Here is a 262,588-nt window from a genome sequence, read left to right on the forward strand (position 1 = left end):
GAAAGCTCCACGATTTTTTTATCCATACCCTTAATACCTTTCTATTGTTTCAATCGAGTTTATTTAAATATCCCAAATATATTTTTGAGGGGAGTACTAATATTATACTATCTTTGATTTGTTTAGTCTATGACAAAGCTGCGCGCGCATCAACGCATTTCGCCAATCCAATTAAACGGGCCGTGGCTTATTGGCTTCTAACCTTGTTTTTTTATTTTATTACATATAATGGTTTTATTTGAACAGCAGAATCTTATAAAATCATTATAATTATATAAACACACTTAAGTATTAGAGGGGAAATGGTGTTTTAACCGCTTATAAGCAGTTATGTCTGGAAATGTCTAATATAGCGACCTGCCCCGGCTTTGCACGGGTGCAATGCTACTGATACTACATATATAAATATCTTGAAAAATATTCATTCAAAGTACATACATGTAATGGACATAATGTATTTAAGATACAACATTGGATAATGATTAATGAGACAGACAGCGATTGAATTATTAAGCTCAACTATTCAAGCTTCATAAGGACGGACAAAACACCAACAGTTATTATATCTATAAAAAAAAATTTACGATCGAATTACCGGAATTTCGGTTAACCCAAAGCTTCTGAAGATCATTCACGCCCACTGTTTGTTTAAAATATTACTTAATTAGGTATCAAACCAGCTCTTGCAACCTTTTTTATTTGATTTCCTATGTGAAAACGAATCTGGTATTTTTATAATTATCGGAGTAATTATTACAATGCTATAAATTAGGTCAAAATGTATTTTATTTAAGTAGATTTTGTCAATATTTTGAAATCGTCGTTAAAAAATCGTCGTTAAAAAGAAAATAAAGATAATATCGTATGTAAAACCACCAACTCACATTGTATCTGCGTGGAATAATCTCTAAGTCTTCTCCTTACTCTTCCCCTCAGATGGAGAGGTGTTTGATCATCATTGGGACCTATACAGACTATACACAATAGTCTTAATGTTCTACTTTAATCTATGTATTTTCTATGATAACTTCTTTGCTAAGTTTGATAAGAAGCCATATATGTATCTGCAAAAGTTAATTTGATCAAGAAAATACAGACTACCTTAACAATATAAGAAAGATTAAAATGAAGCGCTACATTAAATAAATAAATAAAAAATAGCTGTTTATTTTGACGCTAACGAGGGATGAAACAAACTAAAACTAAACAATGTAAATCATTGTTTACACGCCGACGTCAGGCGCCAACTTGTACGAAATGTCTATAATCGGGAATCGAACTCTATGCACCCAATAATCAGACGTAATCGCTTCGTTCCGAAATTTTTTGGACAAATTATTAAAAATAATAAGCGATCGCCGCCTACTCAGGGCTTGTTTTGATTTTGTTTACATAAGATTAGTTTCTCGATGGTTTGCGGTTTCAACCATACGCCAAGCTTTGGTAGCGTTGTTCAAACAAATTAAGGTGCAACTATATTTAAACTGCACGTACGAGCATATTAGGTACCTGCGACTTCAGGCATGTGACGTCATATAATAGAATGCCTATATATATCAATAAAGTGTAATTTATTTTTTATAATTATAATATCTCAATCGATGCTCTGGCCGTGCTATTTGTAATATATATACTAGTTTCGCGACCAGCGTTTTAGAAGTAGCATAGAAAGTAGTAATGCAGTCTATGTCCTTCCTTAGAACTCAAGTTTACTTCATTTCAAATTTCTTTGAATATGGTTCGGTGGTTTGTTTCAGCTGTAAAAGTATAGCAGACAGTTACATATTATATTTTAACAGCAAAAAAAGTTTTGGATTGCAAACTGATGACGAAAAGTCTGCTTTGAAATCTACTGTGACAACTACTTTGCCTTCTAGTTTGTCTCTATTGCGAAGTCTTCGTGGGATTCTGGATTCCTCAGCTGGTCGGAATGGCATTTGTCCGATTCCATAATCTGGTCCTATCTTCTCCTTGTGCTTGCCATTTGTGCCCTGCAGAAGTCTCCCCAACGAGTCTGCTGTTGTCGGTGTAAAATACGAAGAAGGTTTTCATAAAACGCGATACCATAAATATAGTGATGGGATGAAATTAGATGTTATGATTTATTTAACAATAATTACAATTATTTTCTTATATCTGTTCACTGTTGACAATGGTCTTTTCTCAAGGATTAGGTGTGATTAATTTCATCAGGATGCTCCAGAGTTGACTTCCTTGCATTTTGAGTACAATCTATGCTAATATAAAATGTAAAATGTGAAAGTAACTGTGGCTGTCTGTGTCTGCTCTTTCACTACTAAACTAATTAACCGAATTTGATAATATTTAGTGTGAAGTAAACTTGAACTCCAAGGAAAAACTACTTCCTTGGAGTTCAAGAGACTACTAGGCTACTTTTTTTGCCGGACACGTGATACCTAAAGCCCTAAAACGCAAGCAAAGCCGCGGTTCACAACTAAATAATTATAAAACTTGATTATGGACATTTTTACTAATTAAAGTAGTATTTTGCCATACTGTATATACATATAATATACTTTAAAAATACATTGCAATGTATTTTCAAAGTATAATATATGTATATCTAACTTGTGTAATGACTGTGTTATTACTAAATATTATTAGCCAATATTTCGTATTACATATAGTATTTATTTATTTATTTTTTAAATCTACCATACAAAGTAAACAATCTTCAAAATTAAACTAATATTGCATTTATTTTTATACGGTATAGTATTTGTTTAATGAAGTGTCCTAATTAGTCGACTTATTACCAACATAATTCGAATAAAATATTACAAAAAATAGCTTCTATGGCTATCGTATTAAAGCATATTTAGCACGTATAATTTATTAGCAGTTAATCTTTTGACAAATTTATGTGTGCATCGACACTCAAAGTTGAACTGTATATGTATGTAATTTAGAGTCAGTTTCCGCTGTAACGTACAAAAGAACCCTGTCCTGTCATTCCTCTTGCGGTTTGCGACAAAGACACTTTTTTTGTCCTCAATTTCTATACTTTTTCTTGTGTCCGGCGCCTGCGCACTGACTTGCGGATCCTTGTTTCCGATATTTGTCAAATTAGTCGGTGGACTTTGTGAAGAAATAATGCAAATATTATTTCTATCACTGATCATCATAACTGGATGAGTTTCGAATGATAATTTTGACAGTTCGTTTATTGTAACCGACTCTCCTGTGTGGCGTTTTTTTCATCGGTATGTTTTGAGTGAAAAAAAAAACTATTTACATTCCTAATGAGTCGGCAATGGTTTGGCGAATAATTGGTAACTAATAATGGTTTTTGGGTCGATTTCTAGACATTGCCTCATAGTGAATTTGCAAATATTCTCTATTATTAATAATCTCAATTTGAATACGTCTACAGACTCATGTAAATCATTATTTATTTTTGATAGTAGATATTTAACTTTATGTATTTAAATTAAAAAAAAACCAACGACCTCGAATAGGAATTGTTTTCGGAAATGCTGCCAAAGGCTAACCTTTTTATAAGTGTTTGTATGTCTGTTGCCTATATTAGTAATTATTAATTATAGATTATTAATTAGTTTGTATCAACATTAACAAAATATAATGCACACCATATTATGATCGAAGGTTTCAACTGTATGATCTATAACGTTTTGTTACAGCGTTTTTTACTTATTTTTTAACACAAGGTGTAAATTGTTTACATTGTTATTGTAAGCAAGACAAGCGTTTATAATTTCACTTAGAATACCAACAATGTATTAGAGAGTAGTCTTTTTTACGTGTATCTGTGATCAAGGTCTGATCATTTCAGAGCTTCCAAGCGAGGCAGAGGAACAGCTACTTTATAATAAACACAGATAATCGTACAAAAAAAAAAACTTTACTTTTGTGAAATAAAACCTCCTTTGTCGAACATCGCGTGATCATTGTGGAACGAATAAATGGATCTTTTCATCGAAATCCTTTTCACTTCACCCGTGGCAAGGGCGAGTTACCGTTCACCGGTAGATCTTAAAAAGGTCAGTAAATTCGATTTGTGTATGTGTGACCCAGTTTTATTACGAAATGTTTTTTGTTAAACAATGCAATTATAAGTTACGAGAACGGGACTCGGCTAAGAAATAGCGAGGCGAGATGCGTCTTCGGAACCAATATTTGCGATCAGCGTCCCGCCCCAGCTTTGCACGGGCCCTTGATATGTATCGTTAGGTTATGACCAAATTACATAAAATCATCATAAATTGTGGCCTATGTGTTATTCTGATATGTAACCTATATTATTGTAAATTTTGATACTTTTATAGTTTAACTCAGTAGTTTTTATTTTGCGATAGAGTAATCTAACATACATTCATACTCACAAACTTTCGCATTTATATTATTAGTAGGATTAGTAGGATACAACTCGCTTAATTGGATTGATCTTTTACATTAAAAGAGATAATCTAACATTATAGTGATAATTACAGTTTCTTTTATGATATTTTATTTGATTTAATTATTTCACTTTCATTAGGTATATTGTATTTGGTAATTTATCACGTTTTAAATAAACTACTATCACTTATTTCGAAATTGAATTCGTAAGTATTATACTACTATCTACTAGTTCCTCGTTTGTAGCTACAAGATCTTCAGCCTTATAAAAACAATATCTACAATCGATTGTAACACAAGTAAAATTAATAAAAGCATGTAAAATATTTAGATATGTTTAGTAAAGGTGGCGCGGCGCGCACCTCTACGATAATCAACGTGTATTATAATGACACTCGTGCTTACGAGATGTATTAGTGTATGTGCATGTGTGCATGATAAAGTCAAAATAATACAAATTAAATTATATTTGTCTCGCTCCCTTTACAGTATTTAAAATGGAGTCGCGCGCCTTCTTAACTGAACAACAGTGCGATTAAGAAACCACTTCGTATCCCATTCGAAAAATATTGACAACAGATTTAAGGTGATACGGAGAGAGTCGATACGGCCCAGTGGTTAGAACGCGTGCATCTTAACCGATGATTGCGGGTTCAAACCCAGGCAAGCACCGCTGTTTCATATGCTTAATTTGTCTTTATAATTCATCTCGTGCTCAGCGGTGAAGGAAAACATCGTGAGGAAACCTGCATGTGACAAATTTCATATGAATTCTGCCACATGTGTATTCCACCAACCCGCATTGGAACAGCGTGGTGGAATATGTTCCAAACCTTCTCCTCAAAGGGAGAGGAGGCCTTTAGCCCAGCAGTGGGAATTTACAGGCTGTTGTTGTTGTAAGGTGATACGTGATTTTGATACGTATATACGATAAAATTTATATATATTAGAGTCTATGTCGCATATCACGTTTTGACGTTACACACTCGTGTTCTGTGTTAAGTTACGAGTTTCTATAACAGAATATATCTAATGATCTGAATTTCCAATCTAGAAATGAGGAAACCATAGTATGTAGTAAGTATTTAAATGTATAAGTCGCCTATGTAGGAACATGAGTATCATTATTCTGTTTACGTTTAAATATATTTTAATTTGGGGCGAATAATATGTAAAATTAAGAAAAAAATGAAGCCCAAGGCACGGACGCACATGTCTGTTGAGTAAAATATCACAAAAAACACATTTCCAAATGTTACTTTAACATAATCTTAAGTTTTAATTCAATTTCCAAAGCAAACGCTAAACGTTCAGTTCGGTAGCTCGGGGCTAAAATCAACACCTCCGTTTCAAAAACAACAAGCTCGAAATGATTTGAATCAATTTGATAAAATTATTATAATTGATTGGTTATCCCCGATTGTGTTCAAAAATTGATATAATTATCGACTTATAACATATCATACATATGGTTTTTATACAGGTTCAGAAGGATTTTGTAAATTTATCTGTTTCTTAACTTAGTTATACATGTGTGCTTTAACTTGTAATATTTGCTAGTTTTCTCATTACCATTTTACTTCAGCAGTTTGATTCTGCAAGATATCACTTCGTATTTCACTTGTGAACTACTTACTACACTATTGACAACTGACTCACAGTAATACGCAAATTTTATACGTGTATCTTATTAGTTTAATTTTTATGTTCACTGACGCGTAACGCATTCCGGCAATACAGAAAAAGTTACAGAATAGCCTAACAGATCTGATTCTAAATCTAGATTCAAAGGAAGGAGCTCTTCATCGCAGACACGAAATTTCGTATATTATTGTATTTGATTAATATATTATATTTTGACATTTAGGTTCAACTCCTGGATGCGCTACTACGTTCATGTATTATACATTATTAAGTCTAACGTATTACATAAGAATAACAAAAAGTTTCCATATTTATATTTCTTCTCTTTTCTTGGAAAATTTGCAAAAACATGCGTTATTTGTTAAAAATTCTATATATATAGTTTTATTGTGATATCGGTAAATGATACTAACATAAAACGAACGAAATCAAACAAACCATGATGAAACGTGATCGCTTTTTTCTACACATAACAAAGACTATCTTTTCACAACGTAAGTAATACGAAAATTTGGCGACTAATACAAAGTAAACAATCTGGGTAAATTGTATATTGTATATGACCATAATATTCAATACGTTCTATTAACTTGGCTTATTATTTGTATAAGTCATAGTCAAACCGAGGACATTGGTTTTAATTTAAAAAAAAAAAAAAAAAAAACGATCTATAAACTTTAATTATTTTTTTTACATGAAAAGATCTTAAAAAACTTCCAATTTTTTAAATACTAATCTTCCATAGTGTTTATAAGAGAAATATAAAGATTCCATCCACCTTCCGTCCTGCCAGGTATTTGATCCCGTTAACAGTGTTACCTGAGTAATCAGTCACTCAATGACATTCTTTACAAATTGGAGACGATCGCCGTCTTGATGTAACTCACCGTGACCGCTCGGCGTGTTTGTGGACGCTGGAAGACAAAAATCACAAGCGATTATTTATCAAAGAAGTATTAGTGCAAAATTTCGCGTTTATCCAAAAGATTTTTTAAGGACTTTCGTTACGTTTTTCTTTTTCCCTAAAATTAATCATTGGTTAAATGTAAAAATACAGTAAATGACATTCAAGAATCCTCATCAATTTTCTGCACATCTAATACTGGAACTCTTCAATATGAGACCATAACCGATATTCTTTTTTTTTATGGTATAGGTTGACGGACGAGCATATGGGCCACCTGATGATAAGTGGTCACTTTCACGCATAGACAATGAGGCTGTAAGAAATAATAACTATTCCTTACATCGTCAATGCGTCACCAACCTTGGGAACTGAGATGTTATGTCCCTTGTGTCTGTGGTTACACTGGCTCACTCGCCCTTCAAACCGGAACACAACAATACTGAGTACTGTTATTATCGGTAGAATAACCGATAAGTGGGTGGTACCTACCCAGAAGGGCTTGCACAAAGCCCTACCACCAAGAATTCTATGTGCAGCTATCGTCTCATAACATAAATAAACACTAATTCGTAATTGAATTTAAAATTCAATGAATAGTCTTAAAGAGTGATATGATACAAGTATTTTTTAAAAAGCTGATCGGAACAGAATGTTGCTTTGCTTAAAAGGGATCCACGGCTAACAAAGCAAAAATTCAAAATTATTCGATGTAAGAATAAGGCTAGCATTTAACATCATTATATACTTATATGTAGATGAAGAGATATGTGTATAGTAATTATGTAAGAAATTTGCAAACTGAGCGAAAGAAAACAGAAAATACTAATACTAGAAAAAGCCTCAGTTACTAGACAATTAAGAACATATATATGTATATGTCATATCTGCTATACATTGATTACACTATATATATATTATTCAAGAGTTACAGGCACAGTGAGGAGTATGAATTTATTATGTAGGTTCTTATATAACAAACAACGTAATATGTATACTCCTTTAGTTTATAAATATCGAATAATATGCTTAGTTTGTACTTTATGCTAATGCGCTATAGTTTATAATTATTTTTATTAGAAGAATACACGTTTACTTCAGTGGTTGTCTAGTTATTTACTTCCAAAACCCCAACTTTACAGAACATCTTAGTTCATAAGCTGCGCATTTGGATTGCTGTATCTTTCTTAGAGCGGTGATAGCCACTTACCATCATGTTTTTATGTGTATTTACCATTTATTTTATTATTTTTATTTTTAGTACCATCAGCTAGCCCATTAGCTTATCCGCCTACCAATACCAATAACAAAATCCATATAAAATTTATTCTAAGAATGAATAGTAATCGACTAGAGATACGCATTACAATAAAAGTAATTTAAAAGCGACTCCACAGTGTCTTACTATTAAATAATAACAGTTCTAAATATAGTGTTTAAATCGCTAGATGGTACCAGGAACACACGGAGACAGGAAATTTCGCAAATGAACATTTGACATCTATATTGACAATAATATCTAAAAATGTAATATTTCACAGATAATAATCTAGGAAACCGGAACAAAGCGGCTGATGACTATAATTTTCTCTGAAACATTATAAACCCCACAAGGAGATACATCAGACGCGTCAAATGTAACAGCTTCCGTGCCCGCTCTGTTATTATATTAAACATTCTATTGTATTGACAACGATTTCACTAAAAGCCTTCTTTTTATGATACCGCAAACATCAACCCAGCCTCGTACGTATTACCGAAATGGCTAATACTGGCTGGTAGTGGCACAACGGTGTGAAATAATTTAAAAATTTATTTGATTTTTAGGATTTTTATCGTGTCCCTTTTGCCTGTAATAATACAAAGATAAATAAAGAATCGTGATTACTCAGTAGCACACCAGTACTTTAAAGGAGTTAATACGGATTCGTGCATTTATTAATGTCAGTTTGCATGTGCCTGCTTGTTTTATTTTCCCTGGCAATATGGCAGTCTAAATTTTGCTCTAAATTTTTTAACATTGCGTCAAAATCCAAATAAATTACATTTATGTAAGTTTTTCAATCGTAATTCAAAGAACTATATCAAATCTAAAGCTACGACAGCATGATTGTTTACTGTCGTCGTGTAGACCGTCGTCTAGTTTGGATATGATTATTAATAAAAAAATAATATAATTAATATAAACATTGGGCAACATCACATACATTACTCTGATCCCAATGTAAGTATCTAAAGCACTTGTGTTATGGAAAATCAGAAGTAACGACGGTACCACAAACGCCCACCCAAACAACATAAAAAACTAATGAACTTTTTCTGCACCAACTCGGCCAGGAATCGAGCCCGAATCCTCGGAGTGGCCTACCCATGAAAACTGGAGCATACTCTACTCGACCACGGCGGTCGTCAATATTTAATGTAAATAAAAAATAATTTAATAGCAATAATGTTTTAATATAGTGTTGAGTAATTCGTTTCATTTTTCATCTAACATTGGTCCTTCGAGCCGGATTTATTACATTATGTAACTTTCCAATGAAAACATTAACATACACTTTCATCTTGATATCATACAAGTTACAGCGTTTGTATTTCGTAACGGACGCAACCGAATGCGATCACTAGTCGCAAATAATCACTTTGAAAAACCTTAATATCCGCCAACATACTCACCGCGTGTGGCCTCATATTAAATTAACATAATCATATAAATTTCGACATCTTTAAAGGGGAAATCTTGAATTTTTTTGCTCATGAATATTTATAAATGAAGGCTATTGTTTTTAAAACAATACAGTTTAGACAAATTGAGATATTATGGCATTTATTGATATAATATAATCGGTAGCAATTTTTCATTTAGGCAATTTGATTAATAGCTTAATATTACGTTAACGACCGGTATCAGCTTAACATAGCTTGGTTCGTTGCTAATTTGAGAACTAACTCTATAAACTGCCACTAAATATAGTAATGGGTTTAATATAAATATTAAAAATAACATAGAATATCATATTATTATCTTCTTCTTTTGTTGGAAATAGGTTGGCCATGCTGTCCACCTGTTGGTAAAACTAGTGTTAGATATATTAACCAGCTCTTTTGTCGCCAATGCGCCACCAACCTTGGGAATTAAGAGGTGACTAACGCATGTTACCAGTGTATTTACAACTGGAACACGCTGATTTTGAGAATATTGCAATAATATAATTAGTGCATGATACCAATATATGCATAGACCTACCACTAAGTATAATATTAACCGCCTGTAAATTTCTATCTGCTCGGCTAAGGCCTCAAAGAGAGAATTCTTTGAAGAGGTCTTCTGTGGAGCATTTTTCACCACGCTTCTCCAAATTGAAATTAGACACAGCAAGTTTCCTCATGATGTTTTTCCCTCGCCACCGAGCACGAAATGAATTATAAACACATATTAAGCATCTAACCCCTGAGCTATCTCCGCTCTCGGCCAAGTATACTAGGTATAAAACTGAAAAAAATGTGTGCTATGTTGATAGCCGACATCAAAACTCCTAAACTAATTCATCCGGACACTCGGAAGTCGACCCGGAACAGAATCGTATGTAACGGGTCAACCCTTGCTCCGCGGATCCGGTTACAGTCGGGCCCGTGCTTTTTGTGGTCTAGCAAATTATTACACCCGACTTACTTTTGTGTCCCGTTTTAAAACGTTTTGATTGCGGTATTAACTTTTGAGGTTGAAGAGTTGGATGTTTCGTTTTTTTTACCAACCCTTAAAACAAGCAAAGCCAAGATGAGATCGTTTACAGATTCAGCTTCAATTTCTTTATATTAGAGATTTATTTTTCATTCATTTTCAGTTTTGTCATAATTTTATGTAGGTTAATTGCAACAAGATATTTTAATTGCTGAGGCCGAATTTAAGTTTTGTAAAAATATATTTCAAAAATATAAGAATTTTTATTGATCATCATCTATATCTAATTATGAAAATTGATACATAAAAAATTAAAGTATTTCTTTACATATAGTTTTAGTAATTATGTAAGTATATATCTATTAAATACAATAAAAAAATGGTGCTCAGTTTCAACACAAACTTTTATTATATTATTTATATGAAACTTAAAAAGTACATCCATTGATATTTAAACTTATTTCCCATATTATGAAAAGTAAAAAAAAATACTACCTAACTGTACCGAGCGAGTTTTTTTTCACAGCGCGAAATCCGATCGTCGTTGAAGGCTTAATGGCGCGTGAAACGAAACTAAAAAACAAACTGGACGAATATTTACACGCTGTCGACTGTCATGTCATAATAAAATTAGATTTTAGAACCGATACATCAATATTGTCTTAGATTCTTCTTTTTTTAATGTCACTTTCACACATGTAAATAATACATTTTTAATTCTATAGCAATATGAATTGTAAGTTGATTTAAGTTTTCGAATTGAAATGATAACACTTGCTACATAATTTATACAAACTTTTTAAAAGTATTCTTTGCTATATTTTAGTTTTAAAATTAATAATTAATGTTGTTTTATAGCCATAATATTTGTTGGCAGTTTCGTTTAATATTGTTTGTTCAATGACAATCCAAAAGTACTTTCAAATATATTTTGATAATGATTTTTATTTTCATATTCGTATTAATTATAAACTGAAATATAGTTAAACAAAAATATAGATATACCTACTATTCACCTAATCATTTTACATGTAAATTCCAGCGCCATATTATTAATATGTTTAGACAGTCTGTCAAAGCTGAGAACACGTTGAGGTAAATAGAGGTCAACAGTTGACTACTAAGTACGCACAATAGTAAAGAAGTATAGCAACATTGGCAAGTATCAAGCGTAGTCACGCACACCGAGATAATAAATTTGGCTAATTTTTTTCAGTTCTTTTGTACTTTTACAATCGAAGAAAGTAGCTTCACCTCACCATATGAACCAATATCACCTAACACACACACAATTTCAGTTGATTTGATCTACCATTCTCAAGAGACGTTGTTCTACTTTAAATACAAAATCAAAAATCAAAATCAAAATATATTTTATTCAAGTAGGCTTTTACAAGCACTTTTGAATCGTCATTTAACAACTATATTCAATGAAGCTACCACCGGTTCGGAATGTAGATTCTACCGAGAAGAACCGGCAAGAAACTCAGTAGTTAATTTTCGATCGATCTTAATTCCTATTCAATAGAAGCTACATTACATCAAATGGTACTTACGTCTAATGCAACTTGAATAATTAAGAATTTGAATATAGAACTATTTTTTTAATTAATGAATGAGTGTTTTGTACGACAGTGGTTTCCGGTTGTATTATTTTTAAATTAAAAAAGGATCTAAAATTTAATCCAATTAATAATACTCAACGTAAATCCGTGATTTTGGCGTACACGGGAACGAAATTCTGAAAATCCTAAGGACCACCTGGGAAAGGAAGATGCTGCAACACGGAGCTTTGAAGAATCGATGGATTTGATACGGTATTATGAATACGTATATCGGCCATTTGTTTATTATTTACAGTTTTTTAATTCATTATCAAGATTGCTTGTGAAATTTTTAACAAAAAACAAGTTTATTTTACTATATCAAGTACAGCGAATGTGAAAAAGTATAATTTTATATTATATTTGTATATAACTTGATTTACGTATACCTACCTAAGTTAACTATAAAAATATGTATTTCATTCATCGCCTTTTACAATACATAAAAATACATAAATGTTATCAGTAAACGTAATTATTATTTATCATCTATTTTTTTTAAATATTTAAAATAAATATGTTTTTAATTACAAATTAAATAATTGTTATTATTTTATATAAGTATATATTAATCTGATTAACTAATTAACGCATCCATTTTGTCTAACATCAATGTAACTCTGGGCCACCTACAGTCCCGTGTTGAGTTTCACCCACCTCGAGCGCCTCGTGAAAACTATATCAGTGGGTTCGATTCCCGGGTCACTCGGTGTCGTATGCCGACTGGTTTGCGAGGGAAAAATTTTAAGTTGCACCTACCTGTGTTTTAGGTTCATTTATTTTACTTTTTCATTGAAGACTTAATTATAAGATTAATTATTGTGATTTATTTTAATCACTAAAAGAATATTACATTTCAAGTATACATCCTGATGTATATTGGTTATGAAATTGCAACAAATATATTTGTGACTTGTTGCAATAAAATAATGACTTTATTATTATTTATTATGTAGAGTTGCATTGAGGTGTCCCATTACCGCACTAAAGACCTCTCAATTGCATGTGCTAACTACAAAAAAAATTAATAGCAAACAAAAATAGACAGAATAATTTAATAATGCTTGGCCGAAATCGAACTCACTAGCTTCGATCAAAATCTGCATGTGTTACAAGACCATATTGTGCAGTATATGTGATTATTATTTAATTTTTTAAAATAATTTCACTTGACGACCACACTAAGTCCTAAAAATTTTAATAATATAAAAAAATAGGTATAAACTATTATTTGGTGTTCACGTAACATTTAGCTTGCTGAAATTCAAACGATAGACTGAAGCGTATTTATACATTATTTATAAAAAAAATAACACTTTATTCTTAAAAGTTACCGTAAGTTATAACTTTTGAAATCAAACGATAACAACCTTTAGATACATAATCAAATTATATAAAATATGTAAGTTATTTGCTTTCAATTGTTATTCACATTCTAATTAAATTAAATAACATTTATACATCAAATATCTATTGAAAACATTACTGTACATGAAAGCTTCTTCTCTATACGTATTTCACCCGCGACCTTGCTTCATCCCTCTATCCTCATCCGTTACAAAGTATCAATAAATGACGCCAATACTGCCACACAACTATTACAAGCTATAAAAATAGGCTTAAGCCAAGGTATACTAACAATCCTGTATACGCACGCACACGGGGGAAGAAATAATTAATGATGATTGGCCTCAAATTACCCTCTCGAAGCGTAGATCTATCTCCCTCGCACCCCCGCCAAAAACCGCACCCGACTCTCTCTAATAAACCTGGAAAATATATAAGGGGGACAGGTAAACGGGAACGGCAGAACCCTTCGGGATACCGTTGTGAACGCACCTGTGTATCGCTCGAGTCAACATGGCCGCCGAAACTTACGGACATCGTGTATTGTATTCAGAAAAGGACATGTTTCCAACTGATGTCATGTTGGAATATTCTACGGAGGAATGTTACCTGCCCTGGCCGAGGTCACCCGACTCGGGCCGGTCGAGCTTGGAGCCGACCCCGTCCATGGATGGAAGCAACCAGGAGTCACCGACTCACATCGCGTACAGAGGATTACCTAGCGACCTGGGCTTAGAAGACAGTTCAGAGGATTTGGACTTGGAAGGTTCTGGAAAGAGACGTGGCAGAGCGACCAGTCAGGCTGTTTTGAGACGACGTCGCCTCGCAGCGAACGCCAGGGAGAGGAGACGCATGCAGAATTTGAATAAAGCTTTCGACAGACTGCGCGGTCACCTGCCCTCCCTCGGAGCTGATCGCCAGCTCTCCAAGTACGAAACTCTCCAAATGGCCCAGACGTACATCGCTGCATTATACGAACTATTGCAGTAGTATCGCGGTACGTTCAGTGATCATAATTAGATGAGTTATTTATTGAACAATAATATCAGTTGCCGAAAGAGATTCATAAGTTAGGAATATTGCCAAATTTTTTATCTGTTCTAGAATTTAGTGACGTACAGGGATATTTATTATCTATATTTAAGTACAGTGTTACCATGTAGGTATAATTACGTCCGATTAAGTTTGAATGTTTCGTGTACCGTGTTTAAAATTTTTACGCTTATTTTAAACTTGTAATCGGTTTATTTTAATTATTAGTTAATGTAATCCGTCCTACCGATATTTATTTAGTTTTTTTTTAGAAGAAATAACTTAACACGTTTATGTATTACTTAGCGTGTTTATATTAAGTTAAAACATCTTGCCGACTAAGTATTATGCGTGAATTACATTCCGATAGTAAAAATGTATTGTAATAGTCTTAGTAAATAAATGTAAATTAATTCACTATTAGATAGTATATAGTTTATTGTATTAAAATGTTTTGTAAATAAAAGAATGTTTAAATATTTGTTTGATATTTTATTTATAATCTTCTTAATATTAATATTTTATTAAGCTTTAAATTTAAATAAGCACAATTTAACACTTCTTACATATAATTCAGCTTACAGTTGAAGCTTCTATTGATGTGTAGTAATGTACTATAGGTATAAAAATAGAAAAATACCTATTAAATATCAGCATATTTATATGACAGCAATACACATTTAATAATATATATTACATAGGTAGTCAATCTTTACAGCATTTGTTATTATTTATCATATCTAATTAATATTATTACATTACACGTAATTGCTTTTTTTTATTTGCGTATAATGAAAAATACTCAGATACCTTTACTTCAGACATTTTTGAAACAAATGTTAGTGAATATTATACCTATATTCGTAATTCAATAGTAATCTGTAAATAAAGTTTTCATGCCTCAGTAGCAAAAAGTAACAGTCGCGGGTTCGACTTCCTACCTTCAAGCCGGAGGCTTTATAACACGCTTGCCTTATATTATATTTGTTTATATATAAGTAGGATTATGAATAAAATAAATAATAGAATTTTTAATTCTAATTTTAAATTTATTTACACTCAAATATATATATATTAAACGTACCTATATCGAAATATATTTTTAGATATGCTAATACTGCTTGCTAATACAGCAAAAACCCCCAAAACCGCTAACTTAAAAAAAACATAAAGATTTATATTTTAAATTAATTTATATAATAAATTATTAAGAACTCATATTTGAAGGTTCCCACACAGTTTGTGCACGTGCCTTCAGAGCAATGCTGCTCCTATTCTAAAAAATAATATCTATAAGAATTACTATAGGCACTCGAATATATCTACTAGATAATACTCCAAACTAAATGTAATTATGAATATAAAACTATCTAATGAGTTACTAGATAATTTTTGTGAATTTTTTTTAGACTTAATTTAAATTATAACACACACACGTGCACTCAGAGCCTCGTATAGAGATAATTACGGGTTAGCCTAAACGGTCATGTGTATTGTATAGTTACCTGGGAGCTTGGTCCTTAATTATCAAAATAACCTAACTAGCACCAAGAGTTTAACCCTAAATTTGGCTGTGGATTGTATGTAAGATACTGAGATCCCAGGATTCAAATAAAAGGTCAAGCCAATAAAAAGTTACTGGAATAGGAAAGTTCCCGGAGTCTGGAAGTTGGAAGTACGAACACGCCGGTGCCGAATTGTCGCAGAAAACTCTATGCTCTACGTTGATACCAGACATTCAAAGTCCTGGTCAGATCAAAATAACTCGATGTCTCTTTTGACAAGATTAGAAAAGCAGAGTTGGATTTGCCGCCTCATCCTATTATATACGCGAGGGAAAATATACTTGTTTGCTATAATGTTCGGATGAAATCACCCAGGTTGTCATAATCATCCATCTAATGACGCTTCATATGAGTCAAGCTTCAGAAAGGTCTTATCCATTATAAGACTCCTTAGTGGATGAATTTTATACAAAACATATCAATCGATTGCATTTCAAAACTATCGTCCCTATAGATCATAGCTAGTTTATATATGTATAACATATATTTACAAGATTGGTGCAAATATCATAAAGAAATTATTGAACATGGCAATTTCGTATTAGGTATTTTAGTCATATTTATGTACTTCTAAAATAATAATTCGATTTGTTTTAGAGAAACTCGGCATCGGATTTACATTTGGAATTATTGTAATAAACTTTTGTTTCGGTTACAAAATGAATAACTATTAAGAAATACTATATAATATGTATGTTATATAAAAAGTTTTTAAAACTTATCAATGGTTATAATCTATAGGAAAGTACTAATTACTATAAAAAGGTTAGCAAAGTATAATTTTATTAAATAAATACTGAAATGGTATGAATATTTTAAAATTAAAATCTTGTTTTAAAATCAGAAAATGTATTTTTATGTAAAATCTTTATTGACATTGACATTTAAAATTTCGTTAATAATGTAATATGAGCTGATTATTAAAAATATCGGTACTTAATTAATTAAGAGACATAAAATAAATAATTTTTTTTGAGAGTTGAGTATATAAATCTATTATAAACAACAATAATTGTCGTATCCATAGCTTTATGGATCTATTATTCACTATGTACAGTGCGCGTGCGTTATGCCTCGACGCTTATTGGTCGTTCGTCCACCAATCCAGTACTGGATAGTTAAGCATGCGCACAGAGTCATTGAATAGGTACTCAATTATATGTATTTTTTTTTGAAGATCCGCGGTTTTTTCCAGTCCTTTTATTTCTTTATAGGGTTCTCAGCATACAATGCTCTTTATAAACTTATGTATGTATATTAAGAGGTATTAGTCTTGTAAATTTTAGAAAAAAAATGTTATTTTGAATTTGGAACGGCAAATATGAGATAGACCTTTTTATGGTATTTTTTTTATATGATAGGATAATTGCTTACTGGCGACACACGCCTTCAATAAGGGTTTACTATTTACATTTTTTAGACATAGTAAGTAAATAAGTAATAAGTAAATTCATTATTTTTTCCGAGAAGATAGTTAAAGTTCTTGTCGTTCCTCTACTATAACACGAATGTATTACACATATAAATGTTCCTCTTGAATCGCTCTATTTATTTATGATAATTGCGATTAAATATGATGTCCAAAAGGCAGCGGGAAACGGCTTTGTTTTAAGCCATATAGAAATTATTTTTACGATGTAGTGAGATAAAAATTGATTCTATATTGTCATCGTTTAATCTGAGTTATTTTATTAATTTTAAAATATTGGTAAATTATAACAAGGGCACCAATATATATAAATGAAAGTAATTAAGGCTTAGCATCACATTGAGTGGTATAAGGTGCGTTATATACTAATATTACTTACCCTAACCGAGGTAAGCTCGGAGGGGGAACCGATACGCTAACAAGATATCCTTAACAATTCACATCGCTCGTGAATTGTGCTTATCATGCAAAAAATTTCGACATCCACCGGCATTTCACAATGCAAACGAAATATCCTAATAACAACTTATCAGAAACACCAAGTATCGCGTATGACTCTTCGGATTTGACAGCTGTCACTCCTGACAGCTCTCGCCCTTGACAGCTGTCAGAGTCGCGGCATTAAGACGTGACGCGTGATACGGAACCACTGATTAAGTTCGCACGTATCGAGCTTTAATTATACAGCGGGACGGAGATGGGGTGTTAATAACCATGTTTTAATATAAATTATGATATCTTAAATTTTTAGTAAAATTTTACAGAAAAGTGGATCTTTCATTTTTTAATATTAATTAGGGCTAGGTATGGTTTGAAAAGATTATAGCGGGTTTTTTATTTCGAGAACAAGACATTCGTAGTCGAAATATCGAGCTACACCAAATAAAAATGAAACACATGGTAAATCTCCCGTTTTAAATAACAGTAAAGATCATAGCGTCTTGTGACATGATGGAGTAAAATACTAGTTACCGCCCTCGTCATCGCTCAACTTTAGACGTGACGACATTTTTATTAGGCTTAAAAGGTTCCGATAACGTTCTTTGGTGTCCAAACTTTCTTTTGACAGACAGACAGACTTTTGCATTTATAATACTCATAAAGATAATAATAAATCCTGACTAATAAAACGTTATTTCGAAAGTGTGTATATCTGTTTGTACGTTTTCATATTTCAACTGTCCCGCCGATCATACAATGCGAAATTTTGCATACACGTTGTCGGGGGTATAAACAGGACATAGGGTACTTAACACCTGCCCCCCACACGAACGGCCGAAGCCTTGGGCGGAAACTAGTTGTTAATAAAGAAACTATACTTTACTTTTATAAAAAAGGAATCACAGTAGTTCAAAAACACTCAGTAAAAGTAAAGTAAAGTAACAGCCTTTATATTTCCCACTGAGGGTTTGGAACATATTAAACCACGCTGTTCCAATGCGGGTTGGTAGAATGCACACGTGGCAGAATATCTATGAAATTTGTCACATGCAGGTTTCCTCACGATGTTTTCCTTCACCGCTGAGCACGAGATGAATTATACAGACAAATTAAGCACATGAATCAGCGTTGCTTGCCTAGGTTTGAACCCGCAATCATCGGTTAAGATGCACGCGTTCTAACCACTGGGCCATCTCGACTCTAAAGTAACTATCTGTAGTTATAATAAGCTAGTTCACATTTAACGGTCTCTCAAAAAGTTACTTTCAATTACCCACAAGTAGTATAAAAAATAAAGGCGCATCAGACAGGAAATAGTTGATTTCAGCTCTAAAACGTAAAATTTACATTTTCAATACAAAATCATTCAATAACTCTTATTACTTGCGAACAAGGTTGAAATTTATTTGGCAGGAGTTTTATAGAGGGAAAGGTAAACGTCGGTGAGGGGAGGACATCTGCGAAATTAGCATAGCTCTGACTGATTGTACTGTCACTCTGAAGATTGTGACGTAGGCAGTCTTTCTGTCTGATAACATTCAAACTAAGAAGTACTGTAAGTTATGGTTAGGGGAGCAAACTATATAAAGGATATTACAACACTAATTTTTTTTTATTGTTTTTTTGCACACCTTAGGAATGAAGAGATCGCTTCCAGGCTGTTTCAAATAACAAAAATAAATTTATTATAATTGTATATTAAACATGAAAATTAAAAAATTAATAAATAATACCCCGCTGAGTTTCTTTCGCCTGTTCTTCTCAGGTCTGAGATGTTAAATTACGAACCGGTGGTAGATTTTTCACTATCAATAAGTAAGTGTAATCATTTCTATATTAAATAAAGATTTTTTAATTTGACTTTTATGTAATGGTAATATGATTTCTGAAAAATAAATGTTTTTTTTCTCTTTCTGTCGGAATCTCTCTTTCGTACGACTGCATAGCTAACGTTGTACGTTTAATTACTTCAATCAATTTCATTTTTACTTTGCATAATAATTAACTATTCGATTTATAAATAATAATACAGATATAATTCTTTGCTTGAAATGACGCTGTTTCTCCCTTTAAACTTACAAAGCAAAGTAAAATAAAAGTAAAGTAAAGTAACAGTCTGTAAATTTCCCATTGCTGAGATAAGGCCTTCTCTTCCATTAAGAAGAGGGTTTGGAACGTATTCCACCACGCTGTTCCAATGCGGGTTGGTGGAATGCACATGTGGCAGAATTTCGATGAAATTAGACATACGCAGGTTTCCTCACGATGTTTTCCTTCACCGCCGAGTACGAGATGAATTATAAATACAATTAAGCACATATATATAGTGGTGCTTGCCTGGGTTTGAACCCGCAATCATCGGTTAAGATGCACGTGTTCTAACCACTGGGCCATCTCAGCTTACAAAGCTAAGCTCAGGGAATAAATAGTGGTCGGGCGGTACCTTATGTACTTAACTGAAGTACTAGTAGGTAACTGGGTACAGAGGAAAGTACAATATATAGCGTATTAGTGAATATTCTAAGTTGTAAGACCAGGATTAAACGTATTTAAATACCGAAGTAATTACTAAGACGAAATAATTTATAAGGGTCGATTGTAAGACAATTACGTTTGGAAGGTCGAACGAAATTAAAGTTAATCTCGAGTTCACGAGTTACAGACGCAAAGACGGACAGACGGACAGGATGTGTCGCAATTACGCTGTCGGCTAAACTATAGCAAGTAAAAGTTGAAATTAGATCGAAATTGTTTGGGAGTTATTTTGACTGATTGTGCTGGGAGAAAAGGTAATGCATTTGCATATAAAAGTTGGAAGATTTCGACTGGACATTATATATTTTAAATAGGTCTTAATATATATGTTAAGAAAATTATGTAATACTAGTAGTCGCCCGCGGCTTCGCTTGTGTTTTATGGTTTTCTTGGTTGTCATGTGTTGGGTAAGTAGCCTATGTCCTTTCTTGGGGACTTTGCTTCATACCAAATTTCATCAAATTCGGTTCAGTGGTCCAGTCGTGAAAGAGCGACAGATAAACATATAGATAAAGTAACTTTCACATTTATAATATTAATATAGATTATAGAAAAGTGGTCCTTATATTTAAAAATATCCTAGTTCTGTATTATATATGTATTCAAATTCTGAGTCATGTTTTGTATAGTTCTTTAGTACGAACGAACAAGCAAATAACTCACAAAATGGATCAATGTCGCCTGATTGAATTACTCTGGTTATTAAGTATAATTAAATAAAAAAATAATTTTGTAGTTATATTTACCTTCGCCGAATTGACTTAACCTAAACAGTTCAACATAAATATTACGTATTTGATACAAGCGAAATTAAATGCAGGGGTTGTAAATTTAAATTCTTTAATAATTTACTTAGTTAGACTAGGTCTAGGCTTAGGCAACAACAACAACAGCCTGTAAATTTCCCACAGCTGGGCTGAGGCCTCCTCTCCCTTTTGATTAGAAGGTCTGGAACATATTGTACAACGCTGTTCCAATGCGGGCTGGTGGAATACACATGTGGCAAAATTTCGATTTAATTAGACACATGCAGCATTCCTTACGATGTTTTCCATCACCACCGATCACGAGATGAATAATAAACAAATTATGCACATTAATATTCAGTGGCTTGCCTGGGTTTGAACCCGCAATCACCGGTTAAGATGCACTCGATCTAACCACTGGGCCATCTAGGATCTAAACTTTTATAAGAAAGGATAAAATTCCTTTTATTTAAGACCACCCTTAGATGTAACCTTATACTTTATAATACAAAAAATACCTTGTTTTCTTATCTTCCTGGACAACAACTCTTAGTGAGTTGTCAGTGAGCTTCATCACAAACACAATAATTCCCAACATCTAGAAAACAGACATACAAACATTCATTCATTTTAATGAAGAGGAAGATATATCCTACATAATATCTGTTAAGAATACAAATGATTAAATTAAAAATAAATGTATAACCAACTTTGAACAACGGAACTTACCTCCGTGGATCAATTAAAAAAATAAATAATGACGTCACAGCACCACCCATTCGGTAGTCGAAATGAATTATGATAAAGTTGTAATAATTAATAAAAACAAGTTCATTGAGGCGTGGTTCTTTCCATTAATAAACAAAAGTTTAAAAAATTGACTTCCCCAAAAAAAGGTTTCAAAAAATTTAAAGGAGATTAATATCGAAACCACTTAATTACTGGAAGAATTATTTCCTCATTATAGTCTTATGCAGTTATTTATTTAATTAACCTCTGCGTCGGGTTTCATCGGGTTCCTTCGGATTTCAGCAACTTTTGCTGGATTGCTCTGCCTCCTGTATGAGAACCAGGGAATATCCTTATTCCCTCTCATCTTTTGTATAGTTAATTAGAGTCCGTTATAATTAGCGAACGCCTCCGAAACTGTATATCCTGGAATATCCGGATATAGTAATTAACATAAATTAATACTTACTAATATGTATGTGTATTAAAAATTATCAAAATTTATGACAAGCAATTACACAAGGTGATCAATGTTTTCTGAACTATTTTTATGCATGGCTGTGCCTTAGCTGAGTCTCTGACATCGCTGATGATTATAAACGACTGCTACCACCTACCACTACCGTCTGTCTTGACAGGCAATAAAATTATACAAACACTTTAATATAACGGTCATAAAATAGTATAAAAGTCTGCAGTCCATATTAATATCAATATTTATCAAAATTTACAGTAACATCCTTCAGTCGAAAAATTTTATAAAAGAGAGTTTAACGCGATGCAACCAAAATGTTACAAATCGTGAAATAAATCGTCAGTTTACTAACTTAACTTTTATACCTCATTTTCATTTCCATTTTCCATTTTGCGCCTTAGCCATAAAACCTTGAAAATGAAATAGTTCCACGTACGAAATAGCAATAACATTTTGTTTAAAATATGTGTCATAGGTATATCATAGTCAAGGTGGTTTCACAGGCTCAAATCCCGTCAGGAAGTACTGAATTTTCACAAGAATTTTATTTTTGTGTACTTTCTGGTACTAGAATACAACCTGAAGAAGCCGCCAATCTTTCTTCTGGAGAGAGGGGGCATTTGTCCACCAGTGGCATATTAACGGCCTGTTATTTTTTTTATTTTACACAATAGATTTAGTCAGCAGCCCGCGCCTAGATCACCTGTCACGGCCCTCGATACAAATTGCCATACGATATCAATGTAAAAATCTATGAGAACGTAACCAATAGTAATTTATCGCATTTAAAAGAAGCATAAAACTTATCTCCATAAAAATCTTCATCGGGAGCCAGAGCGAAACAAACAATAAAACATAAGGAGCTCCCCGTGTGAGCAGGACGGAGCAATACGAGCGACAGAGAGGGAACCGCGCACTTCTTCCGGTTGCGCCGGCGCAGGTGACACGAAATTTATTCCGAATTTGAAAACCGAGGTATATTTTATTCGAAATGATTCAAACGGCTTTTTAAATATGGACATCTTTTATTCTGCGGCAACGGTTGACAGTTTTATATTTGTCGTCGGTAAAGTCGCGGACAAAAACTTATGATTTATACGAAAATAATATGGTGATGAGAGGCGCGGGTGCCATAGAGTTAGTAATGCAGATCTGGACACCTCAATATAACCGAACTTTGTTATTTAAAATTGTTATAACGGTGTGTCTGTACACTAGAAGTTGTATCTATATGATTGTTGAAGAGATTTATTAAATATTATATAAGGCGCAAAAACAAACTACGAATTCAATTTCACGTCTATCAGCACGACTATCTTGTTACAAAAATATAGTTACCAAATTTGGAAACAAGCTATGTGCACACGGCATACTCGGATTCGTACAAAATATTTCATTGTTCTAATTCTTTCTCATTCTCTTCTCCCTCATTCTTCATATTTTTCTTCAACATGACTAAAACAATTTCCGCCTCGGATAGAAGATATTAGTGCAGACTGGTGGGCAAATATCAAAAACTTGTATGTACTTGGTTTTGTTTCGTTTTGTGCGAGCCCATCTGGGTTGGTAGCAACTACTCATCACGTATTCTAGTAGAAGCATTTAATTATCCCTAAAATCGTCGATACTGTTAACAGCCGAAACATCTGAGTCTAGAAGTGCAGCTTTGTATAAATTTCACCCATAAGTCGACATGGGCGATAGATGTTTTATAATTTTTAAAGTTCCTATCACTTGTTAGAAGTGCCACATCTGCGTCGTCGTCATCTTCATATCATTGAGATGTTGCGCGCCCATCCACACTCATCTCGATCTCGTAAATCCTAACCCGACGCTGATGTTATCAAATATATTTCACACGGGATTTCTAATTTGCACTTTTGTTTTCTTGCATTTATTAAACAGAACTGTCTCCACCAGAGACGAATGGGAATGTCAGGGTGTAATAATGTATTATGAACGTCAATTACTAGTTAATTCCACTTAAATCTTTAATAAATATTGCAGCGTTACTTGCTTGTGTCTGTCAAAATTCTTGCAGCGATTCGGAAATAAATACCTTGGAGTGGAGAAGAACTGAAAAACAAAACTTGTTTAAACGGATTTGTTTTAAAATGTAAAATTATAATTATTATGTATGAATTACATTATTGTATACCTAAGGCAAATAAAGAATAAATTTAAAAAGACATATTGTTATAAATTATTAGTTTTATGGTTGTAAATAGTATACGCCAAAGTATATAGATTAAAATTACATATTAGTATTATATGTTAATGCACTACAACCTCATGCGTACCCCGACGTACTTGTAGCTACACCGACCTACTTGCCTATAGTTATCCAATCCATCAGCCCATTTCCGTCCACTGCTGGACATAGGCCTCTCCAATTGCACGCCACTGAGATCGTTCTTGGGCTACTCGCATCCAGCTCCTGCCAGCCGTCTTGCGTAAGTCGTCACTCCACCGTGCCCGAGGACGTCCTACACTACGTTTATAGTTAAGATACAAAGAAATATTTTTGCAACAAAACTGTATAAAAGCTCTTGTAGACATTAAGAATGTAGTAAAATAAATCATCCTATAAATGAAACCTAATTGCACTAAACCTTTATTTGGTTAATTATTATTAATCATTTCTTACATCATATAAATGCGACACCAAACTTGTAAGTTAACTTCAAACCCTACAATACTAAGTATGGCTGCTTGACGGTAGAATATTACCATCCACACACTATTGTGTGGATGGTACTTACAAACGCGTTTGTACGAAGCCTTAGCATCGTTTAATATATTTATTAAATTCAAATAAATTATTTATAATAAATTTCAAGTACACTTTCGAATACACTTTTAACGTTCTTGACATTAGCTAAATGTTGATCTTCTGTTAAAGAGCAAGTTTGAACATTATTTTACACTGCAGTTTGGATAAATATGTTATATGAAATTTTTATAAATAAATTAAAGGAAAAAATAAGTAGTTTTCTTGGTCTAGGTTGGGTGCAACTGTCAAAAATAGATTAATAAATAAATCCCACGATATTCAGTTAAGATCTTCGCGTTCCAGTAATCTTCGGAGTCATCTCATCGTATATATAACATATAATTAAATATATTCCCTAATATTCGTTTACAATGCGACATTAGCATAATTATGTCGTTCGTATCAATTTCGTTATGGCTGACAAATGAAAGTCATTTCATAAGAAATAAGTTATGCCTTATTAACGACTCCCGAATTTCTCGGCTATTTGTAAAGTGGACATTTTTTTTATTATTAAAATGCCATAAATAACGAGTTTATGATACTTTAGTGGTATTTAACAGATATTAAGCTGTCGTTTGATAAAAATAAAGGATTGGGGGACCGTTTCTTTGATTTGAAATATGTTAGATTTGTCGATTTTAATTTTGGTTTTGAGAAAAAAATATTTTATTCAATAATAGTTAGTGTGGATCAAGATCAAAATCAAAAATCAAAATCAAAGTATACTTTATTCAAGTGGGCTTTTACAAGCACTTTTGAATCGTCATTTAACAATTAAGTGAAGCTACCACCGGTTCGGAAAGTAGATTCTACCGAGAAGAACCGGCAAGAAACTCAGTAGTTACTCTTTTTCAACAATTAAAAAAATACAGTCATGTTAGTTAATACAATTATTAAATTAATATACAAGTGTTGCGTACCCTGAATATTTATATGTATCCTTAACAATGCATTTTCAAAATTTCATGATAATTGATTGTATAGCGTAACAAACAAATGAAGAAACTTTTGCATACAAAATATTAGCATAGATCTATATCTATGCTAATATTTTATTTAAATCACTCTAGTTAGTCTAGTCTTATTTTTTTGTACTTAGTACAATATATATCCCGTGTTTTACTTATACTTTTTTATTTATTTTTTAATTGTACATTCATAAAAATTACTTTAGAAATACTATATAGAACATAAATACTATTAAAACACACTTTAATTTTATTGTTAAGTTCCCGTTATATGTGTATTGTATTTAAAGAAAATGTTAGAAGTATTATGGGCGTCATAACATATTTGTATATTTGTTATCGTATCGTCAATGTCAACAGGAAAATTCGCGCACTGACACTTTTCTCCCAAACAATATTGTCGTTAAAAACTACATATCTATAAGTATGCTACTTTTATGAAACTATTGTCTATCAATCTAGAAGTATTGGAATTATTTTTTCATGAATTAATATCCTATTAAATGATAGTAATTATTAATTAATTCAATTCGTTGGATGATTATAAAGATAGATTCTTAATAATTCAATGCCAAAAATATTGACTTATTACCTTTAGCCTCTGTTTGGACTGATGACGAAAAAATCCAAAACAATTTTAAACAATTTCATTGTCATATCGGTGTTTCAGACATACATTTTTTGAAAATAAAGGGGTGCCTAAAATAAACATTCAGGACGAAACGTATAAGATGTTTTCCTTGTCTAATTTTTGGGTTTTTATTGTTGTACCCAATCCTGGCACAAGCTTTAAGGGAAAGTTTGGAAAGTTAATCGGGCATTCATACTATTATATATTTCAGTTCTTAAATTTGTTTGTATGTAATCTCCGAAACTAAAGAACTTGGACTCTATGGTTTTCGTCGTATTTCGCCAGGACTGGTTTTTCTTTCAGTGTCTGTTGAAGCTTTTTAGCCGTTAGGAATTAATTTGCCTTCACAGAGTGCTACTAGTTAAAACTTGCAATATGAAACATCTAAATGATATTGCTAACGATATCCTGCACGCTGCCACATATTTCCCTCCCCATAATCAGACATTAATTTGACAAGTAAATATGTTCGCGTATTATATAGACGAGAGCAGAGCCTCATTATGCCATGAAATCGCATAACAATGATCAAGTATAACGCATTGCGACCGGACGCGACCTCGCGGTTAATCTTACGAGGTTATTTTAAAACGGAAGTCGTCAGATAGATGGGCGTAATCCGACAAATTGGGCTTCCGGGCAAATTTCCCACAGCTGAGCATGAATTAATAACGAGAAAATAAATATCCCAAGCTCCTCGATGTTATAACTTCGCTGATATAAATGCGAAGATAAGTTTGTTTGGTTGTCATTTATTTTTTCTGCAATAGATCGTCTTATTTTGTAGTTGTTTTATAAAGGGTTATTGGTAATTCGACGTATATCCGTTAGGAGGTGATAGGGGTGACTATTTGCAATGATTTTAACCCCCATATGCATCATCCAAAAATGAACCATTTTTAAGTTATCACGTTTATAAGTTTTTTCAAAATTTGTCAAAAATGCAACTTCAAAAATTTATTTTAAAAAAAAAGTTTCAATTAAAATCTATTTTTTTCTTTTGTTTTATAAAAACCATTAAACACTGGATATTTTTCAATATTTAAATAATAATTATCTGTCCAAATTTAAAAATGCGAGACGGTAAACTAATTTATTTCAATACTTTTTTTGATATTTTTTCCTCAAAAATGCCTCAAAAACTAAAAGAATCTTTATGAAACTTAGCCTGCAGATTATTTTAAAAACATAAACGTTTTCTTAGCTTTGCAAAAATGTATTAAAAGAAGGAAAATATTTCAAATCAATCGAAATAAAATCACCGGAAAGGACGCTGGTGGACTTCATACTAAAGGTCGCTCTTTAAAATTCTTACAAAATTACCTAAAAATAAAAACCTATGAAAAACAACTTACTTACTTACTTACTAAACTGACATACTTAATACAAATTTAAAATAAAATTTAGCAACAGAAACAGTTCAATAGCTAAGTTATAAAAAAGATATTTTGTAATATAGCCTAAATAAAGTATTAATAAGCGAATCCGAGAAACTCTCCATAACAGAGCACAGCACACACAACATGTTCTACAATGAATAATGCAGGATTCAATCCTTACTATTATCCTCACGAAAAAGTTTCTGAAAGGAAAGTTATTTTTTGGAAATTCGTATTCTAATAATTGTGTAATCTTGCCGTCTCAGGATTGAAATGACTTACATCCTGAGGATGTCTCTGACCTGAATTTCAGGTCATATCAGTAGCCTTGAGAGCGCTTGTGTTCATAGCATGTGAAGTGACTTACAGCTAAATCAGAGTACAAGTAAGTACAATATCTAGTGACATTTTTAAATAATGACGGCTCACCTAAGAATAAAGATTGACAGACGGAAAAATAGGCCACCTGATGTTAATTGGACCCCACCCATAGATATTAGTGCTGTAAAAAATATTAACTATTCCTTACATTACCCAATGTTACATATCAACCTTGAAAACGTCCCTTATCCCCACACACCTCCTTCAAACAATGGTAAGTATTCATATTGGGAGGTAGAGTTGACGTGTTGTGTAACCTACCCACATGGGCATGCATAATGACCTATCACCAAGTAAACATTGTTACTAATAACTTGGCATTGAAAACACTAACCGTGAACTTAAACAGGTTATTTTTCGAAACAAGAACAGCATGAGCTGGTTGTATTAAGGGTTGGCTATCAACAACAACTACAACAACAGCCTGTAAATTCCCACTGCTGGGCTAAAGGCCTCCTCTCCGTTTTGAGGATAAGGTTTGGAACATATTTCACCACGCTGTTCCAATGCAAGTTGGTGGAATACACTTGTGGCAGAATTTCTATAAAATTTGTCACATGCAGGTTTCCTCACGATGTTTTCCTTCAACGCTCAGTACGAGATGAATTATAAAGACAAATTAAGCACATGAATCAGCGGTGCTTGCCTGGGTTTGAACCCGCAATCATCGGTTAAGATGCACGCGTTCTAACCACTGGGCTATCTCGACTCTTCAGATGTTGGCTATCATAGTCATGATATACTATAATAAATATACACACAAGACAAAAAAATAGATAAAAAGACAGAGCTAATATATTGATACAAAAAAATCGTTTAACTTCAATTAAGTTTTATTAACACAAAGTTTTTAGTAATTAATGATTCATTTATCAATTCACAATTTTTCACACCAAATAATCAACTGTTATGCAAATTCCTAGCAATTATAAAGTATACTTTATGATTTGGTTGCAAATACCAGTTCATAGTTCCTCTCGTCTCGAGTCAAGGACTGACATATCCACAGATGTATATATAATTCCCTCCCCACTTGATACAATTATAATACACACGTGAGAGTATAAACACAATATAAAGGATCAAATTCAGAAATACAAATCTTCTATTGGTATAAATTGGTCAAATTAAGGCTAGCCCGAAATCAATCGAATTAGCTACCAACCGCCACAAAGGACGCCGATGTAATTCGAGATTATAATATTTATTAGCCGGTCGATTTAAAAATGTATATATAATATTGGTTTTCTTGGAAATTTAACGGTCCACTTTATTTTTGCGGGTGTGAAGTTGCTTAATGTATGCACAGAGTAATGTTATATCAGATCATGTCAGAGAGATTTAAAAACACCCTTTTGTAAGTACTCGTCTTGTATTAAAACAATATTTGATCTGTAGACTTATTACTTGGTTATAGGCCTTTTTATCATGTTTCAGTTTGAAGGAAAAGTGAGCCAATGTTAATGCAGACTTCTTTGTTTCCAAATTTGGTGTCGCGTTGGTAATGTAAGGATATGGTATGTCTAAGTATATGGACGGTTTGTAAGATTCTTAATTTAAATGAAAGAAACTTCATATTAAAAGTTACCTACGATAATTATTACTATGGATATTGATATTCTATTATTTAAAGTAAAATGATGTCAGCTTTAAAGATGCCTTGAAGCCCAGGTTTGTCTTATAGTAATTTTCAATATTTTTAATCCATTTGTCATTTTTATTTTAAATAATATTGCCTGTTTACTCTGTGGCTACTAAGTAGTCAATCGGCACGCGCGATATAAACGTCGCCCGCGGCGCCGCCCGCGTTTTCACGCCAATACTCGCATTAGTGTCAATCAAGGCTACCAGATGGTGATCTTGTTGGCTTATCTTATTTGAAATTAGGTTCATTTGAATTAGACTTCTGTAAAAAATATATAATTTCGTAAATTATATCAATATACGCGAACACGGAATTTGGAGCCGGAACGGAGACACCATTAAGTCGAATCGTGCTGGACAAAGGGCTCCGCTCCACTTGAGGAAAACTTTGAGTATATTATGTCTTACGGGAGAGGAGAAAGAGGATTCGCTTTTAGTCTGCTACCTCCTAAACCCCTGCAATGATAACCGTTGTCATTGAAGAGGTGCAATATTACATATGACGTATACGCCGTGCAAAAAAGGGCATAAGTAAATTTAGTATCTCTACACACAACAGCTCTTGTTGTGCTACTTTGCTTATTTGACAAACCCATCTTCAATAGTGCGTACGTGTGTGTGTGTAGTATGTACTCAAAACTTATTCTCGGTGATTTAGTATTTTTTCATAATGTTGTCTTAGATTTTCGCGATTATTACACATTGAAATAAAACTAGTTTTAACGGATTTGAATCGCGTATTTAATTTATATTTGACATCCCGACGTTTCGAGCACTTTACAGCGTTCGTGGTCACGGGTAGACCAGTAGTACCCGTGATAAAAATAATTATTATACGCGATTTAAATTCGTTAAAACTAGTTTTATTTCAATAGTATTTTTTCAGTTTTGGCTTAAAAGTTGAGTGTACTATTGTAACTATTGCTGCGTATTATATATAGAATAATTGTTACCTATCCACTTATCATTTTATGCCAGTGTAATAGTTAATATTTTTACAGGGCCACTCCCTTTTTCTTTTATGCAATTAGCGGTAGGAGGCTCACCTGGATGGAAAGTGACTGCCATCACTCATGAACAGCTGTAACACATTGGGGCTTGCAGGTGCAATGTCGGCTTTCAGGAAAGGTTTAGGCTATTTTCTTTAAAGGTTCCCACGTAGTAATAGTTCAGGAAACCACCGGTGGAAGTTAGTTCCACAGATTGGTTGTGCGAGGCAGAAAATACTTTAGAAAGCGAGCTGCTGTGGTGGTTCGGAAAGAACTTGGAATATTGACGAGATGTGCGAAAGTGACTAAGGTTGATGATGACCACTTGCCATCATCAGCCCATTTGTCCTACCTACATGATAAAAAAAAATATACATTAACCGCTAATATTGTGGCCGCACTGTTAACAGTGCAAACCGCAACTCTCCTTGAAAGTAATGTATAATGCGGCGATCCATTCATCAGTTCAATTGTACGCATACATTGTTGCTGAAACATATCCACTAATATTGTAAATGTGAAAGTAAGAATGTTTGTTTCACTTGTACCTCTCATTACGTTTTGATACTCGTGCTAGGTACTTGTATTTTTTTCTGTAATAAAGGTATTTACTGTTTATATCTGTTAGAAATAATTCTTTATGGTTATAGATATTTATTTAATAAACTCATGTTTTGCTAATGTATCCGATTTTATCAAAGTGTAATCGATTTTTTAAAACGTCATTCGTGTGGCTTTAAAAAATAATACAACATTTTTCTCGCGCAAACTAATTACTAAAATAACAAAATAGAGTCACACGTGGAATGACTTTTTTTTTTAATTAAGGACTATAATATTTATAAAATAAAACATATAATAAATTAATATTCTTTGTTAGTAATACACTATAATAATAATCATATCGATACAAATAATTATTAAAATTCGTGATGAAGAGGACATAAAAATGTCTTTATATTAATTATTTGATCACAGTTACCAGTTTGGTGACCAACCTTATGGTAGCCGTAATGTAAATCGTTCACGTTCATTATATATCGTTTTCCGACATTACATCAACTATGACACCTTTCGGCTGTCACATATTCTTCTACGTCATACTAACGTTGACAGCATGTACGATGAAAAATAAATAAATCCTAATCAAACTTTTTGATGCATATATACATTTGAAATTTTAAATCATTTTATTTTAATAAAATATATTGGATTTTGGATTGCTCGAGAGCGGCTGGATTTGAATTTTTCTAACTTAATTTTGTTGTTGACCTAAAAAGATCCCATATTTTTATGGATACCGATTTAAGACTTCATTAAAAACCTTTTAAGAAATTCAATATTTTTTAAATTTAAATGCAAATTCTTATATTATAAGTCATAATAAGTCACTGTGATATCGCATTGAATCAGTGTGGTGAAGTTAACTCCATTCGGTCTTCTCAAAGTGGAGAGCGTGAAATATGTTCATGTATAAGCGCCTTATGCCCTTTTTCCCTTCTGAAATTTAAATTTCAAAAAAGACTATGTGTAATATGCTTAAGTTTGCGATGTATACTTTTTCATAAATTATAAATTAGTGATTAAAACCAAATCTTATTCATTCATTTGTAACTTTATTAGTGTATTTATATACATTTGTATAAAGTAAATTATAAGTTTTAAAATTTAAGTTAAAATATAATTGAATATTCTCGTTTAAAAACCACAAACAACCGTATACGAACTCCGTAAATAATTTGAAATTTCACAAAATCATATTTTTTAAAATTACACTTTGCACAATATGCATCCGGCACAGACAATGACTAATTGGTAAGTGCAAGATCAGGAGAATCCTCAACAAAGAGGAACGTTTTAAATTCGTACATTTCAAACGAGACGCAATTATTCTCAAGAAAACATATCTTCATAAAGTTTATAATGAGCGCTTCATAAGCACGTAATCGGTTAAGTTTTGAAATTATAATTTTTTTTTTAAATGGACACGAGTATATATACATGTATATATACACGATGGCCCAGTGGTTAGAACGCGTGCATCTTAACCGATGATTGCGGGTTCAAACCCAGGCAAGCACCGCGGTTTCATGCGCTTAATTTGTCTTTATAATTCATCTCGTGCTCTGCGGTGAAGGAAAACATCGTGAGGAAACCTTCATGTGACAAATTTCATAGAAATTCTGCCACATGTGTATTTCACCAACCCGCATTGGAACAGCGTGGTGGAATATGTTCCAAACCTTCTCCTCAAAGGGAGAGGAGGCCTTTAGCCCAGCAGTGGGAATTAACAGGCTGTTGTTGTTGTTTGTTGTTGAGTATAGTATAATTGCAAAGGTATCTCTATAGACGGCCTACATTGTCGAGTGTTGTGTACAGCGGTGGGTACGCCAATCTGAGGTCAGAGTTCGATTCCCTGCTGAGTCGATGTAGAAAATTCATTAGTTTTCTATGTTGTCTTGGGTGTGGGTGTTTGTTGTACCGTCGTTACTTCTGATATTCCATAACACAAGTGCTTTAGCTGCTTACATTGGGATCAGAGTAATGTATGTGATGTTGTCCAGTATTTATTTATTTATTATTATAATCCCTGAGTGTATGTTGCTCTTTCACGTGGCGGTATTTGGACCTGTAAATCGAATTTCATATTTGGTATAAAGCAAACTGAATACAACATGAAGGGTATAGGGTACCTGATTTAAGTATTGATGATTTAAAAATGCTTTGATGTGAAATTTACGTGAGTGAACCCGCGTTTACGAAAGGAACGTTTATTTACATTTCAATATTTTAATTGGACTTACACTCGATATAAAGCCGCAGATCTTGAGGACCCGAGTTCAAATCCCTAGTCAGCACGACAAAAAGTTAACGAAATTTCTGTCTAATAATTCTCACTGGCCCCGGAGTCTGGGAATTTGTAAAGTCTGGAAGTGTGTATAGTCCCGTGCTCTGGAAAACAAGTACAGCATTTGATCCTTCATCTGAATTCTTTCCGATTTACCTTTCAGTCAGATTAAGGAACGGAATGTATTTACGCACACACAGTTGTGCACTATATCTCCTGTGTAAATAGTTAGCCTTCCTGGTGATTGGGTATCGTTGAATTTAGTCATCTATAATTACAAAGTAGACATCAGTAAGAATCAAAAATCATAAATCAAAAAAAAAATTATTCAAGTGGGCTTTTACAAGCACCTTTGAATCGTCATTTTACAATTAAGTGAAGCTACCACCGGTTCGGAAAGTAGATTCTACCGAGAATAACCGGCAAGAAACTCAGTAGTTACTCTTTTTTAACATTAAACTTAACGTTAGTTAAATACAATTCTTTAAATTAATATATCCTGCGTGGAAGTCAACAGGTAATAGCTCCACGCTTTTTTATCATCTATAAAATCTTGTATTGAATAATATGCTTTTTCTACCAATGTATTTTTTACAAACGATTTTAATTTACTAAAGGGCAAAGTTAAAAATATCTGCGGAATTTTATTATAGAAGCGGATACCTTGCCCCAAGAAGGACTTATTGACTTTGCGGAGTCGGAAACTTGGCGTTATAAGCTTATCCTTACTCCTAGTGCACATGAATATTTAAATTAAAATAAATATCCCCTACAAATCGTGACAAGAATGCTACAGCATATCCCTGATTCATTGAAAGGATAAATAACCCAGCTCTCCTGTTATCAGTAGAAACAACGAAGTCATTTGTTGTATGTTTAAAAAATTTGGTGGAATTACTTTGTCCGAGCCCGCCCGGGTAGGTACCACCCACTCATCTTATGTTCTACCGCTAAGCAACGATACTCGGTATGTTTGTCTTCCAGTCTGAAGGATGAGTAAGCCAGTGTGATGAGTAAGTCAGTGGTAGCGAGATGTATGATGAACAGAAAATAATCTACAATTTTCTAGAAACAATCAGCACTCTTTAGCCTTTTTCTGTTGTTCATAATAGGAATCTAGCAATGGCAAGTAATTCAAATCTAGTTTTTTTTATGTTTAAATAAAGATATAACATAAATCTATCCAAGTCTAGGTCGATTAGTATAAAGCCTAATCTCCCATCTCCCAGGTGTGGCGCGATAAGCGAGCGGAGCGGAACCGACACCTGCGCACGCGCCGACGGCACGAGGATGATAGGGATGCGCGATTCTAGGGCGGTATCGTTCTAAATTTTATCGAATATCGATATAAGTCTTTGTAATAAATAATAAAATACAAATATGATAAAAAGCTTAGAAAATCTAAGTTCGAAAAAGATATACTTTTATTCTTAGATAGTTGTCTATTAGTTAGATACTATAGCTTAAATTGCAATAAAATGTAGGTAATAAAACTAAGTATGATATAATGTTTTTGTGCTTGTCAAAGTGTGTGAAGAAATAGCGTTCGTTTGTCGATGTCGATTGAATTTTATGAAATCGTCGCATCACTAAGTAACCCTTCGATCGCTAGGGAAGATACCCCGAAGTTGCGCGTACGACAGGGCGCGTGCCACATTTTTTTTTTCTTCGATTACACGTACACCACTTTACAACCGACCGATACATTTTAATTACACATCATTTTGACATTTATCACAATGTTATAAGATCGAAAATCGGTTGAAATTTTACAATAATTTTAAACAAAATAGGGAGTCTTTTTTAGTCACAAATAAAATAATTGTTTCGGAATACACAGTATTGCTTTGTTAATTTGAATACTGGGGTGTTTTTTTTTTATATTATTTTCGTAAGGGGCGAGGGTCGTTTTCACTTGCGCACGCGCCGTTAAGAGGTTAATTATTCAGAACTAATTCACGGTTGTTGAAGAATTCCGTTGTTTTTGAATAGCCAAAGCGTTGAAATATACATTGAATTTTAGTATATTTTTTATAGCGAATTGATGAGCCGCTGTCTCGTATTGACTGTTGAACGTCATGTGATTAATATTTGTTTCAAACGCTAAGACATATATGTAAATAGTTACATAAAACATATTTAACACACTTATGTCATTGTTAGGTTAGGTCCGGTTAAAAAAATGGGGATTGGGAGTTACTTGAAAAGATTAATTAACACTTACATTGTTGAGATATAAAACTTAAGTAAAGCTTTCTTTGCAGTTTTGGCTAATGCAAGAATGTATTTCTCAGTATATTGTCATAAATTTGGTATGCAAGACAAGCGTGGTTACTATTGACTCTAAAACGTACGCCACAACCTTAAAAAGAGTTTTATGTAAAATAATTTAAAATGTAAATTTTAGTACTACCATTTTTATTTACCATACATTAAATAATAAAAATTACATACATATATTTAAATTAAGTAATTATCTAGGCAAAGTCAATATCTACCGATCGTAACGAAATACACGCCATCCGATAGGTATACAAAAGTAGCTCTAGTGCAATATCTCTGGACAGCTAGTCTCAGTCTTCCTCTATTCCCTTTTCCTTAACATAAGTAAGGTAAATAATAAGGTTAAAATAATTGTGGACTACCTAATATTAAAGAAGTATCCAATAATTTTTAATCAGTTATGTGTATATTAAGAAAATGCTGACGAGTAATTTATCTTTCGATAAGTGTAATTATTTTTATTATACTCTTCTCCGTATCGTAACGTTCTTACCATATATATATATATATTTGACACATTATTCAAGAGGCAAGCACAACTGAATCTTCGCGTGCTTAATTTGTGTCTATAATTCATGTCGTACTCGGCGGTTAAGGAAAACATCTTGAGGAAACCAGCATGTGCACAATTTCAACGAAATTTTGCCACATGTAAATTCACCAACTTGAATTGGAGTAGCGTAGTGGAATATGCTCCAAACCTTGTCCTCAAAGGAAGTGGAGGCTTTGGGCCAGCATTAAAATTTACGGGCTATACATATTTTTTTATTTTAAAACATCATAAATAGAAGAAAGTAATACGTTATTTCAATGTCCAAAAAAACATTATATATTTTATTTATTTTTTATCAAATAATTTTATTTAAATTAATAACTACTGAAGCGTAAGATCAATTTAAACACAACTCGGTGACAATTTATTTTCAATGAGGGGGATGACACTACACTTCATATAAGGTAATGTACACACAGCCAATGAGCCGGCACTAATGTGCGTCCGGGCGTACGGCGACGACGTGTTTTATTGATTATTTTTATATCTTAACAAATTTATACAACAAGGGGAGACTTTAAATCATCTGTAATACTTAATATCATTCAGTTGAAAAATTTACAGAATTGACGTTTTGTTTGTTTTAGATAGCACATCTAACGCTAAGGATTACAATAAAAGCAAACAAGTATTTCTTGAAAATTGATTTTACGTTGATATTTAAGGAAAACATTATACCTTTTTAATTTTTTATTTACAAGTTATTTATATGAACTGAGATGGCCCAGTAGTTAAAACACGAGCATCTTAACCGATGATTGCGTGTTCAAACCCAGGCCAGCACCACTATATATATATATATATATATATTATTAAAAATTCATCTTGTGCAAACCTGCATGTGTCTAATTTCATCGAAATTCTGCCACATGTGCATTCCACTAAGCTGCATTGGAACAGCGTGGTGGAATTTGTTCCAAACCTTCCCCTTAATGGAAGAGGAGGCCTTAGCCCAGCAGTGGGCAATTTACGGGCTGTTACTTTACTACTTTACTTTACTTATATAAATTGGCAGAATTATTGAAACCTGTAAAGTACTCACCACCATAGATAATGGTGTTGTAAGAAATATTGACCATACCTCACTCTTAACCATACATACACTGTTATTTGGTGATAAAATATCTGATCCAGGCGGACTCTCAAGATCTATCAGAGAATAAATACTTGAATACAGCATATTTTAATTTTTATGCGTCAAATCAAAATAAATATGCCAGTCTCTTGTCTATGGCTCAAAATATCCAAAAACCGTAACTGATAAAGACCTACATAAATCGATATTAATAAAAAAAATTGATCGAAGTTATACGGTAAGTTAATAGTTAAAATAGCTATTGCTAATTACGAAACCGTTATTATGAAAATAGGTTCGATATCAAACAGAGGAGAGTTAAACAGTACGAGGAGCACGTTTCCACTCCCGCGCATCATTACCGCTGTCACGCGATGTGCTAATATTTGTAACAAGCCTCATCTGGCGTGTGCCGATGGAAAGGCAATTTAATAATGATCCGTACCAATCATAAGGGACGCTTTGAAAATAAACCGACACCGACCGGGGGTTCGGTGAATTAACTACTTGTTAATATATTGACTTCGGATATAAATTAGTTTTTAGGCAGGACGAAATACAATTTGATAAACATTACGCAATGTTTTTGGCTCTAACCTATTTCTATGGGACAAAACATGTACGAGTATATATATATTCAGGGTATGTAATACAAATAGGTGGCTCAAGAAATAGAATTTGCAAATTTCAACCAAAGATTGTGGGTGGCCTGTAAATTTCTCATTGCTGGGTTAAGGCTTCCTTTGGAGGGGTGCATATCAGTCACTTCCTCGTGGTGCACCCTGGGCAACGAGGCCGACTTGAGCTTGCTCGTCGGCCACGGCTAAGACTGGCGAGAGGGATGCCGCGTGGCTGCTCCTGGTACGTTGGTGGTTGGTGTCAGGGCGGACCATGTGAGTGGCCTAGTTGGGTAGGAGGGAGTGGGAGGGTTCGCTACTTGAGCCTCCCAGGTGTTTTACACCGGCGGTCAGCGGCGGAGCCTACCATCTTTTCCGCCGCAGGGTGTCAGCTTTGTTGACGCCCAGCCTCCAGTGGCGGACTCGGGGGAGTTCGTCACATGAGCACGTGGAGGATGAGGAGGAAGGCGCGCACTAGGCGCACTTTCCACGTTAGTCATTCAGCCGCCTCAGGGCGGCTGCCGCTGGTGGGGTAGCGGTTGCATGCCCTGGGCGATCCCGTTGCCTCACCACTCGGCGGCATAGTGGAAACCCGAGTATGGTTTTAGTGGGTAGGACAGGGCCTTCAGCCCTGGTACGTGGCCTTTATGGCCCCGGTTGAGTCCCACATACCCGTCCCGGTCCCCCGGCGGGGCGGGAGGCGTAAATGCCTTTCCTCTTCGTAAAACAAAAAAAAGGCTTCCTTTGAGGAGAAAATTTAGAACATATTCCACCACGCTGTTCCAATGCGGTTTGGTGGAACAAACATGTGGCAGAATTTTTATGAAATAAAACACATTTAGGTTTCTTCACGATGTGCCGAGCACGAGATAAACTATAAACACAAACACTAAGTAACGTATTAAAAATTGTAACTAATGTATTTTATTCGTGTTATTTTTGAAATAACATGAACAAAATACAATATTGGCGTTTGAATAATTCAAAACACGATTAGATAGTTCGTAGAGGATTTCATGTTTGATGATTCGTCAATTAAAGACACAAAGGCGGACGAAATGAGGGGCGATACATACATTGAAAACATTTGGCATTTTAATAGGTCGGAGGGAAAGTTCTGTCGTGTTTTAAATAAGCAAGTAATTTTTCTTGCAAATATAAAAAGTCTAGCTGGTGAGTCATAAGGATTTATACCCTAAAGATAGCAGCAAGTTATTACAAATTACATATTTTATTGAATTATATAAAATACATATTTTTAAATGAAATCAAATTATTTCTTTAAAATATGACAGTACTTTCCCTCCAACTTAATATATTAGATTATAAAATAACAAATCCTCACATACCAAATGTTTGCACTAGCTGTGCATATGCCAATGAAATAGATATTATACGAGGTATTTTTTTTAATATCCCAACACGCGCCACATTAAGAGACTGCAATTTCTTTATGTTGTAAAATTATTGCAATTGTTATGTTGTATGTTACTTTTATAATAATATCTTAATGAAGTTTCTCACTGGAATGAATCGTGAAATTAAAATGGTATTATTTTGTCAATTTTATCTCATGTTAAAAATGATTTAAATCTGTATCAGTATTATAAATGCGAAAATAACTATTATCTGTGTCTGTGGCTTTTAGGCACGGCAAATCACTGAAGAAAATCGATAAAAATTGATAAGGCTAAAGAAGGATATACGCTATATTCGTCGACCTCCATGGTCGAGTGGTGTGTACTCCGGTTTTCATGGGTACGCCACTCTGAGGTCCCGGGTTTGATTCCCGGCCGAGTCGATGTAGATTACCATTAGTTTTCTATGTTGTCTTGGGTCTGGGTGTTTGTGGTACCATCGTTACTTCTTATTTCCATAACACAAGTGCTTCAGCTACTTACATTGGGATCAGAGTAATGTATGTGATGTTGTCTCATATTTATTATTATTATTTATAAGGCTAAAGAAGGATATAGGCTATACTTTTGCCAACTTCCATTGTCTACCCTACACCCCTACTTTATATAATCATAATGTAATAATATTGTAGTACTCTATACTGATAGTTCTAAAAAGGTTATACGTCGCTATTGATGTTGCAGTAGTGTATAATGGTATAAACAGACTGGTGTTTGTGAATCGTTGGCAATACCTGTCTCTGGTCGCGATAAACAGAGCGCCGCTCGTCAAACAGTGTCCCGGACTTCGCTGAAAATATAAACATCATTTAAGGCGAATATCTGTTACTGTTCAATTTAAAAGCGGTAGATTTTCACATTACTTTTATACATACAGTCGTATCAATGAGTTGATCCTGTTATCGAAACACGTTACTCTTAACCGAAGATTGTAGAGGATCTAAAAATGACTTTATTTGGTGGTAGGGCTTTGTGCAAGCCCATCTGGGTAGGTACCACCCAACAACAACATCAAAAGCCTGTAAATTCCCACTGCCGGGCGAAAGGCCTCCTCTCCCTTAGCGGAGAAGGTTTGGAATATATTCCACCACGCTGTTCCAATGAGGGTTGGTGGCATATACATGTGGCAGAATTTCTATGAAATTTGTCACACGCAGGTTTCCTCACGATGTTTTCCTTCACCGCCAAGTACGAGATAAATTATAAAGACAAATTAAGCACATGAATCAGCGGTGCTTGCCTGGGTTTGAACCCGCACTCATCGGTTAAGATGCACGCGTTCTAACCACTGGGCCATCTCGACTTATCAGTTATTCTACCGCCAAATAACAGTATTTAGGATTGTTGTGTTCCGGTGTGAAGGGTGAGTGAGCCAGTGTAACTAAAGGCACAAGGGACATAACATCTTAGTTCCCCAGGTTGATGGCACATTGACGATGTAAGGAATAGTTAATATTTCTTACAGCCATTGTCTATGGGTGAAGGTCCACTTACCATCAGGTGGCCCATATGCTCGTCCGCCAACCTATACCATAAAAAAAAAACTTTATCTCGCAGGCTGTCGTGACGGATTATAGTGGTTTTAGTGGGTTATTATCGTACATGAACAAAATCTATTCAGGGGGCCGTTTACCTATGATTACGTATATCTTCCATCAGTAATAGTTTACATCACAGATCCATTAGTAAGTATAGTACATTCAAGGAATAAAAAGTGGTTTTGTACGTAAGCTGCGATGTGTCGTTTGATACTGATATTTTATTAGCTGGTGGTATCAGAGAACACGAAGAAATTATGTGTTGCTCAGGTAAATACCTATGCAACACATAATTTCTTGTATATGGTAAGTAACACATTCAAGAAGTAAGGAGTGGAGCTGTACTACTTATGGTGGAATGCATTGTATTAAATTGATATTTTTGACGACCTCCGTGGTCGAGTGGTGTCTCTGAGGTTCGATTCTCCGCCAAGTCAATGTAGATTCTCATTAGTTTTCTATGTTGTATTGGGCCTGAGTGTTTGTCGTACCGTCGTTACTTCTGATTATCTACAACACAAGTGTTTTAGCTACTTACATTGGGATCAGAGTTAATGTATGTGATGTTGTCTAATACCATGGGGTCCAAGAACACATCTATCGAGAACACGAAGACATTATGTATAGGTCTGGTATTTTGTATGTGTCTGAATTTATCTGATACATCGTAGCGTTTACCCTTAAACCGTGATGCGGACATTTTGTACAAACAGACGAAATGGCGGCTTCGTGATATCGTTATGTGCGTCATCAGTTGAGCCAACAAGCCTTTGTGAGGGACGGGAGATGGCGAGCTGGGATTTTTTATTTTTTTATGTTGACCCAAATTGAAATCGTTTTAAATATTTGATTTGTAAAGTTGAAAATATCGTAATTCGAGACTCAATGAAAATAAACTTATCATTGACAATATAATCATACACCTACTAAGTAATTGATATATGTGTGATATGAGTGTTTAAACATCTTGCCTTGTTAGACCGTCTGTTTTTCTGACGGTATGTTTTGAAATTTAGGAATTGTTTCCCAGTGTCTTAGAAAGCAAGTAACGCCATTACTTTATCACCTGATCTATCTTTCTAATGTTGATCCCATCAGAACCAAAATAAGAGCTTAGAGTCCATGATTCTCCTACCACCACTGGCTGGCTGTCATAGGTTGTATTCGGTCACAAGAATTATTATTCAAAAAATCAAAATCAAAGTATACTTTATTCAAGTGGGCTTTTACAAGCACTTTTGAATCGTCATTTAACAATTAAGTGAAGCTACCACCGGTTCGGAAAGTAGATTCTACCGAGAAGAACCGGCAAGAAACTCAGTAGTTAAACTTTTTCAACATTTAAAAAACACAGTCATGTTAGTTAATTTTTAAGTTAATACAATTATTAAATTAATATATCCTGCCTGGAAGTCAACAGGTATTAACAAACACATTCATATTCATGCCCTCATGACAATAGGTATTGTACCGAGTTTTTTCCAAGTTTTTCATTGTTATATAGCGGGGCATTAATGAATGAGTTACTGAAATCTATTCATTTTAAAAAATTGTGATTTTATTGCGATCGAGTCCAAACGCAGTCGATACTGTTCATACTTGAAGTTATTCTACAAATAATACGGTCAATAATTTAGTCAGTAGGTAGTTTTGATTAAGGTGAGATTAAAATTTACGAGGATTAATCGAAATTGGTATTCGACTATTACCTTTGATATTATATGTGACGGTATATTCGGTGTACTGTATGTAAGTATATCTTAGTACTGCTAGCCAAAATACTATGTTCAAGTTATGGATCGAAGTTAAATTAAAGATAAACTAGCATTCTATATGTCTCCACCAGTAACAAAAGTTTTATTGATATGGTTGTCACCTTGTAGTTAAAATATTTGTTATATTTGTATATTAATTTTTATATCCTTAAAAAGTTAAGCTACGTTACCTACACCTCCAAGGTTTATATGGAAAATTGAGTTTTCAAGAGCCGCCGTGATGGCCCAGTGGTTAGAACGCGTGCATCTTAACCGACGATTGCGGGTTCAAACACAGTCAAGCAGCACTGAATATTCAGGTGCTTAATTTGTGTTATAATTCATCTCGTGCTTGGCGGTGACGGAAAATATCGTGAGGAAAAATGCATGTGTCTAATTTCATAGAAGTTCTGCCACATGTGCATCCAGCAACTCGCATTGGAGCAGCGTGGTGGAATATGTTCCAAACATTCTCCTCATAGGGAGAGGAGAGTTTAGCCCAGCATTAGTTATTTTTCAGGCTATTGTTGTTGAATTTTCAAGATGTTTTACCGTAGAGCAAGAGATAATCACACGAAGGAGATATAGGTTCCCCTTATTAAAAAGCGTTTTTAATCTCTTTTGACGATTGAATATTCAAATAATAAGGACTGATATAAATCAAAATATAATTTATTCAGGTAGACTTTTGTATGGTCAAGGAATTATAAGTAAAGCTTCCTATGGTTGGTTGGTGATTTGAATATAGACTCTAAAGAAACTCATTAAAAACCTTAATAACGTTCTTATAGAGAACAATATATCTTAATGTTTTTTGACATAATTTCTTAAATGATTAATTAATGATCTTTGGTTGTATTTAAATTATAAATGGAGGGAAATTAAGTTTAGTAGGTGTTTAAGTATGCGTCGGTATAAGTACCGAAGTTCTCAGTAAGACGAACAAACGCTAAATCACGTGTGTCGGCACAGGCATCGAACTCTGTGTTATTACCGTCACTTATAACAATATTCGTAATATCGCCTTCGCGGCAAAGTCAACACGCTAACGAGACCTTACACAGGCTGTATTATTTAACCCCTATCCAACATATAATCGCTATATACCTATGTTTTATTTACAGAATTTCCTTAAAAAATATTTTATATAGATATATTATTGGGTAGACGAAATATGATTCTTGAAATAGTTTAAGTATTACCTTACATTGTTTATAAGCTTGGTTATTTTTTACTATAGTGATTTACTTATGTTTTTCAACGATGTGATTTAACAAAATAACTTATTACTCATCGCTTGTTTTAACTTAATTTCATTAAAGAAAATAATTAGGCGTTATATGCGAAAGAATATCGAAAAGTCAAATATTACAATTACATTTACATTTCTTTATTATTTTATGTTATTTTTGTTAGGACAACTAACAGAAGATACAATGTCTCATACATAAAATAAATTACATATCAAAATTATCAAGGCAAAAGTTCTACTACTTACTGGTAGTCTCACCGTGCATTAGTATATTACACAATGTAATCATTGAAAATATAACACATAACCACGCTGTATATAAATTAGCAAATCACCGCCAAATAAATGCGGACGACTTACACTTCACAGTGATATAATTGGGCGCGGGCGCGGAAGTCGCGTGCTGTCATAAACACAGGTTCCACTTCGATTCCCGGCAGAAACTGGACGTGGCGACGTCGCGCGACCCCCCCGACGTATTTACGACGTTTAAGGCGATTAAGAGGTGCGAAAAATATCAACGGGCCATGTCCATTGAAAATTGAACGTCATTTTCAAGAACAATTTAATAGTTTCATATTACTTTTAATAATGTAAAGCCTTCGACGTTTTTAGGGTTCCGTCTCACTTTTGAGTCGTGAAAGATTTTCTTAGTGATTTTCTTGCTTGTACATTTTAATGAGCTTAAATGATGAATCATATTAATTGAATGAAGTGAAGAGCCGAGATGGCGCAGTAATTAGAACGCGCGCATCTTAACCGATGATTGCGGGTTCAAACCCAGGCAAGCACTTAACATTCACGAGCTTCGAAAATATCGTGAGGAAACTTGTGTCAAATTCCTAGAAATTCTGCCAGATGTGTGAATACACATGTATGCATGTATTCCACCAAACCGCATCGGAACAGCATGGTGGAATATGTTCCAAACATTCTCCTCAAAGGGAGAGGAGGCCTTAGTGAGAAATTTACAGGCTGTTGTTGAATATAGTCACGTCATTAAGGTGAAAGATCATGAATACAAGTCGTTGACCTTGCTCGATTGGGCGTTACCGATAAATATGGTAACCTCACACCCCTGTGTCCTGTATGTGTGGAGTACAGTGTCACAGGTCCGTTAAGTAAGTCTCGTCACGATTTGTGAATCGGCGACTTAACAAGAATATTTAGAAGATATCTTACAAACATATAAGACGGTTCTTTTAGTATAATATTGTGGTAATCATAAACTCAGAGGATACATTGAATATTATTTTCTATTGCTTTTAATTGTTTATAGTATTTTAGAAGAAATTATGTATTTTAGCTTAACATTTCAAACATATTTTATCTTGTTTTGATTATTTTATGTATAGTGCGCTTATATAATGAAATATATGTAAATAAGGAAACAAAACAAATATTAGGTTTATTTAAGATGCTTTGGGTGATCGAAAGCACTCGCTTATTGTTAATACAAATACATTCATTTTCTCATATATAAATACCATCACATTTTTCTATAGGTACAGAGTCATATTCTTTTCCCCTGATTGTAACAGTTGTGATCCAAAGATTACATACAAGTAAATGAGTGAGAATGAAGTATTGCTACATAACAGGCGCAGGTTAGCATTCAGTTAGCAAAGCATAACATTACTGTAAAATAAAATCAAAATTCCTGCAGTCAGTTTTTTGCATTCACACATTATTTTTGATTTAATTAATTTTGGCATTTAAAATTTTCGCTAAATAAATAAATTAGAACAAACAGTGCGCTACCTCTTTCCGAAGAAATTCACACACAAACTCCAGACAAAATATGTTAAATATTTTTGAAAACAATTAACATTCTTCCCTGGGAAGTGTTGATTGCTTCAATTCACTTAAACATCCTTTAAGGCGACACCTCCCGTAATAAGTATGATCCGCCGGTTATTATAACGAGTTACGTGTTGCAGTTATAAATTCATTTGGTAAGAACAAATGCTGATGCTGCGGGCGTGCGTGTCCGACTTGTGTCACTTTCATGACGTTTCGCAATTCGTAGGATGATTCGCCTTAGGAGGAAATTCGAAGAACGTCATCCCCACGGTTACATCTTCAAGCGAGTTCGTTTAAAAAAAGGCAAAGTTACCCGTTAACTTTAACGTATTTCACACTTTCTTGTACATGCCAGTTGTCAGTGGTGGATTTACAAATCTGCCGCTAGTAGCCTAGTAGACTATTCAATTTTTGCCACCCCTACTTTTTATTGCAACATGTATCATTTGTGTTCTATCGTCCTCATTACATCGGTTTTTTCCCGTTATTATTATGATTATAAACTAGGTGATATTTGGTTATTCTGTCAGTTACTAGATAATTTTTCCGACCCGCTATGTTGTGATGAGTATACGGATTACGGACGTAATGTGTATACATATAATTATAAGGTTCTTTTTCTTTAAGATAATAAAAAATTTGGGCTAAATTTGCCGCCTCTCTAAATCTGCCGCCCCGGGCTTCAGCCTACATAGCCTATTGGTAAACCCACCACTACCATTAGTTAAAATGACAACAAAGTATAAAAAACATACTAACGTACATAATCCGATAAAGGGTTTTTCTCAGCACCATCAAGAGAGTAAACTTTCTGAACTAACTGATACTAACAAGAATACCTACATAAACACACACACACACAAAAAATATCAAATTATTAAATCTACTCATATATTTTTATTTAAGGATTCCATTTTGATAAACTTTAATTCGACAACAATTTATATCACTTGGGTTAAATTCATTCAAATCATAATTTTAACTAATAAAATGTTCTTTACACGCAATACTTTTTGACATTATTTTATGCACGCGAAATAATTATAATAAAACTTCCTTACCGAAATTTCGTTCTTTTAATGAGACGGTGGCTACAAACAAAAGTATATTCATTATAACACGTGCTACACCGACGACATATGGGGTAGCCATCTTGGAGAAAAAATGGCGTCAGATGGCGGGAAAAAACGCTGTAAATGATAGAGGAAGTGATTTTACGCGTATATATTTAAGCTTTCTTTATATAAAAAGGATGTTAGTATTAATTTATGTAATTGTTCAACCCTTTTGGATGTTTGCCATATGTTTATATGTGGATCTGATTAGTTGTTATTGTTGGGTGGTTTCCGTTTAATTTCGAATTTGTTTTGATAGCTCGCTGTTTGGATGTTTCCGGAAGATTACATCCGCTATATGATCTTCAATTCTTGTACCTTTTTGGAATTTATTTTATCTTTTAAGGCTTTTAATCTAGCTTCTTTAAGGCTTTCAAGAAACGCATCTTCTAGGACTTAATACTAAATACAGTTCCTAGTAGTAATTAATGCTCATATATTATTCTATCATAGTCGTTGTCGTTATAAGCAGTTTCAGTCATTCCTCACAAATAGCGTTTAGAGCTATGTAAGGTTCTAAAATAGAAACATATTATGACAATTATTATTTAGTGATAATGGAACTGAGGGATGGGTATCATGGAGATGGAATAACTACTTTAGTGGATTACTATATTGGCTGACACCGGCTCGAAATATAACAATAACTATAACTACGTTATATAATCATAAATTGACTTTTAGGTAGTCTAATATTTTTAATTTCATTTTACTTAGGAGGACTCTAAAAAGATGTTGAATACGCAATTATTTTTTAGTGCATATTTATTTTCTCTAAAATAGTGTTTTGTTTGAAGTCGGTTTTTCTTTTTGTTAAAATTTTTATTTATACTAAGATGTTAAGTTGTTCCTATAGTTTCCGTAGTACTCATTCGCCAATGAAACTGGCACATCAAATCACTTGGTATTGCTGTTTCGCGGAAGATTATACATATAATGAGCAGGTGAACTTACTCAGGACATGCACAAATTCTATAATATAATGAAATACCTACTTAGCTCATAACTTTTATGGTGTTCGATTACGATGCTAAAACTTATTCTCAAGATCAATTTTTACATCAAATATTACTAATTAATTTTAATTATTTTTATATGTATTATCATATTGTGTCTCATTAATTTTGAAATCATATAAAACAAGAAAATCATTTATACTAATAGACCTCCCAAGCCCGATGATACAATAACTTATATTAAAATCATAAAGAAGGTATTTCTCCCAAAACATATTAATTTCGACTGAGATATTTATGCGAACGGCCGATAAACGTTTTATTATTGTGTAAAATGTTTCGACAATGGGATCTCCGCAGCGGGAGACTCCCGTGTGGGAAGAGTTAGAACGGTGACGACTTTGTCTTGATTCCATGCAAAAAAACTTACGATTTCTGTCAAATCAATTTCAACGTAAAATGTAAATTGATAAACAGTAAAGAATATTGCAAGTACCTCTTTTGTCTTCAGCTCTATGTGATATTGCCACTTACAAAACTGAAATTTATATAATAAGAATGCCTAGTGAGTGACATTGCAGTTTCAAAACCGGGTAACGACAAATGACTCTACGTGTATATAAGTAAATCTTCATTATTCAGATTCACCACATGCAGTAACGAACACATCTTAAATTATTAAGATCAATGACATACTATCCAAAATAGAGAAACCAGCTGTTACTGGCACTGTCAAGCAGTTGCTTTATTTTTCTTTTGTAGTATAAACTAAATATTTCGAGGAACTCTTGTGTTAGCAAACTTGTTCTATCTCGGTACAGAAAACTAAAAACCCTTCGTTAAAACATGCTTATTTATAAAAAATATGAATAATTAGTAGTACAGAGACTGCTACTTATATTGGTATAAGTTTGTATGGTTCTTATTTTTTAATATCTGTGTCCTCGCATTGATGTGGTTTAAAATCAACCAACCATCAACAGGTTGATAACTTATTTTTATTTTTTATTCGGTAAGTATTCTCCAGTTTTGCATTACAATACGCCAAGACTTCCATTGCTGTACGGCCTACCAGAATCTACTTTTTATATACATATATAGGAAGATCCATAAGAAGACAAAAGAGAAAGATCCTCGGTTTTAAAAAAAAATATTTTACCGAAGAAGAATTTTCTCTGATTTTTGACAATAAAAACCTATTTACAATTCTACAACACAGTATATTAAAAATTTTACTTTAAGAACTGCTTACAAGCTCGACGTCATTTACACGTCATACCGGAAGGCGATGTATAAACGTCATAAATCAAAAATTAAAAAATAAAAAGGCCCGCCTATCATCGCCCTATGAAAACAATGTAAGTTTGTGATTCACACTTGTCTCTCAGCGGGATCGCTTGAAATTACCCCTTTAAATATAACAACCCTTATTACAAGTAAAATAAGGTTCAAAATGTAATATAACATGATTGCCAAAATTGTTTTCTATTATGCAACATTAATAGTTTTATTATTTGCTGATAATCTTTTGTCCAACGAATTAAGGCCATTGTGAATTTTTAATTTCTCATTAGATAGGAAAAGACAAGAATTTTACGGTTTTATGGATCAAAATTTTTAACAATGGACTAGATAAATGCTATTGTACTGAAATACAAAAGATTCGCTTTTTGATGTTGCTTTTTGGATGTGTGAAATTTATTAGCCCTTATGGTTATATTTTTAAAAGTAAAGCGGATGACAGAAGTTAGCCTTAGCCTTATCTATATTAATATTTATAATATTAATATTATACCTACTTATGAAAGCAATTATGTCTATCTGTTGCTCTTTCACGACCAAACCGCTGAAACGAATTTGACGAAATTTGATATAAAGCAAACTTGAACTCCAAAAAAGGCATAATTATTTATTTGCCAGCACAACTTTTTGCACGAAATTTAGCAAACCAAACTTTTCTCACTTTTATTATAAGTTCGATTTCGAGTCAAGATAAAAACCATATTACTATTAAAATTTTAATCTCACTTAATCAAATATAATCAACCGAGACACTACAATATTTGTGGAATATAGTTTTGTTATTTATTAAAACAATGAAATATCTAAAGTCGATACAATACTTAGTAGCTAACTGTTGGCAACTATTTTTTCGATCGTTCCCAATTGTGTCAGTCTCGACGTGTTAATAATCAAAGCATTTTATAATCAATTAAAATTTTCGACCTACCTCCCTGTCAGGCCAACCCTTGGGAATTGAAGTGCTTATTCTAGCTACCGATTTTTTCGAGGATCAAGACCGCACTCCACTTGTTTGTAAAACACTTTTTTTACTAACTCGAAATGTATTTTTGATACAATTTTATTAATGTTAGAATATGTGTTGGATCTTACTCTCAAAAAAGAATGTTCCTTTAGTAAGAAAGTACCTGAGCCACGGAAAAATTTTATTTTTTTTGATTAATAACTAATTTAAGTACTAGATATATCAAGTCATACACTATTTTATTTTATAAATACTATATTTGCATGTTACATTTGTTTGTCTTGTTTTTCCTGTTAAAATTTGTTACTATTTTATCTTTTGTATTTCTTTAATTTGTAAATGTGTGTGTTCCCAAATAAACCTTATTCTATTTTATATCGAAGAACGTCCAAATAATTATTAGAATATATTATATTATATAGAATTGTAGATTAAATAAAACTTAATAACAACATTTTTCAAACCATAAAAGCATTACCTTCTGTGATAGCGTCGTAATTGGATGTATTTATTAACGCAAGCATTTATGTAGAGTTCGCGAAGCACTGCTTCGTGTAAAGAAAACTTCGTCAAATTGACACATCAGGTAGACTCGTTATGTCATAGTTTTTTAGCGCATTTCAGCGAGTCATCGTGGGTTTTTTTAATGTCGACACTCATGGGAACTTTTTTATTGAGTTGAATTGCAAGTCAGCGTCGGCTCTCGATAAAGAACCTACTTCCCGTAGAATTAGGGTTCCGTGGCGATGGTACAAACTCTTGCGCCGTATTCTTCATTTTTAAGCGTAAGAAAAACAATGTATTTTAGTAATCATTCTATTTCATTTATGACCTCATTCCTATATATTTCTGTTTAAAAAATTTAATTGATTAAATCATTTTTTGTATTTTCGTTTTAAAATACCAATAAATGAAAAATTTACTAAAGAGAGGTCATATGGACAGTAATTATATGAAAAAATAAGTGTTTGCTAATAAATATGCGATATACGACCTAATCGATAAATACGGAACCAAGTGACAAATATTAGATTCAACCTTTACAATTTTTTTACATTTGGGTGGCCGACGCTTGGCACATTTTAATTTAAACCGCGAATAGTCACCTCTCTTTTTTTCTATAGGGTTAGAAAGGGACACTTCAATTTATAGGCTCCTTACCAAAATTCAGTCATAACTTAATAATATTTAATTATTTCCCGAGAACGGGTGTTAAAGTGTTGGGCGATATTTTTTTTCTAATTTTAAAACGACCGTGACAAAGGCCATTGGCTATTTAGGCGCTAAAAATAACGCATTTTAACTTTTTTCGCAGCATTTCGACTTTTATATTGATTTAAATTATTATCTTTTTTCGACATATTCGTGGTGGTCACGGAAATTTATATTAAGATAACATTCAATTTAATTGCATTTACTGGAACATGGACCTAAATGCATTCATTAAAAAATCTAATAATATACATATATATATATCAATATTAGTACAAATAATTTTGAAATTATTACATGTAAGAACATGAATATCGACGAATTTTACAAGTTTGTCATCTCAACTTTTTAGAAGCGACCTCTTTTTCTTCCGGGATGCAGTCGTAACTAAATTTGTTAAAATTAATGACCAATTTTACTTCCTACTACAACTAGTTTTTAATAAAACATGATAACAATCCGCATGAATTTGTACGTTTTATTATAACGAATAGAATAAGAAGACAACACAAATAAGAAGTTTTAATTTAAATCGTTTTATTTTGTAAAACTTAATCGGTAGCTATAAAAGATCAAACGATTGATATTCAAACCTTTAGTTTGATACGCGTCGTTATAAACAGGTATTCAAATAAGGCTGAGACACACCGAGCGATAAACCAAAACAACGTATTACATCTACACATAGTATAGAAGGAAAAGTTATTTTTAACATAGCCTATCAATAAATTTAAATCTCACTAAAAAAATTGGGCTTGGAATATTTTTTTATTTTAAGGCAGAATATTTAATATTATAAAAGATTAAATATTAAGTTGCTTGCCAGTTCTTCACAGTAAACTTTAAGCAACTATTTGAAATGATTGGGAAGTCACTGGCCCCTAAGTTGTACAGGGCCTCTTTGGTAAATAAATATAAATATATTTGATTTGATTTTGACTTATTATTTCATTTGCATAAAATTTATTTTTATACTAAATCGTCATTGATAAATCAGTCTTACGTCTTCTCTCAGTAAACCACAATGATATATCCCGGATGCTGGGCCGGAAGCCTTCCTCCAATACATATATTATAATAATTACAAGTGTTTTTTGTCAGCGCCGCGTTTCCCACAGGGCGTGGGAGAAGAATAGAAAGGGATGATCCTTACCCTCAATGTAGGCTTTAAAACATTTTTGAAGTACATCGTACATTGGTAAGATTCATATTTCTTTAACTTTTAGTTTCGTAAATAGATATGATACATACATTACTATATAAATAAATATAAATATATCATTATGAGACAATATCACATACATTACTCTGATCCCAGTGTAAGAAGCTAAAGCACTTGTATTATGGAAAGTCAGAAATAACGACGGTACCACAAACACCCAGACCCAAGGCAACATAGAAAACTAATGACAATCTACATTGACTCAGCCGGGAATCGAACCCGAGACATCGGAGTGGCGTACGCATGAAAACCGGTGTACACACCACTCGACCACGAAGGTCGTCATATTACTGTTGATATATTAATTAATTAATTAATTAAAATCTATATATAAATATTATAAATGTGAAAGTAACTCGGTCTGTCTTTGTGTGAGTCTTTCGCGACCAAACCGCTGAACCGAATTTGATGAAATTTGGTATGAAGCAAACTTGAACTCCAACAAAGGACATAGGCTATTTTTTTGCCTAACATATGATAAACAACAACCTGGAAAGCGAGCGAAGCCACGGGCAACATAGACATAGTATTCTATTTTTAATATAATCGATATGGCCAAATGTCTAGAGAATGTAAATACTGACCAAAGGTTGTTGATTCAAATGCTACTCGTACGTCTGAATTTTCATAGTGAAAATTTCAGTTATAATAGTCACCTCGAGGTAAAATAATGTGTTAGATGTATTTTTGACTCACGTGACAACCGCATTGGAGAAGTATAAAGATAGGCGCACACCTTGGAGGGCCGCAACGCAAGACAAAAATGCTCCTGAATCAGTTTCATACATTTTGTATGGGCTATCGCACACCTCAGGCTGGCCGCAACGGGCCGCATCGCAACGCATTGGCGCATCGCTAGCCAGGCGTATTTTTGCGGCGATGTTATGCGTTGCAATGCGGCCCGTCTCAGTGTGCGTTAGCAGACGCAACAAGTAGACGGCTGAATGAGTGCCGTTCGCGAATTACCATAATTAATTAATAAAAATAATTAATAAAACAGAAACCGAATCATCAACAATATTTATTCAGGTATTTTTTTATAGTACTAAAGTTTATTATTTTCTTTAGTAGAACAGTACAATTCATTTTACGACCTACAACATCCCAAATATGATAATGTACAGAGAAGGAATAATATGGGAAGAGATAGGCGGAATCATAAAATAACATATTGAATAAAAAAAGCTCTTCGTCAGAACTATCCATCTTCTTAGATTGCCAAAACCTGACTGATTACAAGATATTGGGTTGCGGTGCTGCTCGATGCGTCTGCTATATGCTTTGGCGCAATTTTGCAATGCGGTGCGTTGAGGCCGGCCGCGGCTGTAGTTTGCGCGAGCCTTAACTATGTAGTTTAGTTATATTCACAGGCTGATACTCTTCATCACAATTTTAAATATTATGTAACCTAAAATATACGTATATAAACGTATTTATATAACAGCTAGAATTGGTAGACGCAATCGAAAACATATACGTATACAACACTGTCGTATAGTAGTAAGTAGTCTAGATTTAGTTAAACATTCATTCAAAAAACTCAACAAAAAATACATTACAAGTAAAACCAGTAGGCGCTACACTACGAACGTCAGTAGGCCAGTGGGTGACCGCGTCGTAAGGCTTCGGCCACACAGCGCAATTACACACCTCATTAGCTCCACGCCTTTGATTACAGGGGGCAATATCGTTTGCACTGATTACAGAAATTGGGTTGTACCCTTTGCTATTCATTAAAATAAAAGCATATTTAATATTTTACGATACGATACGTGCGCGTTTGAATTTAACAAATAAGTTTTTGTTGTAGCCTATGAGACTTCTTATTATAGCAGCTATATACCAGTAAAAGTCCTGTCAAAATCGGTGTAGCCATTCCAGAGATTAGCCGAAAGAAACATACAGACAGACAAAAATGTTAAAATATATTAATGTGGTATATTTACCGTTATTAAAGAGGAATTATTTTAATACTAAAAATTGAAAATTCCATTTAATTTTATGTATAAACGATGTCTCATTTATTTTAATCAATTAAATAAGACTTAAAATGGTTAATTACAGTTTATTGTAACTGTTATATAGGTTTTATCATCACAATCAATCGAAAAAGTTTGATCAGAATTGGCATAACTCAAGATTAATGAAACCTACTATGGTTATGGAAATCCTTGACTTAATAAGTGAAATCGACAATCCAATCTACGAATAAAGGTATCAGGCTTATATAGATAGGTTCACATTATAATATCTCGAAATATTTTGTTCAAGGAATGAAATAAGTTGCTATCACATTTAACTACTTGCTCAATATTCAAACGTTCTGTAATAATATCAAGAAACTTAAAATAGATTTAAGTTTAGACGTATATAATTTGTAATTAATATATCAAGATAATCAAAGGCTTGAACAAGAATCTCAGCCTGTCCAAGACATGAGAAAGTATCCGTCACAGAGTCCCACAGTAACCTACATCTGTCACTATATTCACACGACGCGAATTGCTCAAATTATTCACTTAATTACACAATCAGTACTTAATTAGGCGATGCGCCGAGATTTATTCATAAAAAATCATATTCGAAATACTTAAAAAACGGAACATCTGCGCGTTTTGCTAAAAAGGAGCAATCGTGATGTGAAAAATGAGAAAAAACGGCGCGAAAAGTGACAGTTGCTACGATTCGACCGCGGTGCCGTTGCGGGGCTTCGCGCCATCTTCTCTGCGCATGCGTACAAACAGATGGTTTGCAATTGGTCGTTTTTTTTTAGCGAACAGTAGGCAAACATAGGTATTGGTAATGTTTATGTCTATAACGAGTGAACGACAAGCCTTTCACACCTTCATTCAGCCGTTAATAACTCCGTGACTACTTATTTTTGTCTTATTTTCTGCTAATTAAACTAAGCATCGTGCTTTCAGCCTGTACGAGTAACTAAAATTTTGATTACGTCAGATTACATTGCAACCAATTGTACTCGTATCATAGTTAGATTTACTTTGATAGTTTTAAATGTTTATTAATACAGATAATAATAAATTATTTCAACTTTTTTATTTTCTTATCATTTAATTGTCCACGTGATACACACCATACATTAGTACATACATGCCACACTTCGGTATTTATCAGGAGAAATGTCTGTGGAATTTGATCGTAGAAACGGATGCCCCATTGACTTATTGACTTTGCGGATTTTGCGTAAAATTGGACATTTTTAACTTTGCTGTTTTATAAATTTAAGTCATTTGTGAAATATACATTGGTAAAGAAGGCATATCATTCAATACAAGTTTATACAGACGATTAAAATCGTGGAATTAATAATTGTTGACTTCCAAGTAGAATATATTATATAATTGTTAATAACAAATATGACTTTTTTACTAGTGAGTTTCTTGCCGGTTCTTCTCGGTAGAATCTACATTCCGAACTATTGGCAGCTTCAATTAATATAGATTTTAAATGACGATTCAAAAGTGCTTGTAAAAGCCTACTTGAATAAAGTATCTTTTGATTTTGGCGTTATCAGTTTATCCTTACTTCTTGTACGCAATGGAAATTCTAATAAATATATATCTAAAAAAGCAATATACAAGTCTTTAGTTTCAACTTAGGTTCTAATTACACGGCCGTGTTTGAGCGTTTCCTTGAAAGTGTATCTATAGGGATAATTTCCGAAGGGCGTACAAAATTGAAACTTCCCATTATTCCCCAAAAAGGTTTCAACGGCGGAAATAAGCGGAATTTGTAAGATATCGCACTTCCGTTTCGTAGCCAATATTGTCACTGAATAGATCAGACGAAGCGTATTGATACTTTATACTTAGTATAACTAAGACATTTATTTAATAAGAACAGCTTGCCAGAGCATATAAGGTGACTGTTTTTAAACTATTTGTTTGTATTTTATCATTTCAAAAATACTAATTATTTCTAATTAATAGCGTAGTTGCAATTTTTAAAACTATCTCGTTTTTTTTTGTAATAAATTGATGTAATGTATGTAAATCTTAATTAGTCAAAAGTAATTTAAAGTCGTGTAAGGTAATTATAATTGTATAAAATACTGGTACTGTTGTTTCGTCATCATCAGGTTGACTATATTGATTTAATGTAAAATAAATCGCTCTTGAACAAAATACATGAAATATAACTTAAGATAAAACATTTTGTGATTTAAATAAAACTAGTTGATCTTGAAAAATAAACTTTTTAACTTTAAAAATACGCAAAATATACCTATATCAAGTATCAAGACTGTCCCTCGGAAGCGAACACTTGAGTCACATCTCTGTACTTCCATTTTTCTCGCGCCAATGAACCGGACAATTTTGCAAAACCATAATAACATCACCACAAATTATGTGGAAAGCAAACTGACACTTAACACATTGAAATAGAGGTTACAATTGAATGAATTGAACAATATCTGCAAATATATTTCTTCACAATTAGAGCTATTCATAGATATCAGTCCTATTTATAATTAGTGATGTTTACACGAGACATTACACTTTTAGCTTTCTTTAGTTGACAAGTATTGAATAAAAATAATTATTGTCAAGCTTAACAGATTAAGTGGTCAGGAAAAAAGCTACAGAACCCAACACGGGCTCAAAAGTTTTTCTGTTTAGCAATTATTAGTAGCTAAATCGCATCCAGGAGTTAGGAAACTAGCGCCATAATACTTCCCTTACATGGGACTATCACAAGAAAATAAAGGCTATGTCTTTGCTCTGACTTTTGTGCTATAATAGAGTATATCATAGGATATATCTTCCCTGCGTAGATGACCTTTTGATATATTTTATATTCTTTTAATAATTTAAGGAAGATATTATAATTGTCATAAATTACCAGCGTTTACCTAATAGGGGAAAAAGTAAATGCACTTAAAATAACAAGAAGTTAAACTTAGTAGTCTTAGATATATATATATTTAAATATAGAACGCCAAATGGAACAACTGATAGTAAGTGGTCACTGCTACCCATACACATTAGCATTGTAAAAAAATGCGCCATCGAGACCATATAGCATAAGATAATATGTCCCTTGAGCATGTACCTACTTACACTGACTCACTCACCTTTTATACCTTAAAGTTTATTTAATATTGTTAACAAATAAGATTCTCAGGAATTTCCTATCCATCGGCAATGTCCCCTTACCAGGTAAAAGGGTCTCTGTTGCAGAACAAATTGAATGTGTCAATTAAGATCAGCGAAGGTTGGAGGTTTGGAACATTAAAATTAAATTAGCCTAGCTAGCCTTGCAGCGAATGTAAACCTGCCATGGTAACGGCTTCATCTATTCTAACGCCTGAAGGGTCAAGTTCATCCAAAAACGTTTTAGTTGCGAAACGAATTTAAGAACAGTTTGGTCCTGATTATCTAACTATAGAAAAAAAAAATACCTCATTATAAATAAGCGATAAGACCGCCTTTGCGCAACATTTGCCAAATGTTTTTGATTCCTCTTATGTATTCATATGTTGTGCTATAAATTATTGAAATAAATTAACATAGAAAAATAATAAGCACTTGAAATTTACCAGTTCGCTCGCGTTTTTCGTGTTGGTTGTTGTATGTTAGGTAAAAAAAGGTTATGTTTGTTCTAGGAGTTCAAGTTTGCTCCGTACTAAATTTCATCAAATTCGGTTCAGTGGTTTGGTAGTGAAATAGCGACAGACAGACAGGCAGAGTTACTTTCACATTATATAATATTAAGTATAGAGTATAGATTTTCATTGAACACTCAAATTGAAACCATGAAAATTGTATGCTTGGTATGTTTATTCCTCTTTGGAATAATAATACAATTCTTAACTGCTTAAAATTATTTGTAAAATACATATCACAAATATAAGTTTGAGATGTTTTTTATGTTATATGTAGATGTTTTCGAAGAGAGAATAAACTAGCCTTTTTATTTCGTACGTCAAGTAAGGAGCCATGTGGGACTTAAAGTAACCCCCGCTATGTGAATTAATCTAAAATAATATGTAAAAGTAAAGTAAAGCTGAGATGGCCCAGTGGTTAGAACGCGTGCTCCTTAAGCGATGATTGCGGGTTCAAACCCAGGCAAGCGCCACTATATATAGGTATGTGCTTAATTTGTGTTTATAATTCATCTCGTCCTCGGCGGTAAACGAAAACATAGTGAGGAAACCTGCACGTGTCTAATTTCATCGAAATTCTGCCACATGTGCATTCCACCAACCCGTATTGGAACAGCGTGGCGGAATATGTTCCAAACCCTCTCCTTAATGGAAGAGGAGGCCTTATCTCAGCAGTAGGAAATGTACAGGCTGTTACCTTTACTTTACTTTACTTAAATATGTTTAGCGTAAAATAGCAATAAATAAATGTAAAACAAGGATAACACAAAGACAAGTATGAATGAATAATTCTGGATGCAAAGGATGTAAATCTTCACGAGCAATGTCGCAAAAAACCAACACCCTTCATTCTATTAGCTATATTTTGATCCCTCGTCCGCCATATTAGCTACATGGCAATCATTCTAATGACACTTATTATTACAAATTAGTTTGGCATTATGGTTTCGGCTAACAAGGTATAATCATCAACTTTGCGGCGACTCCTAATGCTTGCGAATCTTTAATTGAATTAGATGACAGGGCGGTAAGTGAGCGTCCCGCAAAACATCGATTCGATAGCGAAGTAGAGCTACGCGGTGAAAACGACTCGAACTCACTTCAACGCTGCGATAAGATCTCACTTCTCGTCACGTGAAATGTTGACAACCGACAACGTGTCATGCTATTTTAATCTGTATATCCTATGTATTTTGTAATTATTATAGACAATGTTGCATATCAAATTCTGACAAGATCGTTCTCTGCAATAAGCTAAGCTAAAATTCCTTAGTCGTAACGTGAAGAATAAAAATTATTATTTTCATTTATAATTTGTTATTTTTATGGAAAAATAGGTTTAAAAAAATGAAGAGAGTGAAATGATAAATTTAAATTTAAATGAAGGGCAAAATGTTCAATTAATTAATAATAAATGGTGTATATGTTGTTGTTGAAAAAATGGGGTAATAATATTTAATTATTTATAATTGTAATATTTATATTTTAATAATTGTAATATTTAATTTTTGTATATTTTGGATTTAAATTAACGAATGTTCAAAAAATGCCTTTGTAATTACCTACTATATATGGTTGATTATAAATGATAATTTATTTGCAAACTTCAAATAATTCAATTGTTTTTTATTTCTCCAGCTTAAAATTCATTCGGAAAAATAGCAAGGAACGAGCATCGAATCTTTGAAAAAATTAAAGCCAATTCGCCCATCGTCGTGTCAAACGATACCTTGATGACGTCTCGTTTATTTTTTGCAAAACCTCAAACCCACTAATAGAATCTAATAACCGTCTAATAAGGGATGCTGAGCATTATGTGATACTAGAATGTGTTATTATTTAAGAATTACTTCCTTTTAAGTGACATTAATTTAGAACTAAAGCAGTTGTTATAAGTTCAATGTTAACTTTTTTTTATTAGTCGCTGCTTATAAATTGTGGATGTGCTTCTAGGCTTCTGGATATTGCAGTATAATCTAATAATTATTATTGTATATGAACATTTATTGGATACGTGGAATTAACACTTGTTGACCTCCAGACGGATATATTACATGCATACATAATTGTACTTAACTTACATGACTGTTTTTTTGAAGTGTTGAAAAAGAGTACCTAACTACTGAGTTTCTTGCCGGTTCTTCACGGTAGAATATACTTTCCGAACCGGTGGTAGCTTCACTTAATATAAATAAAAATATTAAAAATCAGAAGTAAACTTTACTCAAGCAGGTTTTTACTGAATCGTCATTTAACAATTAAGCCTGCACTGTTCTGCATCGTTTGTAAAAGCCCTCGTGAATAAAATATATTTTCATTGATTGATTGATCTAAATAATAGAATGTAACTAATCTCTAATGTACTCTCAAATAACACGATCAATATAATTTGAATAGAAATAGTGCAGTGTATTGCAACGCGGAATACTTCACCGAATATAGTATTTTCGAATCTGTACGAGAACTACAAAATTATCATATGTAAAATGTTTGCTTGTAATATACCTGCTTCTGTCGCTATGATGTGATATGTTTAACCAAACGCTGTAATAGTACCTCCTATGACCGAAGACCTCTGCCCAGCATATTAGTTAGTGCACTTTACTTTCGATATTTTTGTTTTTTTTTTTTAGATGTGTTTAGCGTAAAACACCCTTGTTCTCATTTTAAATCCTCAGATTCAATGTGAACAAAATCAATTGAACAATTCAAGATATTCGCAAACGTACGTGAGGTATAGCACTAAAAATCACTTTCAAAATTTACAACACATAACATTGTGGTGTGGTTATGGTCAGAAATGGCCATAAGATATAGTCATAAATTGACCGCCACGCCTGGAGCGTAACAATATCATGGGTGTTTTTTTGCCATGCGCCATCTTGAAATTTATGATTTCATTTCGGAACCCGTGTGGCAAAAACTTAATCGATTAGGTCAAACCCTTGGATATTTTTTTTTCGATTTGAAATGGTCTAGCACCGCGTTGCGATTTGATGCTCAGTGATGTGGGAGCGTTTTCGATTGAGAAGACAGCAACCATGTCCACTTTAGTCTGTGTGTTTGTTACATTGTTACGTCTAAACCACTTTGATTTTGGTATAAATATATATTATTTACTAGTAGTCGCGCGCGGCATAACTCGCGTTTCACGGTGTTGGTTGTTATGTGTCAGTCAAAAAAGTAGCCCATTTCATCAATTTCGGTTCAGCGGTTTGAGCGTGAAAAAGCCACAGACAGACAAACAGTTAATTTCACATTTGTAATATTAGTCTAGATTGTCAAATGCTACTAACAAGATTGGTCCTATAATATTTTATGAATTGGTTGTTACACGCGTGAATTAGTTGTAACACGCACCTTGGCTCGACTTTTAAAGGTTATAATGATATTTTTTTAAGGTTTATAATGATAGGCATTCTTTCTTAAGGTTCTAACTTGCTTCATAAGAAATTTCATCATTTTGGGTACATTTTTCGTATTATGGATTTGCTAACTTGACATAATGAGAAAATATCTAGTAAGCCTTTTTGTAAAACTAAAACTATTACCTGCGAATACTCTATTGTCACGATATATTTAAATGATAGATGGATACAACAAAGACACAGACAAAACAAGCATTTGATTGCAAATTGAACTTCAAATTTTTTTCAAAATATTTATTAATTATCCAAGATTTAATACACAGAATGCCACCCATTAGAGGGGCTGAAATCGAAATGAATCCATAGATCTCTCGGATCACATTCGGGGTGGAATCAACCCGCCCTTCGAAACGTCGCAGAAAAAATATAATAATTTGCAACCGCTTAATAAACGGTTGCGGAGAAAACCAGCAATTAAAAGCATATTTAAAGAGAAAGATCAATAGCTTCATCGATTACACTAGCTTTAACCGCTGAAGCACGTCAAACAAAAAACGACCAAACTACCATAACTGTACTCCTCAAAAAACCCTTTATAACAACAGCCGTAAAGCTTAATATCGCATCTATTTATATTATAAAGGAATTTCACTGAATATGTTAAATTGTATAGATAATGCGTATCAAAATAGATGATTGCTGGTTTTGGTAAATGCTTATCAATTAGAGGTGCTTCTCTAACGGGCAATATTATGTCAGACTGTCAATCAATCACATTGAGTGCTACTTGCGGTGTTGAATTACCTTTGATCTAATACCAAATTATATTACAAAGCATATCTGTAATGAGTCGATATTATCAGTGATTAGAACACGTGAATCTTGACCGATGATTGCGCATTCAAAGTCAAGCACTACTGAGTATGATTATCTCGTGCTTGGCGCTAAAAGAAAAATCTGCGACGTGTATATCTACTAATGCGATTTAGAGCAGCGCTGTGGAATTAACTCCGAAACTTTACAATTCATATATTTTTATTTAAATCCACTGTTTAACATGTAATTTATATTATTTTATATATTTATATTGTATGGATTATTTACTGATGTGTTTTTAAAATATGGAATTGAATTATAAGGCTATATATATATATATATACAATGAACATAACGACTTAGATCCGAAGATTGGTTGCGCATTGGTGAAGTAAGAAAGGGCTCGTATAATTAGCACCAAAGTCTTTTGATGGTGACTAATTACAATCAGGTAGACCATTAGCCCTTGGTGCAAAATACAAATGTATACTCAAAACTTTAAACTTTATTTTAGAGAGTACTGTTGTAGATTTCATTAAATAAAAAAAAAAAACTTTAGAAATGTCACACCTAAAATCAATTATACGTTTTTTTCGACACTTTCTCCGGACACGTCAAAATACTTATCGTTAAATTAAGTAGTCAGAAGCTGACCATTGATAGTTCGCCTCTCAAGTAGGCAATAAAACACAATTTATTGAGTCCAAGCACCTATAAACGCTTTAACAAAACGACTGGCGTCATTTCATTTGACAATAGACGATGTCGCATCCCATTACTGTAAATCCAACAATCTAAATTAAACTCTATTCCTTTAATATAAAATTCAGTTTTCTGTGTCTCAAACCAAATAATGGTTTTAAGTAATATGCACTTTATACAATGTTCTTAAGATCGATTTTTGTTCGATAATAATTTAATTCACTAAATACATGTTTGTCCGTAGATAATAACACGTTAACGCGTAAAGTATTGTACCTCGAACTGATAAGTTGAAGTCCGTAGACAAGATTATAAGCGATTAACTTTTTAACAGATATTTTAGAATATTCGATACGACGATTGGTCAATACCTGATGTGAAATGTAAAACGCTTGTCCTGTCTGAATGTTTTGTTAAATATTACCTTAACCTTTCATAAATATATAAAACTAGTAGTTGCCTCCGGCTTCGCACTCGTTTTAGGGTGTTGGTTGACATATGTTAGGAAAAAAGTAGTCTAGGTCGTTGCTTCAGTTTTTTGAGTTCAGGTTTGTTTCATATCAAATTTCATCAAATTCAGCGGTTTGGTCTGGTTTTCAGAGTCAGTGGTTTAGCTTATACATTGTTTAAGAGTAACAATTTCTTATGTCAAATCAAGGAAAAAGGAAATAAATAACATCTACTTTCATGCTTTCGCAATGTCGATACATTCTTTCTCAGACACGGATTTCGTGGCTGTTTTTTAATTGGCCTTTAAAGAATTAAAGATCATGTCAAAAATACATTGATGTTTCAGTAATTATTTGTTGATTACCAGACAGAATTATTTATTGGCATACTCTGTTGTTTGAATGGTAGAAAAGAGTAACGACGGAGTTTCTCGTGGGTTCTTCTCAGTTCTAAATTCCGAGCTGGTGGTAGCTTCACATTGTAACATGACGACTCAAAAGTTTATTTACAAGCCTACGTAAATAAAGAATATTTAGATTTCCTCAAATCAATAATGACGGTGTAATTTTTGGACATATTATAATTACATAGTATAAAACAAAGTCACTTGTCGATGTCTGTCTGTATGTATGGTTAGGCCTTTAAAATTATGCAACGGATTTTGATGCGGTATATTTAATAGGAAGATTGATTCGAGAGGAAGGTTTTTGCTATATAACACAGACAATTTTGTAAATAAACATGGATAATTTTAGAAGTTTTTTCTGTGATGTCATTTCATTGCACTCGTGCAAAGTTGGGTCGCTTGTAAATATATGGGACAAAAAATATTGTCAATGCATAAACAAAAGTGCAGCTGCATTAAAAAATTAGCAATTCTATAGAAGTTTTGAAACAATCACAACTAGCTATATCTTAATGACATCGGCACGGAACTTCGAACCATCGTTTAGATGAGGAGATAGTCGGTTTTATTGCTGAGGAAACTAATAAATTTCACAGCTTTTTTTTACTTTAAAAAGATTAACACTAATTTGTTTTAATACGCCATAAAATTTGGCAAAAAATATTATTGTTCCGCTTACTTAAAATGTCGCTAAAACGGCTGGTGATTTGCCTCGGGGAAGATAACGGCGCTTTTGGGAAATGTTTTATGTTGCCGATATTATATCCGCTTATGTTGCAGATTACTTTTATTGCATTAATTTTTCTTCTTAATTAAACAACGTAATCGGCTTGTTATTCAAAGAAACGATTGCTTACTTATGTAAAATAAACTATTTTAATTTTTGAATCAGATTTTGAATCAGAATTTTAATAATTGAATCAGCAAGCTGAAGTGGCAGTGGCCATATCTGTTGAAGGACCGATGGCTGCTGTAGCAGACGAGTCCTAGAGTGGAGACCGCGTCTCGGTAAGCGTAAAGTAGGACGACCTCCGACCCGCTGGTCTGACGTAGGTTTGTTGAGGAAGTAATTATGAGGAAGAGGAGGAGGAAGAGGAATTGTCACAAGCAAATTTAGAGGATGAGGATGAGAGGATATTTTTCCAGAAAGAGGATGCGGATGAGGAAGCGGAAGTAAAAGCGGATTAGGAAGATAGGAAATTATAAATACTAGCGGACTCAATCGAAAAGCCGTTGTCCTCTCTGCACATAACATACATACACTAAAAATAATTAAACTATTCTTTGACCACTCAAGACCAAGAATCATCAAAATCAGTCCAGCAGTTATGAAGGAGTTCAAAAAAATACACAACACAAACACACACAAAAAGGTGTGTCTATTACAGCTCCAGATCCCTCATAAATTGCTGTTAAATTTTGAGGAAGCGATAGCGGAAGAGGATTTTTAATTTTTATTTATGAGGATGCGGTATCGGTTGAGGAACTCAAAATATTGCGAAACTTTTGCATTATGAGGAAGAGGAAGAGGAATCCTCAGCAACCCTAGTCTGACGACATTCGCAGAATCGCCAGTAGAAGCTGGACGAGAGAAAGGATCGAGCAATGTGGTGCGCTCTGGGGGAGGCCTATGTCCAACAGTGGACAGCAGTAGGCTGATGATAATGATTTATAACCCGGAACCAAAACTTTTACAATATCTATTTAACTAAAAGGTATGTTTGAGGCCACACGCGAAAAGTAATAAAACAAATGCATCCGAGGGAGGAGCACTAGTCATTGCTACTATGTTAAACGATTTTGAAGAATATTTCGCAAATAACAACTCTGTACACATGTAATAGAGTTTATTTTTGAATAATGTAAATGTGGTGGTTAGTTTTAAAAGTCAGAAGGCGCCAGTTAAAATGATGTATGAGTAGTATTATGACAGGAATATTTCAAGGTATTGCGATTTTTTTTTTCGTTTCTGTTACAATCCCGTAAATAATTTTTCTGATTATAATATATGAACTACTAAATTTTAATTTTATTTATTCTACAGTCGTCAGAACGTCTTATTTTTAAATTATTTAAAATAAAATGAATGAAAGACTGAGATATATAATTATGTGTACAAGTAAAAATATATAATAAAATTATATTTTTAATTTTACTTTTATAAGGCTGGCGTTGTTGTATAGTATGTAAGTATTGTACGTTTAAGCAAGTCCACCAAAAATTATTATTATTATATACTACTTTAATATAAGACACAAAACAGGAGGCTGAGCTAGACGATATATTATGCTTGTTTATATAGAAAACCCAAAGATGTGTAAAAAAATCGCTATTGATTTATAAGTTTGACATGACATGTTATGTCGTTGGCTGTATGGAATTCAACTATGAATGTTTCTCGCGCGTGCCATTGGCAAATCTGACAAATGTTAAAAAAAAGTTTTTTTTTATTGAATTTGATGTAGTGTAACATATAATATATTTACTATTATATAGGTTTGCTTGTCCCCAGATGGACTATACAAATATAATATAACAAAAAGAAATTGTAGCTTTCTGCACTGCTTCTAAGTGTAAATACAACTGTAGCAAACATCACCGTCAATGGCTGACACACCATATGCTTAGAAAGAGATACAAAGTTTCCTCTCCATGTATATGTGTATATAACGAGATAAGACGCATGTATTATATTCATTTCACATTGGAAAGGAAAAAACTCGCTCCCTCAGGTGCAAGGGCTGTCGGGATGTCAAAGGGATGCGCACGAGTCGGCCATATGTCGCCCATATTGGGATATCGGGGAGGGAGTGGGGGTAACTCGCATGTTTTGTTACATTTCATATGAACTGTTTGATGTGGCTTCTGCGCTGTGTGCGACCTTTATTGCGTTTGAAGAAATATGAAAGTCTAAGTGACCAAAAGGTGATTTTTTTAAAAAAATATTACGATTGTCTTAAGACAATACTTACATTGTTTTTTTTTTTTTTTAAATAGATAGATAGACAAAAAATAAGGAGAAGGATTTGAACTCTTCAAGCTTTCATGGAAAATGAGCTGTTTCAAAATATGTATATATAGACTTTACTTAACTTGTTTTTTGAAAAAATTAATTGCAAGACCAAATTTTTTTAGTAAAAACTTTAAAAATGTTATCAAGCTACGCAGATAAGAATATTGTTTAATAATATTTTACTATTAAAATTAACTATATAATTATGAATGATATGTTAGAAGTGCATGATACGTATAATTCTATTAAAACTATGTTTTAGAAAGAGGACTCAGACCTTTTGGTTTCGTTTGTAACTAGAATAAATAATGAAATTTCATATTGAATTTCCTTAATAATTGAAATAATGAATTTTATGAATAGACGCTTATCGTATAAATTATTTATTTAAAGTGCAAAAAAATTATTAGTAGGTATCTAGTTGTTTTTAGTTGTATGATTTTTTTTACGTTTTCAAATGTACTTAGTAAATTTAGATAAGATTACTTTGCAGTTATTATAACTGACTATATATTTGACAAGTTCAAAAACTTTGATGAATAGACGATACGTAAAACGAACGTAGTTCGCCATGTTGCTTTTAACCGTAATTGTGGTAACCTCAACAACATATGGTAGTGGCAGACGCCAAACCAACTGTCGTATTCGCGGTCCCACTCTCTCATATTATAAAATATATTAACAAGAACGAGACAAAACATTCATTAGTCGGTAGTACTATTATTTGAATGTCGAATTGCAAAAAAGGCGTATTGTTTGTGCGCGTGCGCAGGAGACACGTGCAGGGTAGGCTTTGACGCGATTCCGGGGGTAATTCGAAGTTTCGTCAGTTCGAAACAGGATATTGAAACGATAGGTTTTTTTAACATATGGATTATTTAGAGTTTAGATTGCTTAACGATCTCTCTTCGATACATATTTTATAACAGGAAACGGGAATTAGTTGTAGTTTTTAAAAACATTTGTTATGTTACCAAACAAAGGCTTTAATACTTTTTATAGTATACTCTTTATGACTCAGGCTATAGAAGTGAATCATTTTTATTTCCTACGGACTCTTTTCTCAGAAGAAATGACATTACAAAATAAAAGTACCCACATAAAGGCCAACTTTGCGTCCAATTTTTGTAATTGGCAGAAGTGTTCTGGCAGAATAAAGCAGAGAAAACTAAAATCTATGGGTGTCGTTGAAGCTGACTAAGAAACGCTTCACTGATCCACCTACCACCGCAAACATTCAAACGTTTGTAGTCAAACAAGCTACCACAAAAAATTTCACGCCCTGTATGAAAAGAAATATAGGCAAGCTGATGATGATGACGATGATTTTCATTTCCTTTCAGTTCATTTATCTTTGAATAGTCAAACTAAATTTTCTCTCGAAATCTAAAGAACCTTAAGATAGATTATAAGGAACCGAATGAATTATGAATAAACTTATATTATATTTAAAGAACTCGCAGAGTGTACCGTAAGAAAGCAGCCTGTAATTTTCTCACTGCTGGAAACCTCTCCCACTTGAGAAACTGTGTGCTTCTTCACGACACTGCTTCGACTTTTTTATTATGTAGGTGTCAAGCAAACAAGAAGCTTAGCTAACGGAAAGTGACTACCTAAGCTCATATACATCTGCAATCATCAGTCATGTCTAAGATTCCCAAGTCTCAAGTATTGGTTCCGAAAAATAGTTGGCAAAAGCTGGTTCCGCATAGTGGTTTTAGTTTTGTGTTGCTTTGAAAATCACACAGTTTTTAATTTTCAGACATCTACTTGGTGCTCATGAAACTTCGAATATTGTCGCGATTTTCGAAGGTAAAATTTGGTGCCGGGATATCCGGGATACAACACATTCAGGTTTCCTCACGATTTTTTCCTTCACCACGCAAGAACTATAAAATCACTACGGAGAATTATAAAGACAAATTAATCTTATAAATAATATGAGACTTATCTGGATACCTAGACTAGAACCCGCAAATATCGGTTACGATTTTAACCACTGGGCCATCTAGGTTTATGAAGATATATTCATTTAATTGCATTACTTAAGAACTGGTAAAAAAATCAAAGCGACAGCCTGTAAATTTCCCACTGCTGGGATAAGGCCTCCTCTTCCATTAAGGAGAGGGTTTGGAACATTCCACCACGCTGTCCAATGCGGGTTGGTGGAATGCACATGTGGCAGAATTTTGATGAAATTAGACACGTGCAGGTTTTAATGCACGAGATAAATTATAAACACAAATTAAGCACATATATAGAGTGGTGCTTGCCTGGGCTTGAACCCGAAATCATCAGTTAAGATATACGCGTTTTAACCACTGGGCCACCTCAGCTCTTAAGACCTGTAATCATTTTAAATTCTAAAACCCACTGTTAAAGAATTAAACAGTCATCCAGAACAAACATTTCGTGTTATTACCTCGAACCACTAGTTTATTGAGACAAAAAAATAATAAGGTCATTAACATCAAACGGTCCGTTTAACTAAATATAGTTAATTTCCATAAATCGAAGCGCGAACTAAGTATGGTGGGCTAAATGACGGTTAACCCTTCGAAAGCGGGGATCTCAAAAGGATGCTGTCGTAGGGTTAATTTTGGAGTCTCGAAGAATAAAATAAAAACACAATTATATAATATTTTTACACTTTATAATATGGTAAATATAACGACAATTAAATGAACAAGAAAGAAATGATATATAATTAAATAAATAACATATTATATTATGTTACATGTTTTAATATAATTTACTCGTAAAATGATTAAATAGTTGATTGGTAAAAGTACAAGTAAAAATTATTATGAATAAAACGAGATTACATATTTTTTGAAATAACAAAGTATTAAAATATTTAACAAGATAAAACTCCTAAGTACATAATAACAGATAACATAATTAATCTAACAATAAGACATCAACGAATCCAAAAAACAACCCTTTATTTTAAATAATTCAACAAACTTTAAAAATAATCACAGATTACGTATACAATAATATAATCCTATAAGCGCATTGTATATTTATCAATATGCATCTCTATTTTCTAAATAATAAGAGCTATTATTGTATCATAGCTTGAATATGTATTTTTCAAAGCTCACACATAATGCTCAAGCTCGATAAAGTCATTTTGGGGCAAAAATACCGTGTTTGTTTAGCATTAAATATTATAATGGGGTCTAAATGATACCTCGTCGGCAAATAAAGGGTTGACTTCGAATTCATTAAGCCATATGGACGATTTTTTAATTTTTTATTTATATCACGGTCAAATATTTGACTGTGATCATAGGATGAAAGGATGAAGTGATGATACTACTTATATGAATTAATTTGGTTTAAAGGAACGTATGTAACATTTGTTAGACATATTACATTTTGAATCTATTGAATATTTATGACGTATGATGATTTTATTGCTATTTTTTTTGTTAATAATTTATTCATGTTTTCAATAAGTAACGGGAACTTATGTGTGTTTATTAGATGAAATGTTTCTGAAGTCGATAGACGTAAGATATTCCGTAAATGTCAAGTATGCAGAAATATATAATTTATTGATGATATTGACTCCAATAAGTGTGTGAGGATGAAAGTAGTATGAGTGTAAATAATTAATATACGCGATTTAAATCCTTTAAAACTAGTTTTATTTCAATAGTATGAGTGTGTTCTGGCAAAGTTATATTTCGGCACTAGTTATTATAATAAAGATTATAGAACTATTAATACTTTACGACTGAGAGACAAATTGATTCCTACAGAGCGAAGCCAATAGACGTTTCTAATAAAATCATATTTAAAAAATAATAAATCTTATTTAAATTAAAAAAAAAAAAACAATCAATTAACATTCTAACATGACGCTGTTCGCTGACCTATATCAAGGTGCGAAATGTAGAAAAAAAGTCGCCAATTCTCCACATCTCATCGGTAGCGGTATCCCGCAGTGACAAGACCGTGGTCACTAGAAATTGAAAAAACTGATTGATTTAAAAAAAAATTCGACCACGATACATCTTTTCGATGTAAAAACGAATACGAAAATGAAAACAATATCGATTCTATGAATTTTAATATAAACTACTAAATAAAACGGTTTGATGGGTGAGTGAGCCAGTGTAGACAGGCACAAGGGACATAACATCTTAGTTCCAAAGTTTGCTGTCACATTGACGATGTAAGGAATAGTTAATATTTCTTACAGCGTCGTTGTCTATGGGTGATGGTGACCATATACCATCAGGTGGCCCATATGAAAAAAAATATATAAAAATAAAAACTAGTGCACAGTGATCAAGATTCGTCCATTATCATTTTTTATTCAAAACATGAGGAAGAATATTTACATTAGCATTTTCCTGTGTTTTTTTTAATTGACTACATTTTACTTAAACAAGGAAACGTACTAAACTATTTATTGTATTTATTATTTATCTATGTATTCGCTATAAATATAGATAGAATAAAAGTTGTGTCCTTTAACTTTGAACAAACGTCAGAATATGCTATAATGTTACTTATGTAAATATACATAGTGTAAAGAATTTTGATCTCAAAATGCTTATTACTATTTTAGAGACATTAGCTTCTTGATTCATATGATTGACGCGACATAAAATTAAATAAACAGATCGAAATAACACAACCAAGAAAATCCGTTACACATTGGTGACCACAGATAATAAAAGCAGCACAGATTAAAGCAGATTGTCGTTATGTTTATGAGTGTCATTGCGGCTGATCGCAGGATGCCTTGATTGAGTCATCACAGGCGACACCACGACAAGTGCTCGCTGATTATTGTATTTAATAACTTAATATCATTACTCCTTTTTCGCAGAATTAGTTGAGAATATTTTTTATATTGTTGGTTTAAAAAAATAAGTATTTCTTTGAGCGCGTTTATTTTGTTCGTAATTCTTATCATATTAAATACTTACGACGACGACGATGACAACAGCTTGTAAATTTCCCACTGCTGGGCTAAGGCTTCCTTTTGAGGGGAATGTTTGGAACATATTCCACCACGCTGTTCCAATGCGGGTTGGTGGAATACACATGTGGTAGAATTTCTATGAAATAAGACACATGCAGGTTTCCTCACGATGTTTTTCTTCACTGCCGAGCATGAGATGAATTATAAACAAATTAAACATATGAATAATCAGTGGTGCTTTCCTAGGTTTGAACCCGTAATCATCGGTTAATATGTACGCGTTCTAGCCATTGGGCCATCTCGGCTCAGTGGTTACAATAGATTGTTATTTTTGTTTTATATTAAAATATACTTTTTTTATAAATAATGGTACCATTCTTGTTACTGACTGCATCGAAGTCCAGTTCTGGTGTATTTCTTGTCAGATCTTGCCAAGTAATTATTCGTACGACTTCTTTAGTTCAAATAACGCCCGATTGCCGACGTTTTAGTATTACAGTTTAGGTATACCTAAATATAACAAGAAAAACACTACCATAAATAATTTGTACGAAAATAAAACTTTAAAGAAGGTCAATAATTATTGTCATGGTGATAAGTCCCGGCATAATGAACATTTCATTTCGTACTATAAATTAAAAACATAGCATAATGAACTTAATTTTGACTTTTTTTTTATCTAATTTCAACTAATTGAGTCCATCCACTCGGTACGATAAAAGATCCAAATTAAAAAAAGGTCTCAAATCAATTGACATTAAAAAACCTTTTTTCACGAGGGCACCCGCAAATAATGAAACGGCGGGACGTCTGCGTTCCAAATTCAAATCGTATTCGAACAATGGCGCCCAGTGGTTCGCGCCTTTTTACACAGACCACACAAAGAATGACATAAAGAATAGAATAAAGTGATGAAAAAAAAGTTACTTTGTCCTTGCACATTCCGCCACGGGCTACCGAATTAACAAATTAAATGTAAGATTGTGGATATTTGTTGATAATTTAATTAAATTGGTCAGTCAAGTGTGGAAGTCAGTTATAAATTATGTTAAATGTACGCCTGGTGATAAATTAAGCCAGACCAACGACGCTAATAACCCAAATATAAGCAAATTGTTTTTCAAGACCTAGAATATTTGATTTCGATCAAATTTCCAGACGAAGGTATGTAAGCATTCTGCCAGAAGAAGCTGTGTAAAAAAATCGTTGCTAATATTTAAAGGTTAAAAAAATCAGAAGTGACTTACTGTTTTTATATAATTTATTTTGTGTGAGCATTTAAATATTTCTTTGCACAGCATAAAAAATATTGTATTTAATTAACATCCCCATTTAATTTTTTTGAGTTTACTGCGAATACGTTTTAATAAAGTATCTTTAGATTGAACTGAATTATCATAATTAATATTGTTATTTCATTTATAAGTATTATACCTAATCAGTGTTACATTTTAATAAAAAAACTAATTTACATTGTAGATAAGAAAGTTGTCACATACAATTTGAACTTGAAAAAAAAAAGAAATGAAAAATGACTTAAAAAGATGTCACTCACTTATCAAAAAAATCCATCTTTATCCATCCCTCTCATTAGGTTACAAAACCAAAATGAAATAATTATCGTATCTCTCTAGCCACGCCGTAGTACAGGGGCGTGAGCTAGCGCTGAAGACAAATTGCTTACGGAGTGGAATTAATGTAAATTCAACTTGTAATTAAAAAGTAAAAGGTTATAAATACTATTAATTTGTAATGTAACAAACGTCATTTGTAAGTCATTATCGAGTTAGCAGTGTTTGACTGATAAGTTGATGTGGGACTCAAAAATTCTGTTGATAATTCATCTCGTGCACGACGGTGAAGGAAATCGTAAGGAAAATTGCATGTGTTTAATTTCAATGAAATACTGCCACATGTGTATAACCCGACATTGGAGCTGCGTGGTATATGCTCCAAACCTTCCTCTGAAAGGAGAAGGCTTAGCTCAGCAGTGGGATATTTACAGGCTTTTAATGTATGTATGTATGAAAGGACTCATAACATAATAAGTGGTGATACTAAACTTATGATATATGTCGCAATGTTCTGTGCAGTGAATACGTTTTTTTTTTCGCACTAGTTGCCGAACATGACTTCGCCCGTGATTTTAGGTTTGCAACTTCTAGGTCTTTTAGGTTATGTTGGTTGCTATATTAACATAGGGAATTTAGATTGGCAGTAGCTGTTTATCACCGTATACATATAATACATAAACGTTTACAGATTTTGATAACGTTTTCCTCAATATGGAGGTTGCGAGAGAGATTTTAGAAAATTCCTTGGACCCAACGCTTCACGCCTCGATACCAAGACATCCAGAAGAAAAAGAAGAAACCCAGGTTCAAATGAAATCTCTATATATTTTTAGGCTGTGTATAAGTTGGTACCAAATGCAAGTTATCCCACCCCAAAAGAAGTCTAAAGTAGAATGCGCATTAATATAAATATAATAATAATAAATATGAGACAACATCACATACATTACTCTGATCCCAATGTAAGTAGCTAAAGCACTTGTGTTATGGAAAATCAGAAGTAACGACGGCAAAAACACCCAGGCCCAAAACAACATAGAAAACTAATGGTAATCTACATCAAATCGACCGCGAATCGAACCCGAGACCTCGGAGTAGCGTACTTATGAAACCGGTGTACACCTTGACCACAGAGGTCGTCAATTAGTTAATACTTACCGTGTGATGGTCAAGTCTAGCACGCGTATTGGTCGAATCTTCGCTTCCTGGAAAACTTATCCCGAAAAAAATCCCGAGATTACAGGAAAGAGAGATGTTATTTCTTTAGTTCATTTTACCTAATTTTAAATCATTCCTTTGCCAGACCAGTCCCAAAAGCTCTTCCTCCTACACGATGGCCAGTGACGGGAGCTTATTCAGCAGGGATGTCGACTACTGGATCAATGGTAGCTATAACCCCACCGAGACCACTGGAGTTCAAGGGAGCAGGTAGACCATCAATAAATAAATATTGAACAACATCATATACTCAGATCCCAAGAAAAGAAATAGAAAACTAATGAACTTTTTCTACATCGACTCGAACGGGAATCGAACCCGGGACCTCGGAGTGGCGTACCCATGAAAACCGGTGTACTCACTACTCGACCACGGAGGTCATCTAACTACTTCTGTTTGCAATTTCGTCTAGCTAAAATCAAAATATTTTTTTCTTATCATACGACTCTATGTGTTAGAGAGACACAAAGAGACACAAGAACATCTCTTACGAGAGAATAGTATTGAAAAATTAGCAATTATATTCGTCATTCTGTCTAGTTCCCAAAACCTTATTTAACCTACACCTACTTGGTGGTAGGTTTCTGTGCAAGCCCGTCTGGGTACCAGGTACCACCCACTCATCAGTTATTCTACCGCCGAATAACAGTATTATTGTGTTCCGGTTTGAAGGGTAAGTGAGCCAGTGTAACTATAGGCACAAGGGACATACCATCTTAGTTCCCAAGGTTGGTGGCACATTGAAGATGTAAAGAATAGTTAACATTTCTTACACCGTCATTGTCTATGGGTGATGGTGACCACTTACAATCAGGTGGCCTATATGCTCGACCGCCACCTATACCAAAAAAAAATAGCACATCGTAGCTTACTAATAAAATAAACTTTGATAAGATACTTTTTTTATATAAAAAAAATTCGCCTCATTTCAGCAACTATTTATATACCCTCCTGTCCTAGATATTATAATTACGTATTTCTTTTTATATAATTATGTTTAACAGGGCGGCTGTCGTCCAGCGGTCAACTCTAACAGTAACAAGTACCGATCAAGGGGCAGGACTGTGGTACATTCTGGCTATGCTTCTCCCACTCTTCACGATAAACACTACTCCGCGCTGGAGGTGTTCACCCAGGTTTGTATATTTATGTATTTCAACACAAGTAACCGAGTACTCCATAGCCAACTTATATCTTTTGGGTGCAAGCTGAATCAGATTTGTATGCTCCAATCTGTATTGGATTGGACAAATCTTAATAGTGATGGAATCAGCTCTCAAGCTTTCCTCTAACAGGAGAGGAACCTTAGTAGGATGATGCTAGATATTTACACTTATATAGCAGAACATAAATTCACCCCCTTACTTTTCAACAGCTGTTGGGGATTAGCCTCCACTACATGTTTGCTAATTGGTCTAGGGGCGTGGAATTAATTCCAAATTGCTCTGTTCCATTTTTATACTATAACGCTTAATGCACTTCGTTAAAAGCGTATTAAAATGACATGGTTTTACAAACTAATTTATAAGAAAATTACTCCCTACCATTTTTGTACACAAACGCCATCTAGCTAAATTTTTCCTTAACCAATTTAATATACTACATACTGCCATCTAGTTAAATTTTTACGAACTATATCGTGTTAAAATTTAGTTGCTGTTTAATATAACTTAAAGAAATAATGCGATATATATTTACTTAGACTATTTTTCAATTATTCTAAACTATTTGCTTTGTTTTAATATTTGGTCATAGTATTTTATGTACAAATATTTAAATATATAGTTTCAAAAATGTACGTTAGATGGCGCTTTTTTTAAATGTAGTAATAACTACATATGTCAATAGATGGCGCCACCCATGCAATTTTTATTTTCAGCACCATCTTAAATACCGCGGAAATATTTTTATCTCAATTGGGAAGATTCTGCAGTTATATTAGATGTTATATCAGGAGTGTAGCTGAGAATAATGTATCGAGAGACTTCTTTGCAGCCGCTATGGATGTGGTGCTGGTGGCTTACGCGATGGGGTTCCTTGTACTGTCCATGTATCAAGCTGAGATTATCGGCTAAATTCGAGTTTTCTGTACTGTTTTCATCACCCAATAACACAATACAATATTTTGTAAAATGCAATAATGTTACAAAGGCACGGGAATAAATCACAATACAATATAATGTTTTTATTTCTTGATTTATCTTGAAACTAGAGTTAACACTTGTGGGTTTTTCAGAAATAAAACACTTAACACACTCTCAATTTTATATACTAGTGCAGCGTAACGTTATACAGGTATATTTTAAAAAACAATGGCGTCCCTTTTGGCGCGTCCCATTTCATTTAATAAAATAGTCGGAAGTCAGTTGACAAACTAGTGAGGTTAAATTACTGTTAATTTAATAAACATGACGAATAACGTAATTATACATAATACATTATACAAATAATAAAGTATAGGTAAATAAATCAGGATATAATATATTATTGAGAGTTGTTATTATATGCCACAACAGCTGGGTGCCTATGTTCCACTTGTTAACACTAGCTTACCATCTCATTTCATACTATATAATATATCTTTATTTTTAATTTCATGTAGGCAGACTTTCAAAAGGTCACATGACACATCACATTGAGGACTTGGACAATACCCTGTATTAACTGTTAGGTACGCATCACTGATAAAGATTTATACAATACAATTAAAGATAATAGTTGTGTATGTATGTATATTAATTTATTCAGTTTACCAATGACATCTGACAATGGCGTAACGTAAAATATCACCTTTAAATACGAAGTATGATATCAAGAAACGCTTCGTATTACAAGACTTCTCAACTTGTTATCGTATTTTTTCTTTTCTTTACGATTAAATAATGCAACAATTGATCGGCGTTGAATTAGAAAAGAAAGTCTTTTAAAGACGAGCCTAGCTCTAAGGAGTTTTCAGGCCTAAGGTACTATACTATATCAGGAAAAAGAAATGATAATTTACTTCGACCATCAATGTATTTATTGTATCCCTTCAAACTGGAACATAGCCTAGGCGTGCTAGTAAAGGGTCCGATTACCGGCTTAATTATAAAGCTTATATTAGAAAAACTAAATACCTACATGTCATATTCTTAGACATTTTTAAATTTACCGTTTCTTAAATTTAAATCATTTGTAAAATATGCATAGGTAAAGAAGGCATATTATTCAGTACAAGATTATGCAGACCAATACAAAGCGTGGAATTAATACTTGTAGACTTCCAGGCAGGATAAATTACATGCATATATAATTAATTGTATTTAACTAACATGACTATATTTTTTAACGGCGAAAAAGAGTAATTACAGTATTTCTTGCCAGTTTGTCTCGGTAGAACCTACTTTCCGAACCGATGGTAGCTTCACTTAAATTAGTTGCTAAATGGAGTATATTTTGATTTTGATTTTTCTAACATATATACGATATCGATAAAAAAAAGTTTAGTTACTAGTTAGACTACTACCTACTAATAATTAATTATCCATATATTATACTCTTTTGAAGTATATTTCGACATTGTTAAAGAAAAAGTTTGGAACTCACGATGACATTGGAATACATTTATAATATATTCATATCTTCAAATTCCATGAACGTGAAACGCAGTTACACCTATTCAAACAAAGAGAGCAAATGTTTCAGTTCTGTAGAAACCTCTTAGTAATTTCCTGTTTCCTAGATGACATAGGCTGTCTAGAATGTAGCCTAGATTAACCAAATCAAGAATGTCTAGGTTAAAATTATATGTATTCAAGTGCTCTTGCGAGTAATAATACTAAGAAATGAAGATCCTACCGAGATGAACCGATCAGCAAAATGAATTGTTTTTTTTCAAATAGATAAATTAGGTACATAGGCAGCTATTTACACCAGGGCCGCTTGGAGCTCAAGGCCGGCTAAATGAAGAAAATATGAAAAAAAAATACTTTTGCTTATTTTACTCAATGTATAGTTTACCATTTAAAAAAATACAATTTTTCTATTATGAAGTCTCTCATTTTGTTTTAAAAATTTTACAGTAAATATAATTATACTTGGTGGTAGGGCTTTGTGCTAGCCCGTCTGGGTAGGTACCACCCACTCATCTTTCATTCTTCCGCCAAATAACAGTACTCAGTATTGTTGTGTTCCGGTTTGAAGGGTGAGTGAGCCAGTGTGACTACAGGCACAAGGGACATAACATCTTAGTTCACAAGGTTGGTGGCACATTGACGATGGAAAGAATAGTTAATATTTCCTACAGCGTCATTGTCTATGGGTGATGGTTACCAATCATGTGGCCCATTCTTCCACCAACCTATACAATAAAATTATCCATTTCATGCCAAATTTCGATAATGGCATTTTAACAGTGACTAGTGGTGACGGTGTATAAGTCTATAGGTGTGCTAATAGAATCCTTTGATAATAGTTTAAGATTCTAGATAATAATCGGCTCAATTTGCCTGCCTGATGCAAAATAGTCCCTGATTTTAACTCGTAAATTAAGCACATAATCGCTCGCGCCGCCTCCATTTTATAGCAAATGTCGTTGAATAAACAATGTAATCAATCAATAATTATCTATTCGTGCATATAAGAAGGGATAGGACGAGTACGTCTGTGTCAAAACGCGCGAGATAATGTTCCGACATTGAAGATTATCATTTAGGGCTACGTCTTCACCACATAGTGTGAAACAAAGTCGCTTTCGTCGTCTGTACGCTAAGGTACATTTAAAATACGCAACAGACTTAATTGCAGTATTTATTTATAAACAGCAGCTTCAATAGAAAGGTTATATAACCTTGTTACAATAAAGACAATTTTGCCGAAATTTAGCTTTCCCAGACGGAAGGTGAAGAACCTTTCCTGATATATTTGTTCCTCAATCAAAGAGTTCTATAATGATTTACCCCTTTTCTACCCGTGTGCAGCTGACTCGAGAAGGTAGTTAAATCTATACTTCTATACTATTATTGTAAATGTGAAAGGAACTCTGTTTGTCGCTTTTTCACCACCAAACCAATTAACCGAATTTGATAAAACAAATTGTTAAGCAAATTTGAACTCCAAGGAATAACTTTTGTGGCTGACACATAACAATCAACCTCAAACGCGAAACCACTCACAACTAGTAACAATATAAAAATGATAAAGTAAAAAGGAAATAAATAACTATCAAAAATTAAAATGTTGAAGCAAATCAACCATCAACTATGACATATTAGGACTATATCCAAGCTGATACAATAAACTGTGTGGTAGGTCTTATACACGCCCGTGTAAACCTGTGAAGTAGGAGCTGGATTCGACTAGCCGAAGATCCATCACAGTCGCGTGCTATTGGAGAGGCCTATGTCCAGCAGTGGACGAAAAAAGGCTGATGATGATGACTGATGTAAGCCTGTCACACAACAATGCATAGGTATTGTTGTGTTCAAGTTTAAAGGATAAGCCAGTAAGACTACAAGTACAAGAGTCATTACATTTTAGTTTACAAGGTGATGATGATTAATATTTCATACAGCGACAATATCTACAAGCTTTGGTGAATACTAACGATTTGCCAACATATTTAAATATAAATATGAGACAACATCACATACATTACTCTGATCCCAATGTAAGTAGCTAAAGCACTTGTATTATGGAAAATCAGAAGTAACGAAGGTACCAAAAACACTCAGACCCAAGACAACACAGAAAACTAATGATAATCTATATCTACTCGGCCGGGAATCGAACCCGGGACCTCGGAGTGGCGTACCCTTGAAAACCGGTGTACACACCACTCGACCACGGAAGTCAACACAATTTTAATTATAAAAGGACGTATACACCAAGAGCATGTAGAGTCACGTTGCCTGCATATAATAAATGATAGCAGAACGTTAATTGAATAATAGCATAGTCGAGATAAATAATACAAGCGAATGTGGTGATAAATCAAAGAACACTTGTTGATAATAATTGGAACTTAATAATTATTAATTTATTCATCGGTAAATTGATAAGACCTTGGCCTGAAAGCGATCGTACTAAATTAATTTAAATTAATAAATATTGAAAAAGAAAAATTTAATACAACAAAACTTGCTATATCACCTTTGCCTATATTGCTTGGATTTGCAACAATAATTAAATTACATTAAGAAAGCTGAACATCTATCAAGCCTGCTGTTACGTTTTTATTTATATCCAATCAAAACAAAAAACAATATTTGACAGTTAATTTAAGCGATATCATTACTAGTGACCCGCCCTGCCTTCGCACGGGTGCAATACTGATACTAAATATAGGTACTACAGAATATGTTTATTTACGACATCACATTAAAAACTTCTAAAATTATCAGTATTTCTTTACTATGCTGTCCATGTCTCATACACAAAAACCTTCCTCTTCCATCGTTCTATCTATTAAAAAAATCGCATCAAAATCCTTTGCGTAGTTTTAAAGATTTAAGCATACATAGTGATATTGGGACAGAGAAAGTCACTTTGTTTTATAAGATGTAGTAAGGCTTAGTGTGGATTCGCCAAAAATTTGCTTTTTAAATGTTGACACTGTTTTAGGAAGTTAGTTAGTGAATTTAAAATTGATATAAGAAGGTATGCAGCAAAAGTATTATATTAAATGATATACCAATCAAGTATTTGAGAGTTATTAGCAAATTGGATTAAATAAAATATTTTTTCAAAAAAATAACTTCAAATGACTTCAAAGTGATAACTAAAAAGTAATAAAATAATTTGATTTAAACACGTATTATTGAAACGGTAAATGTGCGTATAAAATTTGAAGGTTCCCCTCGATTTCTGCAGGATCACATCATCAGAATCTGATATCCTCGTCATGGTCCCATTCCAGGAGTATCTTCTTTCTAACTAAAAAAAATCATCAAAAAAATATAGGTTTAAAAATGGCGAAGTCGCCAAACAAAAATAAAAAAAATATACCGGTCGAATTGAGAACACTCCTTTTTTTGAAGTCGCTTAATAAGTTTAATTTTAAGTATCTGAATTCTATGATATACCTATTTAACTAAGTAAGTATTTTATGATATATTTATAGGTGTATTTATTTATTATATCATGTTAAGTGGATGATATTTATCATTTCCTTAATTAAAACACTTACCGGCCGGAATACATCTCTTATGAACATAATATTGACTGTTATATCGACATATTATATTAAACACTTCAATAATATTTTAACAACAACAGCCTGTAAATTTCCCACAGTTGGGCTAACTGGCTCCCTCTGAAGAGAAGGCGTGTAACATATTTCACTACGCTGTTCCAATGAGGGTTGGTGGAATACCCACGTGGCAGAATTTATATGAAATTAGGCACGTGCAAGTTTCCTCCCGATGTTTTTAGTCACCGCCGTGCACGAGATGAATTATAAAAACAAATTAATAATAATAGTTGTGCATAAATAAAAAGGCAAGCGTGAAACGGTATTTTTTTATGATGACGAAGAAACATATTTACATACTCTTATTTATAATCAAAAGTGAAAAAAGTACCTATATTGGAGAGTCTCTCTGTACAGCCTCGTTTGATATTTTACTGGTTTTATGGCTGCTAGGGCACCGGGTTTGATTTTGACTGACTGACTGAATTTGTCCTGAATCAGTGATTCGCTAGTTATTCTGACAATAATAAGTGTATTGTACTGTACTGATTCTATGGCTAATCATTGTCATTATTGATGACTGTCTCGCTATTTTAGTAGCTGACGCAAGTGTAGACCTGAAAAAAGAATTTCTTACTTCACCAATGCACCACCAACCTTGGAAACTATGTTTATATATATTATGTTTGTGCCTGTAGTTACTCTGGCTCACATAATCATCAAACCGGAATACAACAATATTATCATCAGGTATCAACATACCTCCGCGGGTTAAGGCCTACATAATTAATATGGCAACACTTCCTTTTGTAATCACGACAATAATGCTTCGACTGAAATAAAATAAAATGAAATGACTTATTTTTTTATTTTTTATCGTATATACAAGTATTACTAATGAATAATTGTTTGTTCACGCTGACGGTGTTCTGACTAATACAGCCTTCATTCTGAAAGAATGCGTCGGCGACAATCGATCAAGGCTCGACAAGTGAAGATCGCAGGAAACTAAAGTAATGTGCGCCAAGTTACAAATATCTGACCACAGAACAAACATAATACGAAGCTCCTAATAATTTATAGTATAGTAAAGGCTTGTATCTGCATTTTTAATGAGTGTTCTTTTGTATGTTATCAGTACACAAATTTCCAAAAGTACCCACAGTAAAACACAAGATAAATATTTATATCACAATTGAAAGAACATTGCTTGGAATACGAAATATTACAAAACAAACAGTACTTTTTGAAATTAAATATCAATAATTTTTATCTTTAAGATGACCTTAAGCTTGTATTACTAGTACGGTGGTTTTTGTATTCATAATATATAAATAGTTATAGTAGGTAAGAGTAATTGCAAGTGGCCACCACTGTCCTTTAAATCGGAACATACCCAGACGGTTTGCACAAGGCCCTACCACCAAGCCTATGGAGCAAAGGATATATAAAGTACCAATGTTTATAAGGAGAGGTGATCAATGATCGTTGGTACAAATGGCACAGAAACTAATCGATTCATAAATTAATCTTAATTTCACTCACTTCTTTTTCATATTATTGAAACCATTATTGTTTTAAGTAGAAATAAATTAAATCGATTTTTTTTATTAATATCGTGGTGTTTGAACTTGGCGGCAGACATCTGTGCGTCCTGATAAATCTGTTTACGTTTCTTGTATTCTGAGGTCGCCAAACAGTCCGCAGAGTATACAACGTGCTGTAGTTATTATCATCTATGCACTTTTCAATTGAATAAATATATTGCATCAGGCTCTAATGAATACTTTAACATAATAATTATATAACAAAATTGTATTGGACGTTTTATATCTTGAAAATAAGATTAAGTAAAAAAAAAACATCTTGCAATTATTCTACTGCTGGGCGAAGACCACTCTTTTTTACAGGATGGTTTGGAGATTATTCTACGACACTGGTCCAATGATGATATCCGGTAAACTTTCAGCAACATTCTGGTTCCCTCGCGATGTTTTCATCAAAGTCCATTATTAGTTATAAATATATTATGTCTGACATACAAGTACTTGCCTAGATTTTGAATCCGTAGCCGTAACATTAGATCCTTAAGTTAAGAGATGAGGCTCACACATAGGCTCACTGCGAAATAGTCATCCGCGCCGACAGACACAGTTACCTTCACGTTTATAATATTAATATAGATACTTGAACATTTAAATGATAGCGAGAAAAAGGACACCCCCATTGACGCTCTGCTTTTCAACATAATTCATAAAAAAAGGAATTTGTATTCGTATTAAAAATGTTTTATTAAACGCAACTTTAAATAAATATTGCGTTTAAAAGATATTTCATGTATAATATATTTGTTTTAATTTAACTTAATTCATGTTTCATACATTAATTTTTTTTATTTTTCATAATCTGACTTGGATAATTATTCGTACATGCTGTGTGCCTTTAATAGCTGTAATATTTACACTAAACCTATACATAGATATATCTATACTATACTTATAGCGTTATAATACTAATATATTGCTTTTGTGTCAATACATACTGTGTTGCGGATTACAACGTTAAACTGTGTCAATTTGTGTCTGTGTCTGAGCTAGTGCTTAATAATTTAAATACATAAGAAGAATACCCAGCACAGTTTTTAATTGCCCATTACCCTATACCACCCCCTTCATATGAGATGAGCTGCTTCTTATATTATACTAGCTGTGCCCGCGACCTTGTACGCGTTTGAATTTAACAAAAAGAAATATTATTGTAACCTAAGTTACTCCCAGTGAAATTCAAATTATATCAGTTAGGCCAGTGAAAGTCCCGTCAAAATCGCTCCCGCTGTTCCAGAGATTAGCCGGAGCAAACAGACAGACAGACAGACAGAAATGTACGGTGTATAAATACATATGAATTGAGTAAAAAAGGGGTTTTTTAATATTACAAACAGACACTCCAATTCTATTATATGTATAGATATATTATTTTTTGATTTCACTGAAAACTCTTTACGCGTTTTTCCCACCTGAAGCGTACCGAAATATCCCACAGATCCCACATGAGAATCCTCGGTACTCAGGACGCGTAGCGCGCTCTGGTACATCGGATTACCCACCAAACAACCACCAGTATCCTCATGATATAATGACGCCTATGCGGACTTAATTTGTAGGGATTCCATTAGTTAGCTATCTACGCCTAACCTAGCCCAAATATCTTTCCGGAAAACAAAACATCACCGTTCAAAATATTCAAATACAACAAATTCGCAGTCAACAAGATCAAGGTGTTTTAACAACAAATTTCTATTTCCAAATAAACATCAGCGAACGGATATTGAAATAAGAAACAATTGACTAAATCAAAAACTCGATTCAACGGGAAAATATGTACGAGTCGAGCTAAATATTATGAAACGTACTTATCAACAAGCGTCGCCCACGGCGCTCGTTCCAGGAGGGTTTCTGGCAAATCATGACAGCGAATTTCACGTTCGAACACGTTTCGAAAACAAACAAGATTCTTGCGGTGATGATGAGCTGTTCGCATTCGTACTAATGCTTAAGTTTGCTTTATAACGATCAACAATATTCGCCATGCAGATTATAAGCCAATTTATCTTAACAATGACCGGAGCCATACTGTCTGATAAATTTAGTAACTAATACAACAACAACAACAACAGCCTGTAAATTCCCAATGCTGGGCTAAAGGCCTCCTCTCCCTTTTTGAGGATGAGGTATGGAACATATTCCACCACGCTGTTCCAATGCGGGTTGGTGGAATACACATGTGGCAGATATTTCTATGAAATTTTTCACATGCAGGTTTCCTCACGATGTTTTCCTACACCGCTGAGCACGAGATGAATTATAAAGACTAATTAAGCACACGAATCAGCGGTGCTTGCCTGGGTTTGAAGCCGCGATCATCGGTTAAGATGCACGCGTTCTAACCACTGGGAAATCTCGACTCACTGGGCCATCTCAACTCTAGTACCTAATATAGAAAACAAACTTTACGTCTGGGAAATGGTCTACCTGATGTACGTATTCACTAACGACCACAGACATTGGAGCTATAAGGAATATCAACCAATCGTTATCGTTCTACCTACCTACCATGGAAACTAAGATGTTATGTCTTGTTCCTGTAGTAACGCTGATTCACTGATCATTCCAACCGGCAGAATATCTCACGAGAGATGCTGGATACCCAGACAGGCAAACCCTACCACCAAGTAAAAATATATGTTCATTTACGATTTTTACGAGCAATTAATTTCAAAAAATTAAGATTTCAAAACGTACAATATACGTAATTTTGCTGTTCTAGCTTAAAAATATACTTAGTTTAGGTAGTCTAAAAGATTGAGTACATACATTTACAGGGTATATGTATAATGTGTACATATAAAGCACTTACTTTCCTGAATAGTGATCCCTAATCGTATCGCAATAAGTACAATTACAAAAAATAAAATATATTTTTATAAAAATATAAATATCTATTTGTAAGTATCTACTTGAGTATTTATATTTTATTATTAATGAGAATTACGCAGAACACTTAAAACGAAGTACTTTTGTAATCCTAACAATTACTTCCGCATTTGAAATGGTAACAAGCGATAATCAGACAAAGTAGATAAGATGCAGGTACTTTTAAATTGTATGAACATGTATGACCCTGAGGGTGAAACCAAGTCGTCCGCCGTGACGGCAGACGGTATGCGCTCCCTGATACCGTCGTGACTTCTTGTCCCTCTCAGACTCTACGTTGCTTTATATTTAATAATATTAAAATAAATGCTTAGTTTACTAACTTATATATTCTATATATCTTATGTTTAACTCATGATTTAGAGTTGTTGTATTCTTTCATTATAATAACATGCAATTCGATCAGTCACATCTGCCTGTGCGATGTTTTACTAACTAAATTTTAATGTTGTCTTAAATTTTCGCGATTATTACACATTGAAATAAAACTAGTTATAACGGATTTTAATCGCGTATATTAATTATTTTGGACATCCCGACGTTTCGAGCACTTTACAGCGTTCGTGGTCACGGGTAGGTACTAAGGTAGCATTTGTCTTTTGAAGAACAAAAGAAATATTATTTACAACTACCGCCAACTATTACTCAATTGGTATCTTGAGTAACGTTCCGGTTGCACGCAGAAGGCACTGACTGTATCTTTAGGTCTTGCAGTCTGTTGGATTTGGGATTTTAAATTTTTAATAAGTGGATCCCAGGTGTTAGAAAGTCTCCAACCATCTTCTCTATTGAAGTTCGCGTATCATTCTAGCAATGAATCTGTGTTCTCTAGCGAGGATCTGTGGTTTATCAAATCGAATAAAATGTTAAGGTTTATCCAGAGCATGTTGACAGACTGCAGACTTTGAAGAACGCCTATTTTTGACATCTCGTATATGTTCCTTGACCCTGGTAACGATATGATAAAAGTCCAATAACCGGTCCAACCGGGAGTTTGAACCCAAGACCTCGGAAATTGCAGTATTAAAATCATAGTCATAACCAGTAAGGCATGTTATGTTAATGTACAAATAAATCAATGATCACTTTTGCGGTGAAATCTTAAAACCTTGCTACAGAGTAATTCATACCAACTTATTTAAACGCTAAAATTCCACATGAAATCGTCTTAAATACTTGGCTGAGATAAATGTAATTCTATATAATTTTTAATGGGTGGTAGGGCTTTGTGCAAGCCCGTCTGGGTAGGTACCATCCACTCATCAGTAATTCTACCGCCAAATAACAGTACTCAGTATTATTGTGTTCCGGTTTGAAGGGTGAGTGAGCCAGTATAACTACAGGCACCAGAGACATTAAATCTCAGTTCCCAAGGTTGATGGCAAATTAACGATGTAAGGAATAGTTAATATTTCTTACAACGTCATTCATTGTCTATGGGTGATGGTGACCACTTACCATCAGGTGGCCCCTATGCACGTCCGCCAACCTACACCATAAAAAAAGAAACTATACTACTACTATAACTATGTACAAATAAACCCAGGAATTAAATATAATACATGAGTATTGAAAAGGGTATGTATTTGTTTTATAAATCATATGAAATTAAATCAATTTTATTCAAGTAAACTTCACAATGAAACCTTTTTGAATCGTCAATAATTAAATACTACCACCGTTTCAGAAATCAGCTTAGTTGCTCATTTCATAAGGCAAGAAACTATCTTAGTTGCTCATTTCATACAAACATATTTACAATGCTGTTATTTACAGTAATTAGTGTCCTATGATAGAACCCGGGCCTGACAAAGAAGTACTCTTTTAATGATCTGTTTATTAATTTAGTCTTAATATAGATTTAATATAAAGTTGCATGGCTTAGGAAAGAATAATGAACTATTTTTACCCAATTAAAGCTTCTGATATTGCTTTATTTACAAGCCCCAATTTTAATGGACAATTATTATATTCTTGTGAATTTTTTAGTGTTTCTAGTAAGAGGTTTAAAGGACTGGCAACGTCAAAAAATATAATATGCATATTTATGACAACATATTCAATGTGAATTCTGTAAATTATAAATTAATGTGTTTTGTGACATGTAAGTAGGCATATGTCAGCTCGTTTGTCTAGAGGTTCAAATCCCGAGTCGGGTAAAAACATCGATTTTTTTTAAATATATATATATAAGATTTTTTTTAATATTCTTCTTTTATTAGGAAGAGACAGTTAATCAACAATTAAGATACTGTTTAAGAAGAGAAACGACATTTAATTTTGTTATTTACAATGTCTGTTCCTAAATTACCAGATTCTTTACTTTTCTAAGATTGTTTGTAGATTAATATTTTACATGTCTTTTTTTTTGTTTATGATATAGGTGGCAAACGAGCAGGAGGCTCACCTGATGGAAAGTGACTACCACCGCCCATGGACATTTGCAACACCAGGGGGCTTGCAGGTGCGTTGCCGGCCTTTAAGAAAGGAGTACGCTCTTTTCTTGAAGGTTCCCATGTCGTATCGGTTCGAAAAATTCAGGTCTAACAAAATTCAGGTGTCACGTCAATGCGCGTTCGATGACGTTTGATGGACCTAATTCAAATTAAAGAAAATACCTTTTTTCTTAATACATATGTATAGACTGCCTAATGTTTATAGTTGAGCAGCATGTATTATGAATTGCATAGATATCATCATATTGAAATACTCGTTTCGAAATCGGTAAAGCAGAGTATTACGGGGATTGATATATTTCGATATGCATATATATTATATAAGTGACGTATCAGGACATAGTCATAGGGCCGTATATAGGACTATCTCCACAACAGCGCGCTATATTTACGCACTGTGTACGAGCGAGGTGCAAGCGTGCAGTAGTGCACCGCGCGCATGCAAAATGGTAGCGCGTTTCGCGTTCGTCGCGCTCTGCGTCTGCGCAACTTTGGCGCGCGCCGCGCAGGTCAGTTTAAAGTGATTTCAATTCATTAAATAATTAAGCTAATTTCGATAATTAAAAAAAATACGTTTTCTTACATATAACAAAAATAGTGATTTGATATTTTTTTTTTCTTTTCGTCACTGGATGATTGTTAAATTTCGGTAACGTATGCTAAAATAATTTAAAAATATATAAATTCGTTTAGTATTTCTTTTGTAAATCAGCATTGCATAATTAATATTTTTAGTGCTATATAAATTGACGTTCGATTCAAATATTATAACTGAATTTAATCCCTTGCTCAATGTATATTTCTTAATTAATATTCCATGAAAAACAAATATAAGCTTATTAAAAAATAAACAAACAAATTGATAAGTAATTAAAATAATATGTTTTATATTAATATTCTATTCTATCTAAACACTTTTTTAATCTATTATGAATATGCTATTTTTAATTATATACATACCTCTATATTTTACTAAGTTAAGAATAAAAATATTTTACTCTTAACTTAGTAAAATTCAAGAATCAATAGGCAACTAATGTGCTGTCAAAATATAAGATTATACAATTCCGAATGTAAGAGGATACATCCAATGAGTATTTACTCGTGTTCAGTACCACCCAGATCTTATCAAATAAGTACCTGCATAGACGAAACAAATTATTCTCAACAAACGGGAATCAAACCGTTAGCATACTTAGCCTAGTGAAACTCATTGCCTATTTATAGTTTGAAAACGTGTTTAGTTCATAATGTAATTACTATTTAAAATCAATTAATAATAATAATATTAGAATCATTTCTGTTTGAAAATAGAAATGAACCTTATTCGAGAAAGTTTCGAAGGATTTAATTAATGAATTTGATTAAATAAAAGTGTAGTCTTTGAAATATAAACTCCGTGAAATCTAGGAGAAACTCTTTTAAGGCATGGATAGAACGTAACGCCTTTGTACATAATCTCTTGCCTTATTTATAAATATTTATATAATTTAATTTTCTCTAAAGTAAAGAGTATTTGTAGTGTATTGTTTATTTTTGTATTTTTTAAGGATGCGCTATATCGGTGTAGTAAAGTTCTTAAATTTTTTGTCTGTTATAAAGATCAAAATCTATTTTATCGAATAGGTAAATAAGAATAATTGAATTGTCAAAATACAGATTTCATTGAATGAAACATTCGAAAGAAGTTTGATTCAAACGAGATTATCCGACTACGAAACCAGTAGTTATTATTTTTTGATAATAATCTATATTATTTTTTATTAGTATTATTATTTTTTTAATATTATAAATGTGAAAGTTACTCTATCTGTCTGTCTGTCTGTCTGACGTTCTTTCACTACCAACTGAATTTAATGAAATTTGTTATGAAGCAAACTTGTACTCCAAGATAGGACATAGGCTACTCTTTTTAGCTAAGACATGAACACATAGTAAGCATATTATATTAGAAATATATCCAAAAATAGATGTCGTCTAGGTTATAATTTACAGCGTAATTGACAATATTAAACGTAAAACAAACCAGCGGCGGTTATGTGGTTCACTTGTCACACCGTGGCATTGGGCGCTGGTCTCAGGTTACACAACCTCCCGTGAGGATCCGTTAACTAACATACTGATAACGATTTTAGTGCCACAATCATTCTCAAACTTATATTCACACTTGGCTCTACGTTACTGAGTAATTATAACAATTATAGTATAAATTATAATGTAAAGTATTTTTTTTATTTATTTATTATAGAGTTACTTTTACATTTATAATATTAATATATATTAAGTCTAAAAACGTATTGAACTTAAATCAAGAGCAAACACAAATCACTGCATCTTTTATCCGTAATATATTCATATTTTAGATATTTTTTGAGCTAGAGTAATTACAGGAAGTAATCATCTTAAATGACGCGATCAGTAACATGTTCAGATGATCTGTGAATATGGAACAAAAATGACAAATGACTGAAGCTTTGACCTAAAGTCATCGTATTACTGGCTTTTAAGGTAAACGAGCAGGAGGCTCACCTGGTGGAAAGTGGTTTCCAGAGTCTACTGCGAGAGCGGGGTGCTTACCTATGCGTTAGCGTTGTGTTGGTTTATTTCGGAACTCTAGTACTACATAAAATCAAAATCAAAGTATACTTTATTCAACCGAGAAGAACCGGCAAGAAACTCAGTAGTTACTCTTTTTCAACATTTAAAAAAATACAGTCATGCTAGTTAATACAATTATTAAATTAATATATCCTGCCTATATTTCGTTATTTTCTACTGGGCATAGATACATATATACTGTAATATAGTAAGCTGTAGTAGTATGTACAAAGGTGTATAATTTGGTGTTTATGGCGTTTTGAGGCAAGCGATTTACCAAAAAAAATGTCAGACCAAAAATAATATAAGATTAAAACTTAAGTTAGAAATAGCAGTTGCAATCAACTCTTACAAATAAAACAATCATATTAATTAAAATATTTTTTATATTCTTACTATACCCACCAACATACCGAAGGCAGGCCATATAGGCTGTCGTAATGTTGCAAATTAGATAATCGAACTAAATCGAAATAAATCGAAAATGGGTCGAATAAAATCTAAAAACTGTGTATTGATATCACCCTTTAAATGAGATCGTTTAACTTTCATCGGTTTATTTAGGGCAGCTATTTTACTTTATTTCAGTAATATAATATTTTTAGAAAAAAAAACAACTTCAATTTAAAACGAATGACAAAATCCAAAAAACACATCATAAATACAATAAAAGTAATCGGTGTCGGTAACCATTCTCTTTTTGAAGTATTTTACAATGGAGGAAGTAACAAATAAACAACGTATAATTTTCCCGATTCTAGGTAGACGCTCTCCTATTATGACGAAGATTGATTAGTCCCACCAATTCTCAATCTTCTATTAAATCCTCAAAAGGAAAAGACTTGGAGCTCATCCAGTGCAGATTTCCTCAGAGTGCATAAAAATTCAGTACTACTCCAATTTCGAACCAGCAACCTTCGACCTAGATTCACGTGAACCATTGAGCAATTTTGGCTTATCTTGAATTAAAAGTAAACGTATTGTCGTCTTTGGCCAATGTCGTCGGTCAAGTCTATTTACCTGCTGTCAATCTCGATACGATTTGACGCGATCTTTTGGCGAGATGATCAGACGGATGTATAAATACGACGTGCCGTCTGGTTACGATCACGTGTTTCGATCGCAAGGCTGAGATGTAATTATGTATTGTGACGTTATTTACATACACGTAAACGAGATACACAATCAATGTCGCGAGCTAACACATGTCGCACGAAACGACATTCGAATAACGACAAACAAACAACAACTACATCCTGTAAATTCTCACTGCTGGGCTAAAGGCAGGAGGCCTTCCTTTGAGGAGAAGTTTTGGAACATATTCCACCACGCTGTTTCAATGCGGGGTGGAATGGAACACATGTGGCAGAATTTCTATGAAATTTGTCACATGCAGGTTTCCTCACGATGTATTCCTTCATCGCTGAGCACGAGATGAATTATAAAGACAAATTAAGCACATGAATCAGCGGTGCCTGGCTTTGAACCCGCAATCAACGGGTAAGATGCAAGCGTTCTTACCACTGGGCCATCTCGACTCTACACTCACATCACAATAAACAACGAATATTTACTAACATTATAAATGTGAAAGTAACTCTGTCTGTTTGTCGCTCTTTCACGACCAAACCAATGAACCGAATTTGATGAAATTTTATGTGAAGCAAACTTGAACTCCAAGGCAGGACAAATTCATAAAGACACATTGAACACTAAAAACTATTCTTTATCAATGTATTTTTATGTATAGAGCAACACTATTAAATTTAACTGTATAGTTTATTTGAAAAATTAAGCAATTTTTTATGCATCATCAATGCAATAGATTTTTTAAAATCTCGATAAATGCTTTTACTATAATTCATTGGAAAGTTATGTATATGTTTCTGATTAATTCTGCCCTTAAAATTGTCACTGTGACCGAAAACGGTCAACATATTAGGGGTTGACGCATTTCCTCCATTCATCTGTTCATACCGTCAGCTGTTACCCCCCACTCCCACTCTTTTCCTCACAGTGCATTACTGACCGCATCATTACATAATAAAATAACGTTAACAAATGTGAGGATTACCGTAATACATGTAATATTTGTATGTAAACAAGGTCGTCACTCGTTGTATGTCTGTACGTCAAATGCGTCCGGTTTGGCATTCATTACATTATCCGTTAATAAGGCTCCTGACGCACTAGCGAATATATATTGTACTGTACAATTGTGTTATTTTATACGAAACTTAATTATTATTAATCTAATTAGCTATGCCTGTGAAACCGTGCGTGTTTGAAGTTACCAAAAAGTTATTTTTGTAGCCTAAGTTACTCCTTATAATATCCGCTTTCTACCAGTGAAAGTCCTGTCAAAATCGGTCCAGCTATAACAGAGATTAGCCAGACCAAACAGACGGTTAAAAATTAAAAAAAAATATTATTTTGGCATCAGTATCGTGTGTACATACATTTCTATTATTTTTGCTAAATTTAAATTTATTTTAATATTACAAACGGACACTCCAATTTTATTATATATATAGATTCATTTGCATTGGCATCATTTCACTTTACGTGATATAGTCAAACGTTGTGACCGTTACATTTTATTCTAATTGCGCCTAAAGATTGATTATGTAATTTGTTGAGGTCTGAAGTCATTGTTAATTATAATAATGTTTATAATATTAGGCAAGTTCAAGATGGCTCAATGGTTAAAACGTGTGCATATCTTACCCGTTGATTGCGGGTTCAAACTCTGGCAAGTTACACTGATTTTCCATGTGTTTAATTTGTGTTTATTACTTATCTGGTCCTCAGCGGTAAAGAAATCGTGAGAAAACTTACAAACAATCCACCATGCAAGCACCCTTCTGGGTTAAGGGATAAGGCCTCCTCTTCCATTAAGGAGACGGTTTGGAACATATGCCATAACGCTGTTCCAATGCGGGTTGATGGAATGCGCATGTGGCAGAATTTCGTTGAAATTAGTCACTTGCAGGTTTCCTCATGATGTTTTCCTTCACCGTCGAGCACTAGATAAATTATAATCACAAATTAAGCACATGTATATATATAGTGGTGCTTGCCTGTATCTGAACCCGCAATCATCGGTTAAGATGCAAGCGTTCTAACCACTGGGCCATCGCAGCTCTTCTGGGCCATCTCAATTCTTAAAAATATATTATATTTAATATTTTAATAAATTATTTTCGCGTTAGTCGCACACCAGTGTGAATAATCCTTAGTATTTACAATTAGCATAAAATATAATTTCGTTGTCACGGAAACAGACTCGTCTCAAGTGCAACAAGCGTCGGTGCAAGCAATGCCTGACGATATCCTCCATCCATGAGAGATCATTAGGAACCTTTTGGGTCAATAATAGCCATCATTGGCGCCCACCAACGCTCGTCGTCTGGGTTTTTTGCTCAGGCTGCGCTCTTAATATACGGTACATTATTAGTTATTAATCGCAAATAGCCATGTTTTAGTCGATACTGTTTTATTCGTGGAGTTAGTTTGTTATTGTTTTGTTTATATGTTAATAATTAAAATTACTCGAAACAAACTTTCGCATTAATATTATTAAGATTGTTAGTTAGTTTGATTGAAAAAAATTACAAATTCACAAAATATGCAAATTATCGCTATTTTTTATATTATTTTTAAATATATTTTCGGTCGATTTTGTCGTTTGTATGTTAAACTGTGTTAAAGGATTACGATACATTTAAATACAAATCATAACATATCTAAAACTGAAATGTATATCAAATAACATATACATATGTATATTTATATACCACCAGGTAACAAGTAAATAAACTCATAAACATATTGATAAATATTTATTCCTAGGCAACACTCTATTCTCACCAATATAAGCATATTTTAATGAACACGATAATGCATAACAATAATAAAACGAGCATGCGATATTAATCCCAATGTTACTTGTAATAAGTACGAAAACAGCGTGGTACGATTGTAGTTTTGTTTGCTTCTCGAGTACATCTCCGTATGAATGGTATGCGCAAACAATGTTAAGATAACAAAAACGCGCCCTTGAACTACATATCATCATTTTAATATAGTTGAAGATTCTTATATTATATTTTTTTTCATATTTTGTCATAAAAAAGTTATCATCAAAAGTAATTTTGTATAAAATAAGGATTATCTTCAATGTTTATGAAGGAGACTTAAGTACATATGGATCACCAGATGTAAGAGGTCACCATCAACAGTGGTACTGTGGTGATAGCCGGAACACCTCGCCGGCGCTGACAATGATCAAATATCGAAAGAGGTCTTACAGGGAATAGTCCAATAGTTTTAAAAGGTCATGCCATAACCTTCTACGAATTAATTATTTTTCTCGGAAATCGTAATCGAATCCGATATATTTTTTTAATGTATAGTTTATTGCAATCGCAGAAGGAATGCAGATAAACAAACTTTTACGTATGCCATGCGATTTTCTAATAGCTCGGCTATATTGCACAACTAACAGTTCTTAACTAATAATACAAAACTGATCCACTTATAGTACGACACAAATTAGGTGTAGCATCGGAAAATGCAATGGAATGAAAATAAAACCGATTACTGCCGATATACACAACCAATAGAAATAGCTCCCTATCGCGTCGTTCGACGCTATTCGTCGCTATAGATTAACGCGTCAGAGAAAGCAAGTGCATGTAAAACGACGCGTCAAATTGACAAATACATTAGGTCATATGATATTACAAGTTATTACGTTTGTGCAAGATCATATTCGCATGAGAAATAAATATTGATAATTTGGGATAGCGTACTCAATTCGGATGTGATCGGTTTTACGAATTTTGTCGATGCTACATCTAAATTGCGTCGTACTATAACTACTTATCTCCACTTGAATTTGACTTCCACAGTTTTGATAATCCATAGTAAATATACCTCGCGACCAATGTCAATATCATGTAAATTCTATCAAATGTCAAATTTTTAGCGTTGTATTCCACACCATAATTTTATTTTGCATAGTGTTTACCTCTTGACTTCCAGGCAGGATACATTACATACGTATATTGCATTTAACTAATATGATTGTGTATGTGTTGTATTTTTTTAAATGTTGAAAAAGAGTAACTACTGATTTTATTGCCGGTTCTTCTCGGCAGAATCTAGCTTCCGAACCGGTGGTTGCTTCAATTAATTGTTAAATGACGATTCAAAAGTGCTTGTAAAAGCCCACTTGAATAAAGTTTATTTTGATTCTGTTAATCTTGAAGAGTATTGATGAAATTGTTCTTTAAGGTTCTATTTGTTTTTCTGTGATGCATTTAAAGATGCAGACGATCTCATACAAAAAAATTCCTCCCGGTTAGTCTTTTATTATTTGACGTCAATTCAACTAACAATTCTAGACTAAAAATAAAAAAATCACGCAACAAAATTCTAAAATAGCGTTAAATTTTTTTTGCAAACGCGAGTTATAACGATGTTATAAAATATTTCATTACATCATTCAGTGTCAAGTCCGGCCAAGGTTCAAGTCGTGGTTCAGAAATAACCCGATCCGCGATCACGGCTGCTATTTTAACTGACAGTAATGGCACGCTTCGGTGTCATAATAATTTCAGAGACGTAACAATTAATGCATTTTTAGGAGTTGAAATCTTATTGACATTTCAAAGATTTAATTGGTAATATATTTTAGTGGAAGAGTCGAGTCCTGGGTCGAAATTCAAACCTTAAAAGTCCGAAAAACATAAGTTATCAGATCCCAATAGTTGGGGGCGCATTATCGGTAAACTCATATGATCTCCTTCCTATTTCAGACAGTAGCTTCTTTTTGCGAACGATGTCTTACTATCTGGAAGCCTGTTTGCTAGTCTGCCTCGATATGCAAAATAAATAAATTTCGTGACTTCTTATATACCCTCTATAGTATATGATGATATACCATGATAATTAAGACTATTGCTAATTTAACAAAGGACCTATAAATTTATTTGAATAAAACTGTTATTAAAATCTAAAATTATTTTACTAATAACTATCGATAAGAGATATTTATAAAATCATTTATCACATTATTTGGTTTATATCTTATAATCATAACGTCACCTAAGACGTTTTATATTATATAGAAACAATTCTTAGATATAAATCAAATCAATAACTTTTGTTAACATTAGCCACAACTAAGATTGATAAAGAAATATATTTCCAGCCGGCCGCACGAATCCTTATCGACAATTCAGGATATCGTAGAACTACATTTCGACCACGAAGGATTGATATTGAGAGGAAGACTACCACAGAGTTGGTTGAAGACCTTCGAAACACCAAGTCTGACGCGCTGCTTTTATACACAGAATACACAGCTGATGCTGCTGCTGATCTGAATGAATTCCTTAAGAACATCTCCTCGCTAACTCAAGACACGATCAAGAATATGGAAAACAGGGTCCTGGATAGAGCTGTGAGTATTACTATCAAATTATAATATTATATTTCCCTGTCTGATTGATTTATTTAACAGAAAATATCAATTAAAACAAGAATTACTAATGGTAATATTAAATATAAATTTCTCTAGAAAATAAAGAAAGCAAAAATGCTATAAAGATTGCCAAAATATGAAACGGTCGCTCAAAACATTTCTCTAACAAAATATGTCTCGAGGTGAGAAATTGGCAATGTCAACAACTTGCTGATCGTCACTTTAGTAAGTCTGAATTAAAACAGAGATTTGTCAGTAATTTAATTTTTCATCCCACAATAGCTTTTGTGGAATTTTTTTATCAAATATACGAAAAAAAGTTTTAACTAGTTTTTTAAATAGTGACACCATTATACGCTGACCCTTAGCGAAGCTTATCATGCTATTATCCTATTTCAGTAATCTCAGCTAGAGATAGGTAAGACAATTTGAAACTAATCACGAGAACTATAATGACTGATTAGTTCTACCTTTGATCGATCGTAAATCTTCCAGATCCAGCTTTTACTGTAAACTATAACGCAGTGCAGAACTGTCATTGACTACGTTTAAACAGACCTTGACTCAGTTGGATTACTCTCGCGATTATCCAAATGGACTTCAAATTAGATATTGGCTCCTGAACGCGTTTCGGTTGACGTCCATTTTAACTAAATGTATGTTATGTTAATATTTTAATGTTAGCTTGTCAATTTTGAGATTATTGCTTCCGTTTGTACAAACAACAGCTCGTAAATGTTATAGTGCTGAACTGAGAATCCTCCTTCAGCTGAGAACAAACATTATCTACTATGTTATTTTATTGTCTGAATCATTCTCTTCTATTGCTGCGATTCCAACGAGGTCACAATTTTGGAGCAATTTTTCAAATTTTCTCTAGACAAGGATATCCCAATATGCTGTCCTAAAACGGGGTATTACATATGTTGTATAATTTCGTTTTTAAACGTAAAAATTAAAATATGAATATAGCAATAGTTGTGTAGGAATTTCATAAGCAAGTGTAGATAAAAAATATTATGTAAATAAACATATTTAGGCCAATTTAAATGTGTTGATATGTAGGCCGGTCTAGTGAAACTTACGAGATAAATTACCACTAATTCCACAAAAATAAGTAAAATAAAAATCTTGGTTGACCGCTTTCTGAGGAGTCATAAGAGCCTTATGTGTTCTCGAAAATTAAGTAGAATGAACTGCAGTACATGCACTTTATGAGAGATAACTCTTGACCCAACCGACTCACAGAAAATGAAACACAACAAAAAATCCCATAGATCGATTGTCCTGATGAGTTGGTTTGTAATCAACATGCTTGGTTAAAACCTGCGTATTCCAACCATGTGATATATCTCGAGTCGCATTTAACAAATAATACAACTTCAAACATCGCTGTCAAGTTTTATCTCTCTAGCGATAGCATAAGTGGCATACCCCCTCCCTTCTTTCTAAAATACCACGCGATACTGTGGGCGCATCCATAATAGATCAGATCAGCTTTCAAAGGAATCCGTATCAGAAACACTAGGAATGCTATTAGTTAGATGTAGGTCGGGAACATTCCGACGTGAAGGATTCCGATGCGCACGCGCACGAAGAACAGCTGCTCACTGTTGAATTAATGAATAAAATCTACATCGAATCATCTCGGAACAACTGCTTGATCATTATAATGATACGTGAAGGGACTGTAATGTTATTTTAGGGTTCAAGAAACGTGGAACACCCTTGGTTCCGATGACTGAGGTGTCTATTTACGTTAATTTGTAATTCGTTTGAAGGTATCCTACGTTATTGGTAGGTTTGATTTTAAAGAGATGAAAAACAGTAAAGCATCTAGTTATCTTTTAACCATAAACGATTTGTTAGTAAGTAGTAGAAACATCCTGTTAATTTCCCATCGCTGGGCTAAGGGTTACTCTCCCTTTTATCAGAAGATTTGGATAATATTTCACCACGCTGATGCAGGTTGGTGGATTCTCATGTAGCAGAATTTCGTTTAAATTAGCACACGCGGGTTTCCTCACGATATTTTTCTTTAACGTTTAAAAATTCAGTGGTGCTAGCCTGGGATTGAACCCGGAAGCATCGGTTAAGATGTACGCACTCTAACCGATAGGGCCATCTCAGCTTACCGAATTGTTAGCAAACTTTTTTACCAGATGATTGTCAAGTAAGAATCACTTGAAATGCGGTGTTTATTTTGAAGTGTGAGTAAATCAAGTGATGAGAGCCAGAAGTCACATAACAACATTATATTATCGCATTTGGGAACGCGATTCGTAATAATAACATAATATGTGATTTTATTCGAAGACATATACTATTATCAAATGACCCTTTGCCCTAAAATCGATCCTAATTTGAATTGTTATCGAGGTCACTGTGGAATGGGGATTATTACGTGCCATCGTAAAATTTGCGAATAAATTACAAGGATACGATGTTTCGTTCATCAACAAACAAGATGATCTGGATGATATTGCAATAATTGAGAAAATTAAACCTTATTCTGACACAGTATAAAACAAAGTCGCTTAAATTTTGTCTGTCCCTATGTGCGTTTAGAACATTAAAAATTACACAACGGATTTTGATGCAGTTTTTTTTTAATAGATCGAACAGGAAGGTTGTTTTTATATAATATATGAAAAATATAGTATAGTTTCACTGATAACTTTGGAAGTTTCGAATGTGATTTCGAAAATGAATACATTATTTGCGCTTATATAGCAAACGCTGACTAAACCTGATCTATTAATATTACAGCGCCCGTGTGAAGCCGTGGCGTTGATAAGATAAATCATTTATAGGACATACAATCCCGATCCCGTCTTAGTATATTAAAACAAGTATGAGAATCGATAGAAGGAACCTACAACTGAAACACCAAGTATAGGTTTGTATGACATACTTCGAATTATTTGTTTTATAATAGGAATGTGTGTTCATGCTAAGCATTAAAGTTTACCAAGATTTTCATGAACAAACGATATAAAATTAGCTTCTCTATAAAATAAGTGATGCCTTCTTATGCTATCCTTATTAGCTGCCTAGTGGTAAGTGGTCACCACCGCCCATAAAACACTTTAAGAAATATTCATCTCTTATATAAGTTATGAGTCCAGTATAGACAATTTATTAACATAAGAATTAACAACATTAAATGCTTAAATATATATATACAAATATGAACTAAAACTAGTTACTGTATAAATCTTGACCGCGTGGAATGGTGGCAAGAATGCTAGCAGCATTTCCCCGTTGAATCGCAATTCCGATCCTCTGGGCAAAAAACGAACCAGCCCTCCTGTCACCAGTGGAGGCAATGAGGCGAGGTGTTATACTTTTGATGAAGCTTTTTGCACCACTACTCCAAGGGCCAAGCGTTTCAACAGTTATGAGTCGATTATACAAATCCAGATTCTTGCACATAGCCCTATCACCAAGTACTTGTACCCGTCAATCATAAAACCTTTTCCCGATGTGAATAGGGCCTTACATTCTATTGGAAATTGATTGACAATGACAGCAAAGCCAGGTAGCAACTATCTCAATCATCAACGGACGTATTTATAGTAATGACATAATTACTTTCAATTGATACTCATTATCTGACACATCTTTCTTTGGCTCTCATCTATAACTGTATATAATGATTTATTTACATGTCGCATATAACACACTGACTCATATGTGACAATAAATTTTACTTATTACAATACCAATATATTGAACAAAATACTAGCGATTTACTAGTTATGTTAAGGCGATATTAATTCGCTATTGAGTTTAGAGTCAGTTTCGCAAACAGATTGAGCTGAAGTCTTGATGCTGGCAGGGGAATATACAACGTAGTTTTATAATTAAAGAAAATGTTCACTAGACATATTTGTTACTAGTTGTCGCCCGCTGCTTGATCGCGTTTTAGGTTTTGGTTGTCATTTATTAGGCAAAAAAGTAACCTATCGGTATAATTTCTTGAAGTTGATTGTAGTTAAGTTTATACCTGGCTTGTTATAGAGGAATAAAGTTAGTTGTCAATGACGTGATGTCTTCAATTTACGACAGAGTTTAAATTTGATTTTTAATAAATTTCATTAAATTCGGTCCGTGGTTTTTATAGTGAAAGAGCGACAGACAGACAGAATTACTTTCAGATTTATAATATTATTATATATTTTGATAATGTTTGTTGTTACCTCTCATAAGACGCCAAATCGATCACGACTAACGAAACGTGCATTCCCTTTCCGAGAATGTAAGCTGTGAAAGTCCTCGGATTACTATTAAGAAATTATCGACTGAAAAAACTCAGAAATAATGTTTTTAATGACCCCCCACGGGGTTGGAATCCAGGCTTACTGGATCTGCGTCCATTTGAACAGCAGTTACATATTGTATCTGATATGTATAAAACTCTCGCTTGGAAAACGGACGTACTGACAAACACATTTATCTTGATATACACAATAAAATTGGAGTGTCCGTTTGTAATATTAAAATAAACGCTTTTTATTTAATGCCTTATCTGTTTGTTCCGGCTAATCTCAAGAATAGCTAGGTGGATTTTAAGGGGACTTTTACTTGCAGATAGCATTTGCAATAAAGAGTAACTTGGGCTGCTTTTATTTTGCTTCTATATTCAAATTAATTAAAAAGTTACGCTGCAATGTCCAAATACTATCCAGTAGGTACTCCGCGCAAACCTCGCCGTCACATCGGGTGCCTATCAACGACTTAATAACACAAATGCTATCTAACAAAGCATTAATAAGTTATAGAAAAATCTGCTAAGTGATTATTAAAGTTTTTTGTAAAAATGAACGCGCTCGAAGTCGCGGGCACAGCTACATTAGACACTTCTAAAATTATCAGTTAACAATGTCTATGTATTATATACAAAAACCTACCTCTCGAAACTAATAAAAAAAAACGAATCAAAACCTTTGACGATCCAAGTATACATAGAGACAGACTGAGGTGACCGTCTTTGTTTTATACTATGTGTTGATATTTTTCATTTAAATCAGTAACGGACGCTGTGCCAACGTTGTCCGGATATTAACTATTTTAAGCATATTAATGATGAATTCATTACAACATTAATAGATCATTATTATTTGTTTTCTGAAATAATGATTATGTCATGTACGGTCGCGTGAGCATGTAATAATGACACACGTCACTGCTTATATATAAATCTTTTAGCACGTGTATTTAGATGAACTCTTCCTTAACGGTTGGACTGATTTCGGTAGATATTTTTCTCTATGTTTGGATCATAGGAGTCTTAGAGTGGGCTCGGCAGGTGGCGCTGCGGTTGAGAGATAAATAAAATGATTGTTTTTTTGTATTTTATCTTGATACGTAAATTCTTATACTATTTATGTAAACTGACGACGCCTATTCGCACGTATAACATCTTTTTTTTTACACATCCATAGCGCCGCTATCTATCCTGCCGGTAACTTTTTTTCGCACTTGAAAACTATAAATCGTAAGTAACAATTTGGTATATTGTTATCAAGGATCCTTTATTTTTCTGCACATCTACGACTGACTGACTGACTATATTTTAATCAAAACAATCACTATTGTTGTTGGCTGTTGAGTTGTTGAGAAAAAGCCAAACCCGTGCACTTCCTTGGAAATATTGTTAAAGGCCATCATTACCTCTCCGGCTTCGCACGGGTACTATATATGTATGTAATTTGGTCATAATATAACGATATTATGACAAAATTACGTAAAATCAATATAAATTTTGACCTATGTGTTACTCTGATATATAAATTATATTACTGTAAAATTTCATCCAAATCCGTTCTGTAGTTTATTCGTGAAAGAATAACAAACACACGTATAACCTCACAAACTTTCGCATTTATAATATTAGTAGGAAGTATAAAATAACACATGCTATCATTTCAAATGAAAACATTTTATAACACGAATAATAAAAGCCCGAGTAAAGCTTTTACTGGGAGCCGAAGGTATAACAATTCGTGAAAATGACATCAGATGGCGCTGACTCGAAACACCGAATTCCTGAATCGCGATGGCTAGATTTTCCCGACTGAAATGTCCTTACGCGGCTTTCCCGTGAAAATGTGATCTCTTACCTGAAATAAACTGAAGTGAAATCACTCCTGTGATTTTACAATTTTTGTAGCCTTGTACTTTATACAAGGTCAATATATCCAATATAGGCAGTAGGCACAAATCTGATGCATGTTACTATTAAATATATAACATATACCCTGTAACGAAATTTGGTGTAATGTATTGAATTATCAAAAGCCTATGTCAGAAATTATACCAAATGGAGAAAATGACATAATGCAACATTTTAGTTTCCTTCTTAGTTCATTTCTAAGTTTAAAAATGTTGATATTTTAAGCTGAAAAATCTATAAATAGTTCATGTTAAATTATTCACAATCTGACCATCTTTAAATATTAATTATTACTAGTGAGTCTCTCTTGAAACTTCGCGTTCATTCAAATGCATTGGAGTTTATCTACATATAACAAATTTCTTTGATTTTTACGTTTTTCATTCTTTTCCTTATACAGCCGTAATACCACTTTCTAACTAGCCAGTAAGTTTTAATTTATTGCATTGTAAATTGCTATCATAAATCAACTATCCTTTTCTGCATATATTCGACTGGAACTGAAAATCAGACAATAACCGATTATCTACATGCAGCTATCGTACCATAATTGTATATAAGATTTAAAATTAAATAGAAAAAAACATATACATAGCAATTAATATACCGAGAGATATACATAGGTATGTAGGTAAATTATGCACAACTTCTGCTTGTTTACGTATGTCAATCAGCTTTTATATTATTAATTGAAATTTTAGCCATTAGGTATCAGCTTGTTATTACATTTACATTTAAAATCAGGAACATATTTAATTTTATTTATCTATTTTCGGGAAACAAACAGTATAACAGAAAAGTAATATAAATAGTAATACACGAACCAACCAAGATTCCACTGTAACATAATACAAATTAGAAGCATATTAATAAGAAGATAAGGACTAGGGTAATTACATAGAGAATTCAAATAAAATAATTACAAAAACAAAAATTAATTAATATTAGTAATAAAAAAACTGGAAAAAAAACATTGATTACATAAGACAAAATTAACATTCATTGATTTAACAACTAATTGATGATCTTTTTAAACCTTAAAAAAAATCAGACGAATTGATAACCTCCTCCTTTTTGAAGTCGGTTGAAAAGGGAACATGAAAATATATCTATAAGTGCTATTCTTTTTTATTATACACGTTACACAACAAACGGATTTACAATTAAAGTAAGTAAAGTAAAGTAACAGTCTGTAAATTTCCCACTGCTGAGATAAGGCCTCCTCTTCCATTAAGGAGAGGGCTTGGAACATATTCCACCACGCTGTTCCAATGGGAGTTGGTGGAATGCACATGTGGCAGAATTTCAATGAAATTAGACACATGCGGGTTTCCTCACGATGTTTTCCTTCACCGCCGAGCACGAGATGAATTATAAACACAAATTAAGCATACATATATAGCGGTGCTTGCCTGGGTTTGAACCCGCAATCATCAGTTAAGATGCACGCGTTCTAACTGGGCCATCTCAGATTTACCATTGGACCGAGTTATTTTGTCGTATGATAACTCCATTGCAATTTCTTTGTTTTTGCCTTCGTGTCTCAGAGCATTTATTTGCATTTCAACCAATAAGCAGACGTTATATATGTCTTTATAAATGTCAATAATAAAATGTAATTAGTATAATATATAACAAATACATTGTTTCTATTATTGGTTTAGAATTTAAATATTACAATTATTAATTAAATTTTTATAGCTCAGTTAATGCGATATTATTTACGATGTATTTTATTGTTTGTATAATGTTTACGAGTTGTGCCTTGATCCGCTAACGTCAAGGGCTCTTACTTTAATGTTAGTTTGTACATAATGTAAATGCAATGAAGCTAGATTCTTACAATAGAAGATATATTTTTTTACTATATAAGACAAACATACACACTTTGTTGTATGTTCAAGATTGTTGACCTCACTTAGCTATTATTCCCATACTTACCCGCCCCAGCTTAACACCGGTGCAATACTGATAATAAATATACTACAGAATTTGTTTATTTATAACATCACATTACAAACTTCTATAATTATCAATGTTTTTTTACTATATTATCTATGTATTATATACAAAAACCTTCCTCTCGAATCACTCTATCTATTAAAAAAATCACGCATCAAAATCCTTTAAATAATTAGAAAGATCTAAGCATACATAGGGACAGACAGCGGTCAGCGACTTTGTTTAATACTATGTAATGATGATACCTACGTATATGGAATAAGTATAGTTACAAACAGTCATTTACTTGGTGGTAGGACTGTGCCAGCCCGTCTGGTTAGGTACCACCCATTCATCAGATATTCTACTGCAGCAGTGTTTCGTTTTTAAAAGCGATTAGTTAGATGGTAAATAAACAAATAAATATACAAACGCGCTTTAATACTGATTTCATAAGAATATCAAATATTTATCCCCAGTATTTATAAGCACTTTGATCATGTTATATGCTTAATGAAACGTGAAGCTAATACCAGTTCGGAATGTAGATTCTACGGGGAAGAACCGGCCGGGAATTTAATACTTAGTTAGGCAGCCCATACATCTACAATAATTTTGCACGATATTTTTATTGACCTTAATAATATTGAATACCTTATTTGAATCCAAACTTTCAATAATGTTTAGCAATGAGATTGACAAACCATTCATGTCACGAGAGAAACATGTCCGATCACAAACGCTTAAAACATAAAAATATTGCGCATTACCAACTCTACACAGTACAGTTATATAGTAGATATATTATATATATAGTGGACAAAATCACATACATTACTCTGATCCCAATGTAAGTAGCTAAAGCACTTGTGTAATGGAAAATCAGAAGTAACGAAAGTACCACAAACACCCAGACTTTTACTTTACCCACCCATTACTTGACGACGGGGGTCGTCAGTAAATACAAGCAATAAAATTGAAGCTAGCTAAAAATTCTGTTTAATCATTGCGCAACTTTTCAATATTATCCCTACACTGCTAATAACATTGTACAATCAACTATATTATGCCATATGTAGATGTATCGGCCGCCTTACTGTTTTATTGCCGGCAAGAAATTCAATATTTATTTACTCTTCTATACGGTATAAAAGTCTATATTAATTCCACGTGTAGTATTGTTTAGATGGATTACGTGATATTTTATTAGAACTATTTAGTGAGCCGGTGTATAATTCTTTTGTCAGGATAGAAGCAATGAAAATTTTAGTAAATACAAATTAAACTACTCTAGATTTTCGTCTTCTTCTATCTAAATTGATAACTAATGACTTTCTGAGCTGGTGGCACCTTCTCATTACTTACTCTTACCTCACAGCAATGTTTTTTTTATCATTCTGTTGCGTTAAAGGACCTAGGTATACAGCATCTTAGTAACCAATGTTAGTGGTGCATTAGCTATGATTAATAATGTCTAAAAATTTCTATGGTGACCGTTGAGCTCTTAATCTCATGTTGCCAATCTGCCTACCTGAAAATAATAAAGAACAATAGCTCTGTTATGACAGTTCCTTGACAAGATCAAGGCGCAAACTTTACGGTAAAATAATTAGCTCCTTTGTGTCAGGTCAATGCAGTTTCTAACAAGCTATGTGACATTTGCGAGGTCCGGAAACATAATCTAGCTTAAAGACAAATACTTACTATGAGCATTCGCGTGTAATCTACAAGAAGAAACGCAAAATACGTCAACGTATTGTAGATTTTGGGGTACTGTGTTCAATTCTCTGTTCTAATCGATAACGTATTACTGGGTTTATTTCGTCGAAAAGTTCTTAAAGTATCTAAATCTATTGGTCCTGTTTCTGTTTCTCCTTTGGATGATCGGGTCAAATTGTGTATATGTGTGTATAGGGAGTGCACTCATGCACATACATTTATACACAGCATTACTTTCTCGACAGGACATCCATAAAAACAATGTTCGTATATCATACCTATATGACGTCACTAAGGTAATAAACATATACATATTATAAGGGCACTAACTATTAATTACTTGTTACATACATATACACATACTCTTGAGGACCTCCGTGGTCGAGTGGTGTGTACACTCGTTTTCATGGGTATGCTATTCCGAGGTCCAGGTTTCGATTTCCGGCTGAGTCGATGAAGATTATCATTAGTTTTCTATGTTGTCTGGGTCTGGGTGTTTGTGGTACCGTCGTTACTTCTGATTTCCCATAACACGTGCTATAGCTACTTACATTGGAATCAGAGTAATGTATGTGATGTTGTTTCATATTTACCGATTTCGATCTATGTCGAGTACAACGATATTTCGTATACGTATAGGCATAGGCATAGACATACATGAAAAGTAATTTAACCCTAAAATTAAATGCTCGTTCGGTATCGATAACAACAGTGTCATTGATGTCGTAACACATATTTAATCACAAGCTTGGAATTAAAACAAGCGGCCACATCAAACTAAACTCAATCTAAGTTGAAAAATCCAGACCGAGGCACGGAGATCACGTCTGAGGAAACTCGATAGTTCATGGAAATTAAACACGGGATTGACTAGGGGAATGCTTATTTGTTGTTGCAATCTCGTTGCACGTGTTTCGTTACATACTCTTGGTAGGTCTAGAGACAGAGTTAGGATACAATTGCTAGTCTTTTATTTCGATTTTGATTGGCTACATCCAGTTCAAAGTTAAAAATATTCAAGTCATGTTTGACAAAAAATATAATATTTTCGTTACAGTAAAAAATAAGTGTCTTCTAATAATCATATTCTTTTTTTAAATACCTTTTGTTTTATTTTTATAATGATAAAAGGTTTTTGGCGCTTACTACATTTTCTTTCACCATATCTAGGTAAAGAATATTGACAGCGATTTGCGAAGAAAATGTGTTCCGTGCACCACATAGTACACATTTTTTTCAACGCACAGTTATCTACAGGTAACACACTTTCCAAAATCCGCAACGTTTTGTGCTTTAGGGCTAAAACATGTTGCCGTTTGTTATGTAACAAATTACACAAATCATTCTACATTCACGCATGAATACGCAATTTCAACATCGAACTGGCATCTATCCTAATATAATAAAGATAGACTGATATTACACGCAAATATCTAAAAGTACCAATCGGATATAAAAAAATATTTTAGCACTAGCTTCGCACAGACGCAATACTGATAGTATTGCGTCCGTGCGAAGCCGGGTCGCTAAATAATCTAAAAAATTTGTTAATTTACGACATATCATTAGAAGCATCTTAAATTATCATGTTTTTTACTATATTGTCCATGTATTATTTACAAAATCTTTCCTCTCGAATCTCTCTATCTATTAAAAAAAGCGGTATCCGAATCCGTTGCGAAATTTTAAAGATCTAATCATACATAGGGACAGACAGCGGTAAGCGACTTTATTTTATAATATGTAATCAAATCAAATCAAGATATACTTTATTCGAGTAGGCTTTTACAAGTACTTTTGAATCGTCAATTCACAACTATATTAAGTGAAGCTACCACCGGTTCTGAATGTAGATGCCGAGAAGAACCGGCGAGAAACTCAGTAGTTTTTTTTAGCAAATGGCCACCTGATGGTAAGTGGTCACCATCGCCCATAGACAATGACGCTGGAATAAATATTAACTATTCCTTACATCGTCAATGTGCCACCAACCTTGGGAACTAAGATGTTATGTCCCTTGTACCTTTAGTTACACTGGCTCACTCACCCTTCAGACCGGAACACAACAATACTGAGTACTGTTATTTGCCGGTAGAATAACTGATGAGTGGGTGGTACCTACCCAGACGGGCTTGCAAAAACCCCTACCACCAAGTAAAACTTTATAGCCCAATTCTTCAGGAATGTTTCATGGCTGTTAACATCACATTACGGCTCACTTGGGGGAGTTGTAGCGAGAACGTTTAACGCGGGTGATGTCACGCGGAACAGGTAGTATAAATATATTTTATGACATATAAACTTAACAATAAGAGCAATCGCTATGTCTGCATGAGCTCATTATTAGCGACCCTGAAACAAATGTAATATCTCACTGCGAGTAATATAACACGAGGTACGTTATTATTTTTACTACCCGTACATATTTAAGATCAAACGTTTTACACATTTACACGAATGCCAAGCTTTTAACATCTTTTTTATGGACTACACGGATTCATCTTCAAGAAAAATAAAACGACTCAAAAACAAAGAATTTTTTAATCAAATGAGCTCTAATGGTCATTTTTGAATCTATAGAATTCAACTTACCCTTATGTGAGTGACGAGGTACCCGGGTACCTTTGGCATTATCAAATTTAAAAAAAGTATGATTTATAGACTATAGGCAACTGTGGCTTTGTGAGTGCTTCTAACTATTTATAAATTACGTTTTTTTTAATGTTTTGACCAAGTCTACTATTTACAATACTTTTTGGAAACCAAAAGATATTTTAAATTCACTATCGAGTGACGAGGTACCTCTTTGAGTCGTGAGGTAGCCATGAGATCTAGTACAGTACATTCTCCAACATTTACCTGACATATGCCATCATTTGACTTTCCTGTTATATTTTTCCATTTAGGGGGTAGGAATTATTTGCATCACAAGCCTAAGAAATATTTTTATGCCATACTTTTCAGGTTTTGATAGCATGTATTAAGTTAAGCGAATCCGCCCTCGATAATACATTCACGAGCCTTGTCGTTTTTTTTCAAATTTGAAATGAACATGTCCAAATATATCGTATAGCAGGTTTATCAGATAACAAATGTTTGCGTGCGTTGTGTCATTATAAAACCTTCTGCAGCGTTGCTACATTTTGAATCTATCATGGGACATCGCAGCCCGAAATAAGGGCAATAAGCTCTTTATAACAAACGCTCTTTATTACATCTATGGAGCCACCCTGTTTTTATTCTGGGAAGTGGTTCAGACAACCACCTCGATCCATCTTTTGCATTAGGAATACTTTCAAGCGATTCCCCTTCAAAACTCGCATCGGAATTGTAGGAATCAATCTCATTTTTGACTTCAACTTCTGGTTCCACATCTGAAATTTCAAGTCTACCCACTTCAACCTAAGGCATCTAATCATGTTTATTATCATATATATAATATACTCGTCACTAGAAGATTCTGCTAATAACGCTAGCAATTCTTGGGAATGATATCTTTGAACATGTGATCTTTATTGAGAAGTGAGTACTTATAAGTACTTGTGGGTAAAATGAGCAAGTGCTACATTATTCACAATGATATATTATAAACACAGAAATTGTAAATATACTCGTACAAAAGAAACAAAAGTATACAGTCAAATTTCAAGTACGATGCATTGAATGGATCCAGTGTTTCTTGTACGCCGATAACCCTGTACCGCACTCCACCTCACCTCCGCTTTGATCGCCACAGATTGTCAATTGTTTAGATTAGCTAAAATAATAATATTTAAAGTATGTGTGACACAAAAGCAGATCTTGATTATTTACATCACGTATAAACTGTATGAAGGTACTGCCTGGTACCTCGTCACTCTGTTAAACGTGCTTTATTTGTCACTCACATAAGGGCTAAGTAACTATTCTACTTACACAATGGTAAAAAAAGTAAAGTAAAGTAAAGTAACTGCCTGTACATTTCCCACTGCTGAGATAAGGCCTCTTCTTCCATTAAGGAGAGGGTTTGAAACATATTCCACCACGCTGTTTCAATGCGGGTTGGTGGAATGCATATGTGGCAGAATTTCGATGAAATTAGACACATGCAGGTTTCCTCACGATGTTTTCCTTCACCGCCGAGTGCGAGATGAATTATAAACACAAATTAAGCACTATATAGCGGTGCTTGCCTGGGTTTGAACCCGCAATCGTCGGTTAAGATGCACGCGTTCTAACCACTGGGCCATCTCATCTCAACACAAGGGTATAGGAGTTAAAACCGCAACCTTAGACTTCATCAGCTCGACACCGTTTCTTTAATCTGTATTTATCGCTATACATTTTGTAATCATTGTAAATTATTGTAAATTACTTTTTTGTTTTAAAAGCTTTACAATAAACCCCGTAAAAGCTGAGGTGGCCCAGTGGACATAACATGAGTTTTGACGAATGATCGTGAATTCTGAGTTCAACGGTAACAGAAAACATCGTGAGGTAACCTACTTGTGGCGTTTGTAATAACAGGTATCATCACGAATTTGCAGCGTTTAGTGTAATCGAAGAGTGTCAATTCATAAGATTATTTACGCGTCGTGAAGTCTCGATTATTGAGCGAATTAATGTTTCCAATAAAGATGTACTTTTGTACAAGTTATTCATACGATAACGCAACGCAGACATTTTTTATTCGTGTTATAAACGTAGTGACAAATTCACAAGCAATTACTTTGAAATTAGTACATTCAATCCTATCAAAAAACTTTTCCTTATTGCTTACGTGCTAAAGTTCAAAATAACACGATTTATGTACATTCATTGAAACGGTAAGAATGTAGTTGACCGATTTCCTTACTCTAGTGAAGCAAAGATCACTCTAAACGTATTTAGCGAAACTCATTTTCAATTTATAATTTTTTTATTAAGATTTAAAAAATTTGTTTTTGCAATACTCGTTTACATTATTGTACGATAGGTCATCGTGGTCGAGTAGTATGTACACCGGTATTCTTGGATACACCACTCTGAGGTCCCGGGTTCGAATCTCGGCCGAGTCGATGTAAAAAACCTTCATTAGTTTTTTATGTTGTCTTGGGTCTACGTGTTTGTGGTACTATTAGTTCTGATTTTCCATAACACAATTGCTTTAACTACTTACAGTTGGATCAGAGCAATGTATGTGATGTTGTCCAATATTTATTTATTATTATTGGCAAACTATCTTTTACGACTGCTCTCCACCTCGTACATTGTCTAGAGAGACATTTTAAAAGCTTGATTTACGTGTTAAAGAACCGGTTACTATGGAATCTAAAGTGTACATATACACCCTACAGAGTTATTTAATCTTTAATCCAGAAAACATGAATACGAAGCATTGATGCTTAACAGTACAATACCTGATAAGAGGGTGATACGCAACCAGATGTGTGGTCCACAAAACCCTAATTCCATGTAACCCTACACTAATATCGCTCGCTTGCTATTTATTTGGTAGGGTCCTGTAGGGTGCTCCTGGACTCAAGATAAAATATTCTTGTTACTCAGGAGATATTGATTAAAAATGAATTTATTTTATTTATAAAAACGTAAATATTAATAGTACTATAGTGTTGAAAATATATAAATTTAGGAGATTATTGCCCAAGAACGATCACAGTGGCGTGCGATTGGAGAGGCCTATGTCCAGCAGTGGACGAACATGGGCTGATTGATTGATCTATTGACGGCAAGAATTTACTGTATCCGTATAGTACTGTGTATCCGTAGTCGCAGACCTTAGATCAAGGATTTCTTATCCTTTGACAGACACCGCGATCAAAGGGTATAAACAATCATTCCAGATGCATTAGCAAAAGCATTATATTATTATGTCAGTATAGTTGGTGGCACATTGACGATGTAAGGAATAGTTAATATTTCTTACAGCGTCATTGTCTATGGGTGACCACTTACCATCAGGTGGCCCATATGCTCGTCCGCCAATCTATAACATAAAAAAAAATAAGTAAAACAATAAAATACACTTTAGACAAAGCAGACTGTTATTACTACAATAAGGGTATTGAATATATTATACTAATGAAAAATCACTGTTTACATTAACTGATAGTGATGTTAGTCAATGCATATAATATTTCAAGAGACACAACAGATTTAAATAATCGAACGAGTTCAATGACACGAATGTCAAATTAAATTATGTACTAACACTTAATCCTGTAGTAAAAAAATATAGATGATGAGTTACATTTCTGTTTTGATTTCACCACTTAAGTGCATACAATCACTATTACTTATCCGGATTAGAACTTACAATCCCAGTTAATATGTGTATCTATTCACTGGACGTAGCTGTCTGTTACACGCCCTGTGACATCACAGAATACATAATGTTAACAATACTTCAAGTATTGTCAAGATCGATTAATGTTTAAGCAGTTAATATACATATAGTCGATACAATACAATAGGACTGAGGTGACCTCATCGGATTTGAATTGAATAACGAACAAATTACTTGCCATCCGAAGAGCGCCTGTTTACTACATATGTTAAGATATATTATATGTGTATTATGTAAATATGTGCAAGCATTAATCATAATATAATTAATGGCTATATTATGAACAGCCATACTAAATATAACAGTGTAACTACAAGGACAAGGGACATAGCATCTTAGTTCCCATGGTTGGTGGCGGAATGACGATGTAAGGAATAATTAATATTTCTTACAGCGTCATTGTCTATGGGTGATGATGACCACTTACCACCAGGTGGCTCATATGCTCGTCCACCAACCTATTCCATAAAATAAATAAATAAATATCACTATGTACCAGTTTGAGGGTAGGGATCAATAAAGTTCAGTAGAAAAAGTATATAGTATCATCTTTATTTATAATACTACACTATAGCGCTTAACTACGTATTTGCTCTTTAATTTTACTTTCAAAATTCCAATAAACGTTCAAACGCTGCGTTCAAAACGAAAATCCTTCGCAAGCATTACAGACCCAATGTACTATGATATTCTCGTCAATTTGCTGTCAAAGCTGTTTACTTGGTTTTTCTCCTCTTGGAATAGACTATAACTATGGGCATAAGAGAAGTAATACCTTAGTTTCCATGGTGAGCATTGGCAATAGACAAGGATGTTTAATATTTCGTAAAGCGAAAATGACTCCATTACGCCTTGGATAGGTACCAGCCACTCATCAGATATTCTACCGCCAAACAGCATTACTCAGTATCACTAGTCAAGCGTTCTAACCACTGGGCCATCTCATCTCATCACTGGTAGATAAGGTCCGTTTAAATTCGAATGTTCCGCTTAAGGTCCAGAACATTTTGTACACAAAATATGCTTGTTTTGGACGTTTTTATGAATTCACGCTTCGTTCATCTGATTCTATTGACCATTTTCTACAGTTGTTGTCTTGGTGGTAGGGCTTTGTGCAAGCCCCTCTGGGTAGGCACCACCCACTCATCAGTTATTCTACCGCCAAATAACGGTACTCAGAATTGTTGTGTTGCGGTTTCAAAGGTGATTGAGCCAGTGTAACTACAGGCACAAGGGACATAATATCTTAGTTCAAAAGGTTGGTGGCGCATTGGTAATGTAAGGAACAATTAATAATTCTTACATTGTCTATGGGCGCTGGTGACCACTTACCATTCGCTCGACCGCCAATTTATACCATTAAAAATACCTATCAGTAATTCTAAGTCCTGTCAGGTGAACTAGTCTTGATACAATGATACTGCCCCATGATTCTGTGTTAGTCGGAGACGTCTCGGCTCATTATTGCTCATTGACCGCATTATACCCTGAGCATTACGTCAAATTGATAATTGTAATCTATCCATTGTAATTATAGACTGAAATATCTTAATTGAGACTTGCAGTACTTCTCTTCGAATCAATGTTCACGGTTGGAGGTCTCATGCTATTTGACAATTAAGATTTTTTTTTTATTTCAGTCAAGGGCGTGTCGTGACGAATTCGAAAAGAATATAAGAAAAGTAATATTCGACTCGCATCGCGCCGCCAGCTTCAACGGGGAGAATCACCACAAATTCTTCCTGGGGCACATGATCGTATTCCGAATGCATCTGAACAAGGTGATAACATAAAATGCCTAAATTTTTACAAATAAATATGAGACAACATCACATACATTACTCTGATCCCAATGTAGGTAGCCAAAGCACCTGTGTTATGGGAAATCCGAAGTAACGACGGTACCACAAACACCCAGACCCAAGACAATATAGAAAATTAATGATAATCTACATCGACTCGGCCGGGAATCGAACCCGGGACCTCGGAGTGGGGTACCCATGAAAACCGGTGTACACGCCACTCGACCACGGAGGTCGTCACAAATACATAGTTATTGCATAAATCTTGACTGGAATGTTGGCAAGAATGCTCCGCATTTCTCTGTTGAATCACAATTCAATTAATTCAATTAGTTATAAGGTTATATATGCACAGAATAAGAGCTGAGATAGCCCATGAGTTAGAGCACATGAATCTTACAAATACTATGGATTTAAACCTGATTCGAGAATTAAGGAAAACGTCCTAGAGAATTATTATGTGTGTCAATTCACTGAAATTATTTTACACTAGCTGTGCCTGCGACCTTGCACGCGTTTGAATTCAACAAAAAAAAAATGTTGCCTAAGTCACTCCTTATTATATCAGTTATCTGCCATTGAAATTCCATCAAAATCGGTCCAGCCGTTCCAGAGATTAACAGGAACAAACAGATAGACAAAAATTTTAAAAAATGTTATTTTGGTATATTTGCCGTGTATACATGTACATTGAGTAGGAAAGGGCTATTTTAATAATACAAACAGACACTCCGATTGTATTATATGTATAGATATGTATTTGCCATCCCGCACTGCAGTAGCGTGGTGGAATAATGTCCAAACCTTCTCGAAAGGGAGGGGAAGCCTTCGCCCAACAATCATATATTTACAGTTTTTAATGGTTCTTAATTTCAGTAGAACGTCCCTATTACAATAATTTCATACAATGTATATTTTTATTAATGATTATATATTTATAATTTCAGAGCGAAGATTACATACGTAGATGTGAAAGAATAACCAAAAGTTGTGGAGTTCCCTGCGAAGTAAGTATTGGGTTTAACGTTTAACTTGGTTAAAAAAGAATATTTTAGAAGGGGTTTGTATAAATAAATAAATAATAAATAAATATGAGACAACATCACATACATTACTTTGATCCCAATGTAAGTAGCTTAAGCACTTGTGTTATGGAAATCAGAAGTAACGACGGTACCACAAACACCCAGACCCAAGACAACGTAGAAAACTAATGGTAATCTACATCGACTCGACCGGGAATCGAACCCGGGACCTCAGAGTGGCGTACCCATGAAAACCGGTGTACACACCACTCGACCATGGAGGTCGTCAAATGACGATTGCGGGTTCAAACCCAGGCAAGCACCACTATATATACTTATGCTTAATTTGTGTTTATACTTCATCTCGTACTCGGCAGTGAAGGAAAACATCGTGATCTGCATGTGTCTAATTTCATCGAAATTCTGCCACATGTGCATTCCAACAATCCACATTGGAAAAGCGTGGTGGATATGTTCCAAACCCTCTCCTTAATACGAGAGGAGGTCTTAGCCCAGCAGTGGGAAATTTATGTAATCCGTAATTTTCGCCATGGCTTGCTTGATTTAACAATGATTCAACTCTTAAAGGCCCATTACGAATTGTTACGTTGGATAGTGGTTTTTTGATCAGCGGGTCTAGTCACGTACCGATTTATAAGTTTGTTCTTTAAAACATTGTCTTGAATAATTATGACGGACGAGTACGCATTAAATATGACTTGTTTTACGACACAGGCTAAGAAGTGTTGTATTGAAACCTAATTACTGTTAAAATAACATAGCTGTTCTGCAGAACAGATGATTATATTATAATGGCGTACATAAAAAGCAATGTTTTAGATCTAAGAAAAAGCTATGTTATATTACTGTTCACAGTACAGTACAGAAGTACTATTCAACGTAACAGTTCGTAAAGGACCTTTAAGAGTGAAACATTGTGTCTTATTAACCTTGCACTAGTGTACAAGGCTTCAAAAATATGTTTAGACTCATTTGAGTGTTCCCCTCCACGGAAATCTTTAGTAAAAGGCGAAAGATTTATACGTTTTGAAGGGAAACCAGAGTAACGTCTCACTCGAAACGTAAGGACGTCATTCAATGCGCGAAAATCAAGCCATCGCGATGTAGAAACTCGACATTACGGAACAGCGCCATCTAGTGACGCATTCTGTAAATATATATTTTTTCCAGACTACGTCAATGATACGATGGAAGCGTCTGGCTATTTGCGAATTAAATAGAGTCAAAGAAGATATTCTTCATTCTAGAAGATTCTATCAGGACTTACTTCTTCATTCTCGAAGAAAGCTAAAATGCTTGAGGAGGATCGCACAATTGCGAGCGAAATCGGCAGTCGAGGCGCTGGAACAATGTGTATGTCACACTAGTTGTTAATTATATTTATTTAGAAAGAATTTATAACTAAAATAAAAATATCGACAAGCGGCATTTTTAATGTTTCAAATGAAAGCCATCTGTGTTCCAAAAATAATATCAATCAGATTATTCTTCTTTCAAAAAATATACATAGGTACTACATATACGTGTTCGATTTGCCAATATATTATTATGTTATCATTTATTTACGAAACAATTGGGATTTATCATAACAAAAATATTATTGTAGTCTAAGTTACTCCTTATTATATTAGTTATCTGTCCAAAAGTCCCATCATAATCGGTCCAGCCTTCCGGAGATAGCCTGAACAAAGAGACGGACAGATAAAAATTATATAAATGTTTTTTTCTTATATGGACCGCGTACATAAATACACATGCATTGAATAAATTTTAATGTTACAAATTTTGGTTGATTTGTTATATTTTACAAAATGCATTGACCTATACAGCCAATACGGAAAAAATATTATGAAATAGATTCCATTAATTTATGAACAAAATATATTATTATACCGATTAAGTTTTTATTGTTAATATTTTAACTAAATAATATTCCGAAAGGATTTATTGACAAATACGATTACTATTTAACACTGACGGCTCTAAATTGTCATAAGAGGTGAAACATTGTTTTGTCCTTTTCTTTAATTGTTTAAAAAGTAATGCCAGAAAGAGAGAAATAGATATTTAATTACACACCCGCTAAACAATCTTTATACGCTAGTTTTTTTTTTACATTTCCTATCGTATTGAGCCAGCAGAAATAATACACGATTAAGACAAATTGTTATTGGTATTAAACTATAATAAAATAAATAATAGTGACAAATATATAAATAACGATCATTAAAAATAACAAAATATTTTCTGGGGTTTTCTTAAAAGTAAGGAGTATACAAACTACAACTATTTATGTTGAAATAAAATAAAACATTTGTTAGGAACAAAGTGACGTAGTGATACTGTAAATACTGATGGTTTAATTGGTATTTGGTTTGGATTTAGGGATGAGATACTTTTTAGTCCTTTTATTTAATTATAAGTACAAAATATGTTAATTAAATTTGACATAGGTAAAATTATTCATGAATTAAATAAAATTCGCGTAATATTTTTAATTTATAAACCATATACAATCAATTGTAATAACATATATGTAATAACCCACCATTGTACAGCAATATGATATTGGCTAGAAAAAAAAAATGTAATAGTATGTTATATTTAAGATTAGATAGTTTTAATTATTCGTGTCATATTATTAGCAGGAGTGCACGCAGGTACTGAGATTAGCAAACATGTAGCCTATTTCAATCGAAACAGGTATAAAGGTAAACAAACGTTAATTTTAAGAGTTTATGGTTAATTTATTTATAATGCAACACTTATATCCACTTTAATTTTACTTCCAAATTTTCCAATAACTATAAATCCAGATGTCAACCTTTTTTTTTCTCACTGGAAAAACGCATTATGCGCTTCCCCCACGAGATGGAAAGTGGGGGGGGGGGGTGGTACTCCCCGGAGCCCTGAACGCCGAGTGCGCCCAAGCACACCGGGTTTACCCACTAAAAAACCAGCGGTACCTTCTCCGTCTTTCGGCGGACGCCACGGGATCGCTTACGCATGCTACCGTGACGTAATGATAAGGCCTCATTTGCTGTCAACTGTTTATTTAGCTTTTTTCCTCTTGTGTCTGGAATATCTTGTTTTTTGGGTAATACTGTACGTCTTACAAGATTCAAGAGCAATTGGACCAGGAGCATTCAACTGTGTAGCAAAAGTTCAGGAGGATAATTCTACTAACATAATTATATTCCTCAAATACCCTCAGCTTAATTGTAACTGAGGGCAATTCTACTTATATTGATTTTATTCCGATACGAATTGGTGTGTTAGTAGTATGGGCAAAAGTTTTAAGTTTGTTCGATAGGAATAAAGTTATTTTCCATCTGTGTTATTTTCAATTTCTATGTTATACTATGTCCGCCATATTTAAGTCATTATTATTCGACACGTGGCAGTTACCTAGTGCACTTTAAAATGCGAACTGTAAAAATATTGCTTTAGTCAGTATATGTGTTTTAGTAAAATAAAAAAGTACTTAGTATCACTGTGATAGTATAAATTAATTTATTTAATTTAGTTAACAGCAGTAATATAAAGTCTAGTTTAATTCGAAACGAAAGTACAATCGTTGTTACTGTAACTAATTATTGTTGTTTATTTTATTAAATTTAATCGAATTGTAATAAAATTTAACCGATTTATTTATTGTTTTATTTCATTGCTTGTCATCAGTATCATACACAACTTAGTATTCACCTTACGATATGAAATCAACTCAAAAAGGAGTAAGCACCAATGTACTCATACTTTAAATTTTATTTATAACTATTGTTACGAAAGTTACCTGAGCCATCAATACGGTTTTATGGCATTTGATTCTGTATCATAATTTATATCACATTATTATTGCATATTATTAATATAGCAGGAGCTATTGAATTTACTTTATTATATACAAATATTATTGTAATTAATTGATCAATAATTTGTATAAATAAAATTTTAACAAAAAGAAAAACCGACTTCAAACAAAACACTATTTTAAAACAAATGAATATGCACGAAAAAGTAATAAAAATAATTGCGTATTCAACATATTTTTTAGAGTCTTCCTAAGTTAAATGAAATGAAAAATATTAGACTACTTAAAAGTCGATTAACGATTATATCATGTAGTTATAATTATTGTTATATTTGGAGTCGGTGTCAGCCAATAAAACCCTACAGTATATCTATCAAAAAACAATACGAGAATACTCGGTGTCAGCCACGGTGCCCTTGCCCCAACAATCAAAAGAAAGAAGCGATACGAGCCCCTTGATTGATCCAGTATATTATTGTGTAAAAGGTAATTTGTAAAAAACATATTTGTTAAAGTATTCTCGTATTGTTTTTTGATAGATATACTGTAGGGTTTTATTGGCTGACACCGACTCCAAATATAACAATAATTATAACTACATGATATAATCGTTAATCGACTTTTAAGTAGTCTAATATTTTTCATTTCATTTAACTTAGGAAGACTCTAAAAAATATGTTGAATACGCAATTATTTTTATTACTTTTTCGTGCATATTCATTTGTTTTAAAATAGTGTTTTGTTTGAAGTCGGTTTTTCTTTTTGTTAAAATTTTATTTATTTTTTGATTTTAAGTGAAGCTGATGTTGACTAACTAATTTTTTTTAATATGGATAGATTAAGCGTTCCGTTTATATGAGTCAGAAACTACTTCGAGGACAATTTCAAAGGAAACTTGCGAATAAAGCAAAAATAGACTTTCGAAAATGCGGATTTAATACGTCACGCGGCGTAAACTACAAGGATCCCTCGAAAGAGCTGTAATCGAACTCAGCAAAAAAACTTTGAAAAAGACTAACTATATTTCGGACATCATATGACATTACATCACATACACAAAATTTGATTAAAGATAGTAAGAAATTCTGCCCCATATCGCACCCTAACTGCGAGCCGTATAGGAGTTCCATCACTACATAGTGTAAAACAAAGTCGCTTTCTCTGTCCCTATATCTTTAAATCTACGCAACGGATTTAGATGCGGTTTTTTTTAAAATATAGTGTGCTTCAAGGGGAAGGTTTGTGTATATAATACATGAACAATATAGTAAAGAAACACTGATAATTTTAGAAGTTTGCGATGTGATGTCGTAAATAAACAAATTCTGTAGTATATTTAGTATCAGTATTGCACCCGTGCGAAGCCGGGGTGGGTAGCTAGTTGATTATAATATTCGACTATGATAATTACATAAACATAACCACATTACGGAAGGTGACTCAAATATCCAAATAACCTATAAATAAAAGATTCGACCGAGTATCGCTAACGTGCTCCTCAGAATTGTTCCGTTCCCTTCCGTTCCGTTACTTTGTCATGGATCCTGTGCTCAAAACCTTACCAAACTTTCACCAAATTACCCTTGAAGTATATATTTTATAATAAAAAAAGAATTATCAAAATTGGTTAACGTGATTTTCAGTTATTCACCTTTTTGTCGCGCATATACATAATGCAAATTTAAGACTTATGTCGTTTTCACATGGATACCATCATCGGAAAAAAAAATAAAAAAAATGGGACCCCACGGGAAGCACTACCTTTCAAACAAAAAAAAAATTATCAAAATCGGTCCACCCAGTGAAAAGTTATGAGGTAACAAACATAAAAAAAAAAAAAAAAAAAAAAAAAAAAAAAACAGACGAATTGATAACCTCCTCCTTTTGGAAGTCGGTTGAAAACTGTTATTAATATTATTTTATATGGCATAGTATTTAATACAGGCATGTAACACTATTTCTTATTTTAAATATGATTGAGCTGTCATTATAAAACACTTGGACTATAGCGTGGGGCATTCTAAGAAAAGATAGAGATATTGAAGCATCATTGTAAAACGATAATATTATTTTGGCCATCCCGAACTACTGAAGTTACACTAGTAATATGCTGTTGGTTATCATATTATGTTAGGCAAAAGAAGTACCCTCTCCTTTCTTAGAGTTCAAGTTTGCTTCATACCAAATTTCATCAAATTCGATTTCAAGACCAACAGACACAAACAGTCAGAGCTGCTTTCACATTTGTACAATATTGTATTATAATATTAATACATATAATATAGATTGATTTCGTTCTTGTCCCATATACTTATGTCAGAGTTAATAGCAAGATGTATGAGAGTTAATAATAAGATGATATGTTATTCCTAATTGCATTAACAAGAGCACTGTCGTGTTTAAACAACTCGACGGATGACCATGTCACCATCATCATCATCAACAGCCTCTTTTCGCCCACTGCTGGACATAGGCCTCTCCAATAGCACGCCGCTGTGATCGATCTTCGGTTATGACCATGTAACTGAACTCAATATTGCGCCAACGCCTTCTCGGTCCACTCTCCCTCCAGATTTCACCCCCTTTTTTTTAGGTCATCGCTCGTCATAACTAGTCTTCTGCTGTGATTATTTGCATGTTCTGTCCCACTATAACTACCACGGCCATTGTTAGGGCCTGGCAGAAGCTGGAGCTTCTATTTTGCACACATAACATAGAAGATAAGACACGATATCCCAGCCCATTAAGAGCCTCAATGGTTGGAGAAGAGAGCGTGCCATTCAAACCCGCTACTCCACAGTAAAATATAATTTACATTTATACGAGTTAGTTTGATTTTTTTTATTGAGGTGCTTACATTTCGTCAGAATATTTTAAAAATAAATTATATTTCTTAATGACTTTATAATATTTAAAGGTTATAAGACAATAAAAGACTATATGAATAACATTAATATTTATTTAACCATTATAGCATTTGTAGTAATCGTAGGGTTGGCATTAGAAATTCGCATCCCGAATTTGATGATAGTAGGGGTTGCTTTTTAAAGGGGTTGCTCCTCTCTCTCGAAATTTACCCTTCACCCCCCGCGGAAACCCAATCACGTGATTCACAGTAATGAACATACAAGTCAAAATGCTTTCAGCATTTATGTCAATAAGAGGGTACAATAAAATACAATTAAAAAAGTAATTTAAACCTAATTATTATTATTACAGAATTAATTAAAACATACAATAATAATGTAAACCTTTTTCTAATTATATAATCAAGTTCATTTCGATTTTTTTTTATTTATTTCGTGTTTTCTATGAAATAGTTGCAAACCAAAAGGTCTACAAAAAATAGCAATGTTTAATTATATACTATATAATAATCTCGTAATAAATCTTTGAAATTAAAATAATGCTATTTACTACTGTTTGTATTTTAATTATTGGATCAGTCGTTTCGACGTTAGATTTTAATACATTATTAATTGACCTTGCCATGGACACTAATGATTTCTGAGATGTAACTTTATTATGTTATTAAATAAAATAGTGGGTTCGAAGTGAAGGAAAGTCTAACAATCCACGTGTTTTTTTTTTGTTTCTATAAATGCCTTGTTCGTGTAGTTGCTAGTTTAATGGCTGCAGGATCACAAACACGAAAATATTAGTCTGCTCACGAGTAAATGCTGGCAATGACAATCTCAACAACAACAACAACAGCCTGTAAATTCCCACTACTGCTAAAGGCCTCCTCTACCTTTGTGGAGAAGGTTTGCAACATATTCAACCACGCTGTTCCAATGCGGCTTGGTGGAATACACATGTGGCAGAATTTCTATGAAATTTGTCACAAGCAGGTTTTCTCACGATGTTTTCCTTCGCCGCTGAGCACGACATGAATTATAAAGACAAATTAAACACATGAATCATGGTTGAGATGCACGCGTTCATGCACCACGCGTGCATGCATCGCGCCATAGACCACGCTGAGCCAAGCCAAGCCATTGACACCGCCCTCCAAACTCGCCTATAACCATTAGCGGAGTTACATCTGATTATCATGTGAAAGGAATTGAATTCCCGACCATTTTCATTGACATTCATTTCGGAATTTCATTCAATAGTTAAAGAGACGAAAACGGAAAAAGGCGAATAAAAAAAGGCGCCATGGAAACAGGACTTGGAAAAAAAAAACAGTTGGTAAAATAAAATATCAATAAAAATATATAATTGATGTTAAAAATAGATAACTAGTTATTATTACCCGTTTTATACTATAAAAACAACGATGCATGAAGAAGCATTGAAAATAATATCATTTTTACATTTAACTATATTTAAAACATATACATTAAAGGTTTTTTTTTCGCCTCTTTCAAACTTATATTTAAATAATCTACGTAACTAACGCTAGGTTTTGTAAATCAGCAAAAAATTTATAAAAGAATCCTTATTTATGTCTAATCTATATATATGTATTTATTATATTTTAGTCTATCTTTATGCTTTGTTTTAATTAAAAAATGTAAAAGTCGCAAGTATGGAAAATTAAAAATTATACAATATTTCCTGGAACGTGTATCGCTCAAAAGGACCTAAATTTAATTTGCTACATCATATTCTAAAACGTTGCTCAGAGCTAGAGAATATTAACAACAATATTATGTATATTCACAGTAACATTGATCACTTAGATAAAATCAGTGATAATCATTGTATGTGCACTAGAAGTAAGGATAAGCTTATTACGCCAAGTTTTCGACTCCGCTAAGTCAATAAGTCCTTCTTGGGGCAGGGTATCCGCTTCTATAATAAAATTCCGCAGACATTTTTAACTTTACCGTTTAGTAAATTCAAATCGTTTGTAAAAAATACATTGGTAGAAAAAGCATATTATTCAATACAAGATTTTATGGATGATTAAAAAGCGTGGAGATAATACCTGTTGACTTCCAGGCAGGATATATTAATTTAAATTATTGTTTTTAACTAATATGACTTTGTATTTTTAAATGTTAAAAAAGAGTAACTACTGAGTTTCTTGCCGGTTCTACTCGGTAGAATTTACTTTCCGAACCGGTGGTAGCTTCACAAAATTGTAAAATGACGATTCAAAAGTGCTTGTAAAAGCCTACTTGAATAAAGTTTTTTTTTTATTTGATTTTGATTTTGTTGGACAAAGATTTTACTTACCAACATTACAAATTAACTAATGATCCTCTTTTAAAAATATTCTTTGAATTATTTCTTATTAATAATGTTTTCTGCGTTAAAGTGCATGAGGATGGGTTATTTTGTATCTATTGTAGGTAATTACCGACGTGACCAAAGGATGAAAGATAAGAAATTTAACCGGGCGTAACGGACAATGGCATTTAAACGACTGGCAGGCGTGAGCAATTCTGTGAATATACAAAGGCTTGATCTTTGGAGGCGCCGCTGATAGATCTACATACTCGTCCCGCTGAAAATTACATAATCACACTCACTAAGAAATTAACTCATTATTTTCCAGCTGTTAAAGCGCGATTGAACAAAACGCAATATTTTAATTTTAAATTTCTACTAAGACTATAATAAATATTGTTATCTAACAATATAACACATATCACGCGAAATTCTTATTGAAGTGCATAATTAGCACTACGATTAAAATTTGCCAGTATTCGAATTATTTATAAGATTCAGCATACTTAATATTTATCAAATTATTGGCGAAGGTCTAGTGTTTTTGTAAATTGCAATAATTATCGTTTGAGGAAATACTCATTGGAATGAATTCGTAAAGTTTATTGAAAGCATACAACCAAGTCGGATTAAAACAACTGGTAATTAATTTATAATTCGGTATACATTGAAAACCTGTTTATTGATCCTTCTGATAACAAAAGAACTTGTTTCCAATAGTTCTAATATATGCTAAAATTATAAATATCTTATTTGTGTTTAAGCCTAAGGTCTCTCTTTTCAACGGTCTATAAAAACTCTTATCGGCTTGCTAAGGCTTCTTTTCATGTCCATAATCTGAAATAAATGACACTGTCTTCAAAATGACGACCAGACCTTAATTAGTTGGGAGCAATCAAATGCATTTGCTTATAAAAAGTGCATCATAATATCATTTAGTTAAAATGGGGTTAAAATTATTTTATTATGACTACACGTCAAAAAGCAAAAACGTAAACAAAAGATAAGTCAAAGATGTCGCCGCGTTTTATATCATACATAACAATAACGTACAAATTAAATAAATAACTAATAAAAAAGCTGCTTCATATACTTATTGTTTTCAGTTGTTATTGTAGGCGTCCGGGGTATATTTCATCGCCAAACATTAGGTACTGTAGTATTCTCATTTGAAGGGTGAGTGAGCCAGTGAAACTACAATCAAACCTTGGGCAATAAGGTGCCTTATGTTGCTTGCATATATGCTTAGACATATGTGATCAAACTCTGTGTGATATGTAACAGTACAATATATATGGACTGAATGTTTACCCAATAGACGAGTTATATGATATGAAATAAAAAAAACAGAATCGCATAAAAAAACTAAAGCGCGCGCAGTGGTGTCTTCAATAAATCATCTTTCATTTTGCAACAGCTCTACTGAGCGAACGTCACACAATAATTCGTTTTTTTTTAATAAGCTTACATTTGATAGGTACATCGTACTCATTAACGATAAGCACAGTATTGTTAAGTGAATTTTTTGAAACAAATAATTGGTAAGAAGTTTTTATTATTTAATTATATTATATTACCTACTTACCTATAGGCATATACACAAATCTATCACAGGTTTAATATTTGTGAGATCATAAAATTGAGGAATAACTTTTTTTTAATTTTAAAATATAAAATGCAAAGGTGAGTGAACACAATAGCTTAACAAAAAATAAATTTCAACAATATTATTAATAGCTTTGGTAAGACGAAGTAAAGATCTTTTTTCACCCACCAACTAATTATTGTACCATCGAACATCAAAATTACTCTAATGCCATTAGGGCTTATTATTGGCAATATATAAAGTGCCAATATTGATAAAAAGTATAGAAATCTGCATACCAGACTGCATTATCGTCTGCCTACCAGGAAATATTTATAAATAATCAAAATTCTATCATATTAATCGATCGTTTTCCTCAAATTCGGTTCGTATCAAACGCTTCAAGAATATCAAGGAATCGTTTGCCAGTTACATCATAGAATCAGAGATATCAGGTTTTTTTTTATTAATTAAATAGTATATCCAAAGTCTAGTCTAGTGTAAACTAGATTTTTCTAGTTTGTATTGTTTCGCTCCGTTGATTGTATAATTCATTTATAATATTTTTATCCTTAACCAAAACTTCGCTTATTACCATTAATTCTATTTATCTCCCACCTTTTTAGCTTATCACTTGACTGCGTCTATATAAATCACTAGATGACCGGTAAACCTTACCGGCTTTATCAGATTGTAATGATACTTTACAGGTATAAATGACAGCGTTGGATATTACACATAAATAAAAATATGAAGTGCAGAAGCAATAAAAACACTGACCATAACACAAGTAAGTTATTAATACTGGCACAATAACATCTTCAATACTAAAATTTGGTTGCTCAATGCACAGGGATCAAAAGTCCTCATCTCCTGGGCCACAGTATGAACAAATCAGTGAAACTACTTAATAAATAATATAGGCTATGCTCACTAACTAACTAATTAACTACGACTATCGATGTAGCTGTAACTAAAGCTGGCGGAGTGAATGAATGTTTTTTTTTTTTTTATCATCAATAGTTTGTTTGACAGCAATTGCTAGTTCTAGCTTTTGTAAGCGATCGCTGAAATTATCGGTCTCGTTACATTCTTTTTTAATCTCGCTGAAAAGACACAATTAAGCTGTTCCCTTCTCTAGTGGATTTGGGCTTGTTGATACTGAGTGCGTCGGAATGCTTACTAAAAATGAGTGATACCAATTCATCATTTCATGTTTTCTTGGGTATCACTGACGTCGTGACGTCCCAACGTCTGCGCCACTTATGCAAGCCTTCAATAGATATAGGGGATAGAGGTCCCCGGAGTATTTTATTTAACATGCTGTCTAACCGTTATAAACATTTTATGCAGTAATCTTTTTAGGACAAGTGTCATGATTATAAAAATTCTGTACAATAAATCATTATCACTTTCAGGGACATCGCTTGTGTTGATAGCAGTCGGGTTCATATTACTAGTCATAGCTACAGTGTCGGTGTTTTGGGATACTCAATACCAAATCATCATCTTTGTAAGAATTTCTATTCCATTTTCATTTCATCAATTTCTATTTGTTGAACAACAAAAACATCATATTTATTGCTTTAGATAACGAGAATAGCAGTGGGATCTAAGTACTATGAAATCTTTGCTCGAGAAAATGCGGGTACTTTCTTAGAAATCTACGTGTTTAATGTAACCAATGCTGAAGCGTTCCTCTCCGGCGAAGATCACAAGCTGCGGATCGAAGAAGTTGGCCCTTTTACTTATCAGTGAGTACAATTTTATGAAATTATTGGCAAAGTTTTGTCGACAGGTATTCTCACGTAACTATAAAATGAAGCAAAATATAGTGGTACTGAAACTCCAGGAATGGATAACAATGTAATACAATTGCCTGTACCATAGCGTACCTCTGCCAACTATCGATTTACACTATTTCTAGGAAAAAACCTAGTCATATTTTAATATTCCATAAATCAAACCCATAGTGATATAATCACTGCACTTAAGAAAGATTACAACGGAAACAAAATGGGATGTCTGTGAGTCCACTGACTAACACAAAGATTATACACATTTCCACAATACTAAACTTACTTTGGTTTCAAGTATCACCTTTAAATTACATTTACTACAGAGAATACCGAAAGAATGAGAAGTTCGAGATCGACGAAGAAGCTGGTGTGATGCGATACATACCTCGTACCAGGGCAGCGTTCCGACACGAGCAATCCATTGACGACCCAGCATGCATTAATATCACAGTCCCCAACCCTGCAATGTTGGTAAGTACAGACTTTTAACAATGTCTGCAACGAGCTCAAATTGGCAAATAATTTTATGCTGAAACAATAGACAAAAAATAATACTTAATTAATGTTGTCTTAAATTTTCGCGATTATTACACATTTAAATAAAACTAGTTATAACGGATTTTAATCGCGTATATTAATTATTTTGGACATCCCGACGTTTCGAGCACTTTACAGCGTTCGTGGTCACGGGTAGTCTACCCGGGATGTCCAAAATAATATACGCGATTAAAATCCGTTATAACTAGTTTTATTTAATACTTAATTAGATGAATATAAAACAACAATAGCTAGGAATATATACAATTATGATTTAACCGTATGGTAACTCTTATTTCAATAAAAGATCACAGATTTTGGACCACGATCCACAGGGTAACAAAACATAATGAAAAAAAGGCTCGTTATTTATGTTGGCCACGAACAGCTCTCCTAGTCTGTAATTTTATCATGATATCATTGTCACTGTGTTAACCGTTTGGCAAAGTTTACAACTTAAGTAACAATCTCCAGAGATTGTGATCAAGATGTAAAATAGTTATTACAATCAATGTAAACAAGGTATCTTATCGTTTTTATATGATCTTTAGCTTTACTTACGTATATTAGTGGTATATTGAAAATTGCATAGGGTTTTTTTTATAATACGTAGAAGATTTATGTACATGTATTATTCACCAAATAATTAAGTCGTTTTTTCAGGCAATATCTTCAATGGTCAGCTCTTACCCCTACTGGACCAAATACGCTTTCACTATGCTGACGAACCGTCTGAAATCAAAGCCCATCATAAACATCGACGTCCACAGCCTCCTATGGGGCTTCGACGAGCCCTTGATAGCCTTATCTAACACTCTGATGCCGGGCTGGATTACTTTCAGCAAAATGGGCATTATGGATCGAGTAAAGTACCATTTGTTTACTTATTACTTTTTGCTTTATTTAAATAATATATTTATTAGGTCAAGTCATTGATACATTTCATGTGAACATTAGAACTTAGCTGATGGTCTATAAACGCCGTCGGCATCGCAGGTTAGGACATAGCATATTCCATAACCACTTTTCAAGTTAATGTTTAGTGAAGGAGAATGTTTCTGCTAATATATTTATGTATCAGATAATGAGTTTAACATATTATACGGCGTTTTTAGACTTACACTTCTTACTTCAACATCAGCGAAATGACCTATTTATGTGGACGACACAAATGTTTATGTCATCAAAATATAACTATACAAAAATATTTTCTTTTGTAGTTGTACGATCAATCGTCTACCCCTGTGTTAGAGGTGAGTTCAGCAAATCTGGACAAGTTCCAGGTGAAGAAGTCCGATGGCTACGCTGGTTTGAAGGTGTGGAATTACGGTGACGTAAGCAAGCGGTAACGTTATAAAATAATTACATTTTACTTGGCATTATTGACCTTTTAAGGTTCATACCAATACATTACATATTTGCCTATAGTTTTTAATAAATATTTCCAGGACCCGTTGCAACACTTTTGTAGATACGTATGAAGGGTACGCATATGCACCAAGAATGGCCCGCAACCACACGATCAGACTGTACCGGAGTACATTCTGCAGGATGTTTGACCTCAGCTACATCGGCGTCACCAGCACGGAGGTCTCATCTGAAGCCTTTGTCTATCAAATCAGTAATAACAGTTACGCTCTCAATACTAATACGGAATGTCTTTGTGGACAAATAAATGAATGCATTGAAGGGATATCTGATATATCGCCGTGTCTCTTTGGTAACATTTTACCTTCAATATACTTATAATTTCTGACGTTTCGTATGTAGTGACCCAATGTCTTTATTTACAGGTCTAACTATCGCTTTGTCTAATGCCCACTTCTTGTATGCGAATCCCAAATTATATGATCGAATTGAGGGCATCCGGCCTGATGAGATGGAACATGGAAGTGAATTTGTAATAGAACCGGTGAGTGACTTTAAATCAAGGATCTATTCTCATTGCTCTGGATCATATTAACCCTTATGGTTCTGATACTTATATCAACTATATTATGACATATGACTTTTTTCATTACACCTTAGTTCCTAATGGTGATGGCTCTTTAGCGGTGTAAGGAATGGTTGATATTTCTTACAGAATCAATATCTATAAACAACAGAGACCACTTACTTGCGATTGTTTGTTTTCAGAAAGTGGGAGCGGTTATTAGTGGGAGATTCACTATTCAAGTAAATGTAATCGTCAATGATGTCGATTTCTACTCTCAAGTTAAACCATTTTCAAAGATGGTCGTGCCCCTCGCTTACTTTAAAATTGTAAGATTATTTAATTACCATAGCAGATATTTTTATCTGTCTGATGATTTCATATTTCTAAAGAACCATGAGTTAATGTTAGGCATACATTCCACTGCTAATTCAATGCCATGACAATTTTGCTTACAGTAGAATTCGTTAGCCTACATTGGCAAACGAACAAAATATCAAATATCTTTTAACTAAGAGTTAAATTGCTGAGAGTAGGACCTTCTCAGCACCTTACATTTGTGATCGATCATAGTTCCTTTATCTTGGCATCTTGAATCTCATAAATAAATGACTCATCGTTGGATTTAATTGTAACATCTTTTCTTATAAAATATGTTGTCAAAATTATCTTGTTATATCACATTTCTTATTCATTTCAGATACAGCCCGAGTTATCAGAAAAAGATAAAACATATATAAAAATATCTAGCTTTTATTTACCGTATATAGTTCATGGCATGGAAGCGCTATTATTCATAATAGGCTTGACAATATTGGTATACGGTCTTCATCAGATGTACCAAAAGTGGCGTTGTTATAGTGTCCAAGTAAATAATGAGATACGTCATGATAATCTTCAGGTAGAAACACCGTTGATGGACGAGAAATATCCTATTTCTGAATTAAAGACTGAGAGACAGTTGAAGATTTAGTTTATATTATAATGAGATATAATTTTCCAAAGTGATATTACCCACCTAGACGGGTTTTGCACGAAGCCCTCCGTACGTGATGTGTTGACATCTTGGAACTGGTCTGGACTTGTTGGAAGATATCCGGACTAGTATAACTGTGATAGTCAAAGGAGGAGGCAACTTTAGCCGATCTGAAACTCTGACTAACTTCAGCAAACGCACCGGTTGAAAAAAGAATGTTGGATATATAAATACTTTTTTTTTTATTTTTGTTTACAAGTCACGTGACTTTTTATGAAATTGTTTTTTTAATTATTTAGATTTTATAATTTACGTTTTATAAGGTTTGTTTTGTAAAGTTTAAAATTGTCTAAAATAAGAAATAAATATATGAAAATTATAAATTAGCGAAACAATGTGTCCAAATAAGCAATTATAAGTCCAGTTTAATTGTCATGATAAACAAAAAGTTAATCTGTAATGTTAGGATGTTATTAAAAATAGGCTTACAAAATTAATGCATTGATAGTCTTTGAAACTTAAAAGTGAAACGACCTTTTTAATTTATCATCATCATCATCACATCACCTTAATTACTTAACAGCTCACCAATGTTAGTATCATGTATCACAAATGTACCATTTATTTCATCACTTTATACAAGTACACGTACTCCTTTATCCTTACAAAGTACAACGCGCCTTATTTGAAATCATTTTTTTAAGTTCTCTGTTCCACGAACGAATTCAAGATCACCACTGCTAATCTTGTTTTATTATCTCATACGCAAAACACTATGAGTGTATCCTTCACCTACACTTCACTAGTTAAGAAACTAATAAGAATCTGAGCTGCTTGTATCCGTGTATTCCAATGTTGATTCCGACGAGTCCTGTTCTGGAATCAAAATAGCGACTGGCGGTGAACCTATAACCGGAGGCATTGGCACTGGCATGGCATAAACAAAATTTGTATCACTCGGCATGGGATCCGGTGTATCCTTTGCACTTTTACATCTGCATTTCTGATGGCATAATGAGCAGTATGAAAAAAATGCTGGAGTACAAGATGGCAGACACACGCAAGGTGGACATGGTGGATTTCGGAGTGTGGTCGATGTTACTTTTGTTGGCTCTGGCACCAATATTGGCATCGGGGCTGGTACTATGTAATACGGTATTGGATATATCGGTGGCCCAAATATTGACAGTGCGTATTGCAGATTAACTTGTTTCAGTATTTCAGATAACAACATAGACAGGATCCAAATGTTTTTAACGTTCTGAAATATCAAAATATAAACAAACTAAATATTTGATCAAATGTTTTATTATTTTAAAGAAATTAAAAATAAAATAGCTCACATATGTCATGGTCGAGATGATGACTATTATTGTATTGTATAGTGTATTTATTTATTTGCATTATATTACTTGAGCATTTGAAGTGCAAGCTACAGTTTTATTGAAATAAAGAGAAACGCATTATAGTTGGGCAATGTTTATTTCAATTTATTTACATTTTTATGGATCGCTTCGCCACTTTTTCAGTATAAAATCATATTGTATGTTATTTTTATAATAAATATTTATTAGTAACAATAATTCTATAACACGTAATATGTATGTAGAATGCAAATATTTTTGTTTTAATAAACATATTAATTAAAATTTGTTGAACTAGCTTTTTTTATGATATAGGTTGGCGGACGAGCATATGGGCCACCTGATGGTAAGTGGTCACCATCGCCCATAGACAATGACGCTGTAAGAAATATTAACTATTCCTTACATCGTCAATGTGCCACCAACATTGGGAACTAAGATGTTATGTCCCTTGTGCCTGTAGTTACACTGGCTCACTCACCCTTCAGACCGGAACACAACAATACTGAGTACTGTTATTTGGCGGTAGAATAACTGATGAGTGGGTGGTACCTACCCAGACGGGCTTGCACAAAGCCCTACCACCAAGTAAGCTAGCTACTTACATGTTTAAATTCTACGATTATGTTTTAATTTATTTTATTTGTAATAAAAAATTAAAAAAAAATTAAATAGTAGAGAATATTACTTAAGTGGATTAAGCGTTTATTAAGTTTACTTTACCAAATATGCACCAATCGTGTTAAGTCTAAATTAGTGAGTGCCTCATGAAAAATAAAGGCAATATCACATAATTATATAGAAATATTATTGCTATTATTATTTTAATGTGTATCAATCGAAAGATTAGTAGAAGATTTTTCGTTGTTGTCGTTGTCGTATTTAAATATTTGTTGAAAAATAATACAATTAATTATGAGTTTTTTGGTAAAAACTGAGACAGTATTTTTAGTACTTAATTATTTTTGAGAAATACTAATCATAATTTTGATGTATCTGTTATAATGTTGGCAGATATTTTCTTTAAAGCGCCTGGATCTACGTATCTATACTTCAAAAATATGAAAATTTTACATAGACTATATCCAGAGTAAAAATATAAAATAAAATAGCAATATGAGATAATGATAATATTATCATTTGGATCAGTAGATTTAGCGTTGGTTCACTCCTTGCCTTACTTTATATTTCAAATAAAAAACATACAAATATAATATTACGACAAAGTTTCGCGTTCATGCTCAAATCCTGAGAATTTTTTTACTGTAATTGATCCCGCTTTCGGTTTTTCTAAAACCTACCCTTCCGAATACCATTGCAAGTTACAGACACAAGTTACATATGTAGTTCACATAGTTTACAGAACACTTATTTCAAAGCAACTGACTTCTTATAAGTTAAGTTTTGTTGATTATTGTTTATCCCACTTTTAACCTTGAACTAGTGTGCAAGGCTTCAAAAATATGTTTAGACTCATTTGAGTGTTCCCCTCCACGGAAATCTTTAGTAAAAGGCGAAAGATTTATACGTTTTGAAGGGAAACCAGAGTAACGTCTCACTCGAAACGCGAGGAGGTGATTCAATGCGCGAAAATCAAGCCATCGCGATGTAGAAACTCGACATTACGGAACAGCGCCATCTAGTGACGCATTCTGTAAATAAACTTTTTTTCCAGACTACGTCAATGATGCGATGGAAGCATCTGGCTATTTGCGAATTAAATAGAGTCAAAGAAGATGTTATTCATTCTAGTAGATTCTATAAGGACTTACTTCTTCATTCTCGAAGAAAGCTGAAATGCTTGAGGAGGATGCTTCCTGACTACTCTAATAATGACATCTACGATCATACTATATAAAATTCATATAAATAAAATTGAGAATGTCTTCTGACTTGTCACTGAAAATAATTACCTCTTTATAAAGTAATAATAAGGTTTACGAATTACCACAATTTAAATCAAAACTATCGAACCATTTTTTATTTAAGACTAAAAATGCTGCTACCTAAAAATTTGACTATGTACCTAATCTGCAATTTATATAAAATATTAAGCAAGCTTGAATCCCAAGGAAGAACATGCAATCTCTAAAACTCGAGACTACGATACTCGTATGCGGTCGACACCAGTAATGTATCATTTGAATAATTGTTTTCTTTTTTATTGTAATTTATATAAATCTGATTCCACACGGCCATGCAGCCTTGATAGACTGAACAAGTAAAAATATGATAAACTTATCAACGTAATATGATATTAATAACAAATTAAATCTTTTTAAAATTTGCCGCAAGGCGAAGACCTCTTGACATGATGACAAACAAAATTTTGTTATTGTGAAGTAATTCCCTTAAAAATCTAAATCAAATACAATTATTATTTAAATATTTTTTTTTCTTCTGAGACTTCTTAGTCTTCTAAGATTTCTTCTAAGACTTCTTGTCACCCGAGAGTCACACATATCGAGTGCGTGTGGGACTCGTGCACTGAGGATTCAGCAACATCACACAGTACTGGAATATATATCATGTTATTTAAAAAAAAAATATCGGTTTTCCATAATAATGAATTCTTGCCACATTCCATAATTAATTTTTTTACTTTGCCTTTGATATTTATATAGATGTCACAAAAGGCCGTATCATTAGATTGAGTAAGTTTACCTCTGAGAGGTTTTAATTTTTCATGGCTCTAAGAAACTCCTGGCCTCAGTATTTAGTTTTAATTTCAAATGTACAGATGGGCAACAAATAAATATTGTATATTTTAAGAATGTTAGAGCAATTATTGTGTTTATAATCTAATTCGTGTATGATGTATGTAATTCGATCAAAGGCGTCAGATTTATGATAATACAATAGATTTTTATGATTCATTTCCTGCATAGTATGTCTCTAAGGAAACCACATCCGCATCGAGTTAAACGCCAGCAACACATCTGCAAGCTCGGTGGTGTTGTAGAGCTCTGGCGGAAGTATTCACATTCTACAAGATGAGTCTACAAGTAAAATATGAAAGGTGCCACTTTTGTCAAAAAGCAAGACCGCCTCTCGATCTAGACAACCACGGACTTACAACAGGTTGTTCAAATTACCTGATAGAGTACCTGTATAGAGTGTATAAAATAAAAGATGATACTACAAATCCAACGTGTCACAGCTTAACATCATTCAATTGTTCTAAATTGAATTAGATTGTTTACTCACTAGTTTTTGAATGTATATTTATCTGGAGTCAGTAACCTTAACCGGTGAACTTGAGATAGGATTACTACGACTGAGATAACGCAGCACGATCATTAATGAAATAATCGATTCAAAATATATAACGCGAGTAATCGAGATTGCATTGTCCCGAGTCGGTGTCTTATTTATCGAGTGCGGTGGTCTAGTGGCTGGCTTACGAGATCCCAGGGTACTGGAGTCGATACCCGTGAAACTTGTTATATTTACAAGAACATCATTGTGTATCTCTTATAGACTTGTTTAATATTCAATCGCGTTTTGATATTTTCAATAAAGTTATTTTTCATTTTCAAACAGTTAAATCAAGAGAGCGTACGTTATAACAAATAATTTTCTGATAGTTGTGTTTTAATTTTCAGACAATTTATGTGTGTTTATATCAGTGATATAGTCTAGTTTAATTGTTTTTTTGACTAAAATTGGTAAGTCATTTTAAAATTGCAAAATTTAATAGAATTAGTAAATATTATATTTATTAGTTTCAAAAATATTTCTGTCCTAGATCTTATCATTTTACATATATGTATGTATGTATATTCTAATCATTGATACATTAATTTAATTATGACAGATAACAACTATGTTTTAAACACAATGTTATAAATTGCATTTGTTGCTATCGTATTTATTGTAATTATTAGCAAAGACTATTATATATCTTTCTTTAGCTTCTAGTAGCTTCACTTAATTGTTAAATGAGGATTCAAAAGTGCTTGTAAAACTCTACTTGAATAAAGTTTATTTTGATTTTCGATATTTTGGGATCAAGTTTGTTTTGTTCAATTACCCAATGGACTCCTATGTTTCAACAGTCAGTGGATGTTCAAAGTTTAAGCCAAAGGTTTGATTGCAAATATATTTGTTTATCAGTGTATTTTCTATCACACATAACACATTTATTTTATAGTAGAGACAACTTTTTTACACATACACCACTTTTGAATTGTTAATTTACACTTTTCAGGTTTCTTCGCAGGTAGTGTTGTATGTGTCACACACATACTCATCAAAAATGAAGTGCAAGACTAATGAAACCACAAACCGGAACTCGAGTAAGTCCGGGCTGGAGATGAGGTCGATTACTTGGTAACACTACTCTCTCATCAGACATTGTACCACCTAGATACGCGAGTGTACCAGGCAGAAGGGACATAACGTCTTAGTATAATTCCTAACGTTGGAGGCGCATTGGTAATTAGAGGAATGTCTAATAAATCATACCCTCTGTATGGGCGGTGGTGACCACTTAACATTAGCCGGCTCATTTAAAATGCAATATTAATTTGCGTCAGTAGTAGGAGAGTACTTGGTGGTAGGGCTTTGTGCCCGTCTGGTTAGGTACAACCCACTCATCAGTTATTCTACCGCCAAATAACAGTACTATTGTTGTGTTCCGGTTTGAAGGGTGAGTGAGCCAGTGTTACTACAGACACGAGGGACATAACATCTTAGTTCTCAAGGTTGGTGGCACATTGACGATGTAAGAAATAGTTAATATTTCTTACAGCGTCATTGTCTATGGGTGATGGTGACCACTTGCCATCAGGTGGCCGCTATGCTCGTCCGCCAACCTAAACCATAGAAAAAAAAGTGGTCTTGGGCGTAGATATAGATGGAAATAGAGGTAGAGATAAATTATAGATTGATTCTGTGAAAGAAGATATGATTAGAAATGAGAAGAAATGTTACTTGTGAGATAACGTCCGATAGAGAATTATCATAGGAGAAGACATGCTGCGCCGACCCCAAATAAAATTGAATTACGGGCAGGATGATGAGTAGGAATGTAAAAAGAGTAACCGTGTACGATAGTTTGTCAGTAGTCAACTGTGGTCCGAAAATGCGTTGTGTTGGACAATTTACTGGTAACCATGACCCTAAGTTATGTCAGCTTCGTGTACGTGTGTGATATGAGAAATTATTATAGAACCATTATCGTTTTCAGGGACGTTGTTTGTGCTGATAGCTGTCGGGTTCACATTGATCGTCATATCTACAGTGTCGGTGTTATTGGACCCTCAATACCGAATCATGATATATGTATGTATATAGCCATATGTATATTCAACAATATGTCTATATTGTAAGGAAAGATTAAATATTAATAGTATTTTACTGAACTGCATATCTCTTAGATGTCGAGATGGCCCAGTGGTTAGAACGCGTGCTTAATTTGTCTTTACAATTCATCTCGTGCTCAACGGTGAAGGAAAATATCGTGAGGAAACCTGCATGTGACAAATTTCATAGAAATTCTGCCACATGTGTATTCCACCAACCTGCATTGGAACAGCGTGCTGGAATATGTTCCAAAGGCCTCCTCTCGCAAAGGGAGAGGAGGCCTTTAGCCCAGCAGTAGGCATTTACAGACTGTTGTTGTTGTATCTCTTAGAGACACGCTGCATATCTATGCACGCATTTACATATATGCGTATTATATCTCTAAAACTACTCGTCAAAACTGCAAAGTTTAAGGTCAGTTTTTATTTACACAAATGACTGATATGGTTTTAATAATGTGACAGATTCGTTGACCTGTAACAGTTAACCTTAATTTTTTTTCCGTGATCACTTTATCATATTAAAATATTTATTCTAAAACAACAAAATTGTCGTTCATTAATAACATAGTACTCCAATTACTTTTACTTTTCTTTAAATATTCTATTATTTGGCATTTTCATTTTTCTATTTGTTATATTTTTTGTTAGAATAGTGTTTTTCTATCTTTATCTTATAATATAAATATTATTGTTAATTTATTAATTACTATTACTGCTTAGAGCTCAGATAACACAGTGCATTATTAAACTCTCATAATCAGATCGGAAGAAACGGTTTATGGCAATGGTGTTTTTTCGAGGCACGTTACTTTGGCAGGTTACTTTAACTAAATTTAATGTACTAAAAACTCGATAACCTTACATTTGATCAAATTGACCTTTTAATCCTGGGCTAAATCAAATCAAATCAAAATAAACTTTATTCAAGTAGGCTTTTACAAGCACTTTTGAATCGTCATTTTACAATTAAATGAAGCTACCACTGGTTCGGAAAGTAGATTCTACCGAGAAGAACGGGCAAGAAACTCAGTAGTTATTCTTTTTTAACATTTTAAAAATAGAAGGTAATGTTAATTAAATACAATTATTTAAATTAATATATCCTGCTTGGAAGTCAACAGTTATTATTAAATAAACTAGACTCAACACACAACCCACAAAACATACAAACCTAGGGTAAAACTTCTATACGGCCTCTTTAAAACTAGATTGATTAAGGTACATGACCAAGGAAATAATCTTCATTATTATTTTGAAATGTTTATCATTTCAGATGACGAGAATATCAGTGGGTTCCAAGTTCTACGGTATCTTCACGCGTGAAAACGCGGGGACCCTGTTACAAGTGTACGTGTTTAACGTGACCAACGCCGAAGCGTTCCTCTCAGGGGAGGACCACAAGCTGCGGGTGGAGGAAATTGGGCCTTTTACTTACCAGTGAGTTCAGTACCAGTGCGCATGGTACAGGACACTATTTAGACATTGCTGCGTGACTTTATTCTAATTTTCTAAGAGTAGCCTAAGTTACTCCTTATTGTCAATGCCAATGAAAGTCGTGTCAAAAAATTGTCAACAAACAGGCATACATACAAAAATTGTTCCGTGTATAAATGTGAATGAATACGATGCATCTATATCCGTTTAGTAAAAAGCTGTTACTTTAATATTACAAACAGATATTCCAATTTTATAGTCTATTTTATACTATATAAAATCTGGTAGTATAATTATAGTTTAGAAGACATCAGATTAAAAAATATAAAATACAAAATAGGTGCAGTTGTAACTTTGTCACTTTTAGGTACATCAGTCGATTTTTAACATGACTAAAGATAGACCGTCTTTTTAAGTCAAGAGGGCGACGATATACGCTGCTAACTCGTAACTAAAACTACATCAACTCAACATAAATACAATACAACATAACCGTTTTTATTGATCCAACCTTTTGATCTACTGCGAATAAAGCTAAATACAAAGCAAAACACTCAATCAAATGACGAAAGGATTAATTCAATTCGTAAATATTATGTTTTACATACACCTCTAATCCTTTTCAAATGATGTTAAGGAAAACATGCAGCTTTTTCCACAATACGTACAAATGATTGCTTATGAATTCTTCGTTTAATGTTTAAATTTAATGATGTTTATTGCAGAGAATACCAAAAGAACGATGAGTTTGAAGTCGACGAAGAAACTGGTGTGATGAGGTACATACCGCATACCAGAACTGAGTTCCGACGCGAGCTATCCATAGATGACCCAACACGGGTCAATATAACCGTCCCCAATGCCGCAATGTTGGTAGGATTCTTCTAAACCAATCGGAATTTACTTTATTTAAGCAGGCGTTTACAAGCACTTTTGAATCGTCATTTAACCAACTATATTAAGTCAAACTAACTAGACTAACTAGATTGTTTAGTTCATTGGTAGAATTGTTAAAGTTGAAATTGATTAGATTAAGATAATATGTTCAGCATAAACGATGAAATGTATGGTTAATATCTCTTACAGTATCTAATTATACAATGTCCAGTTATGATCTGGTTTATTTCTCATACTTTAAAAATATTTATATTTTGTAAATAAATAAAAAATATTATTATTATATTTGTATTTCAGGCAATATCATCGATGCTCAGTTCTTACCCATTCTGGACCAAAACCGGGTTCACCGTGCTAGCGGACCGCCTTCAATCCAAACCCATTGTAGATATAAACGTCCACAGCCTCCTATGGGGCTACGACGAGCCGTTGATAGCCTTATCTAATACTCTGATGCCGGGCTGGATTACTTTCAGCAAAATGGGCATTTTGGATCGAGTAAAAAACCGTTTGTTTTGCTTAATATTACTATTTTAACTATAATCATATAGCATAATGTAACGGCATTCGTAATAATTAATAAAAAAAAATATTATAGCTGTACGATCAGTCATCTGTACCAATGATGGAGGTGAGCATCGCTGCCCAGGACAAGTACAAGGTGAAGAAAATCGACGGCACTGCTGGTTTGAATGTATGGGGATATGATAACCCAAGCAAGCGGTACAATAACCATATATCTTAAATTTCTTAATATCAGCATAAAATACTTCGAATATTGAGACGATTTAAACATTTCAGCACGCGTTGCAACACATTGGTAGATACGTACGAAGGGTACGCATATGCGCCAAGATTAACCCGCGACGACTCGATCAGGCTCTATCGAAGTTCGTTCTGCAGGATGTTAGACCTCAGCTACATCGGCACCGTTGCCACGGACATCACACCCGAAGCCTTCGTCTATCAAATCAGCAATAAAAGTTATTCTATCGATCCTAGCACGGAGTGCCTTTGTGGACAAATAAATGAATGCATTGAAGGGATATCTGATATATCGCCGTGTCTGTTTGGTAAAATTTTACCTTCAATATACTTACAAATTCTGATGACTCGTATGTAGTGACCCAATGTTTTTATTTACAGGTCTAACTATCGCTTTGTCTAATGCTCACTTCTTGTATGCAAATCCTAAGGTGTATGATCGCATTGAGGGCATCCGGCCTGATAAGAAGGAACATGGAAGTGAATTTATAATAGAACCGGTGAGTTGAATTTCTTAAGCCTTACCGATGGGAAAATTTACTCCGTCACCTCAATTTAAAAATCTTTATTCAAGTATACTTCAGTAAAATATACTTTATTCAAGTAGGCTTTTATAATCACTTTTGAATCGCCATTTAACAATTATTTTAAGTGAAGCTACCACCGGTTCGGAAAGTAATTTCTACCGAAAAAAATGGTAGTTACTCTTTAACTAATGAAAGCGCGCATACAATGTGATATTAGTGGCTTTTTAATAATTTAATGATGGTATGTGTGTGAATGAATTTGACTAATTATTAGAACAATACATAGTAAGAAAAATGTATTATGAGTAGACTAATTAATCAAACAGTTAAATATAATTATAAAATATTAAAAAAAAAACTATAGATTATGTTTTTAAAATAATAACAATTGTATAAGAAATCAGTACATATTGGAGAATGAATGTGCTCTCTGTCTTATCTTAAGGCATATTATAGACTTACTTAGCGTATCTCTAAATATATAATTCTGTTTAATTTTCAGAAAGTCGGGGCAGTTATTAGTGGAAGATTTACTCTACAAGTAAATGTAATAGTTAAAGATGTCAACTACTATTATCGAGCTCGACCATTCTCAGAGATGGTGGTGCCTCTCGCTTACTTTAAAATTGTAAGATACTCCTTAGTAAATTTTAATTTATTTATTATTATTCTACCTCGGATGGTTTTACTCTTTTTTCAATTATCTAACCAAAATAAGGTGATATTGTTCTATGATAGTAATCTATACATATAATAAAATTGGAGTGTCTGTTTGTAATATTCAAATAGCCCTTTTTTACTCAATGCATAATATGTATGTATAGAGGATACAAATACCAAAATAGCAATTTTACAATTTTTGTCTGTCTGTTTGTTTCGGCTAATTTCTGGAACTGCTGAACCGATTTTGACGGGACTTTCACTGGCAGATAACTTATACAATAAGGTGTAACTTAGACTACAATAATTTTTTTTGTTAATTTCAACGCTTAGAAGGTCGCGGGCACAGCTAGTAAAATATATAATAATATCAAGGTCCATCCAGATATGTTATATCTTGAAACTTTGTCCTGAAGACAGGTCTGTATGACCTGAGTTATATTTCATTATTGAGCCTTCAATATACCTACTTAAAAAATTGCATCTATTAATATTAAATTAAAAAAAAAAAAACACAGTTAGCAATCACTGCGAAGACACTTTTACATATAAAATATAAACTCGTTGAAGAGTCCATTCAATTACCAATAAAATTGTCAAATATATAGATCACATATCTTTATGGAGAAGCGTGTTGCACTAAGTGTTGAATTTGTATGTTATATTAAATTATTAACGATATTGTAAATAGCTTTTCTACTTTATCGTTTTAGGTGCAGCCTCAGTTAGCGGAAGAAGACCAGAACGATATAAAAATGTCCAACTTTCTCCTTCCATACGTAATTCATGGCGTGGAAATTCTGCTCTTCATAACAGGCTTGACAATATTGGTATACGCTCTCCGTCAGATGTGTCTGCAGTCGCATTGTTCTGCTGTCCACAAAAATAAGGAGAAACATAATGATATAGTACACGATTCATGAGAAGCTTCCAATTTTGAGATGAAGAAAAACCACCCGGATGTTATAGTCAGGGGAACTGACTGATATAATCATGGTTATGGGAAGTGATCCTTTGTCATAGTTGCAATTTTCAAGTTTAAGATAGTATCCGATGATTATTTTAATCTAAGAACTTTAGTCAATCCGTCAGATACTTTAAATATCCTAACATCCAGTCTTGAATTTAGAAAGACATTTATGTAAAGTAAGTAGTTTTGTGATATAATATTTAATGTTCCTATGTTATATGCGTTTGACACGTTCAATTTTTATTAAATATTTGGACAAATCTTAAAATTTGTATTTTTTTGTGATATTAGTACTGTTATGATCTTATAAACAAACTATAAAATAAGACAATACGTTGCTTAATCTGATCGCGAAGTAATTACAGGTAGACACACAAAAACGTTGCACCACCTGTGGCACCGCATGCGAGTTTTGTGTAGTAAAATTTTTAATATTTAGATTTAAGTGTTTTCTTTACACATTTGTTTCATTTATACTTATTAAAATAAACTTAAAATTGTCGCTACCAAAAACCCACATGAAAATACTCTGATTGATTAACTTATAATAATATCAAAATAAATGTATTATATTACTTTGGTTTAAGATAAAATAGATTTTAGAATAAGGGTCATTTTTTAAATAAAAAACCTACTAAATATTATTAAATTGATTTTATTATCAAAAATATAAATCAAAGTTATCACGTATTCTTTCTAAGCTTTTAATAATACGTATCGGAATTTGAGTCTGAGGTCTCTGTGTCTGTATCAGTATCAGTATATGAGTCACTGGAAGAAGATTCATCAGATGTTAGATATTTATTCTTCCATCTCTTACGATCGCTCTTTATCAATTTCTTCAACACATTTACTGGTGGGTGGTCGTGAGCCACGGGTTCAAAGTATGTCAGCGCTGGTACTGCTATCGGAGGTTGCATAAATATCTGCGGCGGATACAAATTTGTATCATTGGAAACTGCAACAAAATTAGCTATTTAAATTATTATATATTGACTACTTTACATTTTTTTTAGAGAGGAACTGACCTTTTATTAAATTCCACATAGACAATTCTTCTTTTGCTCCATAGCTATCGAACGAATTCATTAGAAAAAGGGACAACCATAAGAATCGAAACATTTCTTAAAAGTAAAGAAACCTAACTCTTGTTTGGTTTATATGATTGTCCGAAGTCATTGTGTTCTGATGAATGAAAATGTTGCATAAGAGTTTTTAGCCTGCAGCATACATATAATGGAATTTTTCAGGTGTTTTTATGTAATGTTTTACTTCTGGGAGAAAAACAAATCTACTGAAGAAAACTTCTACTATAGCGTAATGCTACTGTTTGAATTTTGCGATCTAGCTTCTTCTAACCAATCTGTTTATATGAAGTCATACAAATAGATGTAGGTTTGATATTTATTTCAACAAATTACATGATCCAAGACCTTTGGTAGTTTCTATTACATGTCAACATTTATAGGCTTTTACATTGTCAACATTTAATTAAAGAATAATAATTATTATCATATCACTATTTTCATTTGAAGGCCAGATTATTTTATTTTTATGGTCTATAATTATAATAATATAATCAGACATAGTGTTGTTTGAACTGTGAAACTGTAGCTGACTAATTATGTATATGACAAATAGAAAAGGCTCAAGTATTGGTCCTTGAGAGACCCTCGACACCTACTAGGACCCAATATTATTTTTTATTTACTGTCAACACTCTCAATCTATTGTTTAAATAATGATTCAGTTAATGATCGCTATATGTTTGTATGTGTTTTGTGTTCCAGACTCCAACATGATTTTGTTTGTGCAATTATTTACTGCTTTAGCAGACGCCATGCCAATTAATACCTACTATATATTGTCTAGTAATTTTTAGTTGCCGTCCTGAGTTACAAAGCTCTGGTGATTTCGTGTTTTATTTGCTTCGTAAAATATGTAATATATATATCACTACATTTATCGTGTCTCATTATTATTATTCAAAATAATATTACTTATACAGCGGTGATCCGGCTAATAGGTACTTTAGTCTATGTCTCTTAATAATTTCCTCACGACAAAAAATTATTCAGTTAATTATTACAATATATTGTACTAAAATTTTCTTCCTCAAATTCATGGAGATATTTTGGAAATATTTAAAAAAACATATATATTCAAACTTTTTTTATAAAATCATGTATACGTCAAATGTCAATGTCCAGACGTACACTACATACATTTGTACCTAAAGGTCTGAATCTTGTTTTGACGTTATTATTATGTAAATATACGTTATAATTATTGAGTTAATCGTAATGTAAAAATAACTGTTTTGTGTAACGTTGGAATATTCACTGAATAATAAAACCCTTCAAAATTATTAAATTATTTTAATATTTATCAAAAATATATAAATATAAAAAGTCACAAGTTGATGTTATTTCACCGAAACGAGTTAATTCAGTAGTTTTTATAGAAAAATCTGCTCTTCATCCTGCCCTATCAACAATTTATACCACAGCAAATGACCTTCAGTAAAAACTTATCTTGACTACATTATATAATTAAAATAATAGTTATTGTGCTTTCGTAAAAGAGTATGTGTAGGGATCCTGGTCAATTCATGGAATGTACTTTTAACCTATTTTTGTCTAACGCATATAATATCCGTAAGATATATCTGCAACACTATTTTTAATAGCAAACAATTTATTATATTAACTTATTTGAAATGAGACTGACAGATTACTGATCTTCTTATTATCTGATGGTCTAAATATTAATTCTTTTTTTCCATCACTGAGAACGTGGTTGGATGCACCACCCTTTAAATACACCTTTTTATGTCTATCTGGTCCACTCCTGCGCGTATCTTTGTCGTTTGATATCACAATCAGCTGTTGTTTATTCGATTCATCGGTATCAGTCAAGACTTGCACTGTTTGATGTCTTCTCTTGGATTTATCTTTTCCTCGAAGTAATTCAGCAACGTCGTCATTGCTGATCTTAGTTTCGAATTTAATGTCACCGTTTTCCGATATGTAGCTCAGCATTGGTTTTAGTAACTCGTTATCACTTTCCGAACTTCGAAGACTTCTCCTGAAAATGTTTTGTCGTTTACGTTTCCTGAACTTCCTTCTTGGACGATTAGATTCACAACTGTCCGAATCCGTCGATTGCTGCGAGGAAGATGAACAAATATTCACCCGTTTTTTCTTTTGTCTTCGTCGTGGAGGCTTCACAAACACAGGTCGGGGTTGAGGATACGGAACTATCACGACTGGTTGTGGAGCTATAATTGGGAGATTAGCTTGTGATTGGGAAGGACGTGGTGTTGTTTTCTTGGTCTGAGATAAAGGTCCCCGGCATATAATCGGTGGAACAGCTGGAAACGCTATTGGTTGAGGCATCGGTAAAGGAAACGCTACATGTATTTTTTTCTTTGTTTTTTTCTCTGACGTCGTCGTTGTCGTTGTTGTTGTTGAACTCTTGCTCTCTTCCGATGAGGATGATGATGAAAATACTGAAGGTTTGAACTGAGCAGACTGAGCCATCATTGGCATCGGAGGTGGTACTGGATACATAGGCATTGGAAACATGGGTGGTCCGAACATTGCATATTGTAGATTGACTTGTTTTAGTATTTCAGATAACAACATAGACAGGATCCAAATGTTTTTAACGTTCTGTAACAATATCAAAATAAGAAACAAAGTTTAAATAGTCTTCAAGTCTGTAAGTTAACATGTTATAGTCAATTGATAATTAATCAGTCTTAAAAACAGTAATAGATTTTATTAACTTACACATGTCATTCTCGGTAGACTGATTATTATCGCAATGTTTCTGCGTTCGGAATATGCTTTTATGCATTCTACTTTCTTACACAATCTCAGCTCATTGTGCCTGCCAGCTGCCACAGGCGGGAAAAGAGAAAAACATGTTTAGATTGCGCAAGGAATTTACATTTTGTACCACTTTTATGTATCTAGATTAAAAACATAAAACGCGATTGTTTGCTTTGTAATGTTTTTTAACTACACACTCCGACGACATTGTTCTCCTGTATTTTCCACTAAGATATAATTATAGTTAGGTTCTATTATAATTAATATAGTGAATACTGTAATTCAGGTATATAAGTAACATTCATTCCGAGGTTAACAAATGAAGTCATTATTATATAGTAAAATTAATAAATAAATTTGTCTGTTCGTGCCGTAGACGACTAAAAATCAGACATTCGAAATGTAATAATGACTTAATGACAATTTTTAAAACTAAATCGAATTTTAAATCCTTTATTTTATTGAATTATTGTTTTGGTTTCTTAATACAATTTAAAAAAAAATCAATAAATGACTATATAGTCTATTTAAATTAAGTACTCTTATTGCATAAAACATTATCTAACATAAGCAACGACGACAAATTTTCAACAAAATTCAAAGAGAGATCAGATACAGCGTTTTACTTGCTTTTTGAGTCACTGGAAGGTAACGTTGTCAACTCTTTAGCTCTGGGTTACTACTCAGAATTTCTTAAAACTTTAGAATTGACAAAGATCAGCTGGCACCATTACATTACTTATTATGCATTAAATTTATTAAGCATTAAATCATTGATGCATGTAAATACAGTATTTTGAATTATGAGACTTACTATAAACATCAGAATTGACCTGATATATTATCCAGGAACAATATTGACTAATTATTTCAAAATCTTGACAGTTATTTAATCAATGTTCTCTTGAATAATTATGTAATGTCATGTTATCTTTATTGTATCAACTCGCTTCTATTTATATCATTTTATGAAAATGTATTCACTGATGCGAGATTCAGTAAAACTTTTTGACCTATTATGTCAACCCGATATTGAAATCAATGGTACTAGTTTCATGTGTTATGATGTTTATAAAACGTATAATTACACAAAATATTATCCTAAATTCGTTCTATGGTCTGAACCTTATATATAAAGAATATGTAAGGGAAGAAATGTTGAAATATGTCCAAAAAAATCAAAATTTAATTCAATAAATCCAAATGTAATTGACCAATTTTGAATTCGTCCTATAAAAATAGAATAATTAGGATAAAAATTGAGCTAAAATTCAGATAATTGTGTAATTATTGTAAATCGCAATCAAAAAGCTCACAATTTTGTTGTACACATAATTAATTGAGGTTCATTAATCAGATGTTAAACATTTAAAAATATTTGGTTATTATAAAAGTAAGAAAAAGGATATTTTTATTCTATTTTCTATATTAATGATTGGCATTTTACCGTTCCTAAGCCTAAATCTAAATAATTTTACGTGTTTGTCTATTGCTCAATGTTTTAGATACCATAAATAAATACCTAATTTAAAAAAAATGAGATGTTACTTTTGTTTCAAATTCCAGTTTATTGTTATTAAACATATTTAAAGTATAAAAGTATAAAATCGATTATAAAATAAGTACATAATTTAATCAGCTTCGTGCTTCTTTGGAAGCTTACGTTTTAGAACTTTCTTCTGATGACCTTCATGAGGATTCTCTTGAATTTTTATTTCCACATTATCGTCTTCTCTTTTTAATATTTTGGTATCACCGTTCTCATCTCTCGATTCTTTGGAATCTTGATTGTCATCATTTTTGGGCGGTTGTTGCCTATTATTATCATTCTTTTTGTTCCCGATCCAATTTTTAGCTTCGTCCTTAGAAATCTGTTTCTCAAATATGACATATCCGTCTTTCGTCACATATTGCAGCACGGGTGTGAGTAGATCTTTCTTCTGGTGTCTCTTTTTCTTAAGTCTACGGTGATTGGACCGTCTGCCGCTTCTTAACATTTTCCTACGGTCGAATTCTGATGATGTATCTGAGGAATCGTCTGAAGATGTATCATCGTCTGTGCTATCTTCATCAGAATGATAATAATGTTTTGGCCTTCTCTTAAAACCCAATCTGTGCTTTTTATGCCGTAGCCTAAATGAGTGTACGCCTTGAGACTTTTTATTTTCTGGAGAATACATGGGCATAACAACAACTGGCAGCTTATGTGCTGGTGGTTGTGGCATCATTGGCATTGGTCCTGGCATGATACCTGGCATTGGTCCTGGTAAGGCACCTGGGAAACCTGGTATAGGCATGCGTAAATATTCCATTGATTTACCTGGTATTGGAGGTGAAGTCACTGGCATTCGACAATGCATTGGTAAATTTTGTGGGAAAAATTGTACGTTGGTAGGGCATAATGGTAGCTCAGGTTCTTTGGCTTCTAGTGTTATGAAACATAACAACACTATAACTGCCTGAAGTCTATACCGCATATTATCTGAAAAAAAGACAAATTATTTCAATACGTGAATTGATCTCTGAGTCTTTAATACTTTTAAATTGTTCACAAAATTTAAAAACTTACTTTCCTTCATCCAACCTTCTTAGGTTACTTTCTGTCAGCGAAATGACTAAATATGGCGGTTGCTCCCCCTTTTGTTACGTTTAACGAACGGATGAGGTAAAAAGAATACAATAAGAAACACTTTGATCGCCAGCAACGACTACATAACCCTTTAACAATAATGCAATTGTTTACCGAATCTATGTATGCTGTTATATAAAACGGTGTTAAGTACATACGTAACGAACTTTGATAAGTTCGTTTGTTTTCTTTCTTGTAGTAGATATTTTCAATTAATTAATTTTTGTACTCATTTCATGTGTAGTTTGGAATTGATTCCATTTATTATAAGTTCCATAATACACTTACTTTCACTTTATTTTCAGTTCCGATAAAGGTCAATTCACGTTGTCAAAATGGCTTACATAAAAAACAAAAGCCATTGTATATGAACCGTATTTAAAGCGATTTTCCTGATACGAAACTCAGAGTTTTCTTCAGCAATGTGTGGCGCAGGGCTTGTGCAAGGTATGTAGCCAATTTAAAAAATAAAAACATTATTTTTTTTAGAGAAGCATTAACTTTGTAAGGTTGTTGTATTATTTTCAGATGGATTCACGAGTTTCATTTAAAGTAATCCTATTTTTACAAATGGCGTTAGGAATTGTTTCTCAATACCCACCATCATCATTTATGCAACCAATGCCGGGAGTCATACAAGGTCCCATGGGCCAAGTAGGAGGCCCCATGATGATGCCCTCAATGCAAATGCCACAACCTTTTCCTCAGCGACGCTTACCAATTATGATGATGCCATATCATTCAAAGGATTCTGATAAAAAATACATGAAGCGAAAAAAACGAAGACCCAAAAAGTATTATGAATCAGAATCAATTGATAGTGACAGTCGTTCCAGCAGCGAGTATTTAAGAAGTCGAAGACATGGAGATAGGAAGAAGAAACGCCAAGTGCTGACGCCGGTTATCTCCTACGTAACCAGGAATGGTAGGGTAGTTTACCAAAAGAAAATTAAAAAGGAGAATGCAGGTGACTGGCTGGAGATGGGAGGCAAAAAGAAATCATCGAAAATTTTCGACGAAATGGACGATGATTAGCGTTAAAATAATCTACATTTTTTTTACTCCAGCTATTTTTATATAAATATATGTGGCTAAAAATTGAAATACATTTTATTACTTTAACATGTTTTTTATTACATTTCTCATTTCTTGAATCGTTCAATTTATTTTCTGTAGGTCGTAATAACACATTTTTAGTTTGGAAACGTACCATATGCATATTTATTTTTTATGTAATAGAGTTGAGTATTGGGTAGCAAAATCAGTAATCGATAGTCGTACCATCTATGAACCAAATTATTTGTAAAAAAAAAACCTCAATGGAGATTCCGATTCTAAAAAGTTTTAGAGTGTAACGAGGCGATAGTCTTCGGGGCTGGATCTATCAAAGCCATCCCTCTGTGGTATAAAAGTTTGCTATTTTCAAATAATGCTTTTTTGAATTTATATACAATTTAATTAATATTCATATCAATAAAATAAAATAATTTGATCATTTGTTTTTCAGATGTGGCAACTATATTACATGTTATTTTTGTTACCGTTATTGAGAGTTACTACAATGCAATATCCATATTATTTACAACAGCAACTAATACCTTTTACCGGATATAAGAACTATGATTATATTAATTCCGTTAAAACGAATCTACAATTTCGACCAAAATATTACTGGCCATGGTTACCAGGTTATCATTTTGATTATAGGAGTCGCGTTCATCCTCTCGGATACATGTACGGAAAATAGTAAATAATATTATTGTCAATATTAACTTATGTTACAAGCGACGTACTAAGACTTGGCTTATAAAAAATAAATGGCTCATATAATAAAAGTGTCAGTGCGACTTATCCTTGGACTTTAGTACGTAGCGTTGTTCCTGATCGGAATTTACCGACCGAATGCGGTAACTATGTCGGTGTATATGTTTCAGTCAACTGGTTATATAAATTTAATATAACAAAGCAGTAGCCTAAATAATATTCCTTTAATATGTGGCTAAGACCGATGAAATGACACGGAGTTAGAGCGTCACGGAATTATTCTGTTAAATCACCCAATTAAAAATATATATGTTAGTCAAACGACTTTGACCATTAAATTAAACTTTGCGCTGTATACACATTAATTAGTGCTATTTTACTATTAAATAATATGTTTAACATATTTTTATTTTTATTAAATTTATATGCCTTATTTTTTTTGTAACTGGATAGTGATATTGTTGATTTAGAACCAACAAATTTTCAGATTGTAGATCGTGATCGGTTATGTTCAAAGATTTTGTATAAAAAACCGGAAGTTACTATAATATATATATATTAATTTAAAGGATGTTAACTTTATTAAATATAGATTTTTATGCTTTTTTTTAATTAAAAATATACTGGCAGCACCAGTATATTTTATTTATCAATAAGGCGCAAAAAACTTGTATCCAGAGCTGATTAAAAAATGAAAATACCTAAATTATAATTTTTATCTACAATAGTAAACTAGTAACCAGTTTGACGTTTATCATTCATTGATGAGGTGGTGTTTATTTTAAAAACCCTGATTTGCCGGTAAATTATTGAAACTTTACGCGATTAGTTATGTTACAGTGTTTCGAATAATGCATCAGTGTTAAGTTACTGGAAAGAAGCGAGGTATAATCATCCAAGCTAAATGTAAAGTTTGTGCAATACAAAACATGTAAAGTGTCGCGGGAACTTTGTACCCATATAGTTTCGTACGTGAGTGAAATGGATTCGGAAGAGAAAGACTGGAAAAAGAAATTGGGATTCCCAATCAACTATGATTCAGGGCAGAGCTCAGAGGAGGATAAGTGAGTGTCGTCACATTTACATTTGTTTATATAACAGCGGAGGTTAGCCCTTGGGCTTCATTTCAATGAAGGTCAAGGACTGTTTTGTAAATTGTCATATTTGTCAATTCTTATTGGAATATACATTATTACACATTACTTTAATGATTTAAGTTTCTAAGTACTATGAAAAATAAATAGAAATTAAAGATCTTATTGTATTAAATAGCAATAAGTTTAATAAAAGCATGAGACACTCATATATCATTATTACTGCTCACAGTACTTTTTATTTATTCAATATTTTCACAAGCATGCCTCGGTCAGTATTTTTTTTTAATATTATGTATGTAATGGTTCTAATTTCTTCCAATGTCTATAGACAGCAATGACCTACCTGTAGACTTACTTGTCAGTCCACCTATATATGTGTATTCTATTAAACAGCTTATATTTTAGATACTGTGATGTTTCATTATCCAATACTGTAACAAAATCAAAATCAAAATAAACTTTATTCAAGTAGGCTTTTACAAGCACTTTTGAATCGTCATTTTACAATTAAGTGAAGCTACCACCGGTTCGGAAAGTAGATTCTACCAAGAAGAACGGGCAAGAAACTCAGTAGTTACTCTTTTTTAACATTTAAAAAATACAAAGTCATGTTAATTAAATACAATTATTTAAATTAATATATCCTGCTTGGAAGTCAAAAGGTATTAAAATCATAAATATATTATAAAAATCCTAAACCTAAAATTATTTATTTATAACAACATAATTCTATACTTCTCATACATATAGCGATACAAACATGAATATATAACCTCCAAAGAAATTGTCTTATTAGGATTTTTATTAAAATGTAATTAATTAATTCAAAAAGTTTTATAAATAATGTGACAAATGGCCAACATAACTTTGGTTAACTTCCTATACTTTATGCCATTTTCAAGTGTATATACAGAAGAATTAGACATAGAAATAATTCTTCTGATATCTTGACATATTTTGAACAAATTTGTGCATACAGTTCATGTCTAGAACAATTTATTTATTACACTATATGAAATCAGGTGGCTTAGATGGTATTACGTATATAAATTATGTTATACTGGCTGTTGCCCGCAGCTTTGCCCACATGGAAATTGATTATATTACCTGTAAAGTTGAAACCCTATTTCACCCCCTTAGGGATATAATTTCCAAAATTTTTTCCTTAGTGGGTGTTTATTCAATAAAACAATCCTAGTCAACAAATTTCAAGTCCTAACTTTAATAGTTTACGCTTGATGATAAATCAGCCAGGCGGTATTGTTAATTTACATACATAGTTATGAACTAAGTGATATATTTCACCAAAGCCTTGGGATATTACTTTACGGAGTGCTAATTAAATTAATCAAATCAGATTTTTACGGTATCATTTAAATATGGTATAAAAGTTATAAATTTTGCTTCCCAGATGTAACATATGTATTGCATATAATGTAACTGCTGGAAAGCATTGGGCTTAGGTCTCCGCTCTTTTTTTAAAAAAAGTTTAAAGCATATTCTAAGACACTAAGTTATTCTGCAAGTTATCACATCAACTTATTTCTTCACCACTGAGCATGAGTTTTTTATGAGATTATAAGCAAAAAAGAAAGCTCACCAAATTTCAGACGAGCTTGTCAGGATTTGTATTCTCAATCATCAGTTAATATTCTCATTCTAACCACTGGGCCATCTCACCTCGGCTTGTTTAATAATCCATAATTGTACAGTAATCAGACATTATAATAATAGCGGGATAATGCGATAAAGATTATCACAGCACGCCAGTTGAGTGTTTGTGTTACATTAGGCCATATAATGTTAGTCAGGCTATCTCCTCAATCTATCTTATCTCTTTTCAAACTAATAATGTATCAAACTAAATGCATGATTCGTAATTGGCGATTGTCTGTGACATTGAATGCAGTTTTAGATTATGTTAAAGCATCGATAAATAATAATTAATATCTGTTTAGTTAAAAAAATTAAGTGTTAAAAATTAAAAACTGTTAGTGTGTGAATTATGAAATGATTTTTGTTGAGAAAATGTTTCAGAAAATATATTTTTAAAAAAGGACTTAATTACTTAGTGACTTAAAAGAAAAAAAAGTGTAAGTAAAATCTCTTTGATTTCTAATATTGTTAAATAAACTTAAAATTCCTATAAATTGAAATATATAAAAAATCCAAATTTGTAGCATACTATATAATATAATAATAACTATTATATAATACCCAATAAATCAAAGTATTGTTGTATAAATAACCAGCAGTATTTAAAATGAATGTTTTGTAATTTCTACCACTAACCAGTACAATAGATTTTAAATTATTATTTTTTTAATGCTTTATAACCTAATCAATCGAGGATCGAATCAAAATTGTAAAGATCATTCTGACAACATTAAATTGTCTATGTGTTTATCAATTAACAACATTGTGTAAAATGTACTTCAGCTGTGGTTACATATAATAATAGTTTTTACTCAGAAGTGAGTATTTCGTAACGTCGTGTCCAATTTAATGCATAGTGTAAACACGCGTAATATGCCTAGCATACAGCACCGCCCAAGGTTGAATTAATAACCTGTTAGGTCTTCAACAATGGCTACATTGTTAGACGAGACTCCGGCTTCGATGTACCATCACTGAATAAATATACGACACTAAAAATCTTATTGTTACTAGGTAATTTCGAATGTTGCATAATTATTTTTGCTTATGTCTTTAAAGCAAGTATTATGGTTTTTAGCGGATATGTTTTCATATAGAAACTTTTTTAACGCGATTGGTCTGTATTTTATAAAACAGCAGATCTCGTAACTCGTGATTCAAGGTCTGGTCCAGTTAAAAATGATTGAGTGCCTGTGCCAAGGAACTCTTAGTAGTAGTGCTGAGCTAGGAAGGCAATCCGTTTAGTGACTAGCTTGTTGGGCCACTAATTTCGTAAGACTAATCATTTGAAGTAGATTGTCTGAGTTGAAATTGAGAACATGTCGTTGTTCCTCTGATCTCTCTGAGGTGGTGTTGGATTACCATATCATCGGTTTATAATTAAAGAGAAGGAAGTAAGTGCACATCAGTTACCGCCCATTGATGTTTTAATGATATCAAGTGAATTGGCATAAGGGTAATGGATGGGTACGGTAAGAAATACATCGCAAATGCGCAACTAATCTCAGAAACTAAATGTTATGTGCATTACCTTACCGTACCTTCGTACCTGTAGTTACACTGGCTCACTAGCCATAAAACTGGAACTCAACAATACATAGTGTTGCTTATCGGCTGTGAAATATGTGATAAGCGAATGGTACCTGTCAAGGACCACAATTTTGCATTTTATCATATGCAGAGATGATCATAAGTTTACATATATAAACTAACTAATATTAGGCTTTAGCTTCTAAGAGACTCGAATTCGGTTACAAACCGTGTGTCATGAATAGACAGTAAGTAAGTATTGAGGATATGGAAATGCTTATAACAGAACTTCTCTAGTATATTCAAAGCCTAATGAGGCTGCTCTTTATATTCGACACCAATATTTGTTATATTTACATACTGATTTGCAGTCTTTTTTGTTTTAACTCTGTTTAAATTTTTATTTAATATAATGACGTTACTAGATACAATAACAATGAAAGACTTATAGTCATTTTTATTTTTAGTGTTTAATATAATTATTTAGTTTCAAAGGTTGGCGATGTAAAGAATGGTTAATATCTCTTATAGCGCCGATGTCTATGGGCAATGATGACCACTCACCATCAGGTTTGGTTTTCGGTCTACCAAAAAACGAATTAAAAATAATTACATAGGATTACAAGTTTTTGTCCAGTTGGTACACTGACTACTGGTACTTTCGGTTTATAGTTTGTTCTAAAATTATTGTGAGATATACCAAGTTACAACTCTTCAGATAGTTTCTACCAGCCGCTATTGCTACAACAGCAGGGCGAACTATGTTAAAATCAAATAATAATTGAACGATATAAATTTTATATCGTATGAGTCACTCGCTGAGTCACATTTTTTTAGCTATATACAATGTTTTCACCCGTTTTATAAGAATTTAATATGTACATATCAACGCCTATCCCAACCACGGAGTAATTCGAATTACAAATAAATAAATATCACATTGAATTGAAGCAATATCATTAGTCGACATCATAAATAATCAATTATATTTATTACGTTGTACCCCTTTACCCAAAAATGCGTTTTAATCGTCGTCGAAGTTGTTATCGTGAATTCGAAATATATATGAACTGGTTATAAGTAGTTATGTGGACAAATGCAATATCTATATTTAATATTATAAATGAGATCGTAAATCTGTCTGACTGTTCACGATCAAAAGGCTGAACCGTGTTTGATAAAATTTGGTATGAAGCAAACTTGAACTCTAAAAGGACATTTGCTTTTTTGCCTGACACATGACAACGAATACCCCAAAACAGCAGCTAAGCCGCGGGCGATTACTAGTTTTAAACATTTACAAATATTAATCAATAAATTATTTCGGTCAATATATAATCAAAGCTATTAACTTTCAAAATAACATGCAAGATGTAAATCTAACATTTTTATATCTATCCCCGCTGTCTCTTTATTCACACTGAATAGTCTATACTTACAGATGTTTATCTGTCTTATACGTTAGTACAAAGGCAGATCAGAAAAAAAAATCATATTGTTTGCCGAACCACTAGTTATTGTTGTATTTACCAAAACCACATTGTCTTTTACATAAGAAAGGCTTTTAATTATCTTCACGCAAACACGTATTTGTACCTTTTCTGTTTCATAGCACTACAAACATGGATTCCTGTAAGGGATTGGTATTTACAAAATTGAGTTTAACTATAAAGTCGAACTATAATAATTCCGTCCAGCGAACATCTGCTGATTAGTTAAGTAAAAATTTAAAATATAAAACTCCAGATTATATAAATGTAAAATGTAAATAAATATAAATTTTAACAAAAAGAAAAACCGACGGCAAACAAAACACTATTGTAAAACAAATGAATTTGCACTAAAAAGTAATAAAAATAATTGCGTATTCAACATATTTTTTAATGTAATTTTAATGTAATGCCTAAGTAAAATGAAATGAAAAATATTAGACTTTTTAAAAGTCGATTTACGATTATATAACGTAAGTGTAGTTATTGTTATATTTGGAGCCGGCGTCATCTTGTAAATTAAATTCAGTGTAAGCCTACCGATTTCTATCCGTTTTCTTATTACGAATAATATGTAAATTGTTAAGGATGACTCATGTTTTGCTGCCTTAATTCAACGCGGGGTCAGGCTATTGTGGTCTCGCTGTGCTCCGAGGTTAAAAAGGTCGATGATAATCATTGTTTATTTTATTACCTTTAAGCAAAAACATTAATAGTCCAAACGATCACATGGAGAAATATTTCTTTTTTAAACTTATTAAAGACGTTGTTTAAATATGCCTTTACCAATTGATAAAATTCATTTTAACAATTTCACGAACTGTTTTCCTTTTAGTTTTCCCTCGACAATTGTTGGATGACTTATATATGGTATTGGTGATCTTTTACACTTTTTATTAGCATTGTACGGCGATTTCAGCCTACAGGAGTGCTATTTTCTAGCTAATAATTGGCAAACATACTTAAGTCTCATCAGCTCAACGGAACTGAAAATTCAAGAGGTGAAAGTTTGAGTTTTGTTCCCGACATCTTGGCCTGTTGTTCTGTTGATAATTTTTTGAAGGGGAAAAGTATACATTAGTATTGAAAAAAGATTTTTGTATTAGTGATTGTGAGTGAGTATAGATGATACTATCTACGTGTTATCGATCATGGAAGATATTGAGAACAATTGTGTGAAAATTCCGTACAGTGAAACAAATAAGAAACTGTTGTAAAATTGTTTTAAAGTTATTTTATAATTATAATTGTTTGATATTTGTCTTTAACCCCTTGTATAAAAATCTAATACAATATAATTATTTATTTATTGCTAACTAATAGTCGCGCTTAGTTCGCGTTTTAGCGGCCGATAGTGTAACGTGTATAGGAGTATGTATATCCTTGGGATTTAAGCTTGCCTAATACCAAGATTCATCAATTCGATTGACTGGCTTAGCCATGAAAGCGAGCAGACAAAAAGATTAGTCATTGTGTTGATAATTGCTTAATCAATGATAGTATAAATCAACTTGTAACGGCTAGCTCATAGCTGTTGGCAAAGGTAGCTGTGATTCACATATAGACGATAAAGTTTGCCAGGATGCTGTCGGTTCTGCCCCTGGGCAGTGCAGAACCGCGCATCTTACGCATACTGAACTTAATACTATCAGCATATAAGATACATTACAAACACTAATGTTTGCATTTTTAGGCATATGCTATATGTTTGGCATATGCCCTTAATCGAGCACGACATCACGTTTACCAGATTGTTATTTGAGCTGAAATGGGTGTTTATCACCAATCACCACCAGTTCTGCGGTCGAGGAACGAAAGGCGGTGAGATCTCAGATGCCAATTTTGGCAACACGGTGACCGTAAGTAAATCGTTTATTCAGTGCCCAGTGTCTATGGTCACAGGTGAACTCGTACAATCTAGAGGATCAGTTAATCGTCCTCAATAAATAAAATAAAATAAGAGTAACAACTGATTTTTTTTTCTGTCGGTTCGTCTCAGATTTTTCCAAATTCCAAGTAAGATAAGTAAAGTAACAGCCTGTAAATTTCCCACGGCTGACATAAGGCCTCCACTTCCATTAAGGTGAGGGTTTGTAACATATTCCACCACGCCGTTGCATTTGCCACATATGCATTCCACCAATGCGGATTGGTGGAATGCATATGTGGCAGAATTTCAAAGAAATTAGCACGAGATAAATTATAAACGCAAATTAAGCACATATTTACAGTGGTGCTAGCCTAGATTTGAACCCGCAATCATCGGTTAAGATGCAAGCGTTCTAACCACTGGGCCATCTCATCTCGTCACTGGTAGATAAGGTCCGTTTATATTCGAATGTTCCGCTTAAAGTCCAGAACATTTCGTACACAAAATATGCTTGTTTTGGACGTTTTTATGAATTCACGCTTCGTTCATCTGATTGTATTGACGATTTTCTACAGTTGTTGGGGTAACTCCGATTCCAAAGAGGTTTCTAGTTTAGTAAAATCTGACGACCTCCGTGGTCGAGTGGTGTGTACATCGATTTTCATGGGTACGCCACTCCGAAGTCCCGGGTTCGATTCCCGGCCAAGTCGCTGTAGATTATCATTAGTTTTCTATGTTGTCTTGGGTCTGGGTATTTGTGGTAGCGTCGTTACTTTTGATTTTCCATAACACAAGTGCTTTAGCTACTTACATTGGGATCAGAGTAATGTAGTCTCATATTTCGCATATACATTTATATGTAAAGTTTGATAAGTAAATTTTCGACTGTAAGAATTAAAAAATAGCAAAGATACTCGGATGGTGTGCGATATCGGTAATATTTGGTAACATCGATGCAACATCTTCTACTAATAAAATATTGCGTAAGAAACATAGCACATATTCGTATGATCCTCGTCACTTTATCAGTGATTCCCAAATGTGTCGTTTTATCTTCACTTCAAGGTTTCGTTATCTGTATACACAAAATATTCAGTGATGATAAATTGATACGACGAATAAGAGTTTAATGTATTCAAATTCCTCGTATCAATTTTCTCAATGTTACCGTACGGATAAAACTAGGATAGTAGAGAATCGTGACGCGAATACGTTAATAATCAGATAACGCAGATGCTGAGCTGATCTGGTTTTTGCTTACATTTGACGCGGATCTGATGGTGTTTTGTAACGCGTCACAGTAATTGCGTTATTTTTAATTTTGTATTACAATTATTCAAACTCAAACTGCTTTATTCAATATAGAAGTGTTACACTTCCTGACTGATGTTCAATTCAAACAGTACCACCGGTTCGGAAAAGAAAACACCCTGACCTGAGAAGAACCGGCGAAAGAAACTCGGCGGGTTTTTTTTTGTCTAATGTATTATATAAACAATTTAAATGAAATGAAATAGCCATGAGGCGATCGTTTCATTCCCAAGGTGTGCTATCAATCATAAACTCATTAATTGTAAAATAATAATTATATTTAAATATATTCTTGTGATTAAAGATGCTTGATTGTTTCTGTGTTCATTAAATTAGTTATTGGTAATCAAAATTAAAATTACAATATGTTCGTTGTATGCTTTTGTAATTCTGTACTATTTTTTATGTAATAAATCAATAGCCAGAAAATCGTTTTTATATTCTGACAAAATTAAAAGTTTCTTTATTAAGATTTTTATCAAGTAACTTTATCATTTAAAAAAATCTCAGAGGTAAATTGGTCGGTATGTATTCGTATCGGCGAACGATATCAACATATGTATATGCATATATATGTCTACATATGTATGTATAGGCAGAGCCATAACAGTTCAGTACAATTGTCCTCTGCATGTCAACCAATTTTTTGATTGGTTGATTTGACAAGCTCTAGCGTCATCAAAGATATGGAAACAAGAGCGTTATTTATATCTCGATATTGATTATTGTTATATTTAAAACTGTCTAGCAAACTCTATTTTGCCTATGTTCAATACCGGTAGTAGTCATTTTCCATCACGTGAGTTTATGGAAAGTGACTATTACATAAAAACAATCATGATAAAAAGTAAAGTAACAGCCTGTAAATTTCCCGCTGCTGGGCAAAGGCCTCCCCCATTAAGGAGAGGGTTTGCAACATATTCCACCACGCTGTTCCAATGCGGGTTGGTAGAATGTACATGTCGCAGAATTTCGATGAAATTAGACACATGCAGGTTTCCTCACGATGTTTTCCTTCAACGCCGAGCACGAGATAAATTATAAACACAAATTAAGCACTTATATATACTGGTGCTTGCTGGGTTTGAACCCGAAATCATCGATTAAGATGCACGCGTTCTAACCACTGGGCTATCTCGGCTCTACAATCATGAATTATGTTGATTTTTTAATAACCTTCGAATTTATTGGCAAAAGGCAAATCTGTACAGATTTTAAATATGGTTAAAGTGTGTGTGTTTTTTACTCAATGACTACGCATATTTATAGATGCTAAATATAACGCTTATTTTCAATTTTTTTTTATCGAAACACTAAGACTATAATTATTTAACATTACGACATATTTTGTGACTATAATGTCTTGCAGTATAGAAGTCTAATTGTATACATAATTAACGTACTCGTATATTCTAATCGTTTGCAAATTGTAACTGAGTTTTTCGGTAGTTCTTTTACATAATTGGAGAAGCATTTATTCTTTAGGCAACATTGTGAAATGTGAAGCAGCATGTTTGTGCTCTGTCATGCTTAGTTTATCTGCGTTAGGGCCGAAAACAGACCCGGTTTCGAGCACTCATTTCATATACTACGACCAATCAGCAACACTTGGCATTTTTGTGTTCTGGTTGGATTGCGTGAGGTCGTATGACTACCACAAGTGACATAACATCCTATTCCCCCAGGGCATGTTGTTGACAACTTAATCGATACTTAATCATACTGATCATCAGGGCGGTTTGCCACTTCTGCTATCATTGCACAGTACTGAAAACCTCAAGAGGTACTTAAATATAATTCCAGCGGTCCAATCCCCTTTTTTTCAAGTAGTATTATCACTATTTTTGAATAAAATTTGAAATGTCTCCTTTGAATATGCTTTCATGTCATCATTTTCATATGTTTAATTTGTATTTTTACATCTATCTCATTGGCTAGGAAATATATCATGAGACCATCGACTAGCGTGATACACTAACGACCTAACAAACTTCACTTTTTATGTACATATTTCTTCTAATTATATCCGTCTTGATATCGTCTTCAAGTGTCAATGGTTTACAGGCCGCCTAACGATGTAACTTACTTTTGCATATTGTAATACACCTTAATATATATATTTTTCCGACTTGGTCTATGGTTACTTTTGATTAGTTACGCACGTCTGGTCATCTTGACCATTAGGACCATAACTTCATCCGTATTTGAATATTAGTGCGCGAATGTATGCAAAATGGCTTTACTTACATTCCTATTGTTTGACGCGGGAAAACCTTCCTCAACAGCTCAACGGTACCCTGGCATGATAATTTAAAACGGTGCATTGACGCTCTTAGCGGCCCCGAGCTGTTGCAGTCGAAAAAATAAGAATTCAATTAGTATTTTTAAAGCCAATTCGATTTTGAAATGTTTAATATTAAGTAAATTCCACCAACCCGCATTGGAACAGCGTGGTGGAATATGTGCCAAACCTTCTCCTCAAAGGGAGAGGAGGCCTTTAGCCCAGCATTGGGAATTTATAGGCTGTCGTAGTTTTAAGTAAATCAGATATAAATAGCACTCTTTACTTAACTTTCAGTGACTCAAAGGACGTCGTGATGAGGCACCCGAGGCAATCCTCGAGGTACTTGCTGGAGGAGAACGGAGACGGGTCGGAAGCCGATTTGCTGGGCACGACTCCGCCTCGAGCTCGTATCAGGGATAAGGAGAAGCGAAGGTACGATTGGGATTATTATGTAATTGACTGATTGATATTGTTTGTATGATGGTTGTGTTAGAGGTGACAACGGGGGGGGGGGGGGTGTTGTTTTGGATAGAACACAAAACCACTGAGTTTTCAGGAGCTAATATATCTACTTCTGTACTAATGTTATAAATGTGAAAGTAACTCTGTCTGTCTGTGGCTCTATCAAAATCAAAATCAAAATAAACTTTATTCAAGTAGGCTTTTACAAGCACTTTTGAATCGTCACTATACAATTAAGTGAAGCTTCCACCGGTTCGGAAAGTAGATTCTACCGAGAAGAACCGGCAAGAAACTCAGTATTTGCTCTTTTTTAACATTTAAAAATACAAAGTCATGTTAGTTAAATACAATTAAATTAATATATCCTGCGTGGAAGTCAACAGATATTAGCTCCACGCTTTTTTATCATCTATAAAATCTTGTATTGAATAATATGCTTTTTCTACCAATGTATTTTTTACAAACGATTTGAATTTACTAAACGGCAAAGTTAAAAATGTCTGCCGAATTTTATATATATTTTATCAAATTGACTGATCGATATTGTTTGTACGATGGTTGTGTCAGAGGTGACACGTTTTGTTTTGGATAGAACACAAAACCACTGAGTTTTCACGAGCTTATCTATCTACTTATATACTAATGTTATAAATGGGAAAGTAACTCTGTCTGTTTGTCGCTCTTTCACCACCAAACTAATGAACCGAATTTGATGAAATTTAATGTGAAGCAAACTTAAACTCAAAGGAAGGACATAGGCTATTTTACTTATCATATGATGACCAACGGCTAAAACGCTAGCGTAGCCGCGGCTGACGACTACTATAAAATATATTGATAAAAAAATTAAAATCATAATATTTGTTATTCAACTAGGATCATTAATTCAATTTTGAATAGTCATGTTAAAAATTATATACATACTACGGAGTAGTACTGCCAAGAAATGAAGTAGTTTGTGTTTTCCATTATTTTAATTACAGAATATGTCAATGAAATTTATATAACTTGCTTGTTACATAATGTTATGCAAAAATAATTTTAAATCATTCGACATTGTGCAAAACCAGTGTTGGGCATTAATCAAGCAATTGTCAATTATTTTATTAATTGACTAAAAAATTAATTGCATTTATATATCAAAATGAAATTAGTAAAGATTAAGGAAAATTAAGCTATAAGTATTAGATTTCAGACGAAAAAATGTGGTCAAAGGCTCTTAAGTATAGTTTATTTTTTCTAAATCTCTCTTTCCACAGAAAAAAAAGTGTTTATTTTTATATTATATAATATAAAGTTGCATTGATCAATATTTCCGCAGCGTAGGTGTAAAACAAAAACATTTTAAGTCGTCGTCTTCGTTCAAGTCTTTTATTTGTTGCTAACATATTTATTTAACTACATGAAAAGATGGGGGGCACTATTCTACTACCCGGAACCACACGGGTATATTGTATATTTATATGTACCAGCTTTATATTATAGCAGTATTTTTAATTGTTATTTTTTAATTAAAATTAACAAAACAATTAAAAATTAATTAATTGTTAATTGTTACTAATACAGTTAACAATTAATTAATTGTTAGTTGTGATTTTCCACAATTACAATTGATTAATTGTTAACTGTATTAGTAACAATTAACAATTAATTAATTGTTAATCTTTAATTGTTCTTGCAATTAAAATTTGCCCAACACTGTGCAAAACGAACTACCCTTAATTTCTCCTTAATATATTCGCTCCATAAGATCGGTCAAAAGTTGAAGTGGAATTATTGAAAAGATTTAACGTTATCCCATCTCGCTGCTCCAGTGCGGGTGGATGGGTGGGTGGATACTAAATATTTTCATCCGATATATATGCTAGTTCACAATCATTCCTTTCACCACCGAGAATGGGATGAATTATAAACGTAAGTTAGGCATATACAAATCTAGTTAGTTTTATTTAGTATTTTAACTCGCTATCTTCGTTTAATATCGAAGTGTTGTAGCCACTATGCTCAAATCAAATCTAAATCGATAAAATACAAAAAGGCGATAAAGATCTCTACGCTTAACAAAGCGATACTATATTGGTATAATGAATGGTAAAAAAACTCGTAAAACAGTCAATACGTTCCATTAAATATGCACCTATATTGTATATTGGTTTTTCCAAAAATAAACTACGAGGTCATACAATAAGTACGAGGAATAAATAAGTGATTACTAGCATTGTATGTGACGCGTCAAGTTTTAATTTTTGAAACATGATAATTTTTTTAAAGATCCGTACAACTAACTCGAGACTCTTTTATATTATAGAAACATCCACCAAGTTTTATACATTCACGATTCAAGATAAACGCTCCGGTATAAATCTAGACTAAACATATTTAGATTAAAAATAGATTTTTCAGTGCGGCTTTCAATTGAGTCTATATTCCGAAACAGTGTTACCCTTTTTTTAAGTCCTTCCTATTTAATAAACTATATATTATTAACAGAAACACTAGCATCTGACATCTTTGTATTTTTTTTACTTCTACTGTCGTAGTATCCCAATGGTAGCGTCTGAATCACGTCGACAATTTTGTACGTTAGCTATAAACTAACATAAGATCAATAATTTTTTTTTGTTGGAAACAGTCTTTTCACTACGCAAATATATCTTGAGCAATATATTACAGATGTATATCAAATTTAAATACGATTTTTTTCTGGAATACTAAGTAAATGGTCATCATCAGCCATAGACAATGACGCTGTAAGAAATATTAACTATTCATCGTCAATGTTCCACCAACCTTGGGAACTAAGATGCTATGTCCCTTGCCTCTAGTTACAGTGGCTCACTCACCCTTCAAACCGAAACACAACAATACTGCGTATTGTTGTTTAGCGGTAGTGTCTAATGAGTGGGTGGTACCCACCCAGTCGGGCTTGCACAAAGCCCTACCAATAAGTAAACGACTACGATTGTTGCATCATATCGGTACATTTCGTTTATCCAAAGCATTTCATTGTTGGGAAACAGTATTCTCGCGTGTGTGAACTGATTTCAGTGACGAGTCATGTATCTATGTGACGGCACTAGTGCTAGTGTTTGTGACTGATAAGTTATCGCACTCCATGAGTGCCGCGCGCCGACGCTAATTGTCGCTAATCACATGCAATCGACTGTACTCGACGGTATCGCAACTTTACAATTTGTTTCATAATTAACTACGGTGTCCGATCAACGATAGTGATAATACTAATAGCCTGTTAGTTTCCCACTGCTGGGAAAAGTCTTCCTTTCTTCTTTGTTTTGGAGCCTACACCATCATATTTAGCCATATTGTTGAGATAAAAATATTGTAAATTTGAAAGATATATATAAGTCAGTGGGCCACGTGATTCGAGAAGAACGGCGTCCTCTAACCCCAGCGAAGATCTGTTGATGTTTAGTCAATGAGAAAATTGTATACCGCCATAAACAGAAAAAAGGTACGGCCTGTAACAGTAAAGCCGTATATGTTATACAATAAAAATAACATAAACACATTGATGGGCAAAGCCCTCTTAGAGGAGTAAACTTAAACGAATCGAACCAGCATTGATGAAGAAGTTCACGTCTGTAAACAAGAACACCTGTGCTATTCTTGTGAACCAATTTACTATGAGCTACCAGGTCACGTGGTGAAGACGCATGTCGACTTGATCTTGTAACATTTTGAAGGTCGACTTGATATTGTCCCATATCGACTAGTTCAATCATATTGATAATGTTTTGTTGTAAATGTGGTTACTTTAATCTCTCAGTTTCGGCCTGTAGAGCACCTCTGTCGACACTAACTCGGAAATAGAAAACGACCTCGAAATGTCATAAAATATTATCTCACAATTTTACACATGTACATCGCTACGTTGATTTGATAGTAAATATAAGGAAAGTTTTATGCAAGCCTGCCTGGTCAGGTTAGGTTAGTATATCCCTTACAATGCTAACGTCTACGGGTGCTGGCGAATATTATTCCCCGATGCCTTGTGAGTCTGTCTTCATATTTAAAATCGAGGAAATGAATAAATTTTACTCATAAATAATAAAGTAGTTAGTTATCAAAATGGTTTATTGTATAAAAACGAAAGTGCGTATATTTATATTATTGTGATTAGTTAACATGACTGCTTTTTTTAAATGTTGAAAAAAATAACTACTGAGTTTCTTGCCGGTTCCTCTCCGAATTTTTATACAGCAGACATTTATAAATTTGTATATATCTACAAATTTTTTTTGTACGTTTCATTCATTTAGTAAGTTTCCATTGTTGACTAGAAATTAAATATCTGTGGGTCATTTTGATAGAAATGCTATCAGTTAATCTCAAGAGTCAGGCGTCTAAACGAAGCGACCTAAAATTTTGTTATATTAGCAGTTCCGTCATTGCAAATAGTTGAGTCACAAATAATATATGTAAGTTTATCGCTTCGTAAGATGTTAAAAATGCCTTTATTTGTTTATTATCGGACTGATAATAATATTCGACTTGATGCTGATAAAGTATAGTAATTATACTGTCGAAATACCTACGTGAATATCACTACTTCCGTTGCGAGTGATTCATTAATGTAATTTTGTAAGTAAAGGCCAGCTGCCTCTGTTTCAGGGATTCCTTCTCGAAGCAAGAATAGATATTCAATTATATATTAAACTGTATATACCTTCACTGTAAACTGTCTACGTACGATAAAAATTTTGAATATGCAAAGTCAAACTCAAACAACTTTATTCAATATAGAAGCATTACACTTTCTTATTGATGGTCAATTGAAACACTACCACCGGTTCGGAAAAGAAAATAACTATGACTATGTAATATGTAACTTAAAATTATAATATTCGAAAATTGGACGTTCTTAAACTTTAGTCTCAGGTCTCGGCAAGGTCCTGAATATTTATAGCCCAGTGATACATGAAAATAAAAATGTTATTTATATTCAATAGATATAAGATGTTGTATAGATATGTTATAGATGTGTTATATAGATGATAAGAAAGCGTAATGTTAGTATTTGTGATTTGAGTAATTCGGTAATTGTAATCGGTAATTTTTGGTAAACAAAACCGGTGCGGTTGCATTAAATTTTATTTTGTAATATGATTAATCAGAAATTCTTACAAAAACCAAATCGAATCCTTCGAAATCCATCGAAATTTAGTTTGATTTAAAAAGTATAAACAAGACATTACTTTCGCCCGAACTCATATTTTCTCTATATCAAATGTTTATATTGTAAACTCTATTTCAGGAACGTATTCGAAGCGGGTTTATGTATACAGAAAACGTTGGTGGAAGGCAAGAACTACGATGAAATATCACCCTCACCACCAGGTTTGATTCAAAGTTTTAAGTATATAAGTATTTATTATACACGATTTAGTAGCTTATGAAGTATTAAGTACTAAAGTTATGTGTTGAATGTCTGCAAGAATAGGTTCCAAAATTATATTTAACAATAGGCCAATGAGTAATAGTTCTCATCTTTACTAATATTACAAATTTGAAAGAAGCTCTGTCTGCATGTCTGTAGTCGCTCTTTCACGGCCAAACCGATGATTCATCAAATTCGGTATTTGATGAAATTTGGTGTGGAGCAAACTTGAACTCTAAGAACAGACATAAGCTACTTTTTTACCTAACCACACCCTAAAACCGAGCGAAGCCGCGGGGGAATATATAAGATTATTTATTAGAAACATTAAGAAATACCATTGCAATTTAATGGCAGTATATTAAATGATGTTGTTACCTACTGAGGTGGTCCTCACGATGGTCCTCTCGTGGTACACGGCTTCAACACAAGTTTAATCTTAAATAGTTACAAGGCAACATCAACCTTAGTAAACTCGTATAAAAATTTTGTCCAAAAGAAATAATTAACCGATATCAGTTTTGTCCAATAGAACGTCTTAAGAAACGGTCCAGCCTAAAGCTCGTCAGATCCAAGGAACGGGACTGGAAGGATGGCCAACGTGAATCCAGGGCGGATTCCTTACCATCACCCAACCCTCAGGCCGGTGTGCCCACTTTGGTAAGAAATACTGTACTGTGTGTTTTTTTATGACAAAGATGGCAAACGAGCAGGAGGCTCACCTGATGGAAAGTGACTACCACCGCCCATGGACAACTGCAACACCAGGGTTGCAGGTGCGTTGCCGGCCTTTAAGAAAGGAGTAGGCTCTTTTCTTGAAGGTTCCCATGTCGTATCGGTTCGGAAAAACCGCCGGCGAAAGCTGGTTCCATAAAGTGGTTGTGCGAGGCAGCAAATGTGTGTGATGTTATACTTTAAGTATTACTGTCTGTTTTAATTTTCTAATTTTTTAACTAGTTGGTAGCATTGTGAAATAAACGATTATCTTCGTATAAATAAAATATTATCTTAGTCATTAAAACTTAATGTGTATTTTAATGCTACAGTTATTTGAACGCTCACGAAATGCATTTCTTCTTCATGCGTTTTATCGTCGATTTCAGGTGGAATCCTGCAGCCGCTTCATGTCGCTGACCTCTCGTCTCAAGTGTCGAGCGGCCTGCGAGAATGAGGTCCAAGAGAGGTGCTCGGACGAGGAGCTGCCAGCCAGCCGGGTCAACTTCCACAACACGTTCAGCATGCTCATTAACATGGGGAATATCGAGAAGGGGTGTCGGCGCACAGTGAGTTTGGCATTTCTATCTGTCTAGAAATAGTATTATAGTAATATATTTTCTTATCAACAACACAGCAACAACAGCCTGTAAATTCCCACTCCCTCCCTTTGAGGAGAAGGTTTGGAACATATTCCACCACGCTGTTCCAATGCGGGTTGGTGGAATACACATGTGGCAGAATTTCTATGAAATTTGTCACATGCAGGTTTCTTCACGATGTTTTCCTTCACCGCTGAGCACGAGATGAATTATAAAGATCAATTAGGCACATAAATCAGCGGTGCTTGCCTAGGTTTGAACCCGCAATCATCGGTTAAGATGCACGCGTTCTAACCACTGGGCCATCTCGATTTCTTATCGTTTAAATGAAAAAGTTTCCGAAAATTGGCAATAGATTTCGAGTTTTATAAAAAAATATATGAAACATATCTTAGTTTATTTTATTAAAGTATATTTGGATTGATTTTGGTACAAAGATCGGTAATGTTTCAGATAAGTCGCGAGGAGCAGGTCTGGCAGAACGAGCTGAAGGATCTCATCTGGCTGGAATTAAAAGCGAAGCTGGCGGGGCGCACGCTCAGCCAGCAGGACGCGTACCTCTGCGCGCAGAGGAACATTATTCCCTCCATTGTGCAAAGAATTCAGGAGTACAAGTATGTTTGTCATTCCTGTAGGACCCTCCGGTCTCTCAATGATAATTATTATAGACTCGGGCTCACTGCTACCACACCTGGAGCGCAGACGTCCGTCTCGTACCTTGTTTGCAACACGACTCCCCGACAGTCTTGCTACCCCCTCCAGTGTGGTACGTGAGACAGTGTATTATATCTACTGTATAGATACAAACACTACAATTTCGTCGGTAGTTTTTTATTATAGAAGAGTCTAAATTCTTGTTTATGTAGATAAAAAATTAAATTAAAAATTTCAGAAACCTCCGCCACAAAAAACATAAGCTACCTTTAAAAAATTAAAAACCGCTCCTAATTAAATAGTGTCACATGCTTACCTATCTGATCTTTTATCTGACACTTATTATTATTTTGTACAATAGCGCTTTTTTTAATATTAATACATACGGTACTTAAGGATTAATTTTCTTTTATTATTTTTTACTTCTTAAAGGTAGCTTATGTTTTATGTGGCGGGGCTTTCTGAAATTTTTTATTTAATTTTTTATCTAACATCTAAGAACACTCGCCTGTAAAACACCTATAATACAAAAAAAAAAAAAACTAAATTTAAATCGGTTCATTCGTTCGGGAGCTATGATGCCACAGACACACAGACGGACAGAAACGTCAAACTTATAACACCTCTCTTATTGCGTCGGGTGTTAAAAAGTTAAAGCTCTGTGAAGTCCTAGGTGGCACTTATTGTCATAAAACAATGGTTACAGATTCGTGAATCCAGACCCCTGCAGGAATAGATCACAGAAGCTCGCCATAGACGGCTCCGACGACGAGCTGCCCGACCGACCCGACGGCGCGGACGACGACGACGAAGGTACCTTTGAATTTGACACTGATAGAAGTCTTATAAACGGACGAAAACGAAAATGGGTCTACAGGATATAATAAAAATACTTGTATGATGCAGTGTGTGTTTGCTTCCTAATTTGTGTGCTAACCTTATTATAATAAAATTCCACAGACATTTTTAACTTTGCCGTCTTGTAAATTCAAATCGTTTATAAAAAATACATTGGTGAAAAAAGCGTATTATTCGATACAAGATTTTGTAGATGATAAAAAAGCGTGGAATTAATACCTGTGGACTTCCAGGCAGGATATATTAATTTAATAATTGTATTAGTTTAAAAATTAACTAACACGACTGTATTTTTTTAAATGTTGAAAAAGAGTAACTACTGAGTTTCTTGCCGGTTCTTCTCGGTCGAATCTACTTTCCGAACCGGTGGTAGCTTCACTTAATTGTTAAATGACGATTCAAAAGTGCTTGTAAAAGCCCACTTGAATAAAGTATACTTTGATTTTGATTAAAGTGAGGCAATCGTGTGCAGAGGGGCGCGTGGGTGCGAGGGCGGGCGGGGGCTGCGTGTCGGTGGACTGCGGGCGCTGCGCGCGCGCGGTGGGCGCGGCCATGCGCGACGTGGCGGCGCTGCTGGACGCGTACGACGCGGCGCTGGCGCTGTACCCGTCGGCCGCCGCCGCCGCCGCCGACCACCCCGCGCTGGGCGCCGCCGCGCTCGTGCACCGCCTGCGCGCCATGTGCCTGTGGTACAACACGGCGCAGCACATGCGCCTCAAGGTGCTGTCGGTGCGCCGCATGCTGCGCACGGCGCGCCGCAAGGCGCACGCCGCCGACGCCGGCAGCCGGTGAGCGCCCTTACTGACTCTCACTCGAGAGACGTTAGCGAGCGTTCCTTTATCAGCTGGCCTGCGATATATTGATATGTTGAAACGACTGGTTTCTTTCGCAGAAAATCGTCGGTGACCAGGTTACCCTGTCACGTTCGATTCAACGTCAGCAACGACACGAGCGACTCCAACAACAGCGACACCAGCGGTCACTCCGAGGGGAGAGAGTCGACGACAGAGGAGAGGAGAGACGTCGACAGTCCGACGGACTCCTCGAATAATCTAGAAAATGAGAGTTCGGATAGAGGGGAGGAGCAGGCCGACCCGAAGACGGATGTCACCGTCGAAGCTAAGGGGAACGACGTTCCAGACAGCGGTGAGTACCGAAGATGCTGAGCATTTTTTATGATGGTAGGGCTTTGTGCAAGCCCGTCTGGGTAGGTACCACCCACTCATCAGTTATTCTACCGCCAAACAACAGTACTCAGTATTGTTGTGTTCCGGTCTGAAGGGTGAATGAGCCAGTGTAACTACAGGCACAAGGGACATAACATCTTAGTTCCCAAGGTTGGTGGCACATTGACGATGTAAGGAATAGTTAATAATTCTTACAGCGTTAATGTCTATGGGCGATGGTGATCACTTACCATCAGGTGGCCCATATGCTCGTCCGCCAACCTACACCATAAAAAAAAAAAAAAAATGAAAATTGTTTTGGGAGGTTCGGTTACGATGTAGTCTCTGTGGCAGGCTCGGTGGTGAGCGAGGCGGGAGAGGTGCGCGAGGCGGGCGAGGCGGGCGAGGCTCGCGTGGGGGAGACGTACAGCAGCAACGAGAGCGGCTACACGTCGGAGGCGGAGCGCGACGCGCCGCACGACGTGTTCGAGCTGGGCCCGCTGGGCGACGTGGCGTGCCTGCGCCTGCTCGGCCGCTCCGCCGTGTCCGCCTACCGGTACGCGCCCACATTACCTTATTACCAATAGCATTTACATCTGAACGTAGACTTAAATGTTATAGTAGAGATGCACTAACTTTTATGAGACATTTGACTACATATACGCGCCCACATTACCTTATTAGCAATGGCAGATTTACATCTGAACGTAGACTTAAAAGTTATAGTAGAGATGCACTAACTTTTCTGAGGCATTTGACTACATATTTCACTACCCTTTACACTTAAGCTTGTTCGCATATAAGTATACTGCTGATTTGAATCTCAGTCACTTCTCGATATAACTATGGCCAAATTACACTAACCTAGAATTAATAGAATAGAATTAATATTTCATTAAAATCTTCGAACTCTAGTTGGTGTACCCCAAGGGACAAAAATGGGTCCACAATAATTTTAATGTTTACATTATTGATGATAAGAATTATATGTAGCAATATAATAATATAGCTTTATTTATTCCATACATTACAAATAATAATACTAATCTTAATAAATACCTTACTTCATAGGATCATTTCTATAGTAAGCTCTTCACGAGATCAACACACTACGTGTGATCGTATCAATATATACAAATTATTTAGTTGGTTTTGAATATATATGACGAAATTTGTAAATTAAACAGCGACTATCACCATGAGATGCTGAAGACACAAGGAGTGCGTCGCTGTCTGATGTTCATGAACAAGATGTGCAACAAACTACTCAATAAAGTGTATCTCACGCTGCTTGAGCCGCAGGTTAGTAGTCTCTACATAAACGAATAAAATATGTTTAGTGTTTGTTAGGAGAGTCGAGATGGCCCAGTGGTTAGAACGCGTGCATCTTAACCGATGATTGCGGGTTCAAACCCTAGCCAGCACCGCTGTTTCATGTGCTTAATTTGTCTTTATAATTCATCTCGTGCTCAGCGGTGAAGGAAAACATTGTGAGGAAACCTGCATGTGACAAATTTCATAGAAATTCTGCCACATGTGTATTACACCAACCCGCATTGGAAAAGCGTGGTGGAATATGTTCCAAACCTTCTCCTCAAAGGGAGAGGAGGCTTTTAGCCCAGCAGTGGGAATTTACAGGCTGTTGTTGTTGTTGTAAAGTACCTCAAACCCCGTGTTCAATACTGAGGTTACATATGTTTTATTTATTAATAATAATTTATATCAATCTGTTAAATGACGTTTTCTGAAATCTGTAAATCTCGTTTGATTTTTCTATGCTTAAAATATTGAAGTAAATCGAAACATTATTTTTTTCGTTGTGACGCTAACTCGCATTATATTACAGGCATAATGTAATGAGATGCGCGCGCAAGTGAATAGTTTTAGATCCATATCTATACCTGATAATAAGTGGTCACCTTCCTCAATAAATACTGAAATGGCTAACTCAAAAGGCTTCGGTCGAAACTCGGTGTAAGCTTTACAGGAAAGGAGATAACCACCTAATACTAGACAAAGGTTGTTCATAAGTGGCGCATTTGTAAGTTATTTCTTTAAAATGAATAACATAAAGATATCAACGATATGACCATTGTTATGCAGGCTGACAGTTTTGGGGAAGAGGATGCGTCGGATGTGTTTGAAGGCACCAAAGAAACAGATAACAAGGCTGACGACATTGAGGACGGTAACAACACGTATGAATTTCGCAGGTACGTATTTCAGTTGCGCTTTTTATGTAATAGGCGGATGCCTGCCACCTTAGGTTAAGTGGTCACCATCGCCCATAAGCATCGGCCCTGTATAACATTAACCATTTATTTCATAGTCAATGGGCAATTAACCTTGGCACCTAAACTGGAATGCAACAATACTAAATACCTGATGACTAAGTGGTACCTACCCAAGTAGACTTGGATAAACCCCTATCATCTTTCTTTTTCTTTTCTTTTATGGTATAGGTTGGCGGACGAGCATATGGGCCACCTGATGGTAAGTGGTTACCATGGCCAATAGACAATGATGCTGTAAGAAATAATAACCATTCCTTACATCGTCAATGTGCCACCAACCTTGGGAACTAAGATGCTATGTCCCTTGTGCGTGTAGTTACACTGGCTCACTCACCTTTCAGACCGGAACACAACAATACTGAGTACTGTTATTTGGCGGTAGAATAACTGATGAGTGGGTGGTACCTACCCAGACGGGTTTGCACAAAGCCCTACTACCAAGAAATCATAGGTTTTTTTTAATGTATTTTTTTATTTTTTTTAGATATGGTTGCTGGAGTAAGGAGACTCTGTCCATGCGTTTGCCCTCCTATCGCAATCATTTCCTACTGCTGACCAGCATCAGTATGGAAGCAGTGCATGACTACCTCTCGCTGAGGATGGAGGGCAGACCCGAACACCCCTCTTGTCTCACGATCAAACAGGTAATTAAAAACTAATGATAAAAAAAATCAGGTCAATTGACAATGATTTCAAATTTAAAATGATTTATGCGTCACGGGACAGACCTCTCTGAGCCGCAGTACAAACCCCTGGATAGAGATATTATTAGATAGACACATTATTAGTTTTTTTTTTTAAATGACAAACGCGGTAGTTTTTTATTTTAACTATGATAAATGTAAAATTTAGATTTTAAATTAATAAAGTTAACAATGATAATAATTAGTGATTGAATCTGCAGCTGATCCACGAGCTGAAGGAGGGTCTGGACATCTCGGCGGAGATGCGCGCGTCGTTCGCCCGCAACGTGCAGGCGGCGCTGGGCGGCGCCACGCCCGCCGCGCTGCGCCAGCTGCTGCACACCTACGACGCCACCGTGGCCACCGCGCTGCAGCAGTACCTGTCCTACCTGCGCATCATGTCCGAGAAGGAGTCGCTCAGCCGCGCGCAGCTGGCCGGCGAGTGGGCCTTCACGCAGCGCCTGGCCGCGCGCGCGCCGCCCGCCGCCGCGCTCGCGCCCGCCGCCTTCGCGTGAGTACCGCTCGGGGGGGGCCGGGGGCCTCACGCAGCGCCTGGCCGCGCGCGCGCCGCCCGCCGCCGCGCTCGCGCCCGCCGCCTTCGCGTGAGTACCGCTCAGTGTAGGGGCCCGGGGGCCTCACGCAGCGCCTGGCCGCGCGCGCGCCGCCCGCCGCCGCGCTCGCGCCCGCCGCCTTCGCGTGAGTACCGCTCGGGGAGGGGAAGGTGCCTGTGGGCCCCACGCCTGGCCGCGCGCGTCCTATGCGAAAAGAGTTCGCTTAGAATTAACTTAATTCGGCAGTCCGAATTAACCGCTTATATAAGTGTTCTCGATCTTGACATAGTGATCTTACATATTAATGTTAGTTTCTTACCGTTACTTTCGTCCGCAGCGATATGGCCTGCAATCAGCTGAACAGGGTGCTCAACAGATTCGAGGAAAAGTTTGCCAAAGTTATGGAGCTCGAGAAGAGCGACTCGTCCGACCCGGAGGAGCAGAGGTGACCCACAGTACATACTACTATAATTGTGTGCCGGAATAATATCAAGTCGTCGGTTAACCGATGCGATTGATAATCCCAGGTACCTGGTGTACACGCTGTGCCGCGAGACGCAGTGCATCTACGCGGGCGAGCGCGACGCGGCGCTGCAGGCCGCGCACTGGGCGCGCGCGCTGGCCGCCCGCCTGCCGCCGCCGCTGCGCGCGCGCATCTTCGTACGTAGCCCCCGCCCCGCGCCCCGCGCCCCACCCCGCCGCCGCTAACGCCCGTGCGCTCCACAGAACAGCCTGATGGCGATCCGCGACTGCCTGGTGCGCCACACGGACCTGATCCTGAAGAGCAGCCGCTCGGCGTCGCTGGCGTCGGCCGAGCTGCCGCGCGACGTGCGCGACAGCCTGGGCGCGCGCGTGCGCGAGCTGCTGCTGCAGGTCTACAAGCTGGGCTTCGAGGTGAGCGCGCCCATGCGATTCATGTCGTATTTGGTACATCTATATACACATATGTGTAAATCCACCATTACATTGTTTAAGGAACCTACTCGCTTTAGATTCGCGACTTTGTTTGTCACGTAGACACACTAGTATCCACTTTCAAATTAATTCGAAACAGAATTAAAAAAGATTCAGATTCATTTTCTATTCGCTAAAGGTAATATTGTCAACATTTCATCAATTATTTCAGTTACCTCATTTTAACATTTAAGTCTAATCCTTGCTGAGCTAATAATAACAAATGGGAACGGTATGCTTAACTTATAATTATTCTATTTCTAAATTTAAATTATTCGTTAGCGACCGTATCCTAAGATTCAAAAAAATTCGTGGTTTTCATACTCATATCACCTACAAATAATCATTTATATACCATTACCGTTATATACCGTTTTCAAATATATCTAACTCATATAAAAAAAATCTTATATTAACAATAACAAATTATAGTTAAGAACGACATTTTCGTATTTTTACTATAGTATTATAAGGGTATTTTTATCCGTAGTGAGAAGGGATAGAAGAGATATAATTCCATAACCAGCATGAATATATTTAAAAAAGTATACTGCTAATAATTCAAATATAATATTATATTACTCTCGGCACAACTCGGCTCCCCGCTGCACGCTCGCACGCACGCACGCCCGCACGCCCGCCGAGCGGCACTAACCGCACGCACTGTTGCAGCTGCACACCGAGTTGCACAAATTCGCGCAGGCCCCCTTCAAAGAGCAGCTCGAGCGCCAAGCACGCCGCCTGCGCCCCTCCTCCCTCCAACCCTCCCGCCCCCAAACCCCCCGCCTGCGGAGGAAAAGGCCGGAGACCATGCTCATACACGAGTCCATCAACCCGGTAATGACCGCTCCGAGTCGCATCGGTCCGCTTCGCTTTGGTTTGGTCGTGTTCGTGTTCCGAGCTTAGTCATTTCGTTTCTTCGTCAGTGTGGATTTTGTTTTATTCATCGGACTACATCGCTCGAGGAGAGAAGTTTGGAGAGTAGAGCCTGCTTTTGTTGTTGAAAGTAACTAATGTCAACCTGGTTCGGGGCTTTCCTGTGTGACGTACCGATTGTTCCTTACTATTAATTTTAGTAGAACATCACTTTGTGCAATGATATATTCGAATGTTTTTGAGACATACAGCTTGATACATCTAACTATGGTGAGTGTCCGGTGTTTTTGTGACTTTACTCATGTTTGTCGTGAAATCACAATCAGCGTAAATTTGAATTTCGAATGTTGTGATCGCTTGGTCTAGATTCACAAGGAGCTCCACCGGTTCGCGAGCAGCTCGGCCCCGCGGCCGGCGGAGTCCCCGCGGCGGGCCAGGTTCCTGCGCTCCGAGAGCATCGGCGAGGACGTGGAGCCCGGCGCGCTCGACGACGGCGGCTTCGACGTCACCGGGGTCAGTTTGCAAATCGCTCTTAGGCCCAGCACACACGGAACGCATTTGCAACGAAACTGCGACTCCTAGTTACTTTTGAGTTTCAGCCATAGACTCCTTTGAGAGACCGCACACGACGCAACCTGTATGAAACTGGTTGGAAACGCGTTTCAAACCGGTTGCATTGAAACCGGCGTGCAGGAAACTCGTGTTTGCGTTTCTTCGGATTTCGCGCCTTTTTCATCAACAAAATGGCTGACGATGATAATCAAAGCATTGAATTTGTGTTAGAAGTAGAAAAATATCCTTGTTTATATAATAACACATTACCTAGCTACTCTCGGAGAACTGAAACTGATAAAGAACGCAGCCACAAACATACGACAGTTGATATTAATGTCAATGTAGGGATGTATCCACATAGTTCTTCTTTTACGCCTTCTCCTTTGTCGAAGATATAAATACATAACCAAAACTTCTTCATCACTTGAACTAGACATTTTGCAGACATCTATTCTCTCAGAAAACCGAACTGATTGTGAGCCGTGAGGTTGATGCGTGTGTGGAAATCGATTGAAACGAGTTTCAAACTAATAATTTCAGAAGGGTTTCGTTGCAGTTGCGTTGCGCCGTGTGTGCTGGGCCTTAATCTCGCGGAGAAAGAAATTTTTTGCATAAAATCATATATTTTTTTTGTAATCATATGCCAGGCGGAGGCGGGAGCGGGCGCGGAGGCGTGCGCGGGGCGGGCGGCGCGCGCGGTTGTGCAGTTCGCGCGCTGCTGGATGTCGTTCGTGGTGGAGCGCTGCGACCGCGGACGCGGCCTCCGGCCTCGGTGCGCTGCGTTTCAAAACATACAAATACTACTACATTGATATTTAATGTCCTAATGTATAACTGTTTTGCCGTAGATGGGCGAGCCAAGGGTTGGAATTCCTAATGTTAGCCTGCGATCCGTACAACACGAAACATTTAAGTGACGAGGAGTTCGAGGTAACAACAGCTTGGAATAATCTAATATTATTATAAATTACTAATCAATGTAAATTACATAGTATATTTGATTCCATGTCACTTGTCTCCTGTAATAGTTCATAATTACAACCATAATCGTAAGTTCAATTAAGGTGACCGTTTTGTGTGGTGCGCAGGAGCTGAAACAGCAGATGGACGGCTGTATCTCACACGTGGTGGGGTCGCGCGCGCCCGCCGCCAGCCAGCCCGCCGCGCCGCTGCGCCAGCGGCACCGCATACACGTGCGCGCCACTTCTTGCCCACTAGTATACTAACCAACATGACAACCACTAGTATACTAACCAACATCAATCATTGCAGAGTCCCCTATCGAGCACGAGTAGTACAAACAGCAAGGAGGGCGCGAACCCACCGACACCCCCCAGCGAAGTCGACGCCCCGCTCATACTGCACAGCCTCGACGATGCCGGTGACTATATTTTAGTATAGTATGACACAAATTAGATGTAGCATCGGAAAATGCAATGGAATGAAATTAAAACCGATTACTGCCGATTTACACAACCAATAGAAATAGCTCCCTATCGCGCCATTCGACGCTATTCGTCGCTATAGATTCACGCGTCAGAGAAAACAAGTGCATGTAAATCGACGCGTCAAATTGACGAATATATTAGGTCATATGATATTACAAGTTATTACGTTTGTGCAAAGATCATATTCGCACGAGAAATAAATATTGATAATTTGGGCTAGCGTACTCAATTCGGATGTTATCGGTTTTACGAATTTTGCCGATGCGACATCTAAGTTGTGTCGTGCTATACCTTTTTAATCGATCTTTATATATATTTGACATAATTTAGAATAATTTAACTTCGAGAATAAATTCACAGCTCACAGGAAACGCATCGTCCAAGCCATCCGGCACCTCGACCAGAGTCGCGACGAGAAACTTCAGACGTCGAAAGCGGTCGGCCGGGTGCTGGAGTCGACCGTCAAGAGCTACGAGCCCAAACTGCGCCAGCTCACCTTCAAGTGGCAGAGGGGGCTCAAGATCGGCGCCGGCACCTTCGGCAAGGTTCAGACATCGATCCACCGGTTTCCTAAGCGACTAGGATTTTCTTAAATATAACCTTTTACTTACTATCATCTCCAGTCCATCAACAAATATAAAAAAAAATATGCTGTGACATTGGCATAAAAATTTTGGAATATTAGTAATTACTTCAAACGAGGCATATCTTTTACTGAGTGAGTCGAGATGGCCCAGTGGTTAGAACGCGTGCATCTTAACCGATGATTGCGGGTTCAAACCCAGGCAAGCACCGCTGTTTCATGTGCTTAATTTGTCTTTATAATTCATCTCGTGCTCAGCGGTGAAGGAAAACATCGTGAGGAAACCTGCATGTAACAAATTTCATAGAAATTCAGCCACATGTGTATTCCACCAACCCGCATTGGAACAGCGTGGTGGAATATGTTCCAAACCTTCTCCTCAAAGGGAGAGGAGGCCTTTAGCCCAGCAGTGGGAATTTACAGGCTGTTGTTGTTGTTGTTGTATATCTTTTACTCCTTAAAAAAATTCAAACAACCCTCCAGTGAAACTGTAAACAGAGTCGATACTGTGTTTAGTGTTTTCTTATAACGCCGTTACAACGACGCTAACGAGGCTAACGACGTTAACGTCTGCGTCGCAGGTGTACACGGTGGTGAACACGCAGAGCGGGCAGCTGCTGGCCATGAAGGAGCTGAGCGTGGCGGCGGGCGACCGGCGGGCGCTGCAGCGCGCCGCCAACGAGCTGCGCGTGCTGGAGGGCGTGCTGCACCCGCACCTCGTGCGCTACCACGGCTGCGAGCTGCACCGCGAGGAGATGCTGCTGTTCATGGAGCTGTGCGTCGAGGGCTCGCTCGAGACGCTCGTCGCCACGGCCGGCGCGCTCGCCGAGCCCACCGTGCGCCGCTACTGCAAGCAGCTGCTCAGCGCCGTCGCCGAGCTGCACGCGCGCGCCATCGCGCACCGCGACATCAAGAGTGAGTGACCCCCGTGCGCGTGAGCGTGAGCGTGACCCCCGTGTGCGTGCGTGAGCGACACTGGTGTGTGCGTGCGTGAGCGACACTGGTGTGTGCGTGCGTGAGCGACACTGGTGTGTGCGTGCGTGAGCGACACTGGTGTGTGCGTGCGTGAGCGACACTGGTGTGTGCGTGCGTGAGCGACACTGGTGTGTGCGTGCGTGAGCGACACTGGTGTGTGCGTGCGTGAGCGACACTGGTGTGTGCGTGCGTGAGCGACACTGGTGTGTGCGTGCGTGAGCGACACTGGTGTGTGCGTGCGTGAGCGACACTGGTGTGTGCGTGCGTGAGCGACACTGGTGTGTGCGTGCGTGAGCGTGACTGGTGTGTGCGTGCGTGAGCGTGACTGGTGTGTGCGTGCGTGAGCGATACTGGTGTGTGCGTGCGTGAGCGACACTGGTGTGTGCGTGCGTGAGCGACACTGGTGTGTGCGTGCGTGAGCGACACTGGTGTGTGCGTGCGTGAGCGACACTGGTGTGTGCGTGCGTGAGCGTGACTGGTGTGTGCGTGCGTGAGCGTGACTGGTGTGTGCGTGCGTGAGCGTGACTGGTGTGTGCGTGCGTGAGCGATACTGGTGTGTGCGTGCGTGTGTTATTTATTTGATAATTGTTTTATATTTATATTATTAGACACTACATTTTCCTACAAAAGGTGCATTAAATTGTAGTATAGTTTATAAGAATACAGTGACAAGAATGATACGAATGCTGCAGGTGGCAACATCTTCCTCACCAACGACGGGCACTGCCTGAAGCTGGGCGACTTCGGCTGCGCCGTGAAGATCCGCGCCAACACCACCGCGCCCGGCGAGCTGCAGGGCTTCGTCGGCACGCAGGGTGAGGCGCTCCGCCATTGCACCCCACATTCATTTCAAATTACATGAGAGCCGAGATGGCCCAGTGGTTAGAACTCGTGCATCTTAACCGATGATTTCGGGTTCAAACCCAGGCAAGCACAACTATATATAAGTGCTTAATTTGTGTTTATAATTCATCTCGTGCTCGGCGGTGAAGGAAAACATCGTGACCAAACCTGTGCGGGTTTAGTGAAACCACGTGCCTTTCTTGCTGTTATACTCAGGCTGGTTTGTCTAGTGTGTTCCTGATGGGTGTTGTGTTTCAGCGTACATGGCGCCCGAGGTGTTCATGAAGTCGTCGGGCCACGGCCGCGCCGCTGACATCTGGTCGCTGGGCTGCGTCGTCACGGAGATGGCGTCCGGGAAGGTAAGATAAAAAGATAAGATAAATATACTTTATTGTACACCGAAACAGAAAAAAATACAAGAAGCAATACAACAAAATATCAAACACGGTACAAAAGGCGGTCTTATCGCTAAAAGAGCGATCTCTTCCAGACAACCTTTGGATAGAGGACATTCAATACTCAAAGAAAGGGAAAGGTACTTATCTAAAGCACATCCGTGTTACCTGTGACAAATCATCGTTGAAATCCGTCTGATAGTTAGCTTAATATGATAACCTAAATTAACATGTGATGAGCGTGCAAAATACGGATATACGGTCTATGTGAAATGAGTTGGTCTCGATAAGAAGCGATTGCTTGAACTCGTCTAAAACTGATTTTTTTTTTATATAACTATAATCGTAAGACTTGGGCTATTTATTAAATAAAATATAACATATATGTCGGCGCGGAAACACGAATTTAAGAAAAACACGTCCAGAAATGATTATTTTAATAATTTTTAACTGTTTGATTGTTAAATTAATATTTTTTAATGAATTGTGAAATGTTAAATTAGTCTGAAATATTTTAATGTTTGTAAACAGCTGTTATGTTTAGTGAATATAATAAAGTCTACCCACCTATTTTTGTTATAAAAGATCAAGCGCCCGCCAGTATTGAACAGACTTGGTCGAGCCGTCGAAGCGATCAGACCGTCTCATATTGGAATAAATCAGAGAGGATTCATTCCTGAGTTTTATTTCATACCACTGAAGATGGTTAAAGATCGAAACTCATGTTTTTTTTTAAAAACGGGCTCGGGCATGCTGCTCCGTTATATATTTTTTTCCTAAACTACATATTAATCTCATTATAATTATAATTGCTCAATTACTAAGCTCTGTGCAGGAAAGTTCTTAACTAAAAAAAAATCGTATTACTATCATTCAATACTTTCAAATTGTTTGTGTTATTGTTAACTTTCATTGGTCTTAGAATTAATGTCATGTTAAAATTGCAATCTTTAACGAATGTTTCTAAGATAGATATTTTCTTATTTCCAGCGACCATTTTTCGAATACGACAGCAACTATCAGATAATGTTCGTGGTGGGCATGGGGGGCCGCCCGCACATACCGGAGACCCTGTCGGAGGAGGGCCAGCAGTTCTGCCTCAGCTGCCTCACCCACGACCCCGACCTGCGTCCGCGGGCTGAAGCCTTGAGTCTTCACCACTTCCTGATGGTACGGATCTATACATCATTTATATTTTTATAACGAGACTTTTAAAACAAGCTTTATGTCAGAACACTGCAAAACGATCGTGAAATGTGGGTGTACGGTGAATGACCGTACATTCGCGTCAACTCAGCAACAAAACTATTTATATTAATTACTATCTTAAGCAATTAGTCAGTTCACATATAGTCTCGCAGGTGTGTGGACTCATTAGCATTTATTATCATATTTTATTTAATCAATAAACAGTTTTATCAATTATATTATTTCTTATATCATTGAAAGTTGTGTGGAACACCGTACAGTGGGAGAGTCATATACAACGTTGAATTAAATATTATATTTAAACAAAATTTTGGTTGAGAGCTTGATTAATTTATTATTATTCACTATGGATTTCTTCTCTAAAGTTCAAGGTAGGTATCACCCACTCATTAGTTATTCTACCGCCAAACAACAGTACTCAATATTGTTGTGTTCTGGTTTGAAGGGTGAGTGAGCCAGTGTAACTACAGGCAAAAGGGACATAACATCTTAGTTCCCAAGGTTGGTGGCGCATTGACTATGTAAGAATTTCGGAAAAAATTGCGTTTCGAACGTCGAGGAAATTGTTATCAGGATTTTAGAAGAAAATTTGGATATCCATTAACTAATTTAGTATTTTCATTGTTTCAGGTGAAATCAGACGACGATTGTAAATGTGAAACTGCATTCCTCATCACATAAAGCATTTAATGTCCATTGTGGGAACTAATAAATAAATATACAATGCATTTCATAGGCCAGACTTTCAAAAGGAAAATTTTAAACTTTCAAATAAGGGTTTATTCCAAGTGTTGTCGTTTGTACCGTTTGAAGAAGTTTATTGAAATACAGTAAATACAGTTTTATATTCAAAGATATATTTTTATATTCTATAAAAAGTATAAAACAAAAAATATATAAATCGATTCTATATTTTTAGTCGAATTTGTCGTAGATCAAAATTTAATGAAATAACAGTGAAGCTTTTTAAATAGTATGGTTAGAAAAACAATAAAAAAATACATTTACGGTTGCAGCTTACAAAGTGGCAGTTTTATATGAAGAGTATATATTTTTTTGTAAAATATAATTAGATAAATTGAGTGCCATTGTCAATTAAATAAACGTATACATTGTTTTGTATACTACATATATGTAATGTATACAGAAGGAGAATGAGCGATCGTATACCATTTATTCCTGTTAAGATAAAAATTGTGTAGTTATTGTTATTTATACCTCTGACCTCTGGAGACAACTTTAAGTGAAAGAGGTCGTGTGTCATCATATAATTGTTACTGTAAAATAAAACAACGAACAAAAATAATCTTCGTAAAACGCACGCAAACGTTATGATAGAATAACTTTTATTGTAATACGTAGATGTGGATATGTCACTTTTTATATATATGCATAAATTAAATATTAAATTATGTAACAATATTGAAATTTTACTAATTCTTTGTTAAATACCACGTGTGGTAGAATTTAAGCGCGTAGATTTCCAGTTGTAAAATTATAAATAATACTGTGAGAAACAAAAAGGTTATCTTTTTTAAAGAATCAAAATGGTTATTTACTTTAAAAAATAAAACAATAGTTGAATTTTTTAGTCGAGTTATGGAACAATTTTTAGTAATTATTAGTTAGTTTTCAAGGGCACTCCAAGTGCACACTATACTAATTTATAGGACGTATATAATCTACTGTACTGGGGTGACTGTCACAATAGCAACACATAAGTAATGTTTTTACATTTATGTGCAAATAGACTTTTATAATCTGTTACAATAAATCTTGTCCGGGAAATTGTTAATTTTAATGAATTCGTCAACTTGATATGTACAAAGACCCGATCACTAGATATTAAGAATGTTTAAACACAGTTGAAAAAAATTCAAATACTGTACAAAAGTAATATTATTATATAACTAGATATGTCCGCGACTAAGCGGTAGCCTAAGTTACTTCCTTATTACATCATCTTTCTGCTAGTGAAAGTTCCTTCGAAATCAGTCCAGCTGTTCCATAGATTATCCGGAGCAAGCTGACAGACAGACAAAAATTGTAAAAAATGAGATTTGGATATATATACCGTGTATACAAACATATGAATTTAGTAAGAAGCTGTAATTTTATTATTACACAAATAGACAATCCAATATTACTAGTAGCTCGCTTGATTATACAAAAGACTCAATTTCGAATCATGATATATTTGATTTTTGAGTTCAAGAGAAGAAAGCACGTTCGCTTATAAGAGGTTTCCCTGTTTTATAGTGAGTTTGATATAGTACGACACGGCTTGAATGTAGCATCGGCAAATTCAATAAAACATATTACTGCAGATTTAACCAATAGAAATAGCTCCCTATCGCGCCATTCGACGCTTTACGTCGCTATAGATTCTCACGTCAGTTACGAGAAATCAATTGCATTTAAATTAACGAATATATTAAGGTCATATATTATTATTACGTTTGTGTAAAGATCACAAGAAGTAAATCTTGTTAATTTGGTTTTGGCGTATTTATTTCGGGTGTGATCGGTTTTACGAATTTTGCCGATGCTACATCTAAGTTGTGTTATACTATACCAATGTACAATTGTATGCCCACAAGGTGGCCTGAAGTCTAACTTAGTTAGACGTATTTGAGAAAGTCATTTAGAGACGATTGTATTGTAAATGTAACATCGTCTCCTGTTTGTTGTATTTTAGCATTTAATATATTGTATGAACTGATTTATGAATATATAATTTGATGTTATATATTGCTTTTTATTTCGAAATCCCCAGACAACACAGAGATGTAGAGGCGTGTGTTTCGTTATTACTTACTAGTGGTTACTTATTTACAGGCGATTAAACCAGCTGTATCATGTGAGTTATTTACCTGTGAATTTGTATGATGCGCTCTCACAGGATGTCATGAAAGAAGTATAGTGAATCTGCTCAAATTGATCGAAATAGACAATTTAATACCTTATCTTATTTTACAAACAATATTTTATTTTATTACAAATTTAATTTGTATAACACCTGCATGTGTGTGTTGTATTAGTAGTGAAAAAAGAATACTTTGTATTTATTATTACATTAATTAAAATAATTATTTTATTATTAATTATCTGTCATTCTTTATTAAAAAAAGTTTAAAAATTTTTTAACTTATTATTCTCCATTTTTTTAACTATAAATAATCTTTGAACCATCAACTGAATCACTGGCTTTGTTACCCCCTGAGCCTGACGGCTGACCCACGTCAAAATATCGACAGTTAAAAATAAAACACATTGTTCCACAGATAAAATTTATTAAGACATTAAATTGACACAGATACCTTACGCTAGTGATATGTTTCATTTCACTCCCTGTTCTAACATTTATTAGATATAATCAACGGTGTCGAATCTAACACTCAGTGTGTGCCACAGTGGTACGACTACATCTAATACAATATAATTTGGATAAAAATCCACGAGTAAAGACAAGGAACTAATTGCAGCTTCAATACTAGTTAATATCGTTTACATTTAATAATTCTATTCCAAACCCCTCGTTACACACTTTTCGATTTATTTTCATTTCTTTATTTTATGAACACATTCATTTAATTTGAAATCGAATAATACTATGAAAATTCTACAATTAACGATATACTTGCTAATACAAAAGTAGCCAAGTTATGTACTAAGGAACATCTAGTGTTGCCCTATAACTAACAAAAATGTCATCAATAATTTGTTGGTATAACTTTATTCTCAATATCGACATCAGATGCTATATGTAGTAAGTTACTTTGATCTGCTGTATTTACTCTATCGATTTGAAATCAACAATTATGATAAAACTGAGTTAAATCTTAGTTAACACGCAACAACCGTTGTCAGTACATAGACCTGTCTATCAACGCAGTACATGTGCATTATTTTTTATAACATCGAATATATTTTTTTCTAAAATTGACTATAATACCATGGCGAATAAATAAGACATAACGCTTTTGAAATAATTTTTCTACACATTAATTTATTACATTTCTAATACCTTTGCTTTAAATACATTGAAACAAATATATTAAAAATGATTTTATGATAATGCCCTGATATGTGTCTGTTTATAGATTTTTTTAATTTATAAATCTACGGAATATAGAGTTAAGTTCATTAATTTGCATTTATTTTTTGACAATTACGTTTTTTTTTTCATTTGTTTAAACGAGGGTAAAATATTTTGTTATATGATAAATGTTTTTTTTGTGTAATTTTTCTAATTATACAACATTTATTAATACGTTAATAATTACTTTGTAAAGTAGGAATATATAGTAACATACGGCAATAATACACTTATTTCTTAAACCTATCCTTACTTGACTACCAATCTTTAATTTAACATTGATATGTTTTTGATATTCCTGGTCATGTCAGGCATGATTGACATTTTGATATGTATAAGTTCCCTTATCTCTAATCTTAAAACTATTTAAATATTTTTTTCAAACCAGACGTCACATAGATACAGTCGGGGTAAGAAAAGGTTCGTCATCTTTTTTCGTGTGCTCAGCATCAACGATAACTTGGTTTACTTATTGAGAATGACATATTACGTCGCAATTATTTGACGTTTAGACTCAAAAGGTACTATAATAAGAGCTTAACACTTGATAAAGGAATGAATTTGAAAACTGACGTAGGTTTTCTTACTCTGACTGTACATACATAAAACTCTTGATTTTGAAAATAAATCTTTTAAATCGATAAAAAATAAACACATCAGCACATAAATAAAAAGGGCGGACTAAAAAGTAACACTAACAAACCAACGGTTTTGATAACTTACTGAAAAATGCTTAAGTGTTTAAATTTCTTTCAAAAAAAAATCATAAATCGATATTTGCGGTAATACGCTTTGCTTTCGAGACCAATTTGACAATAAATATAGAAACACTAACAATATGGTGAATTCATATTCAAATATAATTTCTACTACAGCTAATTAAATTTAACAAAGTAAATAAAGTTTTTATGTATACAAGACGCAACAATAATTTGGCAAGACGAAAAAATCTATTTAGAAACCTACGCTTACACTATAAAATGTTTATTTTACAATTCTAATATTTTTGTTATCACCACAGCATTGACAAATATTCGAATAACATTAATGTTTAACATTTAAATGAATATTATTTTAACAATTTAATATATTTAAATCTAAATATCTTGTAAGATCAAAAGGAAGTGGATAATTACATATTTTTAATGACAAAAATTACGCAACTAGCATTATGGATAGCGCTCTCAGCAACAGCAGAATTATGTATATAAAATAACTCTTGTTTTTACAAACGTACAACTGGCAATAAAACCTACAACATGTATGTATATAGATAGGAATCTTTTAATAGCTTAGTATATATGTTTATTATCAAAAAATAATAAATATTATATTTCTTATAAATATTTTATATGTATTTTATCAATTGTATTTTAAAATAACGTCGTTAAATTATGCTTCTTCCACACAACGCGATTTGATTGGCAATTTACTCTAATTGTTAATTAAATTGTGCCATGTAGAGACACTCGAGCGTGCCAATTAAGAAATCGGGTTACTTAGAATTTTAAGTGGATAACAATTTCGGGAACAGTTTTGTTAATAAAATGTATGAATAAATGTATAAATAAATTGTTAATAGAAATAAATATTATTGCAAAAATGAATCTGTATACAGATTTCCTCTAAGAGATATATCGAACGTGGTTTATATAAGGACACGGGCAGCTCTCCACTTCTTAGCGACATTTATTTTACAGAAGTTCAGGTAAATTTCGCTCTTCAAGCTAACATGATTTATTAAGCTGATAATCGAGTTAACCATCTTGCCAATCCGTACACACAATTGCACATCATTTAATTGCCAATTAAATCGTATGATGTGGGATTGACTTTAATATGTGATCATGTATTTATAAATTAACAAATATATTTACAGATATATAACAGATAATTATCATAGATACTTTAATACATAATATATAAACATATATGTGATTATATGTTTTACCTCTAAATCATCTAGTAACACATAAATAGCATAATTAAAAGTATAACGACTTAGTCGGTTTTCAACGATTCGCATAAGACTTGACTCACGGCAATAAAATATTGATATAATTAGCTACGCAACTAGCTTGTCGTATAATTAATTTCCATTTATATATAAATAAATATACGCTATATATCTCCTGTTGTATTGATAATGATTTATATAATATATGTACTAACAGTACACTCTAATTATTTCAGCATGATTTGAAAAACTTACAATAATTATTTAGATGACAATAATAGATACATATTCGTTTAAGAAATTTATAGTTTATCATATAATTGTTGTTATTTAATTGACCCAATAAATAATAATTTCATTATGTACCTATGGGTACATATCATGAGTTTTTTTACTATAAAATGTATTTTTGTTTTATAATTAACACAATTCAATTCTTGTGTTAATTATGAAAATAATGTTGTATAATAGATATATATTATATTTTAGATATATTAAACTAATGTTAATATATGAATAATTGAATTAATATATAATAAGAAATTGTCCATGACTTAAATTTTATTTTAACGAATTTTCTTTAACTCCATATTATAAGATAAAGTTTGAAGACACCGCTAAAACTAAGCTAATACTTTAAACATTTATATCGGAATAAATAATTCTACTCCATTACAATATAATACGTTAACGCTATATATTATTTTTTAAATAACTTTTAAATATTTTCATCTATAACATCTAGACTAAGTCAGCACAAGTGATATGTATTAGTTTCAGTTAATTAGTATTTAACGACTAATGTGCGTATTTAATACGAGATCATATATGTTTTTAATATAAAGCAAAGATAAAGATATCTTATTATAACGAGTTTTAAATATATATAACATTTATTTATAATAATAGCGAATTCCGTCTGTAAAATGTTCAATAGAAAAATTTTTCGAGATATAATCTTACAAGATGTAAGAAAATGTTACGTTAAGTTATGACATAACTTTCTATGCTACGAAAACATTCCCTCGTTTTAATCCCGAACCTTTTTTTAACATCATGTATTCGATACATATAATGCTGACATTACCATTTAGAAAAGATGAAAATGGTAATCGTTTTTTTCAAGTTTTCCATAATGTAAAACGTTTTAAAAGCTTCTTTGAAGCAAGAGCATAACTTTAAAATTGGATTGTATAATTTTTATATCTTAAAAGTTTTATAGAAATAATGTCTAAGATATACAACATTATGTCTCAAGATAGATAAAGTTTTTCGTGTCAATATTTTATATAAATTTTATATTCTTTAGAAAATAGTAGAGTATAATTAATTTTCCACTTTTCGATTTTGAAACATCAATTTCATAGAGTCGAGAGCTTCTTCCAGAGACTGTCTGAAGGCTTCCGTGTTGGTGACGCTGGACGAGGTGAAAGAAGAAATGCAGAATATGACTGAATCCTTCTTGGGGTTGTAGCTGCAGCCGTAGCCGTCGGGGACAACGGCGCCGTACCCCATAAAAGTGTTGTCAGTTGTTGTGGCGACCTGTCATTAATATTCGGTTGGAATATGACCATACTTGTTTTTAATAGCTTGTTTGATACTGTGTTTGACATCCTACCTGACTGGTGCTAAGTTTGAACTCAATCATGCGTCCATAGGTGGGGTCCTTGAACATTTCCGGGAGCTCTCCGAGCGTTTCCCGCGCCGCCTCTCGCAGTCCTAGCAAGTGGTTGTCGATCCCGCGGCCCAGGATGTTGGCCTCCATTATAGCCGTCTGCTTGCGAGCTGCTTCTTCGAACAGTTCCAGCTTCTTCTGTTCCTGTTTCATTGGGAATTTAAATATTATTGAAAAAGGTTTGAGACAGTAGCGACACACCCCTACGGTACTGGTCATTACTTCACATTACAAAAGTTTGTTTTTTTATTACAGAAATGATACAAGTAGATAATTTTGTACAAAAAGACCAATATTCCCAAAGCTTTAGCGTTAGTAGGTAAAACAAACTTGAAACTCGCCGCAAATCCGATCGTGAAATGAAAGTGACTGTAATCATATCATAAAACACAATTCTATCCAGATATCTTCGACATTTCAAGAGAACACGAAAGAACGAGAACACGAAATTGTTAGGGAATATACATACATATATATCAAAAAGAGTTTCTGTGCGTTTTGGAGAGCTGGTAACTAGATTGCCGCGGGTGTAGTCGGGTGCTACTTTCGCTAATACGTATACTGACCCCGTATAAATTGAAAGAAACCTTCTTGGGTCCGTCGTCGTCGGGCTGCGGCGGCGTGTCCGCGGTGCACATGGCGGCCGCCCACGCGTGGGCCGCGCGGTGGGCGCTGCGGATGTTGTCCACGCGGCCGTGGTGGAAGCGGCGCAGGGAGGCGGACTCGTACGTGGACACCAGGTAGCCGTACATCCTGAACACGGAGTAACCATACTCAGAAACTCGTATACTAGACTTTCAGCGTTTCATCAAATTAATAAATATTGGAGAATGAGGATAACGTAACACAATATTCACTAATTGGTCAAATGAGACGGCTTCATTTAACACAAAAAAAATATTTTTTACATTGTAATTGAAAATTAATGAACACTTTTGTTGTTTTTTTTTCATTATTTAATATTTAATTACAAATTATACAACCCAGGGGCTGTTTCCCGAATTTGGAATCAAAATATCCTTTATTCAAGAGGAAACTTTAACGTTTTGTTTGTTGCATCTTATATATTTTTTAAATTTAAATATAACTAAGAAGATCAAGACAAGATCTTGTCCGTTTTTAAAGGTTTCCACTAATTGTATAACACATAGACTTTTCTATTGACATCTAAATTAAAAAAAAGGAACGTCTTTACTTATTTTTGTTAATTTCGTATATTATTTGCAACGGAAAAACTTGGAACACTTTCTGAGAGTTTATTGAGTTATTATTACACACGGTGCTACTCGCCAGTTCTGTTACCTGAACTTGGCTGAACGCTACCGCGTGTCTAGATAAAAACTATCTCACTTGTAGTATGTGTACTGCAAGGCGAGCTGTATGTACACGTCGGGACTCGTGCGACAAGACTTCATGAACTCCCGGCCGTAGCCGCGGTACGTGTATACCTTCAGATCTAGGTCCGAAATTTGTCTGTAAAGAGTATAACTTATTATTTTTCTGTAAAAACTCAAAGAAAGCCTTAAGCACTAGATAATAAATTTTGGCTTGGTGTTGGAACCGTAAAAATTCAAACGGTCTATAAATAATAATACTCTTGCTTGTATGATGCTTTTTAAAATGTGCAATGCGAAGCGAGTTGTAGTTTCTTAAACGGTGCGGGGTCTAATTAGCCGCGTACCGGTATTATGATAGTTTTCATATGAGACCTAAAGGCCCCGTAGCGCTTAATAGAAAAATAAAATGATGCCACTGCCAACGTGTTAAAACTTTTGAAACATGAAAAATAATTCAATCTATTTCAGGTCAATAGAATTCTCAAATTAAGCCTGCGCAAAAATTTACGATAACTTGGGTCCATTTGACGACCTCCATGGTCGAGTGGTATGTACACCGGTTTTCATGGGTACGCCACTCCGAGGTCCCGGGTTCGATTCCCGGATGAGTCGATGTAGATTACCATTAGTTTTCTATGTTGTCTTGGGTCTGGGTGTTTATGGTACCGTCGTTACTTCTGATTTCCATAACACAAGTGCTTCAGCTACTTACATTGGGATCAGAGTAATGTATGTGATGTTGTCTCATATTTATATTATATTATATATTATATCGTAACCTGTCAAACTCCCTGGCAGCATTCTCGATGCCCCTGTGCAGGTCGCTGGTCAGGTTCCACTTCATGCTCTGCGGCGCGGGCAGCAGCGCGGGCGGCGGCGAAGGCTTGTCCGCCACCTCGGCCCGCGCCAGCGCGCGCTCCGCCAGCCTGATCACCGCCACGCCCTCCGCCGGGCTATGCTCGTAGCACATGCCGACTGTGCCGTCCGATGATATGATCAACTGGAGAACAAATGGTAAAACTATAACCCCACATATTATAACCTTTTATTAATAAAATAATTCAGATGGCAGATAGAAAGTCTATACAGATACTATATGGCTGCACGTTAATCAACTTTTTCTTAATTTTTTTTTATATAGACAAAAATAATAGGAGTAAAACAAAAACAAAGAAAAGAAAAATGTACAATAGGCGGCCTTATCGCTATAACAGTGATCTCTTCCAGGCAACCTGTAAAATATTGTCCTTCATTAAGTATTTGACCAACATATTATGAACGATAAAATAAATACCAAACTACACCCAAAAAAATTATTAATATATACTTATAACTTGTCATTTATTTTAAAGAAATGACCACACAACAGCAATGTATGCAACCAACCTGAACAGTCTTGTCGAACCACCTGTTGGCCGAGTGGTAGCGCGTACCACCGCCGTGCATGGCTCGCAGCAGGGCGTTGGTGTCGCCATCCAGCTCGGGCCGATCGCCGCCCGCCTCGTCGATGCACATGATGCACAGCGCCCGCGATATCAGCTCCAAGTTTGTTCTGTTGTTCTCATCTGCAGAAACAGTCAACAATTATTCCCTTCCGATTTATACCTCGATATACAGGGTTATTGGTAATTCGACGTATATCCTTTAAAATATGATAGGGGTGATTATTTGCTTTAATTTTAACTCCCATATGCATGATCCAAAAGTGAACCATTTTCGAGTTATCACGTTTTTTAGCTTTACTCAAAAATGTGTTTAGAAAAAAATATCATTTAAAATCTATTTTTTCTTCTGATTTATAAAAACGAATAAATACTGGATATTTTTAAATATTTTAACTATCATTTTCGGCCCAAATTTTCAAATGGGAGACGGTAAACGAAAATATAAAAAAAAATGTTTCCTCAAAAATGCCTCTAAAACTGAGCAGATTATTTTAACAACATAACCGTTTTCTTAGCTTTCCAAAAATGTATAACAACTAGGAATTTATTTCAAAGCAGCCGAAATAAAATGACCAGAAAGGACGCCGGTGGGAATTCGTATTCGAACATGAACGAATTCGTACTAAAGGTCGCTCTTCAAAATTCCCACAAAAATACAACTTTAAAGCTTGTATAAATTTAGTAAAATAAAATTTACTTTAAATATTACTATAAATATACAATTATCACCTCTTAAAGGATATACGTCAAATTACCAATAACCCTGTATATGTATACCGAAGATACATACATATCAATATCTAAGTTACTGGTATACTTGATGAGAGCATAACTCTTCATAAATATAAAGTGTGTAACCTTTGATAAGTTGCTCCCTAGCCTTTGCCCACTGGTCTCTGTTCATGGAGGTGAGCAGCCCGACCCTGGGCGCGGGCGGGGCTCCCGCCGCGTCCACCATCGCGTGGAGCAACTGAGCCTGGATCTCGCCCGGGGTGAGACGGCCACGATCTGCTGCTTTCACCGGGATCGGGTAAAACTGGACAGAAATTGCGAAGAACTTATCGTATCAAATTACTAATATCACTAACAAAGTATTATGATACAGAAATATAATATATGTTCGAGTAGCATCGGATTATTAATTATTAGAAGAAGCATAAGATCTGATTGTCTAGTTATTAAATTATTCTAATTTAATAACTTGACAATCAGATCAAATCACAAAGTGGAAAATATAAAACAATAATCTGTTATTTCATACCTCATCCGTTACTAAGTCGTAACAATAAATGTTAGATACTCAATAAAGAAACTAACTACATCGTTAAGTGTTTTCCTTTGTAATTCAATCAATTTATTCCGATAGTTGGACATAAGTTTTAAACACGACAGAAGCCGATGGTTAACAAGAAGTTGTAGCGAGCATATTAAATTACGAGCCATCGTGGAATTGAGTTTGTGAATATTTTATTTCAAACTAACTGGGCCCGCGACTTCGCGTGCCTTTGAATTTAACAAAAAGTTATTGTTGAAGGTTAAGCTACTCTTTATTAAATCAGCTTTCTGACAGTGAAAGTTCCGTCGAAATCGGTCCAGACGTCGTCCAGAAACAGACAGATAGACTGACAAAAACATTTAATATAAAAAATATATTATTTTAGTATATATACCGTGTAAGTATTCATACATACATATGCATTTAATAATAAGCGGTTATTTTAATATAACAAACAGACACACCATTTTCATTATTATGTATTGATAAAGACCGTTAGGCATTACAAGTAAGGATCCACTTTCGTCACTGGTACATATGTACATGTAAGTATGTATGTGTACCAAAGACGATGTGTATTTATGTAAACTTACCAAAACAACAATGTACGTTAAGATGTGTCGCGTGATGTTACATTATAAATTCTAATTTCGGTTCAGACGATAACATTATTAAGACGAAAACTTTGTTCGTTTAAATTAATATGACGTCGACTCCCGAATATGGCTGCTCTAAATTACAATTAATAAGACAATTTATGTTTGATATAAATTGTATACATGGAATCCATTTATTTATACCCCAATAAATTTGATAAGACACTTTGATGTAGAAATATACTAGCGATCCACCCCTTGATATGTATCGTTATATTATGACCAAATTACATAAAATCGTTAAATTTCATCCAAATCCGTTCAGTAGTTTTTTTGTGCAAGAGTAACGAAAATACATCCATCCTCACAAAATTCCCCATTTATAATATTCGTAGGGTAGGATAGGATAGAATTCAGACGGATTAATGTCTTTATGAATGTAAGTACAGATATAACATTTTATTTGTGAGGCGTTTTTAAAAATTCACATCCGTCGGGTTCGGTACAGTTCCAGCTAATATTCATATTTTTTATTTATTCATATGAGTACTACATTTTTATGATGTAGATATTACAGTGCAGTTATATCCCAGTCATGAGTTTGTATTTGTTTCTGCAATTTAAATAATTTAATAAAATAGCCAAACCCAATTTGCAATTGCCATATTGTTTTCCTTGCCTCGTCGAATTATATAATAGAAATGAAATGAAATTAATCAAGTCAATATATTTAATGTTAGAATTTTATAGTCATCTGCAAAAGCCTTGGATCATATACGGTGGATCCGCCTGTCAGCTCTGTACATTTTTAATTATAATTAAACCCATTGTCTCAATTAACAGCCTTACAAATGTATGTGTGACATATCTGCGTTTAAATTTCATAATAAAACTTACATAGTTCCGACAAGCAACGATCACCAACTCCTCGCATTCCGACGCGTCGTTGGGCCTGGCGGGCAGTTCCAGCCGGTCTTTGCCCACTTCCGGTATGCGGCACACGCCGAGCAGTCTGTAGAACTGCTCCATGCACAGTGGTTGACCCTTCTCGCGACTCGTAGCACGTTCTTGTGGCAATTCTCCCCTAATCGGAAAATGTCGAATTATGTTAACGTTTTTAATAATCACATTTTCTTGGTGGTAGGGCTTTGTGCAAGCCCGTCTGGGTAGGTACCACCCACTCTCCAATTATTCTACCGCCAAATAACAGTACTCAGTATTATTGTGTTCCGGTTTGAAGGGTGAGTGATCCAGTGTAACTACAGGCACCAGGGACATAACATCTTAGTTCCCAAGGCTGGTGGCACATTGACGATGTAAGGAATAGTTAATATTTCTTACAGCGTCATTGTCTATGGGTGGTGGCCCATATGCTCGTCCGTCAACCTATACCATAAAAAAAGACTAAAATTTGTATTGTTGTGTTCCGGCGTGTAAGGATTATAACTAGTTAGCTAGCTTGTTTAAAATAGTTCTTTCGGATTGTAAATTTAAATAAGCGGTTTGATTAAATGTGTTTAGCCTATAGCACGAAAGTATAAGACAAATATATTCTATCTCCAACATTAAATATTAAAGATTATTTAGTTTTCACTATTCTACGCGAAGCCAAAAAAATAGAGAATGAGGATATGCACACAATATAATTCTGTAGTTCTCAATGAATCTCTTAATAAATATAACTTACCTATCGAGCATTTCCTTGTAGTCCAGCAGATCATCAATATATAGGGCGGCGAGGTCAGCCACCTCGTCGATTTTAGCAAATTGCCTCCGAGGGAACACCATGCCGGGATTGGAGTTGATGGGAACCGGAAGCCGAACCTTCAGGTACATATCGTCCAACCACCAGTCCGTAACCTTGATAATATCATATAAGTTATTGTTGTAACATATTATTTGCATATTCATTTTCACAAATGGCCCATCGCTGGCCTTCTCTTCTCTTGAACAGATGGTTTAGAGCGTATTCCACCACGCAGCTTCAAAAGAGGTTGGTTATATATGTAGCCATATAACTCCCGACTCATGCACGTCATTTTGAGATTAGTTCTAAACCAATTAGGCGCATGAAAATACAAAAGCGTCTGTCCGGATGTTCCGGGTTTTGGTTGTAGTGTTTTTAATACTGCTCAAAACTAAATACACAAATAAATTACTCTTATAATGAATCATATAAGTTGCGCTCCCCGCTTTAGACAATTTCCTGGGCCCTGATTCTGTATGCCACAATTCGTAACGAGTCAAAATGTGTGACGTAATAACAAACTAAGAAACGCAAACGTGTTTTCTTAACACGCCGAGTTATGTTTTCTTAAAATGGTATTCTGTATGCCATAAGAGAATTTGTCTATGCTTTTTCGAGAGATTTCACAAAGTACATTCCAATTCATTTCCGTTATCTTAATTAAATTTTAACGGTTTTTTTCTACATAAATTTATTGATTTTTATTTATCTAAAGATATATATTTTAGCAAAAAATACTACCAAAACTTTTATATTTATAAATGCTATCGACAAAAACGTAATTTACTCAAATTAATACAAATATTTAAAAAATTAAAGCAATAACATTTTTTAAGTAAGTTGTTCGGAACGTATTGAAAAGAAGACAGACGTCATTGTTAACAATAATTGACAAATTAAACGTAAACATGTCATAATAATTATATTTATTTACTAAAAGAAATGTTTTCTTAAATCTTCATTAAATTCGTCATAGCAAACGATCGAATTGATCGGAGCGATAAGATATTGACATGAAATGGATGGACAGTCGATTCAAGGCACATCTTTAACTTTTCAGCTTTACGTTAACGTATTGAATATTATTAATTCGTTTTCCATATTATACTGAAATACGAACTTAAAATATTTCAGTATATTGTTTAAATGCAGCACTATAGCAGCAGAAACATAGTTATCTATAAAGGTAAGAGATATTTTACCTAGAATTCAATTTATTGAAGTGCCTATCTTAAATCTAACCTTAATATAAAGCACATTTCTTTAAGATACTAAACACTATTTTTTCTGAATAAGGACTGTAATCAAAGGATTTGGCAGTGCCTGCTAAGCTTTCCTTGGACACACTAACATTAGATGATGAGTTGAAGAAGGGAAGAACAACTACAGAATACTTAAGTGTCCAAAGCCAACCTTACACATGCCTTGGTATGAAATCAACTGAGAATGTGAATAAAATGGAAACAATTTTAAATTAAGCATTTTTTAAATAATTATGTAACTTCTAAAGAACTGAAAGATTACTTTGTAATGTAATAATATCACAAGTATTGTTTATGATATATTAAGTACCAAATCATTTCAAAAAAGGATATTAGATGCTTATATCAGATTGTAAATCAATTAGTTTTATGAATGTTATTCTTATGCAAAATTGCTTTAGCAAATAAATATATTTAAAGTCGAATATATTTTTTCTTATTGTTTCATTAATATGTTTTAAATATTTATCTTATACATAAGTAAAATAAAAGTAATAGCTTATTAGAATTATTTTATTACTTCTCAATATGTTAATAATTAGATAAATAGGTAATGTGAAATTGGAATTAATCAATACAGTAACAAATTTTAAAACAGAAACTTAATTAGTATTTTATTAAGCAAAGAAAATCATAAAATATGTACAACACAAATATATTGAAATTTATAAAATGACATAGTGTAACATATAGGAATGCTTTATTTTCAAATTTAGCATAATGTTTCTATCAAAATATTATTTATCTGATAATAGACCATAAAAAATAAATAATCTTATTAGAAATGCAGAATTATAAAATATATTATTAAAAATCATATTTATCTAGCACAGTGAGCTAGCAAATTATTAGTTTAAAACTAAAGGAAAAGACTATATAACACAATCATTATTTCATAATATTTGCACGGGCTGATTTTACATAAATTTAAATTTATGGATTATTTAAAATATTTCTATACAGTTACTTCAAATAAACAATTTACAGTATTTCTATTTATATATATTAAATTATGTATACATTTAAAACATTCTTCTCATTTTAAAAACCTAAAAAGGCAATTATAATTGTTTGAAAAATAATAACATTTTGAGTCTTAATATAACACAATTTTATTTTAATATCTTATAAACATTAATTTTTGTTTGAGGATTTATTTAGTTTTATTATGATAGAACTTTAGTGGCTAAGTAAACACAGATATTTTTTTTAGTAATACTAGTCACCTTTTTATGAGTTTAATGTTAAAATATTTATTCACTTTCACACAGTTGTTTCAAAGTTTCCTTTTTTCTGTCGATCACCACCAACTCTTATAAAAATAGTTTAAGTTTAACACACTGCCCATTGTTGACGTAGAAAGCCTTCTTCAAAGTCTCATCTTAACATTCTTGTATGGATATTATATTGTTTAAGATTCTTAATGTTTTGATATATTTCTTCTTTTAATCACTCCATTTAGATTACAAAATTGTTAGCGAGCATTGTTAAATGTCGCATATTAATGCACACTTCATTTTTAAAGCGAATGTGGGATTTTTAAGTCTCATACACACATACGTATGGAAATTTTTTTTATTCACCTTTATGTTTTTGTAGCGTAATATGAACCAGAACACTTTTTTAACTAAATATAACTCTAAAAACCAACAAAATAATTTAGTAATCACATTAAAAACATTATATTTAGTATAATTTTTATGACATATGACAGCCACGTTTTCAAAACACGAGGATTGAAAGCGTGTAATTTTGACATTTCAAAACGCGTTAAAGACGCGATTTAAACAACCCTAGGTATAGTTTTTGATTTGACAGTGGCATTCGGAATACCGTTTTTAGCCAAAAACGCGTCGCGAGCTCGTTACAAGCGCGTTTGCGTTTTCGGTGGCATACAGAATCAGGGCCCTGTTAGTTAGTATTACGTTTTCATATTCCTAGAAGCAATGAAATAAAAATGCAATAATTTTTATACACTTTTATCTTTATATTATTAAAAAAAGACTTATTCAAAAAAACTATTAATAATTAATATAATTAAAAATAACGATAATACGGTACAGTTGGACTTAAAAAATATATAGTTCTTCTTTTTCTTCTGGTCGGTTTGACGGTGATCGGCTCTTTAGTGGAAGCCTCCTCGTACCAGCCGCTTCTCCGGAAATAATAGAAGGGATCTTTGAAGAGACTGTCGGTCGTGGTTTCAACCAAATAATTCTTACTAGGAAATTGTGTCGATTTTACCAAGTCCTTATTATGAATATAATTCCTTATGGAGTATATCCGGTCTCGTAAAAGTTTTGGCTTCGTATTTAAAGGAAGATACGTAGGCCGTTGTATTACTGGTTGCTCATTTTCAACAGCTGGAGGTACGGGTAAAGTATCTCTGATATGATTAACTTTCTCCCGCAAGGAGAGCGCTTTGCTACGGTGATGAGTCTGATAGTCTTCTCTATAAAAGTCCGTGTTATATGCAAGGAATAACGGCTTAGGTCTAATATGCTCTTCTTTCGATTTCATTGCGGCATCAATTTGCTTAAACTTTGGATGTACAACATATTCCTTTGGTGGTGCTATGACTGGTCTTTGTAAAAAGTCTCCGAGAAAGCGTTGAGGCGATTTTTGTAGCAAATGTGCATTTTTTCGAAGTGAAAAAAAGTCATTTGTAACTATCGTCGGAATGCCTTTCTCCTTATTCGTTAAACGTAATCTCTTAATTACCTTTCTGCGTTTGTTTAACGTTTTCACTATGTGATATCGATTTGCTTTCCCAAAAGGATCTAATAGATTTCTTTCAAGCGAGTTCGTCTTTCTTGCATTTTTTGTTTCTGTCTGGCTTATTATAGTGTGCGGATTTCTTGTCGTTTTTATTTTCATTTTATTTGTTTTCGTTGTCGAGGTATATTTCATTGATTTTGTTGTCTGTGTGTGGTGTGTGTGTGGAGGTGTGGTGCGGTGTATTCTTGGAGACAATTTACTTAAGACGATAGTAAATGGCTTTATTTTAAAGTCGGGATCTTCTTCAGTAGGTTTATATGTGTTGTATTTGATTGTTTTAGCTTTCTTCCGCATTTTTTCTGTAGATATTCTATAAACGTGTGTTTTTAGTGTCTCGAAAATATCAGATATTCTTAGCCTTTCTCTGCTAATGTGTGTTCTATTAATTTTATTATTATAATAATTGTTATCGTAATTGAATCTGCTTGTTTTTTGTTCGGTTTTTGTAACCATTGTTATATTATGAATATTATTTTTATTTATTTTTCTTCTAATTGGTTTACTAAGCAAAAACTTACTTAATTTTGTTTTTGTTTTATTTTTTTCACTAATGGTAATTCGAATCGATGGTATTATATGTATAAAAGCTTTTCTTTGAATTGCGGTTTCTTCTAAACGTATAGTGTTTTTATTGCTGTAATCAAACTTTAAAGTCTTGATACCCATTTTGTTTGATATGTTGGCCTTAATTACTTTGAATTTAGTGCTTGTATATTTTAATGGGATTGGTGCTGTATTTTCTTTACTATTAGCACTTTCTTTTAATTGTTTAGTGTGTGAAAATGATGAAGTTGGAAGAGGATGAGTTGTTGAATATACTGAGCTTTTATTGCTAAATTGATGTATGACATTCTTGATATCAGTAACTTTTAAAGTATTAGCCGTAAAAGCTTTCAACCTTATATTAGTTATATAGGACGAGGGCCTGTTCGTTTTGGTTCCATTACTTTCGTATCTTTCACTATTATAAAAAACCGGGTTGCTCTTATTTTTAACAATATTATTGTCACTTGGTAGTGCTTTTGTTGTATTATTGCTTATGTTATGTTTATCTTTAACTTTTATATTAGTTAATGTTAAGGATTTTTTAATGTCAAGCTTTTTGGCTCGATTCTGGTTTTCATTCATATTTACAAGCATCGTCGTATATGTTATTGGGATTTTCGTTCTATTTCCTTTATCAATTATGTTTTGTTCCCATTGCATAGTATTTTTAAATGCTGAGGTTATTTGTGGGCGTGCATCTTTTAAACATCCTGCACTTTCATAGCTAAAGTTATACGTTGAGTTCTTGATATCATTATTGTAAGCCTTCAGTGATTCAATAGAAGTACTTATTTTTGTGTATGCTAAAGAGTTCCCAGATAAATTTCCCTCGTCATAAGCACTTTGATTCAGTTTCTTATTATTTTTTATCGAAGTTTGATAGGTATTTCCTTCTTTTGAATATACAACCTCAGTATGGACTGTATCCTTGTTGTCAGTATCGTTTAACATGTTGGCCTTGAATGCTTTAGATGTTGGTCTCATTTTCGTATGTGGTAATAAGATATTCGCTGAATTTCCTTTGTCATTGGCACTTTGTTTCTTTTTGTGCGTAGTCCTAATTTTCGTACGCTTTATTGTATTTCTTTTGTCACTGGTGTTTTGTTTCAATGGTGTGATATATAATAAAGATGAAGTTGAAAGGGAGTATTGGTCTTCTGATTTTACGCGAATAATAAGAGTATTATTTAATTTGTGTTTAAAATTCTCAATATCAGCATTGTGTGACACGTTAGCTTCTACAGGTGTGAAAGATATGAACGTTTTTCTCATAGTCGTTAATGATGACGGTATTTTAGTTTTTATTCTCCTATCGTATATTTTATCTCTATTATATTTATTATTCAATATAATTTTGTCAGTTATTTCATGATGGTTGAAAGTTTGGGATTTTACGTTATGTAATGTTGTTTTTAAATTGAAATGATTCTTTGTCTTTAAAGTAATAGGCAAAGCTTTAGTTACTTGACTCTTTGGAAATAAATTTTTATTGTTCGTTGGAACGATGTTGCTTTTTGATGGTGCCTTATTAAGCTCGGTGTTTTTTGTGTCTTGATATGAGTTTAATGTTATAGACTTTGTCGAACGAAGTACATGGAAATTGTTTTTACTAATCCTATGCTTTGTTGTTGTTGAACTATTTAGTTTCTCAAAGTTGTTGTTGTTATTTGTATCAATATCGTAATCAAGTTTTGTTGTCTTTTTTGCATAACTGATATTTATTCTGGATACATTTTTTATTGTATTATTTATAGATATTAACGATTTTTTAATCTTAATTGTATCGTTTTCTTGGTTTTTAATTTTATTTCTATTTCCATGTATTGTCGTAAATGTCAATGGAATTTTTGATGTATTTTCTTTAACACTTGCTTCCAATTGCTTATTATTTTCAAAATATACTGTCAGAAATGGGTTTTCTGCTTCGGAATATAAATCGCTTTTATTGCTGAATTTATATATAGCTTTTATCATATCAGTATCGTTTAAAGTATCAACCTTGGCTGTTATAGCCGGAGCACCCATTTTCGTATATGATAATGGGATATTCCTTGTACTTTCTTTATCATTGGCACTTTGTTTCAATGGCGTAGTATATTTTATACGCGAAGTTTGAAATGGGTATGTTTCTTTAGAATATAGAGTACTTTTACTGTTCAATTTATGAGTAAAATTCTTTATATCGATATTGTCTGAAGTTATCGTATTCAACGAAGGTCTTTTAGTCGTTACACCGGCGTAAAATTTGTTTGTATTTATAAAAATACTCTCAGTTTTTTCTTGAAGATTTAGAAAATTTACGTTGTTTAAAGTTGTTTCAACGTTTTTTACAGCCGCAGATTTGTTTTGATATAATTTATCCTTTTGTGTTATGAAACTGTTTATTTTCTTTCTTTCTATATTGTTCTTATCCTGTACATTCTCATATTTAATGTTTTCTGCATTATTATTATTTAGATTATATTCATCTTTCATTGAAATATTTGTTAATGTCGACGATTTTGTCATTTTAGTCGTGGTTTTTATTTTGACTTGGTTTTTATTTATACTAATATTTGGATAATATGTATCCGTATATGTCGAAGGTATATTCACCAGCTTATATTTATGCTTTACAGGCATTTCCTGTTTAAAATTATTCCTTCCTTGTATTATATATTTTCCAATTTCCGAGTTTCCTGACTTAGTTTCGTTTAAAGGAGATTTGTCATTTATGTTACCTATTTGTTTAATTTTTGATTCCATCTTTTTTTCAGAGGTTGATTCAATAAACTTTGTTAACATTAAATATTTTTTATTTATCTTAGGTTGTATAGTTGTTATTGGATATGATAATGAATAGATCGCACGAGGATTTGATGACGTTGGATGCAATGAATGATGTATAGTTTTATTTGATGGAAGTTTTACTGTATGAGAATGAGTAGTATTACTATGAGAATTGTCTTCATCCTTGTTCGAATATTCATTAAATTCAGTCACTGATTTTAGGGTATTTAACATATGATTTGCATTCTTGAAGTTTCTGTCTATTTCACTCCTCATTGGTACTGAAACTTGCGTTGGCGTAACTGGACTATATTGAACTGAAGAATCTTTATCATATTTGTCAATATTATTTATTTTAATATGATTTCGTAATATTTTATTGGATTGATGGATATTATTAAAATAAACACTTTTTGGAGTTGTTATGTTATCGTTACTGTTATTCTCATGTATGATAACAGATTTAATATTTAAATTTCGCCGTCGATTATTCGAATTCAAATTTTTAAAATTAGGAGTTATTTCAGTGACTACAAATTGAGACAAATTGTCGCTACTTTTCTTTCCACTTTGAATGACTTTAGTACCATTGTTAAACGCTGTTAAATAATTGTTTTGGTTCCGATCTGAAATGACCAAGATTCCCGACGTAGATAAGGAGACGTTGGCATTTACATTTCTAACGTTAATAGAAAATGGGTCGCTCGTGACATTTGATATAGCAGAGGAATCTTTAACTTTATACATTTGTGTCGGTGATATAATGATTTGTTCACTCTTGTCCTTCTGCACATTTTGAATTACTTCTAAGTAACTACAATTAGTAACCTTTATTTCATGTATATTGGTGTGAGCTAGCGGAATCGAACTTGGATTTGTTTTACGTTTTTGTTTAAATATTTCTTTAGATTCATTATGATTCAAAATGAAGCTATTAGTTTTTAGTGCAGGTAGGTGCTCTATAGTTGATGTGTGTAAATGCCCGGGATAAATAGTTGTCGACTTTGGTGCATTAATCTGGGAATGGATTCCTTTGAACTTAAGCCTACTTGTATATGAGGAAACAGTAGAAGAATTTGTGCCATAATTAGTATCGTTCGACTTATTTATTAATATTATTGATTCCTTCCCATTCTGTGGCTTTGTTGAATATTTGTCAATTTGAAATTTTAATGATGATAAACCATTTTGTTTAATAGGTATCAAACAGTTTGTATCCCTAATTTTAGATTCTTTCTTTCTGTTGTCGGGTGGGAAATTTGTGGTATTATTTATGTATATTTTAGTAAAATTAGTTTTAGTAACATTTTCGATCCTTGTATGAATTCTTGGATTATTAATTGTTGTCTCCAGTATTACAAATGACGATTCAGTCGTAAGTGAAGCTTGATTTAAATTCGTGGCAGATACATTTTTCTCCTTATTTCCTTTAATTTCCGATTTATTTCGAAGTACTCTAGTTTTATATGCCTCATGATTTCTTTGAGTTGTGTCAGCATTTTTATCTGATAAAATTTGCATTGTGCTGGTAAATTCATTTTCATTCTGATTCTGTGAATTTTTAAAAGCTTGTAATCTTTCATTTATTTCAAAATTTCCAGGTTTGTTAATAACTACTGGTGATAATGTAAATGTTTCATAGTCAGTGTTGAGACCTGATGATAATTTTGTAATTTCATCGCTTAAAACTATATTTTTAGGTATAATTACTGGTGTGATGTAGTCTTCAGCTGGTAATACATTATTTAAATCTTCATCCAGTAACACAACATTCGTATTGACTTCCTTAGTAGCAGTTTTATAATTAACTCTTCTATTAGAACCTGTTATACTTTTATTATTGCTAGTAGTAGTATCGTAGGTTCTCAATTTTTTTATTTCTTTTTTATATATAAAGTTATTTCTAGAGTTCGAGTTATTTTTATTTTGTATAATATTGGATGGTATTGTGGTGTTCAAATAATTTGGCTTAGTAACTTGGGTTATTGAAGGTGTTTTTATTGTTTCTAGAAATTTAGTACTAAATTTATTGGATTCATTTTGACTCAAAGATGTAGTTGTAGATATATATTTTTCTTTTTTAATTTCATTATAAAAATTAATGGCACTTTCTGTCATACTTGGTTTTTCAAAAGCATTTTCAGACGATCCGATAACGTATGGAGTTGTTTGTATTACACTTGTTACTATTTTCACTGGTTTGTTGGGTTTATTAGATTTTTTTTGCATAAGTTTCGTCGTCATCAAATAGTGAGTATTTTTAAAAGACTTACTTCGATTTTCTGTCGATTTTTTAGATAAATTCGTGTTCGAATGCAATGGATCTAAAAGTTTCTCATTTCGCTGTTCATAATTTTCTAAAACTTTTGGTGTTTCAAGACCATTGTAGGAAATTTCAGTCAAAACAACCACGCTATTATGTAACGGGCTTTCTTTCGGATTCTTTTTAATTTTCGTATTATTAAAATTTCGTAAAGTATATTCCAGAGGGTTATTAATTGTCGTTAAATTTTGTAAATTACTTTTGACGTTTTCTTTTTTAATTATATTTTTAGTGAGTGGTAAAACTGTTCCGAAAGTTGGTAAATTATAATTAAATATTTCACTTGGTTTTGTTAATATTTCTAAATAAGGGACAGTATTTTGTTTTGCTTCTGTGTTCATATTTTTAGTTGCATCTGCTGTTGTAATCATCGTATTTTCTTTATCTGCAAAGACTATAGTGCTCTTTTTCTCTTTCTCAATAGTTTTAAGTGTTTCAATTGCAGTATTATTAGTAGTGCATATTTGTGTAATGTTTTTACGTTCATCTGTGTTTTTGTTTATAGGTAAATTAATTTTTAAACTTGTTCTGGTAGATGCTAATTTGTCTTGATAAACATTTGTATGTTTCATGTGAATAGTAGATGGTTTTTTATGTGGCGATTGAACGACCTTACTAAAATTATCCTGCGTTATTACATGATATACTTCGTTGTAAGGTTGTGTAAAATTTAAAGGCTCAAATAAATCATTAGCAATTGTTTTGTTTTTGGTCGTGTGAATCAATGAAGACCTTTCCGCTCTATCTTGGACAGAATGACTATTATTGATGTTATTTTTTTCAAGATGTGACTTCCTTTTTCTCGAACTCATATTTTCATAAATATCGGTATATCTCATGTAATTATCAATTTTCTCATTATTGTTACTGTTCATATTCATAACGTTTGAATATAAAACAAATTTGGATGAGTTCGAATAGAGTTTATTAGAATAATTGCTTTTTCTAGAATTTGTATTATTTCCATGATAGCTATTATCTCTTTCTATGAACTCACGTTTGACTTCGACTGGATTTATTGTTACAATTTCATCGTGGAATAGAGGAGTTGTAAAATAATTTTTGTTAGTCGTTATTGTGAACGTATTTTTATTGCCCTCGATTTTAATATATGGAAAAGGATCAATTACTCCATCCCTCTGCATCTTTGATTCAAAAAGACCGATTACATTAGTCGTACTTTTTAATAATGTTTTTGGCGCAGGCGTAGAATGTTTGAGCGGAGCAATAGTTTTGTCATCTTTAGCAATATTTATTATTGTAGAAAATAAGTTTGCATATTTTTTAGTTACGAATGTCAACTTTACTGAGTGCGTTGTTGTTTGTGACTTATTTACAACATTTGAATTTTCTTTTTCAGCTTCCATTGCTGTGTTATTTCTTTGTATAGAATCATTCTTAATTATTGGCCCTACATTTGCAGAAGTAGGTAATACAGATGATGTCGTTTTGTTAAGCATTAAACTAAAATTTAATATTGGTTTTTTGATTTCCAATTGGTATTTTGACTGCAAACTTATATTACTGGCATTAATTAAATTAGTTGAATTATTCAATGGGTCAACCTGTTCAATGGAAAAATTTGTAGAGTCATTTTTGTCACTTTTTGCAATAATTATTGGTGTAGAGAATAAGCTTTCATATTTTTTTGTTACTTTCGACATATTAACAACATCAAATGGTGTTTCTGTTGATTTACTTACCGCTTTTGAATACTTTTTATCAGATTTTAGTATGCTGTCAATTTGTTCTTTGTAATTATTATTTTTTATTTCCAAGAGTATATTTGTAGATGGTAATAAAGACTTTGTCGTTGTAGCATGAATTGGATGAGCTTCTATAATAGGCTGTTTGATTGGAATTTGATTTATTGGTTCAAAATGTTTCCTCGTATTGTTATTAAAACTTACTTCGGATTTTTCTGTTGTATAAATGCATTCTATATCACAGTTATTTGTGTAGTTTAAATCATCAATATTATCAGTGGTTGCAGTATCATTGATATTAACCTTTTTCTTAAATTCTTCGACTAATACTTTAATATTAGAAATAATATCTCTGTAACTTACCACATCTTCTTGTTCACTTTTACTCGTAACAGAATGCTCGTCAATTTGTCCACTTAAAATTTGTTTTTGACAAGTAATTAATGCTGAGTCATTATGACAGCATTTAGAAAAAAAGTCAGCATGGTGTTGATCCGGCAGAACATCTATATACATTTTTACAGTCCCTTTTACAGATAATAGCTTATAAAGATGAATTAAGTTTTCTTTTTGGCTTTCTATAAGGAAGAGATATATAGAGTACAGGTGACATTTTTCAACTTTATCTAATTTAAGTATTTCATCATTCTTCTGAAGGCTACTCTTATTAATTATATCAATGTCTATTGCAGTGTGGGAATGAAGCGTTTCATTTATTAAATATTCATTTAGTGTTTTTGTTTTTTTAAATCCAAACTTTTCGTTGTCAGGATATAAAGTAACGATAATTATAACACTGCTCTCCTGGTTATTATCAAACGCTAATTTGTTTCTATACAAATTATGCCTGTGGATATTATATGTGTGATAATCTTGAGTACTTATAAGAGACTGGAATAGAAGTGTGAAATATTTCTTCGTATGTTTTTGTGCAGTATCTCTATCAAATTGTTTTCGATGTGTGACGTCACTATCATTATGTTGCCTTTTTACATTTTCTTCTAATTCTTGTCTTAAATTTATACAAGTTTTATTGTAAATCTTTTTATATAGATTAGTTTTATTACCTCGATCGTCTTCATCATCCGTATGTAATGAGTTATTCTCAATAAGAAACATATATTTTTGTTTTTTTCTTAATACTTGTTGCATACACACGCAGACACTGTCTATTAACTTTAACGTTACTTCAAACAACTTTCTATCACTTGTCGCGACGTCTAGCGACTGTAATATTTTTAATAACAATGGATTATCGTTATTTGCTCTCACATTAACCGAACCATTATTTTCAGAAACTTGGATTAGAAGATATAACAGAACGTACAATGTCTTAATTTCTAAGTTCATTGCAAAGGCTTTACGAACACAAATTGTAGCTCCATGTTTGTTTGGTTTTTCGAGTACAATTGAGAAACAATGTCGGTTTTCCATTAAGATTGTTATTTGTTATGAAATTCGAAGAACAATTCCGATTAGATATATCGACAGATTGTCGCTTTAGAAACTTCTATTGCTTTAGACATAAAACGTTAATGAAGAATATTATTCATTTTATTTTTTTTTCTTATTAATCGTTATAGAATTATTTAAAAAATATATTTTAGTTTCGAAATTGCCTTTTTCATAATATGTAAATAAAATCAATTTAAACAACTTCTTCTTTACTATTTATTATATATTAATATAAATAAAAAATATCTAACAAATTCAAGTGCAATTAGTTTATTATTTACCCAATTAATCATCTCTTTTTGGCGCTCGACGAGGACATTTTGCATCCTCGGTCCCAGATCCTCTGAGAACTTCTTTACGATCTCCTGGGTCTTCTCCATCTGCTGCTGGCTCACAATCACCGACGCAAAGTCCAGATAGGAGTCGAGCGTGGCCTGCAGCTCCGGCACAGGGAGCTTGGCAACCTGGGCATACTGGCAACAACATTTATTTTATTATATTATGAAAAAGTATTCGATCTAGAAAGTTATTAATGAAGAAATTAACACAAAGTTATAATAAGTGGTGAACAATCAAAATAATAAGAACTTGAAAAGTAACGAAGAATTGAAAGTTAGAAACAACGAAAGAGGCAATTATCTTTGTGTTTGTTAAGAAAATAATAAACGAACATTTTAAACCTTAGGCAGCCAATAAGTTGTATGAGTTTGAATATTCTCCTTGGAAATGAAACAATTTGCTACTGCTGGACTAAAAGTTTCTTTCAGTTTATAAATTTTAGGAGCAGATTCTACCACGCATCTGCAGTTCAGTATACACGTGGCAGATGGTCATCCTGCACATAGTAGTTTTCTCAAAAACAAATTAACTACATTATAGTTTATTAGCACTTGCTTTGGGTTTGAACCCAAAATCTTTAATTAAGCTTCACTGGATTCAGCGTCCTAGTTGCAGGTCTAGTTATTGACTCAATGTATCATTGCAATGCTCCGATGCCGTAAATTATTGCACATGGACTTACTCATGGTTGTGACTTCCAAGTTTCGTCTTTTTTTAAATTAAGCCTAGCTAATTGATATGTTAGTAAATTAAAGAAGAAAATTAGCATAGGTGGTGTGCGCAACTGATCTCGTTATTTGGCGGCATCCTCCAAAGAACTTGGGTGCCGTTTATTTTTTAGTGCGTATTTTGTTGCAATAGGCGGTATGGAGTCCCAAATATCCCCCCACTATCCACCCCCAAGCACGTACCTGGATTTCCTCGTCGTCGGTGCCGTAGACCTGGGTGCTGAGCCATTTCTTTGGCAGTGACAGCAGCGACTCGCCCCATCCTAGAACAATGAGAGATTTTAATAATAAATGATAACTCATATTTATTAAAAATTGGATATACATATATATTATATTTCAACAATGGCCTGAAAACGATGTTAGGAACAAACTATTAATGGTTGGTTGGTTTGCAACGTAATATATGAATCTGAGACCAAAGTATTCAGGGAAGCGGAAAAGCTTTGGATAACTCTTTTCAATGGAAAAGGACATATCTGGCTTTTATTATGTAAATCCACAACTAAAGCCTGGCCAAATTACACTCTATAGAGGCAAATTTCTTAGAATATTTTCGTTTACCAATATGGGTTAAATCTATATGCAAATCATAAATGTAGTAAGTAACTGTCTGTCTGTCTGGCTGTCGCTCTTTCACGATCAAACCGCTTAACCTTAATTTTTTTTTAATGAACATTGGTATGAGCGAACTTGCACTCCAAGAAATTACATAGGTTACACCAACACATGACAACCATCACCCTAAAACACGAGAGAAGCCGCGGTGATTACTAGTATAAATATAAATCATCAAATGTATTCGCTAACCCAATTCCTATATACCTGCATCTTAGCAAATAGACTTCACACTCGGGATTAGGGAGAAGTTAAAACGTAGTGGCAATATCCGCCGGGAAATAGCATCGGCTCTGTTTAGAGACTCGCCTGTAGATCTATTTGCGGACGGATCTGGCGAATTGTTTGCGAACGAGTCCTGTTTGCGAATTACCAGAGCTCCGGCTAGCTTGATTTTTTAATTCTATTACGGAATTCGTTAAAATGGAATGTGTTTTTTTAATTTTCTGTAAGAATGCCGATGGGAAGTGGTCATCACCGACATATATGACTTGTTCCAGCCACCATCGCCACCAACATAACACCAATCTTTATTCTATATTTCTATAACCTTTGAGCTGTAAGAATACTATTTGACACACCCTTAAAACCGCAACACAGCAAAATTTTAATACCAACCTACCAAAATAGCAAGCCTTTTTGGGTAGATTGGTATTTAAATTTAACCATCAAATTCTTTTTTTTTTAATTAATTATCTATTTTGTATAAAATATAATACTAACTCAGTTTCTTACCGGTTCTGTCGGTATGAACTATACACCAAGTATGCACACCAGCGGTAGCTTTAGCTTAGAGATAGGTAATGGATGGTTAAAATTGCTTACGGAGCCATTGCTCGTCCACCTACCTACGTCATTAAGAATGCCTATTTAACATTGTGTCTTATTTGAACACGAATGATAGGGTTAAAAAATCTATCAAGATAGTCTTTCATCACAATATGTTCTTGAGAAAACCAATCGAATTCGAAATATAAAATACGTATAACATTATACGTATATCTAAATAAAGTGTGTTCGCCAACTAGCTGTGGCCTCGGGTCTGCCGGCTGACAGTGAACGATCATGCGATGGCTCCCCGGGGACGGACGAAATTTTATTACGTTCGGAACATGTATCAACCGAATGTCCATGGGAAATATAAATCGAAATAAATTATAGACGTACTTTTGTGAAATAAATACTGCATTTGCATCAGAAGTCTGTTAGAGCAATGACGGCAATCATCCCGATTAATACACGTAGGTATTCAACCATGCTTATGTCGTCCTGACCGATTTGAGATTTAGGAAAGTAATCAACTACTCAGATTATCATAAGTGTGTACGCAAACACAGGCGCATATAACTAACATGACTGTATTTTTAAAAGTTAAAAAAGAGTTTCTTGTCGTTTATTCTCAGTAGAATCTACTTCCCGAACCGTCGGTAATATTAAAGGACGATTCAAATATGCTTGTCAAAGTCTACTGGAATAAAGTTTATTTCGATTTCGATTTTTGATTGCCATTATCCCTCATGGGTCGGAGAGCTGAATGCTGGACCAACGGTTTTTTATACTTTACGAACTTTTTACACTCCCGTTTAGATTTTTTTTTTGAAAATGGAATAAAAATTTCGATCCGACTTGAGGCTTAAACCCTGTTAAATGAATCAAAATCAAAGCAGCAATCCATTTCGGATGCAGAAATGGCTCCGTGGTTAGAGATCGTGATCCTTAACCAAATATTGCGGCACGCTGACCTTTCGTGAGCTTCGTTTGTGTGCTTAATTTATTTCCCGCGCGGTGAGGCATAACATCGTGAGGAAATCGGCACGTTTCGTAGGAAAATCTTTTGTATGTCAATATTAAATTCACAAGATGTATTTTTTTTTGTGGTTTGGTGGACGATCACATCGACCACCTGATTTTAAGTGGGCATCAACTGCTATAGACATGTAATAAAATATTAATGACGACCTCCATGGTCGAGTGGTGTTTACACCGGTTTTCATGGGTACGCCACTCTGAGGTCCCGGGTTCGATTCCCGGCCGAGTCGATGTAGATTGCCATTAGTTTTCTATGTTGTCTTGGGTCTGGTTGTTTGTGGTACCGTCGTTACTTCTGATTTCCATAACACAAGTGCTCCAGCATTGGGATCAGAGTAATGTATGTGATTTGTGATTGTGATTTATTTATTTATTTATCATTCTAATAAGCAGCAATGCTATTATTGAATATTCCCGTTTAGCTGTAGAGTATGTAAGGAGTAGGTGTAACCTGCCAGCGCGGACTTGCAAAGCCCTGCTACCAAGTACAAGTAAAGTACATGTAGAGAATAGATCAAAATTTAAACCGAATAAATATCCTTGATGTTATATTACATACTTAACGTTTTATTTCACAGTATTGTAAGAAGAGTTCCATTTTTAAATTATGATTATTTCAAGTATGCAAACGAAAACTTTACACACACATAAGCTGAACATTTGAAATAATAAAATATAGCACTAAAAGCGAACTCAATAAAACGTACGGCGCAGTTTGAAATTGAATTCCGACTCAATTTCTGCTGCAACTGAATTTGTGAACACGTTCCGTCTGAAACTACTGAATCTATATTTTATTTACCGATAAGAATTTACCAGTTTCATTCTTCCTGCAGCTGGATGCGCGTGTTATCAAACATGAAAATGTTCCACGCCCAACAATATATGTATAGTGCACAGCTCCAGTGGTAAGTATGCGTCAAACTACGTCAAAGTATATATTTCGTCATTAATGTTTATCAGATGGAGCTTAGCAGTGAAGGAAAATAGTCAGGATACTTGTTCGTGTATTATGTTCAGCCTGTGTGTCTCGTTATCTATATATCAGTAGCATAGTGAAATATGCTCCAAACGACTTTATAAAGTAAGGCGGCACTTGGACAGCTGAGACATTTACGTGTTGCTACTTCTAACCTAACCAATTTATATATATTAGCTTTATAATCATATAAATAAGTTGAGACTTATAAAACACTGTTTTGCACAAAAACAATGCCCACAAAATACACCAAGGCCTTTGAGGGCAATTCTGTCACAAACATGTTAATGATAGTCAAAGGATTCTAAAGCAATGAACCAGAATCGTTAAGTAATATTTTATTAGCGACTTCATCCATTCGCTGTTCTACATTCATATTATGCAACCGTGTTCTATATATTTTTTTTCGGGATTTAAGCTTGTTTGCATTTGTGCCAGTTCTTTGTAAATCAATAGCAAAATATTCAATATATATGAATAAAAGCAGAAGAAGATTTTTCCTTAGATTGAGCTGTGAAAAAATCAGTGATCCAAACGCCAAACAACGAAGGCAAGTAATATCTTGAATGAGAGAGCTATGTATGTTTTGGATCCATTCAATAAGCTCATGTCCATCAAATATAGTGCACACACAATATGGGTTATTGTATAACAGCCAAGCGGTAATATAACAAAATAGAAATCCAAACATTAATGTCCATCAATCCCCTACTTCGCTTAAAAACATTTATAATAATAGACAGTGTATAAATTTACATTCGATATCGAATATAGCGTACGTAGACTCCCCCTACCCCTCCAGGTGTCGCTTCCCACGGGGATCGCTTCGATTCTCTTTCATAGCTCGGAGACACATTAAATATTTTAGAATGACATTTCATATTATACCTCGCTGTGATCCGGTTACTTGTTTATTTTGAGAGAAATTTATGTCGCGAGTCTTTGTGAAACAGTTTAAGCTAGATGAGGGTCAAAATTTTATAATAATTGTTGTGTACAGAATAATCTTCTTAAATAAGATCTTTTAAATAACTTTTCTATTTAAACGTATTGAAGAAAGGTAGTAGTATTAGTAGTGAACTATTACGATATTACATACTACTACTACTACGACATTGACAGTCGTTGTTACTACACTATTAGTAAAAGTAGTCAATTTTTCACTGCGAGGCTTAGGCCTTCCTTTCCCTTTATCTAAAAGAAGCTAAGATGTAACAATGAAGTAGGAAAGGCGAGTCAGTCAGTTATTTGGATGATTGGGACAATTCATTTAATATATTATATGTATATATCAATAACGAGGAATGAAAGGGAAATAAAGATCTAGACTTTTTTTTTACTTTATACTATTTATAATTAAAATATAATTAAGTTACTTTATGTAGACAGTGACGTACATGAAAGCTTTTGAAGAGTCCCTAAAAGCTTTCAGAGTGGTGCATGATATGTGAGTCCAAAAAGAAAACATCGACCGGACTCCTGGTTATTTAATTACGCAACCCCAGTCGTCGCCGCGGAGAGGACGACAAGCGCAGCGGGCTCGTTTTATTTACACTATTGAAGGCAAGTCGAATGCATTGCAGAGACGCGGCTAAAATAAACTTTCAAAGCTAAAATATACTTTCTCATTTTATGTAGGATATATATAAATTTAAGTTCGCTAATTTAGATGATGACTCAGGATTTTGCAAGTAATTGGAATAGTCAATTTAGCTTTAATTATTTTAGATATTTGTCAAAACGAAAAGCCTGCTTGAATATAATATATTTAGGTTTTGGTTTCATCATATATTCGACCACCAAGCAGCATTACTTAGTATTGCTGGCGAGTGAGAAATTGTAACCACAGCAAAAGGGATACAACATCTGCGCTTGGTGGCGCATTGACGCTATAAGGAATGGCGAATATTTCTTACCAATATCTATCGGCACACTAGCATCAGCAACCCCTTTTTTATACTATATCTGTGTCATAAGCCTGACTCAACTCCACGTGATAAGTGGAAGTGAAGTCCAAAGGTGAAGACGACTAGCACAGTCAACAAGAATGAGCTGCACTAGTCGCCCTCGGCATGCCGGTCCGCAAGATGCCTTAACACCTCGATTGCTGTTCACATACATTTGCCATAAAAAAATTGTGGTATTTATTTATATCTATACCGAAATAATTTAATGAATATTTTCAAAGTATCATTTCGATATCAACGACACACATTTTGATAGACGAATAGAGTTGGTATGATGTATTGATTCATCGATGAAAGCGTCAAACATGATAAAAGTTTGCCATTAATATACATAACTAATATCTCAATTAGTATTCTACTGAGTGACTGTCGTATTCCTTACATTATGTAAGAAATAATGATAGCTTGGTAACTGTATTCTATAAAAGGAATTCTATAAATGTTTGCGAGGAGTACTTAGAAAGTATTACAGGTGCGCTATTTACGGACCGGAGCGCTACGAATTACGTGTAGCAGGATAAATATATGAAGATTACAGAGGATGTTATTACTAAAAGTGTTATAACAACATTTACAATGACAGCCAGATATTCTTCGTAAGCAAAACCTTTTTTTTATTTTAAGCGTGCTAAATAATTATTTTTAAATACCGAAAGCTCTACAAATGTATTACATTACAAAAATAATTGGTGTGTAATTACTTGTTTGTTTTATTGACCGATTTTCCTTTTAATATTGTTAAGGAAGAAAATATTTAATCACCGTTTGTTTTTCTTTCGAATATCGAATCAATAATGTCGAGTAGGGTATATCAGTGTTTACCTAAACAGTCGTTAATTAACATTTAAAAGTCAAATAAAGTAACAACCTGTAAATATCTCACTATCTTTCCCTTTGAGGAAAGAGATAGCGTATACTACCATCCTGCTCCAATGTGCCTCGCGGTCTAGTATATTTGTGTATGTATAAGGAAAGGTCAAAAGATAAATCCTCGTTAAAATAAGTAAGAAACGCTGTCGCGTCCGCTGGTAGTGTGGTCGCACTCTCGGGCGGGTCGTTGCCATGGCGACGCAGGTGCGCGGATCGATCGAGCAGGTGTTTCGTCGGCACACATCCCTCAATCTTTATTGCATTGAATGCTAACCTTAATACGAGACCTTTATATTTTGACATAGTTTGCGCAAAACTACCTATTCAAAATATACATTTGTTAACATAATAACATGTTAACCAATAAATAATAACATGTAAAAATTGTTAGGTGTACTATAAGCTACACTAAGTACAAATCAGAACTTGTATCTTTTTTAAATTTATCTGTAAACATAGTTGATTTATAATTAATTATTACATCACTTATCGACATGTAATAGTTTGTCCAAAATGTTTTGACCCTTGATCCTTTAAACAGATTATCTAAAATTATAATTCGAGTTTCATGGCGTAGTTACATCTTGTAATTCGAATTCAATTTGTAAACCTTTCTGTAGTTCTCATATTCTTCACTGTTTTTAAGATTTAACTTAACTCAAGAACATTATTTTATTATTATTTATATATTATTTATAAAAAAGGACTCATTTCGTGTTCCAGCGTATGAATTTATCTCGTTGAAAGCGGAGCCGCGTTAATAAGTGCAAAACTAAGTTAGTGGGTAATTAGAAGCGTCGCACGTAACGTCACCCTAACGAGGGACCACTAACTACGGAACCTGTTCTGATTACTAACAACTATATTATTCACTGAAAAATATATTTTAGTTTAACTAAGTATTGCCTGTTTTTCTTTTAAATGAGAAGTGTACTAAAAAGTAATTATAGCATTACTTTTTTATTATTATGAGTGGAAATTATTATATTTTTATATATATTAATAACATAGTTCCTAGACTGTGATATATATCTTAAGACTATGAAGAACTTAAATCGATATCTGGGTAATTTTATTTATACTGTGTTACTCTCCAGTCAGCTTATCGATAGAACCAACAAGCTACGTCGTAGATGTCTCTACTGCCGCTACGACAAACACTGAAACGCAATTTGCTCAGGTAATATGTTATTTGGTATCGAATAATGAAATTAGAAGACATTTAAAATATTTGTTAACTACAATCTTATGATATTAAAGAACATGTAAACTTTGAAACGTCAGGACTCTTGACTCTTGAATAACATTGGAAGGATGTAACATATTAGATCATATGGTTTGCGTCGAACGATTAGTGTATAATGATTACAGGAACGATCTCTATCGTTTTAATAATTAAAAAAAAATATTTAACCGTTAAAGGCTATAAATTATTAATTCAAAGAAAATAATGAATCGTTATAGGTTATGATTTTGTTACCAATGATAAGAATGACGACACCATAAACTGACATAACGTATTTTGAATTTCATGTCTCAATCTGTGTTTATAAATTATCTCAATGACAACAAAATCATTGTGAGTCGTGAGGCCATCCTACATGTATGAATCTGCCATCAACGACACCACTAGAATAAACTCAAACAAGCGGTCTTTGTCCATCAGCGGAAGGTTGCCCATTAACCGGTCTGACTTCGTTTCCTAAACAACATCTCAGACTCAGTTCTTCGGTATAGTTTATTTTTGTTTCAAACAAAAGGTACGAACTTCGCCGATCGACGACGCGGGCCTTTGCCCCCGACGGCCATTACGCTTTTATGGAGGTTTAAATATTTTATGGCTCGTGGCTCGGGGTGGGAGCTTGTTAAATTTTCATGGTCCCACGATGCCCAACTCTCATTATTTTCGAATTTAAGTATGACTTATTTAAACGAATAACCGTTTTGGAAAAAACCCTTGTGTATCAGTTATATCTTATATTATTTTAGTCGATTATAATATATAAAGTAAATAGATGACAAAAAAAAAGGTAGAAGTCATAATAAATTATTACATAGATTGAAGACAAATGATGGTTGGATAAAGGATTAATTAAGGTCACCCAGTGGCCGACTACCACGCGTTTTAGTACATACTTGCATGTCTTCATGGGTAAGTAAGTAGGATTTTTATACTATTGAGTGTAACTCTCGGCTAGGTTGCGCAAAAACATTGACTTGTATAACGTTCTTCTTTTCTAACTTCATTTCGTTTCTTTTTATTTCACTTTTAAAATATTTGGTTATGTACGTTAAGATGTCGAATTAAATGACGATTCAAAAGAGCAAAGGAATATTGTGTTACAGATAGTTATAGCATTCTAGGTTTTCTTGATTAATGGTAATCAAAGGGAAACTGAGAGATGAAAAAACTTACAAAGATTGATTATTAATTATATCGCATTTAATGTTGCCTGGTACACGTTCTCTATTATGTCACACTAATTACATTACTATTCCAGAAAATAGAACGTAATTGGAAATAATTACTTTACAAAGTTTTATATCAGCCAGATGAACGACGCCAAAAGCAAAGATCCAATTAATAGAATATAAAACAAAAGTAGGAAAAAGTAAAAATAAAATGTCTTATATATGAAACCATCGTACGGTGTATTTTCGTTGTGACCTCGAGCATTCAATCAGCTAATACTTCAGCTCTTCAGCATATATCGGTACATTTCAATTAATACAAAAGTAGTCAAGAGGGATCGATGGCTGCCCTCAAAGGATTCTATTTGCTGAGGACCGAGCGAGCGTGGGGGAGTCTAGTGTTTGTTTGACTTCAATTACCCTAAAAAATGTACAAGGCTTGTTTATTTGTGTTTAACGTAACTTATTTCAATTTATAGAAATAGGCTTTTCTAAAAATATTTAAAATTCCAATTCCAAACAGTACTGGGTGCTGCAACATTTCTGCCTGATTTACATATTATGACACATCCATTGGCGCACCCTGGGGGTTAGATCCAGTATGTATCGTGACGGCAAACGCTGACTTATCAGGCCCCCTTTCTCCCACGTCTCTAAGGTATTGCAGCTTCAATTTAACTTAGCGAGCTCTTTCAGGAGAAGACAATTTTGTGTTTTGGGAGTTTTACGAGCTATTAAATGTATTTATTAGTTAGCTTATTATGAATGATTGTTTTAAAATTCTGGCCGGATTAAATATGAAACAATTTCTTTACAATTGATAAAGGAAACGATTGTCTGTTTGATATTTTATTTCGTTCCTCAGAAACTGCCATAGTCACTGCTCCGAAACTGTTGCTCTGCCACAATTAATATTCTGGGACCAAATAACAATATAAGTAAATAACTTCACCCACAGAATAACACGTAGCGCCCTCCAATTAGACTAATTACTATCAAAAACATCACCGCACCCTATCTAGCCTGATCTTCAAATATCAAATCGCCCTAATCGAATTTATGCCTTAAACCTAAATTATAGAGTTCAAATTCAATTATTTCCCCTCTAATTAAAACATCGTACAAAGAAAACTGTGCTTAAAGGAATCCAACTTAATGTTCAATTTTCAATGGGAGATTAAATAGGCTTTCAGATGAAAGAGCTTTTATATATACATACAAAGTATACCTTATGGTTGTGATCATAGAGTTGAAGTTTGCCCAAAAACGAATAAAATCGATGTACTTAATACGTTGATTTGCATGGATTGCGAAGGATATTTAATTGATGGTACGAACTATGAATAATTTCGAATGCTTTTGAATAAACCGGCAAGTATAAGTAAGAAGACCTGCTGACCGAATTTCAGATTTTGTGGTCAATTATGTGGCATTAACTATTAATAATATTAGTTTATATTAGTGACGTTCATAGTATTTTATAATATGGAATATTATTATCGATAAGTAAAGTAACAGCCTGTAAATTTCCAACTGCTGGGCTAAGGCCACCTCTCCCATTAGGGAGAGGGTTTGGAACATTTGCTGTTCTAATGCGGGTTGGTGGAATGCACATGTGGCAGAATTTCGATGAAATTAGACACATGCAGGTTTTCTCACGATGTTTTCTTTCACCGCCGAGATGAATCATAATCACAAATTAAACACACACATGTATATAGTGGTGTTTGCCTGGGCTTGAATCCGAGATCATCGGTTAAGATGGACGCGTTCCAACCACTGGGCCATCTCAGCTCTTCATACAGCCAATATAACAATAACTACATATAACTACGTTATATAATCGTAAATAGACTTTTAAATAGTCAAATATTTTTCGTTTAATTTTACTTATGAGGACTCTAAAAAATATATTAAATACGCAATTATTTTTATTACTTTTTAGTGCATATTTATTTGTTTTAAAATAGTGTTTTGTTTGAAGTCGATTTTTCTTTTTGTTAAAATTTTTATTTATTAATTTTCACTAACAGATACTAAGGCCTTAATATCGATTAAAATTAAATGAATCTTAAAACTTAACATATAAAGTAATATTGAATATAACAGAATATGTTATCAAGGAACTAAGATTTTTAATATTTTATGATAGCAACCACAATGGCGCGTCAAAACATCGTGAGGCAAGGTATTTACACTAAAAATGTGATATTATGAAATCATTTTAAATAAAACAAGATATCTTTCAATAAGAGATTACAATGAAAAAACAAGTTAGTATTTGTTAATTTTCAAATTGGACACATAAATAGCACCTTCATTCCGAATCTGTAGTAGCCGGTAGAAGTATAATCTTGTAAAATGATGATGTAAAGTGCTTTATACCAATTTCAATGAAGTACGGGTACATTTGTTTTGGTTTGGTTATATTTGGTACGATAATAGAGCAGGACTACTGCTGCTGCTGAGGTGTAGAAATTAAAACGAGCAGAGTTTGATGTAACAAGTATATTCGATCACTGAATAATTTTTGATCACGTTACATACAACTAGATAGAATATCCGATTAGTGTATTAACTGGTTAATCTAATGAATTACACTCTACGGGCCGCTTGCATTGACAAACACGAATCGAACACACTAAACTACGCCCTATCTCAGCGCATTACGGGTGAGATTCGTTTAACAATTTTATAATTTTTTTTTACTCTCCGATATTTCAATCGAGACCGGTAACATGTGCTTGTCAATGAAGCTACCTAATTATATAACTTTAAAAATCTAATTTCAAGAATATATAAGACAGGCAATTTTGATAAAACCTAATTATACACGTGATTTCCAAATACTTTGTATTAACTGACATGTATAATTAAGACGTTAACATGATTATTGCTACTAGTACATATATATTAAGATATACATCATATAATTTAGATGCTACATTATTTATACAGCATTCGACTATAGAGACTTCTAATCACATAACAGATGTATCTAATATGCATGATTATATGTAATTATACATTAAGTTTTTAATATATTGAATTTTATAATTAGCGTTAATATTAAATTAGTTATGACTGTATTACTTAGTTGCAGATTCGATCAGATATAGATTACATTTGTAAGGTTTCTTAAGTGAGGTTCTCGTATAATTTTAATAATTCACAATTTTATTGACATCTACGTGTCCGCATTGAATTTGAAAAGAAATATTTTCGGACATTTAAGAAATAATCGAACAAAAATATAGGAAAGCGCGTCGAGAACCAACAAAACCTTTAACCCCCAAGTAATATGGACATAACTATCTTACTCACTGTTCCCTTAATCCAAATTAAACTAAGTTTAAACATAGTTTAAGTGCAACTTTATATTTAACGCATCTAACTTTGTAAGCGACTGTGACTGTCATTTATAATATTTTGCTAAAACTACCGAAGCTACGCTAAATATGTACACAAGTTTAAACGAATGAGGTACTTATCACTATTAAGATAATATGACAGTTTATAATCACTCTTAGTTAAGAAATCATAGATTACGACTTCACTCATAAACCTCGTTTAGCGGGATGATTAAACGCTAATTCTGTCTTTTTTTGTCCTCACTCAATTGACATAAGAAAGAAAGAAACAGCATTGTTTGACTAATCGCCCCATTAACGATATGTTCATCGGTAAAGCCTTTACTATATTAGTAACATGATACAGTTTTATTTACTATATAATGATAATATTTTTAATATAGATATACATTTTTAAAACATATTATATTTAATATATATAATAAACACAAATGAATAACAAACTTACGATTAATGTACGACTATTTTTATATTTGTACGCCTTAGTAAATATAATGAAGTAAGCATAAATTATTTAATCTATTAATTTTTAAAACGGCGCACATGATAATCGTACAGATATTAGTTATTTTAAAACAAATACATAACAAAATCGACGCATAACATATAATGACTTGAATGTTAATACCACTTTTTCAGTCATATAATGACTTCATTAAAAAATATAATTTATCACGAATGTTTTATATCGAAACTATAAGATGTGAGTTATTAAATTAGGAATAGCTATATTGCTTACATCAATACATTCATACAAACATTAAAATTACAAGATACAATTGGATATAAACTAAATTACTCAATGACATTTATTCACAAACGCAACTCACTCACACAGGGGATATACTTACAGAAAAGTACGTTACGCCAATCGTACATTACGTTACAACATTCACTAATCGTACAAGTAGTGAAGAATTTTAAATTTAAACTTTCTAAAATTAGTTTTCATATAAATGATATTATATGGGATCGAAAAAAGAGAAGGAAATTGAATTTTGACTAAAGTATATAACTTTTCGACTAACATGTTGTACGCCCTAGAGATTAAATTTATAGACAATTTTAGAATGGATTTAGAAGAAAGACGAAATATAACTATAGTTAGAAAGACATAGAGCTAGCGGACGGGTGTCGATCTAGGTCGAAATATTAATTGCAAACACGCCGTGAACTACACACACACATACACATACACACGCTCACGCACACACACATACAGGAGAGAAGATTTACATCATATTTATTTTACCTCAAAAGATCAAACAATGACAAGATTTTTGTTCTGAAGATGGAGTATCGATGTTTTCGTTAATTAACTCAATATATTTATATTTGCAGTTAATTTCAATTGAAAGGTTACATTCTCATAATATATATCCATAATACATACATTCATATTATATAAATAAAATACTATTTATGATACATAGTACACACACGTACATTCAAAGATACATCCACACAAACACCTAAAGTACCTAAGATGTAGTACGATATGATGTTGCTAGCAATAAAAATGTACGATAAAAGTTAAAGTATTTAAAACATAGATATTTAAATTGCATAATCAATTTCAGATGGACAGCAAAAGTTTTACATAAACATATATTTTTTTAGATATGTATTGTATGGACTCCATTTTAATTTGTGTTGTAATATCGTTCTATGAAAAACATACATAATATGTACATATATAGAAAAGTAAAATCAGTATATACTTTTCTTCCTGACCATATACAAATTAAATGTAAACTCTAATTTTAAACGAATATTTTTAGAAAATATAAACTATGAAAAAAATCACAATGAAACCTTATTCGCTATAAATAGCTTATCTACGTGTGCGTTATAGGAATAATTCATTCGAATGTACAATAATCCAAATATATATAAATACACACATATAAAATTCACAGATAATGTATAATCTTAGCCTAGTGATATGTACGCGATGTAAATCCTCATTGGTGATACCTCTACGGTTCGAGATATTTTAAAATACTTCATTGAGATAAATTTAATAGCGCAACACGATAAAATCGTAACATCGTGGATTCAAATTAATGTGTTCGTAGAACAATATCTGTTTGAATCAATACTAAACAATTTTCTCAAGGTTTTCGCTATTGTGTAATTAAAATCCACGATACGACGAGCGAACAGCAAGCCTCATACAGCGCTGATACTCTACTAAGTAATTGAATTTCGGGAGAATTTGACACGAAATTGACTTAACTTACGATTAAACAATATCCGATCGGAATTATGATCATATTGATATTATATCCCTTAAAATTTATAATTAGCAAAACCACCTTATAATAAGCCCCCGACGAAAATACATTTTCACAAATCATATAAATAGCTGCACAAGCTGTCGAACTTTACATAAACAATGTACCATAACTTTTGTTCAGAACAAGTTTCATTAAATTTAAATCATCCATTCATTTGTTAATAATATATATAATTACATTTAACTGAATAACGCTTCATAGATATGAATTTGTAATGATATTTGATGCGTTATATTCTTTATAAACAGTTACTCTTAAACTTACTCACACACATTGTGATTTGTTTTATTTGAAGAAATATGTATCGTGAAAATGCAATTATGTATCATACAGAGTCGGGAGCGAAAACATTCGTGCGTTTTAAAATAATGTGCTCTGAATCGTCCCTACGAATACTATTGTACTTTGCAGGCTACCGATACCTCCGCGAGGATATAGTCAGACACACATCTTCGCTTGCCTCCAAATAAAATCGCAAAATAATCAATGACTACTTTTTCAATTGTGAATTAGAGTTTAAAGAATGCGTTGATATACCTCAATTGTCAAATCCAAAATGTCGTTTCAATGTTATCCTACATTTCGTCCGGTCGATAGCTGAGGTCAGCTGTCAGTTGTAATATGTCTTAGATATTTTATCGTCGTAATAATATCTGAGTAGAAAATTAAACTGTGACAAAAATATCGATTAATCAATCCGATATAATGAGAACCAGAAATCGACTTAAATTCGTAGTTGTATTTGTTTTCGCTACAAACTTCTGAGAACCGTCGCACTAAATCATAGGTTTAATCTTCCAAAGATATCTATACAGAGCTGAAAGAGAACATAAGTTCTTTTTATTCAAAAAACATTATAATCTAAAGTATAACTACCTCTATTGATTTTGATTCTATCTGGAAACTTGGGTTGTTTTCTTAACTTCTACTAGTTTTTTAATTGAATTTTCATTATTAAAATATTTTAGGTATTATTCAAATACTGCCATATGTCGTACAATACAAATAAAACATCAAATTATATGTAACGACATTGATCACATAGGTTCTGTGGTCGCTTCTATCGCTTTTAAGCCTCATAAATAAAAATGATCGCCATCTTGTTTTGCTTCGTATTTTACGCATTGACGAAATTGTCATCCAATTGAGTTGAACCGATATAAAATCGTTGTTGCCACTTACTTAATGCCATTAAATAGGGCGGAAATTTCTTGAATATTATTACGACAAAGTTCAAGGAGATATCACAACGCATACCGGGTATTAGCTATATTTTTGTGAAATATAAGTTATCAATAATTCACAATTGATACTGTAGTCAAAAGCCTCGTAAGAAGTTAATTTAAATAATTATATTCACATTAATCTCTTTACTTTACACACTCTTTCAATTGACATGTCGGGCTCGTCACGTTTTCTTGTACAATTAAATAGTAATTTTTAATTTTGTATCAATTATAACCGAGTTGTGAATATCCTTGTCAGGTCATTGCGGCGGGAGTTCTACAGCCTTCGTTGATTTATACGTAGATTTTATAATTTTGATAATCCAACATTTGATATGTTTTTGAACAGTCTTATATATTTGATAAAATATAGTATTTTGTTAAGATTCCATCAAGCTTTTTATTTTCATGCCATTTTCATTCACGACTTTGACCAAACCACACGCTTCCATCTTTCAACTCGCCTCATAATTTGCACATAGGAACTCTTTGACCCACCGAATGACCTCAATGCTCTTCAAACTTGTCACGCTACAGCTAAACAATACATCGATATATTACGCGGCTAAAACCAGCACATAACTACTGTACAATAAGAGAAAAATACTTACAATGCTACGACTTAGCCTAAGTGAATCAAAAGATTCTGATATGTTTCGTTACCTTGGTTGCAACTTTATCACAAGTTGATCTTAAACCTCTAATTGATATTATAATTGATTATGTTAAATACGAATTGATAGCGAGATGTAACACCGATACTGCTAAGCACTAGACACTCAGTACGAGACTAATGTTTAACGTTACGACGTTACTCCTTCGTTATAACGTTACGTTACGCAACGTTATTTTTACGAATTTAATTCTCATTTAATTTTTATATATTTTGATATTTCGCATAATATATTATTATTCAATATGTCAAACGATGTAGTTTTAAATCGTTTTAATCGTGTTACCACATTTCTGGAATCAGACTATTTGATTCTGTTTGCTTTTTGCGAAATTGCGAACTTTAAATATTAATTAAATTCGTAAAAAACATACTCACTAAATTATATATTTAAAAATAATTCTTGCTTTCCTTAACAAACAGATTTAAACCGAAGTTTACAATCTCGAAGCCTCTTAAAGAAAGCACGAATAGTTTGTTTGTACAGTGCATACGAGTACGTACGTTACGATAGCTTAAGTTAAATAACTAATAGATGCAAGTGCCATTTAAAATTTACAAATAGTTAGACCTCTTTACATCAATTTTAATTTAATAACGTTCTCGCACGATTTTCAATCTTTAATCCTATGATCTAAGCTACATATAAATACTTCTTAATTTTTCTTAAATTGCTTCGAGAATATTCATTTGAATAGCATTTAATAATTTGAGATAACGTGTATACAACACCACATTAATTGTTTCTTTAAATATGTCTTCAGCTGCATCGCAGTCGTTTCTTTCATATACATAATTATCTTAATCTTTAAAAATTAAGGAGAGATTATGAACGTAAGACCTCATCGGCTCTTAGTTCTAAATATTATAAGATGCAACAATTAGTTTTGAACAATTCAAGATCAACAAGAACCCTGGCTGCCCACGAAATGACTTCGCAGCGTGTACTGATTTTTAATGTAATTAAATGTCCACGACACGATGACGCCATCTCGTGGGCGGCGCAGACACACTACAGTAGAGATTATTATAAGCACAGTAAGGTTATAGACATCTAATCGAAGGTTAAACATTGCCGCCGGCTGGGCGCGGCTCAGTGATCGAAGTTATCAACTATATGAGACATTTATAAATACACAACAAGTAGGTTCAAAAATATAGACAACAATACTAAATTGCTCTAGAAGCCTTGTCGGAAGGGGTTCCTGATCGGATTCGGTGTTGGGGCCGGCGCAGGCGCAGGTGCTGGAGCTGGAGCTGGTGCAGGTGCCGTTCCTGGAGCCCTGAAGGGATTGCTCGGAGTTGGCTGCGGTTGCGCTGGCAGCTGCCGTGGCTGACTATATGCCTCTTGCTGAAAGCCTTGCTGCTCATACCCTTGCGAATAATTTTGATAACCTTCCTGGTAGTCGTACCTCGATTGGTCGACGTTGGATTCTTGCATCGAGTCGCCCTCACCCGGCACGCTGGTGTATTCCAAGTGATTTTTGAACTCACCGTTTACCGGTCTCTGATCTTGCATGCTATAAGTTTGGTATTCCTTATCAGGCGGATCAGCCATCAGAATATTCGCTTCGTTCTCGAACGGCTTGAAATCATAAATATGCCGGAGATACATCAGAACAGGAGCATAAAGAAGATTACTGAACGCTATAAAAAGATTCAGCGCTGTGAATCCTATTGCTTCGACCACTTCGCCAGCTATGATGGGGCCGACCGCATAGGCAAAGGAATATGATATATCGGCAATGGCGTAGATACTCCCATACACAGACGAATACCGGACATCCACGAGGTAGCCAAGAGTGGGCAGTAAGGCCGTATCAATGAGGGCGATGCCGAAACAAATACCGCAAATCGGTATCATCAGCATCTTATACGAGTTTGCAAATGGAATAATGAAACAACACAATCCTTCCAAAGCTAAGCCTCCAGCAGCCATTAACCACTGTTGCTGTGGATATTTTTTCGCCATTTTCACCGTTATCACTACGCCGAGAACGTGGGGGAAGAACGCTGGTAACCAAATCATACCAATCTTCCAATTATCCTTTGTTAGGTTATCTTCCATCCAAAGAGAGATCGTTGGTTCCAAAAACGCTAATGCAACGTTAGACATCATGAGGGCCCCAGCGCACACAGCTATGTAAGGATCCATTAGAAGTCTCCAAATAGGTGTACTAGCAGGTTTTGGCTGAGAAGCTTCCTTCATTTGTGTTTTTAACGGTTTCATTACAAGTAGGAGCATGAATCCGTCCATAAGTGATATTAACGCAAGAATAAGGAAGGGAACTTCTTTTCCTGCAAATTGGTATAATGCTCCACCGAAGGGCGGTGCGACGAGACAACCAAAACTGATAAACGCCAAGGCGATACCGAGCGCCTTCGATCGTTCGTTTTCCTCGGTGAACCTGTCAGCTATCATTGCCAATCCAGAAGTGTCAGCAAAAGCAGAACCGACCCCTTGAAGGCTTCTCGCAAAGAATAGCATGCTGTAGCTTCGTCCGCATGCGAATATCGACGTAGACAGAAACATTATGATGAGCCCAATCATCATGGGTATGTCGTATCCTATTCGGTCGATTAAGGCACCGGAAAATGGATTTATCATCAACTGCACTATCGCCTTTGAAGCGAAGAGAACTCCTGTGGCGGAATCCTGCCCTTCGTGGGAGGCTGGGATGATCTTAGTCGGTATTATGGTTCTATTGCCTTCCTTGTAAGGAGGTAGAGTTACGACATGGTCGTACCCTGCCTCGCCCCACGCTCCGATGTAGCGTAAGTAATCTGGTATAATCGGCACGATAACCATGTACAGCATGTTGTCTAGTAGAAGGGCTATGGATACTATAACTAGAATGATCTTTCTCTGAGAGGTGGGCTCCTTAATCTTCTCCCATAGTATCTCGCGCACCTCTTTCACCTCGAGGTTCACGACGGGAATCGCGGAACTGTCGATTTTCTGCCATATTGTTTGCGGACCCTCCGCCATCTTGATTGTTTTTAGTAAGCTTGACTTAAGAAATGTATCTGTCTCGAGAAACTACTACCATCGCTTCGCTTATGTCCCGATGTCTTCCCGCTTACTGATCATTTGCAACTTGATGCCTTTCGCCGCAACCCTCGATTGGGACTTCGGAACCTGACAACAGACAGAAATGATCATTTAATTTTCATTTCCTCGTCACAGTAATAGAATGCCCGGTAGAGGGCGTTTGCTTTCAAAAGGAATTTGATCGATCTTTGTTTCTGTTGGTTGACATGGTTCCTCTATCCCAGATGTGTATTATATTACATAATCTGCAACTGGCAAAGACGATTCAGAGTCCTTTTGAATACAATATCAGAAGACTTAAATATAAGTGATCAGTGTTCATTGAGTTGGCTTTACTTTATTTTAATATTTCAAACAAAACTATTTATGTCACTTTACTTTTAAGTGTTTGTAGGTAAATAAGTTTTAAATTAATTTCACCGAAACGAATGTTTTTAAATTTAACATAATTTTTATGTGCCGGTAACAACACAATATTAAGGATACAGAGTGTACCGAAACCCTTTTTTGATTATTTTGGTGAAGGATTACTTATATTAAAGCTCGCTATTAGCAGTGGAAGAACTATTTATAATAGAGGTAATGAGTCCTTATTCAACAAGCTTTTGTTTAGAACAACAAACCGATTAAGCACAATTTTTTGTACTAGTTCCAATACGATTATAATGCTTGCATTACAAATTTTAATTCAATTACGATTTAAAGATGAAAGTTTTATACTCTAAATAAACATTATACCAATTTATAATCCCCACCCTCTTCACTTTGTGACATAGTTTTGACAACTTTTGACATAGTTGTGTATGTACATACATTTTAGTGAATTGAACAATTTATATAAATAAATATTTCACTGAATATTTGTATATAAATTGTGCGAAGGTTTTCTCCCAACAGGGGTTCTACTATAACTATTAAATATAGGATTAAACAAGCTACTCGAACGATATTTTGATGACTTGTTTGCAACAAATTCCCCACAAACAGTTTCTGGAGCGATGGTAACGACTTGTTTCGCCAAAATCCAATTTACGTCGTCAAGCGTCGCAGTCAGGCAACCTCATTACGAGTACAAAGGACGCTCGCCTCGTTTCCTATTCACGTTAACGGATCTGTTTCGTTTCATCGACGAATCACTTTTTACGAAATCTTTTTATATTTTGTTTGATCATAGTCAGATCATTAGATTATTTTAATAATTATGAAATTATTTGCTGCTGCTGCTTTTTTAATAATCGTAGTCTATTTTGAATTAACTTGAAATTAAATAATAAAAAATATATATATATATTTTTAAGAATAGTAGCCATGTTTCAAATTAATTAAGGAATTATTAATATTCCAATTCACAATTCTTTTAAGCTTATCAATAGTCATAGTACATATTGAAATGTGGCCAATATTGATGCCGCGACTTTTACAGCGCTAGGCGGTTCGTAAATTATTGCGCTATTGATTTTCAAACTGAGAATCTTGGAGACTAAAACTAGGAGATGCTTCACGTTGCGAAGTAAGTTTTAGTACATAATTAATATACAAGAAGCTGCATTTCGTAGTTATGCATCCATATCATTTATCATAAGAAGACAATCCCCTTCAAAACAGAAGCCATATTTCCCCAATAATAGTTTATCTCGACATTCATTTTATGAAGCCTCGCAGCGAGGCAGCCTGCCTCTCGAAAGGGGCATCCCTAAAGAGGATAGAAACCCAAAGCGGACGGACAAAGAATTTCAATGAAGAAAAATGTTAACAAGGAAGGGAGCGAAGGTTTTTCACGCTCAATGGAACTCGCGAGACCATTGATGTCGTCGACATCGTCGGAATAAATTGCACCTCTGCGGGAGGTTCTCACGATTCGCGATTTACTTTTAAAAAAATAAATTGATTCTTTTTTATTCAGACTTTGAGTGCCGGGCAGCAAATATTTGAAACGAGTCACATCTTCAAAACATCGATGCTTACAACAAGAAATATAACGGCTAAATTAGAGGGGAATTATTTTATAAGTATCAAAGTGAAAGTAAGAAAGTTAGAAAAATTGTACAGATTTTTTATCTGACCATAACCTACCTACCAATATGAAAATAGCACGTTCAATCTCTAACTCTTTTTTTATCGTTCTCACTAATAACACATGCTTAGTGTTCAGTCAGGGAAAGTAGAAATATTTATGTATAAAAATACTAATTACATAAATGGTAAATACAGTTACCTAAAAGATGGGGACATCTTCAGACCAAATCACGTCACTTCCCCTTTAAAAGATTTAATTAAACGTGACGCTGACCGACAAGGGACAAGAAACTCAGTAGTTTCAGCCTTTTTTTAATAACTAGCTGAACATAAAATTAAATACATGAAAAACAGACCACTACCTCCAAGCTCTTGAATCATCTATACATAAATTATATTATAAGGTTAAAGTTGAATCGTTGATTTTTACACGATATGAATATACAACAAGCACTCTTGACCGAAATTTGACCGTGGGTTACTCGAAAAACTAACCAGCTGTGTGGGAGATATGTTATAGTTGACTATGTGTGTGTGTTTGTGTGTACAAAAACAACTGCATATTCCCTCATTTCACAGTCCGGTGGCACATGAGCGGAATAAGTGCGTTCTGAGGGTAATATTCTTGACAAATTCTAGATAGAAAAACCGAATAATTTATATTGGGAACACAAGGATACGAACAGATTGATTGATTTAATATTCATTTTTCAATATTTATAAATGTCCACTAAAGTATCTCATATAAAAAAAAATCATAATGTAAAAAGTACTTAAAAAGCAAGAATTATCACAAATATAAGTATATACTAGTTTTCGGTTCATTTGGTCATGTTAGGCCAGTCACACTGTCATTACTCATTATTATTTATTACTTAATATAAAACAAAGTCGCTTAACGCTGTCTGTCCCTATGTATGTTTATATCTCGTGATTCAAGGGGAAGGTTTTCGTATATAATAACATGGACATTTTAGTAAAGAAATACTGATAATTTTAGAAGTTTATAATGCGATGTTGTTAATTAACAAATTCTGTAGTGTATTTAGTATCAGTATTGCACCCGTGCGAAGCCGGGTCGGGTCGCTAGTAACCTATAAAACTGATATAGTTAATGGCAGGTGAAATATAAAAGTGAAATGAAAACGAATCGAGTTGAGATCGTTTCGGCTATCTGCAGTGAAATCTTGGAACGTCACGCGATCGCTGCCGCCGCTACACGTAAGCGGGTCAGGGCTACGAAACTAATAAGCTAGGAATTATATCGACTTACACGTAGCTGTTGTAGCAATAGAAAATGTATTAACTCGTTTTTTATTATAATATAACCTTGAGAATCGAAAAGGTCATATAATCCAATTCTAAAAAATGTCACCAGTAGAAAGCTTAGTTATTCCTACATGGTGTACATTTTTATTTATTATTTTAAGTGCGTCGTGGATATAATACAGATATTATAAACGAGACTTTTTATCGTGAAGGATATAACAGTGTTAAATACATATATATCCACCAATGGTTGAAGTTTGAAGAACTACATGAACTACATGTGAATCTTAATTAACAATTATGAGAGCAAATCCCGAGCAAATAAAACTGAATTTTCATGTTCTTAACTAAACAAACGAAGGGTCGAAGAAAAGCCTTTACTCCAGTAAAAATATGTACTTAGAAGATATTTTCACAGTCTGCTATAATTATAAAAGTTTATTGAAAACTTGCTTTTCTTCGCTTCTCTCCTTAGTGATTAAGTTCTTGTAAGATAAATGGCTTAGAGAGCTTTATCATGCTTATGGAATAAATCAAGCAGATTGTAAATTGTATTTTGTAATTGTGTTTAGTTATTTATAGTCATAAACAATTATGTATTTTATATACTTATTACTTAAACGCAACATACAGCCATAGCAAGAAGTAAGATATTCCATACTTTATAACGTAATATAATGAATAATGTTGGATTATAAAGAATATATTTCTGAGCATCTACATTCAAAGACAGCGGAATAGGTCAAGTGTCGTCGACTGGAGAGCGCTCGTACCCGCGCCGAGCGAACAATATATTACGTGAAATACCAGCCCGATGGAAACCTAAGCTGAACTTACTAAAATAACTACCTAATATTTATATTACAAACTTTACTAGGGTTGCCTGCATATGATTACTTTTGGGACTTATTAATTTGTGACAAATGTAACTCTATCAAGGATATACTATAAAAAAAGTTTACAAGTATGATCTCAGCCATACTTGTGACACAAAGAACGAACTAACGACAGAAGATGCTACATTTTTTATTTTTTTGTTGAATAAACTGAGCCAATATTCAGCAAGAGCGTCACACACTCATACCAATGCACGCCAGTTTTATTTGAACGTGGGGGCGCGCCTTTGTGACTGAATAGAAAAACCAACTACTAAAAATATAACATATAAACTGGAACACATACGATTTAACGTAAAAACACCAGAATAAAAATAACCATAAATAAATCTTTAAATTGTGAATTTTGAGAACACGTAATAATTACTCATTTTAATTAAGTCCGTCATAAAGCGTGTACACATTGACGTTACGTCATAATTATAATATTGAATTATTAAGCTAATTGTAACTCATACATAACGAGAATATAAAACACGATACGTACAAATTGTTTAAATTTTAATACGAATTTATTAACCAAAGCCATTTCGCGTCGGAACAAAAAGCTTGTGTACTTACTTATAAACTAATCGATAGATTTTGATGCGGTTTTCGCGACTATTTAGATTATTTATTGAGGAAGGTTTTTATGTATTAAACATTATTATTAAATACATATAATAGTAGCCATTATTGTACATACCCACGGGCAAATGTACGATGTATGTATGAATGATACGTGGTCATCATTACCAACCGACATTCATAGTTGCTGTAAGAATCCATAAACACTCCTTAAAATTTCTTAAACCTATCGTATGTTGTTCCTTGTATTTACAGACCGAACAAATCAATAGATATTTTGTATCGCCTACTCTGTTTAGCGGTATCTACCTACCCGGGCGTGCACAAGGCCACATTTAGCCACCGATAGATTTAAACTTCAATAATCACGCTATATTTGAAGCTCAAATTATCGACAGTATTAAACTAATTCATATTCATGAATGTCTGTCTATTCGTATTCTATATTTGAAACTTGACTCACCACTAGCTAACGTATAAAACAGTGTATATAACACAGACTATAAATTAAAACTAGCGCTCACAACGAAACGATATGAAAATGCTGGAACGTCGCGTGACTCTGTTCCCGGTCGGAGAAAATTAAATGTCGCACCGTAAGGGCAAGTGTAGCGTGTTTGAAACATGGTCATGACATTTTTATATTTGTACGTGTTTATGTAGAAATGCTTTTTATTTCTAAGCTTTGCCAATTCATAAACACAGGTATATTACTGAAAATAAAATTATACATGTTGATTTTTAAAATATTATGTGAAAATTATAAATCAGGCATAGTGAAACAAAGTTACACATGCGTTGATTTTCAAGCAGAATGTATAGGTTACACGTATATTAAATTGTATTTAATTATCATAGCAATATTATTCCATAATTGATAAGGAAGAATATCGACTAACTTTCTTACCCATTCTTCTGGGCAGTATCCACATTCTGAATGATTCATATGTTTTCAGATTCATACCCACCCTGGCTTTGCACGTGAATAATTAAGGCTACACCCCGCGGCCTTCCCTTTAAACGCTAAAAATAAAACAACGCAATCAAATTTAATGATACAATCAGTATCGAGCACAGATTGGCCAAATGTAATACGTTTTCACGCGCCGGGCCTTTTTTCGTATTCAAAATGTATTTAAGCCGTATTGTTAATAAATTCGTAAATATAATCGCCGTAATAACATTTACTCTTGTATGCCAGAACACTCTAACATGTTTTTTTTTTAATAAATAAATAAATATGAGACAACATCACATACATTGCTCTGATCCCAATGTAAGTAGCTAAAGCACTTGTATTATGGAAAATCAGAAGCAACGACGGTACCACAAACACCCAGACCCTAGACAATATAGAAAACTAATGATAATCTACATCGACTCGGCCGGGAATCGAACCCAGGACCTCGGAGTGGCGTACCTATGAAACCCGGTGTACACACCACTCGATCACGGAGGTCGTATAATTATTAAACCCTTCAGCAAATTAGTTACCCGATACCAAAAGTACGTTTCATTCGATCGCTCCAATCAGTTATGAATACACTCGAAATTCGGTTATACCCGAAACCTCTCATCTCGTAACGCTTAGACTCGTACACACTCGGCTGGAGTACACTCGTAATTACAATTCAAGGTTCGGATTACAAAGGGATGGAAGTGCGTTCACGTTCCAAAGATGCTCAAACCTCTAGCTCTGGTTACAAATAATTGTACGGAATAGTTGTACAGTCAAAATTTGATATATTGATTGAAATAAAAATTAAGTAAGCGTGGAAATAACATTGCGTGTTTAAGTTTCTACTTTGCTATCCCTTTTTATTTTTTTATTCTCATAAGTATGTTTCATTACCAAGGCAAGCTCATATTTATTATTTTACTAATCATTCAATCTTTTACAAACAACCGTTCCTTAACAATAGTTTAGTAGACGTAACTGAAGAAATTCATATATTTAAAACTTACAGATTCATAATTCAGGATACTATTTATAAAAAAAACATTGAAATATAAATACTTCTTTGTAAAAACATTATCAAACGCGATCATCTCATTGCCGTCAAATCTCTAAAACACTGCGGTGCGTGATGTGAATATAAATAATTACACTCGCCCTCGCCCCCTAGGGCGCCCCCCCTCGCTAACGGGATTATATCGGAGGTAAACAGACGTATTAAAATCGAATGAAATTGCAATTTCTACGACACACCCCGCTGAGTACAGACGCAGGTAACTCTAACATACCTAACTTGTATTATACTTGTATTTTAAAAACAGCAGTTTAATGTTATTATTTTGTTGTTTGGTCTCTTTATTTTGATAGATTATAGTTTTAGGACGGACGTTGTATTACATTATGTCATACTACACAGTTAATTTAATATGAATTATTTGTTGCACCCCAGGTTAATAACCCTTTACATTTTACAACTTAAACAAGAAGTTCTATAAGATATGTATATGTATGAATATACTCATATAATACTTGGGGTGTGAATGGAGATGTACTGTTGATCACTGAGCATATGAAACAAAATTGAAAACATTAACACAAAAAAACACAAGTGTTACAGGAGAACTGCGATTATTAGTATTAGCTTATTAGTTTTGTAGTTAGTTGTTGCTGTTTATTTGAGGCAGGAATAGCTTACATGAGCGGCTTCATTTAAATACTTTGTATTATTAATTACTGTTTTTGGTTCTGCGTCTCGGTGCCCTGCGGGTGTACAGTCGGCGTCTTCAAAGGGCAGGTGAGCTAGGGCGAGGTAATTCACGAGGGTGTACTGTTCCGCAGGAGGGGAGTGACCTTCAAGCATGCAACGAAACGCTACCACTATTTAGACTCTATTTTGAGCTGCATAAGACTCAAATTTACGTAACAATTTCGCGCAATTTTCAACCTTACTTACACAAAGATAAGGATCAACTCTCGAATAAATACGTTATACAACAGAATCGCAGACAGGATTTTGCAGGGAATAAGTCGTGAATTTTTTAAAAGGCTTTTTCAGTCGGGGCTCCCGTTAATAATTAGTGGAGTTAATTTTTTTTATTCATCAAACTTTATTGTGCCGGCATAATAGGTGCTCGCAATTTAATCATGTTTAATGTTAAGGGTTTTTGATCACAATACAATACTATAATTTAAGCAGCAATTCTTTTGTTTGTTTATTTTAGGAGATCTGTTAGCAATAAAAACACAATATGGAGGTAGTCATACTCAAATACTTGAATATTTGATATCTGAGTGTATTTATCCCAACTGTAAATTAGTACCAAACCATGATACTCTTTATTCATGTTTATTGATTGTAAGACTGTCTGAGCCTGTGCTTATTACACAAAGAACTCGTAACATTTTAGAGTACAGTTACAAGGAGAATACGTCTTCGCCAGATGCTTCGTATGCTAGTCATCCCAAGATGAATATTAAACTAATAATTAAGAATATAGAATTTGTTTATTTAAAACATTACATTAGAAACTTTTTTTCCATAAAAAACCCTTTCTCGCGAATCAATTTATCTATGAAACCGTATCAAAATTTTAAAGATCTAAACATACATAGGGACAGGCGGTAAGTGACGTATTAAATGAATTTAATTTAAACATGATATTAACGGATACAGCACAGGTCGGATACTGTAAACAGCTTAAGAGATTTTAGCACGACGCTAACCGAAGGGAGTCTCAATTGTTCTTTCACCTCTCGACCTGCTGTTGACAGCTTCCCGCCGCCTACGGAGCCGTCACAAGTACTCGTAATACCTACGGCATTATTATATATATTTACACTATAGTAATAATATTGTGTATTATATAACTTTTTTTTATGTTATAGGTTGGCGGACGAGCATATGGGCCACCTGATGGTAAGTGGTCACCATCACCCATAGGCAATGACGCTGTAAGAAATATTAACTATTCCTTACATCGTCAATGTGCCTCTAACCTTGGGAACTAAGATGTTATGTCCCTTCTGCCTGTAGTTACACTGGCTCACTCACCCTTCAAACCGGAACACAACAATACTGAGTATTGTTATTTGGCGGTAGAATAACTGATGAGTGGGTGGTACCTACCCATAGGGACTTGCACAAAGCCCTACCACCAAGTGCAAAGCCCTACCACCAAGTAAGACTACTAGTTGTAGACCGCGACTTCGCTCCCGTTTTGAGGGTTGTTTGCCAAAAAAGTATGTGTTAGGCAAAAAAAGTAACCCATGTCCTTCTATTAAGTTCAAGTTTGCTTCATACCAAATTTCATCAAATTCGGCTCATTAGCTTTGTCGTGAAACAGAAAAACACAGACAGACAGAGTTACTTTCAGATTTATAATACTAATATAGATTTCATCAAAGTAGTTTCGCTTAAAATAAATCTTATTCCTCATTTAGTCAGAATGACCATAGTAGTATTGCTGTGGTCCGGTTGCTGTTTGGTAGAATAAATGGCAAGTGGTACTATCACAATGGCAGCAAAAAGCCCAACCGGCGGGGTCTCAAACGCGCGCTTGCGCAAACTATCGTAGATGTTTTCCATGCGATTTCCTTTAAATAGTAAAACAAGGCCGAACGAAACCTTCTTTCGTATTCACAATCCTGAGTCGTTAAGGCGTTACGAAAATAAATCTCTTAGCATCTTGCATACTTTACGTTGATAAGAATCTTTAAGAATCATCACTCGTGCGCGTCCTCGCCTAACGAGGTCCGCCGGCGATAGGGCACGAACACACTTGACCTTTGTCTCGCTAGGGCGCTTCAAGCCCTTTGTATTTCGAGTGCTTTCGTTTCACAGCCCGCGGTGCTTTGTTTAGCATGTACGCTCCGTACTTTGTATTTTATTTTTTTCCTTTTGTTATCGTTTTTCAGTCAATTTATAATAAAAACTTTTATAAATCAGCTGTATATTAGTAGATTATACAGCTAAATCTTCCTCGTGATCTATTCTGTTTGGGAACCGTATGAAAATCTGTTCAGTAGTTGTAGGTGCGATAGACTTTGATTTTATAATATATAGCTATTTGTAAACGATCAGTTTTACAACCGGAATGAAAACGGATACAATATCTAGAGACGTGGAGAAATCTATACCGCATTCAACTCAGAAAAGTCTGAGTACTTAAACATCAAGCTAGCAGCGGGTATGTGCAGGTTCTATCAAAAATAACTAACAGTCAGTAGCGACGCTTTTTTCTAATAAAAAACATATACTAATATTACAATAAATCCACTCTTTTTTACATTACCAAACATTCATAAAATAAATGAGCAATATCGTATTATTTTGGAAAATAAGTATCCTAAATCATTATAAACAGATAAATAAATAACTAATGGGGCTTTGAAATCGAATAAGTTGTAACAAAAACAGAACGTCTAAAAGATTATTTTCAATACAGACCCGAAAGCGGAAACGAAAATGTAAACGAGAGAATAAATTGCTTTTTTTTCAGGCATTTTCAAGGGGAGAATGGGTAAAACTGGATTATATCGCCAGAGTCCCCGGGGAGAGGGGGAGAGCCGGGTAGGGGGAAGTTGGCAAAGTCAACTGTAATCCCGTTTGACGAGTTTGGGTTAGTGTGGCGTGCGGAGCTAGATCGACCTTATCCTCACGTCGGCTGAGTCGGCTTGCTTATCTTTGCTTTCATTTAAAATGCTCTTTTGTTAGGCTTAGTGTTTATTGTACTATTGTTTTTTTTTTGCAATTTATTTTTGAATTTTTCAATATTGCATGTTGCAACATAGATTGCTTGCAACTTTGTAAGGAAAATAAAAGCTTAGTAGAATGGTAAAGTTACGCTTTTATTTCTATTTCTAATTTTATCTATACTAAACATAACAAAATTGGAGTGTCTGTGTGTAATATTAAAATAACCATTTTTTACTCAATGTATATGTATTTATACACGGTACATATGCCAAAATAGCATTTTTTACAATTTTTGTCGGTCTGTCTGTCTGTTTGTTTGTTCCTGCTAATCTATGGAATGGCTGGAAAGATTTTGACGGGACTTTCAGTGGCAGATAACTGTTATAATAGGGAGTAACTTAGGATACAATAATATTTCTTTTTTCACACACAGCACAGCACAGCTAGTCTTACATAATATAACATTGAAGTAACATCGCTGACATTTTGTACAAACGTCATAAGTTTAAATGTAACTACGGAAGTTGCAAGTACTTGCAGTTGCTCGTTTATTTCTTATTCTTAGGAAGCACTTTTGTACGCGGCGTTTTAATGCAAGAGTAAGCAACGTCGTCAAAGTAATTTTAGGTCAGCTGGTTTTTATATATATTCTCCTGTTACTGGGTGGAGATGAAGCTCACCTGGGTGCTGAGTTTCATTCCTAAGCAGAACACATTTGTAGTTACAAAAATTTCAAAATATCAAATCGATTTAAGTCGAATTTTTATTCAAGGGGAATTACTCAGTCTCAAAAAATGACGCAACATTTCAAGTTTGGTGAGTGTATTTACCTTAATTTTTTTATCGTGTAACACCACCGTGAGAATGACATTCATATATTAATCATTTCTGATTCACGTTCTTGATATAAACTACTAATATGGGTTTATTTAAGAAAAGAAAACAACCTCGGGTTCATTATTGCCTCGCTTAGATATAATGCTTGTCAAACGCAAACCAATATTTCATAAGTACAACCACAACAACAACAGCCTCTCAGTATTCTCACTGCTGGGCTAAAGGCCTCCTCTCCCTTTGAGGAGGTGGTTTTGAACATATTCTACCACGCTGTTCCAATGCGGGTTGGTGGAATACACACGTGGCAGAATTTCTATGAAATCCGACACATGCAGGTTTCCTCACGATGTTTACCTTCACCGCTGAGCACGAGATGAATTGTAAATACAAATTAAGCACATGAATCAGCGGCGCTTGCCTGGGTTTGTACCCGCAATCATCGGTTAAGATTCACGCGTTCTAGCCACTGGGCCATCTCAGCTCATTTCACAAGTAATAATCCAATAATCATCAGACCAAAGAGTCTCTAGATAAGAAGAAAATTCACGCTTCAAGTAATAACTTTAAAGGAAAGCATCCACGTTAATTCTAAACTTAAAATAAACAGCAAACACGACCGGCACAATATTTTCATTAGAGCGTTCGCTAACTCGACGACCAAGTGTAACAAGCTCACATTTTTCCTCCCCCGCGCACCCCTCACGTCCCTCGCCTCCATCTATCTCTTCAGAGAATATTTAATTTCGTTCCTCTTTTAGCTTAATATAAACAGACCTAGATTTACTATTTACGTTCGTATTCTCCTTTCCTGGTGTCCACTTTGTGTGTACATTTTAGATTAAGTTAAAAAAGGTCTTAAAACTAATCTAATATTTATACAGAATAGAGTTTTTTTCGAAGAGTCTAATCAAACAAGGTCTGCTTGTATGTTTGCGTGTTTATTTGGGATTAGTCAGAGAAATAGAAATATACCGCTGTTGTTGGTTCTTTGGTCCTCAATAAGCCCTTAAGGTTGAACATATGTATGTAAAGAGTAAATCGATGTTTAACTTTTTCCTCGTTTTAACTAAAATTATTTTATAAGTCAGAAAGAAATTTGATAGAACAGATCTCTCAATAGACGACCTCCTGACCGATTCAGGCCTGCATAATATAAACCGGCCAGCTATTACTGACATGCAATATATTATGTCACACTGAGCTTAGTGGAACGGATGTCCTAAGCAAGAGAGGCATCAGTTAAGGTGCTTGTCAAGACACGGACATAAACACACTGCCAACGATTTCGCCAAATTGTTGCTCAAAAACAATAAAAGACGCGAGCTGGCCAAGGGTTTAGAACACCTACATCTTAATCAAGCTTTGGAAAGTACAGCAGAATTTTCATATGCGTAATTGGTATTTAAGATTCATCTCGGGCTAGGTCGTGAAGGAAAACACTTAAGGTAAGGAAATCCCTTGCGTTGGATGGAAATCTGCCACTCTGGAGTAGCGCGGTGGATTAAGATCTAGACAGTGCATGGAGAGAAGACCTGACTGTACAATTTTTTGTCTAATTTATATTCATTTGCGTACTATTAGGTTACGTATGTGCTAGTTCCAATAAGAATACTTAAGATATTCGCAACATTACATGCAAACTAATAGTAAAATACATTTATAAATATTTTATCTACGATTCACTTCATAAATTGTTAAATTGTTACTCACAATACGGCACTAATTGGAAAGCGCCACTACAACCATTAAATTTGCACGGGCCACGGAATAGACGCGGAATAATTGCGCTGCGTAGAACGGAACGCAGGGGAATGGGGCGGATGAAGTCATTCCTCTTGAAAACGCCATGGACCGCGACCGTCTTGTCACTTCCGACCTTATTGTAATGCGATAAGTTTGATTTTTGAATAAGCGTTAAAGATACAGGATAATGTTTCCGAATGCGTGTAGTTTGACATAAATAATGATCAGAGGAGAGTGTTGTTGGATGTGTTACGAAATTTCGTTGTTCAAGAAAACATTACAAACAGTTCCTTGGTTATAATCTGTAAGCTATAATTGTAATTCATATAAACGAGGCTCCGTTTCACGTCGTTCGTCTGTTACATTATCTGTATATACATACTTTGTCTACAGTGTGAAATTAATTTCCAGTCATATTTAAGCTAGAGCGAAGAAAGTAATGCCCAATTTTTATGTTTATTAATAAAAAGTTATAATATTTCACCTTTTTCTAAACTTTTAAAATAAATCTATATTAATATTATAACGAAACGCTTGGCCCTTGGAGTAGTGGTAGAAAAAAGCTTCATTATAACACCTCGCCTCATTGCCTCCACTGGTGACAGGAGGGCTGGTTCGTTTTTTGCCCAGAGGATCAGAATTGCGATTCAACGGGGAAATGTATTTTACAACCGTACTAGATCTTAATAGTTCTGTATAAATCTTTTTTTTTCATATTTGTTTATATTTAAACATATAATGTTATTAATTCTTATGTTAATAAAATATTATAAATGTGAAAGTAACTCTATCAGTCTGTTTGTCGTTCTTTCACGACCAAACCGCTGAACCGAATTTAATAAAATTCGATTTGAAGCAAACTTGAACTTCAAAAAAGGAAATTTACTACTACTTCTTTTTTTACCTGATACATGACAATCACAAGAGCCACAACAAGCTAAATCGCGAGCAAAGCCGTGTGCGACTACTAGTACTCTTTAATCTTGTTTGGCCTTTGAATGTACTCATATTATTATTTTTATACTATTAAAATATACATATCTGAACTCTTGAAGTCTCCGCTTCTAAAAGGCACGCGAAAATGTCACGGATTCTTTGGTGTTTGTTTTGACATGGGATTGAAATGTCAAGTGGCAAAGGGGACTCCGACAATGGGGTTCGCAATTTAAACAACACGGGATGAGGACGGATGGAAATTTTTATTAGTCGCGCCAAAAACAACGTCTTAGTTGAAAATGATCTTCGTATGTGCAAAGCATACTTGCTTTTTTATTATTTGTTTTACAATGTAATAATTTATTCGGTTAATGACATTAATAAATTATTTTACATGCACTCAAATGTATTATAATAACTTACACTCGTGTATACGAATATGAAATTTAGTTATTACTTTAAATTAATAAGGCATAAAAATATTTATATGGATAGATTACGAAAACAAACGAAATAGAAAGCAACTTTGGAATAATATACAAATACTTCTAGAGTATAATAATTTCTTGATTTGAGTTGATGGTGAGCTGTATTGACTAATACACTCTACGTTAAGATTAACGATACGATTCGATAAGATTCCTCGGGCGATTTACTCGTCGGCCGCCGACCGACCAGCGGCCATCCATTTTATACGGACAGTAAACGCGATGGGCACTTTGTTCTCTGTATTAGCCATTTATTCTATCTCTGTGCTTACACGGCGAAAAGCTTTTATCCCCGCCAGACAGCGGCCATGTTGCTTTACGTGCTGATGTCCCCCTATACTCATTTTGATGTTAACTCTCATACAGTCCTTGAAAATCTTTTACTTATCTAAGAACTAGCGACCAGTCTCGGCTTCGCACGGATATAATGCTTATTCTCAATATACTATAGAATTTGTTAATTTACGACATCACATTAGAAAAAATTATAAAATGATCAGTGTTTCTTCAATATATTGTCCATGTATTGTATAAAAAACCTTCCTCTCGAATCACTCTATCTATTAAAAAAAACGCATCAAAATCCGTTGCGTAATTTTAAAGATCTAAGCATACATAGATAGAACTTATACTAGATAGATAGATAGGAATTTATACTAAGTAAAATTTTATTTCGTTACGAAAATCATAATAATATAATTGTTATGTATTTCTTTGTTAATATTAATATTATATATTCTGTTACGAAATTTTTGCTTTGCAGATTATAAAATATTAATAAATCGTGTTTTTTTTTTATATTATAATATTTAGTTACAATGTAAATAAATTCCTATTAGTTTTAGTCATTGTAACGAAGTAATACCAACATGTACAATTTATATCTCATCTGATATTTCGATTGGAAGTTCTCCAACAGATTTGACAAATGTTTATAACAGCCATCGATAAGGTCGCCCTAATACCGGATGCTGGTCGCACCATCATCGTTATTCAAGCCCCCGAGATGGGAATCTCGGTCAATTTTCCTCCCGAACGTGTTCTGAGTATTAGCGAGCCTTATCTCGAACGTCACAAATCATCTCCCCTCGCGCGTTACTGACGGCTAATTTAACGACGGCACAAAGGAACATGTGTATCGGTTACGACAGACAGCCTCACGATGAATTTAGACGATGATAACAAATAGTAGACATTTTAGAAGCTAAAATTTAAGCGATGTTATCTCTATTATATCTGATGTGCTTACAATATTAGAATAACATTCTTTAACGGATGCGTAAATTCTGTAAATATTTATTTATAACTAGCTGTGCACGCGGCCCTGATGCATTTGAATTTAACAAAAAAAATATTATAGTAGCCTAAGTTACTCCTTATTATATCAGATATCTGCCAGTGAAAGTCCTGTCGAAATCTCTCGAGTCGTTCCAGAGATAAGCAGGAACAAACAGACAGATAGACGGACAAATATTGTAAAAAATGTTGTTTTGGTATATGTATCATGTGTACATATACATGCATTGAGTAAAAAAGGGCTATTTTAATATTACAAATAGACACACCAAATTTTATTATATGTATAGATAATTTCGTATCAAAACTGCGCATAATAAATGAATACCGAATAAAACAAATGTTTATCAGTATTTACTACAAAATTCGCACGATAAAAGTCTCGTAAATAAGTTACGCGGTGACAACGTATGGGCGTCTCGCCACAGATATTATTGTCATAACGAGCGCCCTCCCCGCCTTCGACAATATATTTATACGTTCCGTTTCACGCGTCATTAGTTATAGAGAAGCGTGACGTGTTATTATTTTATTTGTATTTCATAGACTTTCAGGAATGGGGGTACAATTGATAGACTGCATGAATTGATTCATTTTAAACTTACTTACGCGATTGTTAAAATTATATTATTATTTTAATTGGTGGTAGGGCTTTGAGTTTTGACGAAGAACACATGTATCTTTAGCGAAGGTTTTGAGTTTAACTGAGCACCACTGAGTTTTCACGTATACATAATTCATCTCATGCTTGCCCGTGAAGGAAAAACTCGAAGACGCACCTGTATGCGTTGATTAAATATCAATCACATGTATACCCATGTAATACATTGGTATTTAATTAATTAATATTGATACTTACATTGAATGTATGAGGTAGCAGCGTGGTGCAATTACATAGCTCCTTACCTTCCTTAAATAGATACTTACTTAGGAGATTTTAACCGAGCAACGAGACAACAACAACAACAGCTTGTAAATTTCCCACTGCTGGGCTAAGGCCTCCTCTCCCTTTGAGGAAAAGGTTTGGAACATATTCCACCTCGCTGTTCCGATACGGGTAGCTGGAATACACGTGTCAGAATTTCAATGAAATTAGACACATGCAGGTTTCCTCACGATGTTTTCCTTCACCGCCACAAACAAAATAAGCACATGAATATTCAGCGGTACTTGTCTGGATTTGAAACTGCAATCATCGGTTAAGAATTCAAAAGTGCTTATAAAAGCCTACTTGAATAAAGTTTATTTTGATTTTGATTTTTTGATTTTTGATGCACAAGTTCTAACCACTGGGCCAACTCAGCTCAATAAAACAGGTATAGCCCGACTCGTAGGTACAGTCTCCTAACAATGTTTAGTCAATCGCAGGTCTAACAAGTTAGCGCGGAACAAACTTAATCCCTCCTTTAATAAACACGGCGTTCCCTTTGTGTCGCCCCACCACGGCTTAGTTATATCCGAACCGCAACAATACGAGCTCAAATGGAGGGTGGAGGGTGCAGATATTGTTAGCGGAGCAGCCTCAAGCTGGTTTGCACCAAATGTATAGCGCTATGCGAAGCGATGTCAGTATAAGTATTATGATATAATCTTTGTTATTTTTTGATTGTCATATAGTGTGACTCATATGCGCATTGTTGAAATATAATTGAATTTAAAATATCAATTATTTTTTAATTGAAACTCTTGTTTCTGATAATTAATATAATTTTCTGTGCGATAAGGCGCTTTGTACAATGTTGTTTGATTATGTTTAACATAACCCGTGATTTAACAATGATTCTATCAAATAGTTTTGGGGTTTAAACGGTGAGTTACCTAGTGTAATAACATTATACATCAAATTTTCTTTACGCATAAGAAGAAATAATAATAATTCCTACATTACATTTTCCGTGTTTATTGAAGACTTCTTACTTATATTTAGCCGTCTGTCTTTACGTATTTAATAACATCTTATCAAATTTATGACTACTAAAGAGCTGTATATAGCACAGATGAGTTGTGCGTTCAGTGGACCGTCAGCTTACCCTGGAAGTTGGTTGGTGTTTTTATTGGACGGTTCTATTGTTCCGTCCGGAATAGAAACATTTCTCTCAAATGAAAATTTCATGTTAATGTAATTTAGCGTCCGCTCGCTTTGTGAAATGATCTATTGTGATTGAGATAAATTCTTATCTGTATCTTTCTGTTATTCAGTTCATTGGATTTTTTAAGCTAATTTAAAAAACTGTGTCAATTAAAACTGTTACTTTCGTAAGTTTTGACGTAGCTTATTTTATTTGGTCGATACATTATGATGTGAACACTCAATATAGTTAATGTTTTAATATTGAGTATGTTACAAAAATAATTGTATATTAGCGGCCCTTCCGAACTTTTAGAAGATAAAGTTCTTTATATCAGCATTCTAGACTCAGTTTTTTAAGCTATTCGCTGATAGTCAATCAGTACATACTATACAAGAAATGGGTGCTGTGTTTAAAAAGGTAGTAGTAGGTACGATCCTACTTTAGAGACAGTAAATCTATCTTTACGTCCTGTTAAACGAAGACTAAGAGCGAAATGGAAATTCTTTGATCACCTGTTTTCTGCCGGACAGGGAACTCAGCGAGGGGAGATCCGTGCGAAGGGCGCTGGATTAGTTAGTTACGATAAATCGGCCGCGGGGCACAGGGCGCTGATTGCCTGAACGAGGACTCCGTGATCGGAATTTGTTGCGACGTCATTTCGTACCAGCTCTATCGAACGATCGCTTCATCCGTTTGTAATAAAATATGGTCGCTTGTAATGCGGATTGTATATTTAATTTACTTGTCCCAAAATAATTAAATAATGTTTATTTTAAAACAGTTTTACTTGAAATTATAACATTAAATAAATATCGGACAATATCACATATATTATTCTGATCCCAATGTAAGGAGTAGTAGTAGTAATGGAAAATCAGAAGTAAGACAACATAGAAAATTTATGAACTTTTCTACATGCCAGGCCGGGGATCGAACCTAGAACGGAGTGGCGTATACATGAAAACCGATGTTTTACATCATGGTTTCCTTTTTTTGTATATTTAAAAGGCTTCATAATAAAAGTAATCTAAGCTAACGCCAGACATTTTTAAAGATTATCCATTCAAGGCAGCTTAGAAAGTACTATTACAAAATAATATAACTTCACTGATGTCGCTAACTACTAAACAAACTTAGTTTCTAAATCTCCCGGCGGTAATATAGGTCGCCCCATATCCGCACCCCATCTATATTTCTGCCACACAACATACCTGCTGCGGGTCGCCCCGGAAAATCCATTTGTCACGCGACGTCACAGCAGCGAGGGCCGAACGAGGGCCCAACGAGGGCCACGCGGCACTCGACGACAATCGCGATTGTTACTCGAGTGCTGTTACTACTTCTAATCGGATTTTAATGACGACATCCTTTTGTAATTGGTTAATACAATTCGAGCGCCACTCGCGCTTGTAATAGTTTTCTTTTTCTTTATTTCTCTTTTATTCATATGAATGCCTATTTCATAAACCAGGTTCTTATTTATTCATTTCTAATTTTAATGTAATTTATTTAAGAGACGTCATGGTCAAGTGGTTAGAACGCGTACATCCTAACCTATGATTTCGGGTTCAAAACTAGGCAAGCACCGCTGAATATTAGTGTGATTAATTTGTGCAAACCTTCTCCGTAAAGGGAGAGGTGACCTTAGCCCAGCAGTGGGAAATTGACAGGCTGCTGTTGTTTAATGTAGACATTTTTAACTTTGCCGTTTCATAAATTCAAATCATTTTTAAAAAACTACCATGATAAGAAGGCATATTAATCGATACAAGAAGATACAGATGATAAAAAAGTGTGGAATTAATACCTGTTGACTTCCAGGCAGGGTATATTAATTTGAATAATTGTATTAACTAACATAACTTTGTATTTTTTAAATGTTAAAAAAGAGTAACTACTGAGAGTTTCTTGCCGGTTCTTCTCGGTAGAATCTACTTTCCGAACCGGTGGTAGCTTCACTTAATTGTTAATTGACGAATCAAAAGTGCTTGTAAAAACCCACTTGAATAAAGTTTATTTTGATTTTGACATATTATATAATTGTATTTAACTAAAATGACTGTATTATTAAATTTTGAATAAGAGTAACTACTGCGTTTCTTGCCGGTAGAATTGACTTTCAGAACCGGTGGTATCTTCATTTAATCTAGTTCTTAAATGACGATTCAAAAGTTCTTGTAAAAGTTTACTTGAATAAAGCATATTTTTATTTTGAATAGACAGCTATTTTAGTCTACATTGCAAATAAACGCTTTGTTACTAGGATCTGAATCAATAGGGCGGCCCATCACGAACACTGCCGCGGGAGTCGGGGCGAGCATTATCCAATTTACCTTTGTAAATAACTTACACAAGCGCCCACGTCAGCGTCACGTTTATTTTCAAAATATATAAAATTATTTAGACCTTGCTAACCACGTTTCAATATAATTCACAGCGAAAGCCTAAATTAACTGTGTATGCCTCACCAAGCTTAGAGCTTCTTCCACAACGCTACCCCAGTGTTCATTGCTTTTCCTTCACTCCCGAGTACAATATTTACATTAAAACAAACTAAAAACGTCAAATTACTTGTGTAGTTATTATTTTTGTTGCTTGTTGGAATTTTCCGATAATTGAAACTCAGTTATCGACATTGAAGGCCAATGGCGGACGAATAAACTCCATAAAGAACAAACAGCACTTTTGTTTGTACAAAGTACAGTCATATCGATTTTCAGTTCTATGGAAATGACATGGCAATGTACACATACTAAGAATTCTGTATAATATTTTATGAGCACCCGACAAATAGTAACAACCATTGATCTTGGTACGCGATAATATTCCTTAAAGTGTGACTTTTCCGTAATATCAAATTGCATTTTTACTTAGCAAGAAGAGTTAGATATCTAAATATGGTGCAATGTATATAAATTTGCATGATACACGAGTTTAGACTTGTGCCCCCGGCGGTAATATCAAATATTCATAGAGTGCGTTCCACCCCACTCTCCCCTGCTGGCTTCGTCGTATGTTACGAGTAGCGCTGAACTTATTGCTATATAGTCTAATTTGTAACTAAAATTGTACCTGGGAATTGAAAATGTAGTGAATATGTATTAAACTACGAAATGGAATGTTTTATGCTAGAAAATTTGGAATTTTATGTTCGACATATTCCCTTAACTGGGGTAAAAACTTAATTAAAATATAAAGAATATTAGAATATAAAGAATTAGTGAAATCCCTGGCGTTTGCACAAATACTTATTACAGAAATCAATACCCAGCGATAAGCTAGTACTATTGCCATAGTCAAACATTAATATTACTTTCTATGAATTTAAAAGAAACATGGAAAGCTTGTTACATATAATGAAAAACAGCTGTTAATACGTGTGTGGGCCAGTCGGTTCGTTAGAAGTTATCATCGTAATCTCATCCTACAGCCACTAACATCCGTCCAAGATTCTCGGTTTCAATTAGTTAACCTAATGTCTCTCTTGTTTTTAATTTATGAGAACAAGCGTTGTTATTGTCATCCAGTATTTTTAGCATCTCAATACGTTCCACTGCACTATCACTTAGTATTTTTCAAAGAATTATAATAGTATCGAATAAATATTGTCAACAAAATTCGGTCAACAAAAAAGTTGTCTGCTATTTGTATTCACTTGATGGTGATGTAATGGTTGCAGTTTGATTCGGCTGCGGTTTTCGCAAATATGGCATTCAATGTTCACGTGGTCTACACCGATATAGAATTGAGCGTAATTTTATTTTATTTTATTTAGCGTAATATTATTATTTTCATTAAGTGTAAAATTAGTTCTTTCGTTTATGTACAAAAGTTAATTTTGCTTTATTTAAAAGGAACTTTGAATACAAAAAGCGCTTGTTATCATATATGACTGTATATTTGGTGGCGTACGAATATCAATAAGCGGATAGTCACAAGCAGTTGCTTTCCAGCAACGTGCTTGCGAGCCAAACGGGTGGGTTTTGGACGCAGCCTCAAACGTCAGCCAAACTCAAAACAAAAGCAGACTTCAGCAATTGAACTAGATAACATATATTTTCGAAATAAAAATATTTCGTATATAAAATATACCCAAATAATTATAGAGGACTTAGATTTATAGACTATTTGAGTTGGTAAAATTAAATCTATCATATAACCTTCATTAACATGGAATAGGAAAATGTTAAGGAAAAAATAGCATTGGTAATTTCCAAATGTAAAATCACCAAACGGAAATAAATTATGCTTTACATCTAGGAAATGAAGTCGCACCGTAATTGCTGGCAACATTTATATTATAACGAGCAATGAATTGAGACTTACATAAAATTGTCGCATTAACGACATCTCAGTACAAGCTAAGTTGGTAATGTCGGCGGCACCTAATTGATGCAATTAGCGGAGACGGAGGAGCCGTACTTAGCGAATTATCCGAGACCTTTGAGAGCTGCTGAGAGGGAGGTCTGCGTTATACTATAATAGACAATTATATTTATATTTGATCGTAAATAATCACTTCATACTTAGTATTGTTTCAAAAATATTTTTGTAAGAGAATAATTTATTTTTTCTGTTATTGTAATGATAAGGGCTTGCTGGCCAGTAAATAGCTAACAATTCTAAATTTCGTGGACCATTATTCCATTTCCATGTCGGAATAGAACTTATTCAGATATTTTATCAAAATTAAAAAAAAAAAACGTTAAATTGAACTTCTCGTTGGACAGATGTCACGAGAAGCCAAATGACCGAGGCTATTTCAAATCAAGCTTAACTGGCTCCACCATAAAACTTTACCTAATATACTATGACAGTCATGGCACAATGGCAGTATGAAGGTACAACGCCTTACACTGTATAGTATTCGTATCACACATAAAATCATAAATAAAACTCAGTAGCGAGTCTGTGAGGGGTGAAGATTGCATTCCTTTGATCCGACGCCGATTGTTAAGCAACCTCTTTACAAGGTTATGTCGTTTTGCTTTCATTTGATTAACTTTATAACAGAAGAGCTTTTCAGAAACCAACAAATACTATATATCAATAATGTAAACAATTATATATGTTTTGTATGGAAGCGATCATCTTGCAACCTATATATATTGCTGTGTGTATTTAATGGGAGTTGACTATTTTATTCCCGTCACGATACTTGTATATTTACACGGCTATGACGTCACCTCCCCCTCCTTTTCAATAATGAACAAATATTTGCAAATCGTTAGTTTTGTGCAAACACTGGATGCTATTGTGTTTCTTATGTCAAAGTTTGTAAAGGTTTTATTTACTTGCATTTTTATATTTTAGGGAGCAGTGTTTTGTTTCTTGACGTGTTGTTTTTGTTTAATCAATTATATTTGTTTTTATTTTAAGGAGGCGCTTCTATTTCTATATTTAGAAAACATAAGAGTCTCTTTCTCATAAGTACGTAACTATTTTTTTTCCTACTTAATATTTTGTAGACCAATAAATCATTCAATTTTTAATGCGATATCGATATAATAATGTCCGCTTACTATATTCGAAACGCATATTGTATGTAGATGTATCGTAGGGTAAATTGTCTACGAAGCGTTTAATAAAAGCATCCTTTAAAAAACATTTTGTAAGATTCGATGTCGTATCATAATAACTTATAGGAATGACTTTATGAGCTCGTCGAAACTCAAAACTGATCGGTTACTCATTTTAAATCTAGGCATCGAGATTTAAACATATTAATCGTTGCAATATAAATGTATCCTTACCTGTGTCTTTCAGCTGAAGCGAGCCGACCTTGTTGGTGAGGTAGCCCTTGATGGAGCTGGCGACACGCGAGGGCGAAGCGGCTGCGGCGCCGCCTCGCAGCGCGCCCTGCAGCCGCCCGAGCAGCGCTCCCCCCTCGTCCTCCACCTTCAAGCCCCCAGGGGCGACTGCCCCACGCGCGCGACAATAACAACACTACTTTTTAAAATTTTGTATATATTTTGCCAGCCTTCGATTATCTTAACGTTAATTACAATTGAATATATTATTATACTTAATTAGCTCTACGGTTTAACGCTATCAGTGCATTTTTTGATATGTATGGGTTGATTGTAATTCAGTGGGCTTATTGCTCGCTCATGGTGCGCCGGAGGTTATTCTGAAACAATAATTACATACTTTAACTAGTGAATATTAGCTCGGGCATAAAATAATAAAACACTTTACTACAGATCAAATTGTACAACAAATACACTACGCATATAAACTGTAATATTACATTGATGTTTTTCTGTTTCCCTCAGCTACTGTTATTCCTAGTCCTGTGTAACAACGTGGAGTCGTACAACATTATTCACGAGGTTTTATATTTTTGTACGCAAAGAAACGGAAGTCATAAACAGAGAGTTTCCGCTCACAAGATGGCGACCGGAAGTGGTCGGAGGAGCGAGTTCCGGCGGCATACATCCGAAATCTCTCAACTTGAGACGTAATTTTTGCAAAACTTTTGCATAAATATAACACAAAACAGTTATATTTTCTTTATATCGTTGACACATGTATTACTGATTTCAATTGAATATTAAAATCGGTCGTGATTATCTATTTATAATAGGCTGTAGTTACGTGTGGTACGATGTATGTAACAGAGAGTTGTATTCTTGAAAGCAAGTATCCCTATTATTTATGTTTCCAATAGTCGCATCAATTACAAAAACTCTTTCTCGAAGAATTATTATAAAAATGCTTTAAAAATATACCTTATTTAAAATAGAGTTCTAAATCAAATTATTTCTATAAACTAAATTTCTTTCTTAATAAATTCTTCGATTACCAAAAATATATGCACATGTGCTTATTATTATATAAAACCTTAGTCCTTTGTCAATAAGTTTTAATTTACAAATACCCTTCGCTAATCAATATTAATAATGTAGTTTATTTATCAGTATATATATATAATGTTGACTAAAAAAAGCAGATTGCAGTAAGTTCAAAATAATCTTAGTAGTAAACTGTTGTAAAAAAATAATACATTATATATATTTGGAAGACCTAATTAAATAATATTATTTACCATCTTCGTAAAGGTAAATTAAGATATTGGGTGTATAATTCAAACTAATTGAAACAAGTAACGGTCGCGCCCAAACTGACCTTATTTTAACCACAACATTGAATTAAATTAAATTTTCTTAAAGACTTCTAATAAATTAAATTTCCTAATTAAAATTTGTACGTGAAATCGTCGTTTATTTATTTGTAAATTTTACTTGAGCCTTATATACTGGTCTCGTTGTGGTTATATACTGGTACTCTAACGTCTTCGAGGTAAGGCGGGCGGCAAAACTCCGCAATGCCGTAGCATTATCTGTAACGATTATTATAAGTTTCTCCTACTCACTACTGTTCAGTTCGTTACATAATATATTTTATATGATATACTTAATGACGAGCTCCGTCATAAAATCACTAACTCTACCCGTCCCCCTCCCCCGCACCCCGCTCACTCGCATGTACATTACGCAACATCTACATCTCACCGTTATATAACATTCACACAAATTCATTATCTATGTAATCCACGAAAAAACCACACATAGAAAAAATTAACAAATTCGAGAACTCCAAATTCAAACGTAACGGTTACAAGAAAACAAAATGGCCGGATAATAGAGGATAAATATTAACCTTGTGTTGTTTGAGCGCGAGCTTGGCACACCTGAGTTTCGCGAGCCCAGACTGACTTCGGTCGGTCTGGCGGCCGAAGAGCCTTCGTAGTCATGCGCAGAGCCTCCGTTTCTCATTGGCTGGTGTCCCATTGTGACGTCATATTCTGCCATCCAATCGCGTGCTCCTGAATTTCATGTAGGTATAGGAGGCAAATGGGTCGATGGCTAAAAATAGGCTTGGGCGATGGCTATGGTCGATACGCCATCATGTATCGAAAATGTTCGTCTGAAATTGCTCGAATTTTGTAACTCTGTTACTTATGCGTCAATCATTTTTGAAACGGATTAGAAATCGAATTAGCTTTTACGCGTGTACCTGAATATTATTTATGTGAAATTCTATTTTAAACTTCGTATATTGGCATTTTGTATTGTTGCTAGCCTACTGTTTAAAACAAAAGTTTTAATTATATTAACCACTAATAATTATTATTTTTTTATATTTTCGAAGTGTACTTATTACTATGTATGTAGATCTGTCTATTTAGCGAATATTTTGATTGGACTTGCACAGCTTTCGAAACTCATTTTATCCAAACATAAAAAATAAGTTTATAATAAAAGTAATTAGTACTATTTGGATCACACTGAGTCTTCATTACGGTACATAAGTGTTCAATCCTCTATACATTCGACCGCTCGCCCCCGAGAGCGCTCCATTTGGGTGCTTTCCAACACCACTTCGTCACACATTGCCACTCGAGGATTCGACTTTAAATCCTCATTAAAAACTTGAATCTTATTAAAGACAATGTTGAAGCTTAAAGATTGAAGTCGTTTTGTTTATGATTTAATTATAATCAATGAAAAATTATATATGTATTTGTAAATAAAAAAAGTACATGTAATGTAATGTAATTACTCAACTAAGTAGCGGTTTCTTGTCAAGAATCTATAATCTAAATTATAAATGTTTTAACATAATACACACATAACTATTACAAAATTCTTACAATTTTTCTAGGTAGCTTAAGACAGACCACCCGATCACATGTAGTGTAGTGCCGTTGCTCATAGACATTAGAATCGTATGAACATTTAACCAATTTATACTTAACCAAGTCGCCACCTGCCTCGGAAACTAACACGTTACGGGTACGTCTCTTTTGCATTTACACTGCACTCAACCTTCAAATCAGAATACGGCGATACGAAATATTTCCATTTGGTGGTAATATACTACCACTAAATATACCTGCTACTACATGAGCGGGTGGTATTTTAACAGATTTTGAATTATAGATAACATAATGTTATTCTAAGCTCATAATTTTCGTTTTATAAAAACCGAATATCTTTATTGAAAAGTACATTTAAATTGCAAATGGTAGCAAATTGATCGAACGAACTTTTGAATTTTACAAAGTGATTGGGGCGCCGGGAAATCCTGCTAAGTGGGACAGAAAACTTTAGTTCTGAATAATTTACTTAAACTGTGACAGCTAAGAGATAGCCACGATCAAGTTTTAAGAGGACAATTTAAATTTTATGGCACTTAATATTTTTTAATTTATCACAATTTTTTTTTATTATTTTAGAATGAGAAGCTAGGGATCCGTGTAAACCAGTTCGACACAAATATCACCATCGAAATATAAACGTCACATACGTTATGTGTGAATCAAATCTTCCAATTAAATTCCCGGTTCTACCCCCCTCACTATCTATAAGGTTATTATTAAAAAACAAATCCAATTAACAAAGTAAATTTAATTATTCTTTTAGATAAATCACCTTTCTTATGAAAAATAACAATATAATTGGAATTTTACAAAATTAATAAATCACAGCTTAGAAAACAATTTCTTGACAGTGATATATCATACTTAACATTTTAAGGTGTACCTACAACATTTTACATGATAGGTACGAAGTAAATTCTTAAAAAATAGAATTGATGAAATTATTATAAATATACGGATAAGCATCATAATTTCTTGTAAAGTAAGTAAATAATATAACTAGCATGAAATTTTATCAGTAACAAATCTATATCATAACAATACTACGTTGCCACTAATGAACGTAATGATACGCTACAGTGTGCTACGATCTACGCTACGAAATTTCATCCTTCACACTATTTATTGGGTAAAAAACATGGACTAAAAAATTAGTATATTTTCATACAACATACGGACCTCCTGCAATAATACAATTTACCCAAATAGTCAGTTGTGCTTGGTTGGGCCTTAACTCGTATTCTTAGAGTAAGATCCAACATTTCTACCCACTGGGCTACCGCTTCTCATATTGCCTTAAGAGTATTCAAATTAATATTGTATATAAATTATTATACAATTATATAAATGTAAAAACATATATTATAATTGATATATGATTACATTAATTAAATACACTAACGAATGGTGTAATTATACAGTAATGGTATCAAATAAGGTTTAAATTATATGGATTGTTCAAAATTTTCAAATATTCCTCATAGTTTGAGTTTGGCCTATGTACCAGAAAATATAAAAAGTTAATCCTTTACGCCTTATATTTGACTTGTTTGATAATTATCATTATAAACCCAATTGTATTTGCTTTTTGAATTGATATATATAATTTGCCTGATAGATCATTAATTACATTTGTATACAATCGTAAGTATAATGTTGTGACAGACTTTATATGTAATTATGTATGTTAAAATATACTATAATGTTAATATATAGTACAATTTATGCTAGTAAAAAACCATTGCCTGATTCGTCACCAGTTGTCCAACACTATCCTCCCCGTTGACGTGATATCCTTTCGGGATTTAGACACTTACTATTTTTGGAATTTTCAATTTTAAAGGCGGGAAATGTGAGAGGTTATTTTGTTTTAATTTTACTGACGACAGATAGACAACTAGGAAACATGTAGTCATTTTTGAATGATTTTTATTATCAACTGTCATCTCTTTAAATTAGTAAATGAATATACTCAAATTATAACAATAATATTTGCAAATGTTTTTTAAGTTTTCACAAATAATGTAATTGAATGCTATATAGTATCTTGTATATACATACCATACGTACATATGTATGATACATATTGGAATGACAGAACGGGACAAAACATCGACGCGTAATATAAATGGTATTACTCATGCTTTGCGTGCCATGCAGAAGTAAATATTGTTTATTCGTCAGCTTGTTAACTCGTAATAAATTGTTATTTTAGCGAAATACTGTTCTTACGTAAACGTATATCACCGCGACATAAAACAGCTGTGACAACTTTAAGTATAAATCATGTCGCAAGACCATAATCAGACTTCTGATATTTAATACGTTTATGCTTAGACTGCTTAGACTTTGTTCGCATGGAAGACTTTTTATTTATTTATTTATTTATAAGGTTTGCTAGCGATTTTTACATCTTTTCATACTTAACTAGTTACATCTTAAATTATAATCATGCTCAGCATATGTAAAATCATATAAAAGCAAACACTACATGCATTTAAAATTCCATTCTTTAAAAATATTAGTTACGATAAAAAGTTTAAAGCGAGTTAATAACAATTTACAACAAAAAAAACAAATAACAACGCAAATTTATACATATTAATATAAATATAGCTTTCAATCATTATCAAATTTAAATTACATTTCAATTCAAATATTAATTATTTCATAAATTTTAAAATTAATAAATATTTTAGCTTTTAATCTTTAACAATTTCTATAATTTTCTAGACCAAAAAAAAAAAAAACATAAATTTACTTATAGTACGTTATAAAATTCATTAAATATTCAATTTCAATCAAAATTACATTAGTATTTAATAAAAAAATTAATTTACAATACAATGATTTAGAATGACTTCCATAATAAAAT

The 262,588-nt window shown here is 33.9% G+C and overlaps 12 protein-coding genes, 2 long non-coding RNA genes, 2 other non-coding genes and 1 pseudogene across 18 annotated transcripts; 9 read left to right on the top strand and 8 right to left on the bottom strand.

The window, feature by feature from the left end:
• The first annotated feature begins 14,069 nt into the window (after positions 1-14,069).
• Positions 14,070-14,754, top strand: LOC124535346 (protein atonal-like). The gene has a single exon (XM_047111536.1). The coding sequence runs from the start codon at positions 14,075-14,077 to the stop codon at positions 14,549-14,551; it is 477 nt and encodes a 158-aa protein (XP_046967492.1). The 5' UTR covers positions 14,070-14,074; the 3' UTR covers positions 14,552-14,754.
• Positions 14,755-74,094: 59,340 nt separating this feature from the next.
• Positions 74,095-77,450, top strand: LOC124535460. Of its 2 annotated transcripts, none has more exons than XM_047111687.1 (5): positions 74,095-74,217; positions 74,782-74,897; positions 75,397-75,521; positions 76,316-76,447; positions 77,191-77,450. In XM_047111687.1, the coding sequence occupies exons 2-5, from the start codon at positions 74,805-74,807 to the stop codon at positions 77,384-77,386; spliced, it is 546 nt and encodes a 181-aa protein (XP_046967643.1). In that variant the 5' UTR covers positions 74,095-74,217; positions 74,782-74,804; the 3' UTR covers positions 77,387-77,450. The 2 variants fall into 2 exon arrangements, with proteins under 2 accessions (XP_046967643.1, XP_046967642.1); XM_047111686.1 differs by having other exon boundaries at positions 74,099-74,248.
• Positions 77,451-89,823: 12,373 nt separating this feature from the next.
• On the top strand, positions 89,824-121,177 carry LOC124535448. The gene is made up of 5 exons (XM_047111669.1): positions 89,824-89,937; positions 98,244-98,495; positions 116,320-116,460; positions 117,429-117,488; positions 118,698-121,177. The coding sequence occupies exons 1-5, from the start codon at positions 89,875-89,877 to the stop codon at positions 118,899-118,901; spliced, it is 720 nt and encodes a 239-aa protein (XP_046967625.1). The 5' UTR covers positions 89,824-89,874; the 3' UTR covers positions 118,902-121,177.
• On the bottom strand, positions 118,455-118,573 carry LOC124535473. Its single transcript, XR_006966812.1, has one exon. It is a non-coding gene; the product is annotated as a U5 spliceosomal RNA (small nuclear RNA).
• An 8,115-nt stretch (positions 121,178-129,292) lies between the features above and the next one.
• LOC124535438 (scavenger receptor class B member 1-like) lies at positions 129,293-133,602 on the top strand. The gene is made up of 10 exons (XM_047111651.1): positions 129,293-129,410; positions 129,523-129,617; positions 129,695-129,858; positions 130,227-130,374; positions 131,104-131,304; positions 131,661-131,785; positions 131,889-132,160; positions 132,234-132,352; positions 132,577-132,702; positions 133,074-133,602. The coding sequence occupies exons 1-10, from the start codon at positions 129,293-129,295 to the stop codon at positions 133,344-133,346; spliced, it is 1,641 nt and encodes a 546-aa protein (XP_046967607.1). The 3' UTR covers positions 133,347-133,602.
• A 318-nt stretch (positions 133,603-133,920) lies between these two features.
• On the bottom strand, positions 133,921-134,821 carry LOC124535391. The gene is made up of 2 exons (XM_047111599.1): positions 134,693-134,821; positions 133,921-134,610 (listed from the first exon to the last, which is right to left on the bottom strand). The coding sequence occupies exons 1-2, from the start codon at positions 134,699-134,701 to the stop codon at positions 134,164-134,166; spliced, it is 456 nt and encodes a 151-aa protein (XP_046967555.1). The 5' UTR covers positions 134,702-134,821; the 3' UTR covers positions 133,921-134,163.
• Positions 134,822-136,145: 1,324 nt separating this feature from the next.
• Positions 136,146-136,264, bottom strand: LOC124535474. The gene has a single exon (XR_006966813.1). It is a non-coding gene; the product is annotated as a U5 spliceosomal RNA (small nuclear RNA).
• Positions 136,265-138,049: 1,785 nt separating this feature from the next.
• Positions 138,050-145,260, top strand: LOC124535185 (lysosome membrane protein 2-like). The gene is made up of 11 exons (XM_047111284.1): positions 138,050-138,381; positions 138,924-139,011; positions 139,905-139,999; positions 141,296-141,459; positions 142,182-142,329; positions 142,651-142,851; positions 142,952-143,076; positions 143,155-143,426; positions 143,500-143,618; positions 144,148-144,273; positions 145,019-145,260. Exons 2-11 carry the CDS (start codon positions 138,972-138,974, stop codon positions 145,226-145,228), a joined length of 1,500 nt encoding a protein of 499 aa, XP_046967240.1. The 5' UTR covers positions 138,050-138,381; positions 138,924-138,971; the 3' UTR covers positions 145,229-145,260.
• Positions 145,261-147,858: 2,598 nt separating this feature from the next.
• LOC124535226 (histone H3.v1-like) lies at positions 147,859-149,229 on the bottom strand. The gene is made up of 2 exons (XM_047111353.1): positions 149,070-149,229; positions 147,859-148,949 (listed from the first exon to the last, which is right to left on the bottom strand). The coding sequence occupies exons 1-2, from the start codon at positions 149,076-149,078 to the stop codon at positions 147,981-147,983; spliced, it is 978 nt and encodes a 325-aa protein (XP_046967309.1). The 5' UTR covers positions 149,079-149,229; the 3' UTR covers positions 147,859-147,980.
• A 3,053-nt stretch (positions 149,230-152,282) lies between these two features.
• On the top strand, positions 152,283-152,775 carry LOC124535439. Its single transcript, XM_047111653.1, has one exon. It carries the CDS (start codon positions 152,311-152,313, stop codon positions 152,773-152,775), a length of 465 nt encoding a protein of 154 aa, XP_046967609.1. The 5' UTR covers positions 152,283-152,310.
• Positions 152,776-154,245: 1,470 nt separating this feature from the next.
• Positions 154,246-187,496, top strand: LOC124535135 (mitogen-activated protein kinase kinase kinase 4). Its single transcript, XM_047111216.1, has 29 exons — positions 154,246-154,568; positions 165,037-165,174; positions 170,480-170,562; positions 171,135-171,262; positions 171,706-171,885; positions 172,372-172,532; positions 173,279-173,364; positions 173,903-174,218; positions 174,323-174,576; positions 174,951-175,152; positions 175,784-175,898; positions 176,700-176,809; positions 177,375-177,534; positions 177,795-178,084; positions 178,462-178,569; positions 178,652-178,784; positions 178,851-179,018; positions 179,751-179,915; positions 180,321-180,467; positions 181,157-181,281; positions 181,358-181,439; positions 181,598-181,702; positions 181,782-181,890; positions 182,318-182,502; positions 183,122-183,455; positions 184,208-184,330; positions 184,617-184,717; positions 185,744-185,923; positions 186,593-187,496. The coding sequence occupies exons 1-29, from the start codon at positions 154,486-154,488 to the stop codon at positions 186,641-186,643; spliced, it is 4,422 nt and encodes a 1,473-aa protein (XP_046967172.1). The 5' UTR covers positions 154,246-154,485; the 3' UTR covers positions 186,644-187,496.
• LOC124535469 lies at positions 175,651-175,757 on the top strand (annotated as a pseudogene).
• A 5,213-nt stretch (positions 187,497-192,709) lies between the features above and the next one.
• LOC124535216 lies at positions 192,710-205,836 on the bottom strand. The gene is made up of 10 exons (XM_047111339.1): positions 203,508-205,836; positions 200,035-200,201; positions 199,245-199,431; positions 197,334-197,511; positions 196,417-196,595; positions 195,810-196,030; positions 195,044-195,166; positions 194,260-194,446; positions 193,637-193,837; positions 192,710-193,560 (listed from the first exon to the last, which is right to left on the bottom strand). Exons 1-10 carry the CDS (start codon positions 205,662-205,664, stop codon positions 193,345-193,347), a joined length of 3,816 nt encoding a protein of 1,271 aa, XP_046967295.1. The 5' UTR covers positions 205,665-205,836; the 3' UTR covers positions 192,710-193,344.
• LOC124535217 lies at positions 200,887-201,781 on the top strand. 2 transcript variants are annotated; one of them, XR_006966795.1, is made up of 2 exons: positions 200,887-201,280; positions 201,363-201,781. It is a non-coding gene; the product is annotated as an uncharacterized LOC124535217 (long non-coding RNA). The 2 variants fall into 2 exon arrangements; XR_006966796.1 differs by having other exon boundaries at positions 201,391-201,781.
• Positions 202,567-203,261, bottom strand: LOC124535218. The gene is made up of 2 exons (XR_006966797.1): positions 203,149-203,261; positions 202,567-202,995 (listed from the first exon to the last, which is right to left on the bottom strand). It is a non-coding gene; the product is annotated as an uncharacterized LOC124535218 (long non-coding RNA).
• A 5,496-nt stretch (positions 205,837-211,332) lies between the features above and the next one.
• Positions 211,333-212,865, bottom strand: LOC124535440. The gene is made up of 2 exons (XM_047111654.1): positions 211,472-212,865; positions 211,333-211,337 (listed from the first exon to the last, which is right to left on the bottom strand). Exons 1-2 carry the CDS (start codon positions 212,826-212,828, stop codon positions 211,333-211,335), a joined length of 1,362 nt encoding a protein of 453 aa, XP_046967610.1. The 5' UTR covers positions 212,829-212,865.
• A 16,449-nt stretch (positions 212,866-229,314) lies between these two features.
• LOC124535215 (vesicular acetylcholine transporter) lies at positions 229,315-258,781 on the bottom strand. Its single transcript, XM_047111338.1, has 3 exons — positions 258,711-258,781; positions 256,802-257,178; positions 229,315-233,364 (listed from the first exon to the last, which is right to left on the bottom strand). Exon 3 carries the CDS (start codon positions 233,212-233,214, stop codon positions 231,406-231,408), a length of 1,809 nt encoding a protein of 602 aa, XP_046967294.1. The 5' UTR covers positions 233,215-233,364; positions 256,802-257,178; positions 258,711-258,781; the 3' UTR covers positions 229,315-231,405.
• Between the last annotated feature and the right edge of the window lie 3,807 nt (positions 258,782-262,588).

This window comes from Vanessa cardui, chromosome 14 (assembly GCF_905220365.1).
Source record: "Vanessa cardui chromosome 14, ilVanCard2.1, whole genome shotgun sequence".
NCBI classification, from domain to species: domain Eukaryota; kingdom Metazoa; phylum Arthropoda; class Insecta; order Lepidoptera; family Nymphalidae; genus Vanessa; species Vanessa cardui.

Bases quoted from the DNA above. Each gene is read 5' to 3' on its own strand.
- LOC124535346 (XM_047111536.1), top strand. From the start codon at position 14,075: ATGGCCGCCGAAACTTACGGACATCGTGTATTGTATTCAGAAAAGGAC.
- LOC124535460 (XM_047111687.1), top strand. From the start codon at position 74,805: ATGGAGGTTGCGAGAGAGATTTTAGAAAATTCCTTGGACCCAACGCTT. The intron at 75,522-76,315 runs GTAGACCATCAA...TATGTTTAACAG, and splicing joins ACTGGAGTTCAAGGGAGCAG to GGCGGCTGTCGTCCAGCGGT. The intron at 76,448-77,190 runs GTTTGTATATTT...TTTTATTTTCAG, and splicing joins CGCTGGAGGTGTTCACCCAG to CACCATCTTAAATACCGCGG.
- LOC124535448 (XM_047111669.1), top strand. From the start codon at position 89,875: ATGGTAGCGCGTTTCGCGTTCGTCGCGCTCTGCGTCTGCGCAACTTTG. The intron at 98,496-116,319 runs GTGAGTATTACT...TTTTTATTTCAG, and splicing joins ACAGGGTCCTGGATAGAGCT to TCAAGGGCGTGTCGTGACGA. The intron at 117,489-118,697 runs GTAAGTATTGGG...TATTTTTTCCAG, and splicing joins GTTGTGGAGTTCCCTGCGAA to ACTACGTCAATGATACGATG.
- LOC124535438 (XM_047111651.1), top strand. From the start codon at position 129,293: ATGAGTGATACCAATTCATCATTTCATGTTTTCTTGGGTATCACTGAC. The intron at 129,618-129,694 runs GTAAGAATTTCT...TTATTGCTTTAG, and splicing joins AATACCAAATCATCATCTTT to ATAACGAGAATAGCAGTGGG. The intron at 132,161-132,233 runs GTAACATTTTAC...CTTTATTTACAG, and splicing joins TATATCGCCGTGTCTCTTTG to GTCTAACTATCGCTTTGTCT.
- LOC124535185 (XM_047111284.1), top strand. From the start codon at position 138,972: ATGAAGTGCAAGACTAATGAAACCACAAACCGGAACTCGA. The intron at 140,000-141,295 runs GTATGTATATAG...TTATCATTTCAG, and splicing joins AATACCGAATCATGATATAT to ATGACGAGAATATCAGTGGG. The intron at 143,427-143,499 runs GTAAAATTTTAC...TTTTATTTACAG, and splicing joins TATATCGCCGTGTCTGTTTG to GTCTAACTATCGCTTTGTCT.
- LOC124535439 (XM_047111653.1), top strand. From the start codon at position 152,311: ATGGCGTTAGGAATTGTTTCTCAATACCCACCATCATCATTTATGCAA.
- LOC124535135 (XM_047111216.1), top strand. From the start codon at position 154,486: ATGGATTCGGAAGAGAAAGACTGGAAAAAGAAATTGGGATTCCCAATC. The intron at 165,175-170,479 runs GTACGATTGGGA...ACTCTATTTCAG, and splicing joins AGGGATAAGGAGAAGCGAAG to GAACGTATTCGAAGCGGGTT. The intron at 181,703-181,781 runs GTGCGCGCCACT...CAATCATTGCAG, and splicing joins GCCAGCGGCACCGCATACAC to AGTCCCCTATCGAGCACGAG.
- LOC124535216 (XM_047111339.1), bottom strand. From the start codon at position 205,664: ATGAGACCAACATCTAAAGCATTCAAGGCCAACATGTTAAACGATACT. The intron at 199,432-200,034 runs GTAAGTTATATT...TTTTCCGATTAG, and splicing joins TACAAGGAAATGCTCGATAG to GGGAGAATTGCCACAAGAAC. The intron at 196,031-196,416 runs GTTGGTTGCATA...TTTGTTCTCCAG, and splicing joins GGTTCGACAAGACTGTTCAG to TTGATCATATCATCGGACGG.
- LOC124535440 (XM_047111654.1), bottom strand. From the start codon at position 212,828: ATGAACTTAGAAATTAAGACATTGTACGTTCTGTTATATCTTCTAATC.
- LOC124535215 (XM_047111338.1), bottom strand. From the start codon at position 233,214: ATGGCGGAGGGTCCGCAAACAATATGGCAGAAAATCGACAGTTCCGCG.